Here is a 238031-nt window from a genome sequence, read left to right as displayed (position 1 = left end):
CGCCGAAATCGGTCGGATAGCCGCAGCCGCTCGAAATACCCCGACGCAGTCGAAGGAACTCGAACGATCGAGTTACAACGTTGCTCGATATCGGATCAAACGGGCAACGTGGTGTTCGTGCGGTGAGCCGAAGGCGCGAATAAATCGCTCGCCCACTCCGAGCTCGGAAGGTCCAAGCTCATCTTGTTGGACTCGGAGGTCACCGCATCCCGCGCGAGGAACGCGACGAGCGGTCGTCGGTGAATTCGGGCGAAGAGTTACGAGAAGAAAACCCGCTCGCGATGGTGGAAAAATTGTCCGCTATTATCGTCTGGAGGACCTCGCCGCAACGGGGGGAACGAGCGTGTCCCGGCTGCGGTGCGGAGGCGACGAGATGGAAGAGGGAACGAACGAGTCAGGGAGCATAATGCCAGGACTGGATAACAAATCACATAGGAGTGGCGGCCTAGCGGGCCGAGGAGCCGAGGAGCCGAGTGGAATGGAAGGAAGGGACACTCGCAAATTGATTCCTCTAATCTAATCGGGTCGGGGCGGCAATGTCTTGGACTTGGGAGTCTTCTCTTCCTGGAACCCGGGGCGGAGCGCGCATATGCCGGACTCGCTCCGAGCGAGCGAGCGAGCCAGGGAAAAGCGAAAAACAGAAATCGAAAAGCCCGGCGAAGGCGAAGGCTCGCATCCACGGCTCGGACTCTCGTGAAATATTGCGAAGTTTCGTCCCGACGGTGCCGATTCACCGAGTCTGACCAAACTCTCGATCTTACCCTCCGTCTCGACACACTTCTTCTCGCTACAAATTGAGACTCGATTCAACTACCCAGCCCCTAAATCAGCTCACATCTTTTTTTTTTTACAATCCTTCGTTTCGGAATTACATACTTTTATTTCAAAGTTGGTTTTCAGTATAGTACGAATTTTAACTAAATATCGATGGAGATTAATGATTTTTTTATTCTTTTATTATCTTCTTTCTTACTTACTCTCCTAATGCTCTCTCCGATATGAACAATTTATTTTCTAACGGACAACCTAACGGGTTTTTTTATGAAGCTTATCAGGTGTGGTCTAGTATCGGATGAATCTTGGCGAAAAACAATCAAATTTAAACTCTAATGCTTTTGAATAATTAATTTTCGAATGCGATGCAAACCGATTTCGATAAGGCAAATGGGGTTTTAATTAAAACAACCTGTCTCCTAGAACAGGATTTCAAGTGCACTAAATGACGTAAAATAATGATCCATGTACTCCCACGATTTCTAAAACAGTTAGAAAGAAAAAAACAACTTAAAAAAACATAAATTTTTTCCGATAAAAATGGCAACGGCCTGAAAGCCTTCGATGAGACCAATGACAGTGATATGTGTTCCGAAGATTCATCTATCTTGAAACGATTCCATAGACACTCGTAAAAGTTTTCCAAACTCAGCGCAACTGATCAACCGATGAATTACTTCCAATTCCTAAACTGCGATCTCAAAATTTCACGTTCACATTTCTGTCATCCTCGGCAGACGAAGCCAAGTTCATGTCCAAACGATGGGTCTGGACGTTGATCCCACTCTGTGTAAACACCATTATAATCAGATCCACGGATCCATAATCAGAATTGTTGATCCGTTGTAAGACAAGTTGAATCAACTCGAAGCGGACCGCACGACTTGAGCTTCCAGAGTGGCGGAAGTCGGTTCCCTCGGTATTTAAAAGCGCGGATCTGGATCGTTGTACATCCGTCGGCGTACAGCGAAGCCGCTCGCTTCCGAGAGGAGCGGTTTGTCCTCTATCCTAACACGATCTTAGCAGCCAATTATCAGCGCGATACGATCTCGGCTCCTTCCCGGCTGCTGCAGCTTGACGCCACGCGGCCGGAGAGAAAGGAGAGAGGAGAGAGGAGAGAGGGGCTTACATAAGGGAGGATCCAGCGTAAAACGTAAGTCAGGCTAGTCCGTCGTGTCCAGCCCAATAAATGCACCGGCAGGTATAAACGTGCTCGGAGGGGGGCCAGCCCGCGACTCGCACGCGGGGTTCGCCGGGCCCCCTTCAAGCTCTGTCCATTAGCGTTCTTCCGCTGAGGAATGCGCCGCGGAATACGAGAGGCCCGAGGACTCAAAAACGACCGCGGTCCGCCCGAGGAAAAAATTTAGCGCCTGCGTTTCACCCTACCAACGTTCATATGAACGTACTTTGAACGAAACTGAACTACCCTAATTTGAGCTTTTACGCGGTAAACTGGCAAATTTCGGACATTTTTAGCTTTCAAATAGGGTCTGACATTGCAACCTACCATCTTTCACCCCTGCGTAGGGCTTAAAGTAGACGCTCAATTTCGACCCAGGCGACTCGAGTCCACTTCGTTTAGAACGAATGTGAAAGCTGCGACCCAATGTTGAAGATTTTTTCGCCCTATAAGTGCGTCTTCGCAACTTTTCCATCATCCGATCATCACAGACCGAGTAAAAAGCACGAATCCGAGTCACAAATCCATTTTCCTGCCGTACCGAATGACGCTCAGGCGATTTGAGGGTACTTGTACAACGAGCTCATCCCGCAAATCCACGAACAATTATAATCGAGTTATAATTATAAATATGAACGAGCTTTAATCTCTTTTTCAGTCGATCCCTCCAGTTACAGACCGAGGAAAAGGCACGAATCGGAGTCCCGAGTCCATTTTTCGTAATACCAAATGGTGCTCAAGCTAAAGTTTAAGGTAACCTGTAAAATGAGATCATTTCATAAATCAACGAACAAACATTGGTACTATACGAACAGCGTTCGCCCCCTTTTTCCGTTGATGACTGTAGCTACACACGGAAATACGTCAGTCGCAATGTTCAAGACAATTATTATTGTTTACAAAAATGAAACCGTTGACACCTCGGTGCCATTGCAATTGTTACCAACAGCATTATCCTACAGAAAGACACGTGCTCAGATCAATATGCGTAATTTTTCCAATGAATTTACTTCTGCTTATAAATAATTGCCTCTTAGAATAAGTACATTAAATTTAAGCTTCGTCCTGAACTTAAGGCTCACTCAATTTCTTTAAGCAAATACCGTCAATCATCGATGAACGATGAAGATAAATTTCAAAAGATTGGAATCCCAGCTTGGGATCCTGAATTTTTTTCGTCAAGTCCGTGGAAGGATCAAAGCCTGGCGATATCCGTGAGTTTTTCACTTTGCTGAAAGTAACTGCAACTCCATTCGGTTCCATAAAATGGAACATGGCGAACGAAATGAAATGGCTCGCGTGATTAAATGGGGGATCCATTAATGGGGGTTTGCTGGGGTCAGCCGAGGGAGTGCCGATGCTTCGACCTTTCATCAAGCCGAGTTTTGCGTCGGCGCGGTGCACTTATCGGGGCGAATCATTCGCCATCCACAATTCATCGTCGTCGCAGAATTTACCATAGATTTTTACCGTCTACCGCAGATTCTTCAGCAACGGTGCCTCTCGAACGTGAAGCCGAGATCGGGTTGCGGTTTCTCCGTAATTGCTGATTAGCAGAAATCTCGCGCCCCTAACGAGGTGGGCGTTTTTGTCGGGGTGGAGCTGCCTGAGCTTCCGAAACAGGGTGAAGCTAGCTCACGTTGTTAGCCGAAGAAACGACGCCACGTGAGTTTCGATCGCATTCCCTTAATCATGATCGAATAACTCGGGTTTGATCAACGATCCCGGTTAATCAATGAACGTTTACTAGTCCGGGATCAGGTCGTTAGGAGATAAACACACGGAGTGGAGCTTTTCTCCACTAACGAGCGACTCGGCCTTCGACTGTGTAACTTATGCGGCAAACCATTTGCAAATTCATTTACAATTATAAGCCCCTCGAGGGCTTCAGGTAATTGCCTACAAGAAACTGCGAAGTTTGTTTCTTTTACTTTTGGTTCGTTTAACCACGCACCATTGTTTACATTCTTTGAGAATGATACTACGGAGAGACTTTAAATTCCGTACACTGGTCATTGGTCATGCTGAAAGTCGATAACCGGAAGCTTGTCTCAGTCTTAGATTAAGAAGTGGTGGCGAACTAAATTCAATCACTGCCTGGTCAGAAGCCGTCGAAAGAACTTCAAACTTCAAGTGTAATACTTACACAGGTTTGCAAAAGATTATTGTATATCAACTGCGGGGGATGTTTTTGGTAAATATTATGTTTTTAGTTCGCCGAATCCGAAAATTATTTCCATTTCTCTCCATCGCGTACGGTATTTTTGCAAAATACGAGGTGTGTGCACAAAAAAACGCATAACAGTAATGAAGAAACCAACATTTCATCACAACGAACTAAACAATATTTCTCATAAAATTAAACAAACAATTTCTTTACGAAATTTACACAATATTCAGCGCTTATTCTTTTTGTAAACTACAAACGCAAGTTCAGGAATAAACCTGACGTGGTGGAACTTTTTGAGTATTTTTCCCGTTTTCAATGAGTAAAAATCTATAAGAAACAGTATAGAAAAGCCTGTGCAGTTTTTTGGTTGCAGATCTGTGTTAGTTTAGGCGACTCAAGAAAAAGAATGAATTGCTCATGTACAATCATTTCAGAGACCAGTACACCACTTCATAGTTCAATGCAAGGTTCGAAGATCTGTAATGTTCGATTTTTACTTTTGCGCCATCTGCACGTCCCGTTGAGAGAGGGGAAAGGCAGGCTCATGAGGAAGCATTTTCGGGATAGCTATTTATACTGGGTCATCAAGAGGGCGTCGGCATGGGGTTTTCAGGGTGCGTGGCACGCGCCAGTTTTTCTCTGGGGGTGTGGCAGGGTCGATTTTCGGTTTGGCTAACGAGTAAACAAATAAATAACACCCCAGAGCTTTCCCTCGCTGAGTGATCGGCTCCTGCAGTCCTTCAAGCCGCGTGATGAGTTGGCGGTTTCAAATACGCGCAATCGGGACGTAAATCCTAGTTCCGGAAAAAAAGGAAAAAAACAAGTTACGGAGAAAAGTCATCGCGTCGCGTGTGAGCGAGAATATTTAGAACTGGTAACGCCGAATGATAAACGAAGGAATTATATCCGGATCGCTTAATTTTACTTACAATATACCCAGGAAAACGATTTTCCTGCAGGCGTTTTAGTCCGACTCAGGTACGCGTGAACCTCGAAACCCGGGTTTGCGTTTCCCGTATCAAAGAACTCGCGCGTTTCAATCCAAACTCTTAAAATTCGGAATGTCACTAAGATAAGCCGTTAAATTCTAAAATACGTTTCAACTCTCCGCACCTGACGACTTGGAAAATATTGTTTAATCGATCGCTCTGTATCTTAATAAATATAAACGATTTACACGAAGTTGATCTGTCTGAATTGCTCGTCATTGAAATAAAAAAAAATAAAAATAAACTTGGTGCACGCATATTTCTCAATTTATCAATCGAATTGTTTTGGTTTCTTCTCGGTCTTGGACTAAGGAAAAATGATCGCATCCAATTTTTGCAAACTTTACTTTAATTTGTACCGCAAAGTGATTTCGACAAGTTTTTTCAATTTTTTTTCAATTCCTTTCGAGATCATCGTATTCCGAAATTTCAACGTTGCTGCGTCTAGCGCGTCTGGACTAATAAATGAACGAGGAACGAAACAGCGTCGGAGTCGCGGTGGCAAAATCGCGGTGCAGAGCAAGAGCAATCAGCAGAACGTTGTATGATTACAGGAATAGTCGAGTACGTTGGTGTACGATACGGGTATCGCCGGGTTATAGGAATATGTAAGGTACATACCTGCCCACATCTGCGTGCTTGCCGGGGTGTACATAATATAATCTGAGATACATATTTGCGGCTTATAAAATAAGCGTGTAACCCGTGTTAGATACGAGAAATACGTGTCTATCAGTATAAAGGCGAACACAGCATACCTGCTCGGTGATAATAACATCATCGCTAGTCTCTCTATTTCTCTTCTGATCTCTCTCTCTCTTTCTCTCTTTCTCTTCCTCCTCATGGTTCTTATACGCACGTAACGCACGCGATTCCCAAGTGCGGGCTTACATTGAAATAGATACGAAATCGGGCTGCGGTAATCGAGCCGGTATAGCGTGGCGAACACCGCGGGCATACGAATCGCAAAATAATTATACCGCTGTTCCGCACCGGCACGTGCACAATATCCATCAAACTCTGTGACGAGGTCGCAATTCAAGCGATTAGTCCGCCAATTGAAACGAAATTTATTATAGAAACTTTAATAGATGGATAGATGCATAGAAAAAAAGTTTTAGCTGATCGTAAAGCCATACACTGTCAGAAAATTCACCCTTTCGATAAGCGTGATCGTTCGATTTTTCACACCAAGTGGTCTTAAAATCAACACCAAAATACCGTGGACTTTTATAGAATATTTTCGGTGTTACATTTAACACTGCATTTCTAACAGTGTAGCTCCCTGAAGACCATCAAATACAAAAGTATTAGGCTATACATACATTCTTGATATTACCAACAAGCATTCAATCAGTTTTCGTTATTAAGGAAGTGATTAAAGCAAGCTATACGGAATTCATTCTGACTTTGCAATGGTGCAATTTCACGCTTCGACGCTCAAAATCTTACCCCGCTGATGAAGGTCCATCGAATCTGATTCATGCCGATTGAAATACACAAAATACGATTAAAACGTATGAAATCGAGTTAAAATCCCAATAAATAGGAATTACTTCAGACATGGGTTGAATCGTATTTTCTGTATATTCAATCAGATGAAAGGGTTTTTGTGTTCGTGAGAATGTTGAATAAATACAGTTGAAACGCAATACTTAATTTTCAAACGCTATATATCGAAACTCATCAAAATTATGTAGCACCAGCGCTTGAATTATTCATTGCGAATGTTCGAATGTCGCTGTAATAATATATCCGTAGAGCTGTAGATCGAACAGCGTCAAAATAGGGTTTGGTATTTTGATTTATAGGAATTGAAAACTCAACGTAGGGTTTGTTCTTAAATTATTAGGAGCTAGAGGGTCAATGTAGGATTTCTAAGTTCAGTTTCCTTCGAAGTAGGTTTACACGTACCTTGGTAGGATGAAATGCAGCCGCTGAATTCGACTCGGGTAACCATGAGAAAACGGTCGCACGAGTGATGAAACATGCTTTCAAGCTGAGAGGGATAATTCTGTCGCCAAACCGAAACATCTATCGCAACGTCAAATCTAGAAAGCAATTCCGAGTCTCGCGACGATGCGCAACGAGACAGCAAAAGGACACCCAAAGTGATCCGGGCTAATTTGGTCCGCTTGACCCCCCCGTCAACGTCAGTGCTGTTTTCCACTGGCGCCCTTGGAAATGAGCCAGGACTTCCGGGTTTGCGATCGGTATCTGGAGCGTTCGAGTACCTGGATTGTTTCCGGCGTAAAATGTGCAGAAGCTCTCTCGTCCCGACGCAGTTCAGGTACCCTGCCCTCGTAGCCACCCCTGAGACTACTTACAACTAATGTTTATTGCAGATGACGTCTCGTCGGAAACAACGGGCTGGGAGATGGTCGAATGTTGGGACTGCAGGCCACGCCTGGGGAGAGGAAATAAAAGGAAAGAGACGAGGTGCGCGGGGCCCGAGCCATTAGCCTAAGTGCAGAGGCCCCTAAAACTGTGCTGGTCGCTTTGGTCTCGTACAATTTTCATTCCATTCCATTCCATTCCATTCCATTCCATTCCTTTTCGTTGCCTTTATTCTGTGCGTTTGAGTTTTCAGTTATAGTCGTTCTACGGACCAACCGATCCTTCTGAGCGACGATTTATGCACTGCGCGATCCAGGCTTCGCTAATAGACGCATCGTGTGTCTCTCCTGCAAGCCCCATTAAACAGCCGATCATCCGACCGCCATGCTCTGAGTCCGCTGGCCGTTATTCTCGGTGATTTTTATCGTCGAACGAAATTCAACTCTCCATTTCGGGTACGCGAACACCTCAGATCGCGTGTAATAGTTTTTAGGGCTCCATAATTCTCTTCCAATGCTCCACCATAAACTTATCGAAAAGTGAAGCAAGTCGCCGTGACCCCTCATCGCGTATTCAAAACTACACGCCTATCGTCGTCTCTTTGTTCGCTCAAACTGGTACTTCGGTACCAGCATACTCGTTCCGATTTCAGAGGAGCGACGCCATTTTGTTAGCCCTACCAAGGCCTGCAGGTTTCTCGAAGGCTGACTCTGGCGGGCTCAATGGGTGCCGGGATTTGAACCGCGTTCGAAAAATCGCTGCTACCAGAATTTTGGTGAGATGTAAAAAGGCGAACGTTACTTGTGAAATACTGGCACGCGATAAAGGTTAACCGTGTTTTTTGAAACGAGGATACGCCAAACCAGAGCAAATTTAATTTCATCGCTTTGCCTTACAAGTCCGACGCCAGCTGTGTCAGCAATTTTTTTTTAACCTGTTTCGGGGGGAACTTAAATCGTCCGACAAGGTCTTCAAAGACTCGACTCGCATGCGGCTAATATACAGTTCTCAATATTTTGGAAACGAAATTCTGGAGCCTCTGCCACTCTTCGTAACGAAGTTTGATTTACCCCAAAGAGGATAATGAGCTGGTCCAGATTCTAGAATGATGAAATTCTGATTCACCTAACGATCGACAGGTATACAAAGAAACGAGAAATACACGTGGAGCGATCGCGGCACGTGGATGTCGCTCAGTTACATTTCAAGAGTTCATCGAACAGTTGTGCAAAGTTGGTGCGATAATGTAAGCAAGATTCATGACACCACGACAGCTATGCATCCAGGTGTTCGTTGTGTAATATAACGTTTGATGTAAGAAAAGAAAAAACCCGCGAGATGTTACCGCTGATGATATGCTGACACAAACCACAGAAGCTAGAGCGCGAAACCGCAGTGAATTCACGTCGTGTTGCGAGTAGGTATTGTGCAGTGTGGTGACCGATAAATCACCAAGGTAGGAAAACCTCAACTATGATGCGCATCACCAAGCATCGGAGACTGCGAGGTCGGTAAGGATCCACAAGAAAGTGGCGAATAGTCAAGCTGCCGAATGGCTCGATACTTGAATGGTAAAGCAAACACAGCTTTCCAGTAGAATATCTTGAAGAGCCTGGCTACGAGGTGATAATTAATCGCTGATATACGAAGGGCGGAGGGTCAGTCGAAGGACGCCGACAGTTGGCGGGTTTTGAGCTCTCGAGAAACTCGTCACCGAAGTAGGCGTCACCTCGGTAGGCGTTGAGCTCCACCCATGAGATGGAGAGAGGTACGCCTACGCGGTCGAGAGCTCGCCTGGTGCCCTCTCTTTCCGAGAGGTGATTGTCCAGGGCAGTAACAGACCCGCAGTCAACGGCTGCACCACGTCCTCCGTCCGAAGAGGTTCGCATCCTTTGGCACCTCGTCCTGTGAATTTCGAGGAGTGGGTGAAGGGGTTGATAGGTTCGAGGGACCGAGTGCCGGTTGACAGTGCGCCGTATTGATCGGTTGTTGTGTCAGTTGTCGTGAATCAAGAAGCGGGCGAAAGACGGAATAACGGCTTGTGTTGATCGGTGATGCGGGAATCGAAGTGTGATTGAGAGCATGATCGAGGCGGTGTTTTGATCCAGCTATTGGCCGCATGGTACCACCTACGTCGGCTGATGGCATTCTGATTCGGACCGGCAGTGGTTGTGCTGTTCGTGCATACGGGCACGGTGTGCTTAATGTGGAAGCAGCTAGTTAGCCGGTCTAATTAATCGCCCCGTGAACGACGAGCGCCGCGTACCGTAACGTCAGATAGTAGTGACCAGGTGCGTCTCGCAATTAGTTATTTAAATAAGTGAACCGGAGGCTCGAGCTGGTGCGGAGCAGCAGGAGAGCATCGCGCTGTTACGAACAAGACGTGGTAGATAGGATAATAAGTGAGAAGAGAAGGCCTGATCCAGATTGCGGCAAACTCCAAACCCACTTATCACGGATCTCGATCGCGGAAGCCATGTCAACCCTGACTGATTAGACCATGTAAGTAGACCCTTCGCTTCCAAATTACCTACCACACGTTTTGCCTGACACGTGTTGAACTAAGCGAGATCAAATTGACCATCCGCGGTGAAAACCGACTCGAATGAACCCGTTCGATGCCAGTCGTAAATCACCCGCGGAACGATACGCGCGTAAAAGGTAATGGCTGATTGTGAGTACATTGTTATTGCGGTTGAGAGGCATGAAATGTTTTACCGCATGACATGGCAATATCGCGAGCTTCGGTATATCGAGTTGTTTTCTGGATACATGCGCCTTGTGCGGCTCACTCTTTATCGTTACATTCTTGTTAGCGTCTTTACACTTTTGATCAACCATTGGGAGTGGAACGGTGGACCGGTGATCGTGAACGAGAGTCTTGAAGTTTTCGGTGACTTGTAATCACCGTGATATTGCCTTGTACGTTCCCTGCACCCCCTACATCTCAGACGTCGATGCCAATTCAATTCCATCCCGTCGCGTTAACTCGCCTCTCAAGGACTTTCGCCAAATCGAGGGGTCCTCGAAGTTCGACTTCGCGACGTTGGAACCATGCGGGTTGGAAGCGGTGCGGTGGCTGGTCACAGCATGACTATCAACGTCGACGGGTGCTCGTAAAGAGCCTCGACGACTATCGAGGTGTGCGTGGATGTCGATACCTTGCGCCGGTTTCTCCATCCTTCACGTACCGTGTCGCGAAGGAAGGCACGGTCGAACAATGGACGTGCGGTGGTATCGTGCCCTCGCTTTTCCATATCGCTAAAGAAGCTTATCTCAGTGCCCTGCCATGCCTGCCCGCCACCACCACCGTCCGGCTGCCATCCATTCATCCACTTACTCACCCTCCGGCTTTCCTTTTTTCAACATTTTTCTCTCGAGATACGCGCGTTCGCCGTGTAATTTACGCTCACAGAACATGCGGGCGGAACTGTTTAGTCCTTTTCGATGTTACGCGTTTTTCAACCTCAAGGCAGTCTCGGCATCTGGGCCATTCGAGTGACATTTTCCAGGTGACGAATCGACTTTTCGCTCTTTACGGTCACAAGTCTACGGCTCACTCTTCGTCGTTGCATTGTTGATAGTGTTTTTAAATTTTTGATTAGCCATTGGGAGTGGAACGGTTAACCGTTGATCGTAAGTGAGAATTTTTGAGTGTTTGGTGACTCGTAATCTCGAGATATTGATTACTGACGCTAAGTTGAAAACTCGCTGATTTAACTTCAATATTCTGATGACCGAGGGATTCGCGGTGTAATTGCATCCATTTCGTGGAACCCTCCCGAAGTATTTTTTGTCTACTTGCGATTAAAAATCTACGTTTTATCCTGCTTGTTGATATTTTCGATGGAATCTATAAGTGGTAACGAGTGAATGAGAATGGACGGATTAAGTGGCGAAGCCAATCGAGAATTTTGACGTACTCACAATATCGTTCAAGACATCGGTAATTGAATGGGGAATTCATTACTCGGTCATTTGTAGTCTGAAAAGACGTGCACACTGTCCGATAATGAGAGAATTAGTATATTTTGAAGATCAGAAGCAATTTTGACCCGGTCAACGAAGCAAAAAAATCCTCTTCGCTCTTTGCCTGCAATTGATAGCGCGGCTTAAAATGATAATCGAATATCTATCTCGATCTGTCTGACGAGTGTTAATTCAATCGAACTCACCGGTGCAGGTACCACTTATCGAAACAGGATGAAAGAATAAAAAAAACTTAAAACAGTAGCCGTTGGCATCGAGTAAACGCGGATATCTACAGTTTTCAGAATATTATGATACCACTACAAGTGTCAATCTGACACCGCATTCTTGTTCTCCGACATATATTTTGTTTCCTCATCTCTCTCTCTCTCTCTTTCTCTCTCTTTTTCTTTCTTCGTCGCGCTCTTGATCTGCCTACAAGCTAATTATGTAGCAATCCGTCGTCACCAACGCCTGACTAGAACCGCATATCATAAATACGTGTATCATAATTATATTACAGTGTATCGATCGAACTTCGCCCAAAGTTGTGGCAAAGCTCCTTGACAGTTCAAGCCTGTCTATCACCTCTTTTTTTTTCCATCTCTGATTTTTCTGTGCCACGTCCTAGACGTGGAATGAATTGAAAAACGAAAAGAAAGAAGGAAGGGATAATAATAATAATAATATTAGCAATAATAACGAATTGTCGGTATAACCACGACAGTGACGGAATATTCAAATCGTTGAAACGAAACGCAAGACGAGAAAAACTCTTAGAATTTCGAATTCCGCATTATTTAAACAGCAGCTAATTTTTGAGTTCACCTTGACGCTCGCTCAGCTACCTCCGAATTTTGGTCGTTATATTTTTTCTTTTTTTTTTTTTTTTTTCCACTCTGTTCTTGTTCTTCGCTATTACACATGGCGCTGACTCGCGATTAGATTGTCCAATAGGTATCTACACGTACTTACAACGAATATACCGAGTGTCCGTAAAACGAGCTGTTGAAAAGCCTTGCTTATTATTCGTCCGCGGTTACGTCCACTTTTCTTTGCTTTCAATGCCGGCTTATTGCTTATTTTAAACGCGTATGCACCGACACCTCCAACACCGACTCGTATCGAAAGATTAGCCTGTTCGTGTTGCCAGCGCGGAAGTTCACACGACGGAAACAACCGGTCCTATTCTAATCGGCGGCGAACTCTAGCTGACAACGATAGCGTGTATCGCTTTGGTTGACTCGTTTCTGTTCTACTCCTCCTCGTCTTCCTGTGTAAATGTCGACTGGAAGAAATAAAGGAAAAAAACAAAAAAATAATGGAAACAAATTAACCATGTCGGAAGATTAATTAAAACGAGAAAGAAGAAGTGGCTAAGTTTTCGTTGACTCTATTTAAACTATTCTTGATTATTAATTACGCACAAGACAACCGTTGCCAATTTCTGTTTCGCTCGTTAATTACACAGGTCTGCAATAAAAAAAACTGTACCGATTGTTTATACTGTTTCTTAGAGACGTTTACGCACTGAAACTGGGAAAAATACTCAAATAGTTACATCGCGTCAGGTTTTTTTTTTTGAACTCGTGTTCGCAGTTTCGTTAAGAGTGAAACCCTCGTTTAATTCGAAATCTGGTATTCTCTTCTTGATTATAAGAAAAACCTATGGAAAAGTGATTTCTTACTTTCATTTAATATGTATTAGAGTTAGACTCAAGAATAAATAGAAACAGGGAAATTGAATAGATGTGTAATATTCGTTTTGAAATCAATTTCGAGATGCTTAACAGATTGTTTACGACGGTTTACGACAGCAACGATCTTGAATATTCATCTACCTATATATATATATATATACATACTTAAAACTTCAAATACAGTATAAAATTCAGCGATAATTTTTTTCTTTCCTTTGATATATATTATACTTCTTGTGTGACAACTTCGTATAAGTCGTGTGTCACATACTGTTTTTAAATTTATGTCAAGCCTCCAGGGTGTTTTACCGTACTGCACGTTTGCTCTAAAATCATTCTTTATTATTAATTAGACTTTGCCTCGATGTTCTTTGTGAAAAGAAATTCCTTCTCTGCAATTTTTCGTCAACCGTGTTACGTCGAAATATATTTTCGTTCGAGCATAAAAACCGATCAATTAAGGCTAAAATTATGTTAATTACATGCAACAAGAATGTGATGGATGAATTCACCGTCATCGAATTTATGAAACGTATATTTTCTTCGTATTATACCATGTCCAGGTATAACGGGACACAAGTCGTGCATGACATGTATCTACACAATATACTTTAAACATAATACACTTGGTGAATGATATTGCTTGAAATTTATTGGACAAGTTACTAGCGTTAAAACTGACACATAAATTAGCCGAAGAAATTGTAGAAAAATATTAAAATTACATAGAAACCCACCAACAAACCCAGCTTATACAGCCTGGCTAGGGAAAAGGGGAAAAGGGTTTTAGGGGTAAGAAAAAAACTGGAATAACCGATTGATGAAAGGACCAGAATATCGATCTTAAAATCTTATTCGTAGAATTTGAAAATGTAGAAAGACGAAGCTCAAAAAGTTTCAAACATAGATAGTCGAAGTACGGAAAGGTAAAAGTATGAAACAGCAATTCGAGAATCTGTACACGATTCTGTACTATCGAGAAAAATTCCGTCGGTTTGACTCTCGATTTTTCGATCTTTCAATATTTTTACCCTCACACGGTAAAAAGTCTAATTAGGTAGTTCCGTTGTTTCGAGAGTTTTTTGGTTTTCCTTTCTTTTTTTTTTTTTTTCACGCCATGCATTTAACTCTCATACATCATCTTCGATTGTAAATCGATCGTTTTCCCCCGACTGATCGTGTGTAATCGATCATTTTTTTCGACTCGTTTAATCGGTGCATCGATTGTTTTCAGCTCAATGGGCATCCGCACCTGGCAGCGAAAATTTTGGAAAACGTTGCGGGCGGAAATTCCGCGAGTTCTTTTTCTCTAATTCCGCGGGTTTCGCAGGCGGCGGATGACAGAGAAAATCCGGGTAGGTGTCGGGCGGTTCTGTGTGGGTTTTTAGGCCTAATTAGTTGACGCCCGATGTCGTCCCGACGGTGTCGCAGACTCGGCGACCACTTTATAGACTCTGTTCAGCCCCGAAAGGTGTAGCGGACCCGACGCCGTCGCGTCGCCTTAGAATCATCCCCACACTCCTTACCTTCCCTTCCCTTCCCTTCCATCCCCTTTCCACTCTGCGTCTTCTGACGCACACTCTAAGCCTCAACGCCGCCGCTCCAGCAACAGCAGCAACAGCAGCAGCAGCAGCAGCAGCATCCTCAGAGATTAACGACACTTGAGAAAATACTACTGATATAGGTATATAAGCCTCGTGGTCTGATTCCTCTCCTTATACATACACCACACGACCACTTTATTCTCATCTGCAGCCTCATAGCTTAACATTCGTGCAGCTTCGCGGGCCAGACACGTTCTCTCTCTCTTTCTGTCCGTTCTTATTTTGCATTTTTCGTCCCTCAGTTTTCGCCGTTTTATGGTTTTTTTTTTTTTTTTTTTAATCTTTTTTTATCGATAAGCGAGAAGAAGGAAGGGATAAAAGAAATTAAATTCGTGGATCGCCAATTTATAGATAATAAAATTGATCGACCTAAACTTATTAATTCCGGTATCGAAACGATGTATTCGAACTCTAATCCTCGGAGGATCCCCTGTACTTCTAACAAGTGTGAACACATTCCGCTTGTATACATATACGTATAATATCTAGACAAGTTTGTATTTTGATCACACAAGCAAACGCGTGTGACCGGCTAAAAGCAGCCACATTGTTGTAAACTTTGATACAGATAGAATGATTTTGCTCAAGGGTATCTCGCCTTAATTAAATGAGCTCAAGGTTGTTCACGCCACGGTTGCCTTTATTCTCTTTTTTCAAATTATCGATTCCTGCCCCCTCTTGTAAGTCCAAGTTATAAAAAAAAAAAATAAAAATAAACAAATTCTCCAAAAGTTGCGTATGTAACACGACTGATTCGCATGCTTGGAAGATTTTCAGAATAATAACGCGGTTTTGCTATATTTTGAATTCCTTTCCAAAGTATCCAAATGATTCGAAAAAAGAAAGAGAAAAGGAATCAATTCCTAGAAACATCTCCGATTTCTTAATTATCCGTAACCGATTGCGAGGTTATGAGGAACGAATTATTGGATCGACGAAACGTTACATGTGACACGTTTCGAATGATTGATTTATGACGTTATTAAAGCGTGAAGCGTCGTCGTGCGCGTTGAAAAGCCGGATCACCGATCCATGCCTGTATTATGTGTAGAATGTAGATCGTATCTAGAACAAAATATGTGGGCGCCATGGCACTGCGTCTGTGTCTCCATATCCCTGGCTATGAAGCCTATATCACACACACACACACACACACACACACACGCGCGTGCATTCATACACGCACTCGCCGAGAAACGAAGTCGGAATATAATCCAGCCTCGCCGGGTTACATTATACGGACACGGCGACTCGATCCGAGAGAATCGGGGTGCAAACGCCGCTTATATGCTAGATCAAGAGCTCGGCTAGTCAACCGAGCAGAAAGGCAGATCCCAATACTGGTTATATGCCTCGGCGCTTATTACCGATCCGAAAATCGATTGGTAATCACTGCTGGGTAATAAACAGCTTCCATAGATCCGTTTGAAAATGGGAAATACTTTTGAAAAGACCGTTGAAATGGGTGGATGTGAACGGATACGTTTACGATATTTAAAATTTTAAATGCAAAGTGTCGTTCACATTTTAAATGATTATTTTAAATTAAACCGTTTCAAATATTACCCAGCAGTGTTCGCAATCGATTGAGAGAAGAAACGAGAGACAGAAATCGGTTGCGGATAAGTACGCAGAATTATTCCGTGATCATTGTTTACGATGTGAAGAAAAATTGAAAAATAAAAATAAACAGTCGTGACGAAGGGAATGGAAAAGGAGAGAAAGGGAAACGGGCCACGCGTAGGAGCCTGAAGGACCTGCAGCACGATGTCCTGGACTTATACGTCAGGCTGATGTGATCGGCTCATTAGTCGGGATGTAATTTCTTAGTGGCAACGCGGTCGACTCTCGATCTCGAGGATCGAGGAGAAGAAGGATAAAAGAGGGAGAGAGAGGGAGAGAGAAAGGGCTCCTCTCTTTGATCAGTTCCGTGGACCCTTTCCGAGTGCATGTCGCGCGTCAATATTCCCAGTCAATGTTCTTCTCAGCGTACAAACACCGGCTGTTACTGCCGGCGTGAAACTGGTTTTCTTCCTACTCGAATGGCGGGGCATAAAAATGGGAAAAGCGGAGAAAATAGGGGGGGAGACGGGGAGGGATATCGACGAGTAAATTACCATCCATCGAATTTCGATCCGAGGAGAAAGAGAGGAACCTTTAACAGCTAGTAGAATTTGGTATTTGGCTATTTCTTCTATTGAGCCTAGAACCATATCTTCCGCAGGTTCGCTGATCCCGCAAAATTCAATTCCCGACTCGGCATTCTCGTCGTTGTTCTTTTTCTCTCTCTCTCTCTCTCTCTTTTTTTTTTACCATTAAAAGTCAAATCGAAAATTCAGAAATCTATGAATAATCGTTGAAATTCTTGCTCAGGAATCCACGATTATCAATTTTTTGGTACATCGGTTCTGTCTCGCAGTTTTTATTTCATCGATCGAGGATAAAATATGTTTAATCGCTTCTTACGATAAGTTCAAAGCTTTTTTTCACACACCATTTGCTCAGTTTTAATTGAAAACAGACGTTTTGAAAGAATAAAAAATAATTTCAACTGATTTAAAGCACGAGTATGTATTTTATCTACACGTGACGCGAAGAAGCAGATGTCTTCTTCTCCTATCCATGGACGTTACGATCAATCGAGACCGGTGTAATAATTCATGATCAAAATGTCGCGGCTTTATCCGAGGATCAGGAAATCATCAAACTAAATGTCTATTAAAGAAGACAAATAGAGAAACGGTACCATTTTATCAATTTAGAAACGTACTTTTACCATCGACGAGGTGTCGTTGAATTTTTCAGAGCTGCGGAGTATATTTGTGAATTTGAAACTGTTCGTTTTTAATACGGAAAGATCGTTTTAACATTAATTAATTATTTTGATCCATGTTCTGATCTCTGAGACGTGATATTATCGATAATTGATGCCTGTGATAATTATGATAATTTATTCACAGAGAGGAGGGGTGTACATGAAACTTCGATACAGCGATGATTCAACCTTTAATCAAAATTCATTCAACAAAATCAAGTGAAACTCGTACGATAGGAAAACAAATTGCTGAACAATTCTTCGGGTTTGCATTTTCCTTGTTGTGAAAAAAACGGTTTTCTTTCTGCAAGATGAAAAAAAAAAAAAAAAATTATCTCGCCAATCCGGCATGTGAACGATAATGACAATGATAATGGTGACAACGACTTGCTAGTATACCCTCTTCGATCTCTAGGTCGCGATAATTTAATCGACATATTCGCACTTCGCTCTTTTTTCTGTCAAAAAAAAAAAAAAAATTTTTGCGAAAGAACTGTCGCTTTTCTGGACCTCCGGCATTCCGATCTATCACTCAAGTCAAACCGCACAGGAAAGCGGCGGTCAAGCCTTGAGCCCCGAATATCTCACTCCGGTTGGACAACCTCCGCCTCTAGATTCGAATGTGTTTGAATATGGGGCGTTCCCTGCCAATTACGAATGAAACTGACGAACAAACATTCGCGCATTATTTTCTCTTGCCGCAATTATCTCGCTAATCCCTTTAAAAAAAAAAAAAAAATAACACGTACCTCGCAAAATAAATACACGAGTGTTTTATCATAGGTTATAATTACGATCAAATCAACATTTCCTTTATCAACGATTCAAATGAAAATTCAACATTATGGAAAACGATTTTCTAATAGCATTGATAGTCGAATTTGAGTTCTTTGAAAATCGGTCCAACAATCGTATCGAAGCAATTAAAATCCGGAACAACATTATCAGCGGTTGTTTAATTTGATCCTGATTATTCGTTTAGAATTATTACAATTTTTATGAACGAAGAAAATCGGTATCCCGATTTCGCGGGGAATGGCTTATGCGCAGCTGATTGTGAATGTGAGCTCAGTGTGTGTGTGTGTGTATGTCCGAAGCGCAACTTTGTTTTCCGGGCCATCCTAGCTGGTAGAAAGTGTCTCCAAGACCCGACGGTCAGGTACTGTTCCCTATTTCGTATTATACATATGTGTGTCCGTGTGTGTGTATGTATGTATATCCATGCATTATATGTATACATGTGTACGTGTACGTATGTATAGACATGGAGACTTGTGCATGGCTGGAGAGCCACGTGGCACGTGGGTCGTCGAAACTAACGAAACGGTAAAATTGCCTCTCTTGTATACAGCAGATCTGGTCTATCGATGATCGGAAATGTCGGTGATCTTCGATCGAGGATTTTCTTTTATAAGTGCACCCAACCGTTGTTCCGATTTCTCGATCAATTTTCGCATGACTTTATTAAGCCTTAAACACATTCGATTTGATCAATTATCGATCGATTTCAACCATCTCAATTTTAAATTATCCCGTGACAGGTATTTTGATCGATGGATTAAAATTCCACCAGCAATCGTATAATAATTTCTGATTTTCATACCGTAATACATGTCATATGCGTTAGGGTAATAGAAAAAAAAACAATTTGCCATTTTCCGCCGTGACACCCTCTCAAAAGATTATTCATGTCAAAAGAAAGATTCTGTCAAAAGTTGAGCGTTCTACGTTATGTAGAAGGTCGCGCTCATTTGATTTTTCACTTTTTTTTCACATTCTTTGAATGCAATAAATAATGAAAGATCGTTGGATACACTTCTCAAACATCAACTCGAGACTCAATATTACTAATGTGGGTCTTCTTAGTGATGTAAATTAATATTATGATTGATGCGAGCAATAAAAAAAATTTAATGTATAAAAGTGAAAAATCAGAGAACGCTCATCTTTTCCTAGAACCTTTCTTTCAACTTAAACAAATTTATTTTTACCTTTTTTTCCGACGCACCCTGATATATATAATATATATATATATATTATGTCACAATTAATAGTTCGTCTAAATTCTGTTCCCGATCGGTTGTGCCTCGTTCAATTTATGACGGTCGATTCTTTAAGAATCGATGAATAGATCAATGTTGAAATGAATAACACGAAGTCGGTTTACAGTTAATTGAGAGAGGAATGCGGGCAGCTTGGGTGCACAGAAATGGGTGAAAAATGGGAAGCCTCGATCGGCGACCGAGCCGAGTGCGGTAATTGAAAAAGCAAATCGATCGCGTCGATCGGCTTACAGAATCTGGATCGGCAGGATTAGCCTCCGCCGATCTACAGCAAAGAATTATCGTGTACACGTCGCATCGGTCCGCAGGAATACACGCAATGCCATGCAATGCACAAGATCATGCCAAGCCCAACACCCGGGTTTATAACCTGTTCGCCCGCAGAACGTCATCACGCTCGCAGCGTAGAGGAAATCGCGATACAGCTATTGGAGAACTATTTTTATACAACGCGAGCATGCTTCGCGCGTCTTTTCCGTACACAAAGTACCCGTTTCTATGATGCTAGCGTGAGTCTGCGAATGCGCATGCGGGGAGTACAGAAAACACAACTTTCAACTCCTCTGCGCATGCGCCGTCGCGAACGAATCTGACATTACGCGACCCTAACCTCAATTTCGTACTTTGTAAAAGAAAAGAAAAAAAAACACGCGTAACATACTCTTGTTACGTAAAGAATCGTGTGCAAAAAGAAGGCAAAGAAGTTAGTAACGTTATCGTAACGAAACATTGGAGGAAAAGTCACAATTTTCTTAATTTTGCAATGATTTTGAAGGAACCGAGATTTCGAAATGTGAGTGTGTTTTGTTTTTATTACGGTTTACCGAATTTCAAACCATTTCAAAATCGAGACAAAACGATTCTTCCTAAGCATGAATCGTTACGATAAAGTTACTAACTTCAATATAATCCTAAGGATACGAAGTGACGCGTTTTCCTAAACACGCATGGTTACAGTAACGTTGTTACGTTACTAACATCATCCTGAATCAATATTCGTCTTCGGCTCACCTACGACTCGTATTGCAAACTTTTCCCCCTTGTTACACAATATACCATTTCCCGATTCCCACAAGCTTTCTGATCACATAGAGAAAGACGCCGCGAAGCTCGATAAAAAATAAGGATACTGTATTAATCAAAGATGGTTTGGAGCCGGGAAGAAAAAGTTCAGCTTCTGCAAGAGCTTTTTGATTTTAATCGTATGTACCTAGCATAAATATAGAAATGAAAAAAGAGGCCAACACTAACGATTTGGGTGGCGACCTGATTAATCCCATTTGGAAAAGCATGAACACGTTTCATATTTGCGTTCAAATCGCCAATTAGTCTACAAGGTTATGCACAAAAAGAGAAGGCAGACCGAAGAAAGAAGTATAACGTAACAGCAACCACAACAAGAAAAAGAAAAAACGAAAAGGTAAATCAGAGCGAATAGCTGCGTGGCTGAGAATGATTTATCGTCGATATATGTGTTTGATATAATAAATATGGTAATGTTGGTGCGCAGGGCAGGCACGTAGGAACAAGCTGTGCAGCTTTGTCGTGTGTGTAAGGTCTGACCATACGCAAAGATATTTATTGCAACTCGCTCGTAAATAATATCGAGATAGCTGGACTATTATATCGCAGATAAAACATCCCCCGCACTATGTAGTCATGTACGCGTTACGCGTATTATGCTTATTTGAACCGACTTACGGAACGTGACTTACACACGCAGCGCAAAACGCGTTTCACTCTAGGTACGTATGATCGTCGTAAATTTCCAGAAAAGCATCTGTCGCATTTTCGCAACTCGAAATACGCTATTTTAACTGTCGTTCTTTGATTGAAACAATTTTAAACGGTTCTTTAGGCATGTTAACAATTTGACTAACATTTTTTCACAACGCTCCGGTCGATCAGATAAAATTAACGGTGCGAAAAAAAAAAAGAAATATAAAAAATAGTAATGTTTAGAAAAGAAAATGCAGTGTTTGATAATGAAAAAACTGAAAAAATTCAGAGTACTGTTTTAGACTTGGGAGAGTTGCAGAAAAAGATTTCGAACAAAATCAAAAGCCGTGAGAGTCATGGGTTTGCACGGACTTTCCCAAATTGTAAATAATTGTTCCGATTTATAAATAAATTTGATGTGGTCAGAATCAAGACTCATTTCGCAAATTATTAATTATCAAATATCGACGAATAACTTATCGATATCGATTTTCAACAGATTTTGAGCTCTTTCGTCCTTGATTCTGTATTTTTTCCGAACCGCGTGTGCGTTTCAGAAAATTGAGTCCGTTTCTCATTGTCAGCCACCGTGCCTGTAATCGCCGGTCCGTTTTCACTTAACTCTGACCATTCAACCCTCGCCGGGATACTCCGGGATATATTCATATATTTATGTTGATTACAACGTCTCGTCGTCGTAGCTGCTTGACGTTGATATTGAAACGCGTATAATCCGTGGGCCTTCGAAGCACGAAGCTTCGACGAGCAAACAGCTGTTCTCACGTGCAGGCCTACGTGTATTACGCCAACAAGTTTCCATGGTGCCCATACGAGTGTACGTAAAGGCGGAACGCTCATCCGCGCTGGCGATAAGATTGGAATGCAGGACCGCAGAGTCGGCGGTCTATCGCAATTATTCCTATCGCTGCTGACTCTGCGACAAAAATTTCTCGACAATTCTTTTCATCGACGATTTACCAACGTGTGACGGTCATAATTGCGAAGGGAAGAAAATATGCGCGAGAATATTGCAGAGTCGAAATTTAGCGCCCAGCTTAAGCCCTACGTAGGGTTTACAGTTTTTGTATTCGTAAGAACGTTGAATAAATACAGTCGAAATGCAGTACTCAGTTTTCAAATGTTGTCGAAGCTTATTGAAATTATGTCGGAATAGCCCTTGGATCATTCATTGTAAACACTTGAATGTCGCTGTGATAATATATCTGTAGAGGAGGATTTACAGGTCCAATGGAAAAGCTGTAGATTAAATAGCATCTAAATAAGTTCAATCATCCACCGAGAGCGTCAAAGTATGATTTGATACTATAATTTTTACGAGTGGAGTTCCAAAGTAGGGTTTGTTCATAAATTTTTAGGAGCTAGAGGGTCAACGTAGGATTTCTATCGGTTCAGTTTCCTTCAAAGTAGGCTTACACGAACCTTGTTACAGGATGAAATTCAAGCGCTAAATTTCGACACTAGGTACTATAAGGGACGCCTCGTTTCGCAATAATTTATCAGGACGCGGGAAGAGGGCAGGGAGATGTCAAGATTCGCGACAGGATCCTGCGGCTGCGGTTCGGTTCGGGGTTTCTGCGTTATACATACATACCTGTACAATGCAAAAAGAAGGACGAATGATTATACAGGCATCTGGGCGCCGGGTGCAGCCGAACGAACCTTCGCAAAGTTAAGAGACACCGATGCCGCTAATGCAGTCATAGAATTCCTTTCTGCTTTTTTCTTCTTCTTTCTTTTTCGTTTTACCTCGTTTCTACGTCGCTTTTTCTTCCACCTTTGCAGGTCTAAATTGAATTTCGGCAGATATTATACTCGTTGTATACCAAAAACTGACGCGCAAAATTTGCAATGCAAACCGATTGTAACGGAAGCCAAAAATTAAGAACTTGCGGAAATCGGGAAAGAAAAGTTCGATCAATGTATACTCGTCACTTCCTCAAATAATCCGCGCAAAATATTTTCGGCTGTGTGAAATGGTACAAAATTACAAACGCCCAGAATGTGGACTTTGACCCAAAAGAAACGGGCAGATCAGTTTTGAACGTAACAGTGCAATTCACAAGTTAACAATTTGAAAAAGCTGTAACTTCGATATTCGCTAATTATTCAAAAATTTCCCAACATCGCCAATCGATAACTTTGAGGTAATTTCGAGCCGATCGAATTTCCGGTCGGAAATTGTAATCTTGAATCAAAGGTGGGTGGCTGGAGGCTTCTTCACGACTTCCGGTCTGGACTGGACGTGAAACACGACTTTCCCATATTAGGAAAGTGCAGGCGATAATAGATCCGAGGGCGCGAGTTGATTCACCGTAAAAAATTTTGAAAAAAACAAAACAATGTTTCTCTCGTTTGTTTATTCATTCTACTCGTTTCGTTTTTCCTCGTTGTTTGTCTCTCTTTCCTGTATATTCGTCTCATTTTTCGTCGTCCTATAAAAAGCATTCGCGGGACACCAACTTGCGCCACGATATATATACCCGCGACTTTTATCTCACGCGATATCCGAATATCGTTCACTCTTGCTCGGCAAGCCTCGCCGAAAAGGGTCGATCCTTCAGCTGCCGGGGTGAAAATTATCAAGGTAGGGCCGATCCTGCGACAGCTTTTAAAAGGAAAATAAAAATCAGGAGTAAAGTAGACTCAGATCATTCGGTTGGCATAAAAAAAGGAAAATGATTAAATTGCCTCTGCGAATCTGAGCTAATTTTTCCTCTTTTTGGCCAGAACAATTTTACAGTCTATAAGTTTAAGTGACTGTTGGTAAAAAAAAAACATTGACATTTACACGCATGGCAAATGAACAAATGAATAAATAAAATAAAACTGAACATGTATGTGTATACACGCGGAGAAATAATGAAAAGTAATGAATGAGTGGAAAATTCAAGCACAACTTAAGCCGATTGATCGCGTGAGATTACGACATTATGAAGCGTTGAGTCGAATCGATATTACGCCAAGCTGGTGCGCGTATCACTGCAGAGTGGAGAGAAAAAGAATGGTGGCTGATGAAGAAAAAAAAACATTATTGAACAATTTTTAATCGTTGAACGAATTAGCGCAGTTTGGAAAATATCTAAACATTAATCGAACGGTATTTCGATCCTAATGAAATTGAATTTTGTGCGATTGTAAAGTTGAAGAATAATAAGGGAAACGATGATGGTAAGTATGGAGAATGGAATAAAAAAAAGTGAAAAAAATACCGAAGTCGCATTGACGAATATTTTTATCATTGTTGAACGTAAATTTTGTTCTAAAAAAATAAATAATTCTACGTAATGGGATATCATGTGAGGACGATATTTACGCGTATGACTACAGAAACGGTGAAATTCCGTTATGCCGGCGAGTGCAGATATCGCTGCGGGGTTTACGAAGAGAGAGAGAGAGAGAGAGAGGAATGACTGAGTGTTGGAGTCTGGTTTGTGGTTTTACATTGCTTGTTCAATGTAACCATAGTAATATCTGGTAGGAATTCCCTTTTTATTCGATGCCTTATCATACGGGAGACACCCACATACATATCATATCATTAAGAACGTTTTGTATTAAACGTATGCATAAAAATTTCTGTACGAAGCAACAAACCGAGATGATTCCGTGCGTTGTACAAGATAACGTGAGAGGAAAAAAGCGAATAGATAGATAGATAGAGAAAAGCTGCGCTGACGATACGAACGCGATACCACGGTGACAAAGTGTTGGAAATAAAAGAGAACAAAGAAAATTAGGGAGATATTTTTTTTTTCAATTTTATTTGACAAGAAAGGAAATACCATTATAACAATATCGGGTTATTATTTTATTTTCAAATTTGAACTCGACTTTTTTCTCCCTCGGATTTTGAAATGCTGCGGTTCCTTACAAAATGGCCGCATCGGACACGCTTGGTTGCCAGAATCGAAATCCGCACGTTTACAATCGCGAGGCTAACTCGTTATCGCCATTAGTCAGAAGGCGTGATTAATCGTGACTCTTACTTGACTTCCGGGTAAAAAAAATAGCAGGAAAAAGCTTCTGCAACCGTTTGACGTAAGTTTTAAACGATGGTGAATAATTCGGACGAACTCTCCGCGTGCGATGATGAAATAGAAGAAGAAGAAGACGAAGAAGAAGGAGAAGGAAAAGAAGGAAAAAAAGGTGAAGAAAAATGGGAATAAAAAAGAGGAGGATGCCTCTCGGATAGATGGTTCGTTCCCGCTGACAGCGTAAGTACCTTATACAGTTTGGTTTGGGTTATACGACGGCATGCCGCAGCTCGATGCTAGATCTTGCCAGTCGAGAGATAAGCGCCACAGAAGTCTTGTTTTTTCTAATCTTCTCCCGAAACGGGGTTCCCATGACTTTCCAAACGCGTAAAGGTCCAAGAGTCGAAGAAAAGACTCGAACTTGGATCATACTGCTCGTTGCATTCGTGTATAATAAATAACAGAAAAATGCTTCCTAGCCTTACGCTAGTAAAAACAAGGAAAAGCTCTTTCCGCATTAGCTGGAGAAAAAATCCGGATTCAGGTTGAACCGGAAACTACGGTTTTCGGTCGAAAAGGGTCAGGTTATATCCTGCGGTAATCCCGTCTCGTCAGTCAGGGACGATTTCGAGGCAACGTTAACGGACAAAACAAAGAAACTGAAAAGGACGACGGGCGATACGATCGCGAATATTTTCCTTCCTTTTTTTCATCCTTCGACTGCTCTCCTGCTGTTACAGATACACGGAGAGGACCCCGATCGGGGATGAATGGGCAGAGGGATCCTCAAATTGGGACGCGTGCCCGACCCACCACGCTCTTATCTTATGCTTGCATCACGATTTTTGGTTACTCTCGGGGTCACGCCCAAAAGTCGGGTAGCAGGCTCAAATCATTCAAGAGCTACTTAACGGGGGTGGGGGTACAGCTCGAACGCTCTAAAATCGTACCTATTATTAGGAATTTTTTTTTTGTTAGAAAATCAAAACACCCGGAGCAGTATATGTTTGAGGGCTTTATTATTCATAGTTTTGAGAACGTCGCCGAATTTTTTCATTGAAATTATTAACAAAATGACGGCATGCCGCATATAAGTAGCGAACGAATATGAAATCGAGGGTTTTTGCGGCGGTGCATCTCCTGACGTCACTGTTCAACTTGTTGAAAACTTCATTTTTCGATCGGAAAATTGTAGAAAAAATTCTTATAAAAAAATGCTGGGATTGAAATTCAAAAATCTAGCTAGGAGTTCGAATCGATAAACAAGTTTTAAAGATTGTGTCAAAATTTCAAGTCGCTTGGATAAAAATTGACAGAGGAATCTCCATTTTGTTATTAGTTTCAATGAAAAAATTCCAAAAGGTTCTTAAGACTGTAAATGATAAAGCCCTCAAACTCAAATTCCTCCAAGTGTTTTCATTATCTTTAAAAAAACAAAATAAGCATGATTTTAGACCGTCTAAACTGTTACCACCTGTTAGGTACCAATTTACATGTTGTAAATTTACAAATTAGTCACAGTGCCGTAAAATACCACGTAATTGTGTTAAATTTAGATCAAAACTTTTTTAATTTATAGGAAAAAAACAAGAAACTAATTGGTAAATTTATTGTATTTGTAAATTGAATGAACAGTAAATGTAGGGTGAATTCACTGTTCCGTATCGGAATAAAACTTTCAGTAAGGTGCAGAAAGTTCGATAGAAAAATTTTCAACAATTTATGCAACGATCCTCCAATTATTAACCTCGACAATTGTCAAAGCGTGTCGAATTTTATATTTCAATTATATAATGTATATGTATATATATATATAATTTTTTTTCTCGTTCCGTGAACTTGGAACCTGCTCGTTACGTTCGTTTGAGAAACGATCGGTGAGGCTGCGAAGATGTCTCCGCGTGTATCGATGAGGCAGGGTCAACGAACCCTTGAAAATCCGTTTCGAAGACGGCGGCGGGAATACAGCCTTCCGTGCCGTCCCTCGTGTCCAGCCTCTTTATTATCCCGTGTCGCAAAAATCGAGTCTGTCCGTCGGAGGATTCGGGTCTTGGGTCGGCAAGGATTTCTCTCGTCGGTGGCAGGGGAGGAGGAAGGCTTACAATTAGAGGGGCCGCGGCCTGAGAGTGTGTCAGAGTGACGCACCGGGTCCCCAAAGAGAGATTCCTCCCGAAGGACGACGCCGGCCGAGACTCGTATGTATATCGGCGTATTAACCGATGCTGAACCTCCCGGAGAAACGGACCCCCGACTACCGCCGCCGACGACCAGATACAAGAAAACCCTTCTACGCGATCTCAGCCCCCGGCGTCCTGGCGCCTCGTCTTCTAATCGGCCTCCCTCTCCTCCTCCTTCCCTTCCCCCCTCTATCCTCTTTCCTCATTCCTCGCTCTCCGATTCTCCTACCGACTAACTTTATTACACATTTTCTCATCGCGATCTTCGCTGCCTGGTTCGCAAAATTTTTATTACTCGTACATATATATACGTACTCGTGTTCGTTTTATTATGCTCTTTGCCTTTTTGTACACTCGTCGTTACTTATTTAGACCTGTTGTTTTTTCTTTTTTTTTTTTATTTTCTTAGGGTTCTTTCTCTGCGTCCCAGCTCTGTTCTTCTGCAAAATAATTTTCTTGCAGTGCGTAACAAGGCGTTATACTTGTTACGATTTATCGAACTTTCGTCAATGTTCATCCAATCAAATATACCAGATTCAATGATCGATCAATTTTAATCCGTGTAAATTGTCTGAGACGTCCTACTTTTTTTTCTTTTTTTTTCCAACTGTTTTATTCAAGCTGTAACTAGAAGAGTACAGTGAAATTGAATAGGTATAATTTAAGCATTGTTACAATTGAAATAATGCGTTTGATTGTCTTTTTCTGCTACGCTACATTTTCTACTAACTGAAACGCCAATCGGTTTGTATAGTTTACTACGTTTGTTCAGGCTAATAAGACTCTTACATGTTCACTTTATCTCAGCACGAACATCAAATTATCGCCACTGTCACAAAAAAAAAAAAAAACAAAAGAAAATACGGTACAAGTGACAGCGAAACATATATAGGCTCTAAAACTCATTGATTTCCGCATAGTCAAATTTTTCTTTTCAGTTACGGTAAAAAACGAAAACAGTTCAGGACTGAGTTGTAAAATTGTTTAACATGAAATCACGCAGAAGGGCAACTACAATGTTAAGAAAAATGTAACTAAACATAATGTCCCAACAGATCGACTATATATTTGTGTCATTTGTTATTAAATAAGAGACAAATTTTTGTAACCTTAACATTTCAATTGTTACATTAACATTTAATTTGTGCTTTGTACTTTTTCTTTCGGCGAGTAATGAATTTTAAAAAATGTTTAAGCCGATTCAAAAATATTAGTGGACCTGTGGGAGATTATTTATTTATTTTTTTTTAAATTTTTTGCAACCGTGTACGAAAAAATATATGTTAAATTGAGTAACGTCGTTAATCGAGGATACGGTGAACACTCGATTGATGCAACGTAAAATTGGAGGATGAAATTGAAAATATACCCATAGATGGGGAAAAAAAGCGAGGAAACAAGCGAAAAAAATAAGGACTACATCCAGGTAGGGTGGTGGCTCAGTGAATATTCGAGAGGCCTGAAAACGTCGGCTGCTGTCAGGTACTGACTAAGAAGCGAAAAAGCATACCTACCTGGATAGGCTCTTATTGGCGTTTAATGCGCTTCCACCGCTCCCCGAAGGGCCCGGTGCGACGTAACGCCGGGTGACAGATCCTGCCGATCCCGATGCACTTCGGAACGACGACGCCAGCCGACGGCCCGGCGCCAAAGACGCCACTCTTCTTGGCGCCAACGCCAACCGCCGACCCCCGACGAATTCGCTGCGGAGAAACGTCCGACTTCGACTATTGTCCGATTACTGGACTGCGTTTTACTAACGATTTTTTTTTTTTTTTAATTTTTTTATTTCATCACACAAATTTTCGCACCGCGCTTGCATAATTTTTGGGACGCTATACGTTTTCTTTCTTTTTTTTTTCTGCTTCACGTTTCGAGAAAGAAATAAAGAAAATATTTCGGATGAGTAGATATTTGTTTAATGTACCGTTTCTCTGTTTTCAGAGAAAAAAAGGGGAAGTTATTGAAATCAAACCGAAAGTGAAAGGTTTAATGTGTTGGGGTAGTTTTTATTTTCCTCGTGTCGGAATTTCTTCTCCTTCAACCTCCGGGAGTAATAAACGTGTGTGGAAAAAAATTTGGCTAAATCCTAGAATTTTTCCGATAATTCTAACAGGCCAAGCAGTCGAATTTTTATACGGAAAAATGCACGCGTTTCAACTTTTTTTTTTTTTTACACTGTCGACTACTTTGAAACTAGATATTATTTAAAATATTCCTCTGGCTATTCTGCAGGAAATTTAATGCTCTACAAAAAAGATCTTCTTACCAGATTTTCGTAAATCTGATATTTATCACGTTATTAGTGAAAAAATAAAGACAGTTCTTCGTTGACAAAAAATTAAAAATATTCGGCGATGGGTAGAAATTTTTAGGCGAAGGTTTTTTGTTTGTCACCGATAACGAATCCAAGGTCAGACTTTCAAAATTTGTAATGTCGCATGCATTTAAAAATTCGAATTGGATAATAATGGTTTTTTTTCGAGGAATTTGGAACCTACAGCGTGAAATCGAGATGTTCGGGGACAGGTTTACAGCCGCTTGTTAAATCACATTTCAACGTTGAGTTTTCATGCAGATTTCATTCGTTCTCTAATTTTCACTGAGTTTCAACAGAGCTTCTATTTATATTACCGATTTCTCACCTACGGAGGTATTCTAAATTTTTTTCATAATTCTATCAAACTTCACCATATTTTATGTGCTTTAACGAAATTCGGAATACTCTTTGTATCACGGAATGACACAGAACACAAAAAGTTTCGTGCAAACACGTATTGTAAAATTCACCCCGACTCCATAACTTCTATAACTCTGTACGACTTCGTGTATTTGAACGAAAAAAAAAAAAATGATTATGACTTCAATGACATCGATGTCATCCGACTGTTGAACATTCTAAACTCGAATTCTCAAATTCGAGCGCAAAATTTCCGAGTTCCATCTCGCGGGATGCATAATATACCTAATCAGGATTTCCACGGTAGCTCGAGACGCGGAGGATCGGGTATATTTGTATTCGGAGTATAATTCTAATCGGAAATTCTCGAGGACGTAACGCAGCTGCGGTAGCCCGTTGGACTGGAATTCATACACATATAATACGAACATGCCGTATACGCTTGTCGCTAGCGATATCTAATTTATGGTTTTGATTAAAACGCACGCGTTCTGTCATACGCGTTACAACGCACAGGCCGCGTTACTGTTGCAGTAGATGCGAAGAGTTAACGGATTGATTGCGGCCGCAGCCGCCGCCGGTGTAATAACTCCGCGTTGAAACGATTTTTCGATAATTAACACGTCGCTATTTTTGATCTCCAGCTCCACGTTTATTTTCTCTACTTTTTTTTTATCCTTTCTTCATTCCGCATGCGTTCATTTTAACCGCAACGCATTCCTTTATTCCCCCAGAAATAGAAATAATAAAAACAGAAGCGATTGCTAAACCGCGAGAAAGACAGCAGTCTCCGCGATACGACGGTTGACGAGTCTTCGTGGAACGGAAATTAGTCAATACCACAAAGATAAGCGAGCTTATTAATATAACTCGAACAAATTTCAGCCCCACACTTTTGATTCGCAGAATTATAAACGATAGTTGTAATATTTTTCGCCTGATCGCGGTCCCGCAGCTCCAGAGTCGTCGTCCTCTTATCAGTTTCAAATTCAAATTCGTTCCCGCCCCGCATATTTTCCCGCCTCGTTTAGGCGCGCTCGTCAATTTTTTCACCCGCACCAGTCGCCCGGCACGCTATCGGCTGCCCGTATCGTCGCGCAGATAACCGGCTCATTATCACTGGCATGGCAAGTGTGTGATAATTATGCTCGTACCACGTTCGGCATAACAACAGCTCTGACAAAGTTACACGCTGTGCGTGCACTGTCGATTTCAACGGTCGACGAACAAGTTTTCGATGCGAAATTGTCCAAACCAGTTACATAATTGATGCCCAATGTCTAACTTGAGTACGAAAATCGGCGATTTTCATATACTTAGACGTTCCATATTTCCACGCAAAGCGACGATCGCGATCAAACGTGGAGTTCGGCTATTCCTGGGCCTCGAGCTGCGATTCAAATTGCGAATCGAAGCGCAGTTGCGCATCCGGTCGGATTGAAAATAATGCGAACAGTGCGCAGCTCGCTCGGGTGATCAGCTTCGGTCAGGGTCCCGCCTACACGCGTATAAAGCTGAGCTCGAAGCCGCGATGGCTGCGCTCGTTATCTCTGATCGGCGGAGGAGGAGACACGGCTGCGCTCTCCCGGCCTTCTGGTTCCCTCTCCCTCTCTCTTTCACGATCTCCGTCTTTCTTTTTCCCACAGTGAATCGCGGCAAGCGATACGCGCCTGCGCGTCGAACGTCACGAGCATCGGGCGCTCGATTCGCCGTTGAGATTCAAAGGTGCGTCGATCGCACCCCAAAACCAACCCCGGGGCGGATTCGATCCTCGGATCAATTCCGTCCCCGTAAATCAAGCTCTGCCCCGTTTCCCCCCGCCGGAAGTTCGTCGATTACTTCGGGGTGTAGCGGGGTACCACGAGGGTTGCGATATTTCCATTGTAATTACACCTACCCACTGACCGCCGCTGAATCCAGGGACTAAATTTCTCCTCTTTGTTGTTTCTGTTTCGCTCATACTTACCTCTTCGACGACTCGGACTCGGCTGCAGACGTACCGTCGGTCAACGGCCGCAGGTGTAGATAATGTTTCACGGAAGCAGTAGCTCCGGGTACGGCGCTGGTTCCGACTACCAACAACAATCCCAGCAGCAGCAGCAGCAGCAACAACAGCAACAGCAACAACAGCAACAGCAGCACACCCAGCAACTCCAGGCCCCCGTCTACGTTCCGTCCTCGAGGCCCACCCTTGCCTCTGCGGCGACCGCCGCTCAGTATCACTCGTTTTCCGCCTCCGCGTCCCCGGCTTGGTGAGTGATCGTCATCGTCATCATCATCGTCGGCTTGTTCCTCACCCTTCTCACGGTCATCATCTTCTTATTCATCTTCATCTTTTTAATGCTCATCTCTGTTTCTTCTTCTCCTTCTTCTTCACCTTCTTCGTGATAACCTTTTTCATGGACATCTTTTTCTTCTCCCTATTCATCTTCTTCGTCATCACCCTCCATTACCATTTCCATCAGGGAGAAGACGGCGTCATGGCAGCACGGCGTTGAGTCCTACGCTGCCCATCACGCGTTGACGGGTCACTCGGGTGCCTCGTCCGGGGGTATGGGACCCCACGGACCTCACGGGCCCCATGGACCCCACAGCAGTCACCCCCACTCGGCCCATCCCCATTCCACCCTCGCAGCCGCTGCCGCTGCTCCGTTCTACGCGCAAAACGTCGCCATGATGTCTTCTTGGAGAGCTTACGACGGCAGTGGATTTCAGAGAGCGTCGCCCTACGGTGAGACCTAAATTTTTTTTTCTTATCACGTTTCCACGTTTTGTTCAGTAATTGTTATCACAATAAATAAGGTATCGTTACAATTGAGAGCAGTAACGTTTTTAATGAGGAATTAAAAAAAAAAACAAAAAAAAACTCGTTTCACGCGTGACTAGTTTGTGGATCAGGGCACGAACCTGATCTCTTTGTTTATTCGCTAAAACCAAAGTCTTTGGCGAATGGAAGTTTTGTTACCTTGTATGAGAACAGTTATGCACAGCGGTGAATCGTATTTGGTGAATTCATATCCAGTAACGAGTATCATTCGAAGCATTTTGATAGCAACAACATCAAGTGCTGACAATTTTTTAAGATAATCAGGTCACCAGACAATACTCTGCAGAGTCACCGTACCTACCAGAGTAAAGTCCGAATTCTACGACAACGTCTTTTCAAATTCCTCTTGTTCCCGATTCTTCCAAAAGATCGATGCAACTTGAGAAGAAGGATCCCCGCATGATCGCGACAATGATCTATGCATCCCGTTCTAACGGCGATCTATCAAATTCCAGTACGCTGGGCACGTAACGCCGAGAAGCTTGAGAGTTCGCAGACACGGTGCATCGGCCTTAGTTATAACGGTTAGAGAGCGAGGAGAACCGAGTCTGCCGGGCATAGACAGGGCCATGTGCACCGAGTGGCGTGATAGCGGCGTCTTTGAGGCGGGTTAAATTGAAAGAAGGCGGCCGACGGCGGGGCCCGGTCAAGAGTGCATCCTCGACGTCGGCGTTTTCGGCGTCAGCGCGGCAACCGCGACTAACCGACACTTAAGAAGACGTCTGTCTGTCTTTGAAGCCGAAATCCTCCTCATCCTCGCTTCTACGTGCATACGCCTAATCGCGCCGCGTGGCGGAGACCAGATTGCGCCTCGAATTGTGATAACGAAACTCGGTGCTCCGAAATCGACGAAAGCTCAAGGCTCGTTTCGAAAGGAACCCGCAGAGAAGCCTTACGGAAATTGCCTGGATTTTCAATATGTTATAGTACATATCCGCCGGATCAAATGTTTTCACGGGGTTCCAAAATGTGAACAGGAGGGTGGTGAATGGATTTTTTGATATCTATGGATTACGCGCTTTTTACGAATTACAAAGCTTCGACGGGAACTTGATATCAAATATATCACTCGGGAACTGTAATGACAAGTGGATTGTTGCAAGTATCGGAGGGTCTCGTTCTTCACGCGAAATCTGACGTCGCACCTCCTTCCGGTAAACCAGCGAGTTCGTAGATGGACTCGATGCATCGATGGATTCAATCACAGCTTCCTGCTCATCTTCGAGAAGGATTCGATTCGCTTGATTTCAAGTACCCTTGAAGCTTTATAGTTTATGAAAATCACCAAATCCACGGACGTGAAAAAACCTGGAGACCTTTCTTCCGAAGCCCGTATCTCGGAATCTACTGATTTTAGAGACTTGTGTCTATGAGAACTTTTGATCGGAAGGATATGTACCGTAACAAAAAGATTCTGCGGGATCCTTTGATTGGCAGGCCTGGTTCTGGGACTTGAAGAAATTTTAACCACCAAATCCAAGTCATTTATCAACCATCTCCCTAACGTGTCGTGCGTATACTTCTTACAGACACCGCAATGGACTTTCAATTCGGCGAGGGAAGAGAGTGCGTTAATTGTGGTGCGATATCGACGCCTCTCTGGCGGAGGGACGGAACCGGTCATTACCTCTGCAACGCCTGCGGTTTGTACCATAAAATGAACGGGATGAACCGACCGCTGATCAAGCCCTCGAAACGCCTCGTAAGTCTAAATCTCCCTCGCGAAAATTTACCGCGGTTATATATATATATATATATTTTCTTTTTTGACCGCCGATTCGGTACCGCGGCTAAAGGACTTGTTTCTTTTTCTTTTCGCAACCACCGAATCGGCGATGAAAATTCTCCGCACGGCAGAGTTTCAGGGGGCGTTTGAGCAATGGGGTAGATCTCTGAATTTCAGACCGCTACCCGCCGGCTTGGCCTCTGCTGCACGAACTGTGGCACGAGGACGACGACCCTGTGGAGGCGCAACAACGAGGGCGAACCCGTATGCAACGCCTGCGGACTCTACTTCAAGCTTCACGGAGTCAACCGACCCTTGGCCATGCGGAAGGACGGGATTCAAACCCGCAAACGGAAGCCAAAAAAAACGCCCGAGCCCAACGCGCGACCCTCCAATGAACACGACAACTCCACCTCGACCACCTCATCGCCCTCCGGAGGTTAGTATTCTCACTGTTTTTCAATCGCTTCGTTATATTCGTCGAATCTCTTCTACATACGTACTCAGCGTCTTTCTGCATGTCAGTCCGTATCTTCGCTTATAAATCCATAATCACGGAACCAATTTCGATTGTCTTTCTTTACTGCGGATAGCTTCAACGTCTGGCCAGGTTCTAGGCTTTATTTTGTTACAACTAGATGGATTGGTTTTGGGGATGTAACGATATTTGTAAGCCGAGTTAACACGGAATGATACCCTTGTCCAAACGCTGACCAAGCTCTTACGGATAAAGGAAAGTTATGTTCAAAAGTTTTCAAGGTTTTGATAATAGTTCTACAAAAAAGGCCGCTACCGCATATGGCTATACATATAGAGCATAGGCTACGTCTAAGAGTTTTGCTGCAACGGGCTGCTAGTCTTATGATATAGCGTAACAATCCTTGATAAATGGTCCAGGTAGAGTCTTGCAATACTTTCATCCACCCCGGATTGGGGCAAAAAGCTTTATAAAACAATGAAGAAAATGGAATATGGAATATTTTTACTGTCAGAATGCAGGCCGAACCATAACGAAAAAGTTAAAAATGTGTTGAAAATTAGTTGTATTCATTTTCACTGTACAGAAATGTCCGTGAAGGTATAGACCTGTATTATCACTTCTAGTTTACCTCTGATAAGCTATCACTTCACGGTTGCGTTACGGCTGATAAATATTTGTCGCGCGACATTTTAACTCGCGTTCTGTACTTAAAATTAGCGAAACTTGGAATCAGGTCAGAAATATGTCGAAATAAAAAAAGGTACCCAGAGTACAATTGAACCCGATCAAAGTAATTGTGTTTAAAAACAAAGTCCCAGCGATCAAAAAATTCTCGAAACTGCGAATCAAATTGTTATACCTATCAATCCACGCGAGAGAAGTCCACTTAATTTCACCGTTTCATTACCAAAGAATTATTTCAGTTCGTAGTTTTCAAAATATTTCCCGTACAATTCCTCGAACTTGATCAACCGATGTATGTAACCACAGATCATATCGAATGACACTTTTGTCAAACTATCCGATCACGTTTTCGTTCGCATCCTTTTCTCGTACGATTCCTCCTAACAAAGATTAAAATAAGAAATCTTTCCGTTCCAATCAGCGGAGTTGAAACCGAGCCAACAGCAGCAGAGATCTCAACAGCAACAACAGCAACAGCAACAGCAGCAGCAGCAGCAGCAAATAGACACGTCGAAGGCGTCTCACTCCAGTACGGTAAGCTCTGAGAGGCCTGTTTACCTCGGGCACACCTCTCTGCTCGCAAGCACAGGCACAGCGACGGTGAAAGCTGAGCCCCGAACTTGCGACGGTGGAATCGGGCAGCAGTACGCCTCCTACTATCAGCACCCTCACCAGCTTGGAACACCGGCCAGCGAGCACCAGCAGCAAGGCTACTACGGATCGGGGCAAGAGGCCCCCTATCACCACCAGCACCACGTAACGGCGGCAGCGAAGCTCCTCGCCTCGTCGTAAGCTTTTCTCTATGCCGACGAAAGCTGCCGGTCACAATTCATACCTGCGTTACCCTTCTTCTTGCGAGCTGCACGAATCAACGAGCTCTCGGTAATAGTTTATCGTGCGACAAGGAGGCAAACTCGGTCTCTTCGGGATGCGGACCGTAAGTTTGCAACACGAGTCGCGGGTGAGCCGAAGACGAATATTGACGAGGGTGAAGTTAGTAGCTTTGCTGTATTGATGTGTGCTCAGGGAAAATCGTTACTTCGCACCTTTAGGATCATATTGAAGTTAGTAAAGGAAGAATCGTTGTTTCGCGTTTTTGGAATTGTTTGAAATTCGGTAAACCGTAATAAAACAAAACACACTCATATCTCGAAACCCCGGTTACTTCAAAATCATTGTAGAGCTAAGAAAATTCTACTTTTCACTCCAATGTATCGGTACGATAACGTTACCAACATCAACCTTGTCCTTTAGGAATGTCTGAAATTTAGTAAACCATGATGAATAAAATATACTGGTATTTTGCGAGACCAACTCCCTGCAAGTCTTTCTAAACTTGCGTAATAACGATTTTTTCCCTGATGTTTCGTTACGTTAACGTTACTAACAAATAAGCGCGGCGAAAATACCGTCGCCTCCTCGTTGCACACGATTCTTTACGTAACAGGAGTCTTTTATGTACTCCGCTCATGCGCATTCGCAGATTCACCCCACCGTCACAGAAACGGTTACTTCGTGTACGTAAAAGACGCTTGAAAAAACGCGTAAAAGATGCTCGCGTTGCGTAAAAAGAATTTTTCAAATTTTCAGAGCGCTTTTGTCATTCTACTTGATAGTAAAAATACATACGTTTATATATTGATAGGAAATTGTATAGGTATGCAACACACGTGCAAACATCTTGCGTCACAGATATTATATTTCAAGCTGTTCGACAGCGAGATAAATTCGTCGATTAGGATAAAACGTCTAATGGGAACAACTGATCGGGACTGTTGCCATATTTGCGGATCTAAGTAAGTTATTATATGCAAATAGCTAGCGGAGAGAGCCATTAAGCGATTTAAAAATTTCATATATGAATAAATAAATTATATATGTAACATGTACATGTAATATGTACCGCATTAATTATTGTGAAATAAACTGAGCTACACATAGATGCACACACCTATTTATACATACATACAACATTCATATAAACATAATAATAACGAAACATCGATCAATGTTGACCCTGTGTATTCACACAGGGTTATGCGTTAATCATAGGAAAACGAAAGAAAAGTTTATAAATATAAATAAATATACATACATATACATACATATATTACAACATTGCGTGTAAATACATGATAATTATTATCGGATTCTGATATTTCTGAAAATATCTCAGCAATATATTACATAGACTAAGTATATATATATATATATATATATTGGATAGCAACGTTATAGTATATATAAATTGTTTTCATTATTATTATCATTTGCTCGTCCTCGTTTTTTTTTTTTTTTTTCTCCTGAAACTCCGAAGCGAATAATACACATAATTATTACACCACAATAATGATAATTGTAACGATTGAGAAAAAACATGCTACTACTATTATTATTAATTATTTCTACTATTATTATTATTATTATTAATATTATTATTAAAACTTAACAATGTACTTACAATAAATATTCGTTGAAAATTCTCTCACGGTTAGTTATCCCAAAAACATATATCGTTTTAATATATGTTAGTAATTTACAGATATTTGAAGATTTTATTACTATCACATCAATTTCAAGTCTGTCAAAGGGACTGAGAATTAATTTTATTCATTTTTCTTCTGGTACAAAAATAATGAACGAGCATTTGAATTGAAATTATTGTAGAATTCTATCGACATATGACGAATGAGTTTATCGTCAAATTACGAATTTACATGTATCAGAAAGGATCACGTTAGTTCTAACAGTGCGAAAAAAGAAGAGAGTCTAAAAACATGCGAGAACTTTTATAGAAAGAAAAAAAGAAAAACGTACAAAGACAAACGATCGGTCAGTCAGTTTGTCGTGAATGAGAACGAGGTGTTTCAGAACACGTCGTCAGCGACGACTGTCCAACGCCTCGACAACTTGGCTCCCATAGGTCGGTCGTCACGACGTCGAAGGGCCGGCTACTGCGCACTTACCGAACCGTAAATGCATCACCTTGGATCCCGACACCTCACTCGATCTATGATTGCCGATAAGCTCGCTCATCTACTCGTGGAGCGGTACGGAAGAATCATCGAGGAAGAAACATGGGTGAGTCGAAACGAGCTTAAGCTTTTAAGTTTTTTTTTTTTTTTTTTTCTTACCCCAAACCGTTTCTAGGGAGAACGTTGCCGGCTCCAGTTTCCTGCAAAGTCTGCGGCGATCGTTCCTACGGCAAACATTACGGAGTTTACTGCTGCGACGGATGTTCCTGTTTTTTTAAAAGATCAGTGCGTCGCGGAGTGCTCTACACCTGCATAGGTGAGCGGGTTCTATCGATCGTAGATCAATCATCACCACGTCAATGATCAATGATAATTTCTCTCTTTTTTTTTTCAGCCGGAACCGGAAGCTGTGCGGTGGACAAAGCGAGGCGAAACTGGTGTCCGCATTGCCGTTTGAAGAAGTGCTTCACTGTCCGCATGAACATATCAGGTGAGTGCATTCGGTTACGAATTTTTTTTCTTATCCATTCCTGTTTATTGAAAGAAAATTTTAAACCTTCTCCGGTTATTCGAACTCGAGGTAGAGTATATCAGAATAGTTGAAGCGTGAAATAATTCGACTGCATTTATATCCGTGTACTTTACGTGTATACCGATTATGAGTTTGAGCGAAACGAGATGCAAACAGAGACACGAGCCGCCGCGTGTCGCGACCGAGTGTTGGTCAACTAATTGACAGGCCTTTAACGCGGAGAATCACTGTCACGATGGGTGAACAAAAATACTGTACCAACTGCACGGTTAGCTAGGAAATTCGTGTGACGTTGTAACCGTTCAATTGCTAGCCATGTATAGCGTGTTTTTTTTTTTTTTTATTTCGAGAGGGCGAGATGTGATCGAATTCCGTGAAATTGTTCAATCTCAGGTCAATCTTGACGTATGATGGATGGGATTTTGTCCTTCATTGTTAATTGACTTATTCAGGTTTGAATTGGTCACTATTTGGGATGAAGATTATTATAATACGAAACGCAAAGATCCAATTTTGGTTCAACTTATTTTCACTTGATTGCCATTAGTGTAATGCGACGATAGATTTCAAGACTAGGAGCATACTTATCGAGAGAAGGATTTTTCAAGGATTTTTCACGAACAGACATTTCAATTTATTGACATATAAATTTATATACATATTGGGGAAACATTTCACTTGATTTTCAAAGCTGCTATGGCCGATCTCTCGGAGCACTTCTAAAAAACGCGTGTATCACTGAGCAAGATATTTCTGGACTAGATCACCTGAAATGAAAAATCAAAAAATATTTAGTTGTTATAAAGTATTATCTGGCCTATGATCGAAGGAATAAAAAAATATTAATTTTTAACAAAACGGAGACTTTTCAAAACAAAAAGAAAAAAAAACGATTTTTCCTAAAAATTTTTGCCTCGATGTGTTTATAAAATGGAAAATATTTATCGGCGAGAAAAAATCTTTGATTAAGGAATGAAAGCTTTATTCATAAAGCATGCGTAAATTTTTGAGAACGATCGGTTCAGCACTTTCCGAGAAATCTTGCTCATCGTCTTTGAAATCATAGTTTTGAGAAAAACGCTTTCAAAGTTCAAATGCACTTTCAAACGCTCCTCTGCGTCTTTGCAAATCTGCGCGTAACTTCAAGAATATTTGTCGTATCGACATGAAATTTTTCGCGGATATACTTGATTATATGTACATTACGAAGATGAAATTAAAAAAAAAAAAAATCGATTTTAAGAGTTCGCTTTCACGCACCGAGGCCGTTATTACGAACCTGGCGTGCGGGCAAACATGATCGCAGAAGCGAAACGTCGTCTATGACGTGTAAAATAACAAATTACTCCACACAGACACTTCGATCAGTAAATGCGGAAACGGGTGCTCGATTATAACTAATGCAGAGGGTGGTGGGTGGCTTAATCCTGGGTGTAAGCGTCCCCGTGTGTGAGTTAACCGCTGGCTTATTGTCCTTACCGTCGGACATTCGCCGAAGCCATCGGGGTTCACGACTAGGGGCGCAAAAGTGGAGTATAACAAAGCACTGACAGCTCAGAGCGTAACGCGTTATAACGACAATCAAATCACTCCGTGGACTTGGCTCGCCCTCTTTTCCACGGGTAAGGGTCGCCCACACCGCGTTGAAGGAGGCGTGAATCCGGTGAACTGCAGGATGGAGATCGGCATCGTGAACTGGAAATGTCGATAAATCGAAGAAAGATAAATATTTGTGAACGCCTGCGATTTCGCTGTCGAACGGAAGCGAAAAATGAGCTGCGGACAGTGTCAACCTGGCTTTGAGAATTCGGGTATCGATTCGAAACCCGGTGTGGAAGCCGCTTTATAGAGCTTGCCTCGCGTGTTTAACCCCGGGGATGATATATCACTCGACGAAGTTCGCTGTCGTTAATAATTGAGAGACTGACCATTTGAATGTAAGAAACAGGTGGAGTTTGTGTAACTAGATTCTCGCTTCGAGGCGTCGGCTGTTGTTGTTCTTACCGAATATAGGCTTCGATACGGGGGTGAAGTGGGTAGGTGAGAAATGTCGAGGGTTTAACTACTCGGTAATTACGCTCTTCGTCAGCCAGATTTCCATGGATTTCGGAGTTATTCCACCACTTTTTTGAGCTGCTCCAGTTTGTACTTCACTCCAATCATCGGTCTGATCAGTGATCACTAGCCCAAAATCCAATTCAACGCAATTTCGACTAGGGATAAAAACCATTCAACCGCGATCTAATCGTGGTATTAAAAGAATTTCAACCATTCAGCGGTTCAAGAAGAGCGAGGTCCACGACGTAGATTGAGGATGCCTTCGTCCCGGACTCCGGCATCCGGACCATCCTCTAATTCATCTGGGAGCGCCTTTTCCGAAGTGAGCAGCTTGGAACCATCGGTTTTGATTACCCCTAAACTAGTCTATGAAACGGCAACGAATTCGACGGTGAATCGGTTGCTTCTGCCGCCCATGAACTACCCTGCGCAATTTGGAAGGACGATAATTCCAGGTAGGTAAAAGTCTCTGACGTAGAATTAATAACAACTTGAGACATACTCGTTCTCATGCTGTTGTGAAATTAAAATTTTTCTCCAGGCGAAATGATCCAGTACGAAGTATCGGCACAGATTCTTCTCGCCGCTGTTAGATGCGCCAGGCAGCACCGCGACTTTTCATCCTTAGCAAGGGCCGAGCAAAATTCGGTTCTCCAGAGAGCATGGCCCCTGCTTTTTGCCCTAAGGGCCGCCATTTGGCCCTTGGACATCAGTGCTCTTCAGGGCCACGCTTCGATCCTGGGTCGAACTGCGGTTACGTCTTTGTCGAAGGCCAGAGTTGCAATAATCGAGGCAAGGGTGGACCACGTCGAGCTTTCAGTCTTGGAGACCTTCGCGCTGTGTCGACCTGGTGAGAGCTTGTTTCAAGTTTTTTGCTTGTTTTATTCTCTTCTATTTGTCGGTGGCGATGAAATACCGTCATTTGTTTTCGTTACTCAACCTAATTCGCGTTTTGCAGAACTAACGGAGACCAACGACGGTCGGATGCTCATGACAAAAGCACGAGACGCGGCGGTCGATGGACTTGTGAGACATCTGGGACCGCAGAGTCATTCCGGTACGAGGATTGCTAGGATAATGCTCCTCCTGCCAAGCCTCAGTGCGTGCTGCGCCTGCGATCTTGCGAATAGCCTCTTCGCTCCGATAATCGGCGACGCGGCTCTGAATCAAGTGATTGCTTCTATCCAGTAAGCTACTCGATGGAAAAACTTGGTCCGAGGGGATCGGTGAAGTCGGTGAAATACTGATGTGGGTGAAATTGCAGAATGCTGACAAAGTGCGGTCGTGAGAATAGTGTCATTTTGGTATATCAGTTTTAGATAAAAATGCATCATGTGAATTGATTTTGCTGTGTACGACAGTAATGTCGATGATTGTAAAACACCAATGACAGTGTCATAGCAAAACTCATATTATTAATAAACGTATATCATCGATGACTGTTCTTTTATTCTGTTGTACGATACATTGAATACACTGCAGAAGGTGCTTGTGAACTCGGAACGACGACAAGACGCCGAGGCATGACATTCAATCTCAAAATTAGAGCGCACAAGTGAAGTACGTGAGACTGACCTCGTTCGATTTGTCGTGGGATTTTCGGAAATCGGATGGCATGTTGTAATCTGTTGTATCGACGCCATATTAACGTGATTTCAAGAGATAAATCGATTAGGCGAAGTGCCAATACGCTGCGATCAACGCATCAAAAGTTACAGCCGAAAAACGAGAACCTGTGTTTTCGACATTTTTCAGCAGGTGCTTTTTCCTCGCTATTTCTCTCCTGTTGGTCCTACGCTCTTCTCGCTGCGATTTCTGAGTTCCTGAGGGTCCGATTGGTCAGATAAGGGTCATTTAAATCGAATCTGAGACCAAAAGTTTTTCGCCCAAAAAAAAAGTAAGGCTAACCCCTTTCCATTTTTGGCGAAAATTTTCGCGATTTTGAAAAGTGCTGGAATCAATTCTTCAGCGCCTTATATCGACGTGATTTTGCGAGAGAAATCGATTAGGCGCAGTTCCAATACGCTGCGATCAACGCATCAAAAGTTACAGCCGAAAAACGAGAACCTGTGTTTTCGACATTTTTCAGCAGGTGGTTTTTCTCTCGCCATTCCTCTCCTGTTGGTCCTACGCTCTTTTCGCTGCGATTTCTGAGTTCCTGAGGGTCCGATTGGTCGGATAAGGGTCATTTAAATCGAATCTGAGACCAAAAGTTTTTCGCCCAAAAAAAAAGTAAGGCTAACCCCTTTCCATTTTTGGCAAATATTTTCGCGATTTTGAAAAGTGCTGGGATCAATTCTTTGGCGCACTATTTGGACGTGATTTTGCGAGAGAAATCGATTGGGCGCAGTTCCAATACGCTGCGATCAACGCATCAAAAGTTACAGCCGAAAAACGCGGACCCGTGTTTTCGACATTTTTCAGCAGGTGCTTTTTCCCTCGCCATTTCTCTCCTGTTGGTCCTACGCTCTTTTCGCTGCGATTTCTGAGTTCCTGAGGGTCCGATTGGTCGGATAAGGGTCATTTAAATCGAATCTGAGACCAAAAGTTTTTCGCCCAAAAAAAAAGTAAGGCTAACCCCTTTCCATTTTTGGCGAAAATTTTCGCGATTTTGAAAAGTGCTGGAATCACTTCTCTGCCGCACTATATCGACGTGATTTTGCGAGAGAAATCGATTGAGCGCAGTTCCAATACGCTGCGATCAACGCATCAAAAGTTACAGCCGAAAAACAAGTACCTGTGTTTTCGACATTTTTCAGCAGGTGGTTTTTCTCTCGCCATTTCTCTCCTGTTGGTCCTACGCTCTTTTCGCTGCGATTTCTGAAATCCTGAGGGTCCGATTGGTCAGATAAGGGTCATTTAAATCGAATCTGAGACCAAAAGTTTTTCGCCCAAAAAAAAAGTAAGGCTAACCCCTTTCCATTTTTGGCGAAAATTTTCGCGATTTTGAAAAGTGCTGGAATCAATTCTCTGGCGCACTATATCGACGTGATTTTGCGAGGAAAATCGATTGGGCGCAGTTCCAATACGCTGCGATCAACGCATCAAAAGTTACAGCCGAAAAACGAGAACCTGTGTTTTCGACATTTTTCAGCAGGTGGTTTTTCTCTCGCCATTCCTCTCCTGTTGGTCCTACGCTCTTTTCGCTGCGATTTCTGAGTTCCTGAGGGTCCGATTGGTCGGATAAGGGTCATTTAAATCGAATCTGAGACCAAAAGTTTTTCGCCCAAAAAAAAAGTAAGGCTAACCCCTTTCCATTTTTGGCGAAAATTTTCGCGATTTTAAAAAGTGCTGGAATCACTTCTCTGCCGCACTATATCGACGTGATTTTGCGAGAGAAATCGATTGAGCGCAGTTCCAATACGCTGCGATCAACGCATCAAAAGTTACAGCCGAAAAACGCGGACCCGTGTTTTCGACATTTTTCAGCAGGTGCTTTTTCCCTCGCCATTTCTCTCCTGTTGGTCCTACGCTCTTTTCGCTGCGATTTCTGAGTTCCTGAGGGTCCGATTAGTCGGATAAAGGTCATTTAAATCGAATCTGAGACTAAAAGTTTTTCGCCCAAAAAAAAAGTAAGGCTAACCCCTTTCCATTTTTGGCGAAAATTTTCGCGACTTTGAAAAGTGCTGGGATCAATTCTTTGGCGCACTATTTGGACGTGATTTTGCGAGAGAAATCGATTGGGCGCAGTTCCAATACGCTGCGATCAACGCATCAAAAGTTACAGCCGAAAAACGCGAACCCGTGTTTTCGACATTTTTCAGCAGGTGCTTTTTCCCTCGCCATTTCTCTCCTGTTGGTCCTACGCTCTTTTCGCTGCGATTTCTGAGTTCCTGAGGGTCCAATTGGTCAGATAAGGGTCATTTAAATCGAATCTGAGACCAAAAGTTTTTCGCCTAAAAAAAAGTAAGGCTAACCCCTTCCCATTTTTGGCGAAAATTTTCGCGATTTTGAAAAGTGCTGGAATCAATTCTTCAGCGCCTTATATCGACGTGATTTTGCGAGAGAAATCGATTAGGCGCAGTTCCAATACGCTGCGATCAACGCATCAAAAGTTACAGCCGAAAAACGAGAACCTGTGTTTTCGACATTTTTCAGCAGGTGGTTTTTCTCTCGCCATTCCTCTCCTGTTGGTCCTACGCTCTTTTCGCTGCGATTTCTGAGTTCCTGAGGGTCCGATTGGTCGGATAAGGGTCATTTAAATCGAATCTGAGACCAAAAGTTTTTCGCCCAAAAAAAAAGTAAGGCTAACCCCTTTCCATTTTTGGCGAAAATTTTCGCGATTTTGAAAAGTGCTGGGATCAATTCTTTGGCGCACTATTTGGACGTGATTTTGCGAGAGAAATCGATTGGGCGCAGTTCCAATACGCTGCGATCAACGCATCAAAAGTTACAGCCGAAAAACGCGAACCCGTGTTTTCGACATTTTTCAGCAGGTGCTTTTTCCCTCGCCATTTCTCTCCTGTTGGTCCTACGCTCTTTTCGCTGCGATTTCTGAGTTCCTGAGGGTCCAATTGGTCAGATAAGGGTCATTTAAATCGAATCTGAGACCAAAAGTTTTTCGCCTAAAAAAAAGTAAGGCTAACCCCTTCCCATTTTTGGCGAAAATTTTCGCGATTTTGAAAAGTGCTGGAATCAATTCTTCAGCGCCTTATATCGACGTGATTTTGCGAGAGAAATCGATTAGGCGCAGTTCCAATACGCTGCGATCAACGCATCAAAAGTTACAGCCGAAAAACGAGAACCTGTGTTTTCGACATTTTTCAGCAGGTGGTTTTTCTCTCGCCATTCCTCTCCTGTTGGTCCTACGCTCTTTTCGCTGCGATTTCTGAGTTCCTGAGGGTCCGATTGGTCGGATAAGGGTCATTTAAATCGAATCTGAGACCAAAAGTTTTTCGCCCAAAAAAAAAGTAAGGCTAACCCCTTTCCATTTTTGGCGAAAATTTTCGCGATTTTGAAAAGTGCTGGGATCAATTCTTTGGCGCACTATTTGGACGTGATTTTGCGAGAGAAATCGATTGGGCGCAGTTCCAATACGCTGCGATCAACGCATCAAAAGTTACAGCCGAAAAACGCGGACCCGTGTTTTCGACATTTTTCAGCAGGTGCTTTTTCCCTCGCCATTTCTCTCCTGTTGGTCCTACGCTCTTTTCGCTGCGATTTCTGAGTTCCTGAGGGTCCGATTGGTCGGATAAGGGTCATTTAAATCGAATCTGAGACCAAAAGTTTTTCGCCCAAAAAAAAAGTAAGGCTAACCCCTTTCCATTTTTGGCGAAAATTTTCGCGATTTTGAAAAGTGCTGGAATCACTTCTCTGCCGCACTATATCGACGTGATTTTGCGAGAGAAATCGATTGAGCGCAGTTCCAATACGCTGCGATCAACGCATCAAAAGTTACAGCCGAAAAACAAGTACCTGTGTTTTCGACATTTTTCAGCAGGTGGTTTTTCTCTCGCCATTTCTCTCCTGTTGGTCCTACGCTCTTTTCGCTGCGATTTCTGAAATCCTGAGGGTCCGATTGGTCAGATAAGGGTCATTTAAATCGAATCTGAGACCAAAAGTTTTTCGCCCAAAAAAAAAGTAAGGCTAACCCCTTTCCATTTTTGGCGAAAATTTTCGCGATTTTGAAAAGTGCTGGAATCAATTCTCTGGCACACTATATCGACGTGATTTTGCGAGGAAAATCGATTGGGCGCAGTTCCAATACGCTGCGATCAACGCATCAAAAGTTACAGCCGAAAAACGAGAACCTGTGTTTTCGACATTTTTCAGCAGGTGGTTTTTCTCTCGCCATTCCTCTCCTGTTGGTCCTACGCTCTTTTCGCTGCGATTTCTGAGTTCCTGAGGGTCCGATTGGTCGGATAAGGGTCATTTAAATCGAATCTGAGACCAAAAGTTTTTCGCCCAAAAAAAAAGTAAGGCTAACCCCTTTCCATTTTTGGCGAAAATTTTCGCGATTTTGAAAAGTGCTGGGATCAATTCTTTGGCGCACTATTTGGACGTGATTTTGCGAGAGAAATCGATTGGGCGCAGTTCCAATACGCTGCGATCAACGCATCAAAAGTTACAGCCGAAAAACGCGGACCCGTGTTTTCGACATTTTTCAGCAGGTGCTTTTTCCCTCGCCATTTCTCTCCTGTTGGTCCTACGCTCTTTTCGCTGCGATTTCTGAGTTCCTGAGGGTCCAATTGGTCAGATAAGGGTCATTTAAATCGAATCTGAGACCAAAAGTTTTTCGCCTAAAAAAAAGTAAGGCTAACCCCTTCCCATTTTTGGCGAAAATTTTCGCGATTTTGAAAAGTGCTGGAATCAATTCTTCAGCGCCTTATATCGACGTGATTTTGCGAGAGAAATCGATTAGGCGCAGTTCCAATACGCTGCGATCAACGCATCAAAAGTTACAGCCTAAAAACGAGAACCTGTGTTTTCGACATTTTTCAGCAGGTGGTTTTTCTCTCGCCATTCCTCTCCTGTTGGTCCTACGCTCTTTTCGCTGCGATTTCTGAGTTCCTGAGGGTCCGATTGGTCGGATAAGGGTCATTTAAATCGAATCTGAGACCAAAAGTTTTTCGCCCAAAAAAAAAGTAAGGCTAACCCCTTTCCATTTTTGGCGAAAATTTTCGCGATTTTGAAAAGTGCTGGGATCAATTCTTTGGCGCACTATTTGGACGTGATTTTGCGAGAGAAATCGATTGGGCGCAGTTCCAATACGCTGCGATCAACGCATCAAAAGTTACAGCCGAAAAACGCGGACCCGTGTTTTCGACATTTTTCAGCAGGTGCTTTTTCCCTCGCCATTTCTCTCCTGTTGGTCCTACGCTCTTTTCGCTGCGATTTCTGAGTTCCTGAGGGTCCAATTGGTCAGATAAGGGTCATTTAAATCGAATCTGAGACCAAAAGTTTTTCGCCTAAAAAAAAGTAAGGCTAACCCCTTCCCATTTTTGGCGAAAATTTTCGCGATTTTGAAAAGTGCTGGAATCAATTCTCTGGCACACTATATCGACGTGATTTTGCGAGGAAAATCGATTGGGCGCAGTTCCAATACGCTGCGATCAACGCATCAAAAGTTACAGCCTAAAAACGAGAACCTGTGTTTTCGACATTTTTCAGCAGGTGGTTTTTCTCTCGCCATTCCTCTCCTGTTGGTCCTACGCTCTTTTCGCTGCGATTTCTGAGTTCCTGAGGGTCCGATTGGTCGGATAAGGGTCATTTAAATCGAATCTGAGACCAAAAGTTTTTCGCCCAAAAAAAAAGTAAGGCTAACCCCTTTCCATTTTTGGCGAAAATTTTCGCGATTTTGAAAAGTGCTGGGATCAATTCTTTGGCGCACTATTTGGACGTGATTTTGCGAGAGAAATCGATTGGGCGCAGTTCCAATACGCTGCGATCAACGCATCAAAAGTTACAGCCGAAAAACGCGGACCCGTGTTTTCGACATTTTTCAGCAGGTGCTTTTTCCCTCGCCATTTCTCTCCTGTTGGTCCTACGCTCTTTTCGCTGCGATTTCTGAGTTCCTGAGGGTTCAATTGGTCAGATAAGGGTCATTTAAATCGAATCTGAGACCAAAAGTTTTTCGCCTAAAAAAAAGTAAGGCTAACCCCTTCCCATTTTTGGCGAAAATTTTCGCGATTTTGAAAAGTGCTGGAATCAATTCTTCAGCGCCTTATATCGACGTGATTTTGCGAGAGAAATCGATTAGGCGCAGTTCCAATACGCTGCGATCAACGCATCAAAAGTTACAGCCGAAAAACGAGAACCTGTGTTTTCGACATTTTTCAGCAGGTGGTTTTTCTCTCGCCATTCCTCTCCTGTTGGTCCTACGCTCTTTTCGCTGCGATTTCTGAGTTCCTGAGGGTCCGATTGGTCGGATAAGGGTCATTTAAATCGAATCTGAGACCAAAAGTTTTTCGCCCAAAAAAAAAGTAAGGCTAACCCCTTTCCATTTTTGGCGAAAATTTTCGCGATTTTGAAAAGTGCTGGGATCAATTCTTTGGCGCACTATTTGGACGTGATTTTGCGAGAGAAATCGATTGGGCGCAGTTCCAATACGCTGCGATCAACGCATCAAAAGTTACAGCCGAAAAACGCGGACCCGTGTTTTCGACATTTTTCAGCAGGTGCTTTTTCCCTCGCCATTTCTCTCCTGTTGGTCCTACGCTCTTTTCGCTGCGATTTCTGAGTTCCTGAGGGTCCGATTGGTCGGATAAGGGTCATTTAAATCGAATCTGAGACCAAAAGTTTTTCGCCCAAAAAAAAAGTAAGGCTAACCCCTTTCCATTGTTGGCGAAAATTTTCGCGATTTTGAAAAGTGCTGGAATCACTTCTCTGCCGCACTATATCGACGTGATTTTGCGAGAGAAATCGATTGAGCGCAGTTCCAATACGCTGCGATCAACGCATCAAAAGTTACAGCCGAAAAACAAGTACCTGTGTTTTCGACATTTTTCAGCAGGTGGTTTTTCTCTCGCCATTTCTCTCCTGTTGGTCCTACGCTCTTTTCGCTGCGATTTCTGAAATCCTGAGGGTCCGATTGGTCAGATAAGGGTCATTTAAATCGAATCTGAGACCAAAAGTTTTTCGCCCAAAAAAAAAGTAAGGCTAACCCCTTTCCATTTTTGGCGAAAATTTTCGCGATTTTGAAAAGTGCTGGAATCAATTCTCTGGCGCACTATATCGACGTGATTTTGCGAGGAAAATCGATTGGGCGCAGTTCCAATACGCTGCGATCAACGCATCAAAAGTTACAGCCGAAAAACGAGAACCTGTGTTTTCGACATTTTTCAGCAGGTGGTTTTTCTCTCGCCATTCCTCTCCTGTTGGTCCTACGCTCTTTTCGCTGCGATTTCTGAGTTCCTGAGGGTCCGATTGGTCGGATAAGGGTCATTTAAATCGAATCTGAGACCAAAAGTTTTTCGCCCAAAAAAAAAGTAAGGCTAACCCCTTTCCATTTTTGGCGAAAATTTTCGCGACTTTGAAAAGTGCTGGGATCAATTCTTTGGCGCACTATTTGGACGTGATTTTGCGAGAGAAATCGATTGGGCGAAGTTCCAATACGCTGCGATCAACGCATCAAAAGTTACAGCCGAAAAACGCGGACCCGTGTTTTCGACATTTTTCAGCAGGTGGTTTTTCCCTCGCCATTTCTCTCCTGTTGGTCCTACGCTCTTTTCGCTGCGATTTCTGAGTTCCTGAGGGTCCGATTGGTCGGATAAGGGTCATTTAAATCGAATCTGAGACCAAAAGTTTTTCGCCCAAAAAAAAAGTAAGGCTAACCCCTTTCCATTTTTGGCGAAAATTTTCGCGATTTTGAAAAGTGCTGGGATCAATTCTTTGGCGCACTATTTGGACGTGATTTTGCGAGAGAAATCGATTGGGCGCAGTTCCAATACGGTGCGATCAACGCATCAAAAGTTACAGCCGGAAAACGCGGACCCGTGTTTTCGACATTTTTCAGCAGGTGCTTTTTCCCTCGCCATTTCTCTCCTGTTGGTCCTACGCTCTTTTCGCTGCGATTTCTGAGTTCCTGAGGGTCCGATTGGTCGGATAAGGGTCATTTAAATCGAATCTGAGACCAAAAGTTTTTCGCCCAAAAAAAAAGTAAGGCTAACCCCTTTCCATTTTTGGCGAAAATTTTCGCGATTTTCAAAAGTGCTGGAATCACTTCTCTGCCGCACTATATCGACGTGATTTTGCGAGAGAAATCGATTGAGCGCAGTTCCAATACGCTGCGATCAACGCATCAAAAGTTACAGCCGAAAAACGCGGACCCGTGTTTTCGACATTTTTCAGCAGGTGCTTTTTCCCTCGCCATTTCTCTCCTGTTGGTCCTACGCTCTTTTCGCTGCGATTTCTGAGTTCCTGAGGGTCCGATTAGTCGGATAAAGGTCATTTAAATCGAATCTGAGACTAAAAGTTTTTCGCCCAAAAAAAAAGTAAGGCTAACCCCTTTCCATTTTTGGCGAAAATTTTCGCGACTTTGAAAAGTGCTGGGATCAATTCTTTGGCGCACTATTTGGACGTGATTTTGCGAGAGAAATCGATTGGGCGCAGTTCCAATACGCTGCGATCAACGCATCAAAAGTTACAGCCGAAAAACGAGAACCTGTGTTCTCGACATTTTTCAGCAGGTGCTTTTTCGCTCGCCATTTCTCTCCTGTTGATCCTACGCTCATTTTGTTGCGATTTCTAAGTTCCTGAGAGTCCAATTGGTCGGATGAGGGTTATTTGAATCGAATCTGAGACCAAAAGTTTTTCGCCCAAAAAAAAAGTAAGGCTAACCCCTTTCCATTTTTGGCGAAAATTTTCGCGACTTTGAAAAGTGCTGGGATCAATTCTTTGGCGCACTATATCGACGTGATTTCGCGAGAGAAATCGATTGGGCGCAGTTCCAATACGCTGCGATCAACGCATCAAAAGTTACAGCCGAAAAACGAGAACCTGTGTTTTCGACATTTTTCAGCAGGTGCTTTTTCCTCGCTATTTCTCTCCTGTTGGTCCTACGCTTTTCTCGCTGCGATTTCTGAGTTCCTGAGGGTCCGATTGGTCAGATAAGGGTCATTTAAATCGAATCTGAGACCAAAAGTTTTTCGCTCAAAAAAAAAGTAAGGCTAACCCCTTTCCATTTTTGGCGAAAATTTTCGCGATTTTGAAAAGTGCTGGAATCAATTCTCTGGCGCACTATATCGACGTGATTTTGCGAGGAAAATCGATTGGGCGCAGTTCCAATACGCTGCGATCAACGCATCAAAAGTTACAGCCGAAAAACGCGGACCCGTGTTTTCGACATTTTTCAGCAGGTGCTTTTTCCCTCGCCATTTCTCTCCTGTTGGTCCTACGCTCTTTTCGCTGCGATTTCTGAGTTCCTGAGGGTCCGATTGGTCGGATAAGGGTCATTTAAATCGAATCTGAGACCAAAAGTTTTTCGCCCAAAAAAAAAGTAAGGCTAACCCCTTTCCATTTTTGGCGAAAATTTTCGCGATTTTGAAAAGTGCTGGAATCACTTTTCTGCCGCACCATATCGACGTGATTTTGCGAGAGAAATCGATTGAGCGCAGTTCCAATACGCTGCGATCAACGCATCAAAAGTTACAGCCGAAAAACGAGAACCTGTGTTCTCGACATTTTTCAGCAGGTGCTTTTTCCCTTGCCATTCCTCTCCTGTTGGTCCTACGCTCTTTTTGCTGCGATTTCTGAGTTCCTGAGGGTCCGATTGGTCAGATAAGGGTCATTTAAATCGAATCTGAGAACAAAAGTTTTTCGTTAAAAAAAAAAGTAAGGCTAACCCCTTTCCATTTTTGGCGTAAATTTTCGCGATTTGGAAAAGTGCTGGACTCAATTCTTTGGCGCACTATATCGACGTGATTTCGCGAGAGAAATCGATTGGGCGCAGTTCCAATACGCTGCGATCAACGCATCAAAAGTTACAGCCGAAAAACGAGAACCTGTGTTTTCGACATTTTTCAGCAGGTGCTTTTTCCTCGCTATTTCTCTCCTGTTGGTCCTACGCTCTTCTCGCTGCGATTTTTGAGTTCCTGAGGGTCCGATTGGTCGGATAAGGGTCATTTAAATCGAATCTGAGACCAAAAGTTTTTCGCTCAAAAAAAAAGTAAGGCTAACCCCTTTCCATTTTTGGCGAAAATTTTCGCGATTTGGAAAAGTGCTGGACTCAATTCTTTGGCGCACTATATCGACGTGATTTCGCGAGAGAAATCGATTGGGCGCAGTTCCAATACGCTGCGATCAACGCATCAAAAGTTACAGCCGAAAAACGAGAACCTGTGTTTTCGACATTTTTCAGCAGGTGCTTTTTCCTCGCTATTTCTCTCCTGTTGGTCCTACGCTCTTCTCGCTGCGATTTCTGAGTTCCTGAGGGTCCGATTGGTCAGATAAGGGTCATTTAAATCGAATCTGAGACCAAAAGTTTTTCGCTCATAAAAAAAGTAAGGCTAACCCCTTTTCATTTTTGGCAAAAATTTTCGCGATTTTGAAAAGTGCTGGAATCACTTTTCTGCCGCACTATATCGACGTGATTTTGCGAGAGAAATCGATTGGGCGCAGTTCCAATACGCTGCGATCAACGCATCAAAAGTTACAGCCGAAAAACGAGAACCTGTGTTTTCGACATTTTTCAGCAGGTCCTTTTTCCTCGCTATTTCTCTCCTGTTGGTCCTACGCTGTTTTCGCTGCGATTTCTGAGTTCCTGAGGGTCCGATTGGTCAGATAAGGGTTATTCAAATGAAATCTGAGACCAAAAGTTTTTCGCCCAAAAAAAAAGTAAGGCTTCCATTTTTGGCGAAAATTTTCGCGATTTTGAAAAGTGCTGGAATCAATTCTCTGGCGCACTATATCGACGTGATTTTGCGAGGAAAATCGATTGGGCGCAGTTCCAATACGCTGCGATCAACGCATCAAAAGTTACAGCCGAAAAACGAGAACCTGTGTTTTCGACATTTTTCAGCAGGTGGTTTTTCTCTCGCCATTCCTCTCCTGTTGGTCCTACGCTCTTTTCGCTGCGATTTCTGAGTTCCTGAGGGTCCGATTGGTCGGATAAGGGTCATTTAAATCGAATCTGAGACCAAAAGTTTTTCGCCCAAAAAAAAAGTAAGGCTAACCCCTTTCCATTTTTGGCGAAAATTTTCGCGACTTTGAAAAGTGCTGGGATCAATTCTTTGGCGCACTATTTGGACGTGATTTTGCGAGAGAAATCGATTGGGCGCAGTTCCAATACGCTGCGATCAACGCATCAAAAGTTACAGCCGAAAAACGCGGACCCGTGTTTTCGACATTTTTCAGCAGGTGCTTTTTCCCTCGCCATTTCTCTCCTGTTGGTCCTACGCTCTTTTCGCTGCGATTTCTGAGTTCCTGAGGGTCCGATTGGTCGGATAAGGGTCATTTAAATCGAATCTGAGACCAAAAGTTTTTCGCCCAAAAAAAAAGTAAGGCTAACCCCTTTCCATTTTTGGCGAAAATTTTCGCGATTTTGAAAAGTGCTGGAATCACTTCTCTGCCGCACTATATCGACGTGATTTTGCGAGAGAAATCGATTGAGCGCAGTTCCAATACGCTGCGATCAACGCATCAAAAGTTACAGCCGAAAAACAAGTACCTGTGTTTTCGACATTTTTCAGCAGGTGGTTTTTCTCTCGCCATTTCTCTCCTGTTGGTCCTACGCTCTTTTCGCTGCGATTTCTGAAATCCTGAGGGTCCGATTGGTCAGATAAGGGTCATTTAAATCGAATCTGAGACCAAAAGTTTTTCGCCCAAAAAAAAAGTAAGGCTAACCCCTTTCCATTTTTGGCGAAAATTTTCGCGATTTTGAAAAGTGCTGGAATCAATTCTCTGGCGCACTATATCGACGTGATTTTGCGAGGAAAATCGATTGGGCGCAGTTCCAATACGCTGCGATCAACGCATCAAAAGTTACAGCCGAAAAACGAGAACCTGTGTTTTCGACATTTTTCAGCAGGTGGTTTTTCTCTCGCCATTCCTCTCCTGTTGGTCCTACGCTCTTTTCGCTGCGATTTCTGAGTTCCTGAGGGTCCGATTGGTCGGATAAGGGTCATTTAAATCGAATCTGAGACCAAAAGTTTTTCGCCCAAAAAAAAAGTAAGGCTAACCCCTTTCCATTTTTGGCGAAAATTTTCGCGATTTTGAAAAGTGCTGGGATCAATTCTTTGGCGCACTATTTGGACGTGATTTTGCGAGAGAAATCGATTGGGCGCAGTTCCAATACGCTGCGATCAACGCATCAAAAGTTACAGCCGGAAAACGCGGACCCGTGTTTTCGACATTTTTCAGCAGGTGCTTTTTCCCTCGCCATTTCTCTCCTGTTGGTCCTACGCTCTTTTCGCTGCGATTTCTGAGTTCCTGAGGGTCCGATTGGTCGGATAAGGGTCATTTAAATCGAATCTGAGACCAAAAGTTTTTCGCCCAAAAAAAAAGTAAGGCTAACCCCTTTCCATTTCTGGCGAAAATTTTCGCGATTTTAAAAAGTGCTGGAATCACTTCTCTGCCGCACTATATCGACGTGATTTTGCGAGAGAAATCGATTGAGCGCAGTTCCAATACGCTGCGATCAACGCATCAAAAGTTACAGCCGAAAAACGAGAACCTGTGTTCTCGACATTTTTCAGCAGGTGCTTTTTCGCTCGCCATTTCTCTCCTGTTGATCCTACGCTCATTTTGTTGCGATTTCTAAGTTCCTGAGAGTCCAATTGGTCGGATGAGGGTTATTTGAATCGAATCTGAGACCAAAAGTTTTTCGCCCAAAAAAAAAGTAAGGCTAACCCCTTTCCATTTTTGGCGAAAATTTTCGCGATTTTAAAAAGTGCTGGAATCACTTCTCTGCCGCACTATATCGACGTGATTTTGCGAGAGAAATCGATTGAGCGCAGTTCCAATACGCTGCGATCAACGCATCAAAAGTTACAGCCGAAAAACGAGAACCTGTGTTCTCGACATTTTTCAGCAGGTGCTTTTTCGCTCGCCATTTCTCTCCTGTTGATCCTACGCTCATTTTGTTGCGATTTCTAAGTTCCTGAGAGTCCAATTGGTCGGATGAGGGTTATTTGAATCGAATCTGAGACCAAAAGTTTTTCGCCCAAAAAAAAAGTAAGGCTAACCCCTTTCCATTTTTGGCGAAAATTTTCGCGACTTTGAAAAGTGCTGGGATCAATTCTTTGGCGCACTATATCGACGTGAATTCGCGAGAGAAATCGATTGGGCGCAGTTTCAATACGCTGCGATCAACGCATCAAAAGTTACAGCCGAAAAACGAGAACCTGTGTTTTCGACATTTTTCAGCAGGTGCTTTTTCCTCGCTATTTCTCTCCTGTTGGTCCTACGCTCTTCTCGCTGCGATTTCTGAGTTCCTGAGGGTCCGATTGGTCAGATAAGGGTCATTTAAATCGAATCTGAGACCAAAAGTTTTTCGCTCAAAAAAAAAGTAAGGCTAACCTCTTTCCATTTTTGGCGAAAATTTTCGCGATTTTGAAAAGTGCTGGAATCAATTCTCTGGCGCACTATATCGACGTGATTTTGCGAGGAAAATCGATTGGGCGCAGTTCCAATACGCTGCGATCAACGCATCAAAAGTTACAGCCGAAAAACGCGGACCCGTGTTTTCGACATTTTTCAGCAGGTGCTTTTTCCCTCGCCATTTCTCTCCTGTTGGTCCTACGCTCTTTTCGCTGCGATTTCTGAGTTCCTGAGGGTCCGATTGGTCGGATAAGGGTCATTTAAATCGAATCTGAGACCAAAAGTTTTTCGCCCAAAAAAAAAGTAAGGCTAACCCCTTTCCATTTTTGGCGAAAATTTTCGCGATTTTGAAAAGTGCTGGAATCACTTTTCTGCCGCACCATATCGACGTGATTTTGCGAGAGAAATCGATTGAGCGCAGTTCCAATACGCTGCGATCAACGCATCAAAAGTTACAGCCGAAAAACGAGAACCTGTGTTCTCGACATTTTTCAGCAGGTGCTTTTTCCCTCGCCATTCCTCTCCTGTTGGTCCTACGCTCTTTTTGCTGCGATTTCTGAGTTCCTGAGGGTCCGATTGGTCAGATAAGGGTCATTTAAATCGAATCTGAGAACAAAAGTTTTTCGTTAAAAAAAAAAGTAAGGCTAACCCCTTTCCATTTTTGGCGTAAATTTTCGCGATTTGGAAAAGTGCTGGACTCAATTCTTTGGCGCACTATATCGACGTGATTTCGCGAGAGAAATCGATTGGGCGCAGTTCCAATACGCTGCGATCAACGCATCAAAAGTTACAGCCGAAAAACGAGAACCTGTGTTTTCGACATTTTTCAGCAGGTGCTTTTTCCTCGCTATTTCTCTCCTGTTGGTCCTACGCTCTTCTCGCTGCGATTTCTGAGTTCCTGAGGGTCCGATTGGTCAGATAAGGGTCATTTAAATCGAATCTGAGACCAAAAGTTTTTCGCTCATAAAAAAAGTAAGGCTAACCCCTTTTCATTTTTGGCAAAAATTTTCGCGATTTTGAAAAGTGCTGGAATCACTTTTCTGCCGCACTATATCGACGTGATTTTGCGAGAGAAATCGATTGGGCGCAGTTCCAATACGCTGCGATCAACGCATCAAAAGTTACAGCCGAAAAACGAGAACCTGTGTTTTCGACATTTTTCAGCAGGTCCTTTTTCCTCGCTATTTCTCTCCTGTTGGTCCTACGCTGTTTTCGCTGCGCTTTCTGAGTTCCTGAGGGTCCGATTGGTCAGATAAGGGTTATTCAAATGAAATCTGAGACCAAAAGTTTTTCGCCCAAAAAAAAAGTAAGGCTTCCATTTTTGGCGAAAAGTTTCGCGATTCTGAAAAGTGCTGGGATCAATTCTTTGGCGCACTATTTGGACGTGATTTTGCGAGAGAAATGGATTGGGCGCAGTTCCAATACGCTGCGATCAACGCATCAAAAGTTACAGCCGGAAAACGAGAACCTGTGTTTTCGACACTTTTCAGCAGGTGCTTTTTCCCTCGCCATTTCTCTCCTTTTGGTCCTACGCTTTTTTCGCTGCGATTTCTGAGTTCCTGAGGGTCCGATTGGTCAGATAAGGGTCATTTAAATCGAATCTGAGACCAAAAGTTTTTCGCCCAAAAAAAAAGTAAGGCCCACCCCTTTGCATTATTGGCGAAAATTTTCGCGATTTCGAAAAGTGCCGGAATAAATTCTTTCATGCACTATTTCGACATAATTTTGCGACAGGAATCGATTTGGCGCAGTCCCAATACGCTGCGCCAACGCATCAAAAGTTAGAGCCGAAAAACGAGAACCTGTGTTTCCGACATTCTTCAGCAGGTGCTTTTTCCTTCGTTATTTCTCTCCTGCTGATTCCACGCTATTTTCACTGTGTTTTCTGAGTTTCTGGTGGTCCAAATAGTCAGGAAAGAACCATACTAATCGAATTCGCGACCAAAAATCCCCTGACATCAATATCGTAAGACAGCAAGGGTAACACTTCTAGATTTTCCGAGTTGAAAGTTGAACAGTTTCAAGGAATACTAGGATTTCTTCTCTCTTGCACGGCGAGCACATTGTTATACTCGTCGGACAGAATCGATGCCACAGAATCTCAACTTGATAAAACTCAGGATAGGATGGTTACACGAAGCAAATGCACAAGTATTTTCTTTGGCACTTTATTAGTATAGGGTGTACATATAATATTTAACGAATGCGTGTATTTACAGATCCTTACAATAATATGGCGCATATCAAGTCACAATGAGATAATAATGTGGGGTAAGTACGGAGAGTCCAACAATCATGCCTACTTGAAAACATACTTTCATAAGAAGGTACCTAAAAGGGAAGAAATCAAACATTTTCATTATAGTCATAATGATAAATGTCACCATAACTAATACGAAATTCAAGCAGTCCAACCGGTCAGAAAATGGTTTCCTGTTCGTTGAAACGGTGTAGTACAGTAGTTATTCAGAGCAAGCCTGCTGCAATTGTATGATGGTAAAGCGATTTACGATTTAGACGATACGCCTTCTTTTCGTCTACTCATAAAGTAAACGTATTCATTTTCTTAATCATTCTAGTATCCCTGTCCAACCGGATCGTGTACAATTCTCGTGGAATTTCGATAGTTATATGACTGTACAATTACAATTGTACGAATAAATAAAACTACTCAAATATTATTACGTGACTGTATATAAACCTTATACAACAATTTCGTAGTGTTACTATCTAGTAACATAAACATCGATCTCATTCACGCTCAATTCTTACACGTAGGGGAAAGAAACCGCATGATGGAATAAGGGAAACCAATAATATTGATCGAAAAAATTAATAAAAGTCTGACAGAACCAATTAAAAATAGAAAACCGAAAAAATTAAAAAGATAATAATCTGCCAATATTAATCTGTATTATGAAACTTCTGCGATCGGATTATACAAGAATACGATTGATAACGAAAGAGACTCTAACACATACGGGAGAATATTATTTCGTGCTACGCGAAAAGATGAATTGAGCAATAGCCAGAAACAGTATTTTGTCTTTGTGTATACGTTTATGTAATATACATAATAGTAAAGTGATAAAATAATAAATATTAACAACATAAAATCATAGAAATTTATAGCACGCGTAAATATGTAACTGAGAATAATTAAGTACTAGGTTTTATGATCTACATTAATTGCAAATTATCGAGTATAAATTTTGAAACAAATATCGGTAATTCCCATTAAACGCCAGTTTACAGTTCCAATCAGTCTGTGACAAATACAGGAGAAGCAACAAAATAAATAAATGAGAATAACGAAAACTATTTATCCTCCAACAATTTTCAATATAAATATTTAATGTTATCAAGATCCCGACAAAGAATAAAAACTATAAATAGTATGAAATAATGATAACGATTAATGATCTTACAACTATTCTTCCTTATACAACTCAGCATAAAAGATCTGTAAGTTACTTTTTATTTTCGTTATGATATAATTGTAAATTACGATATTCTACTGGCTGGTCAAAATATACAACATATTGTACATATATCTTTGCGATTTTCGAAAAGTTCCCAAGATTTGATCAGTCAGTTTGCGATTTTAGCATAAACAGTGAAAAACCTCTCTTGAAATTTATTTTGAAGGATAAAACAATATTATCAGGGGTTCTGCAATATCTCTATGCTAACCTCGTTAGTCGTTTTATTGTAGAAAACATACGAAAAACTATGATAAAAATAATGTTAAACAAAGAAAAAAAATTGCATCATTTTTCGCATGAACTGAATGCATCCTTAATGATTTATTTCATCATTGATATAGGTACGTATACGATTACCGGTTACGTGCTACAACGGGATAGGCCGTGAATGCCGTGAAAACACATGGTAACGATTATTCTAATTTTAGGCACCAAAGTGAATAAAACAAAGGAGTAAATAATCAAACAAAAAGTAAAATACTTGAAAAATATTCTACAACCAATCTCCTAGTCTAACGTTTGAAACTCATCATATCGACGACTTGACGGACGCGTACCTGAGATTTAGTAGTACTTCTTTTTATACTTACGGTACCGTTCCTCTTCGGTTTGTCTACGGAGTTGATTAATCAGATCGTTAGGAACGTACCACAGGTTATCAACATTGTTTAGAAGAGCTTCTGTCACTTGACAGCACACAGCGGCCATGTTAACTTGGGCTGTTAGGTCGGACTGATCCCTCGGATATATATAACGAGGCGGGAACAGAGACGGGGCGACAATCATCGCCACGTTGTGAATTGACATTTTGTTTGAGCCTTGATTGTGAATGACCAGCTTAAGGAAATTCAGCAGTGCCTTTAAAGTGCAACGATGCTCGACCGGTAGAAGAAGTACCAAAAGATTCAGCGAATACGACAGTTCGCCAGGAGTTTTCACTCCTAAAACACAAAACGGTAAAAACATGATTAAATAACATTATCGCACCCTAAATCGCACCTATCGTAATTTCAGGTACCAACCGTGACTCTGATAATAAGCATCTATAAGTTCAACAGTGAGAAGAGGCTGCGGTAAATCTCTGAGTAATTTTTTCAGCACCGCCGAAAGATCATGGCACGGTGTGCGCCGCAGTAATTTATCGATCTCCTTAGATTTCGAATAGAAGTCAGTCTCCAACTCCGCGCAAAGCGCTTCAACCTAGAAACAATACACGACATGTTACCAATCGTTACTATTCGATTTCAAACCCCTGAGTACTTCGACATTGTTCGTACTTTTTGCTTGTGTCCCCCGACGCGGAGGATACCCTCTTCCCGAACTCCTCGTTTAGACAGCTCGTGTAAGAGCTTCTGAAAGATCAACGGAACGTTGCTCTCGTCGGCGGTCAATTGGCTGTCTCTGAGCAGGAGAGTGGACAAAGATACTCCGAATAAATTTCCTGCTGAAAGAAATTTGATAAAACCACTCGAACTTGAAGTCAAAACAATTTCTTTCATAATTATCTAAACCACTTACCTTTACTCCTGCGTTTATTGGGCTTTCTCTTGGTTAAGGGAACATTGTACTTATCGAAAACGGCAGTGAGCTCAAGCCACAGAAGCGACCTAAGTCTGGTCAGGTCTCGCTGAGACAGTAACTCCACTCCATACTTCGGATATCCGTCATCAACCGCAAGCACCTCCGAACCCCAGACCTGAAGAGCCAAAAAACGTTTACATTCAAACGATTTTCGGCTCGATTGTTGCTCTGAGATCAGTTTCTCTCACCTGGGACTTTGCTTCGTTGGTTCTGCACATTTCCTCGAAACTCAGGTGCCCGTGGGACGCGGTTCGGTTCAGCGGATGCGTGATCAAATTCTCGTCCCCAGATCTGCTCAACCCATACAAACTACTATGACTCCGCGTCACAGTCGCATGACCTCCGGAGCTTCTCCTGGTTTTGGAAGAAAAAAAAAAAAAATGATTAGTGACTTGTGTAAATTTTCACAAAATTTTTAAGAGTATCGCACATTCTGTGAGTTTCGTTTCAACAAATCATCACATGGCAATACCTCAGAGTAGCGTGTTCCTTAGCTGCTGAAAGCTTCCCTGCAGGCTCTACATCAAGGTGAGCAGTATTTGCGACTTCACTCGGATCGCTACCGCTTCTTCTCTGTATCGTTGGTCTCGAAAGATGAATAGTGCCGAGACGTTGGTAGGCAGTGAGTTCTATTCCCTCTGCATAAAAAAGATTTTCTACTCAAGTGAAATGTTCATCTTGATTTCGAAGTTTATATTACAAACCGCAGTGAAACAGGCAGTCTTTTTTATTAAACGATTCTTGCAAAATATGTGTAACAAATGTAAACCTACCCGAATTTCCGGCAACGTCTCCTTTCTGCGACCAGTTCCCAGCTCTTCTGAATATTTCCTGAATAGGAATAGGAGCCGGAGCTGGATGTGTTGTCTGATTTGAAATGGACGTTGGAGCACTAGGTAATCGGCGCACAGCTTCTTTTTCCTCAGTCAAAGGGCGGTGGAATATTGATACAAAACTCGGCACATTTTCGCTGAAAGTAAAACAAAAATGCAGATGTTTATGCGTATAAATTGTGGCCAGTGAACTTAAAAGACGTCAGATATTTTATTCACTCAGCTTACCTGCTCTGATGAACGTCGACTGTAACTCTAGGCGGTGACGGCGGCAAAGCAGTCTCCAATGTTTCCCCAAGTACTGAATCCAGGGAATCTGGTGTCGCACTGCGAGACCTGGTGCCCGTGCTTGAAACCTGAGGTTAATTGTACGGATCAAAGTAAAAGCTATGAAGGCTGTTCAGTAACTAATTTCTGGATTGATTATTTCAGTATTTTTTGAATTAGGCCTGGAATCACACCTCGACATCTTTGAAAACGTCTCTAATATCCGGTTTCCGAACTCGCTGTTTTTGATTGAATCGTTGCTTGACCGTGTGGTTCAGAGATCTGACACGACGTCGAACCGCTTCAGCCTGAGCCCTGGACAAAGGACGAAGAACTGCGCCGAGTTGTTCAGGTTGAATCTCCCTCCCAGCTTTCCACGGCTCAGTTAATTCCCCAAGTCCAGCGGCTCGCAACCATTCAGCCTCCTCTTCCCCATCTTGAGACAAATTGAAAAATAAATAACGAACAACAGAAGAATATCAAACGGCCGATTATAATTGTATAGAAACAATATTTTTTTTCTTCCTTTTATATCATATCCATTTTTTATCACATTCATTTTTTTTTCTCATCAACATTGCCAAGGTCTCCTCAGCATTTGCTGACTATTCACTTTGCTAAATGGAGCATTGTCGATGAAATACACCTCAACTAGATCAAATAACAAGAGTCAGCACGGTGAAGTTATAATGACTCAGACACGGCCTTGCCTCGGGCTACAAGGTACATGACTAATATTGTCTATAACTATATTATAATTCATATTGATATTCCAAATATGATTCCTACCGTCGTAACTACGAGGTCCGTATTCCTCGTCCAGATAATCATCCAGTACTTTGGTTTCCTCGATCATTTTTTTATACTCGTCCCAGTACTCCTGCAGGTTGGCGGTACCCCCGCCATAGGTCGCTCCGTGTGCTCTATCCATCTCGGTGCAATTGGAGTCTGCAACTGTCTACGAGCATCAATGTTGCATCAATGAATGTCCGCATCCAGGCTTGTTTCCAACTTATATAAAATTCCTGAAAATAGGATTAAAAATGTCAGTACTACAGTGAATTTAGTTTTCCTAGTAGACAATTAGAGACTATCTTTCTATCCGGATTGTAATCATTGTATTATTGCTAGATTAGATAAGTAACTTGGCTGAGGATAAAATTCTGAAAGAGTCATCGGTTCTGTAGTTCCCGTAACAAGATGTCTTAAAAACATTACTGCGAAAGAATCGAAAACAGCATAAGATATGTTATAATAACAATAATATTACGATATTACGGTAACGATAATAGAACGAAACCAACCTAACCTCAGCGTATGACAGATCCCGGAGGGAGTGGAGGAAAATAGCCGATGGTTTAAAGTGAGGTTATCTGATCATCGCGAGGTCTCATCGAGCGGTATAACGAGCCTAATTACGGAACGTCGAGGCCCGTTATTCGCTGCAGGCGCGAACAATAGGGGGAATGACGGCAGAGGTGTTTTATCGGGGTAAATAAGGAAAGCAATGACGACTCGAGGTGTCGATCACAGGAATCCGGGCCCGTGTATGAACGCGAATGCGAATACGTGGGCAGACGGGCGGCAAGGCGAAAGACGAGGGGAGGCAAGCGGCACACCCAGCCTGCGGTGTAAATAATAGAAATTTATTTGACTACTTATCGCGGAGAAATTAATGCCAGGCAGACGACCGAGGCAGTTGGGCTCCGTTTCCTCGGTTTCTCCTCCCACTCGTCACCGCGTCTCTCTGATAGCGTGTCGGAATTTTACGGCAGACTATCCAATCTCTCGGACGAGGTTGAAGGTAGTAACGTTACTTTAACGATCTACATTTAGGAAAAATCATTACTTCGATCCTTAGGTTTGTGCGGAATTCAGCTAGTTAATATTCGTAACAAAGAAAACATGTTTCATATTTCGTTAAGCAAATTCCTTGGAAGACGTTCTAAAATTGTACAGCGACGATTTTTTCCATCGTGTTGCGTTGAGTAAACGTTACTAACTTCAGCCTTGTGCTCTCGGCGAACTGCGACGCGCGTTACGTGCATATACAATTTAATATACATACGTGTATCGTGCATACGTCGTTGTTATTTATTTACTCACGCATAATAATATAATAACCGCGCGCGCGCGCGCATATGCATGATTGTTTTCTCTTTTCCTTAGCTTCGCTGGCTTCGCTCTTTACTCTTCTGTTCACCAGTTAATTTTTATATTTTTCTATTACAGATAGACAAGAAACATCGCGGTATAATTCATTGAGCTCGCATCGCGCGCCCGCCAAATTTACCTGCCATGCGATTTTTAATTAACTTCACTTTGTTGACATCCAGTCACCTGTTGCTCACTCACGTTCCCACACGTATTAACGCAGCCGGATACTTCACTTACCAACTCTTTCAAATGGCACCTGACTCCTCGGGCACCTGCGCCACTCCGATATTCTTTCTCAAATGTGACATTCAGTGCCATCTTGCGATTGTTTTTCAATTCTTCTCCGATCCCTCCGGAAAGACGTTTTCGTATCGCCGATATAGTAGATCTATATCTGACACGAAACACGTTTTTGGAACTAATTTTCAACATAATTCAGAAAGCTTGGATGCTAAAACCTTACCGTAAAACATTATTTGTCATCTGTTGATCCATTTCTATCGCAGGGCAGAATAAGGATTTACTCGATCGGATAGGTTTTAAGCGATACTGTTCATTCGGAAGATCTGTGCTGAAGCATTATATAAAAATCAGTTTGAATTGGGTCAAATTAATGACGAATTTTAATATGCTGTATATGATGCATCGTCTCATCATCAAATGCTTTCCAAAAATCGTTCTCTAAATTTCAAATGAAAATTAAAAATTCTAGCCCGGTATCAACCTGTGTCATGTCGTCGAAATTCAAATCAAGCTTGTGAATGGCGAAAATGGAAACGAATATTCTCAGATACCTAATTTCGAAAACATTGATTGAATGCAAACTCATAGTAGACCATTTGCGCGGCCATTACAGTTCTGAATGGAACAGCTCGTTTAGTTTCTTGTGACGAATTTCTACATTTGTCAAATAAATATATGCTACCTTCACTTTTGTACCTGCTTCAAACTTCAGACCCACAAATATGGCCAAGAATATTGTCACACTATTTCGATTGAAATTTTAAATGCTTTCATTACTCGGAGTGGATACTACGAGTCACAGTTATGTGATAGGTAAAATGATTATCAGAAGCTTTGATTTGTTTGCAGAAATTTGAAAACATTCCAGTGAGTTATCGTAATATTATTATAACGCGCTCAAACCCTATGCTGGACGTGTCATTTTATTTTTTATTCCTTGTACAATATCGTGTTTGTTTTCATAGATGATCTTCAATCACGAGCAGCATGTTTAACGAAAAACAGTCACCAGCTTACATTAAAAAATTGCGGAGACAGAGGTTCTTTTTATTAGGACTGGGCGGTATTATCGGTTGCGGTATAATCGCAGAATATCTGAATTTTCACAACCAAGTACGATGCATAAGAGATAATAATAAAACATCGCCCGTTCACTGACTTATACACGATGCGAAATTGATTGTTTAATACTTCTGAATTACGACTGTCTCTTTTAGGTTGTTAAGTACACGCAGTCAGTTGCATATCGCGAGATCCAAGAAGCCAAAAAAGACTATACCGCCGAACTGATGAAAAGGAATCAACGATTGTTCACAACGGATCATCGTGATCCAACGTCGCAAAAATAAAACGGACAAACAATAGAAGCGAGGCAATTAAAAAAATCATAGAAATTTTGATAAAATGATGAAATGGCTTTTTGTTTATCCACAAAAAAATCTATTCGGAATATATTACAAGAGAACCGGAATACTTTTTGTCGCTATTCGCATCCTTACTTATCAATATGTTGCGCCTTATTGTAGGCAACCTAAAGTACACAGCGATTTTGAATGCGCAATCGTTGACAGATGACTTGAAAGATGATTACCCCTGTGAAAATTTCGTGATTAGGTTAATACGATGAAGTTTATTCTGCGATAAGTTAGCATTGTCTTGTTAATCCTTGTGTTCGCTAAGAAAGGTCCAACTTCCGAAATTACGATGAAATAACTGAATAACTGTTCGTGCCAGGCTTCTGTTTGGCGCCACTTACGTTAAACTTGGGAACCAAAATTGGGTGTTATCACTGATTCATGTGCCGAGAATCGAATGAACGAGCGTGCGTAGTACGTAGCGACAGTAGTACGGTTGTGTTGCGCGTCCTGACACTGCGCGTGTTTGACGTGCAAATTGGGTATTGTTGATAAGAGTAAAGTGCGCAAGAAAAAGTCTCGTAGCGCAATTAGTACTTAAGGATATAGCAAAAAGAGATGGGAAAAACGATAATTGGAAAATGCGCGGTATTGTGTACGGCGATAGGTTTCATTACCCTATTAATCGCGTTTACCACACCCAATTGGATAGAGACAGACGGTACATTGGAGAGGCCAAAATTAGTAAAAATCGGTACGTATGCAAGATACAAAACAGACAAAAACGCGTCGATATATGATGAGTTGAGTATAAAAATGAAACTGAACCCATCGTCGAGGCATGACACATTTTACAGAGGAAAATGGAAATGGCAATTAAATTCGATGCGCACCTTTTGTAGGACTTTGGCAGGTATGCTTCCAAGGTCCCCAGGATATGAAACACTTCTTCGAGTCGACCAGGTCCTACGGTTGTTTCTGGGTCTTTGAGGACCTCTACTATGACATCTTTGAGACTTTCAACATTAAGATGCCGAGCTCCTTCATTGCGGCGCAGTTCTTCTTCACTCTCTCCATGACGCTGCTTTTCATCAGCGGCGGCTTGGCCACTCTGTTCACTTGTTGTTCCCAACACCACAACAAGTACCAGCTACTCCTCCAGGCAACTGGCTCGATCTTGTTGCTTGCCGGAGTCTGCGAGATGATCGCAATTAAGATATTTGTCACCGAAGACAAGGCTTACTACTGGCTGCCGGACTGGGAGCACAACGTTCTAAGCTGGTCTTTCATCCTCGCTGCTATCAGCTGTGTATTTACAACCCTTGCAGGTGTCCTATTTTTTGCTGATGCCAGGAGGCACAGAATTACCTTGATACAAATAATACAGCAACGACATTACACGCCTAGTACTACAATTTAGGTTTTTAAAAATAGTAACAGAGAAGCTAGATAGTAAGAGAGTGATGTGGATATGTGACGCACAAATATTTTTGTACTCATTTTACTTATACTTCAAGATCTGAGACATATCAAGTATTTGCTTTTTATTTCTATCTCATTATTTTTTTTTTTTTTTTTCTTTTTCGGAAGATGAACTTTACAAATGCTCAGAATTTTGAAAAGATACGATAGGCCTTAGCCTGTAATACCTGATCACAGTCCCGACTGGCTTCATGCTGATTGATCTGCACTGAATCTTTATTTACAAGAGGCTTTGACTCGACGGTTACGTGATAATTATAATGTGCCTTGACCTTGGTCTTACATGTGCTCACATATGTAAAAATATTGTATCTATTATTTATTTATTGCATATTTTTTTTCTCAAGAATAAAAAACATTAGAGTCTCATATATTATGTACACAGTTTGTTGTAAATAAGAATGTCAGGAACATTTTCAATTGAAATTTGACACACTCGTGTAACTGTTATTAATTTTTTACTTCTGTCACATATATTATGTGAGAATTATTTCTAAATAATGTTTTCATTTTGTAATCAAGCTACTCACCAGCAATATGTATTTTTGTATTAATACTCATTGTACATTTGTAAGTAGGGTAGCTAAGTTACATCTCAAGTCTGATGACGGAATAGTATTTCCGCATAAAAAATTAATAATCTTGTTTCGAAAATATATTTAACATAATATGTTTGTATACGTATCATACACATGTATATTAGTTTGAAAAATTAATTTAGTTTATTTTTCTATGTATGTATATTTCTTTTTCAACCATAGAAATTCCGCATAAAGGAAATATAATAAAAAGAATGAATAATTTATAAAAATTTTGTCAATATAGTTATTCACTAGTCTACGCTACCAGTGTTTAAAACAGGTATATATTATTTTTCGCTCACTCACCATAGTCTCGACTCTCTAGTGTGTTAATACAAGAGATTCTTGATTCAGAAAAAACACAAAAATTTGTTTACGATTAATACATAATTGTCGGAGAATCAACGTCCGTTGATTATACTGCATCATATGTAAACGTGTATAAAATACTTTAAAATCGTGCGTAAAAATATTACTTAAAAAATAACGCATCATTACTATCGATAAAAAAATTTGTAGTTATATATATGTATATATATTTATAAAGTGTAAAAATGGACGGAGTCAATTTTCCTTGGAAATTATTGGATGATTATATGATCAATTTATATATAACCAGTGCGATGCATGCCGTGATGGCTCTGTGGAGTGGGATGCATTTGCATGACTAAATTGCGTGACTGAACACGCATTTTGTAACCCATGCGAGCATCGAGGTATAGAAAGAAGGCGGCAAAAGCATGGAACATGAAAGATATAACAGCAAAAGCGTAGGACCAGGAGAGATGATTGAAGTTCGGATACATGAGCCAGTCTCTGCGCCAGCACTGTCCCCCAAATACGGAAACGGCCATGAACAACGACACAGCTGTAAAGAAAACAGGAAGTTTGAGAAAATCGACGACGAGATTCAACCGTTTCAATCAATGTTATCGTAGGGAAGATTCTGACCAGTTATTGCGTTGAACACACAGGCGATGGAGCTAAGTATCCATTCGTATCTGAGAACGAACTGCAGCGGCCACCTGATGAGTACTAGAGCGATTATTGCCTGGCTAGAGAAAGAGTAAAGTAACCCAATCGTGACGAATCCCTGAACCGCCATGAGCCACGGGGGCAGAAGCCACTCTCTAATGACGTAGTAGTAATGAGAAAAGACATGGTGACACCCGTTGAACAGTTCAGGAAACTGGTAGGCAGGGTGGCGATAGTCGCTGAAGCAGTAAGTCCAGAGTCCCATATTTTTGAATTCGCTGAAAGTTTCCTCGTACGACTCGAGCCAGTATGGACTAAAAGCAGAGTGAAAATCAGTGCGTGAAGTCAATTAGTAAAATGAGTGACGATCAACCGGTGGTTAATTTACCTGGTAAAAGCCATGAGGAGCATCAGTCCAGCGACGTAAGTAACGAGGCCACCGAACACGAGAGCGTCTGGAAGAGAAAAGAATTTCATAAATAGCTTTTGCATGCTGCAACTAGTCATCAACCATAACCGTTATACATTTGAATTATCTGTCAATAGAAATATCTTCAAATACGCACTCGAGGCTCGATGATAATCTTTCATCTCCATCCTGACGTTGTGCGTCGGGACCCTGGTCGCCTCCACGGGGTACAAACACCTGTTAAAACAGTTCGAAATTCAATTGTTTACTAGAATACTACAAAGTGCGGACCGTGATGCATGTAAAATAGACGACGCTCGTCGACGGTCGCCACGCCTTGTCCACGGATCATGCAGTGTTTAGATTCACCATTCAGTAATGAGCGTGAGCACGGTGAGCGTGAGTGATGACCCTTTCACGCAACTTTGCCAACCTATCAGAAGAATATTTTTTAAATGGCGCCAAAACAATTATGCAGATTTCTTATTTCTATGGAACCACAATGATTCTTCAGATGTTTCAATGGCGCTACAATAATTCTTCATATTTCTCATTTTCAAGAGTGTTGTTTGATGGTATTGAAACTCCATAAATACAGGAATACATAATATACTTCATTTTATCGATTTATAACATGGACAATTTTCTTAGAAATATATAATGATAATTACAGAACGAGGTAAGACAGGCAGATTTATATTCTAAATCTAAACTGTAAGTATAAATATATTAGGAACTTTTACTTATAAAATGTGATTTTATTTTTAATATTTAGGACCACCAGCTGATTAAATAAGTGCGTTTGACAATTGCAGACGCTATCTAATCGGTGCACATTTTCTCAGGAACGTCACAATTGGTTGATTTTTAGTCTATTGTTTCGATTTTACAGACAATATTTAGAGATTTCGCTATTAGTCTTGACATTATGCCAGAGATCTTCAGATTTTTTTCACATTCGTGCCTAAACGATAATATTTCCTAATAAAAATACAACGTTTTGTTTTTCTTTAAACGGACCCTAATCTATTCTTCAGGTTTAAAGAAATTTCTTCCGGGTTGGCAACGCCGGACGACGCTCGAACGACGATTCTCGCGTTTCGAGTTATCGTCGATAGTCGTGGTCGATCCAAGGATCTCTGTCGCTCGATCGGTAACAAAAATTGAGATCGAGATAACCGCCGGTCGGTAACACGGTCATCGATCGAGAAATATCGGACATACCCCACTCGGTTCTGATGCTCGTAAACGATACGTCGATGAACATCGATTAGAAGGGTCCAGGGGAATCTCGTTACTCAGCTGCCTGTGCAGTTTCTGCAAATATGCCGAATACCTGAATGCGAACGTCTGCAGACAGCGTAACGGACGTCAACAATCCACGGAGTGCTGAGTTCTTCTCGTTGTTTTTTCCCGGCTAATTTGAATACCTGTTTTTTTGATAAAACAGTGAAAGGTGAGGAGGCTGGCCTATCCCGATCCGCTGGTAAACTCCTGGCAGATCTTCCGATCGTTGCACGTACCCAATAGTGATTGATAAAAGTGAGTTATTGGCAGTCAGGTGTCGTGCGTACGTACGTGGTACGGTATTCAAATTCCGAGCCGATTAATCCGGTTCTCAGTTATTAAAAAAATCGACAGCGTCAACAGCCCGAGATAAAAATAAGACACGTTGTTATACCTGTTCAGAGAGGGGAGTTGGAACTAGTATTTCTGCATATTCTCGATGCCATTAGTTGAAACTACGTTGAGATAATCGATCGTTTCAAACGGTGGCATGAGGGCATTTTATATCCGCGATAAACAAAATGAGTGAATAATAAAAATTAGTATATAATCGTAAATCCGTGTACTACTATCGCATTTCATTTTCACGCATTTCTACCGCATCCAGAGTCGTTCTCCTTCGATATTCCAAACTGACGTGCGCCGTTTGAATCGGCTGGAAAAATCAGTTGGGCGAACCGTATACAGGTATCGTTGACCAGGCGATGTTTCAAGCCTTTCAATAAACGTATCGGTGTCACATGCAGTTCGAAGAATTCGTAATCCAACAGTGTATTCTCTTGGCTCAGTGTAATTTGCCCGCTATGCGCTCGGTTCAGATAAAAATTGCGTATATATGTGTTGGCGGAGGCGGTGACCATGTGACCTGTAAGGGCTTGATTTCTTTTTTTCCTTTCCGTTAATGCCGTCTCTTGAAAGGGAATCTTAAAAGCCACGTGGTTACCCCCTGCGCCACGCAAGCACAATTTTTATATCAGAGTCGAGCGAAGTGGGCAAATATTACAATCCAAAACTTGTGCATGTTCAGGTGAAAAAATTCAGCTGTCTCTCAACAGACTTGTCAATGATTAATTATTAGACGATAATCTGGTAGGATTTATAACAACAACGATGAGCCGACAGAAATTATGCGCTATGCCAAATAATGAAAGGACCTTGAGATTAACCCGATTCATCATTTTTACTAATATTGTAAGATAGATTATAACATATATCATTCGGTAGATACATTTGCGATACCGCGTGCACTGTCAGAATCGAATTCTCGAGTTTGCAAAGCAAACGACAAATGGACAAGACGCCGTGAGTTTTACCTAGATAAAGAATTATTCGATAGTGTTTTAATACGATTGTTAAAGGGTTAATCCTTTCACGCTTTTATCAATGAGATTATTTAAGAGTTAACCAACAACAATTCATTTCAGGAGAGAAACAACCGCCGATATTTAGTGAAGTGTGCAGAGTTTATAACTGAAAAATAACAGGTGTGTTTCAATTTTGTATAAATTATAAAAATACAGGATTCTTTTACAAAACGGTATCTAAACACATTATTAATATATGACTGCCGCTGACCAATTTAAAATTATATTCGTACAACAGTACGCCAATTTCCATTGCCGACTGTTTACCGATACATATATATATATATATAACTCCGCGACCTCAGCCACTTTTTTTTTATCATCTCGAATCTGTTTCGTAATTAGTTATGTAGTATTACCTACTACTTTAAGGTACTCTCTGTGAATTTTTTTAGTATATAATGAAAGTTTGAAGTAGGACAAAAAAATGTGAGCATAAAAAAGTCATGTTTTTCTATGAACTAGTTAATGCAATTATAACATATATTGCATTAAATAATTTATAGAAAAAAAAACTTCTTATGTCAATATTTTTTTTTGTCCGACTTTAAACTTTGATGATATACAAGCTTAAGAGGGGGAGAAAAAAAAACATTTTCGAAACCAGTAAATTAAAAACTCTGAAAAAATTCACAATGAGTACCTTTAAGTAGTGCTACCGTACAACCAATTATGGAACGGATCCGAGAGAATGAAAAAAAAAGTGGCTGAGCTGGTGGCGAAACACCCATACATGTTTAACGAAAAATAAGACGATGGCAAGAATATTTCAAGTTGTAGAATTTTTCCTTTGCCAAAAGTCTGACATTACAACCGAGACATCCCGGTTTGCGAAATTGGTTTTTACAACCTACTAACGGTTCAGAACTAATTTGAATTTTAACGACGATTTTGGCGATATTGCCGAAAACGGGCGAAGTTCATATAGCCGTTTTGATCTTCATACAGCAAAGGTTCCGGGAACAAACGAGGCGTCACGGGATTAATTAAATCAGCATTCCGTGTACGAAGCAGTCGCGCAATGTTTCAGTCCGGGATAAATGTTTTTCCTTATCCGCGCCGCCGCGCCGGTCCGAAAATGGGGAATCGCAGTTAAAAAGCAGACGAATTAAAGTAAACACGAGATAATACGAGTGTGCCAAATGCATGGATGTAGATGTGTTTATACACCTGTTCGATGGAAGCGAGTTGTTCATCGGCGTGTTGTATACCTATTTAAATTGACGGGAAAGCCGCGTGTGTCTCGGTTGCGTATATAATGACGGTGAATATACCGATTCCGTTCACTTCACGCGGGATTCCGAAGGAGTGGAATGTGTCACAAATGTCAGGGTTCGCAAGTAATCACTGCATCTACATTTCTCCTGCTTTTTCTATATTCCCCGGTATCGGTAACGATCGTCCGAAGGTGGTGGCGCACAAGTGTCATCGTTGAAATATGAACATCAATGGTCAACGATTCGGTGTTTCTGTCGCGCTCGAACGGCTCAGTGACAACCTTGACAGTGACGAAGAATGCGACTGTGAGTATACCCAATATTCTAATAACTGCCATTCCCGTCGGGCTGGTAAGTTACGATGTAGAAAAATTTTACTCGGCACGTTCCCCGTCGCGTTTCGAACCAACGTCAGTGAACGAAGTGAAAGTTTCCATTTTCCTGAACTCTCAACTACCAATATTCAATATACGTACATGCCCTGATTTTTCCATTCGAAAATTGCCCGGTGCGAATTACTTTTTCAGACATTCAAACCAAGCAAACCACAATTCTCGAATGACGAGATTTCGTCCATTCGAAGATGACTAACAAGTTCAACCAACCTCGATCGTACTTTCGATTCCAATAAAAAAGAAAAAAAAAAGAAAAAAGAAACGACATTACAGCAGAGAGTCAGACGCGCCCAGCGGCATTTCGATAATTTATTCCCGTGATATTGCAGGAAGGGCGCCAAACGAACGACCTTGTCTGCAGATCGGTTCGAGACGAAACCTTGCACCTGATCACCGAATTCAATCATCGCCTCAAGATCATAGCTGCAAACGTTTTCTATCAAATTTAAAGACAAATTATACCGAAGTTGCAGGGTAAAAAGTCAGAAAAATAAAAGTAAAAAATCATACATCTGATGAATGTAGTAATTGCGATGTAATTTGTGTTTACACACGACGTAAACGATAGCTGTGTCAGCATTGTCGGACAAGAAGACACGCGTCACGGCTATATCTAATCAACATCAATTACAACTTTCGTAATTGAGGTCACGGGTGGATCAATTGAGTGTATAAGTTACACGGGAGATTATTTTGGCAACTGAATTAAGTAATACGCGTTATACATATTGATGCAAATATTTCAAGGGGCATTTGATTACGCGATATGTTGCGTTGCGAAACGTGCCGAGTCAGACTTTAGCACAGTGATTTTTGATGAGATTTTCTTCAGCTCGGCCTGTAGCTGGATTGAATTTGTAAATAAGCATGGTGCAATTCGCGTATACCTATGAGTTATATTTGCAAATTTCCACCGCTTGAATAACAATTTTTTCCCTATATCCTCGACACCGTGCGCAGTTTGCTGCAATAAACGTTTCTGACTTACAGCGGAATGCGAGGGACTGGAGAGGGCGGATTTTGAAACCGCCATGACCGCGACTGGATATGGAAAGTACAACTACCTGCTCATGCTCGCCATGTTCCTGCCGTCATGGGGGAGCATATTCGACGTTTCCAACATGTCGATGATCTTACCATCGGCCGAGTGCGACCTTGGCTTGGCGCTAATTCACAAAGGCGTTTTAAACGCCATCACGTACGCCGGTGAGTAATTACCGATACGTCCAATCGGTGGAAACGCCTTGATCGTTTTGAAAGGAAAAATTCTAGAAATATGTTTATCCGGATGCGATTGACAGTTACCTGTGTGACAATTAAAGCAAAGTAACTGCCGTTACGATATCTTCTCCGTTCGAAGCATAACCCGCAATTATCTTGAGACAGAGATAACCGTAGAAACGACGATTTTGTCAACAGGCACGATAAGCACGGCGATGGTTTGGGGCTTCGTCTCGGACGTCTACGGTAGAAAAAAGCTGCTGATCTACGGCTACCTGGCTGACTCCCTCTGCAACGTAATGAGTGGAGTATTTTCGCAAAATTTTTGGGTCCTGCTGGTCTTCAAGTTCGCCAGCGGCTGCATGTAGGTTTCGAATTATGAAATGAAATCGGGAATACCGCTATCCGATGAAACGCCATCCAAGATTCATGAACCAACTACAACTACTATCTCCTCTTTTCGCCACAGCATGAACGGCCCGTACGCAATATCGATGTGTTATTGCGCCGAATTTCACGGTGAAAAACATCGCTCGAGAGCTATGCTATTCCTCGGGCTATTCTCCACCGTTGGAAACATCGCCGTTCCACGTATGAATAATCCACACTTACAAGATTAACCGACGATATTATATACATAGATATGTCGCGTTATCTCATCAGGCGCGATTGGCTCGGTAGCGATAAGTCAGGATCGCAATTATCGCAATGCAACTCGTCCGTATGCAATGTTGCAGTTCTCGCATGGAGCGTGATACCGCATACCTGGGAGATAGTCTTGTTAGATGGCCTCTTTGTCTACAACTCCTGGCGCCTATTCCTGACCCTCTGCGGGCTTCCAACGCTGGTCGGCTTCATGGCAATAATATTCTTTCCCGAGTCGCCCAAGTTCCTAATGTCGAGGGGTCAGAACGACGAGGCTCTTCTGGTATTCAGAAAGATGTACACCATGAACACCGGCAAACCCCCGGAAACATACCCAGTTAGTAAACGGTGTCCTTACCGTTAATCGTAATGTAAGGAAATAAAGTGTGTCGGAATTGAACACCGATCTTATCTCAGTCTCCGCACATCCAAAATCACGTAAATAGGTTACTCGATGTTACTTATTTATTGCCGTATATTCTGTTTGCTGAAAATGCCAGTTTCTGGCGTCAAAAAAGTTGCAAAATTAATACCACAAACACTAAAGAATAAAATATCAAGCTTATTGGATATGTTTTCTGACTGGTTCAACTAAAGCGTATGCACATTGTTTCACCTTATTTCCTTATTACGTCGTGCCACTGTCGAAGACAGTCTGTTGACGGATCCTTTGCTCCCTTCGTTAGGTGATCTCGCTTGAAAACGAGAAGAACATTTACGGATCGAGGAAGAGCATGCAGCAATCGATGAGCTCGGATTCACTGGATGGATGGCGAGGTGTTTTGAAGGGATTTAGCGAGGGTCTGAAGCAGATGAAGCCGCTATTCCTGATGCCGCATTTGGTCAAGCTGTTGCTGGTAGTCAGCATTCAATTCGGAGGGATGCTGGCGTGAGTGGAAACAGTTGGATCAATTGTCTGTCACTCGCACGACTGTCTTATCCATTTTCTTCCAGGCTCAACACGATACGCTTATGGTTGCCACAGTTGTTCACGATAATAGAAAATTTCGATGACATCGGTTACGACGACACCAAGGGATCACCGACGTTCTGCGAAATGCTTGACATATCAATGATCGCAGAGGCGAACAAGACCAGCTTGAACTCGACAACCATCGATCCCCGACATTGCGAAAACGTGAGTATAAACGATCGGTGATGATCGTTTTGTTCGGCGGTTAATTTTGGTAAAACTTTCAGATGGTCGTGGACAAGTCGGTTTACATCAACATCGTTGTAATATGCATAGTATCGACAGTGTTTTTCATTTTCATGAGCGCGGTGGTGAACATCCTCGGACAGAAGAACATACTACGTAATTATTACCCTCGCATACAGCTACCCGGTAAAAAATCGATCCAATCATCCGATAATTGTACGGAAAAATTTCAGTTATATGCTACGGAGTATCGATGATCTGCGCAGTGTCTCTTAACTGGTCGGCAAACACCATGCTGACGTTGTTCCTCTCCTGCTTGTTCGTAGCATTGACGAACATCTCTGTGAACGCGCTGATCGCGGTGACGGTCGATCTGTTTCCGACAACGTTGAGGTTGTATCATCGTACGCTGGTCGTATTACAATTCACACCCTGATTTACCTTACCCTTGTAACGTGTTTTAGAACAATGTCCGTGAGCTTGATCATGATGATCGGTCGATCCGGTTCCCTGATAGGAAATCTCTTATTCTCAGTACTGCTACTGCACGGTTGCGTCGCCCCTTTAATGTCGATCGCCGGATTACTGCTGAGTAATTAATCACCGCTCGTACATTGATCGTTAATCGTCGAATCAATTCGTCAATTAATTTAATTAACGTCTCCTTCATTGCAGTGTGCGTCCTGCTGACCCTCTTCATACCGAAACCGGCCGGAGGACTGAAATAACGACTGATAAAACATTGTATGAACCGTTGATGATGTTTCTCGAAGAAAGTGGCGCGGTGCTGTAGACACGGTCACGGATCGCGAGATGCCATTTATAATCATAAAACCATAATAATAAACGAGCATGCGCCAAACGAATACCTCGATTCTTGTCACTTTTTTCATTCCTTCCCTGACTCGTTTTTGTCCCCTTGCGTCGAGGCTGTCTCCTCTCTTCAAGGCGATCTTCAAGACGCCATCGTCTGCCCACCGTACACCACGATATGACAATACGACGGTCTGCAGCAAGGCGGACGTCTCGTACATAGGTGTGTGTTCGATATCAGGTGGTGGATGGGTAGCTGCGGAGGCATAAGGGCCTTGAAGTTTCACTTTCGACACATCCTGGAGAGCCTTCCATTCCAGCCTTCACCCACATGCTCGACTTCCCGGCTCAGCGTGCGTCGAACGCAAACGGTCACTGCGTTATCTGTTCCTCTGATCTCCTCGAGCCCACCGATTAGCCACCAGGTACTTCGAGTCCCTGTTCGCGATTCCGCGGCCACAACGGAAGGATTCAATTGTCCGGCCTAAGAGTCCGAAGACAATTTGTCACCGTCAAAGGACTCGAGTCTGACAATGAAGTATGATCGTCGGAGTCGACTCGTGAAAGGTGCGCGAATTCGAGTAGCCTGGAAACTTGTATCTCTCTCTCTCTTTTTTTATCCAGTCCAAATCATTTAACGGTCCTAAAATGCGGAAAATCGTAATTAAACACCATATATTTACATGCCTACCGTTCGAAGGACGCGCGAGAAGCGTTATACGAGACGCTCGATATCGCTACATAGTGTTGTTAAAAGCAGCCGAATTGCTTGACGGTCGAATTAATGATAAATCGTTTATTCAGTGACACGGATATCATCGTGTTGTATATAGGTGCAACGGGAGGATTGATTGCCAATGCCGAGCATCGCTATAGAGAGAAAAATCATCCCACTGTGATGATCATTACCGTTAATTTCAATCTCTTCTCTTTCTTCTTTATTTCTCTCTTTTTCCTCTCGCTCTCTCTCTCTCTATTTCTTTCTGTATAACAATAAAGCTTCTTCCTATCGCGTTAATCAACCACCGGAGTGACGAGCAAACCTCGGGTCTGCGGCTAAGACGGTTTAAACTTGATTGAAAAGTAGCGGAGAAACCTTTGTGAAAGACTTCCTGTCCAGGATTTGGAGGATTCCTTCGTGTTATGCCTGCTACGTATTTTGTACGTCGGATCACCTCGAACGGCTAAGTCACTTTGTACTGGTTCAACGATCGTTTCGGCTCTTGAATATTCCATTAACAGATCGACGAACAGTTGCGACCGTGAAACCGCTCACTCAAATAAATTACTTTTAGACACTTCCCCATTTCGCGCGGGTTCGCGAAGGGTGTTCGAGGCTACGAAATACGCAGCTCTGCATTGTCATCGACGATTACGAAGCTCAATTTTCATTAAAAGATCAGTAATTTATCCCACTTTGTCAACCCCCAAAGTGTCCAATTATTATTTCGAGACAAAGACGCGATGGTTCGGGTTCGTAGATTTAAACGAGAGGATTGACCGCTGTCATAGCCCCGAAAACAACGCCGAAATTAGGAGCTACTGAAGAGAAGAATCAACCAAATGTCGTACCGGTCATTGAACGCTTCTTTACGGAATAATAATGGGATTCAAATTCATACCTGAATTTTCCACCGTCAAATGCGCCTCAGAATTTTACCTTCCATATGCCAATGAGTATGGTATTAGGATTTGAGGTATCGCTGAGTGATTTCGTTGAAAAAGTTTGGGGTGAAAATCCCCCCCCCAAAAAAAACCGTACAAATAGAGGAAAAAATAGAACCGATAGTTGGTGAAGTAAATCCATTAAACTGACATTAAGTTGGCACTTCAATCAGACCGAATGTACGTAGAGCTAACTATGTAGATTTTATAGTCGGCCCGAGTTATAATCCCTGCAGAGAGCGACGAAGTCGCGCACCGTGACGCCAATCATTTACATTGGGTCTTGGCTGCCACAACTGCTCCTTCTCTACCTTCCTCATGCATCCGTCTCTCTCTGGGTACTGCTGCACAGACCCAGCTGCTTCTCGCGATGAGTGCTTCTCCTCTCTTTTCGTCTTTCTTGTGATTTTCTTCCTTTTCTTTTTTTTATCATGTTCCCAACATTCTCTCTTCCTTGTTCCTTACTTTATCACAGCGAATCCCACGCCCATTTAAACGCGCTCATCTCAGGATTCGAGATTTCAATTATTCATGCGTATGTATGCGCATAGTTGGGTTTCTTGTCAACGTTTCATAATCAACAAAGTCGAAAAAAAAAACCAGTTAATGAACAGGATCAACCAGCGTTGCTTCGCCTTTTTGCCCTATTTTCTTTTCTTTTTTTTTGAAAATTCCGACAATCGAAAAAATAAATTTTTTTTTTTAAATATTGAGATGATCTACCGAGGTTACGTCGATTGTTTCAATGTCATTTTGTGACCCCTTTAAAACTGCGTCAACCGCAAGGTTGCTGCGCATGAAAGAAACTCCCAGAGAATTTTACCTCAGGGCATTTCTCACAATGTATATTACATACATAAAGAAAAAGAACAATCAAAAGGATCATAAAACCTGCAGCTACAAGAGAATCTGAACGCGTTATACAGAGCCAGGGAATGTTGCTGCATTACAGACGTGCGCGGTGGTGGTAGCAGCACGTTACGGGTGGAGATTTAAAAACCGTTTCATCTCTGCACGCATAGTTACTTCCTGAAATTGATACAATGAATCAAACCTGCGGAATATCGTCCTTGTTTACCCGTTATAATAATCCACGGAGCGTGGTGACTCCGGAAAGCGTCGAGAATTTTGTCGATTCAAAGGATAAGGAGCACCAACTCAAACGGGAGAATTGACAAAATCTGCCCCCTAAAATAGTACACATTAGGTTTCTTTTTTTTTTCTAACTCTACCGTCGCGAGTCTTCACTTTGTACCGAAGTGATATTGGTTGCTGGGATGCCCAAGATCGATTAATCGTTGATCTTGCAATGTGATTGACAGAATCGCCCAATACTCCCTCCACTGTATTCGGTGCATACGGAACACCAGTGCCATCTTATTACAGGCAGCTATTTATTTACATGAAGTTAGTGCTCCTTATCTGTTTTTGGTTCCACCCTCCGCAGGGCTTCGTTATTACAAGGAAAAGTGAGCGAATGGCGGAACCGACAGCGAGTCTAGCCAGCGAATTCGTGCCGATCTCGGACCGCTAGATTGCCGATGGCGCGTAGCGTGTGAACCACTGCACCTAGGTTCTCACTGTTCTTATACCGATTTTCTTCCGCTATCTCGCGTCTTCCTCACGTCGGCGATCTGCGTAGACAGCGACATCGCGTGATTGCGTGAACGGCATTTCTCCGCGGACTTGGCTAGTTTCGACCGTGCTGTTGGACAATGGATTCGTCCCGTCCGGGTCCCCGGGCTTCTGTAAGTATACATAGGTATAATCACGCGATTGCACCCAGACCTCGAGTCGGTCATGAAAAAGGGTACTTTTTCATCAACCGAATCATTCTCTGTTCCAACGATCCAGCAGCGGGTGAGAAAAAATTTCGCCTACGACGTCTTTTTGGCTCCGAGTTGGTAGAGGAGAAGAAGAAAGGATCATTCGTCTCAACGACCGGCTAAACTCTAATCGATTCGTAACACTCTGTTTGCCGATCAGAATTATACTCCTAAGTAAATATACCCACTACTGCTTTGACCTCGCAATGGACCAGACGATCTAGGTGTCGACACGTGCAGGAACGGGAATGGTCGAAAGACGATTCGCCGGATTCACGATAATGGAAGAGTAATTCACTTGGCGATATGAAGGGTTTGGAACGACCTTGAAATATTTGTTTTTCCACCGACGTGGCCGCAGTCAGTCATACTTTTCTTCCTTGCGCGAGTCGATGATCATCGCGGTTGGCACCTGGTTGCCTAACCGCGATGAGGTCGGTCATCCGTTACATCAGTTAAAAAGTTTTTGACAATCGGAGGAAACGAGCACCGAAGTGTCTCCGTGGTAGCCTGCATCCTTGTACAGATAATCGCAACCTTCGCGTTAACGACGGAACAATATCGGACGTCCAGACGGTGAGCACTCGGTACACGGTTGAAAAATTGCAGCTGAAATCGGATAAGGAGAACGGTCTCATTGCCGCTTCTCGTAGAATCCGCAAGGAAGAAGAACAGCAAGAGAAAAAAAAAAAACGCCCCGTGATCGATGACCCCTTTCCATCAGATCCGGCGACTGGCTCGCAATCGGTTTGTATTGACACTGGCGAGCTAAAAGGTAAGCCTGATCCAAGTTCACGCTCTCATTGCCTGGGATGATGATGAACAATTTGCGGAATCGGTACGGCTCGGCGGGTATAATGACGGTAATGGGAAGTGCAGAATCACCCTGGGCTTGGCTTATTCTTCTCATTCTTATTATCTATCCCTCGGTACTATTACAGCCACCGTGGAGCTGTGCACAACTAGCCGCAGCCTTCGCATCGAGTGCCCGCGGGCCGGCAGAGGGATGGACGTCCGACCGCGGACGGATCACACCTTAATAAAGCGACGACTACGGTATATTCAGCGGGCTCTCGGTAGTCCGTCGCTTACTTTGAGGCCTCTGAAAGGCAGGCGTGTCCGAGCGGATGATGATTCGTGGGAAGCGCGTTTCAGCCGCGGAAAATCCTTCGGCAGGGTTCAACGTTACGGCCTTAGAGCTGTGGCATGGTGAAGATAGTTGTAAATCGGAAACCGCGCATATCCTCGAGAGGGCGATATGTCTTTTTTTTCGTCGGCTCGTCATTTGCAGCAAAATAAGTTCCTCGTCTCGCCTTCCCAGAAGCCCTTCAAACGACACCGTTCATTACAAACTACCCGGTGGTCCGGCTTGCATTTCTCAACCTTGAGGGGTTGTCGGGGATTGTAATTGCCTTGAAGACAGCAATTACCAGGGGAGAGTTTACCCGACCTTTGCTTTTTACCCACCCGGTCCCACAGCACAATGGAACCTCGACGTCAATCAGAGGCCTGCAGGATACCAGAGACTTCAAACTCCTCTCGTGATTCTCCTTTTTTTTCATACTCAACGTCTTAGCACTATAATGGTTACTTATGCCAGTACGGAGGCGCTCGGAGTAAAACGTCAACACGCATTCACACCGATAAATTTTCAGCGGGACGATGGCACGTGAAATCAATCTGCCATGGAAGCTATACCATGACATTTAATTCCTGATGTTGTCTCGTCGACATGCGGGGCATAGGGTGACCCGCGATCACGACATTTGACGGTAAACCAGTTAATCGATCACGGCCCAGTTTTATTTCTGGGACAAACGTTCTGGCGCGTGATGGGACCAATTTTTCTGCCACATCACTATTCGGTACCGGAAGATGCGTGTAATTTGGATGCGACGCGGATAGCGGTTCCCGCTATTGCTCTGCATTTCTTTAAAAAAAAAAAACTGTTCATAGGTATAACATGACTCGACGTCTAAGAGACATAGATAAACGCGCGAATTTTCATTTTGAACATCGCCGTCGGAGTATCACCAGGCAGATCACGATCCGATGGTGCAGACTTCGGGAGATGAAGGAGGAGCGCCGATCAAGTAGAGGACGAATATGATCACCACGACCGCCGCGACGCCTGTCAGCATTTCGGTGTTGCTGAAACAAGAGTTGACCATAATCGTCGTCGCTTCGGGGGTGAATCACAAATCATTGCCAACCTCTTCGGCTTCAGGACGAGGGTGCAGAGGCCGTCGAAGAGTTGCCGGTCGACCCAGAACGCGGTTTCCGCGAGGTAGATGCCGAGGAGGATCAGGTAGAAGCACATCATGCGATTGACCACCTGAGCTTTCTCCGAGTAGCTTCCATCTGCGGATATCGAAAGGGAATTAAAAGTGAGCCAAGGCCTGTACGTCAGGCATTTCTTGGAATGCGTCACCTGTCGTCATCCACAGGTGCTTGAGGTACTTTATCGCAGCTCCAACTTCGGCGCATCCAACCTCGTACTGCCTCTTTATCATTCCTATTCCGGTCTGAGCTATTTCACCGACTGAACCGAACTCCGAAGTCATGTCTAGAAATTTATAAACCTGTCAACCGTTCCTCAGACCTTTATTCGCCCCCCGTAACGCACTCACCCTCCTTCTCTGCGCTTCCAGGACCTTCGTACCAGCCGAGTCCCCGAGGCTCTTTCCTGAAAATTCTTCGCAATCAGTTGCCGCGTCGGTCAAACATGACGTGGACCACTCACCAGGTTGGATTCGGGTTTAAGTTACCCCCCGGGATCTGAAATCCCTGGATTCTGTCCCTCCAGTCTCTCCCGCTGAACCTGCGAGGTCCCTGATTCGTTGATCTAGCCGCGGGTTTGTTCCTCGTCAAATTTATCGGCACCTGGAGCTGACCGTTGGCAAACTGCGTCGGATCGACGGAGCTGCACTTCTGCGGACAGCACCTGGGCAACGGGGTTCTTAACGCTGTGATTTTGTGGGGAGGTACAACTCCATAGAAAGGGATAACGCACGAGGGACAGTTCCGGCTAGGAGTCTTGTAGTACGATGTCATTGCACGATATCATAACTGGACAGACATTTATCATCAATTCCACTTCAGTGGCGTACATGATGCGCATCGGTGTGAGAGACAATGGGAATAAAAAATCGTATCTTAATTTTTGTAAATCTTTTTCCGCACACACTTTTTCTTCCTATTATGCACTCATAAACATTGTAACCGCACAGCTGCTGTCAGCAGCGGGCATTAACCGAAGCGAAGTGAAGTAAGGCGAATTTGAAAATTAAAATTCAACAGAGCTGATCGGGTATCGAACGACAAAACTATTATGAAATCCTCCTCTTCATCTTTTTCTACGATGATGAATTCCCCCTTGTCTTTTTTCCTCTCCTCCTTCTTTTTTGCCATTCGAGTTCACGGTAGCACGCCAACCACAAAGTGCTGGAGCGTGAGACGACCGCTGACAAAAGCGAAGTGCGAACAGTGAACAGACTCTTGTCCATCGGTTCTGCGACCTGAGCCATCGTCCGTCAAATAGCCAGCCTAGGTAAAACGACTGTGTGACCCTGGCCATCCCCGGCGTTCGATCAGATCAATGAACAATCCCTCGTAAGATGACCTCGCCGCCTCGGTGGCATCGCCGCTGTTTGTTTCCTTCGTGTAAAACGAACCACGACACTCGAAAACTACTCATATCCGGTTCATCCGCCCTGCCACGCACCGTTTTTATGGGAAGAAAATTACCCTCGAGAATTTTTATTACGTGGTCTGAGTAAGGCTTTTTGTTTCCGATCGTTTTGTCATTGATCGAATTCTGATATTTGGAATCCCGACAGACCTGTTGGAGGTAGAAAATTGGTGTAATATTGAGGAATGAACGCCGGGAAGAATCATCGATTATACTGCCTTTCAACTTTACGGGATAAGAAGTGTGATCTCAAAGCCTATTCACGGTGGTTTTTGCTATTTCCTCGGAAACGGATGTGGCGAGGGTTCACCCGGGATCAAGACCGACCGCAAATGGCACCTGCACCACCTTCCGTTCATTTTCATCGGTGAAGAGTCAACAGCCCGAGGCTTGAAGCCTGCGCGATCCATGATCTGAGAATGTTTGCGAGGTATCTTAGCCTTGAGCGTAAAGCGGCGAAAACAATGTAAAAGAAATATTGGAAAAGGTGTAGCAACGAGAGGATAGCGTACCGTCATCTTCCTCGTTCGTCTGATTTATAATTGTTACCTTTTGTTTTTACCAAGATCCCGAAGGGCTCACAGACGCAGATATCGCATTTTGTTGAACAAAGAATGGTCTTGAGACTGTAGGCCGACGACCAGATCCGTAGGTATATACTTTACATTTTATTGCTGGGTACGATTTACACGAATCGCGGGAATGAGCCAGGTTACGTCCTTTGGATGGGCCATTTCCCGAGGAAATTGATAATTTATTCGAGTTTCGCAATACGACCTTAAACCGAGCAATTTCCAAAGCTGACAATCGACCTTCACCGTTCTCTGAATATTCATCAATTGCACGCAAGCATCGTTCGCACGTTCAAGAGTCTCGAGGCTATGGTTTCCTCACTGCGGTCAGTCCGAGAGGGTAAGTAAAGTGTTGAAAATTTAAGGGTGAATTATTTTTAAAAATTGGCAAGTTAATTAGGGGCCATTCAAGTATTAAGTAATGCAACAACAGGGATATGCCGTTCAGAGAAATGTTATCAAATGTTACCCTGTAGTATTAGACATTCCAGGCAAGCGTTAGCTAACACAGGAAATTCAAAGTGCGTGATCAAGGCCAATATGCGCCGCCTGCTTGGGAATAATAACAAATCTTCTTTAAAAGGATGTGTTAATAATGCATGACTTGCTCAATAACAGTGTGTTAGCAAATATAATGTTCATTGCATGCATTTAAGAAGAAAGACCATATTTAATGTATTTAATACCGAATCAACATTGAATTCGCGTTTTACTGAACATTTCAATGTGTATCAATGATTAATAATAATTAATATTCAGTAAAGTAGGAACAAATTGATCAGGATGTGATTATAAATGGCATTTCTGCCATTCCCAGGTAATGAATCGATTCTCCAATAAACTATTGATAAACCGCTAGCTAACGTTAAAAAATAATAGTGGGCAAAACAAGCAAACGTGAGCAATCGTTGACACTAGGGGTGGGATGCAAAAATTTTGAAAAAAATGCGTTAGTCAATACTGAAATGGCCCCTTAGTGTCGAGAGAAAAGAAGAAAACAAATTCCAATTCCTGAAAAGTACACCGAAGGCTAATTAATTGAAATGTCCATATAACGAGGCACTCGAGGTTGGCAATAATTGTCGGATTGAGATTAAGAGACGTGGATTATAACGACGGTGAGCAAATAGACTCCAGAGTAGGTATACGTACGCATAAGCGGTTGTGAACCAGGAAGCACGGGAACTGGGTCAGTCGTAAGAAAGGTAAATTGGTAACTCATTACGCATTACTTGGAGAGGTAAGGAACAACACAGAGCAGTTAACAATACCCAGGCAAAATACGAGTCAAAGTTAAGGTAACGCCGCAGCAGCGGTGTAACGATATACATATGTATAAGGTACGTGTTAAAAAGGCGTCCGTGGGTCTCCTCGAATAGCGCAAAGCGTCGGCCTAGCGGAGCAGCCACTTCGTTTGTTTTTCTACGACAATTAGAATCATAGAAGTAAGTCTGTCACCGCCGAGCGAGAATACTCGCGTTTTGCAACTGCATACACACAACCGACGGTCCTATGTATGCGGCAATTTAACATAACTGTAGACCACGTGTTTACAACTGCCTGGCGAACCGACCGGAGATAACGCTACATCCCAACGCGTGTTACGCGTTTTACAATAGTCATACTAAAACTTTGATATGTCGGCATTCTTTCGTTATCTTCTCGTTTCCATCGCACGTTTTTTTTTTCTTTCATTACAAAAAATCCTGATATGTCCCCCGTTTTTCTTACACTTTTCAGCAAAATCTGCTCTTTTTTTTCTCTCCGTGCGTTTGCGCTTTCTTCTTCTTCTTCGTTCCGTATTCTTTCCGCAGCTCAGATTCGGAATTTAATAAGTTTTTGGAGTTTTTTTCAAGACATTTTACTCGCCCGATTACTACCCGGTATCAGTGCACAGTGGTGAAAATTTCTAAACAGTTTTCTGCGTATCACACCGTGAAAAGCGTTCGGTAAATGTCGCATTAACGGTATCAAGTGGGCATAATCGAGTGTCTCGATTATAATCCTGGGTCCGAATGATGGGGGGTCGTTAATTCTCCCCTGAGTAACTGCGGATACGAATATTACCGAGACAGATGTATCATATCGGTCGTTAACTAGCGATCCCCGTTTTTTTCTTCATCTATTATCGGTGTGTTACATTACCTAACCTAACGTACTTTGGTCAAAGAGCCGTCCCGTTTCATTTACACAGAAATAAATCCGCGAAGCGTCAGTTATTATTATAGTTACGAGATTATGATCGCGCGGCTCGATCATGCCGAAAGGGTAGAAAGGAGGAAAAATGCGACAAGTAATTAAACGAATATCATTAATACCAAGAGAAGCGAAGATCCGCCGCTTAGCTCGATTTTATACCGTATCAACGCTTCGCGGTCAGCCTTGTGTGCATTTATTGAATGAGAGCACTTGTGGCCAGTTTAACGTGTAACGGAATTACAGCAAATTACAATTTGAACAGTTTTACAGGAGAATTGACACCCAGACGCGGAATTGGCGAATCGAAGAAGCTGCTGCAGTTCCGGGTTCGCGATTCCCAGGGAACAAAGAACCGATCGCGTTACTCAGGCTGCCGTGGATGTAACGCTACGTTTATATGTGTTATAACAGGGAAGGAACGGCACGATGATGATGATCAAGATGAACCGGAGGAAGAGAGCCGGGTACGGAGGTGCAAAATCGTCTCACAAGAACGCGATTAACCTCGGTGTAATAAATTGCACCTGATATTATTTCCGATCGTTTAACCCACGATTCACGAGCCTCGTAATCATCAACCTCTGTCTCACTCTTGGCACTTCGTTAATGATCGCCAAGTTGATGCGTAGGCTGGAATCGAGGCCGAAACACTGACAGCAGAGAAGGACGGTATTAACCCTAATTCGGCGCGGGGTTAGAGTTCCGAATTTGAAACGTTCCGCAAGCGTCTAATTCCGAATTATTTGGTGGCGAAACTTGGAGTGAAGAAATCAAAATTTTACGAAACAACAAAGTTTCGGTTGATCCGAAAGCCAACGGCTGAAAGTTTCGAAAGGCAAAATGTTGAAAATTCAAGTTACGATAAGTAAAGTTCCGATGGAGCAGAATTCTGAAAAATAAAGTTTCGATAGAGTGGCTATTCAAGTTGGGTGAATTTCACCCCAAGCATTCTTTAAACTCCTCGTAGAGTCCCTTACTGTTAATCGTGGAAATGGGCTTCGCGTCGCCATTCTCCATGCGAAATACAGGCCTTCGTTCGACATTATTGGCACCTTTTTTTTAACTTTGCCGACGTTTCATAACACTTAAACAATCAATTTTGGTTAAGAAAACTGAGAGAACTTTTTCTGCGATCCTAAAACAATACTTGGATATTTTTTTAAATAATTTTACAACTCACTTTTTAAGCAAAATATCACTTTTGAGGTAAATTTCACCCAGTGGTGACCGTTACGCGATTCTACTGAGGTGAGACTGATCACGGTTAAGTCGATGAAAACGAAGCGACGAATTAATGAATGAATGAATGTATGCAATGATAATGCTTACTACGCAGTTACGCTTCTTTCCTCTTCACTCGACTCTAACAGGGTTCAGCAATTCTCACATACGTGCCTAGTATTACCTAATCCCGCGGTATTACCTAGACCCGTTGAATTGAATAGCGAGAAAAAGTACGACACAACGTATTTTAACTGTTTGAAAATCTCACACCGGCTGGTTATTTATTCCGGTTGAAATTTCTCGCGCTGATTCCTCGCCGAGGCTGCTCAGATCCTCCTGGCTACTGTTGGTGGTGGTGCTAGTGGTAGTGGTAGTGGTAGTGCTGGTGCTGCTGCTGCAAGTGCTTCAACTCGTAACTCGAGATTATGACGTACGATACAGGCGTACAACAGTTTGTTCTCAAATGGCTTGTTACACAAGTAAAATTCACTTGTCCGTGTAACAATTGTATCTCTCTTAACGCGCTGAGGCAGTTTCTTTGTTCTATTTCCCCGCATAGGAGGAAAAATTTCATATCGATAAGCCGAGGACCTTTTTAGATTTTGAGTAACGGTGGGGCATAAAAATCACGGTAGTGCGAATAACAGAACCGTGGAAAGAAAACAGGAGAGGGGGGAAAAAAACAACAAACGCAATATGAGAAATGCCCCGTTAATTTGAGAATCGCAAACACGAGTGGCTTAATTGGAGTCGTAGGAGTCTTTGCGAGGGTTTATTGACGCGTGGAACCGGGATGCGGTTACTGGAGTAAACATGGGTCACGCAGTCCTGGCCCTGCTGGTTGTCAATGCTGGTCTAACGACCCGAGGAAAGGTGTGCGATGTATGTCCAAAATGTAATTGCGACGCGGACCGTTGTCCCGCGGCTCATTAGCCACGAGAATGAAGGAAGGCATCAGAGGGAGACAGACGGAAAGGAAGAAAATAGGTCTCTCGGTTTGTCGGCTACAAGACTTCGCCTATTCCCGAGTCGAAATTCAGTGCCTAATTTAAATCGTACGCAGGAACTCCAATGTAGGGTTTAAAGACAGTAAATAGGTTCTATTTCAATGCAATATCAGACCCTACGTTGAGGCTAAAAATGTCAGAAATTTTCCGATTTACCGTGGTTAGGCTCAAAGTAGAGTCCGTTTGGAACCTACTTTAACCCTCCAGAGGTTGGGTTAAGCCCGCTTGCTTGAAACTCTCCTTCAACGCTAAAAATCCTACGCCGCTGATAAAGGTCAGGTGATTCATTTCGCTAGAGGGTGACAAGACCAAGGAATCCAAGAGGTAATCGACAGAAGAGAAGAGGGGATGGAGACGATGCAAAACGGGTATTTGCGGAGACGAACTGCTGACGTCGACAATGCCTGCAACGTCTAATCGTAGGAAGATGCAGAGCCTGCTCCAGAATGTTGCCGTTGGATTGGTCGGCCCTGGGAAGGGGGGCGTAGGGACAGGCTTAGAGCGGCGGTTCCCCACCTTGGTAAATTCACTTTTTACCCGTGATATTACAAAAGTGAGGGAATCTCGTAGACCGTGTCACTACACCGTTGTGCCTCTCCCAGCAAGCATCCTTCGCCGAGGTCTGATGATCGCCCCTCGAGCTCGCCGGGTTGAACCAGTAATAGTCGACGATCATCTGCGACGAATCGTCCAGGCAGTTTCGCCATCCGCGAACCGAAATTTGTTCGACTGACTTGTCGTCGACTTTGGCCAGAATTTCCACCCTGGCTTATCCCGATCCTCGGATAGATCAAAGTTAGACCCTGGGAGATAAACAAGTGCGTGAGGAGAAGAAAAGAACAACCCCGCATCGCGGCGAACAGTGCTTTTCAAAAAGTGATCAAAAGCTTCTGGACTTTTTGTGATCCGAAGATACTGTCGAAGAGAAAAGCTGCGCGGCAGGATCACCGTCATTTTGTACAAACAGAAGATCCTGGGACGAAGATGACTAGACGCGTGAAGATCTGCCTATTTGAACCGTAAGTGCATTGACCCAAATGAATGATAACGATTATCGGCATTTCTTTGTCCTTGATAAACTCCCGTTCTCTCCTCTATTGGCGACTCAGCACGTCGAGAAAAGCTCATCTTCCCGGGGCTGATTTTTCCCTGGCCATATAATCACGGGTCTGTCGATCATGCGGACTCCACTCCATGCGCGTGATCGAGATACGTATCTGACTGGTGTAAAACGGGATACCGACCACAACGCGTAGCTCATACTTTAGGTCCAGTGCGGCGTGCAGAGCCGGTCGACTGTAAGATTGACGACATAACCGCCCACGGTGTGCGACATTAGCGCTTCGTAAATAGTTCCTCGTACGTTCAGGTGTGGTCATGAACGGTTTACAGCTAGACCACAGGATCGCGGAAACGAGGTCCTGCGATTTCCACGATTTGTAGAGCCCTCGATTGATCCTGCGTGATAGATCAAGTTCCGAAAGCGATCGAGACGTGCGGGGAAATAGGGTAGCTTGTCGCAATAAAAGGTTCCAATGATCGTCAGCGAGCATGCAAGAAGTGCAATTTAACCACCGCGCTACAAAACACTGGCAATAATCGCAAAGTACAGCCTGACAATCCTAAAAACGTTTCAATCGGAGCCTCCGGCGCTCGGGGGATGCAAGAAGCTCACCGCAGGGCTTTCCCTCCATGTCCTCGAGAGAGCGATTTGCGTCAAATTAGCGGACGGTTAGCGTCATTCGACGCGGGTACCGGATCCGATGTGCGAATAGGCATTGCTTGCGCGAAAAATCACGTTTTTCCTTCGATCGTGATGATCCTTGGCTACTTTTTTTTCTCCACGCATATTTGCGGCGATTTACCTCGACTTATAGAGCGGATCGAGCGGTCGCTGTTACCCTGGAATTTGGACGATTGTGTAATCGGAATAGCATCATCCAACTTGGATTCGCGGAGTAAGGCAACCATACTTCTGTGGTCGGTCGTAAATCGTCACCATTGAAGCTTTAAATGCGAAAAGATTTTCAAGACGATTTCTCGACTCCAGTACGATTTTGTTCGCGTGACTGCCGTAACGGTGTGAGGGAATAATTATAGCCATACATTAGGAGAGCGAAGAGGAAAAACAACCCGTGTGCTAGCTGTTCGCGAACCTGTCCAACTCCGGTGTTAACTTGCCGGTCAGCAATGAGGAGCAAGAAATGAAATTAGCTGGATAACCGGTCGGTCACCGGCATATGGATGCCAAAGGACAAAAATTGCGAGCCAGTTGTCCGACAATTCACACTCGCACTTTTCCCGCAGGGCAAAAGTGTAATACCCATTTAATGTCCTCGTAAACTCTATTCCTATTTCATGGATAAAATCGGAAGGAATGCGAACGGGGGTTAAAACGAAGATCGACGAACAGCTGGAAATTTGGTCCCGCTGGAGGAGAGCGAGAGAAGGGAATTCGTTCGAACGAGTAAGATGAGGGAGCAGGCAAAGGATGGGCTGCGCCGATCACTATATAAAACCGGCAATCCCTCGGCAAAACTTCCGCTTCCAGGTTACCCCTGCAGTTCGCGGAGGTGGGCGATGATTGCGGGATCGTAGGTGCTGGGATGCCCGTCTATAAACCGAACGAACCGATCGTCAAGTACCGGCATTACGCGCCCCGACATGCCGACCCTTTTCAGAGCCAATTGCGGCACAGTGCCCCGTGGAGATGATCCTCTTCCTCTTCCTCATCCTGATCTTCATCCTTTTCCCAGAACTGTTCGACACTTGGTCCTGGGACCGAACTTTGTCCGTTGACCTTAACGGTGCGCGTTCCTTGGTTCCGGTCCAAGTAGAGCCTCTCACTTTCAGCATTAGCCAAAGCTCGGCGCTCCGTGTTTGTTTCCATAATCGCCGTTGCGTGTCTCCTTCTGCACCTTTGCCGAATCGTTTGTATGGTATAGCAGAAAAATCGCAGACCTTGATAAGAAAATCCAGGTTCTCGGTGGCTCCCAAGGACTCCGAGGTTCTGATTGCGATCGAGCATCGCTGCCGCGCAAAGAGCCAGCAGATGCTTCTTGGGTAACTGTACAAAACGCAGCTGATGACTCGGGGCAACTCTTGAGTGTGGAAAAAATGTCTCTCTTTGCATCATTTTAGCGTTTTTACCATTTTTTTACTGTTGTTCTTTGGCACCCCCATTTACCCTTTTATGTCCGTTGTTTTTACCATCGTCGAGCGCTGCGGCACTGTTCGATCTTCCCAGAACCGCTTGTTCCTCCTGGGGCGTGAAACTTTATGGCAGAAGGGTGAAGAAACTCTGGGAAAAACGCCATTTCGCATACAGTTATGTGCGTCCGGCTGACGAGCCGCGGAGTATCGTTAATTGAAATGGGTAAATGCGATTGAACGGTTCGTTCGTCCTCGTCTTGGGTTCCTTAATTGAATCGCTTTGACAAAGCAGGAAAACACGGGCGTCAAGTCACGTTGCAATCATTCCGTGAATGAAGAATGCAGCTTCACGATGTCCGACGTTTCACAAAGGAAAAAGAAAAACGAATAAGCGACACTGACGAAAATCATTCCGGCCAAAGGATACCTACGGAAAAATATATGGTGGTAGCTTCGATATTCAGGTACGAATGTGTCTGTCATGCGGCAAGCTGCAAAACTCGGTGTTATATAGACCATGCAAATTGAGTAGTTGATGCCGATTCCTACGGTTTGACGACGGTTACGACGTTGTTAGATAGGGCAGACGGTTAACTTTTAAAGCCGTGTGATCGCTTTGTTCTGGATTTTCGTCCCCCGCGTACAACCGCCAGATGCTGCGTCACTCCTCGACTTTGAAGCGAATCTTTTTACGAGATCGGTATCTGGGTACCTATGTGCTTATTCCGTATCGGCGGAACCGTTACACTATTACGGTGTGAAAAATTACGGGACAGAATAATCACCGTATCCTATTTCATCCCGGCAGTTGGATCTCCTCTTTGCAAATTATCGGAGATATGCGAGCCATCCTATCGACGCGTTTTGTATATTACACGAACACGGAGAAACTCTCGGCAGTAGCGCTTCTAACCCTTTAGCCCTTGTTTCAAACGGAACATCACCGCGAGACTCGATTTCTACATCCGTTCGCACTATAACAATCCAAGTCGCGAAAGGATTTCCGTGTCCGGTTTTGCATTCCGAAAAATCGACGCGGCGAACGGATTCAACCGACACGGAGCGACGCGCTTGGAATCTTTCGATGCTGATCCTGACTCGTGGAAACGGGATGTAAGGTTTTGCGAAGCCCGTGGCGATAGAAGAACAAAGAAGGAGGAGAGCAAGTCAGGATGCGTAATCCAGAAGCGGCAAAAAAATTAGACCCTGTTCTCCATTGACTAAGAGTAATTGTTTCTTCTTTGGGTTTCGAAATCTCTTCAGCAGGCAGCTGCGAATAAATTGAACTCGAAGAAAAAACGCGCGTTAATAACAGTATGGGAAAGTAAATGAGACAGCGATTAGAGCGAGTGTTGATAATTATACCCACCTTGACTGAATTCTGAGAGTCATTACAGGATACAAAGCCTAGTGCAGTGACCCTTCGAGCCGACTCTTAGGTACCTTAGATCTCTGGGTCGACGGAACAGTCCAGGTTCAACCAACTTCTGACCATCCCTACTTCGCTAGCCTCCTGCGTAACGTTCTTAAAACATGGTTGAACCGTGCCCACCGTGAAAGAATGAATGTGAAGAAGAAGAAGGAGCAGAAACGGGAAACTACATAAAAAAGACTCGCATCGTCTATTGTCATAAAGGCAAATTACCTCTGCCTGCAAAGGCTACGCATATTGTTGATGAAAAACACGGCAAGGGAGTAAAAAATAGGACGCAAGAACGACTTCCTCATCCAGGAAGGACGGAACACCCATCGTAAAGTTGTCATCCGAGTAAATGTAGTCTCGTTGAAGAAGCGTAATACCAGAGAGATGTCCATGCGCATGGTGAGAAGTTCGGAGTAGGTACCTCAAAAAGTCCGATGGCACAGGGATAAATACATGAAAAAAGAGCTAGACCGACACTACTGTAAAGGAAGTAAAAAAAAATTAGAAGCCATTAGAAGATGGTGTGCACAAGTAATACAACTTGTGCCCACCACGGCGGAAAGACTTGTCCAAAAGTAGCAAACGCGTCTGGCCTTTTGGTTTTTGCACACTTATGATCGTTTAGAGCATTGTGTGTAAAAAACTCAAGGTGAAATATAACAGGGAATACGGCTTATGCGGACCGTAAAGTTGCGTCGGATTTTGAAAAAGCGGAGGGAGAGGAAATATGGAAATAAAAATATGGAACCGGCTTCGCAAAGCTCGATACCATCGGATCGATCGATAGACGAAAGTGGGGAAAACCTTGTGGGAAATGTTTTTAGGCCAATTGTGATGCATGTTATGGTTTGAAAGGGGGATCTTTTTCACGACGACATTAGTTCGATGTCGAAACGACACGTCGATCACTCTGCAATCATCGACGTTCGCCTTCACCAGGGATCGTCTTCCTGAATTGTTCACAATGAGCTGGGAAAGCCGCGAGTCAAGAAGAAGTGCGACATGGAGCCGGAGGTTCATGGGCGAGCCCCAAGAATAGCGGACCGTTCCACGAGACGGTTCTGGTAATCGTCAACTTTACAGTCTCGTTAAATTAATTACAGCGTGTATACGTTATACTGGAAGCATGGACGCCAAGAAATCTGCCCAGGAATATTTATCATAGGTCCTGATTTACAATGCACCATTTCTTTCTCTACAATTTCTATCGATTTTGCTCGATAAACGAGAAGAAATGAACTGAGAAGTGTGTAAAAAAATATGTAATAATTTATACAGAAGCTTCGCGATGCGTCTGTTGAATTTTCAGCTTCCGGTTTAACGGCAAAATGTGTTTACCGCAATTGGCAGAACTCACTCAAGTTTATCACGATCGGTTGATTTGAATGATAAATTATTCAGATGCAATGTCTTCGCGGTCAAAGAATTCCCTGAACGTCCTCCGTGTTTTCCTCAGTGTTCGCAGTTCGCGAACGAATGACGATATCGAAAAATGGACGGAAAAGATATTAGGAAACAAAGGATTACCAGGATGGTAGAAAAAAGTTTTAAATAAAATCAACCGTTGATTAGTTTCCCATATTAAATCGAGGAAATTATCGGGGATGACGTCACGGTTGATAAAACCTCGAGAAGAAATAATTGGCCTAAGGTGAAGTGAATCCGACAAACCAGGTATACTATGTAATCAGCGTTAGTGGTCGGACTATCGAGTTCTCATAGAAAAGAATATCGATCAGGCTTGAGAATATCGCGGTTTCAGACTCGCCGATTGCGTTTCGGGTGGTTAAACTGTGGGAAATCGATTCGCGTCGATCCCGCAATGTAACGGATGTGTATTCCGAAACAACGAGATAATCAGAAGACTCATCCTCCTTTTTCTGCTACCCAACTCTCCACCCTGAATAATCCCGGTTCCATAGCCTCGGAGTTTTTCCCGATTTTCGCAATTGCTTTTGAAAATTTCAAGTCCACGACAAGGCAGTTTTATGATCTTCGTAAGTGTGCAGATATCAGCAGCCAAGTTGGAATCATTGTTAACGGGTTAATTCGGGAAAAATATTCTTCTGCATCGCAGCTGCGGCGTCAGCAGCTTAACGCTGAATCCGCGTAATTGCGCCTATTCTTATAGATATATATAATGCTATTCCTAGAGAAGCTTGATCGTCACGCTTATAAGGTGAAGGGTAATGGGATGGGATGGAATGGGACGGGAAACCTAGCCGTAGGGAATAGCCGTAGTCTTCGATAATTGCGAACAATTGTACCACCGGTAATACTGTAAAAATGTTCAACCTCAAACTCGAAATTCTCTCTAACGAGCCCCCCCCCCCCAAGAAACGGAATATCTGTTCTAACGTTTCGGATTTGCAGTTACGACCGAGAGATAGGCGAGAAGAATAAGCCAAGATAGAACAGCAGGTATGCAGCCGAGTAGTTCTTAAGTGGCAGAAAGACCCGAGATTAGCATGCAATTATAATTAGGATCCGCGTTAACTCGTCTACTTAGATAAGATTCAACGTTTCATGCATTCTCAAGTACAGCGCAGCAGCAGCAGCAAAATCAGAGCCAGCAAACGGGTAACTAGAAATTCCCGTTCTAAAAAGCATCGCGCGCTTCGATGCAAATATTAATAAACGGTAATTGGCTATATTCCTGTTGTACGAAGAAAGCCATTTTTTTTCCCGACTACGGATAAGGGGAGGCAAAAAAATAAATATCAATAATAACAATAATGATGTAAGAAAACAAAAATTAACAAGTGACGGAGGGTGTACGACAAAAAAAAAAAAAAATAATAAACAAATGAATGAATAAATAACGAAACGTCTTATTAACGGGTAATTGTTTTCGCGTATCATGTACAATACGTAAAACCAAGGCACAAATTTGTCCAGCAACAAGGTGAGGTGTAATTTTATCTCGATGACGAGATCGGGCATGCCTGTATGTATACGTATGTACCTCTGTAACATTACAGGCTACTTTCCGTCTCAAATTTTAAACAGAGAGAATAAGAAGCTGGTTGAATTAACGAAATTATGTAACGGGAATTCTCTCGCTGAAATGATTCACATGCCCCTTTTTACACACGAATTTATATAATACCGTTGTCTCCGCGCGACGAGACACGTCAAAGGTTGAGACAGTGTTATTTCAGAATTGTTATTCGTCGCACGTTGAGTCTGGAAAAGTTTCCCACCGAATAGACGTAAATTCTTATATACATATATACATATTAATTGATCAATAAATTTTCACGTTTCATTGAATAACGAAGAGTTTAAAAAGAAAAAAAAAACAAAAACAAAGAGGATGCAAAACTTTTTCTCAATCTAATTGAACGGTATCGGGAGTTGTGAATCAAGAGAGACTGGCCAGCACCGGTGAAAAGAATAATGGCGAAGAAAGAAAAAAAAACACGGCCGACACACATGATAAAAAACAAAGTGGTTCAACCGTTAACCGGAAATATTCAAGCTGGACAGGGAAATCTTTCCAGGCAATGATTTCCATCTCCTGTCTTTGGTCGCATCCGCGTCGGTACAGGCACAAAGTGTACTGTACCTAGATATCTGTGTACGCATAGAAGTAGAATCGTAAATATAGACGCGTTCACGCTACTCGCCAATCATTCCTTCTCCACGCTACCACCCATAAAATATTACGTTCAAGAAATCGAGGAGGGAAGAATTCAACCAATCAAACAACACTGTGAGAAAACATAGGAAAATTATAACAACTCAGAATTTTCTAACCGAGGTAATAAGACACGGAAAAAAATCATTATGTAACCACAGAGTGACTGAAACAGTGTTCAACGTTCACCAATTCTCGATAATTTCCTACTTTTCAACCACTGTATGCCAATCCTTCTGCCTTCCGCCGCTACCGATGCGCCGGAGGCGGATCGGGAAACCCGTTTGTTCCTCTATATTCCAGTGCCCGGAACTCGGGAGCGATATTAATTAGATTAGTGCAGCTTGTGTGCAGACTTGAATCGCACAGTTTTGTCGTTCGCTGCAGCTGGCCTCCGTAACAGCGCCATTATTGCGCCATTCCTTTTGCCTACGGGATTTCCATATTCACGACGAACTTGCGGTTCTCAAACTCCAACATCTTCGGGAATCTGCGCAGAAACGAATCCAGGAATCGAGGATTATGCAAAAATTGTATTCCATTGCGTTTGATTGAAAAAAAAAAGAAAGGAAAATGACGCACAACGTCCGAGGTCGAAAATTTTTGCCAACTCGATCCCACCTCTGGCACAAATTTTTTTCACCTGCATAGGTGCGCTTGTAACGGTGCAGGCGAGCCAGACGGAACCGCAAGGACGACCGAGGTCGGTTGGCAGTGAGGAATGGGTAGAATAATCGATGACGAGCCGTTCTTTTCCGTTCCCAACCTCTCCGCTTTTCATCCTTGCATGGATACGCGGCGAGGATGGTAATTGCCGCCTAATTATAGATCTCGAATCCTCCCAATCGCTGTACCGCGATCTGCGGCTATAAGGCTAGAGGAAGAACTACCGGCGATTATCAGTAACGACCGTCTCGAGCAGTGACCGATACTCGAGAGCAAACAAGGTGCAAATAACCAACCCATCCGACAACTTGCCGCTGGTACATGGACCGGCATCATCGCTAACTCGGATCGACGACACGCACGATCCGTCTTCGAGAACGGCTCGTTTCAGATTGACATACCGATTTCCGATAAGCCCCGTGAAATCGCGTTCATTTAACCCTTTGAGGGGAACATTTTTCTACGATCTAATTTACAAAATCATAGGTGATCCATAGATTTCAGATTTGCCGATTACGACACTGAAGTCGGAATTAAGAAATTCAAAATGGCCGATCCAATACTGCCACTGTGTTGGGTTTAAGTTTGCAGTTATTCAAAATTCATCTTCCTAAATTTCGAAAAAATTTTGTCGGCTGTTTTCGACGGTTCGAAAATCAACATCGAATCACGTATTATTCACGAGACTCATCATTTTTTCAATTTTTCTGTTACAGACTCGGCGTCATTTGCTTGCTAGCGACACTGTCATCGCTTCAAGTACAGGTGAACGATAAACCCAAGCTTTTTCTCTGTCAGATCAGTAGCGACTGAAGCCTATATCGATGATAAAAATGAAATGAAAAATTTCTCACTTACGAAACACCGGGAAAATTTCACCTTGCAAATTTTTTCCCAGGCAACAAATGCGATACAGGATAACCCCGAGGTGGACGCGAGACTCGAAGAACCCGTCGCGGAAGACGTGACTGAAGATTACTGGGCAGGAAGTGGTTCGGGTCCTGAACTCGACGATGATGACTCCAACTTTAACGAGACGCGAGAAGCTCTGGTACATGATGCGAGCGATCACGACGCGGTGAGTGTTAAGATAAAATGGAAGAGCAGGAGACACGTGGAAATGTAGAAACTTGACCAACAATAAATGACCCGACTGCTCGTCGTGACCCCGGGGATCTCAAAGGAAGCCGGAAAAAGCGATTTTTCAAGGATTTTTCACGAAGAAACGTTTCAATTTGTTGATATAAAAATTCATGTACATATTGGGGTAGCATTGAACTTCGGTCTCATATTTTTTATTTGTAAAAATAATCATTTTTAAAGCTGCCGATCTCCGGGAGCACCTCTAACAAGATATTTCTGGACTGAATTGGGTGAAGTGAGAAAACAAAATGATTTAGTTAATACACGGTATTATCTGATATTTAATCGAAGGAATAAGCAAAATATTAATTTCGAACAAAACGGCGGCTTATCGAAAAGAAATTTCGATTTCCCAAAAAAATTTTTAATAATTTGCCGTAATTTGTTTATAAAATGGAAAATATTTACCGGCGAGACAAAACCGTCGATCAAGGACTGAAAGATATATTCATAAAGCTGGTGTAAAAATTTGTACACCGATCGGTTCAGCCGTTTCCGAAAAATCTTGCCAACTGACTTTACAAAAATAGTTTTGAGAAAAACGCGTTCAAAGTTTTAAAATCAAATTTCAAACGCTTCGGAGTGTTCTTGCAAATGTGCGCGTCACTGGGAGAATATTTGTCGGATCGTCTTAAAATTTTCCGTGTACATGCTTGAATATATGTACATTACAAAAATGAAATAAAAAAAAATCAATTTTTGAAAAATCCTGACTAGGATCAACCCCTTAAAGAAATGAAAACAAAATTTCAATCAATTCGTACGATAATTGCGAGTGCCGAGAAGCATGACGTAATCGGAGCAAGGGGATTTTTATACTCGGTCTCGTTATTTCCGGAAGGCTGCTGCAGTATATTGTCGACAAAATATGCAGTCTAAGGTACTTGCGTAGCGAACGAACGATCGAAGTGATCAAACGGTGAAGTTGCCCAGGAGCTGATATTATGTAGGCTATGTACAGATTGTACAGTGTAAATGTGTGCGCGCGTACCGATCCATGCATGTGCATAATTGTGGAAGTGTAACTACTTTCGACAGCTGACCGCACGACCGTTATTATATCGGCAAGCGACGAGCGGCGTCGCGACGCGTCTCGTCATTTGTGCGGTTGCACGACTTCATAGGATGCAATTCCCCAGCTCTACAATATTATATGCAACTATCGATCATAATGGAAAGGGACGCGATCTATACGGTTATAATTTATCCCACGCGGAAATCGATCGCCTGCGTCTAATTCGATCTAACGTCGCGTCTCTTCCCGTATGAAATTTTATCATGCACAGGCGATCATCGCCGCGTGATTGCGATCACGTGCAGAGTATGATCGTTTTTGTTACGGAGGTTGAAAAAATTATAACAACAAATAGCAACAATATCCAATTCTCATACATGCGAACATTCTAATTCGGTATACAATTGCAAAGTATTAACCCGTTAATTCACGCTTTGACGCTTACCGATCCGTGTTTTTTTTAAATTTATTTAGTTATTTTTATGGTAACAACTGCCGAGTTTTTTGCTTCTACATGGTCCCTAAAATATTTATGAGTCTAAAAAAAAATCAAATTTATTTATATATTAATTGGAAGAATAGCACATGTAAAGAAATGATCGATATTCGTACTTTTCCACGAAAAAAAGCATTTTCTGCTAATCTACCGTGAAAATCCGCATGCCAATTATTACACAAACCTAATTACACGTCAAACGATTTTACACAATATTTTTCAAAACCTCTCTTTTTGTTGTTTTTGTTTATCCGCCATATTGGATCCGCCATTTTGAATTTTTGAATTTCGAGTTCAGATTCGTAATCAGTGAAACCAAAAGCCGATGTGTTCAAAATTCAAGGTGATTCGCATGTGAGGAAAAATTTGCGCATGAAAGGATCAAACCGAAGTTTCCGAATCGTCGGAAATCCTGTCCGGTATACCTAAATTACCGTTTACTATTTATATTTTGAAATAGCACGAACCAGATTCGCGACCTTTGCTATGCAGCTATTTAAATTTTTGACCCCACGATTATCCGAATTATAATTGCAAAAAGAGACAGGACTCCTGATGTTCGTTCGACGTTTCAACGCTTTCGCAAATACATTAAACAATGCGTGCGAATGAATCTGCCGTTTTTCCTCTCCCGTGCAATTTCTCTTTCTCATCTGGTAACGAAACTGTTCGATCCCCCGCAGGTGGTCTACGTGGGAGAGAACGGCGGCTACGTCCCGCTACCGTCGGTGAGGTCGAGGCCAACCGCTCCGACCCTTCAGGCGCTCCAAACCCTCCAAGGTCTCCAGGGTCTGGCGGGCGGTGGGGGAGGCGGAGGAACGGGACTCCTGGGGGACGAGGACTGGAAGCGTCACCCGGAGACCTGGGACCGCGAGCACCGTCGCTACCGTCCGAACACGACACGCGTTCAGCGTAAGTTTTTCCATTCTTTCCAATAATTAACGCTTCCCGAAGCTTTCAGCCGAAAAGTGAGTTGTATTAGGATGGTTCATCTTTTGACTTGTTTGTTTTTTTTTTTTTTTTTTTTTCCAATCGCCGCTCGAAAAATTTGTGACAAGTACTGAAAAAAAATTTTTCCTGAGACCTGGAGAAGGTAGGAAAATATTTAGAGCTCGCTGCCAATTACTGTAATATTTTTTACATATTTTTATGTGTGTGTACAGCTTACGGACCTATACATATATAACTTAGTTTGTTTTTATTTTTTTGCATCCTGGTCCAATTAATCGTATACCAATCAACAGCAAACTGCGCCTAACAATTTCGCAGTTGACTGTTGTCGTCTTTTATGCGACAGATTAATCGCCTCGGAAAAATTTGGGTAACAGTCTTTTCTACCGAAAGAGGATTATCGCATCACCAAGAATGTCCCTGTTTCGTTTTCAGCACTGATACTTATAAACATTGATTAATTGGACCACGATACGAAAAAAATAAACTAATATATATGTATTGTATATAGTATATACGTCCGTAAGGTGTAGACATAGAAATAAATAAAAAATATTATAATAATCGGTAGCGACCTCTGAATATTTTCCCATTTCCTCCAGGTTTTAGGGCAGTTTTTTTTTTCAGGAATTGTCTCGAATTTTTCTAGTGGCACCTTGAAGTAAAAGAAAAAAACTTGAAAAAATGAACAAGCCTAGCGAGTACATCGCATGCGGTGACGTTCTCCTCCGGTGAAATACGTCGAGAGTAGGTACATAAGAGACGGCGTGCAATAATTCAACTTTTTGCCACCGTTTAATTTCCATCCGTTTCGCCTTTCCCGTATAAATTGACGAAGACGTCTCTGTAAGTCTGTACTCGGCCTGATGTTCGTTCGACGGGATGAGTCGTCGGTCTTTCCACGTTTGCACTTTGCCTCCGCATGAGTCGCAAGCCAATTTTCTACAACACAGCGGGAGAATATCACGAGAATATCACGCATACCACGCGACGCGTGAAGATTGAAGGTATATAGAAGTTAGATGTTGCGAAACCCTTCTACAAACCGCTCGGCCCCCCTTCGAGTAAAAAGGTCTTACACTCCGTAGGTATACTCGGATAGATGGATTCAACCCGGCGGGTTTACAACAAAGCCTATTAAAAGGCCTCGAACAATCGTTTTAATTGCAACATTTAATTGTTACTACTCGTATCCACGTGTTTCCAGATACACGTATACCTACACTGTAGACTGCGGGTGAATACGCGTCTGTTGGACTCGCCCCGGTAAATCTTGACACAGGATATTGCGCAAAGTATTATACACGTCCGGAGCAATAATGTCGCTCGTTCTTTTTAATCTTCCTTCCTTTCACGGCGATACTTCAATATTTCAATACACACACAATGAATGATATCAATTAAACGGGCTGAATTGACAGTTAGGAAAACGTACTTTCCACTTACACGTATTTTCTCTAAATGGTTCGAAAAATTTGAAATATTTTCGATAAAACGATAATTCATCGTAAGACTAAAACCATCGACTCTCTGGATTTTTATGAAAATTTTTAATCAAAGATTTGTTGAATCGCCGATAAGGAATCTGAGGTCAGAGTTGCAAAATTTGTAATGGTGGATCTATTATAGTGGTTGAAAATTTTTTTAAATCGTAATATTTTCACCTAATATGGTATCCAAGGGCTTTTGAATCGTTAATCACGAATCTGAATTTCTAGTTCGAAATTCGAACTGGATATTATATTACAATATTTTTTTTTCTGTGAACTTTGAACCTGTAGTGTGAAAACAGGATTCTAAACCGCTTTTTTTGCATGCCTGTATGTCCAGCATCGCTACAAAATGTCGTCGCAGATCCGCAGACTTCTGGTTTTTCCTTGTTCCTTGAATAGTGAAATTATGCATGCAGTGAGCGAATAATAGCATAATATGTTCACTCGTCGTTCACCTGCTCTTTTCACCTTCTTTCTCGTTCCCGTTCTATGCTCATTTTCATCTACACGCTCATTGACTTGTCCTGTATCTTTAATTAATTAACTTTTGTTTTATTCATATGTGTACAAGTGTTAACGTCATTATATAATATGAATAATTCATCATTTATTCTTGTATTATTAAGCAGTTTACATTCAAGTGTCTTCATTTCTGTGCTTATTTATTAGCCAACCAACTTGGCAATGTAGAACAATTATGTATCAACTTACCCCAGGGAAATACTCTCATGAGATAATAAACATCTATTCTATTCCGTTCTGTTCTCTCTCTCTCTCTCTTTCTCTCTCTCTCTTTGGTTTTGCTGCTTTCTTTCTCTGGTAAGCGCCCACAGGAGTAACGGAACAGGTTTTAAAAGCCGATGTGTATCACTTACCGAACGGTAGGCAAGCGAAGAAGCTAACTGTATCCGTCATCGATGTACTAAATCTGCATAATATCCAAACGCCCACACGAACGTCATCCAGGAAAGGCGTATCGCGTCTAACGACCGTAAACTAAATTCCATCGAAGGTCGCGAGAAGCTCGTTTGAAGGTATGCGTGTGGTAATTCGCTTCCCCAAAAAGCCCGAGGCTAGGACTCGGCTTGTCATCAGTCTGCTGGAAGATAATTCGAGCTCTAAGTAACTCTAAGGCCGAAGCCATGAAGTAAGAAACCGTCAACGTCCCAAGGAGACCAGGGCTACCGTTAGACGTGCGAACGCGCAATTAAAACGGTCCCCGGATGACGCCCGGCGCCCAGACGCGACAGTAAAATTGCGAGTATCGCATGACGGCAGAAGTTGCTCAAGATCAGCCACACGGCACAGACTTCGAGATCGAAATTTGTTCGAGCATCGAATGTTTTCTTCAAATTTTAACTAGAAATTGACGCGTTAAGGTACCGCTCGAAATGACGTTGGAAACAATGGCCGCAAACTTTTCCAATCAACCTCCATACGACTTTCACAGCGCTGCAGCGTATAGATAAATGCTTGAAACAATTGTGCAAACTCGTCGATAATAACATCTTACGATAATAAAAATGGTTTTAACCGTATAGCCAGTGCTCAACGTCGAGTCAAGTTCACGTGCATATAATTGGGTCAATAAATTTACTCCCAGTGGATAAATGAACAGCGGAAGATGGGTTGAGTACCAGCCTGCACTTGCATGGCGAATACGTACTTTTTTAAAAATAGGTGGGGCTATTAGATGGGCGTATATACCTCGGCATGTATAAGCGCGCATCAAATCCCGGTGAATGCTCTCATCTTCTTACATAAGCGTATTATGGCTATTCATATCTGGGCACTTGTAACGTTTTACCCATCAGCGTAATTATCGCGTGTACGTTGGACTTTCCTCGTAATCTACACTCGGTACTAATCATTAACTGTCCGCCCATCGCTTGCTAACTCCATTTTTCACGATTTCTCATCACTCGATAGCCAGGATCGGCTTTTTCTCTAATAAGGAAGGTATCCCAGGTCGAGATCTCCGATTTGGTTTCTATTGTAACATTTTATGATAGACTGAAAAATAACAAGCACGTATTTTTTCTTATCTGCCATTAAACACTTTAAGGGGGGTGAAACCACCCTCCAAAGTAAGGCATGTCAAGGAGCGATTTGCCAATTTTTTGTTTCTTCAATTGAGAAAATTACACTTCACATTTCTCGTTATGAGAAAACTTTTCCAGTTGGTTTGGTTAGAGGATCGTTATACCCCCTTAAAGTCTTCAATGGCAGATAAAAAAAGATACGCATCGCTTAGTTTTTAGTCTACTATAGCACATTACAAAAGAACTCAAATCGGAGAGATCGACTTGGGATACCTTCCTTGTAAGTACAATTCATCGAAAACACGATGCAACCTTTTGGAAGAGGCGCTTGAGCAAAAGGCTTGCAGACCATTCCGCAAAAATCGTCCTACCTATCACGGATATGGCAGAAACGATGATCGTAATGAAGAATAGCTAGACTGAAGTTATGATATCGGATTTCGCATGGTTGGGCAACGTGTTCCACAGCCGGTATTCTAGCCCCGTTTTCATTGTCTTTAAACGAATATATTATACAAGTGGTACGAGTCTCTCTCTCTCTCTCTCTCTCTCACTTTCTGTGTGTGTGTGCGTGCGTGTGTGTGTCTCTGTGCACGGCATATCGGCCGTTTTAACGGAGGATGAACACGCCTTGGGTATCGGTCGAACCGACGGCACTACTGCCTTACACCGTGCCTCAACCTCGGAGCTCTTCTCCTATCTCCTGCACCGTACCCGAGAGGATCCTTTCCTTTCCCCTCGCCCCGGCTTTTAATTGCTTCACTTATCGCGCTACTCACTTTTACGTCACGCACAAGTCCTAAGCCCGCGAGCTGTTCGCTACAGGCTAGGTCGCGTTACGCCACCGTGAACACCTCCCAGTTCATCGCCGTAATCGGGCTCCCTCATCGCTGATGAGGTTCGTCATCATCCTCCACGGAACTATCGCTTTCATCTACGATGTAGGAATGCAGCGCGTGACTGTAAGATCGAAGGAGAAAAAGACGATGCAGACCGTTCTAGCGACGCGTATTACGTTGACCCTGAAAAACTCGCGCAAGGTCTTCCAACGAACGTCTTCTCCTCCTCGGGAATACGGGCGAGTCGATAAATGTACCTTTTCCAGTGCATCCCATGTTAAAAATGGCAAAATCGTTATAACAGAATGTTCTTCGTGTGTTGCAGACATCGAGGCGGAGTGCCAGGACGACTACATGAAGATCCGGATAGGTTTCAACGGTTCTTTCGCCGGTCTGCTCTACTCGGCAGGTGAGAGATAACGACATGGAAAATTGATATTCAAGCCGCTCGCGCGTCAGGTTGCGATGAGACAATGTAATAAAGGTATAAGAAACGAAATTAGGCAACGGAGGATTGCCCCCTGCCATTCGTTGGGTATCATCATCCTGTTCCGCAAAGAGTTCACGGTGCATGAATTACCCGGCATGGCGCACACGCTCCAAGCCAGAGGCGTTACAACCGGCGTGTGACCTTGCCACTCGCTGGGGTCTTACACCTACCTACATTTTAATTGGACTGCGGAATAACGAGATTTATACGTTCGCGGTTTATTAACTGCTCGGTATACGCGAGTTGAACAATGAACGTCGTTGGATGCCTAACTCGTACCAGATGTACAACGTGTAACTGCATGCACCGCCGTAAATTCGCCATGCTCATGCTCGAGGAATAATTTATACAGGCCTTATGCTCTGGTCTCGTCTTCTAACGGGTCGACCGGGTAAACGGAACATATTCATGCCAGTCCGCGAGATCGGCAACCTCCTTATCGTGACTAGAGATTGCAAATTAAATTCATATACATACAACTGTGGAAGAGTCCGCGGCGCAGGTTACAGGGAGTGGCTTCCCGGAGAGGAATTCCGAACGATCCTGACTAGAGGTAGATGAAATTTTACGATCAACGAAAATTCGCTTCTAGCTCTAGCTGTCGTGCGGATTCGACAGTTCCATGCATCATCGTGCCGTCACACTTAGTTCCTGTGGTCCGACTTATTGTTAGTTACGCTGCAAAATTCCCACGCATCATTTGTCGAAATGAACTGCTCAAAGATCGTAACAGAAGCAGGTAATTATCGGTGGGAAGATTTAGGACCGATTCTATTTAGTCTTGATATAGAAATCTCAATGCAGGGCCGAGAGATCTTCTCACAATTATCGCACTGCACAAGCTAACCGATGCAATAACTGGGCTAGATTCAGACAAGGTACTTACACACCGGTGAGTATACGTGTACAGTCGTGATCAAGAGCTGGTGTGGTAGTGAGCAGCTGAGTGCAAAGTGTGATAACGGTAACGAGAAGAGTGGAGGAATATTCAAAGAAGCGTGGAGCCCGTGAAGCAGGCGATGAATCACTCTCCTGCGCAGTTGCCATTACGGTAATAAATATGGGGAGAGAGAGAGAGAGAGAGAGAAGGGGAATGGAACTAGAAGAGATGAAGAAGAAGAAAAAAAGAAAGGAAATATCGACGATGAATAAAGATGCGTGATGTGAAAAAGAAAGAACGATATTGCGGTATAATATCGTAAGACGTCTATAAACGGCGAGATCGGGTTCCGCTGCAGAGCGTGTTACGGGAAAAACGAGAGTGTATATGTAAGGCAATCAATTTATAGCCAAGGTGCATGAAGAAGTACATTCATGCTGGATCCACACACTACGTTCGATATATCGAGTCTAATCGGCGGGTACAGAGCTGAGTTAATTATCGATCTTCATGCTTAATCGAACGCTGTAATCTTCCTAGATTTGATCAGCCTCATCATCGCGATACGACGCAGCACTTCTGGGGCCTGGAATTTCTCGATTTTGAAAATGAGCTTGCAAAATGAGAAGCGATTTTCCGCCTCACCCTCCCTCCTCTGAAATAACAATCCATAAATATTATCCAACGAAGCGTAGGATGCGCCTTGGCCTCGTTTCGCGTCCGCGTGTAATATCGACGATCCATAAACTGGCGATGGTGGAAAATCCTATACGGCTGTATTTTAATGGGGACCGCCTTTGGTGTCTCGCACTTATTGCGGATTGCAGCCGATGCAGCTTTAACTCAACTCTTTGCTCATTAATCTTCCTCCGTTATGCGCAACGCGCATCTGACTCAAGATCCTGCTGAGCCTACTCATCTTTCAAATTTACAAAAAAATTGCTTAAAGATGGAGAGAATTAAAAAATGGAGTTGCAGCCTCCGTAAAGAATTATTTAAAAAAAAAGCACGTTCCATTTTAGAGGTCTCAGGCATGCAATTCTTACATGTTTTAGAGGAAATTTAGGATCCTCGTTTAAATGTACAAGAGTGACACAGAGTGGTGTTTTAATAGAGTGTAAATAGGTAAAAATTCATTGAGCGCGAGGCTTCTCAACATAAAATTTAGGGTATCTCACTCCCAGGCGGGAAATTGGGCAAAATCCTGTGACAATGTGCGAAAAATACTTGAAAAAAAAATGCATTTCAAATTTAAACTGTTTAGAGAAATCTTATAACACTTTGTAAAAGAGCTCCGAGGAAACGGATGTGAGGCTTGCAGCCAAGTCTCTCGACAGCTCGCAGTTATTAATTTTAATTCGCGGCGGCTAATTAGCGTTTCCGCAGGTGAATGTGTATACAAGTGTTTGTGAAATACTTGAGAGGCTGGTACGAGCGCGCGTGTTCAGTCTGTAAAACAATCAATTTTTCTCCGCTTCCATGATATCCATGATATCTTATTACCGTAGAGTTGTACACCTTTCAGCGTTCGCACAAATAACTGGATATTATTGAATTTTTTGCCGTCAGTTTCCCGTTTTTTCACCTTCCTCCTCTTCTTCTTATTTTTCTTTTACCGCATACCTCTACCCCGCACACAGTTATGATATTACGCTATTTACTAGCGATAATTTGCTTCCATTCCTTCAGGCTACTCCTACGACCCAGATTGCATGTACGTAAACGGGACCGGCAGAGATTACTACGAATTTTTCATTCAGCTAAACCGATGTGGCACTCTTGGCGAAAACACTCATCATCAAGACAGCCGCAAGAATCCTACGGTGAGCAATTGATTAAACGCGTTACTTACGCGTGATATAATCAAATTTTGAAAAATTCGTCAAAAAAGACCGTGATACTACGTCGGTAAAACTTAGCACTGAAACGACAAAAAAAAAAAAAGATTCTTGAATTTCCAATTTCGAAACGCTTTTCCTAAACAATATATTAATTAATCACAGCATGCGACTCGTCCGACTTTCGCAAGAGTTAACAAAATTTCGTAAAAATTTCACCCAACCGTGAACATCATGAAATTTTAGAAAGCTATAAAATACAACAGGTCAAATCACCAATATTGTGGTCATTTTATAGTTTCCAAATGCCCCTTTCGTTATTATTTATTGTTTTTTTTTTCTTCTTCTGAATAAAAAATTGTTAAAAATTCTAGAAAAACTTGATGTGGAACACTGTGACGGTCCAGTACAATCCTCTGATCGAAGAAGAGTTCGACGAGCATTTCAAAGTGACCTGCGAGTACGGTTACGACTTTTGGAAAACGGTGACGTTCCCGTTCCTCGACGTCGAGTGAGTTGTCGATTTTTCTAATCACTAAAATAGAATTGCTATTAAATGGGGGAAAAAATTGGCACAAATATCGGTCATTTCTTTCAAGGGTGGCGACCGGGAATCCCGTAGTCTTCACGTTGCAGCCGCCCGAGTGTTACATGGAGATCAGATACGGTTACGGAACGACAGGAACCCGAGTAGCTGGGCCGGTTCGAGTGGGGGATCCACTGACGCTGATAATCTACATGAGGAGTAAATACGGTAGGTCAAGTCAATCCGGAGATAATCCCGGAGCAGAGAATCGGAGGTGATTGTAGCCCGCCTCTTGGCGTTGCAGACGGCTTCGACATCGTCGTGAACGACTGCTACGCCCACAACGGAGGTAACAAAAGGATCCAGCTGATCGACCAGTACGGATGTCCTGTGGACGACAAGCTGATCAGCAGATTCCGAGGCTCGTGGTCGGAGAGTGCTCTCTTCGAGACGCAGGTCTTCGCCTACATGAAGACCTTCAGGTTCACCGGATCTCCGGCGCTCTACATAGAGTGCGACGTCAGGATGTGCCACGGGAGATGTCCGGTGGGTATTTTCGCTGCCAGAACCGACGGAGATGGTTACCGGTTCCGGAGCTAATGCCAGATTTTTTTTAATCTCCAGAGCCAGCCGTGCCACTGGCGGAACTCGAAGACCGTCTCTAAGCGTTCCGCGGACGCGATAGAGGGCCCATCGACCCCGGCAACGAGTCTTTCGGAGAACGTGAACCTCTTCCAGTCCCTCAGAGTCCTCCAGGAAGGAGAGCCGGACGCGGATACAGCCGCCTTCAAGAACTCCACGGTTGACATAAGTGAGTATCGACGACGAGGCGCTGGGTTTCGATGGCGGAAAATGTACACCTGCAATAAAATCTTACTTTTCCTTCTCCTCAGGCGCCTCGGAGGCGACACCCGGTGATCGAGTCTGTCTGAGATCGACGATGGTCAGCACGGTTGTGGGACTGGTCTGCGGCCTGTTGTGCATGATGGCAGGTACCCTGCTGGCCATGTGCTCCAGGATGAGACGAGCTGCCCGCGAAAAGCTGTTGTCCGACAGTATAAGCTACATGACGCACAAGGGCCGGATCAACTGAAGGGTCAAGGGTCGTTAATCGCCGATCTTTATACAGCGTGAACAGATTATACATGAATGTGTGTGAGTTTGAGTGCGAGGATCTCGGGAATCTGATTACAGTAAATATCTGGTCGTTTTACGACGGACGTGGCGGTTTATAAGTGTCAGTATTGTATAAAAGCGCGCAGGATTCGGTTTCGAGGCCCGGATAAGGGAGACGAATTTACCGACTGGAGGTAACAAACGATCGTGAGACTGCGATGCGATCGAGATTTGTTCGTTTCAACGCGGCTATTTTCGAACTTCCAATTGGTCAAATCCAGTTTCAATTACAAGAAACTGAAACCGTCGTAGCTGCTTCAGTAAACGTACGATTCGCCGAATGCGATTCATCCGAGCGGATGATCAACGTCATATTGTCGACTTGTTCGTTTCTCCCCCATGTCATTCATCTTTTCTTGATTCTGCTTATTATTCGACATATTCAGAAACGTGATTTTTTTCTGAAGCTACTCCCTGCGTGAGCTGCAATTACGCGTGTTTCTGAATGTCTCGCAACAATGATTACTATACAATAAATATATATATATATATATATATATATATATATATATATATACATCAAGCAATACTTGTTCATGCAATAGATGATATCATTTATAATATATTATATATTTTATATGAAAAATACGATCAGTGTTGCTTTTTAAGCACGATTATAGAGTTTCTTGCATTATTAATAACGATGAGTTTAGCTTTATGTAAAAAATGCTCGAGTACGGCTAGCGAGGATTGAGTAATATTTCAGCCATTCTTAACCCAGCACTTGAGCATCGATGATTGATTTAATTAGATAATTGCTGCAGTTTTATAAACGTTTCGTCCTAAGTTATCTTCACTCGAATACATACAGATATACCATATAGGTACGTATATTAATATTTATACACGATGTAGTGGTGTAGTCTTTAGTAGACGCAACTATTTATTTTTTGCCTTGCCTCTCTTCCGCCAACGCATACAAGGCGCACGATCATTATTGAATATTAGTTTCCCCTCCTAGTCGTGCCGGCTAAATAAAAACATAAAATATACTATATATTGATATTACATAAGTACCGTTAAGTACTATATCCGCTAATTAATTCATATGATATTTGTGCAATAAGAATATATAACGATGATGCATTGATATTATTGACTCCCCATGTAAATATAGTAATATACACAACCATAAACAAATAAATAATTCTAACGCTAGCCTTGTAAGATTTATGTAACACGCATGTCCGACATTTCTAAATGTTTTTAGATTTTTAATAAACTTGTAATACTCGTTTACACCGTTATTCAGTAAGAAATTCTTACCTGCAAGTGGTACGAGTTGCGTATCCGTCTGCTGGATCGCTGGATCGTCAGCGCGGCCGGTAAGCTTATCGACAGGCAGTTAGGCGATTTCTACCGAATGCTGGCAAGTTGCCAAGGCCTGTCTGCACTTTTCACTGTAAGTAGAAGCAAAAACATCATTTACAAACATGCAAACTAATTTTTCAGTTAGGCTGCAATACTGACTGAGCTAGGAAAATTTTTCAACAAATACACTTATTCAGCATCGGTAAATGTTCCAGCAATTGGAAAACCCCTCCGCGATATGGTGTTCGCAAAGGTAGAACTGCAAAAATTCAAGGATTCGAGAAAAACTTCCCGGTTACCGTATCGCAGGAAAAAAAATCAAAGTGCAAGAATTTTCTTCATGTGCGATCTAAATTTCAGAATAGTCACAGAAAACGGAGAATTTTAAGAAATTGGAATTGATTAAAAATAGAGATGACAATTGGCAAAATTTGCGTTCTGTTATCTCAGGTTTAACCGAACTTACGTTTATTATTTGACTTTCCAACAATGCATATAAATTATTTCTGCATCTAGCAAGAGAAGTCGTACTAGTTTTCACCGGCCTTCGATAATTTTTAAGGCTTCCCGGCTAGTAAGTATAGAATAGGCCTTTACATTAACGATTTCCAGGTATAAGTGTAAACCATCCGAGACACGAGGCACCGACACATTCATTACACCATGTACGAGGGACCAAAATTTAGCGTGGATAATATTCTGTTTGGAAAACACGATTCGTTCCATTTGAATTCTCTCGAAACACCTGCACTATGTGGTTTCTCAAATATTTTCGGGACAGAGGTGAAAATTTTCAGTCTATAGGCATGAAAACGTACCCCGATTTCGTCACGCCGCCCCTTGTACCGACTAAAAGTGAAAATTCAGTCCATCACAAAGACGCTGGGGACAGGTGAGCGAGGCGAATACTTGTCTTCGGTAAAAGGATAAAGAGAATGAAAACGAAAAAGAGGTAGAGAGTGAAGAGCAGACAATTTCCAGGTCAATGATACGGACGGTCCGACGTAGTTAGTTCAACGAGGTAAAATTGGGTTTCACCACGATTCCAACCGAACGCGTAATCCAATCCAGAGTATCTACGTCTGAATGTCTTTGTTGAACCCCTCTCGATAGATCCCCCCTGAAATGTAATTCCTAGAAAATGTTGTCACGATTTTATGAAATGAAATGTTCCAATTTCTTTCAATCTTTGCGTTTTTTGGCCACCATTTTCGCAATTTTCATCTGATTTTTAATTTTTTTAGGAAGTATCGATAGATAGAGGTCCAATAAAGAGATTCAGACAAAGAGACTCCGGATTGGATTACTCGTTCGGTTGGAATCGTGGTAAAACCCAATTTTACCCCGTTGGATTAATTGCGTTGGACCATCCATATTATTGACTTGACAATCATGCCATACAGCATAATTATTCATAAATACGTCAATAAACACCCCTGAAAGTATGAGTCGGTCATGTTCATTCGTACGATTTTTATAAACAATCAAAGTCACGCAAAGTTTCAAAATCTCGAACCTCTACACTCCCCTTAACTAAGAGTCGGTATTTTCTCGGGACTCGTCGAACAGTGGATTAAAATATACGTCGATGACACGATCGATCGTTGGTCAAAAAAACGCGTGCAGCGTATATACTGCAAGCACTGCGAAGCAGGGATACGAGGCGTAATTAGCGGCTGCCCGGAGGACGGGAGGATGGCCTATGAACCATGGTTGACGTCCAGCCCGCGGTTTTGCTCGAAGGAACGAGTTCTTTGTGTCGGAGACGAGATCCCCTCCCCGTCCTCCGTAAATCATGATTGGAATTCGCGTAATTTGGTGCCCGAGATATAATATAAGTCGCGATGCTCTCGAAAATGACTCGGGGCCCGGAGCCGAAGGTTAATTACGTCTCCGGTAATTAACTAAGACGTGTGCGAGGCACCGAGTCTTGTCCCTTAATTTCCGGCCTGCCCCGAGATGCCTGATTTACAACAGACATTATACACGCTGGAATACACGCGCAATTAAACCGTAGCTGTACGTCCCTTTTATCCGCGTCCTCGAGTACGTTCAAGATGGTCGCCGGACTGCCGGGATTCTTTCGTCTGGTATCAAGGTGCCATTCAAGTATTAGCTAACGCTAAAACAGGGGCAGGCCATTCGGAGAAACGTTATCAAGCGCCACCCTATAATATTAGGCATTCCAGGCAAGCGTTAGCTGACATAGAAAATTCAAAGTGCGTGCTCGAAGTCAACGCGCCACCTGCTTGAGAATAATAAAAAATTTCTTTTAAAAAGATGTGTTAATAATGCATGAATTACGCGGTAATAATATCTCGGCAAATATAATGTTTATTGCATGCCTTTAAGAAGAAAAACCACGTATAATGTATTTAATACTCAATGAACATTGAATTCACGTTTGTAATGTGTATTAATAATTAATAATAATTAATATTCAATAAAGTATGAATAAATTGATCAGGATCTGACTATAAATGGCGTTTCTGCTATTCCCAAGTAATAAATTTATCTTCCAATAGACTTTAGAAAAATCCTCAGCTAACGTTAAAGAATGGTAGTGGGCAAAACAAGTAAACGTGAATACTAAATCGTCGGTACTAGGGGCAGGATGCAAAGATTAGGAAAAATGCGTTAGCTGATACTCGAACGGCCCTCAAGTAACCCACGGTTGCTCTCAACCATTCGTTGATCAATCCCGCGTCGTGTCAGCTCCCAATTCAACACGATCGTGACGTGACGGGTGTTACTTCGACTTCCGTTTCCTGCCTGAGGAAAGCAACCATTCGGTACCCGGACCATGAACTGTACTGGATAATTCTGGCTCCGAGACACGCGGAGCACCTGTATTATATCCGAATGAAATCTTTGGGCTAATAAATATCGCCAGTTATCGTAAGTAATCGGGGTTTATCGCGGGAGATAGCGGTGGGCGGTACCGCGCCGCATAAGTAGCACTCGCGTCTACACAACACCACACCTACAGCTATCCAACCGCATAAAGTACACGTTGGTACCTACACTTACACCATCGATATGCCCAAGTAAGCCGAACCACCTTACAGACGTGAGGAGTCGAGAGATTCTCGCATTTCTGGCCCTCCGACGCATTAGGCGGCGGTTAGAACCCGTCCACCGTAACGCTCTTGGATTTGTGGTTGAAAATAGCACCAATACCTCGTTCGGTATCAAGTCTGCGTACTTTGACTCATGTAGGATGAGACGGAATCGAAAAACTCGTAACGACCTTGTGCGCCGATTTTCAAGTCGGACAAGTGGCCAGAAGACAAAGAGGAGAGGGTACGAACCGCGGTTTCAGCGTCGGAACGAAGTGCTCCGAGTTTTCTGCGACGCCCGCAGACCTCAGGCTCTCCTCGTCAGGAGGATCGATACTCTCTCAATTGAACCGCAGCGACGGTTCGGGGCAGCGGATAGGTGTGTCTGGCACTTTCGAACACCCTCGGTAAGAGGGTGGAAACTCGGTGTCCTCGCAATTCCTTTGCGCAATCTGTTATACAAGAGACGAGACGAGACCTCATTTCAGATGGTTTTTCGCACTGTTCAGCAACTGATTTTGTAACGAATATCCGATGTTAAGGACGAAGAGTTACCACAGTACTTTTTCTCAAAATCATTTCCGCATTATCGTCCATCAGCCGAGACCGATCAATGCCAAGCCGAGCGTCTGGACCGCAGAGCTATTTTCAACAGAGTACGTAAAGCATGAAGCACGTCGAATTCGATGTACCGTGGAAGTGCGAGACGAGCAATAAACGCCGTAGTCTGCCTCTCTTCGTTTTGCGGTGAGTTATTGTATCCACTCGCATTAGCATGGCAAAGAAGGGGTCAATTTGGTAACAGCAGGGGTGCGAGAGTTCCTTGATGGCGGTTGGCTAGCGGCGGCAACTCGACTAGCGATCCAAACTCCTTGCGGCTCGGGGCGTGAAGCACATATTTCCAGATAAGCCTCATTTAATGACTCGCAATTTTCTCTATCGCCGTTATGCGGCGTCGGTGATACTCTGCGCTGCACCTCCTAAGGGCAGCCATACCCTCGCACACCGTCCCGAGATATGCAATTCCCACTTGTCAGTCCTCGGCCTCGACCAGGTTAACGGGTCCATCGGTGGGCACACAAGCGCATCTCGAATCGGTGCGTTATGCGATAATTGTATAATTATACAGAGATTCGTAACCTCGTTAATAAATAACTGCGGATGTTGAATATGCCTCCATCTACGATTTCTTGCATGCATAACCTCTCATCTCCCATCCTACACTATTTCGATCTCGAAACCATCAATCTGTTCCATCACATGATAAGCTTCCGCTGCACTCGTCAGGCTCCGATATTCCACGTTCTTATGTTCAAGACCAAACACTTATCGGCTTCAATTCCGTCCCGCGTTACCGTCGGATCAGCATCGTCAAGATACTAATGAGAGGAGCATTGATTTCTCATCAGGGGCTTCTGCAGACTCGGAGACGTGAATTGATTCCACACTTTAGCAACGACCTCTGATCTCATCGAGAAAGTAACTGATAAGCTAATTAACTGACAATGAGACTAGAAAAGTTAACAAACGATGAGTTTCTAAAAGTGTACGTGACTCGGTGGTCACGTATGGTTTCAAGCGGACTTTGAGTGATCTGGTTTCAAAAAATTTCTTTGATCCAGATGTTCTCCAATCGAATCACGACGGCACAATTTCTGAAGAATAATGTACTATTCCGAACTTCACAGAAATTGTTAGACCATCTTCTCAACATTGAAACCACACGACAGCTACTTAATTCTGTTGAGTGACGGCTGTTGTGGTCCGTCCATAAGACCACATTATCATCTGCGATTGATCAATCGCCAGTGGCCAAAAGACCAATAATGATTAACACATGGGATAAGTAATTCTGCAGCATTGGTACCACCAAAATTCACGGATTTCTGCTCTGAAAAATGACGTATTTTTATAATGTAACCGCATAGCGACCCTGTGACTGAATTTTGTCCGTAATCCAAACGCACCCTGAGAAACGCATCCTTAAGAAAAAGAAAACTTGGAGCCAAAATTGAATGGTCCAAGCTCAAATCTCATTCCACCTAGGTTTTCGGATCTCGGTAGAGTCGCGCACTCCGTATAGAAGCCTGCCGTTGATTCGAACGAGGACGTGGATGTGGATTTGGATGTGTGGAACCGTCGAGCAGCCAATAAGTGGGAGAGTTGAGGTGGCGTAGAGATGGAAATTTGAGTAGCGGAGGGAGCGAAAGAGGCGGTCCTTGGTGGCTGTTTCGACGTCTGACACGGGCTCTCGGTTAACTCGGCAGATGGCGAGGCGTGGCAAGGTGACGGTGGGTGTCGACGGTGTTGAAGCCGCCCTGAAACGCCCCCCGACGGCCCTCGTCAACCGTCCGGCAGCAGACGCGCCTCGGCAACCAAGAGATCAACTAGGTACCCTCCGGTTCGGCACGACACCGATGCTGTGCTGAAAACGACGTTGACCGACGTTCCGTAGAATATCGCGCGTGCTCCCCGTCAGTGATCCTGAAGACCCTATCCGCCGTTCAGTGAGACATCCTAATAAACCATGAAAAAGAGACTCTCGACCGCACCGCGAGGTCTTTGACTAATTGAATCGCGGCACCGAGTGCGGTGTGTAATATACCTAAATCATATTCGAAACAATGTTCCTCAAGTGTTAAGTGAAGTGTCGGTTCATGAACTTGCGACGATTATACCAAGACTTGATGAAACGGGGTTCCGCGATGGAACCGGTGAAGCGGTCCCACCTCGAGGACTGAGGGTGTCGCCGTGCGACAACGGGTGAAAAAATAAGGCCTGCTCGGGAAAAGGGGCCTCATAATGTAACCGATGGTCAGGTCGACCAAATTCGATTCAGAGTACAAGTGCTGCGCTGCGACTGCACGTCCAAGAGAAGTCGAACGGTCTTCGCGAGGATGAAAACACGGTTGTCGACGGTCTGACCTCACCCCTGAGGTGGTAAGCAACGAGTTTCCGACCCCGAAGACGATGTCCGGCGTGGCCGATTCAGGGTCGCCGGACCGGCGGCTTCGCCATCTGCGGGACGGAGACGTTGTCAGCGACTGCGAGAGTGACACGAGCGAGGTGCTGAGCGTCGGCAGCGAGTCGACGCCGGCGACGGCGGCAGCGGTGTCGTCCAGTCTGCAGGGAGCGGACGACGAGCTTCGCGAGGACACGAGCAACACGAGGACCTCGATGACGTCCTCGCCCCCGGGTTCGCCAGCCTCCTCAACGAGTCTCTACTACAACGTGCACCCGCAGCTTCGCTGCAGCCGGGCCCCGAGTCCCGGCTATGGCCAGGGTCCACCATCCCCGGGGGCGTCAGCGCGGTCTCCGGCGTCTTCGAGCGTAGCGGCATCGTCGCCGGGTCGTGGAGAGGCCCAGGATCCGTCGACGCAGCACCCGCGGTTCGGTCCGTCGCTCTCGGCGCTGACGCAGACGGGCCACCAAATCGGCATCCAGGATTACGCGGGCTCGAGGATGCCGGGGTGCCACGAGCACGTCGTCGGTTACCACCGGGCCCCGATCACCATGCCCCTCGTAACCCGGCTCTCCCTCTCGCCGCCGACGGTTGGCCGGCCGCTTTCTGTCGGCGGGTTGCAGTCCCCGGTCCCCGCGCTTCACGGGCCCCCCGGTATCCTCCAGCCTCCTCACCCCCAGGGCCTCCAGCACGTCGGCGTTGCCGCGGCCCACCACCACCTCGGTCCCCATCGGCTCCCGGTCAGCAAGCTTCTTCAGGCCTCGCCACCCCCCAGAGAAGTCAGCCCCCTTTCGCCCCGAGAGGAAATGGCGCGGACCGCGCCTTCGGGGAACAACAACAACAATAACAACAACAATAACAACAACAACAACAATAACCTGCAGCATCAGGGCAGCCTAAAGTTCAGCATAGACAATATCCTCAAGGCCGATTTTGGCCGCAGGATCACCGACCCCATTTCCCTGAAGAAGTCCAGGCCCAAGAAAACCCTCCAACGACCCATCGACCTCACCAAAGACTTCCTCGAGTCCTCGTCCGAGTCATCGGAGAGGAGCGAGCCCTCGACCACCGGCGCTTCTCCCGGCGCTACCACCAAGTCATCCGGAGTGCCTCCCAGCCCCGGCGCCACCACGGGGAGCAACGATCCCGGAAAGCAGATTCTCTGGCCGGCCTGGGTCTACTGCACGAGATACTCGGACAGGCCTTCTTCCGGTGAGTTGATACACGCGGTTCAAAAGTTGTTTGAGTGTCGTTATTGGGCATGGATGTCGGATCGGACAGGCCTTTCGATTCTCAAACCTAACGTCCGCCCTGCAGCCCGCCGGGGTCCATTACTCGGAGTCCCGCGTCCCTCGGGCGCCATAAATCTTATTATAGGTACATAATATGCCGAAGTCACGAATGTAGAGCCAGAGGCATTAGACACGTCCACGTTTATTCATTACGATGCGATGACAAAGTCCCTACTGACGTATAGGTACGAGTATTATACATGAGACGTATAAAGTCACGTTTTAATTGAACAGTATCATCATCCGTTATTTATTCACGCCCACATTCTTCGCCGTGGCTTCTTATTATTTTTGTTATTCACAAAATATTTATCGGTTCTAAGTATATATATGTATATGCGATTTGGGTTATCACGTCGTTCGATGATCATTATTGTCTGTTGCCGATTGAAATGCAGCCCGGCTGCACGAGACAACGATGGAATTCGAACGACGTCAGACAGGCGCATAATATTCTAAACACCTGTGATGTGCACGGGATGTCAAAATTCTTGTGACTTCTTCACGGAGGGATGCAGCCGCCGCCGGCTCGTAGAGTAAACACTCATTATTTCGAGATCACGTACAACATGAGAGAAATAGTTTTTCACAAGCGAGTCGAAATTGCACAGACGACGGTCAATGTTATTCTGCACTCCTCGAACAAACACGCGTGGCTGTGTGTATATGTATACATACCCGAAAAATGTTCAGTCCGCGCTTATAGTTAGTAAGTAGGCGCACACGCGTTTAATTACCCTGAATGCCAGGAGTCGGGTGACGATGGTGGCGGGTCATTAACGTGAAATTAGTTGTAATTACAAACGGGCTGCCATGTCGAGAGGAGATGTAATCGCGCCTGTTGGCATATACCGCGTATTACGCACATACACAAGCCGCAGCCATGCAGGTCCGGCTTACAAATTACACAAACTATGTGCCAACGTCGAGTTGTGCGTGCGGCGTGTCGACTCGAACCTGGACGACATGTACCTATATAACCCACCTAAGTCGGCTCGTAATGTCTCGATTTCCTATTTTTCTTATTCTCCTCATCAAAATTGAATACATAATGTGCATTGTATACGATGAAAATTAATCAAACTACCGTACGACCAAAATGAAACCACTTTTTCTCCCGCTACATCAATTCCCGTTGTAGTAAACGACCACGATGACACACGAGTTATACCGAGCTTTCGAATAAAGCATCAGTCGTTGTGTTGTAGGTACGGTAGTCCTTTCGAAGCTGAATATAACTCCTTGATTTCGACATTTGATCACGGGATGGAGTACGCCTGGTGGAGCGAGGCAAATACTATAGTACCAAAAGATCCGGGATGGGAAAAAAAGAATTCGCAGATATTAGTAATAACAATAATGGCGTGATTCCGTTATCCGACGCTTACGTAGTATCACGCGATTTCACGCTATTTCTGCATTCGGTGTTACGGAGTATGCCGTATACATGCATAAATACGCGCGCGCGCACACACGCACACACACACACACACACTCGGAATTGAATAGAGGAAATATAACGCGTAAGTAATCGCGTGTCGTCGGCGCAACGTCAGACCGAGAGCAGGCAGGATCACGCGTGTAAATTGGATCGTACGTGTTTCCGGAACGTGACGAATTTATCCCGAAGACAGAACTGGGCCCCGTTCCTTAAGGTTAGGCTGCAGCCGAGACTGAAATCGGGGAGAATAAATCACTCTCGGGAGTCTGTCAAGTATAATAATGCCACGTACCAGAATTTTCGCCTACACTGACTGTGCAGTGATTTGAAGGGGGGAACCGAGATAAAGAATAAGGAGGAAAAAAACCCACAGAAATCCGAAGCATTGATCACCGTGTACACCTGGTATGTGAGGTGTCTATTCTAATTCGGCCATATCGCATAAAACCCCGGTCTCAAATTCTGACAGGTTGATTTTCTCATTAACACTTTTGAGGCCTCGAAATATCCTCGGGAACGGGAACGTACGTCAGGTGCGAGAATTCTGCGCCTTCCTTGTACCTACCCAGGTGCCTGATTCATGTCACGCGATAATAACGTGAATATGATAGACGACGGATGGTTGTAGTAGGTGCGAAAACTCGACCCGCGTGAGTTTCACCGCGCGACGATTTAATCAGGCTTCCCGTTTCGAAAGAATCATCCACGAGTCCCAGGGTCTCTAATAATTACGGAAAATTATTTAGGGTGCAAGATAATATTTCGAAGAAAGCTACGTTCTCTTAGCCAAGATGAGCGATTTCGATATCATATAATACGGTCTTGATGTGTGGTCAGAAAGGTTATCCTGTAAAAAATTAACGGTGATAAAACTGACCAAAAGTGACCGGTTTGAACTACTGCGGAAAAATTTTCCTCGTTAGCTCAGAACCTGAACGACAAATAGTGTTGGATTGAAATCAAATTGTATTGGATCGACGCCGGAAAGTATTGTATAGAAGTCCACGCCGCACTTTTTTTTTACAGTGTACAGAATGATGATTCCAGGATGAGTGAAATGAGATAAAATATTACGAAGCTTCGATTCACGCTCTTCTTCTTCCAAAAGCCTGTGAAGATATCTGTGCATTACCTAATGAAGTCGATTGTAAAAGTTGTTAAGCAAGCGTAGGCACGAATTGAACCGGTCGTACCAAAGTTGGACTGTGTAGATGTGTAGATGTGGAAGTGAAACGAGAGAGAGAGAGGGAGAGAAAGATGCGGGCCGAGTGGAGGAGGAGGAAGTTGAGCTCGCGGTCGATTGTCGGTTGTCAACAGTGATAACGTACTACGATACGACGTCCGGAGTGGAGTGTAATTACGTGTATGCATCTTACGGTGCGTACGCACCGAGCACACGTTGATGGCAATGCCACGAAGCGATGATCAGCAGCCGAGGACGTGGATGAGAATGAGGAGGAGGAGGTGGAAGAAGAGGAGGGCAAAAAGGAAAGCAGACGGAGGAGAGAGTCGCCCACGAGTCGAGGGAACGAGCACCCGAAATATAATAATTAATTAATCTCCCTTAACGCGGACTCCTCTTCCGCTGGCTGCGGTGCTTAAACACTTTTCTCTCTCCTCCCGATTATCTTCCAACAGTTCCCTTCGCGCCCCTAATTCCACCGCCTCCACAAATTGATTCCGGCTTTAGGTGTTGGCCCCGGGAATTAGATAAGCCCCGCAGCACTCCCCGAGGGAAGGGATGATTTATGCCCCGAACTCCGTCGTTAACATCGACGGTTGCTGCAGCAGCCGGAATTCACTCTTCCAGCGGGTTTTATAATCGGGCGAACCGATCACCCACATCCTTATGGATGAGGTCGGATTTTTCAGAGTTCCGAATCGATTCCGACATACACGAGACCGTTATGAGAACCTCGTGCTTGTGAAATTACCCCGTACCGATGAATATTCATCGCTATCGCGTCGGCAGAAATCGCCGATGGCGGCTCTGCACGGCTTATGGTGCTGGAAAATGTCAAAGTAATCAGTAATCGCCCTGCCACCGGTCTCGAGGTTGTGGTTACCTGCTCTGCGGACGCTGCATGCACGTACGTACTTAGGGGTGTGCATACCAGTTTTATTCAAAGTGTCAATAAATCGAGCAGCGGACAGGCAACTAGATTGCCTCGGCTGATATTTATATATTTGTAAATTCACCACCCGCGGTCACCGGCTTCCAGTCAGCTACTCAACTACCGCCGTAGGTATGTGAAAAAAATGGTAAAAAGGAGGAAAAAGAGAACAACACAAGCACTTTACTCCACCCCCATGTGTCTGCATACGTGCGAGTCGACCCACTGCATAAGCCGTGCGGATGAATCCCTTTTGATGGCCACCATAGGCATCCGCGCGCCGGCGCTTCTCTCCCCCTTCTTTCATAATAAAATCACGACGGTAGACGAGCTTGTCAAAATAGACAAACTTAGGGATGTTTTAGGGGCGTGTCTTCCTTCATGCCGCGTATCGCTCTCGTCTCACCAGTCGACATAAACCACTCAGCTCGTTTTAACGAGATATACTGGTTTCGGTTTAACATACATCAGGGTTTGGGAACAGGACCACTATTTCCAAATTCAAAGTAATTATGAGCTTTCAGAACAACTTTATCTGTGATAAATTACTCGTCTTCAAACATTGGTTAGTATGTGAATTTTGTGTCGATTATAGGCAATTGAATTCCATCAAAAATGTACCCGAACAAAAATCGTGTCATATCTTGATAAGTCGGGATTAAAAAATCGCCAATCGTAGAAAGATTCCAAAGAACTAATTGAACCGGTTAATTTAATGTCCGCGACCAAGTCTACGAATTCATAGTATATAAACTGCAACACATGATTACCGACGACTTGGAATAAACACGCGGATTATCCCGTATAATTCTGACGGTGCAGAAGAAGTCCGCGTTTATCACGCCTCTATTAGAGACTTGTGATGAAGATTCGAGATAAGTACAGGGGATCGTTCGAGAAGTTGTAAAACCGATCATTAAGTGTTACTGAGTCCCGAGATCCTCTCCTCATCTCGAGCCTGATTCCCGACATGTGACTACAGAAGAGGATGTCTGTTACAGAAATGAACTAATGGAGATATTTGACGTCTGTGTCGCGTTTCGAATAATCGCGAAAAGATCGGAATGCGTATCGTCGTCGGTGCGTGCACCCTGACGCACCCTCGCCTTTTCGTTCCGTCGGGTCTGTCACATCCCCTGTCGGCGTCGGCTTCGACTATGCCAGGAATTCAATTCCCGGGTGTGCATTTTCCGCAGGGATCAACCGGGCGAGTCACGTTGCCGCTTGTTCTTCCCTCCCGATTTTCCTATCGCGTCACGAATGGCGAACGAATCGAGGGGTGAATCTGGTTTCACGAATGAATATCCAAAACTCCGAATCAGCTTTTTCTTCTAACTCTCCATTAATTGTCCCGCCCTCGATGCACATGCTCGGAATTGTCTCGAATGGGGTCCTCCCGTCTTGAGCAGCCGCATCTCGGTGGTCTCCGCACCGCCACGAGCCACTCAAACAACTCGAGAATCCTCATTGTCGTTCATCCTTTCATTCGACACTCATCGGACTCTCCTGACAATGCCTTTAAACACGTTTGAAATTCAACGTGAAAAGTGTTCAAAGAAGACCTGCCAACAGCTGGCCACAAGGGGAATTCGTACTCAACCATACGAGCGATCGCTAAGGTAAGTATATCAGTTATTGACACGCTCAGACCCAATTATTGACCCTTTCATTTTCCAAAATTATAAATTGACGGGACAAATCAGGAATTTTTTGATGACTAAAACGAATTACTAGAGGGTTAAACACTACAAATGTATTTTTCGGTAAACTTTGAACCATGAATCAAACGGATACAACCGAAGAAGGTCAATAATTGGGACAGGGTGAATAACTGGTACGCTTACCTTACAACCGACCCAAGATTAAGCCCGAAAAATGTCAAACCGATCTCTCCGAAAGCTTGGAAATCGACTCATAAGGTAAAAACCGTCATCCCAGGCTGCTTTTCACGGGACTGAGTAACACCTGAGACACATCGAAGCACGGTGACGATCGAGTGTCGCCTTGCAGGAGCCCAAGAGTCATTCGGGGGGCTTGGCGACAACTGGAGACAGGTCGCGTGAGTCGGGCCATAAAACGGTTCGGACATAGGAGTGGTGCAGAGTGGTGACCCGGGCAAAGGCGAGGACGGATATTATGACAGAAGCCCTGGCGTCGAGGATCGGAGACTCCAGGTGTGGGGAGAGAATTTAGGACCTAGAGTATCTGGAATTCTTTTTCCCGTCTCTTTTCCCCTTCGGGTTTGTTGACCCGGGCTCGTCGGCTGTGCCTGTGAATCAAATCCACAGAGAACGGACAGAGTGGTGGTGGGTATTATGGTTTAAACGGAGAGACAATTCGAGCGTAGCTGGTTGTTGATATTGCGCAATTGACGAATTTATGTTCGGACTCTTGTTTTCAGCAATCAAAACCCAGCCGGACCTCTGAACTATCCTAATTCGCCCTTTGGCCATGGCTCGTTAATTTATTACAGACGAAAGTAATGGAAGGCGATCGCGCAACGAACTAACGATGAAAACTTGGGTACCTAGAACGAGTTTCGAGTTGGGATGCGGCGCGTTATTAGGCCGGGAGGAGATGTTTAATTATTGAAAACGTTTATTATCCGGCCTTTATGAACGGTAATAACTATCAGAACAATCGTAGTCACAGACTGGCCCCGGAGACCCGCATGCGCCATAGTCGAACCGTGCATGCGTGCAACGCCATACGCGTATTACAACAATACAATGTGAACGGTGTCCACTTCATACGTGAAATTAGCTAGTAAATCTACATTATTAACCTTAATAAGCCGAGACCGCCGACTGGCTCGGATAGAGGGGAAGACTCGCCTCGGGCTGATCGCCGCGTCAAGGTGTGTGGCAAAACCTTTCCTTCCTTTCCTCGTATTATACAAGACCCCGCGTGCTGCAGGCCGGCAGGTATAAGTAGACGGACGCGAACGTTACACGGTCGCTAGTCAACGTTTCATATTGTCAGCAGCTGACTTTGTTGCCGAGTAAATTGTCGTTCAAAACTCTTCGCCAAGATGCACTTGGATGGTGAAAAAGGAGCATAAGGCAAGGCAACGCGAAGAGGAGGTACAAGCTGCCCGTGCATCCTGAATGACTCGAAGAGAAGGCCGGAATGGAAGGGAGAGATAAAGAGCGCGGCTTCCAGCCTCGGTGATCCAGTCCAGGTAGCCTGTGATTAAGCTCTTGACTTTCGCGGTCAAACACCCATCTTCAACCGGCGTGTATAGACCGTCAGGCACAAACTGGATTACCGAGCTTTGTTCGGTACGGCTATTACGCCCACTTCCTTCCTTCCTTCTCTTCTTTCGATATTGTATTTCATAAACCGCGACTCAAACATGCGTAAGGAATAAGATCGAGGAGCTGGTGTCCAGTCTCGGAGTGAAATTTGCCAAAGTGTTCTTCGGGTGATTGAGAAATTGCCACCTGCCAGATAACCTGCAGGTACAAGACGTAATCAGGAGACGAACTAGTTTGGGATTGAATCATGCAGATCCGGGTCTTGACCGAGTGCTTTTTTTCCAGCGCATCTCGCGCAAGGTTATACTCTTGAAGAGCAGGTGAACCGACGTGCATCGAATCACGCCCTTTCCTTGTACCGGCATAGAAACAACAAGAGCTGAGCGTTTTCTAATTTCGGTTATCTCAACACGCTTCGGTTGCACGACGTGTCTTCGGGTCCCAGTCGGCTCGTGCAGGAGTGAAGTACCTGAAGGACGAGCGTAGATCGAGAGAAGTCGGATAGTGAGTGGCCGCTAGAGTAATAACCAGGATATGAACACTCGCTACTCCCCTCCACGCGCTGTTCAAAAGGTTCGGACCAAAGCGATACCACACCAATTGGACAAAAGTATACAGAAAATTCTCCTTCTGGTGCCTTCTTTCAAGATAAGGGGGGCTTTGGTAAAACTGTTATTAATCGGCAGAGGTCGCCACAAATAATGGATTACCAACTATTTTAGTGATAGTATGAAATATTCTACAATATCGTTGGTAGAAACCGTTATTATGCTGGCTACAGTTTGGGCCAAGCCCGACGAATAATTCGTCCGTGAAATGGTAGAGTGTCCATACCCTGGTAATAACTAAAACTGGTCCCCCGCCTCTGGATACCAATTGCCGGTTGTTGGTCCACGAGGTCGTAGGACAGGAGAGAACAAGTGCTGTTTCAGCTTCAGGGCGGTAACGTACGTCGTTCATGAAACAACGAGGCGTTTTTCAGATGCATCCGATACGACTTCGTCAATCCTGTCACAAGTCCCCCCTGTCTTCGAAGCAGCAGTCCCATTAAAGATCGTCAGTTTTATAGTTTTATAACCCGTGTCGCTGCGCACGGACATAGGCAAAGAGACCCGTCCCTGCTTCTTCTCCACGTGCGTTGTGCGAGGACGTTATTAAACCGAAGGAAACTTTTCAATCAACCAATCCTTTGATCAGGCCATCAATCGAATCGATTTCTCCCTCAATTTCGCAATCGGGGGTCGCGTAGGGACCGTTAGTTCGGTGAATGGGTCCTGCCGTGTCATCCGGACCCAGCTCCGAGTTTTCAGAGTTCTTATTAGGCCGAGTGAAGCCCTGAGCGGTTCCTCCGCGTCGATGAAACCGGCCTCCTCCGACACCACGAAGCCGCAAGTATACCCTGTCCATCTTGAGCCGGACCGAATGGAACCGATCCGGGACTGACAGTTGAATGAAACCGGCAATTTTCGCGATCCCCACCAAGCTGAACGAACCAACTCCGAGGCTAATTTCACTCTGATTCACATGCACTGTCTTTGTGGCCTTCCGTTTATGTCCAAGGACCACCCGATAATTCCCGCCCTCCTAGCTGGCTGGTGGAACGCGTACAAAAGGCTCCATTCAAAGGACGCGGAACAACGTCTCTTAACCCCTTCTTCCTCCCTCGTTACGCCATTCGAACGAGGCCCGAGTTGCGGCTGCACGGAACACGTACCCGCTAATGGGATAATAATACCGATCACGTTATGATATCCCTAATGGCGGTATTATCGATTAATCGATTAGCCGAGCCGCGGTTAGGGCTAATTCCCGTTTGCCAAACTCTTTCGAGATCGTTAGCCACCGCCCACGCGTTACGGAGCGAGTAGCAAGAAGAATAACAGGAATAAGAAGAAGAAGGAGAAGAAAAAAAAAGTGGAGAAGAAGAAGAAGAGGAAAGTTCGAAGAACGGCTGGCTGTAGGAGCAATATTAAAATGAATAAAAAAAAAAAAAAACTTCGTTGTTCCCGTTGGCATTGTCGTTCGGAAGAAGGTAAGGTACTTAAACGTGCATGCAACGCTAGGTTCGCGCATACACACATTTGCCGAATGAATGAGCGGGGTATTTAGCTGATGGCTCGTCTGGAGGAGTCTGACTGAGGAATAACCCGCTGAGGATTATTAACTGCTCAATAATTCACTCGCGCGAATGAGCGTTGCAACTCTTGCTGCCCGGGGTTCGTACTCTGCACAATGCATATACGTATACTATCTTTGGAAAACTAGCGATAGGGATTTATGACACGGCCGTTTCACCGCGAACGCGTTCGCTGCACTTTTGCCCCCCTCGCTCTTCTTCTCTGGAACTGCACACTACACGCCGTGTATGTAATTTCCCACCCATCTTTCACTCTCATACGTTTACGCAGTCACCTGTGTGATTCCCTTTCGAATCACTTTGAGGCAACTGCGATCATGCAATGTTGAAAAAAGTAGCAAAGTCTAGGCGAAGTTAAGTAACTCGAGGTCATTCGAGATCGACGAGACTGAAACTAGCAGCCTAACGTTCTTACGTTCGTTCTCATAAGGTAGCGAAGTCCGAAAATCAGAATATTGTGAAATACTTTGAAGTCCCAATACTTGTATAAAATTACGAGGATGAAACTGAATTGTATTTTTTTCATTCCAAAAAGTTTAAAAGGTTCTGCTACCAACTTTGGCTGCTAGCCTCGACTTCGTCCGATATCATCGTGCAAAGTTGCAGAGTCGTAACGACCTCGGGTCACTCGAGGTCGTCAAGTCGTGTCGGAATTGCTCAATCTGTCAAAGACTCTTTTGAATTTGTCAGCAGTCCAAGCGCGTCACGTTTTTCCACCAGTGATGGACCACCACGTTGGCTACTCTTTTCCGGGTTCGGCTACTTGGAATGAATAAAAATTGATAAGCCTGTCGCCCGGCGTACGTGGAAACCGAGCTGTAAAAATACCACCTCAAATAAAGGAAGAAGAAGTAGAACAAGTAGAAGGGAAGGAGGCAAGAAGGTCGTTCGCTGAGGTCGGGATATTGGGGTGGATCTGTCATTCGGTAATTCGGTAATTCGGTAATTCGGTAATTCGGTAATTCGGTAATTCCGTCGGTCGGACGGTGTCCATTCATGAGAGTGTCTGTCGGTGGATCGCCGGGCATCAGCCGCATCACCGACAACGGCAGCATGAGGATCGTTCGGTGATATACAGAGAAGCGAGTATAACAGCTATAAGTATAAGCCGGGTCTTCTTGGGTGGTCCATCCGCCGGAGGACCGCACGCAGTGGGCTGCCCTCTGTACAAAAACTCGAACTCCCCCACCCCGCGCCTTTCTCATCCCAACACATGAGGAGGCCCCGTCTGTACGAAGACACCAACACCGTCGAGACGTCGGAATATCTCTCAATCTAGCCGACGAATTCCGCCCGGTGCCTAACCAACGCTAGCGACTCGATGTTTAATGTGCCCTTTAGTGTGACTCATGTGATCCGCTCGAGGGGACCCCCCGGCTGCCCCCCCAACTCTTTTACCCGGGATCTATACCTTCGCTCACAGGCTGAAATTACCATTTTTTTCATCTCTCTCTCTCTCTCTCTCTCTCTCGCTCTTTGGCCCGTCAGGTTTTTTTCAAATCCTCGTTACTTTGTCAAAAATCATCGTGGGGCTATTTTTCAAACGGTTAGTCGAACCACCAAGCGCCTGCTTCGAAACCCTCGCTGCGGAATATATCCCACTGTTTCTTTTCTGTTTTTTTTCGATCGAGTAGTACGATTTTTCACAGATCACTGATCATGTGAGGGGTGAAATTAACATTTTTACAAATGCTTGTTGATTGTCCTCAGCGACTGTCGAAGGCCGGTTTAACCGAGATGTACACAAAGTTTGTTGGGCTTCTGCTTCAAGACAGTTTTTCGACACTTACAAGGAAAGTATCCCAGGTCGATACCTCCGATTTGATATCTTTCGTAATATGTTAAAGTAGATTAAAAACTAAGCGTGACATATTTTTTTTCTTTCTTCTTATCTACCATTGAACACTCTGCCGGAGTGAAAGCAACCTCCAAAGTAAGGCACGTCAAGGGACGATTTGGCAGTTTCACCCACAAGAACATAACATTTTTTTTAACCAATCCAACTGGAAAATTTTTCTCATGACGAGAAATGGAAAATGTAATTTTCTCAATAAAAAAAAAATAAATAAACAAGAAAAACTGCGTAATCACCTCTTAACGTGCCTTACTTACATACTTTTGAACAAAACCACTTGCAAGGATTTGTTCTCGAAAAAAGTGTAATTTTTTTGAATACTCGTTATTTTGTCGAAAATTATCGTAACTTAACTTTTCACACTACTACTCAAAACTCAAAGCTTTTACTGCGAGACGGTTTCACAAGATGTTGGCAAAAAAAAATTTTCCCCAATTTACTCAGCGTTCAATCAGCTACTGCAAAATCTAGCATCGAGATATTCAGTGTTTTTATCAAACCTCATCCACGACGAAGATAAAAAAATCGTATAACGATTTGAAATTCCTATATCTTTGTTTCAAAATCCACTTCGAAAATAAACGTATAAAGTTCAGATTCGATCAGGTGTATTTCCAAATCGGACGAACCGATTCAGACGGTATTCGCCATCCGACAAGTGCAAACCTGTTCGCCGCAATTTTTCGCGAACGCCAAACTCCATTCAGGAATTGATCGACATAATGAATTGACAAACATAAATATCCCTGAAGCGCGAGGAAGACTTCGTCGCCTTGTTATCTGCCCGATGCAGCCGGCGCAGGGAGTGCCGCGAGTTTCATTCAATTACAGATAGATAACGTATACGTACGTACGTATGTACATATTTACGGTTATATGCACGATGCATGCGGCCGCAGACGTACGCGTATAATGCAGTACGACTTCATGAATGCATGAATGGAGCCGAGCAGAGAGAATATAGAGACTCCTCTACGAGCCTCGGCTACGTTCGTTTCATTAGACGGTATTCAACCGTCAGAATTATACATTCGCTCAAAGGAGAAGGAATTTTCGATTAAATTTTTTCTCAACCACGCAACGGTCGTTGCAAAATTATTGTCATTATTATTATTACTGTGATTGTTTTTTTTTTTTTTTTTTTTTTTAATTTCTTTTCTAGTCAGGATTATTTTTGCTCACATCCTAGACTTTAAACCCTGGCGGATTTCGTCCCACTAAAATTGAACTAAGGTTACACTTGCGATTAGATTTCACGTGTGTAGTTCAAAATTTTGAACACCTGTATTTTCACTGTAATTGCATACTTATAAATGAAATCTACTGAAATTAAAGAATGCGGAAATCATTGATTACGAAAAAAAAAAAAAAAACAACACTTATTAGTGATATTTCAGTGATACCAGAGTGGATTTTACGAATGTAATTTTGGTAAAACCGGTGTGGAGAAATTTCACAACTTCACCGAAGAATTGAGCGTGATTGCCTTGGAATATCACTTCAATATCGCTGTTTTTAGGATCCACTGAAAAAATACGCTAATGATACGATCGTTCTATTTCTTGCTCTTAGAGAATCGCGGTAAGAGGATAGATTAAAAGCGTCTTTATTTGCGATTAGAACGAGCGATAATTGGCAAAACTCGGGGCTCGTTTTTGTACGTGGATTCGTAGCGAAAGAGCCGATATATAATATATAAAATTGATTGAGAGCGTTGCTCGAATATCGCGATACTAGGATCGTTTATTAATTTGATCCGTAGGATGATGAGCCATAATTGTTATACCTTGTAAAACCGTATTGTAAATTTTTGTGGGCCACTGGTCGTCGTCGTTGGCCACCTGCCGTAACTCAAAATTTTTACAACCCGACGAATTAATTAAAGTACAGTCAACAGCTACGGTTTTATTACTTTATTGCCGGCGATATGATAATGATCGTTACTATGTCGTAACAAATTATTACTGACGACGATGTCGATGCCGACTTTGGATCCGTAATAACAACGCAGGACTCGAGAGGGCCGACTTTAAGTGCTCGAGACGCATGATCCTAGCCGTAGGACCCATCCGAGCTAACGAACCCAACGACTTTCGTCGTCTTCCCTCGATCATCGGTCTCTCCGGCACGACCTCAGGATCGCGGCCGAATATTTTTTCCTCCTTCTTCGTGTTCCTGCTTTCTTATACCTCGGGTTTTTCCCTGTTTCTTTTTTTTCTTCTTATTTCTCTCTCTCTCTCTCTCTCTATTTTACCGGGTATACGGAACACGCGACGACCTCGATCATTAGATCTGGGCAAGATACCGGATACAAATACTCGCGGGCTCCTGTTCCCGGATCAACTAGCTCGATCGCAGAGCTCGTTTATTCAAATAACCCAAAGACGACGAAGATGCGGATAGCTTATAGGTGCAGGCCTGTTTCTTCACAGATTGTAGATCAAGTAGAAGAACCAATTTTTCTTGGTACCTACCAGAATCAGTCCGCATGTTTTATTAGATCAAGGAGGTTGTACAGTCGAGAATCAGGACTTGTTTTTGATAATTTCATTACAAGATGCTCATCACGTCAAATTTTTATCAAAGTAGGTATTAAATTCGAAAGCTGCGATCTTTGCTTTAGTAATGCGAAAAAAAAAAAATAAATAAATATTTCACCATTTTCAAACAGTGATAAATGAAAAATCGATCATACTTTATAGCTAAGAAGTAATAAGTCCTTAATTCTTCAGGATGTATAATGGATAGTTAGACACTTAATACACATCCAGTTATAGTTGGAGCAAAAAACGTACTGATTTTCGTCAACTGTGCAACATCGTCAAGCCTTACAGCTGAGAAGTAACAATTCCCTACAACTTTTCAGGACGTTTTTTATATTTACACATAGTTAGACACATTTGTCAAACAGCAGTCGCAAGCCAGTCTATCCCATAGTTAATAATTCAATTCCGCATCCGCTTGATCGTCCATAGCTGAACACCGAGTCCCTAATTTGGAAAGAAGGCGGGCAAACAGAATAGAAGAGAACAGGTGAGCCGAGCTCCTGTTCGACATAAATTTAAATCCCAACGTCCCGAATGTCAACGTGGCTAATTCCGCGTTGCGCGGGTGGCGCCTGGAGTCCTTCCTCCACCTGTTCGCCCTCCCGTAGGAACCCCGACTAGGAGGAAGAGAGCCAGAGAGCAGCTGACCCGGAAGACCGGGAAGCGGTCAACGGGGCTGTCATCATCCTGCTTGGAAAACCGCACCGCCTAGCCTTCCGGGCGTCCCGGCGTCAGGATCGAGCGTCTTTGGTAGCGTCTGTGCGTCGTCTGGGCATGAAACGAGCAATTCAATGGAGTTGGACATCTGGTTTCCACGTTATTCACTCCGTAACCGCCGACGCCTCTCCGTAACTTATCCGCCGGCGCAGTCCGCAGTGGCGTTTGTTTGTTTGCATGCACCAAGAGCTGCGGGTAAGGGTACTACGGAGTCGGTTAAATGATTTCCAAACTCACTCGAACCAACCGCAGCAGTCCCAGTCGCAGTAACGACCGGCGTTGCACGCTAGACAACCAGGACGACGAGTGATACGCGTGTATTTCAATCGTCGACGAACACATACAAGCCTGCACACGTCCCACGTATAAACGAGGAGGACAATTTTTTTTTATATACCCATAAAAACTAATACCCCAAGACGTTTTTCACCATTCTCGGTGACACATATTTTTCTTCATCTCCTTTCGTTACGGGTGAAAATTTGTCGATGGATATTTTTCGTCGAAAAAAAGAAAATGAATTTATTATACAACTGAGGGAATTATTGTCATACTCGTCGTACAATCTCGCATGTTTTTGATAAGAAATAACAGTTTGAGGGGGGGGGGGGGGGAGGAGTAAAGATTGAAGTAAGAAAAAAAAAAAAGAAAAAATAAAATTGCAAGCGGAAACCGAGGGCCTCACCGCAATGTCCCAACAAGACGACGCATGGTGATAAATAATAATTATATTACGGTGAGACGCGGTCTGGCGATCGGTTTGTTGTCGTATACAGAGGTTGGTCCATAGAGCGAGACAAGAGACCGGATCGTAACTCACGTCTCGTTGGGAAGGGGCGATAACTCAGAAGGTGCCTATAGTAGGCTGGATGGTAGCTGCGTGACATGATAGTCGGCGTTTACCAGAAACTAGACATAAATTATGGGGTTTTAATCTAGCGTTATTAGCGCACCGCTCAAGCGATCCGCGCTCTGCGCTCTTCGCTATGAGCCATGCGCGTATAGCCCGTATTATAGTCTTCTCTAATATAAAAATAATAAGATAGCTAGGCCATTCTTCTTCTTACGCGACCATTAATTTATTTTGCAGTCGCGCGCGTCCCGCTGAGTTCCACCTTTATGGGCCATTCCCTCCCTTTCAAACCCCCCTCCCTCCTCTCTCTTTCTCTATCTCTCTCTCTCTCTCCAGTGAATGGCATACGACTGGCTGAGCTGTACGACCTTCTCCGGATACACGGGTTGGTATATGACGAGCGGTTTTTGCGCCCGATCCTCCGACCCTTTCTTTCCTACTCGCGACCATCGGTGACCCGGCCGCTTTTGACGAGCCAAAAATACTCGCGTCAACTTACTTTTTCACTTATTCATTGCCGCTGCATGCACTTATCGTTGACGCTTATGCGCGCAAACTAAGGATAATTGCAAACGGTTGGCACAGGTGAACATTCTTCTTATACTTCTTCTTTTTCTTCTTCTTTAAGAGAAATCAATTTTCCAACGATTTTTCTCAGAGAACAATATATGTCTTACGAAAAACAACTGCAAGATGAATCGAATGTAATTACTCGATGATTGCAAAACTATTTAATTGAATGCAATATACTCATATACATGCATAGATCATTTGAGAAAAGGACTAGAATACTTTTGAATAATGCGTAAAATGTAATTTATTGGAATAATTTGTTTGAGTCCGGTTGACGCAACGTTCGGTTGTTGAAATTTATTCATGGTTCCGATGGCCGCTAACGACAAGCTAAAAATAATCGACGCGTTGATTAATCGAATCCAAACAAATAATCTAACACGACTCGATTGAATCGGTAAAAATTAATCAATTAATCGATTATGTCGTATTTTTTTGAAACGGTGCATTTGAAACAAAAATTAATAGCGGAAAAGTTTTTTGTTCCTTCAAAATATTCTTTAATTTCACAACAGGTTTCGTTCAATAAGATTAAATTCAATAAATTTTCACCAGAACGAAGAACAGCCGAATGGAATGAGATTGAATTTAGCAAGGCTAGCGTAAGAATGGATGTTTAGGAAAAGTTGTTTTTTTTTTCGCAACTTTAGGATTGTCTGAAATTGAGTACCGAAACCAAGCAGTAACGAAACAGCAACGTTCTCATATTTTTAGAACTCAGCTTTTTCAAAATCATTCTAAAATTACAAAGTGACGATTTATTCCCTAACGTCTCGTCACGTTAACGTTACTAATTGTAAGACTTGAGACTCGTCAAACGGATGAAGCGCCACGTCAGAAGCTCGATATTTCAGGATAATGAAGAGAAAATGAAAGAAAGAAAAATAAATAGATAGAATCCTAGAAGTTTCAGCAGGATCCGTGATCCAGAGGTCTGAAACCTAACTCTCCTTGTAAGTGGAATGAATCTCCCGGCGCGAATTGTTGGAATTGTATACCGTAAGACTGCTGTCATACATTACGGTTAATTAAGTGTATTTAATTAAACTTGTTGCTCGATTCTCGAGCGCAGAAACTCCTACCAACAAGTCCTATTCTCTATTATCCTTCGGTTGCGAGAGAGTTGTGCCGTACCGCCTTGATGGCTAATGACTTCGGCTTCGATTCCAACTACGGCTGGCATTTCTATCGCATATACCACGATTAACAATGCCCGCTGGCAAAAGAATCTCGACTCTCGACGCTTGAGCGATCAAAATTGCCCGGAATGCAACATCGAATTCACTGCATGCGAAAAAAAAAGAAGCTACGACTATCAATTTCCACCATGGCATGAAAAGATTGTTCAGACCGAAGGAAAGGTCTTGGAAAAAGATGAGCCTTATACGTTACGCGGAAGATCGCGATCAGTTGATTTTTCACTGTTACACGGTTTTTATAATTTATGGAGAATCGTGAATAAAACTTTTTTTCTTATTGCTTACATCAATCATAATATCAATTTACGTCACTAAGAAGACCCACGCTTGTAATGTCAAGTCGATGTTTGAGAAGTCTATCTGACGATCTTTTCATTATTTATTGAATCTCATAAAACAGTTGTAGTTTAATATGAACTTTTAATTCAGGGTAATAAGATTCCCGGATTATACATTGTTCGGTTACGGATCGTGATCTTTGAGTTGAATATAAATGTCAGGAAAGAAATAATAATTCAAGTGCTACGACGTTTTTTTTTCACAAATTCAAAAAAACGCTCATATTTTTACATAATCTTTCTTTTGGCCTGAGCAAACTTTTTAGATGCTGCCACGGTGAAAAATCCCAAATTATTATTTACCGAAACACCCTAGTAGGTACAGATATTCGAATAATTTTTACAATCGAATCGAGCAATTTCCTAGGATTTCTATGAAATCGTAGCCGACCGGAGAACCTGCGTGACATTGGACAATTGTTGGGGACCCTTGTATAGCTGCTCTACAGGGTTTTAGGATTTAACGGAGCTGCTTTCGAGGTTTCGGCTACGGTCGTAAAACTTTTCGGCTAATTGGCAAACAAATAACAATATCGTTCATCCGATGCGGGGGTCATAATAATTATCATAATAATATAAACAACAACAAGGCTAATTTGTTTCCAGTGCAACACGATATTAAATAACGAGCTGGCGTATAATATAATAATAATAATAATAATAATAATAATAATAATAACAACAACAACAGATATAATACCGAAATCGAAAACCGTCGCTTCGATCTACGACTTCGCGGGATGATTGAAAGCCGGACTTGAAGGAGATCTCGATAGGAATAAAAATGCCGCCAAGCACCGTCGCCGCTTAGGTTTATTAGACGAACCTGCGAGTCGTCGGATTTTTTTCGCGGTCTAGTCGACCTGCGGAGCAGCGTCGCGATTAATAGGTACGAGCCTGGCCAGGTTTGGATCGGTAATTACCCGGCAACTCGATCTAGGACAATGACATTGATCGATCGTCAGACTCGATCGCTGTACCAAGACTGCAAATGTCTTTCTCCATTGTCCTTTGTCCGGCACGCGAGAAGTACGAGTCTAATCTCCGATTACGACTGATCGTCTAAGCCGCCGCTGCAGCTGCTCGAGAGAGAGACAGAGAGAGAGAGAGAGAGAGAGAGAGAGAAATAAATATTAACAAACCTCCGCACTGTTCGAAAAATTCAATAATTGACTGTCCCGTTCGTTTGGACGATTTTCATTCCGACAGGGTGAAGCGATGTTATTTTGTCAGTCTGTTTGCCTCGAGTCGGGAAACGCCTAATCAGAGTACCGGAAGTAAAAATCAAAGGAGAAAAACTGAGAAACTTTCAAAGAAGATTCCTGCGGCATTCTGTGTCAACTCAAGTTCGTCGAGCTCTCGAATTCCTTTCTGCAATAATCGATTCTCGAAATTGCGTGCGATAAATTCTTTCAAACGTATCTTGATACTGAAAGACTCAACGAAACTTTAACAGTCTTTGCTTATAAATTTGATCGAGCATCATCACCGTTCGTTCGTGTAATATATCGTTGGCATTTTACCTTCTGCCTTCTTCCCTTTCACTCATTCTCTCTTTCTTTCGCTCTTTATTTCACAAAAACGAAAACCCCCGTAGTAACAAAAAGTCTCGGGTACCTGCGCCGTGCACCTGAGAGCAGCTATAAACCTAAGCGAATTAAGAATACAAACGCTACCTCTTTCCGAGAGGTTGACAGGCTCGAGCGCTGCTTACCCGAGTGTCCAAGCACCAAAAAAGCAATCCGAAATTAGGGAGGGAGGGACTTCCGTTCCTCGGGGTCTCGCGCTCGTCGCTTATGACTCGCATCTGTCTCTTCTTTGCCTCAGTTTTCTATTATAACCACTACACCGCCAAGAAAACCCGCGGAAGTGCCCAGCATTCTAATATACATATTATTTTATTGGAAACGAATACATGTTTCAGAAATGGCGCTAAATTTTCCTCTAATAGGTTGTGAAACGCGAGATATAAAAAAACAAGAAGAATAAAAAAGAAAATACGGTCAACTTGACAATCTGTATAAATGATACGCGAGGTATAACTACCGTAAGATTACACGCATGGGATACAAGAGAATTGAATTAATAAACGTGCCGCGAACAATAAATGAAACGATCGTAAACATTTCAATTATACCCATACCTGCCTGGGTGTATACAGCAGACTGTTATAATTACCAACTCGCCTCGGGGAACCCGTCGAGCGAAAGACGGATCCCCCGCATCAGACGCGCTTCAGCGACAGCAGCAACACCGAAGCTCAAACATTGGTGAAAGGATCAATTGGTCGGTTATTCGAGTCTTTTGCCTCATTTTCTTATTTCTTTATTTTTCTAGTATTCGTTAAAAAAAAAAAAAAAAAAAAAAAAACGATACGAGTAAACCAGCGGAGGAATTTTTGCACTTTGAATCGCGAAGCTGAATGAATTTCGAGAGGTATTTCGAAGCTGGCGAATTCCTTATCTCGTTCCGCGCGGAAAAAGGTATATCATTTGGTCGAGGGGAAGAACGAGGAGGAGGGAATCCCATCGGGCTTCAACTCCGGATGAATATGGTCCACGAACTAAACGGACGGACGGACGGACGGACGGACGGACGGACGGACGGACGGATGGACGGACGGACGGATGAACGAACGAACGGACGGACGGGAGAACGGACGTCGGACCACCCACGCCGATGCATGGACCACCGCCGTCGCCTACTGGCATACATTAGAGAACCACGGAGTATAGAGAGTCTGCGGCCGTATTATAGACTGCAGCGTGGCACCGCGCGTTAGGTGCAGCAACGCGGGACGACGGGAGCGCAGCGCACTTACGACGGGCACCGAGCGCCTGCTCCTCGGCGGAGCTCTGATACAGTCGACACCCGTTTAATTAGCATTTGATACGCCCGCGCCCGAGTTGGAGCGAGCTTGGCAGCTGCGAGCCGCGAAATCGGCGAGTTGCGCTAACTGCGCTAACTGCGCTCGACCCACCCGCCTCACCACCCTAGCTGCGCTATCCGCGCTATCCGCGCTCCGGGCTTCCCCGCGCGATTAAACACACCGGGATTACTCTCGAACGGTTGAAAAGGGTGTCGCCGAGGCTCTCGGCACTGCGGATTGAATAATCGATTCAAGAAAGGTAAGGAGAAAGAGGGGAGGGGGGAGAGTAGCGATTGTTTTTTTAAACGGAACGAATCTTTCGGATTATTCGTTCGACACTCGGAACCGCAGCGTGCGAGTTTCAAGGCTGACGACCTTGAGGATGATGACTCGTTTTTGACCTCTTGATGGGCGAGGAGGTCAGCCAGTCGCTTTCAACGTAAATATGTGAAAAACGGTTGCCAGTTTCCAGTTCCCGGTCCCGGGGTACCGATCGACAAGTAGACACTCTCACGCGCAAACATGTAACATACATACGTATACATGTGTGTATGCACGAATACTCGCAGTGAGGAGCGTCGAGTTTAGTTGCTTGCGCAATCAGCTCTGCTCCTCATGCACGCATGCATGCACGCATGCACGCACGTCTGACTTAATAATAGACAGGGTACCTGCCTACGCCTCCAGGTCCCCCGAGCACGCACACGTCTCTTATCGCCTTTACTCAAAACTCCGGAAAGCATCCGGTTAGGGTTATCCAGAGGCTGCACTACGGGACCTACAGCATACGATCACCAGACCCTGCGCCTAAATTCGAAATACCGAGAGAAAGAGTGTCAAAGTGCCCTGATTGCCCGAATTTGCGGTAAATTCTCCGCTGGGCCGGAAAAAAAATAAATAAAAATAAAAATGGAACCTGTGTCGAAGTCCCTGACTGGTTCTTTCATTCAGAGAATGAGATTGCGGTACCATCCTTGAGAAAAGAATTATTATTCTAATTCCGTTCCATTCGTCAACGATGTAACCCAAACTAATTGTCCCCTTAATTTCCCGAGACGCAAAGGAGCGTGTGGCTCGTTAAGAATCTCAACAAACACCGTGTTTGTTTATTTTTCTTATTTGTATTTACTTTTTTCCTTCCCCGATCTTCTTTCCAAGGGTGAAGAGATTCTTGAACTTGTTACGCGACTCGAGTGCAGCACGCGGATACGTTACACCCGGGATTACTTCCGGTCTCTTCCTTCCTCTGACTCCTTTTTCTTTCCCTGGCGGTATATCCCTATTTATCTACGTGTATATAACACTTCGCTTCCGGCTAAGCAATAGCCAAAAGACTATGTACTACCTACTACGTTATGGCTCTCGTTGCAAATTACCTACAAACAGTACGGGGTTGAAGTTAGTAACGTGGTACGTTTACTCTTCGCAGCTTCAGGATTGTCTGATTTTTGGTAAACCATAATAAACAAAACATACTGAATATTTTGAAAAGTCAGCATGTTGAAACTCGTTCGAAAATTGAACAATAATAATTTTTTTCTAATATATTTCGTTACGATAAAGTTACGTGACCTCATTTATCACCGAAATAACGAAATGTACATGTAATATAGACTTGATGAAACTGAGACATGGAATAAAATATGGAAAAAAGAAACTGCATTTTCTAATTCCAAAAATTATACTCTGTGTAGAAAATCAAATCAAAGAATGAATATGATTTAAATAACAAATATGTATTTACATATTAATCCGGGCCCTATTTATCACGTACGCGTCTCCGATTAATTACGATTTTTAGAAATTCCGATCCGTCACATAGAAAACTGACTAAAGTTACAAAGAAATAATCGTGTAAAAAGAAGTTGAAAATACGTCTTTCCCCAAAAGCTCACATGTGAACGCAGTAGCAGCGTTCGACTCGGAATCGAGTCGGGAAAAAAATTAAGTACAGCAGGTCGAGTAATGGGCGAAAGAGTGCAGGGGAGGGAGAGAGAGAGAGAGAGAAAGAGAGAGAGAGAGAGAGAAATACGGACACATACAGAGCTAAGAAAATACCGGTAAGTCGAAGAGAGAGCCAAGGAGGAACGAGATCCGCGATCGTTGGTGCAGTGCGGCGGGGAAACTCCTCGAAGTTGTCGTTAAATCGTGTAATTGACTAACTAATTTGTCCGCGAGATCATTAATAAAACATTTACCTACCTACCTGCACTCCGGCGTTTCAATTAGGCAGCAGGCAAGCTGCGGGTATAAGTGAGTCTTTGGATGCGTGCGTGCAATTCGAGAAGTGATACCCGGAGCTACTTGTACGGCGTTTCTTCGCGTTTCTCTCGACTTCTGCTAACCGTTGGAAGGCAGACTTTTGCGGCAGGTGCCTACGTTTCAATCCACGATCGGAGAGGACGCGACACGCCTCTTAAATAAATCATCCAGCCACTGACGCTCCGTTGCAACTCCTTAAAAAGTGTCAACTTATCTCGGCGCAACTTGGTTCTTTTCTTTTATTTTATTCCCGGGTTTTTGGAGTTTACTCCTTAAGAAACGATTTGAGTTGTAGGGCCCGGTACGGAAATTATATGAGGAGTAAAATCAAGTGTAACACGAAAACTTGAGGCGTTATAGAAAAGACAAACATATATATTGAACGTGCAAAAGAATGAGATGGAATACATTACACAGCGTATCCTATACTCGCGGTCTGCTCTTCGTGCGGTGCTTCGTAGTCTCACTGTGTAGTTCACTACCTCTGGTCTGAGAGTTGAATGTATGCGTATGTTTGTACGTGTGTGTTGTGTGCCTGCGTATGAATTTATAAAACGTGACGTTATCACGTCAAAATATTTGAAAATATGGAAGAAATTGATTTAGATGATAATGAAGAAAAATTCGAAAAACACATGCATGCGGTTAGTTGGTAAGCTTGTCGTTTACATTTACGAATAATATACATTTCACCGAAAATGTAAAAAGTCGTTTGCCGGGAACGAAAGTTGGTACTCAGAGGTTTTTGCGGTCATTTATTACGAATATGCACTCAAAATTTGGAAATTTTTGATGTAATATAAATAATCCGAATAATTACAGATATATGTTTGTTTCTCTTATCATTTTGGAAGATGCGTTTATTTAGCCTCTTTTTCTATTCGATATGTATCCTAATCATCGTTCGTAAGGAGTAAACTCCAGTCGTGCGTCGGAGCTGACACACACACGTTTTTTTTTCTATTTTCTTGCCAGTAGATTTTTCCTGTGAATTACTTCTGGTTTCTTTTTTATCCTTCTATTTCAAACAAGCATTACAAACAGAGTTCGATTTAAAAATACAAAAAACGAACATAATATCAAATTTTCATAGACGCGAAAATCTAGAATTCGTAGAATTTAAAATTTGGAAAGTTGAGGTACAGTATATTGAAAATACAGAACTTCGAAATGCAGAAGGGCAAAACAAGTTCTCCGAAATGTTAGGGAGCAAAAAAAAAAATTAGATTCTTTTCCAAAATTAAGACAGCCGTGATGGATCAATAATTGCGAAATTTCTTTATCGACGGGATCGGAGAAGGGAAAAGAGTAACGAGAATTGATCGACGCGACTGCAATATGCGGAGAGTTTAGAAGCGATTCTTGAGCGCGCTCGTTCCGTTCGTTATGAAGTATAACGGTATACCGCTTTTGAAGAATTGCTCAATATAATCCAACGCGGCGTTTGCGGTTGACGAGTTCATAAATACACGTCTTAAACGGTAGGAAAACACGGTTGTCAACCAGAAAAGGTCTCAATAAGCTCTCGCGGGGCATCGCCGATGGAAAAATCCTGCCCTCGTGGGAATTGCGAGTCGAGTGGGGGTGAAAAATTACAACGGCTAAAATGGATAAAAGCGACGAAATATCCAATTTTCAAAAACGTGGAAATCTAATTTCAAGCACAATAATAAAAATTTGGAAAACCCGAGTAAAGAAGATTGAAAGTATAAAAGATCCATTCTTACCCCCACTCAGCTAGTCGATTTCCAAACTCAAATTTGGCGATAAATCGGCCGCGCAAATACCGTGCGAAAATACCACAGCATCATCGATCTCTCGATTTGTCAGCGCTTATCTAAGCATTTTTATCTCCGAACTCGCGGTTTTGACGGACGTACGGTTACTTCTATTTCTTTGTTCAATCTTCTTTCTTCGTCTCCTTTGCCTTTTTTTATTCGCGCAAATTTTTTTCGTCTCTCTTTTTTCATCAATTTTATTTTTCACGCTGCAACGTCGAGACTCGGAACGAAACGAAACTCACACACTGTGTGTGTATATATAATATAAAGGTATAACAGTGAGACATAATGCATACGCTCGGCATTCGGAGGTATCAAGTTACCGTTTCGTAAGGACACCCATCAGTCGGGCTGTAAATTTCACAATTCTCAAGTGTCAGCTCTTGTGCGTGTCTAAGTCACGCATACACGGCTCGTGCATAATCCCGTAGACTTTGCTCGACACGGCGAGCATGCGTTGAAGTAGAATTATAGTCGTGAATTGAAATTAGCCGTCTACTTATTTATTCATACATCGCAACAACGTCGATTGCGAATCGTGACCGCAATTTTTAGAATTTTTTAATCGAGGGGGTAACCCGTAAGACTCGCTAAAACTTGAACTGATATTTACGAATTAATTTCTGAAAAAACCGTTTTTTGTCGTAAGTTTAAACGAATAAAATCAAATTTTTCTTCTTTTTTTTTTGTAACAACAAAAAGTTATCACAGTAATTATAAAAATTGCTAATCTCATTGACCTTTCCTTTGGCATGCATCTGCATTAATACTTTCCTCACGATTTGAACTAACATTTCTACCGATATTGTCCGGTTGCATTGCAAAAAAAATTTGATTTTTTTCACTTAAACGTGGGATAAAATACCCTAAAAATTTTTGAAGGATAAATTGTACGGTTTCTTCGGAAGAGATTCTTAAAAATTAACAACCTTGCAGAAAATTACAGAAACGGTAACGGCGAATTAATTAATCTATACATAATAATCTGGATGCAGATTTTTGTTAATTTATATCCATGTATTCTTGTGATACGATTATTCGTAAAATGTGCGATAAATTTTTCTACAAAGAGAGAGGAGGAAGAAGAAGGAGACGGGAGTAGGAGAGGCGTGTGCCTGAGTTGTAATAATATTGTCTTATTAGACGGGAAAGGCGAGTTTCGCCGTTGACACGGCTGGTTGGCTGTTTATTGGCACGTACAGTCGTCGCATCTTGAAAGAACCGTGTAATTCCGGACGTCCGATAAACCGAGACCGGTTGAAATATATTCAAGGTATCCACCCCCGTCGCATAAAGGCGAAGAGCGAAAGAGGGAGAGAGAGAGAGAGAGAGAGAGAGATAGAGAGAGGCGAAAAAGCAGTTATCGTAAAGATGACTTTGCACGATTCCGCGACACTCAACGATCCGTAACTCAAATCTCCTCCCGTATCCTCAACGGCAATATTGTTCGGTGCGTAAAACATTTTTACGGAGATTGCATTCCAAAGCAATGAAGATTATTAAGCGGTCTCCGGGCTCTGCAAACATGCGCGCATACTTGGACGTTGAATAAAAAAAAAGAAAATAACAAAAATAAAAATAAAAATACCAAGAGAAAAAGAGAGGAGTCTGAAGGATATTGCGGAGTAACCGTGAGAGATGATAATAAAGAAGACTAGCAAAAAGAGAAGCGGGAAGCCGCAAGCCTCTCTGCGAAACCGATATGTTTATTAGGCACCACCTGAAACCGGGCTCAAAGGTCCACCAAATTCACCAGATTTATCCGCTCGTCCCGCGACCCGCCTCGCCAAATGAAATCCCTTCAGCTGGTCCCTGACACTTGTTCGTTAAATCGCTCCCTCCTCGTATTCGCGTTTTTTATCCCTCGTCTCGTGTCCCTTTATTCGCGTCTATTTCAGTCATTTTTTCTTTTCTTTTTCTCGTCACCAATTTCTCGAGATTTTTGAAATCGAAACTCGGCTGGACGATTTATGGAGAACGTTGTACGGGTTCTCGTTCCTTCTTTTCGCAACGAATTTTCTTTCGAGTTTCGAGGAATGAAATATTAACGCTCGACACTGTGCTATAAATAAATATACCAATATATAATATAAATAATCGAACGTGATTCGATTCAATCGGAATAAATTGAGCGATTAATCGATTGCTGATGGGGGAAAAGTTTTTTTGATAATTTACAGTTTCATTGAAAATATTTGTCAATTTCAGGTGAATATATTCATTTACCTTTCGCATATTAAATCAAACAGGTACTTGATAAGTAAAACGATGATGATAATTAAGAATTGACACACATGAATTGATTATTATATTGCGTATTTCAATTGGAGTAAAAAACAAAAACCGATCGCGCGGAAGAGTAATCGATTATACTCGATTAATCGGGAAAAAATGATCGATTTGATCATTCATAAAAAATACATACTATGTAGGTGTATGTTTGGTGAGAAATGGTTAACTTTTTCCTTGGATTTATTTTCCAATCGCCGTAGTTTGAAAAATCCCTCAACTTCGTTACGTTGACGTGTAAACACTGCCTCAAAAAACTTTCCTGGTACCTTTACGATGTCGGAAACCGGCGATGGCGAGACGGCCTGGAGAAAACCGAAGAGGCCAAATTCCAGGCATACCGTCGGAGTTAATCCGAGAACGTCGATTTTAGATAAAGAGAGAAATGAGCTCGCCGACGCGACGATGCGATATGTCATTTGTTTCCCCTTTCCCAACAGCCGTTTCCCCTCTCGATAATCAATATTCGTTTACTAATAATGTGAATTCAGAATAAATCCAAATGACAAAAATTTCGTGCTTCCGGAGCGAAAGTTTCGCACAATTTTGACGATTTTTTTTCATCGAAAATCATCATTTTAAAAATTCGTAATACGTAAATAAATTAAAATTTGAGCCTGAATCGTTCCTCTGCAACATTCGCGACGAGGATAAATTTCATTTTCAAAATTTCAGAGAACGAATAAAAGGAGTGATAAAAAAAATCAGCATCGATTCGAATATAATTCAGTATATCTCCCCATGTAAATAAAATATCTCGACGTCGGGAATATTCTATATGTATAGAAAGGCAGGCGTTATGCACCGCATAAGTGCATTCAGTTGCAACGATCTTTTTCATTCCACCGCCATAGGTTTCTATGGGTGGCCTTCGCCTTATTTATTCCCTTCTTACGAACCGACGAAGAGAGGCAGATGGTATAAATACCATGGTAAATACATACATGCGTATATATATATATATATATATATATATATATATATATATATATATATATATACACATGTATTATAGAGACGGGCAGAGCGCGGCTGACAAAACTGAGTGGGCGTCACGGGACATGCAAATTACCCGTACCAGATTTGGCGATACATCTTAATTTTGCGCCGACTGAACGTGTGGCATTCATCCATGTGTATGCACACATATTCAGCAAAATATATACGCGTACCTACATATAAATATATCTGAAACCGCCTCCTACCGCACGAGACGAGGGTTAACGTTCTCGCGTTTGCTAATCCGCCCATTTATACACTACACGTATTATATACATAATATCCTAATATCGGTAGAGTATATTTATATGTAAGAGCAGAATTCCTTGATTTATAATACAATCGTTCTAATTATGATCGATTACGTTGTATTACCATAAATTTTCGCTATTTTTTTTTTTATTGCTATCGCGTTGATTGAAAAATGTCTTCCTTTCGCGAATCGTTGTTATTTTTTTATTTGTTTGTTTGTTTTTTTTTTGTTTGTAGTTTTTGAAAAATTTTAACGTCGAATAGCGGAAAAATAAATGTTCTATAATCTTATGCAACTGTGTTTATACACGTATGATGCGGTTATGTACAGGTACAACATAGACTTACATCTAGGCGACGCGACGAGACCGCTGAGGACTGAAGACTGCATGCTCAACAAGAAGATAAACAGTCGGATATGAATAATAAAGTATGCATAAATTAATAGCGAATACTTGACTGAGGTGTGAAAAGATAACGGTACGTGATGCCTGAGATGATCCCGGGGATTTTTCAACGTGTCGCATGTCGTTACCTACGTGCAGTCGACGACGTGCTGCAATCGTCGCTTTTCCTATTTTATTCTTCTATTTAAAGGAATCGCGATATCTCTGGAAAAATTTGTATAACAGGCCGACGTATGGAAAATTATTGAGCATTTTTTCTTTCTTTTTTTTTTTAAATTCTGACCGCTGTTATTCTTTATTTCACGTGTTTTCACGTACAAAAGGTTGTGTAGGTACGTAATGAAATCACAAAATGTAAGGAATGAAAAAGTCACGTCTGTATACGTGAAACACGCGACGCGTCGTCTTGTGATTCAATATTGTGGGTCTGGAAATTTGTCGCGTGGTGGTCCTGAGGGAATTATATGTATATTAAGGGTTTAATCGCGTAGGTCGAGCTGAATTAAGATTTATGGAGTAAATCATTTCATTGGACTTGGACACTTCATGATCCGACAACTTCCCCGTTCGTGTGGACCACCCTGACTCTGGTTACATCTGTATATTCTCTACGCGTTAGACGTTACGCGTAGGTATACAATACATACATGTATGATAGAGGAACGAGGAACTTCGAAGGCTTCGGATACGTTTAAGAAGAAGCTAGAAACTGTCGGATAATCTTCCGAGCGTTACACTTGAGAGAATGAAGGATCGGGTTCTACGGAAATTAAACTGCAGGAAAAGAGAGATGCGTCAGTTTTTTCGGTGAAATATATACTTCGTGAAATGCAGAATTTACTCTAAAAACGGTAAAAATCACGGCGGCGTGCGGACTGTAGAAAAAAAAAAAAAAAACAATGAACGGATAAACATTTCGATGCAATTTATCGCCAAATTTTGATGTCTCGATTCGTTTCTTTCGCTACGTAAAATTTTGTAATTTAGACTTATCAAAATCTAGTTAAAAATTTTTGGTACAAAATTTACTAAACCACCCAGCATCGACATATTATTCTCAATTATAACGGTCAACATGAATTTTGAGTCTCAGTTCCGGATGCTAAATTTTGATGGAAGAAAAAATCATTTTATCAGATAAAATTTACTTTTGTAGAAACAAAAACGATATTTCGTATCTTAAGAATAATTACACAAACGATTAAACAAACTTCGGTTTCGCATTTAGATCACTTTTATTAATGTATAATATGGTTTCAGTTTTTTATTAACGGAATAATTGGAATCAAAGTTTTTTTTTTCAATTTTCAAACAGCACTCTCCTAGCTGCAAAATCAAACTTATTCGAAAAATAGTAATTTTCAGCAAATTCAATATCACTCAACATATAATAATAATAATAATCAATTACACAAATTCCAGGTACGAAATACAAAAGCAAACTTTAAGGGGCGGCGTGAGGGGGGGGTGGGGGTCGAATATTTTTCCACTATTTTGACGCATGGAAAATAAAAAAAAAAGATCAATTCAACCCGGGCACAAAAATGATTTTTTTTAACGTGTTATATTCGGATTATCGTATAAATTACCACGCATCGATGCGACAAACAAAAGCAAAGAATGAAAGTTACAAGAAAAAAAAAAAAAAGAAATATTGCGTCAATCGCGTTTCGTTGGTAAAATAATTGATTCGGGGTCGCGTGTCTGGCGCCCCTCCAGTAGCGGCAATACGGGGGTCATGGCGTGCCCTCGATCCTCCCCAAAGACGAGGGCGCATGGGTGACACGAGCCGAATTTATAGTGCGTTCAGATTAGAGTCGCTCTCCACATACGGCGGCAAGCAGACGACGAAATCATGTCGGCGACACCGTGATGTGCGACCTCGGGGGATGATCGTCGTCGTCGTTTCATTTACAGCACGCGAGTTTATGCCGTTTTACAACCAGCGTTTACCGTGCGCGATTTCTAGGGTGAGGGGAGCGAATACTCCGTGTGCGTTTCATCAGCTGACTTTGACGATAACCGAGGTGGAATTATTACGTCGACGTCGTTCGGTCGGGTATTAGGTGTGCGTAATTAATTAATTATCATTGTATAACAATTCATCATGAAAATGGAAATGACGTTGTATGAAAAGTATGACGTGCCCTTTTTTTTCTTTTTCTTTTTTTTGAGGCAAACGCGCCGACCATTCCGGTTTTTGAACTCTACAAATTGTTATTTTACTCTATAAAACATTCTAATAATAATAATTCACTGACAAATCTAAAAACTTTGAAACGACGAGATAATTTTATCGAAAAGAAAGCGATACTTTCTCAAAATTTTTCGATGAAATTTTAGTTGCGTAACAACGGTTTTCAAACATTAGTCAAATCGGTTGTGACGATCGACGATTTCTCGTCTGTTTCTTCGACGACTGTCGTGCGACGAATTTTTGAACAATATTAAAATACGGTTCACAGTTGGAAAACACAACAAAGTTCCTCATTTTTCGCGCGTATATATTTATGCACGTAGGCTTGCAGAGGCTAATAACTGACGCGCAGCCGTCAGCCGGTTCGGTCAGCAGAAAGCTGTGATTAAGTCGTCATAATGTTGGGGCCATCGGCGAGGTAAATATTCGGTATAAATTATATACCCCGCGAAACGCGTCTATGTATGCTAAGATATACCTATACGATATTACATTTCTCGTGAAATAAATTTTCAGAATTCGCCAAGAGCGGATGATGGGGAGAAAAGGAAAAGAAAAAGACGTATAGAAAGAACGATAAAAACATGCAAAACTATTGAAAAACTTACATTTTGTTTATAACCGCTTATTTTCGCTGATCTTTCGATTCTAACGTGGCGAAAAAAATGTATGTTACTCTATTGTTTGAGATTGAAAATTAGATGGTTGCTAAATTTTTGCTTTTTCAATAACGTTTGTGTTTCACATTTACATCACAGGCTCAGAGGAGGCTGTGACTCCGAAGAGAAAAGGAGAACGAGAGAGAGAAAGAGAGAAAGTAAAAGGGCGGAAGAGAGGGGAGAGAGACAGCTGCATGAGCGTCGAGTCGGCTGGGTGGCTGAAATTAATGTTAGCCGCTTAATTGGAGCCACTGAGAAAATCGTGCGTGCGTGCGAGCTTTGGGTGTTCATGTATAAGGATATGTAAATGTGTGCAATACTTGCCGCAGTCGTGTGTCACGCCGAGGGTGCTCAACGTTTTTTCCTGCGCCTTCCTTATTCGGGTCCTGCGATTTTGACGTCGGAGTGCGGAATGAGTGAGAAGACAGCGTCGTCGAACAAGAATCGATGTATTTTCACTTCACCCGACGAACACCGCGGGTACGATACGCGAACTCACTGTGCGAGGATTAAGATTCACGTCCGGAATCGGTCCGAAAAAGGAGGGTCGGCGAATTCCCGAATGTCAATTCCTCAAATGCATGCCCGTTGGGCTTTTTTTGCGCCTTTGTAATTATCACCGAGAGATGGACCGAGCTGGACGGGATCCTCGCATAATACGGATTTAATCGGGGTTGTTTGTACAAGGAAGCAAATACGCGGATAAAAAATTGTCCCATCGAAATAGGGCCCCTTATCTGTAGCACTCGGTCCGTAATGAAGAGGTTAAGCCACGTACGGCAGGCGTTGCTCACCTGCGCGGCAGAAGCTTTTCGGAAATACGTATAATCGTGACGCGCGAGGACTCTTAATCGAGCCGCCGGAATACCGAATTCACTTTTTGCCAACCCGGTTTGCAAATGCGAAAACGCGTCTCGCCTTGCAAGCTTTCTTCGCGGAAACGGTCGTGTGCGGAATTTATTTTTCGCTGCTACAAAGCAGGGATTCCTCGAACCGCACGAATTGTGAAAATTTTGCAAACACCGCCCGGCGTTGTACCGACACTGATCGATACTGACCGACTTTCGTCACCGTTACCGTCCTCGTCGTTCCGACGACTCGACTCGCACCTTGCGACGAAAACAAAAACAAACTCGGTTCCGTCGCCAATCTCCGTCGTCCGACTCTAAGTCGGATTGCGTGCTGAAACAGACACAATCGCAATTACCAAAATTAGCGATATTCGGCGGAATTAACTATCTGCATGAGAATGAAATTGTGTGAAGAAAAAGATTGGATTGAAATTTTGTGCTTTGTATACACGTATAATGTGATTGTTTTAACCGGTGTGTGTTTTCTTTTTGTTCTCAGGACGAAGTAAGTAGCTCACACGTACACTGCGAGAGCAGATGATCATACCTCTATCAGACACGTCCTACCGAGTACTGCTAGATGAGACTTAAAGGTGAAATGGAATCGAGAAAACGTGAGCTTTTTTGAATCTAAATTACAGCATTCGTTATTACGCACACGGCTACATGATGTAACTTATACCCGATGCATAAGAGAAAAATTTCAAAAGAAAAATAAAAAAAAACTCAATGTAATACAGACCGTACATGTTGCCGTCCTTTTACTACGTATCACATTCTGTTATGTACACGTATGTGAAAGCACGTGTACCTTCATTGGCACGCATTCATCCGTCTCTTTGCAAGTTTTTCTACCAAATGTAATAACCATGTATAATATTACGTTTTCACTTTTCATTTCGATTATACGTTCAATGCATATGCGTACGTGTACGGACCTTGGAGAGCTCGAAAACCGTTTCATCGGTCCACCCAAAATTCACAAAAATGATTCGAATGAATTGCGACCGTTCGTCTCAACTTCAGAATCCAAAATACAATCACTGAGAATGAAACACCGTTTTACAGTTGTACTGAAGGATAATTACACTGTTTAAAAGTCAAGTTTTCGAAGGTCGACGAACTAAACGGTTTTTGAGTCCAACCAACCGTGACTCCGAGGAACTGAACAAATTTCATAAAACGGTGCAGGGTTGTGCCGTGGAGGAAAAAAGTAGAAAACCGAGCCGGGTGGTTTTGCTGCAGGATGATTCTGTATCGCAAGAGGGTCACCGAAGTCAGTCGGTTAGTTTCTCGTCATCGCGGACGGCGACCGCTGCTACCATGTGATAAAAAGAGGATTGAATGGTTTCTCGCGATTCTGTTATGACTCCAAAGTGGCCGTACGCACACGTGCACTGCGCCGATGATCGCGTCCCCAATCGAGCCCGTTCTCCAGGAAACTTTCAATCACCATCATCGTCGCTGAAGCGATTGCCGGTAGGGCTACTCGTTGCGCCGTTTCCTCGTCATACGGTGCACATTGCCGGTACCTCGAACCCATAGTCAGCGGTCGGACATTTGTAATTCCTCGACGCGAGGCGATCCGTTGAATGGGAATTGCCGACCGCCTGTGATCCTCGTAACTTTTCCACTTCTTATGTGGGGCACCTCGAGACCACCATTACTCGCTCCTCTTTGACGGTTCGAAGTCCCAGCTGAGCTGCCCCTTCGAACTGAGAATTTTTACGACTCTCACTGCGGCGCAATTTGCCACGGACAGTTGCCGAGCATCGTCGTTACACATGGGAGTCGCTCGCTTTAACAGGCGCTGCGCGATTCTCGAACTTCCTTTTGATAGAGAGAACTCGAAGTACGAGTAGGAAGGAGCTTTTTGACGCAGCCAGCCAATCGTCGCACCGAGTACCAAGCCGCAAAAACCGGCATCGATCTCGGCTAAACTCAGTGCATCCGGACCTGTTTTATGAATTCATCTCGACCGAAGGTGAAACGATCGCTCGATACGACCGGCAGAGAAAGTGAACGTTCACCGAGCGATCGCGCCTGGCGGATACCCTTCGAGGAAATCCTACGTCTCTGTCCTTTCGATTGTAAAATCAATTACTCGGAGTTCGATTATGCGTACATTCGGGAACCTTGTTCCGTTTGTTAAACTCTTCATCTCGTGGTCAGCTCGCGAATCGGTTTGTTCGAGTAGGCGTCCGATCGCATTGATTACGAGCTAATTGAACGTGTCGCGAGCACATTGAAGCGACGCGGAGGGAAGAGAGAGAGAGAGAGAGAGAGTTAGAGTTGGTACCAATATCAATAAGTAGTTGGATGGAGTCAATTACGTGTGAATAACGTCGGGTGGATTGACGTTTCACTTCATAGACTCGGGCATAGAATATTCAGAGATAATCGACGTGTCATAATCGTTGACTACCTTGTACTCGGTATTTATCACCGCCAACCGAATACCGATCACGTTGCAATAAGCACGGAGAAATTCTTTACCGGTAAATCAAAACTCGACCACATCATCATACTTGGAACCCGTTCTCATTGTCTCGTTCTTTTTTCAACCTGACCTCGACATTTCGATGCAGGAAAGTGGATTGGATCCCGGCATTTGTTGACGTATCGACGAGACGGCTGTGCGAAGAATGCCCGGTAGCCGACTCCGTTAGCCATGCGTAACTCGCGTCTCTCGTGTTCGGCTCGCAATTCCACCAGTCGATCCTGGAAGCCATCCTCCATCCGTCCGGATATCTTCGGAGCACGGCATGAAAGGCAAAGCGGCATGACTGTTGATGCCGCGAGGAAGTAACGAGCAGCGGTCTAATTACTTAGGCACCCCTTGGCACCCGTCGCCGGGGAGAAACCAATAACGTTAAAACGTCTTTCCTCGAACCTCCGCGTTCAACCCTCGCGTCGCATTCCTGCAGCTCCTTCGAAGGAACGGACAACGAACCACTAATTTCAACGCCGTCTCTGAGTTAGACGTTAGTGCTTCACCGCGATGACGAGAAACAGCCCGCCGCCACCGCCACCATCGCCACCCCTTCGAAATTCAACCCCCTCTCAAACTTGACATCCAGAAAATTGACTTCGCCCCCAGCTCCGCTCAATGACTGCGAATTATTTACTGCGCGAGTTGAAGAGGCCACCACGATTACTGGAAAACCGCGTTCGATCTCTCAAGTTTCCTCGGATCTAAATTCACGTGATTTCCGATCCGCGGTTAGATGCTTCATAAAAATCGGATCCCTGTCCGTACAGTGGTTTGATGCGACTGTTTTTATTTATTTTTTTTTTTTTTTACATAGAGATTCGAAAGCCGGACAATCCTCACGCAGAATCTGCAATTTCTAAGCTTGTTTCAGAAAATGATCGACCATCGATAGAATCACCTCAACAATTGTCGTCCTCGATAAAATTTCAACATGCACTCGTAACTCCGACCCAGATGCCGATAAGTTTGGTCTTCTGAAAATAGACAAACAACCTCCTGACTCTTCCCTGACAGAAAATGCGAACCAATAGTGCAAATATCGGAATGAATCGGTATTAAAAAACACGTGTTCACGATCTACTTAACGGTCGTGAAAGATTGTTCTCGGATAGAAGCTTGGTCCTTTCTCGATCGCGTTGCAGCGTAAAAAAATTCCCCGACGTTACCGTTTGTCCCTGACGAGTGTCCGCGATTGTCCGCGGATCGTTTTCGGAGTAACGGTGGTGCCCTCGGGGGGTTCGAATCCCGGCAGCTGAATCCTGACGAGGGTGTCTGGGTTTGTTTTCCAGGTCCGCGAACGAGGCGAGTGAAACGATCGAGCGGCGACACCCGGGCGTCGGGAGGCACTCCGGAGGAGAAGAGGCCTCGGACGGCGTTCAGTGGCGAACAGTTGGCGCGGCTGAAGCGGGAATTCGCGGAGAACAGGTACCTGACCGAGAGGCGGAGGCAGCAGCTATCCAGGGACCTGGGGCTGAACGAGGCCCAGATCAAGATCTGGTTCCAGAACAAACGAGCGAAGATCAAGAAGGCCAGCGGCCAGAAGAATCCCCTCGCCCTCCAGCTGATGGCCCAGGGACTCTACAACCACTCGACGGTCCCTCTGACGAGGGAGGAAGAGGAACAGGCCGCGGAGCTCCAGGCGAAATGACAAATGTAGACGCCCGCGTAGTTTCGTTTTAAATCGTACGCGTTCCTTCGAGATATACGTACGAATACACACATACATGTATGTATATATTTACCGCGTTGTTTCAACTACGCATCGCCAGTCGCAGAAGTGCACGGAGTTTCGGTATCGATCCAGCTTCCGCGTTCTGTATAACAGACACACACACTATCCCGGAACAAAAAATTATTTATGCATGTATGTATACATACGTATAAGTATACAATGTAGATACGTTTTGCCGAAAAACTTCTTTTCGCGATAATTTATTATACTCGAATTAAGAATAATCCCTGAAACGTGCTGATTTTACTTGAACCTAATTTTCAATTTCCATTTCAGCGTCACGTATGATTGTATGTATTTGAAAGTCTCGTACTCGGTGAAAAAAAACTATTAAACTTGAATCTGAACGTCGAAAGAAATTTTTTTTTTTTTTTATGCTCTGGTGAAAAAAAAAAAGGAAAAATCTACCAATCTTTGAGATTTGGAAGTCGACGAAAAACCGTCACGCGCATCCACTGAGTTACTTTCCTGTAGGATATTCGTGAAAGTGTATTTATTTATTTTTTTTCCTACTTTCTCGTTTTTTGTCATTTAATTGAATTTCTTTGTAATATCTCATTAAGAAACGTCTAGTGCCATCCATGTATCATATACATAAATATGCAATATTGTGTACATCCGCACACTTGCAGTAATCCTTATAACCGTATATATATATATATATATATACGCATAGTATATTATACTTCTCGTTGTTCCTCGTTGCACGGAAGTATAAATATTGATGAAAAATATTCTGCGGAATGCTTAAGGCTAGGGCGTGATTACAATAATCACGTCGTGTGTAAAGATACCTAATAAATAAAAAAGAAAAGAATAAACAAATTTCGATTATTAAACGGCATTTCATCTCTCACAAATACCAACATGAACAGATGAAGAAGTTGCACCGATCAAGTCCTACTCGAATGAACCTAAACGCTACCGTTCCTGAAATTTAATACCAATAAATCTCTCTGTACCGAATATATATATGTGTGTGTGTGTATAAACATACATATAGTATGTACGCCGTATATTATATTATGTAATAATTCACGAAATAACGAAACGAAAATGAAGATTAATTTATTGTATGATAATAATGATAGAAAAAAAAAATAATAATAATAATAATAATGATAATAATAATAATGATGATGATGATAAAAATAAAAATAATAATAATAAGAATAATAATGACGATAATAGTTACAGAAATAACGATGATAAAATGTAAATTAATTTATATCACAACAGAATAATAATAGTAATAGTAATAACAATATACCTTCGATCATGACAGGCGTGATTGCAACGTGCAATAAAATTAGTTAGACCTAACATTGAATGAATAAAAGAAAAAAAAGAACGATGACGACTTAACTAATAATGATGATAATAATAATAATGATTATAATATAAACCGATGAAAAATGACACGGAAGCGAGAAGGAAAAACGAAAAACCCATGAATAAATATAGTGAAATTATCTTAGTTATAATAATATCAATAATGATAATAGTAATGATAATAATAATAACAATAATGATATATTAATAATAATAATACCCGTACCATGTACATACTATACCTATATATACCCATAATATCCCTATATACCCACGCATTATACATACGTAGCTGGTATATAGGTATGGTACATACGATACAATATACTGATCGAGATATATTATTATCGCGCCTATAGACTGTGTAAAATTAAACTTAGTTATTTATTTACATGTTATAAATATATATATATATATAAATATATATATATATATACATGTATATTATATATATTAATAATAATAGAAGTATACTTAAACGGCCACCGCAAAGAAACACAAAAACACATACACGCACACACACAAAACGCCGTACGGAACACACTGTATACATAAAATAATGTAAGATTATTTAAAAAAAAAAAACGATAAAGAAAGAAAAACAGAAAAAAACACATACAGCTAATTGAATATTCCCAGTATCAAGTTATTATTTATACAAATGATAAGGCAAAGCGAGAAGAAGAAGAAGAAGAAGAAGAGAACGAGAGCGAGAGATAAGGGAAGAAAATAACAAGAAAGAAAACGTTGAAAATCACTCGTTCATCCCAGGAATCCATCATCATCATCATCCTCCTCGACAAATTAACGGTAATTATATATCGCAGAGCATTAACTGCAGTCTTTCAGCGTAGTTATCGCGCATGATATCCTGGAAACGATGGTCGAGGAATCGACGATTGCGAGACGCGAATTACATATCTCCTCGTTAGTTTAAGCGTAGGCGATCGAAAATTCGATTCAATCCGCTCGAGTTGATCGAACCTCGAGTGAGTTGTATTTCGAAAAATTATTTGCGCACAACCTGAGATGAGGCTTCAAAAATTCGACATCGACGCAGGACTGTAATTCTGATAAAGCAAGAAAGAAAAATCATCCTTTCCGCACCCTGCAGGTTAAAAATCGCAGCAAGTGTGGGACGAGGGCGAGGTCGAGGGCGGGTCGATCGTATTTCTTGGGGGATGAAACCGCGGCGCATGCTCGGCTTCCGGGGTGGGATTTCGGAAGTGGAACGCGGCGGTTTGCCCCCGGTGTCAATTGATTTAAAGTCGAAGGGTGGCCATGCCTGATAACGCGGATCGAGCCACGCCTCCGCGGTTTTTTCTAGCGTCCCGCATGTCGTTACGTAGTGAAAAATCGGGGCTGATTCGGTCGGTCCGAAAATCTACCGGCGATGGAAGAAATCGAGGAGACCCATTACTCACCTGGCTATCTTCAGGCCCCTGAATACCGCCGAGGAAAATATTACGGCTATGCGTACGGACGAGGAGCGAAGCGATCTCCTGCCCTGCAGGGCTCGTCCTGTCAGCGCGCAAACATCCTAAGTAATAGCGGGCATTAAAATACAGGGACCGTGACCGACCCTTCCGATCGATCACGCGTCGATAACCCGCCGATAACCCGCCTCCGGATTCTCTCGGTCAGACAGGCGACACTCGCTTCCGTTTTACGTCGCCTCCCGGTATCCAGAAGAAAAGAGTTTCCTCTTTATTTCCAACACACTTTTTCGCACAAATATTCACGGAAGAAGAATTCCCGAGTGAACGAAGATCGATATGATGCAAACGTGTCGTTGATTCGAGTATACAGATATCGGTCATATTATCCCGCAGTTTCACGGCTTCTCCGTCTCTCGAGTTCGGTTTATATATACGTGAGTGGTTTTTTTTTTTTTTTTATCTTTGCGGTTTCTCGATGCGCAGCCAGTGTCGGAGTGTCCTCTATGATCTTTCGTAGGGTATCAGTGTCAGGTGAGTGGTTACACCTCGTACCTCGAATCGGAGCATCGTTTCGTGGCTATGATCACGCAGCAGTCGGCGTCAGAGGAGAACGGAAAAGTATAAGACGACGCCGGGCGTCTTTCGTCGAGTGGATAATAGACGTCGAAGAGCTACTCCGTCCTCGAGGATCGTTTCGTCGAGCCCTAACGCGCGTCACTTGCACCTCCTCCTCCTTCTCCTCCTCCTCCTTCTTGTTCTCGTCGTCGTCGTCCAGGGTAAGCGAGAGGCGATACGTCATCCGCGAGAATACGATCGGCGACACAGTTACGCACGCCTGCAGGAACTCGGAGGGAATTCTAGCCCGAGATTTCACGTACACGTCGAACCGACCGAGGGTACGACGGCTAATTTTAATCCTCGTCGCGTCGTCGGACCGTTAAGTCGTCGTCGCTCGTTTCCTCGGTGTCGGGGTTCGGCGAAAATCGGCGGGTTCCAATTGGCCGATCGAGCGTCCGAAGAATATGACGGTGAAACGGCCGCTGCAGCCGGGGGACTCTGTTTTATTCAAATCCACGTGCGACCGATGGTATTCCGGTACGGCACGAATGCCTAATACTTTATTGTCCCTAAGTGCGGGTCGATATACGTCGACGTTAGATATTATCACTCTTGACAGCCTCGCGCTTCTGTCTGTCAGTGAAATATCAACGGGTCAACCGGCGAGATATACCTCGGCGATTATTTTCCCTCGCAACCGGGAGAAGAGCCGTCTTTTTTTGGGGCACCGATTGTCAGCCTGACTAATACCCCTCGCGGCAGCCGCTGTACCCGTTTCGCATTCCTGACTAGCCCCCCCCCCCCCCCCCCCCTCCCCCAACGACCAAAAACTGACCTGTCCCTTCGTTTTACTGTCATTTTTTTCACGTCTCGAAACTAAATTCGGCGAGTGAGTTGAGAGCATTACTTAAACGGGGTGAAATTTTACGAAAAACGGTGAAAGCAAAACCTGTGTAACGAATAGACCGAAACTCTACGCGGGGGGTCGAAATTGTATCGATTCTTTCACAGTTCGGTGCAATATTGAGGCAGAAAGTTTCTAACGATAAGACATTCGTAGATTTATCGTCACTCACCTGTTGCCTCTCGTCGAGTCGGTTGAAAACGATCCCAGTTGTTAGAAGACGAAGAAAGACGGTTCTGATGTCGCAAGGAACTCTTCTCAACGGGTTAAACACAAAAACCGTTACGAAAGATTAGCCACTTGAACACATCGCAAAGCCCCGAAACGACGAAGAAAAAACTTTGTAAAAGTGCCAACTTCACGGCGTAATTCGCGACTGGCCGTAGCAGCGCTGGGGTCGAGAGTCAAAGATGGCCGCCGATCAACAATTCCCCGTGTCAACTGTTATTCGGGCGATTTGCTTTTGGTGGAGATTATCGAATTTAACTCGCGATGAACGATCGTCGAGTACCGAGTAACAGCGTCGCGTATTCGCCTGCAATATTATTCGTTTCGCCTCGTGATTCGGGGAAAGGCGTCGTCCGCGTATCGCGTTCGAACTTCTACTCGTCCTGTTTACTCGAGTAAAGTTGTCGTCGCGCCTGTTGACAAATTCGGGGCTTAATGCCGGCCGACGGTTATTCGCTGCGTGTGCGTGCCGGTGTGAAAAGAAACGGTTTTGGCCGAGGCGTGCAAATAATCGCAATAACGCGGGCCGATTAGGTAGTTGATAAATCGCGAAATGGTGTGGTTATTGTCACGACGCTGATACGATGCGACATCACGAAAAACAAAACACAGCCGCCTCCCTCCCCTCGACTTGTCGACTACGTTCACACCCTGCGATCCTGGGAGCTCGAAATCGGTGAGTTTACATTTGTTTTGATTGTTAGTGAATATGTTGCGGCGACTCAAACTTGGACAACGACATCGTGTCGACACTTATCACCGCTGATCGTAACCTCTCGCATTTATAACACTGGTAAGAAAAATTTTGTAACAAGAAACGTGCTTGCTAGTTTTTACTGACAATGAATTCAAGGTGGAACATTGCGAAGGCAAGGTTACACTCGTCAACAAAAATTCACTTTTATTATAATAGAATTGATATTCAAATATTTTAGATATCACCAATTATATTGTAATACGATTTTTAAAATTTTTCCAAAATTGCGGTTTTTATCAACAAAAATGATTTTATGTACAGTGTTACAGTACTCTGGTCAAGAAAATTTTGTAACAAGAAAGGTGCTTGCTAATTTTGAAATACCTATAAACTACACTCATTATAAAACCATATTTATTTTTATTCGATTAGGTCTAGTTTTTATGTTACGGCTACTCGCAGTAAAAGTGAATGTTTGTCGTTTTGACTTAACCTTCATTGATTCGGGGTGTTTTGTTATTTACATTAAATACCAGTTAGTTAGCTACAATAAATAACAAAACACCCTGAATCAACAATCCTGACTTGTTGAGTCTCAAACTCCGTTATTTTGATTACCGGCTGTACGGCATTTCGCTTGGCGCATTTTTTTTACCCTTGCTTGGAGCATCGGCGTATTAAACTTTAGTTCGCCCTCCTCCCCAGCCGTGTAGACGAACCGTGCTTTTAGCGATTCAATCCGAGCTGTTTACCTACTTTTACTTATCAAGCAATTTATTTCGACGAAATGACGTGCGACTGAAAGATCGTTAAAATGTTTATCCACGCGTCATTGAGAAATATATTTTTCCTCTTGTCCGTGTACGTAGTTTCCGTAAATTTATTTACACCTCGAGGATCGTTTGATTCTTAATATTTTTACCAAAATAAGGAGAATACTTGAGAATAAAAAATTTATCGTTTAAGCTTCCGTAAAGAGCTATAAGCGCTTTGGTCTTTTTTTCATAAAACTTAACAAATAACTTCGGCTTCCGTATGACAGGAGCATAACCGAAACCACAACACATCACCCAGTACAAAAAACGCGGACGGTGACTTTTGCAGCCGAAAGGTTAGCATAATAGTTCGACCTGCGTATGAGTTGCCTTACGAATCTGTAGATTTTCATTATCGATGATTTTCGATATCTCATAAAATAATCGAAATATCATCTTTTGCCACTCTTTAACTTTTTTTTATTTCGACTAATTGAAACCCAAAATTCACCACCATCAAATTTTTGCGCCACGGAAATCGTACTGTTGCCAAAAAATCGGACAGTAACTTGCAAATATTCGGGTGCTTGTGACGATACAGAAATTTCCGGTGACGTATAGATGAGCCGTATTTTCAATCGGGATAAAGGGTATCGCCGTGTAAGTCATTAGAAGATCCCGATTTCCAAGGTGAAGCCGACGGCGTCTTAAGTTTGAGGTCCGGTCATCCGAGATGGTGGTCGCCGATTGTGAGTAGGAGGAGGGGGAGGAGGTAGTTTTACGGTAGCTGGTGCAGTTGTTGATGGACGGGGGCGAGACTCACTCGCTCGACGGCGATCGAGAGACGGGCCCCGATCGGTATTAGTTGCCGAGGATTAATGATAAGGCCGGTCGGACGACGTTGACGGGCCCCGTCCGTCTCACACGAGCCGCATGAGGCGCCTCCGACACCCTAATAACTCTCCCACTTCTTTCGGGACGACTTAGTGACGAAGACTGGGAAGATGCGACACGGAATTCCTTTCGGGCTGATAAACATCCGCCAAAACCGTGAAGCGCCGGATGACGTATGTCGGGTCGGATCGACGCTCTCCGTCCGATTATACCCTCTTTCTTGTGTATTAGTCGAATCAGCAGAAGCTATATTTACATTCCATTTCATGAAAAGCACCACCAATTTCCATTTTGCTTACTTTCCTGGTGATTAAATACACCCCGACACGCACCGTGCCAGGCCCACCATTCTCTCTCTCTCTCTTTCTCTCTCTCTCTTACTCTTGTTTCCCGTTATTACAAAGCTGGATGAAAAAGTCATTCCGATGTATCACGACGAGCACCGCTCGCTGATCCTTATCCATATTTCAAATACATTTTTAACGACGCATGAGCCGAGTGGTAGGTGTGTACATATATCCGAAAGCCTTTGCTCCCGTATTGAAAAGAAACGAGAGTAGAGAAAAAATATTAAGGAGTCGGACACGGATCGCGAACAATGGATTGGGATGTACAAGGTTTATTTCTCACAATGTGAAAGTAAAGTAGATCGTAGGTACTCATGAGTGGATAACACTATAATCAACCGTGAAAACACTAATTTGGGGTTGAAAATGTCAGGGTGAAATGTAAATATGATTTAACAGATTACGGGATGGTTCAACGAGTTCGCAAGAATTATAAACTCACTCCACGCCGTTCCAATTTTTGGTCAAGATAAGTCTACCGCTTATTGACCCTGTCCCAACTATTGACATTTTTTGGTTATATCTGTTTGATCCTTGGTTCTAAAATGCCCAAAAAATAAGGTTCTAGTGTCTAACCCTTTAGTAATTGGTTTTAGTCATTGAGAAATTCATGCCGTAAATTTATAACTTTGGAAAATAAAATGATAAATAACTGGCTCTAAACGTGTCAATAAATGGTAAACTAACCTTACCTAAATAAGAGTACCTAAAATCTCTCCGCGTGTTAACCTCGTGGACAAATGATGCGAAGGGAATAGAGTTGCGAGGAGATTAAAATTAACCACGATAACCTCAGGCTCTTTCGCTCGACTCGACCCGCCCGATGGGGCAGAGTGGACTTGTCGGGAGGTGAGGATGCGTTAAGAGCGACATGACACTAAGAAACTAAATATCACCCGGACGGATTTAAGGACTGGCTAAGTCTCTCTCTCTCTTTCTCTCTCTCTATCTCCCCCTCTCCCCCTCACCCTATCTCTTCCAGCCTGTCGCTTCGGCAACGAAGGAGAACTTGATCCGTCTCACTTATAGGTATATGTATATATTACAAGGAGGTATACCTTATTACAACAGCATGCTCCCTGGTTTCCCTACAGCTGATTCCGAGTCCTGTGTGGAAAAGGTTTTCTTATCGCGCGAGATACCCTCACGGGTGACGATAAAGGGCAAACTCCTCGGGATGAGTCACCCACTTCTGCTTCGCGATCCGCGATTAGGTATTCGATACTCTCTCCTTCTTCGTTCCCCTACCTAGCTCCTCTCTCGCCGGAGGGTATAGTGGGAGTCGTTCGAGTCAGGGGCCGAGGAACGCCGTGAAGAGGGAGAGGCAGCGAGGGGTGGAGAGGAGAGCGGGAGAGAGACAGAAGGCGAAATGCTGGGAGGGAGAATCGAACCCGAGACCACACACGGTGCTCCACGCGTCTGCGACTCGCTTACATTGCTTAATTGTAAACGACTCAGCGGCTCTCAGCTCGCGGCTATTCGATTTAAATCGATCCCCCTTCGCGTTCGTGCTTCGCTCGATCGCTCACTCACCCTGATCGCACACGACATCGGTACCGATTACCGATTCGCCACAATCGATCACCCTCTCAAAGACATTCTGCAATAATAATATTATCAAACCATCGAGATTTCTCTCGCAAAGTCGTAGATGCAAATTTTCAAGCTTTTCAGACAAGATGTCACCTTAATTATTTCCCTGTCGCTTTGACAAGATCACATCGTCCCATCCCTCTCTCTTTTCCTCCGCACCCGTTGAAAGTCGTTTAATAGATTCGTCCAATTTATGGTCGGACTCGAGGCATCGGGATGATGAAAAAAAGAAAACAACAACAACAACAAGACGGAGAAGAAAATAAAACGATAACTAAAAATAGAAAATAGATGATGGATGAAGAAAAGGAGGAATAAAAAAAAAAAAGAAAAAAGAAGAAGAAGAGGAAAGAAATGCTCTCAGAGAAAAATATATCCCCGAGTAGCTGTCAGCATCGGACCGTGACACTTTATGCGGTGTTACCCGATGGTATCGGCTTTACTGCTCTCGGTCCTCGTCCTCTTCGTCGCCTGTTGCCTCATATCCACGAGGCTCCTACGTCTATGTCTTCTATAATCGTTTACGTTACCTCCACGTTCCGCACCGTTTCGCCGGGATGCTTGACGCTGCTCGGCTGATTTAGTCCGCGGTCAGACGAAGCCAACTTCTCAAATTTTTCTCTCTGGTTTTTCATAATTTTTCACATCTCGTCTCTAGTTTCGCGTATAGATTGAATGAAATAGGTACTATATACATGTACGAAAAATTTATGGAGCACGTGAAATAAAAAAAAATAAAAACTGACAATGAATAAAACTTGTCAACTGCGGGTAGGTAGGTATAAGTCTTTCGTGACTGCAGTTCGTCTTTCTAATTATAACAAAGAGTACAAGTATCTTATTGTGTATAGGTATATAAAGATAAGTTACAAATGTACGTATAACATACCGACATCGTTTCGAACCGTCGAGTTAAACCGATCGTGCAATAAAATAATCCCCCCACCTCCCGTCTCCCGTCTCTGCTGGAACAGCAGGTCGATCAAGCGATCGAATTAAATTGAGGACTGTGTAAGCCGGCGTAATAAAAAAGCTCGGGAACGACTCGACATCGTCGTATAATTAGGGTGTAATATCGATACTGCTCGCTGAAGGGATTTAATTGTGCGTGTGTGTAATAGCCATGCGATAGCATCACCGATGATAAAACAAGAAAAAACAAAAAAGAAAGAGAGAGAAAAAAAAACTCGACATCTTTTCAGCGTGCCGCAAAAATCACGAATTTGCGAAAAATTCAGACCTGCTGCTGCATTCGTGCAGCGAATGGCAGGTTCGAGTTTGTATTCACTCGCGAATGTTAAAAGAGCCGGCGAACGAACCGCTTCGCATCGCTTCGTTGGGGGAGAGGAGAGTTGAGTTTCCTTATCGGTTGACATAATTAATTCCATCGATCGGTGACTCATGTGTGTGTGCGCGTGTGTCCGTGTACGTACGTCGAACGCTGTACCACCGATGTGGCGGTTCCGACTAATTAAAGCAAGAGCCTTGGACCGATCTCCTGTTCTACATTCCTTAAATTTTATTCACTCTCGTCGTCCAAACCCTGCACTCTGTGCTGGACCCCAATTTCGATCCTGTATCAACCGTTGGAGACGTTTCGGAGAAGGTTTAGGACCCTGCCGAACACGTGATACTCTGATAACAGCTCCTGGATAGGGATTGTTACACTTTGTGCGAATCGAGGTAGTATTCAGGAAAAAACTTTCCTTCGTACAATTAGAATTGTCTTGAATTTAGCAAATTATACTCAACCAAATATACCTAACCATATTTTCCAATATGCAAATACTCGAAAGTCATTCGAAAATTGCAAAATAATGATTTTCTTTCTCATGTTTAGCGACGTTAACATTCAACAACAATTCAATCTCGTGTGTATTTCGAAACCGATTGAGGCAGTGGTTTTTTCCGAACAACTTTTCTCATTTCAAGTATGTATTTATTTTTCTTTTTTCTCGCCTTTTCGTAGAGTTTTTGCAATTTTTCAAACCGCCTCGCTTCGTCGCTGCAGCCCGAACAACGGCAACTCGACCTCGAGACTCTAGACCGGTTAAAAATCGGCACGCAAACCTCCGAATTCTAATATCGCTAAAGAAGTCAGCTCACATAATATCGGCGCTTAATTTGTATACGCTATAGATGCTTATAATTGTTTCCTGCGAAGCTGAGAAAAAAATGTTTTATCTTTATATTTACATTTGTGCTTCGGTTTTTTGTTTATTCGTTATTTGTTTCTTCTTTGAAAGGCAAAGTGTATAAGGTATAGAATAGAGTGAGACCAGAATATAATATAGCACACAACAGATACAGAGAAAAGAAAAAAAAAGGAAAGACAGGCAAGAGATACCTTGTTTGTAGATTCTTATACATAATGCAGTTAATTTACTAAACATGCAAGATTTTTCTCCCACTTCGCAAAAATAACCTACATATTTCCATACACCGATTTCTTGGAACTAGTGAAAAGTGCTTTGTGAAAAGAAGATATAAAAGTTACTTCGTAGCAATTTATTTATATAGAAAAATAGAACCATAAAGTAACTTCTTTCGAGTATAAAAAGTCCTGCGGGTTTGCCACTCATACTCGTCTGATGCGTCAACTGATAAATCAGAGACTGTTTAGCAGTCTGTATAATTTAGTATTTCTGTTGCGTAGACGTCCGGTTGTTGTGGGTGGGGCCGAAGCGCGAGTATTTAATTTAGGGCGAGATCTCTCCTCTCCACCCTCGAAAGTTGACCCTCGGCGACAGGAACGCGGGTCTGGGCCTCGGATGCGCGGTGCAACGCCTTCGTCTTCGTCGCATCATTATCGTAACGCATTGTCGGAGCGCGACTCACGATTGTCAGTATCCGCCGAATGACGTCCCCGACCCCCGACCATCCTAATGATCTCCAAGTGACTCGCCTCCGTCCGATATCCCCGAAACCCTGTCCAATCGCCCGCCTCCGCGATACCATCGAAATCCCACATGAGACCAGACAGCGGATGATCGCTTCATAGCCATGCGGCTAGTGCCCCAGACGCCATCTATCCGGGGCCAAGATAATCACCGAAATCGGCGTTGAACCTTACCTGAGATCAGACGCGTGGAAGAAAACAAAGGCCAATATTTACGACCGCATAACCCCGGAGCTACTTTGCCAGGGTTCACACGGTCAGAGTTTGTCGACTGACTCCTAACGCCGGATCGGATTCCACGAACCCGGACTGCCAGGGCAGACGACCCGGCGCCGGGGTGAATCCCCAACAGGATCGTCGACCTCACTTCGTCGCCCTCGCGAGGACCAGACTGCGAATTTGATGTTTGAATGGCGAACGTCGTCGTCGTTGGAGTTGATAACGGCGCGTTGAATTGGGAACGTGATTCCATTTCAGGGACCATGAATACCGAGGAACGACCAGCACCACCTGCCTCCGTGATTTCCCGGGACGCCGATTACCGCTGCCGCTGCTGCTGTCCTCCGGAAGATCATAATTGAGAAAAACAAGACAAGGGGTTTATTAACGCAACGAGACGTTGGCGGAAAGTGATCCTCATTCTTAACGGATTATTAGCCACGCTGCGTGACAATATTTACACTGGTGGTAAATTTGTTACGGGAACAGTGATGCTCCGGTAATTTCATCGAACAACGAATATCCTGCTTCAGTCGAGTCAAAAAGCAAGGATAATTTGACAATCTCAGGTTGACGATTACTGGGGAAGCATCGTGACTAAACGCCGCCGCTTGCCTGCCAGCGAAGAGGTTCGAAACGACGAAACGACCGGTAATCCTTATTCCTGGGCACGGCCCTGGCTAGTAGCATGACACAGCGGGCCACCCATGACGGCGTCTTGCGCCCGCATCTATCACTGTACCACCTTCTCGTCCTTCTCGTCCTTCCCCATCGTCGGTCGGACCGGCGAGGCGCAGGCTCGCTCTCTCCCAGCCCGAACGAAGGTTAGTTATCCTTTGCGGTCCCCCAATCGGCCAATTACGATCAGACCCGTTGACTAGAGGAGGCGACGGTGTCCAGGGACATTTCAACTACGCGTCACCCGGAGAGGAACAAGAAGATCAGAACGAATTCCGACCCAACCTCGGGGTTCGAGTATAACGGAGCGATTAACGCTGTACAAGTTCGATCGTAATCGCTGCTGGACTCACCGTGAAATGTTCGCGGGTGCGACATTCTTCCAAAATATGCATTCCGACCGACGAAACAATGAGACTCGGGGATGGTTCGACCCTCTATATCTCCGTCCGTTGCTCCTTCTTCTTCTTTGGCGAGTGACTGATCGGTGGACATCCTGCGCCAGGATGCAGAGCCTGTTAATCGAGAGACGAGGATCTGGCTGATATTCACTCGTATTTTCGTACTCGTTGGGCCACGTCACGTACCCGATTCCATTCGTAGCACTCTTCGACCTCTCGTTGTAACGAAAATCAGGCATTTGCCTCGAGAAAGCCGCGTGCTGCAGGCACCGGGATTAAAATAGCCTTATCCATAGCGTAATCTCGCCGGTCGGTTGACCGTTGACCACGCTCTTGGACGCGGGCCCGAGTCCTTCTTTCATGTCACCGCATTATCACGTCGAAATGGCTTTATGGTGAGCATTACACCGCAGGCAATAAAACCGCACCGTGCCATCAAACGGAACTCTTCACCGCGCTCATTTCCCTCTTCGAGACAGTCGAGAAATCTTCGAAAATTTTTCTCGAGAAGTATTACGGATAGTGGGAAGAGAGACCGTCCTCCGCACCTCGATCATATTTTTAGCCCCTGAACTCTGAGAGCGAAGGATGATGGAAGCTTTCGCCATCGTTACTCAGGACGATTTCCGAACAGCTTCTCTCTTCAGGGGTTGAAGAAGCTCGATGTCATTCGACGGGTTCGGGAGATCCGTCGTTTCCCGTTGTCTCGAGCGAAAGAAGCACGCTTTAACAACTTCTCTTCGATCCGGAGGAACCGCTTCGCCGCAAATAACCGCGTTCCGGGCTGCAGCCGTCGGTGCAGGGCACATAAACTTTGTGCAGTGCCTACGTAGATATAACGCAAGCGTTATGGTAGTTGGTACTGGAGGGGATCGGCGAACCGTAAGTTATGGTTTACGAGCTCGAGTCGGGAACCACCACCACCACCACCACCACCACCGCCGCCGGATGATCTATCGCCGCGGTTGCAAGCCCGCGATAATCCGGCCACGAGCATGGCTTACCCCCATTATAAACTCCACTATGCCAAGACACGATCTCAAATACTAACCGCCCCCCGCAACCCCGTCCATCCCGGTCCGCCCGGCTCCCGGCGTGTTCTGCCTTATGACCCTGATAGCGTAACCTGACTTATCTTTCACTCGACAGTCGTACCCACGAGGCGAGGCAAACGTCGTTAATCAAGGTCTAAATTGGAATCAGATTTTCGGTGGGTGCTTTTACCTCGTTCACCTTTCGACGGATGATTTCCTATCGATGATGTGGAAACCATGTCACTGCACTTCGTCGTCCGTGACACAGGTCTGCTGAAAAATGTTTTATTCCCCTCCGTCATATACAGTATTCTTGCAAAATACAAGCTGTTTGCATAAGGAAAGCATAAGAATAACGAAATAACCACCATTTCATTGCAATAAACTAAAGAATTTTTTTTATTGAATTAAACAAACAATTTCTTCGTGAAATTTATTCAACGTTTCGCGTTCATTCTTTTTCCCTGTGAAACCTTTTCTTCTTTTCTTCGATACACCTCCGAACTCGCTTCCACTTTCTATTTTCTCTTTCCCTGTTTGCAATTATTCTCGAGTCCCACTCTAATACATATTAAATGAAAGTAGGAAATAACATTTGCACAGGGTTTTCAGAATCAAAAATAAAGATGTCAGGTTTCGAGTTGAACGCGAGTTTCACCCGAAATGAAACTACGAACACGGGTTCAAGAAAAAACCAGACGTGATGGAACTTTTTGAGTATTTATACCTTTTTCAGCGAGTAAAAATCTACAACAATCAGCATAAAAAATGCTGTGCAGTTTTTTGGTTATGCAGAGCTGCGCGATCAGAGACAAAATACACCTACAACTGACAAACTGCAGATAGAGGGTGAAAAGTAATATACCTACCGACCGACAAACCCGTGAACGGAATCATTTGTCTCCGACGCGTATCGGTGACTTCGTTGCAGCGCCCGACTCGCAGGGGTCGGTTCGGTCTGTAAGCCCTGCAAGCGTTTACTTAACCTAATAGAATACCAGTCACGACGTTTATCGTCTGATTCAATGCGCGTTGATGCGGTGGTTATTTAATCAAACATCTCCGCCGGCAGTTTTCCTCTGCTTACACTGCAGGGGTGGTTCCCTGATGCTGCTCGTGCAGCACGCGCGCCCCGAAAAGAGGGTCGCGAACGTTTCGAGGAATATATAACGCAGCGCTTCGTTCACCCCCCTCACCCCCCGAAGCCTCTACGCTCCATCTCCGTGCATATAATACTCCGGGATAACGACCCACCACTTACTTTTCTCCCCATTATTTTGGTCAGATACACCGTAGTAGCTGAAGCAGCGGTACAAATAGACGTTTGTCGGATTGGGGGAAACCGCCTTGATAAATATTTAGCACCCTCCGGTTACGTGACGGCATATGCCAGACTCATCCGCGTAAAGCTCTTTCGAGATTTTCATCTCTCGCCGCGAGAAGGAGGAGGATAAACATAAGTGACGCCAAAGCTAAGCTGTTGTCTCATTCCATTTATTCCATGGGGAAAGAGAGAGGTCAGCTTCTCTTCTGAATTTAATCTCTTTATACGCAGGGGTATATTTTTAATCAACTGTATCTTGTACCGTGATTTTTACTCTAATTATGAGAAAGACCGCGGGACCTACGTTGCATGGAACTTCAGGTCAGGAAAAAAAACATGCCTCCGTGATACTGAAACTGAGAGGTGATTCTTTTTCCAGTGCGCGCAGTCGTTCTGGTTAAATGTACCGCGTAGCTACGGCTGCAGGGTGGATCGTTCTTATTTTTCTGAGAGTGATCGAAGAAAGAGAGAGAGAGAGAGAGAGAGAGAGAGAGGAAAGTGGATCGTAAATTCGCAGGATATGACTCGGCTTTTCGCCATCAGCTTCTGCAGGCTCGGTTTCCTCGTGTCTTGTACCGCTAAATAAAAAAAAAAGTCGATGGGTGAATTGAAAAACGGTTTTATCCAGCATCTCGAACGTTACAAGGCTGAAGATGATAACGTTAGCATAACGAAATAAAATGGAAAAAATCGTTGTTGTACAATTTTAAAACTACTTTCAAGGAGTTGCCTTTTCGTAATACGAACATGTTTTCTTTGTTACGATTCATCAGATAAATCTTGGACTATCCTAAGAATCGAGGTAACAATTTTTCCTAGACGTGCATCGTTAAAGTCACGCTACTAAATTTTCACGTCGTTCATTTTGTAAGTTCATATTTGTCAAAGTGTTAATCTGTTGATCGATTTTTCCTACCGCTCCCTCTGACGACGTTTTATTTGTGTTTTTTTTTTCTCAAAATTTCTCGTGTCTTCTTCCGCTTCCTCGGCATGAAAAAAAAACCCTTATAAAAGTAGCGGAAGGAGGTTTAAATCGCGTGAAGTCAACGTCTGGAACGCCGCGCCGAGGTGAAGTTAGAGGGGCTGCAGGTCGGTTGCTCTAAACTTTGGAAACTTACGGGGCTGCTTTTTACGATCGGTACGTGTCTATTAGTCTCATTACATCCCGAGGCCGAGGTTGGTTAAGGACGGGTAGGTATAATATTGCTGCAGCTGGGGGGTTAAAACTCGTTTCCGCGTTGCGCGAGATGAGAAAATTCACCACCGTTCTGTAAAAACATCCGGGAGGATCTTCTTGGGGGTCGATTTCTGCGCGCGCTCGACGCCGGCGTTCGCTCCTGCAGGACTTTATTCTCTTCTTCTTCTTCTTCCTCCTCTTCCCTGCCGGCCTGCCGACCGGAGGCCGTTTAATTCTATCCGTGGATTAATTAGAGGATTTCGAGAGGATTAATTACAACCCCGGTCAGACCTAGCGCGTAAACTTCAGCGACTGATAATTACTTTCGCTCAGGCACTGCAGTCTTTGACAAGTAGTAGAGATAAAAACGATAAATATTTTACACGTTTTTGAGATACGCATTTCAAATTTTAACAATCTGGAAAACTGTTTTCCTCAATACATTTTGTATAATTTTTTTTTCTCCCCTTGTCGCCACCTTTTTGGTTATGGAGAGTGTGAAAAAATTAAGGAGATGGTTCTTTGAACCTTGAGATTTTATTGTACCGACCGACGAAGGCTGGCGAATTGAAATAGTTGCAGAAACAATTGTCATTCGTTGAGTTTTGCGGGACACAGGATCTAGGGTGTACGAAAGGGGGAATGAACGAAGCGTGTCAGCAACGTCTGAATCGACCCCTCCACCCCTCAGTCAGTCGTTGCATTGCGGGCCACCCTTATCAAGTCCCGACACCTTGCGCCCCTTCGGTCGTCGACTCTTCTGCCAAATGGGCTGAATGGAATTTGAAAAAAAAAAAATAAGAAAACACTGCGGGGTCGGCAAATTATCTTTTGAGAAAAAAATCCCTCACCCTCTTGTTTTCAGCGTGATAAAAAAAAAAACAGAACAAAACAAACTCCCTACGTTTTTCAATGAAAGCTGAACGTTGTCGCGAATGTTAATCGATCGATTGATTATCGAGGATATCGCGATTCTTTAGATTAAAAGAATTTTAATGTACGCGAGAAAGGATATCGAATTTTCAAATTATAAACATTTAAGCTACGACGATAATGGAAACAATTAATGTTCTTGGCATTAAAATTTGGTGAATCTGAATTTTTGAATCGTTTTTAAAAAAGTGTTCACACGAAACTTTGTCTCTTTCTTTTCCTCTTTCGTACTTTTTTTTAAATTCTTTCCTTCTATCCCTGCGGGACAGCTACTTGAGAAAGCAATTAAGAATTTGGTTCTCGAGAGAGAGTGAAAAATGAGCGTTAATTAAAAACAGTGTTCAGTGAGTATAACACAGTACACAGAGCCAAGGAAATAATTATAATCGTAAAAACGTAAACGACAATTTGAGACAGAAAAAGAGCTTCGGAATGGAGGGTGAGTTTTGGGATGATCCTATTGTAACAGGTCGAAAAATAGCTGATTTTTGCGATTTTTTTTCTCACAGGTTACAATACGCTAATCAATCTGATTTTTATTTTTTTTTGTCCAAATTTGAGAAATGTAGCTTGGAAACTCTTCCTTTGAGAGTGTCCACATTTTTGAAAAACGACGCTTCGAGAAAACCGTTGATAAAAATGTAAAAATTAAAAATACACGTTTAAAAATTTATTATCTGTTCTTCGTTAGTGCTTCGATTTGATACAAAAAAATTCAGACTGATTAGCGTATTTTAACCAAGGAAAAATAAAAAATTGCGAAAATCAGTTACTTCTCGACCCGTTAAACTAGGATGATCGCTTAAAGCCAGGCCGCACACGAGGGAGTCGCGATATTGACTTGCAGTGAAAAGTAAAGAAAAAAAAAAACGGAGAGCCGAAGCTGCATGTGAAAAATTTTCGTCCTCCTTCTTCTCCTTCTTCTTCCCTCTCCGTATCGTCCTTGTCGGGGGATCACCGAGGGATGCTTATTTAAGTAGAAGTAATTTGATCAAAAATTTAATCAACTTGGGATTTTTCAACTGCGCTCGGCCTCCGCACCAAGGAACGCGAACCAAGCGACCGACCGACCGACCCATCGCCCGAATTATACAACCTCTCACGAGTCAGAAGCGCGTGTACAAAAGCGCGTGGCGAATCGGCTATGCGGAGCAATAAAACTCGGAAGAATTTTCCTTCTGTCATCCGACACCCCAATCCACCGAACGTTCCGAACCCCTCAAACCCAGCGCCGCATCGCATCGCATCGCGTCGTCTCATCGTCGACGAATGTTTAGCACCTACATCTATATGTGCGCAACGGGTCAAACGATGGATATGCGAGAAGTGCACGGACAACTAGGATCATTAAACCGAACGAAATTAGATCAGATATTCGACTTTGAAACTATAGATCCAGTTCCATTCGGTTGGTAGGTGATGTTGAAATTTGAGGAAAACTTGAAGCTGCACTTGACGGAATCCGTCAGCCGATACGAGTATCACGAACAGATTTTTTAGTGAAATAACTATAAGGTGTAAGTATTTTACGATTACAGTTCGGAAACTTTATTACGGGTTGGATCGTTGGAACCTACTCCACGCTCAGACGAGGTCTTATTTGGATATTTTATGGTTCGTACACGTCGATTGTGCACTTACGCACCACTACTTCCAACGCAGGAAAGGGATCGGTTTTAAGGGGTTACAGCTACAGCATCCAAGCTGTACCCCCCCTTAACTGGTTTATTATTAATCATCAAGTAATTGGATTACAACAGTGGTCAGTGTAAAGGAGTCAATTATAAGTGACTCGTGTGAAAGCTAGAATGGAAGTGACGAGTTTAGAGAATGTAGGAGACTCGCTAGTTGCAGTTCAGAGATGCGCCTGCTGACTCGATGAAGATAAGGAGAGGATGCAGGGTGTAAAGTGACCGTAAAAGACTCTGGGAAAGAAGTATGATGTCTTTGTGAAAAATGGCTTGTTTTTTGTTGTCCATGTCTTTTTCGTATCTCGTATAATTCAACAATTACTTCAAGTCGGCCGATTCACTTGTCGGACTTCAATGATCGACCGGTGGCTCTTACGCTTTCCCGTTGCCGTATAGGTGGTCGTCCAAGGTGGAAGGTGTGGAGTGGCCATAACCCCTCGACATGTATAGATATCTCGGAACGAGCGTCGATCGGCGATCGGTCATTCGTTCTTGGCGCGTGCATACCGCGAGGGCATTAATGAGCCGACAGGCATTCCTCTTGCGCTTTGCTCCCCGAGCCGCACTCTCTCTTTTTCTCTCCCTCCTCCCTCTCTGGTTCTCGTTCTTTTTCCCATCTCCTCCTCCTCCTCCTCCTCCTCCTCCTCCTCCTCCTCCTCCTCCTCCTCCTCCTCCTCCTCCTCCTCATCCTCCTCCTCCTCATCCTCATCCTCATCCTCAAAGCCTCGCGCGATCGCGTTGGGTGGTCCGCGACGTAACCGCGCGCATCCTACGCGGAGGTACCCTATAGATACCTCAAACCGTACCTACTATACACACGATACCGAGGTACGTACGTAACCAGAAATTCAACTCGCATGTCGGTGTACCCTCCACCTTAAGTGCATCCGCCAAGGATTTGACGATTTAGGGCGCCAACGAGACTCACAAAGAAGGTATCCCACCTTCCTTGTCACATTCAAGAGAACCATTACGGAGTCGTCGTCATATCTCTGAAAAAGTCCTACAATTTTGAGATCAAAAATCCTCCGCTTTGTCCGAAATCCATAGTCAAATAAATCCGTCGATCTAGACGTATGTTCGGGATGATTCGTAAATTTTTGGTACTTGTTCGAGAACGATCATTGAATTCAGCCGTGACCACGCCTAAATCTTCTCGACAAAATTGAACGTTGGCAAGAGATGCGAGAGACGTGGAATGAATTCGGAGAGATGAAACTGCAGCCGAGTGAATCGACCGCGAGATGCTCGTTTGTGCTTTTGACGAATTCCGCTTGGTTTCAGTCAAATTAACAGAGTCGGTTATACATACTGCAGGAGGTGGAAGAGGAGGACGGGACGCGATGCGAGCGTAACAAACGTCGCAGAAACGATGGAGTTGCAGATTTATCGCTTTGAGTTTTAGGAATCGCAGAGAGAGAAAGAGAGAGAAAAGTGAAATGAAGTGGAGAGAGTCGGGAAGAGGAGGCGGCAAAAGACCGGGACCACTTAGCTCCCTGTAAATACGTCGCGAGAGCGCCAAACGGCACATATGTCACTCCATAGATCACCGCACGGATCCAAGGGATAGCTGCTTCCTTCCTTCGTTCCCCGGTCAAAAGCTCCGTGTAATTGCCTCGTGCGCCTTTGCCCTCGACCATCGCTTCCTCGGAACTCGTTACCCTAATTATTTGCCAAGAAAAGGGGAAAAGACGACACGGTAAAATAAACCATTCTCCAAACTTTTTTTTTAACGATATTTCATTTACCATTCATTTGATCCGCGTTCGCGAATTTTTCAAGTTTGGCAAGCAATCGTTTTTTTTTTTTTTCCTCCCTGTTCAAAAATATTTTCGTAATTATTTTCTCTTTCATTGGAATTTATTTACCTCTTACCAGATCAACGTTTCACAAACGGATTTCAAACCATACACAGCATCGAGTCTTCTTTACAATTTCTGGTAGCGTGCAGCACATGCAGCGAATGGCGTTTTAAGCGATTTCTCATGTTCGTTTATCGCCGTAGGATTGGTACAGTATAATGTTCGATTCATTAGAGTTGCTCCAAGTAGTTTTAATCCGTATTATAATGAATAGTATTTCTGCAAAATTTATTCTCATTATCAACTTTTCAACGTTATTTTTTACTCCGTTTATTTATCTACACCTTTCGACAAATTGGCAACGCGACGACGACGCTCTGCCGCGATACATACGCACACACACATTTATTTCCGTATGCAGTCAGCGAGCGTGGAGGAGAACCACTAATCTTTCACTATTAGCGTTTTACCCGCAGCTGCCAATTACTAGGAAAAACTCGTACGCGGCGACGATTACGCTCGTGGTAAACAAACGGCTTAAACCCGCCCTCTTCGAGAGCCTCCTAAACACTCGTTTCCTCAAACGACAAAGCATCCTCCTTGTGGGAGTGGCTCGAAAGCTCAGTTTTACCCTCAGCGCCGCGAAGACGCGATGCTAATTGCCGTGAGCACGCGTTTAACGAATTGACGTCCGCAGGCTCCTCGTAGCCGTGCTATTTTCGGCTGAAAAATTCTGGTAAACTGGTTGGAAAAAAATTTTTTTTTTTTTTCAAAAGCTTAAACGTAATATAAAATGTCCCAGCTGGTGCACTAAAATTTTTGGATCGATTAAACCATTTTTTTCATTTATTATTAACTAATAAAAACAAATAAAAGAAAATCGAAACTACAAAGTATATGTTGATATGACAAATTAATTGTGAAAAAGTGAAAAAATTTCTGACATATTCACTGTAACAGAAATGTAAAAAATAAGACAAGTGTCAAATAGACCTGCCGGGACGTTGCGTTTAGTCAAAAATAATTTCTAACGGTGCACCTGTGATAAAGTAATGAAAATAAGATGAGGAAAAAAAAATCGATACGTATCATTTTCACCGAGGTATAATAAATAAGCTTACTAAACGACGTGGAAACTGGCGCATGCACGACGCCGAAAGGAAGTCAACGCGGAGAACGAGCAGCTGGAAGTAAAGCGTAATTTTGGGGTTGATAACGAGTTGAAAACCCGGGACGGGGGCCGGAATTACGGCCGCCTCTGCGGTTTGGGTCAGCGGTATGCCTATTTTGCGTAACCATTAGGGGTTTTGTCCCTGGATGAGCAGTAGTGGCTCAGTGAATAATTCCCTCGGGAGATACCAGAGCTACTGCAGTGATGTCTCCTCGCCGTTAGCCAAACCGGCCTCAAATTAATGTATTGTATACGCTTGTGTGCCTACCCAACTTGTTTATGACTCTGTCAAGAGCGGGGAGCTTTGCTATTCGGGTTATGTGTGTATAAGTTGGATTCAAATCCCGTGCTCACTGTCAGCCGAAAACGCGGAAATATTAACCCTAGAATGATGGTACACGCATTTTTTTTTTTACCATTTAACTATACGTGTACTGGATTGGTCCAAAAAAACGGAATATTTTTTTTTTCTAAATCACACGTTCGATATTTGTTGGAAGAGGAAATAAGACGCTCGCTTCAATTCGAACCTGTAATATTAGTATTTAGTGGTTCCTGAACCTAATTTTACATTTTCCATTCAATTAACATTGGAAAATAATTTTAGTTATTTCGAAATATTGTAGCTCACAATCAGTAACGAGGAAACGTTCATACATAAATGTCCGATAAATCTTTTCGTAGGGAATTTAATGCTCTACGAAAAAGGTCTCCTATAATTTTTTGATAACTAAATTCTTTCAAAAGTTATTCAAGGTTACAGTTGAAATCGTGTAAAAATTTGATTTTATCGTAATCAACAGTGAAAGTACTGGACTTGTTACAAAATATAGTAGATTCTTTATTTATTTATTTTTTTTCAAAAGATTAAGATTTAAAATCACCGCGGGGTACGAACGTACCCCAGTGTACCATTCTGGGATCTAACTTTCACAGATTCGTGAGAAAAAAAAGATGTTCTTATCTAGGTATTTTCTCTTAATGGTAAATTCGTTGTTACAGCCGCATACGATAATCAACTTGTGCATATTTTAAGAGCGTTGAACGTTTGTGATCTTCGTTATTCCCTAATATCGCGGAATGGGCATTCGGTTCTGATAACGGTAATGGTGATGATGATTACACGATAATGATGATGATGATGGTGATGGTGATGACGGAGGTGATTAGGGCGGCGGTGAATAGAGAAATTTTTCAAATTAATGTAACAGTATGCAGTATATCGTTTAATGATCGTTATTCATCACGTATCCTATACAGGTACATCTATATATATATATATATATACACGTATGCTAAAAGTTTCACGATGTAATTACAACTCGACGAAATAACAAAACGGTGGTGATATACGTACTACATGTATGTAGTATGTAATACCTAAACGAGTATATATACGAAGTACAAACGACGTTGCGTACGATATAATGTCTGTATTTACAATTGAGATCGTTTCAAATATTAAATATAAATATATATACGTATATATATATATATATATGTATATATAAACTAATATTATTGTAACAATATGCAACGTACACATGCACAAATAGAGGGCTTACGTTGACCGTGTGGATATAATTTCCTTGCGTTCGTTTCGCGCGACGAGTGCTATAAACTTTCGACATTAGACCCAAGTGTGTATAAAACGCATGCACGCGTGTAGACGCGAGTGGTATACCTATACCTATTCCCGTACACACATGTAACGTATAATCGCGAATTGAACGTTGGCATAATATAATACGTCTCGTGACATACGTAATATGTAATTACTTAATCCTCTTATAAGTACACAAACCACACTCGTATAACTTGTCATTTATCGGTACACGAGTGGACATGTATACCTTTAAATATACGGCATATTTACAAAGTTATTTTTTCCCCCCCTCCCTCAAACTTTTCGGCTAAATTTATTTTTCCTTAATCTTTTTGCTTTTTTTTCACTTCCTCCTTTCTTTATACAGGGCAAATAAATACGCCTTATCAGTATATATGTACATTGTACATTACGCATGTAATATAATAATAATAATAATAATAATAATAATAATAGCAATAATAATAGTGATAATAATATAATATTTTTATCAATTTAAATTATCAAGTCTGTCGAACGGTGCTCAAATCCCTCTCTCTCTCTCTCTCTCTCGTTTTTTTATCCATCATACGTTCGTTCCTTCTGCACCTCAAAATTATCACCCTATACACGTTAAATAGGTATTCTATTATAGATAACAAAACAAAATTCGATTTACAGTTTTTCAGTCTATCAAATATACGCAATTCGTATCGTATATATACAATATGTTATATCTACACGTTAATCTCCGGTATTTCTCTTTTTTTCCTAATCAAAACAGTAATGTGGGATAAAATTTTTAATATAAAGAAAATTAATATCGTATTTTTTTTCTTCTATTCTTCTTCTTTAAGAAACTTTAGGATTTGTATAAAAAAAAAAAATATTGCTATTTATATACATTCCAATATATATTGCAAAATGTTTTTTTAATCCTTATCTCGCCGATTCATCTATATACGTATATTAAATTATCTTTCCCTATTCTTCTTTGTATCGTAAGTTGAAAAAAAATCATTCTTTCAAAACTGATATCCGACCTCCAAGGGCAAACCTAAGTGCCGCTTGCTCAAATTCTAGTTCATCTGCATCGAAAATATCTTCGTGCAAAGAATTTAGCGACGGCTTTCAATCGGCAGAGTCTTTTGAACGGCAAATCGATCATCCTTAGGTAGCGAAAAGACCGAATCACAGAGGGTCGCTTCGTATCTCGTCCAAAGATCGCGATTATTCTTATCATCATCGTGATTTCCCGAAATGGAAATTAACGCTGCTCTCCACATTCGATCGTGGTTGTAAGGTCTTCATGACTTTTTTTCATCCGGGATCAATTCTTCGCCGTCCTCGTCAACCGGGACCGTCGAATGGTTGTAGAGACCCTGAGCCATCAGCTGAAGAGCCAAGGGGTTCTTTTGCCCCGTCGACTTCTTGATCTTGGCCCGTTTGTTCTGGAACCAAATTTTTATCTGCGCCTCGTTGAGTCCAAGGTCTCTCGACAACTGCTGCCTCCGTCTTTCGGTCAGGTATCGATTCTCGCTGAACTCCTGCTTCAGCCTCGCCAACTGCTCGGCGCTGAACGCCGTCCTCGGCCTCTTTTCTTCCGGAGACGCGTTCTTGTCTCCGGTACTCGATCGCTTAACTCGCCTCGTTCGCGGACCTGGAAACAAAAAGCGAAGCGTCTCGATGGTTTTGCGCCCTTCCACGAAGAAGAGGAATAAGAAGAAGAGGAATAAGAAGAAGAAGAAGAAGAAGAAGAAGAAGAAGAAGAAGAAGAAGCAGCTAGGCTTACAGTTGGCCACCGGTAAGCTTTATGCCTTAGCGGTACAAAAGTACAAGAATTGCCTTGTGACACGCGAGAGATTCCTTCCTTCGGCATTCCTCGGGGGCAGTTATATCACAGTATTTCTGTTATTATTCCAATGGAATGGTATGGTGTGGTATGGCACGGATGCAGTCTACGTGCATATAATAGCCGTTGGATTTTAATGAGAGTTAATTAAACCGACCGATACGAGTTTATTCTCCTTTTTTCGTCTCTGATCCTATTGCAGTTGTACAGTGGTTGTTAATTTTCACAAATATCCGGACGTGTGTATCTGCGTTTTACAAGCCACCGCGCGACACGAGGAGGAGGTGAAATATTAAACGACCGCATCGTTGGATTGTAGTCTTTATCCAGTTTCCTGTTAACCGCTGGCTGGCTGTGTACGTGTTAGTACCGTGTAGGTATATACGTAGGTAGGCACTTACGAGGAGGCAAAGCGGGGCCGCCCCTCGAGTTGCAGGGGTGATTTTTAAATCGCTATAAATTATTCACAACCCCCTTGAACGAGCTGACGCGAATTCCCAACAGTCGGCAATATCATTCATGTGTATACAACAATAAGTGATAATCCTCCCCCAACGGTAGAGTCTGATCCACATTTCCGTATTTTTATATGGATACTACCAGAGTGTCTGTAACGACTTAAAAAAAAATCCTTAAAATTTTTAAATGTCATGAAATTTGACCGATGAACGTGAAAATTTTATTTTTGGGTTAATTAGTAACTCGGATTTCAGCATTATACGGAATGTTGATGCCCGTTTACACTTTTTTTTCAACTTTCAATCCCTTGTACAGATAGATCGATGTAAAGGAACGGATTGTTACGTATCTCTAAATATTTGGAAAGTGACATTTAAAAATTTTGTAACGTGGTTGCGTATCGTTGAAGAGTTAACGAAAAAATTCTCAAATGTCGTGATTCCTTGGCCGCCGAAAAAATTAGACACCCCGGCTATCAGACTCGACAACGACGACGGTGCATGGTAAACGTATACAATGGATGTGTACATCCGGTCGCGGAAACGGATGATTAGTCGTTGTAGGTAGGTAGATGTAAACTTTCGAATCAAAAACGGGGATTAAACGCGAGTGTTTTTAGAGGAAAAAACGCGCCGCCGTCCGTGGTTTCGTGTATACATATATCCAGACATAGGTATCTAAAAATAAGAAATGAAGAATCTCCCCTTTAATCACACGCGTATGTAGGTATAATAATACTAACCGGAAGAAGGCCGGTCGGAGTATCTCGTGCAGTAAACCCAGGCAGGCCAGAGACTCTGAGAGGCCCCCGAATTCTGGGAGGCGGCTGTGGTTCCACCGGAAGTTCCGCTCTCACCGTTCACAGATTCCGCACCAACCGAAGACAAAGACGGCGTTCCGGTCGCCGATGATCCGGTCATCGAGCTGCGGCTGCTCGCGAGGCTTTCGAGGCTTCCGCTCCTGCTGAGACCACCCGAAGAAACGCCGTCCCGGTCCCGGTCCCGGTCCCGGTCCCTGGAGACGTGGATGCCGGCGTAACTCGGCGATGTCGGAGAGTGCGAAGACAGCCGCGTCACCGACGAGGTCAGGCTGAGGTCCCTTGGTACCGGAAGTGGCCGCGTAGTGCTGAGGATCGCCTGTCTTCCAAAGTCGGGCTGAAGAATGTTGAGGACGCTGAACCTGAGCGGAGGTTGATCGGTCATCTGCTGGCGACGCTGATCCCGGTTTTCACCCTGAAGCTGCCGGTGTCCATCCTGACCCCGGTTCTCCGGCACCCCGTAAAGCCGCATTCCGTATCCGGAGTCCATCGATATTGCCATTGCGACGCTCATGGTTCTTGTTGTTGTTGTTGTTGTTACGGTACAGTGAGTACCTTACCCTACTATGGTGGGGCGCTGGTGGGTTAACGATGATCGAAAATTTGACACGGTACCCGGCACTTTCACTCCATTTCCTTTATATTTCGTTACGCAATATTCACCGATAATCGGATCTCCTCAGTGTTACAACTCAGTTGGAATAGCAGCAGTACCAGCGGCAGCGCCGCCGTTCGTTTAACTGTTAAGCGTTTTCTGGGTACTTGACCGAGTGCCGTGACGGGTCTGACTGCCTGTCTATCCTTCCGTCGGTGATGTCTAAACTACGCGCCGCGATCCCCGCCCCCCACCCCCTCCCACCCCTCCTCCTCTACCCCCCACCCCCATCCCCCTTCGCCATCCTCCTCCGCATCGTCCGACCGAGTCGGTGCACCGAGCTAGACACCCTCGATTGTATCTCTATTAACGTTCCTGCGCTAGTCCCGCCCCCTTGGACCTAAGTTTCATATCGGGGGCAGCGAGCCCTCCAATCCCCATCAATGTTTGCGCAGTGGCGTAGCTTCTTCCCCCTCCAGAAATGCCGGCAACGCGTCGTATCGTACGAGAAACGTTGCGAGCGGCACGAATTTCTGAGATTATTGCGAGCTTTTATTTTTAGACAGTGTGGGGTTGAAGATTTTTCTATATAAAACAAAAAAAAATTAAAAAAAAAAAAAATAATCCACAACCGTCCACCTTTCGAGATTCGCGACTACACCTTTCTCGATTTTCATACACCTTCGGGAAATGTTGAACCCACGCCGTTGTTTGAAGCTTCTTGCCAGCTGCAGCTGGTCGATAGTTCCTCCTCGACGTTTTACACTTGACTCGATTCGTCGAGGCTAGTCGAGTCCTGCCCCTCCCCTAACAATCCACGCCCCTTTTTTACCCCCACCATCTACGCATGGTGGATACTTTTTACTCCATTCTTTGTCGCCGGTTGATCCCACTCGCCATCCACTCCCCTCGCCGCCTCGCGGCAAACAAATAAATTTTATCCAGTCGACACGTTACCCCTCTACCCCCCCCCCCCTCCCCACCTTCTCTTATATCGTGTATACCTACCTGAACGCGGATCCCCTCCACCACCATCGCCCAGTCTGGCACGATGCTAGAAACCCTGGTGCAACAAAGCTCAGCGTGTACGGAATTATATCATATACTGCAGGTTATCTGTCTGTGTGTGTGTATTTGTCTGTATATTACAGGTACTATTATAGGTGTGTAAAAATTTAGACATGAGGAAACGAAGAGAGACCAGCCATACACTCCTTCCTCGGATCGTTTTTTCTCCGCTTGTCCGTAAGAGGAACAAATATATTAGAGGTATAGGTATATATATATATATATATATATATATATATATATATATAAATATATATACGCTGTGTTGTCCCTGCACGCGGCAGTCAGCAGATGTGTCTATATGCCTTTATTGCATCACGAGGCATAACGCTCCGTTCGATTAGCTGTCATAGTCACCATCGCTGCTCGTTTTACATTCCTTACAGTCCCTCTGGTTTGACTTTTGGTCTGGTCTCCTTGTCTCCAGTTATCCGTGGCTAACCATTTAAGGGCGGTAGAAGGGCTGGAGGGGGGGGGGGGGCATAGCTTGGACGGTCTAAAATCAATCTTATCTGTTCTTAAGAGTTTAAGAAAAAAAAAAGATAATGAAATGAAAACACTTGGCGCAATAATGCCCTCAAACTCAAATTGCGCCAAGTGATTTCATTTTCTTTTAAAACAAAAACTCCTAAAAACAGTGGTGATTTTAGACCGTCCAAAGTGTACCCCCGCCCCGACCCTTAACCCTAAATTCACTGTGACCGTCTTTGCACGGAGATGTTCTTTTCTTGTGACAAAGAAACGGGGGTGAAAGAAGAATTTTTCAATTACTAAGGAGAGGAGAAGGGGAGTGAAATAATTACACAGGCCACGTCGGAAGAAAAAGCTTTCCTGAAACAGCAATGCTGTGTGCACGCAATTAAATCCGCATCACGTTTCACGCGACAAAACCCAAGGAGAGACCACGGCCTCGGGTTCTCTTTCCTTTGATTCGTTTTGAATAATCGGCCGGGACAGTTCGCGGCACGTACCTCGCAACTCCTTTCATCTCTCTATAGCCCTCTTTCAATTAACATGCTAATTATTTTATCTGATTATCCGTTCCCCTTCTCCCCGTCCCCGTCACTCTCGAATCGTGAAGTAGTTATCGCCAGGTTCATGCTGCTCCCCACTTCATCGCCGAGACTACCAGAGGGTGTGGCCTTATCGGATTATGGATACTCAGGAATAAAATTCATACGCGCCGGTGTTACTCGTGAACCGGTGATCAGAATTTTTCCACAAGATTTATTAAAGGGGTAAGAGAAAGAAAAACGAATCGGGGAAGATAATGTGGGAGAATAACCGAAGCGAACTGAACTGAATTGATCGAGAGTAAAACTGTGATATTAACAAACCGAAAGTAACTTTTCTAAAGTCGATTCGATCGGAAAGAATGTTAACTGCCCCAAAAACCGTGACAGAAAAATTCAAGTCTTCGGCGAACGGAACTGATTTCTTGGCTAATTACGGCCCTGAGAAGAACAGGACCAACTGCCTCTAGAACGGCTTACTCAAAAAAACTTGATGCGAGCCGATCCCTCCTCCGATGTTGAGGGGCCCGCTGACCAATTACAGTCTCACGTTCCCCACGCCGATAGTCTCGAGAGGAATGGGCGTTCCGGGAGGAGGTTCGTCTACCTCGATCAGCAGAGGCCCGATCCTCGCGTGTTTGGAAGGCAACGTGCACCCCGAACGTCGGCTTGGAACGTCAAGCTACTCGGCTGCATCGCGGTGCAATCATCGTCATCAACTATCTCAAATAGATTTCAAATACAGAGGTGAAAGTCAGGCAGGTATAACACCGACTGCAACCTTCCCTCCTGAATCGAATCATTTGTAACAAGGCGCTGCAGGTACTGCGGTGAAGACGATATCGTTCAACCACTCAATCACGAACTGCAGAGAGTTCGATCTTCATTCTCAAAGCATGCTCCTTGGAGGAATTTTCTTGCACGGTGTTCAGTGGTCCTGGATATGCCCTTAAATTTTTCTTGTCCTTTAAAAGTCCTGGAAACTATCGTGGAATTTTTCTTGTGTCCTGAAAGTATTCCATCTTTAATGGCCTTGAGTTTGGACACCGTGTCTTGGAAAAGATGAAGCGCGTGGTAATTTCATTTTGGGATTCAACCATATTCGGAAATGAGCTTCACAGTGCAGGGTTCTTCTCCATCATTCCCAGGATGGTGTCGCGCGACTCGTTTTGTCGCTTCTTTGTTTCCCCGGTTGAAAGCGGGATGAAAAATAGTCTTAGCGTGCGACGTTTCGTTGAGAATAGAATTACCTGTCACGTCCGCGAATCTCGTGTTGGAGACAAAAGGCGAAGACGCGATACGCGACGGGATAAAGAAAATAATAAAGAGGCTGGAGTAACAATTCCATTCTTTTTCACTCACGTCCCCCTAATAAATTCTTGCTGTCATGTCGCAGGGTGACAATTCCCGTCATAAACCGGGGGCTGTGTGAATACATTCGAGAGCGCGTAATTAACGGGATGAATATAAATCCCTCTGCGGTGTAAACAGACTCACGCTAGAACACCGCTGGGAGAGTACCCTAAACGCGGTTTATGAATAAGCCCTGGTCCGTTGACGCCCACATCGACGTAACCAGCCAACCAACCCTTGTTACAGGGGTTGACGGAGGGTCGGGTTCCGCAGCTCATGTATGGGTTCGGCACCCAGCCCTTCGCTGGGATCGTAACAGCAGCACTGTGAACATGAACGCGGCACAATCATGTTCCCAAAACTTACGCCGTGCAGGATCCATGATCGTAATGTCGTCTGTACACGCTGATAAAACCACACCCAGTCGATTCTACCGCGCTCTGGATTATTCGGAAGCAATTTAGAGCTTCCAGCACTGCCCGGACTTGATTGAAAGAAGACCGTTTCTTCTCCCTGGATAATTTACAGGCTTAACCTGAGTTCTCGATTCATATTTTTGATCTTCTCACCTGCGTTACGGTAGGCTTATTACGTCGATGAATCAACGTCAAGTTTAATTTCTACAAATTTTTCTCACCGGTGTACGTACAACACTTGCCCAAGGAATGTTTCAACCTCGGATTCAATCATCCGAAGTGACGTCTGAGTGGGAAACGATGCCGATAGAATATTTCCTCCGGTTGTTTGACCCCTGTGAGGCGGGATAACAGACATTTGCCCACTGTAACAGGGCCGAAGCGTGCAGCTTATGTAAAATACCATATCTGTACACCTTATACTTTCGCACTTGGCATAAATCCGTCGGTGTGATGCTGCAGCTGGCAGAATCAGACCTTGTTCAGCGTGTTCAGGGCACGGTTCTTGATATGGAGTTACACGTTAACTGGACATCGTCCCTCCTATATTCTAATGGTGGCGGAAGTCATATTTTCTTTCTAACAAGCGTCGGGTGTACGCACAAAGCCGATAATAATTTCCATTCTCATTCTTGGCTCGGTGTGCCGCCCCTAGTCACGGGATGCAGGAATTGAAAGCAAAAAGGGAGTAAAAAACGACCGGTCGGTTGGTTTTCTTTAAAACGATAGGTATTCATTGAACATGCCGTGCAGCGCCGGATAATCGTGACAGTATATTCTTTGGTGTTTTGACTGTCACTCTGACGGCGTAAAACCGCGTTAAGCCATTTGGAAAAAGCGTTAAAAATCGACGTTCCGTTTACTCCGCGCATATACAGTTCTACCAGCCAATTTTGTCCGCTCGCAGACGGACGAACTGATGGACAGACGTGAAGAGGTAGGTATATTATATACCTACGATGGGTGGGGCAGACCCGGGCCAACGTTAGAATGGTGAAAAATATCTTGTTTTGAAAGCACGATTCGTTCCGACGGAATTGTTGTGCTCGGTCCAGCACTGCGCCTTTCGTCACAGACCATTCCACGCTCCGCACGCTGTTAGAAATTCTCCAAACAACTCACAACAACGAAGGAAGTAGGAACCCTTCGGGTCACATTCGCGAGGCTTTCGAACGCACGCGTTCGTCACCTTGGGATGCCCGCGGCTATCGCGCAACACTACGTGTCACCTCCAATCGTTCCGTCGTTACTTTTCGTGTCTTGATTCTCGGACAATGGACACCGAGCTTGGTCATTATCGAGTGTGGCGAGTCGATTCGTCGAATGTTGTTTCGCCTCTTCCCTCCACGATCCGGGGACGGGCTCGATTCGACCCCGTGACCAATTGCTCGCTCGGGGTCCTGGGCAAGGCAAATTCATTGTGACGTTTGGCTCTTCCAAGGTCAGGTAGATGCATCCGGACGCCAAACGGGAGAAGAATTCTACGGCGGGTGGTAAACTCCCTTGGGAGTTGAAACTGGGATAATCCTATGCTCCGTGACTGAGTTGTCACTTTCGACAGACTTGCCGGTAGGTCAGATTAAACGCAGGTGGAAAGACGAATGGAAGAAGAGCGCACGTCTCATCTTCCGGATGATAATCAGTCAGCGTCTCCCGACGGATGCAGATTTTCTCTGCAAAATGTGGACCGAAGAACGGTTGCCGAGATGAGAAGGTCGAAAGGCTTGCGAGCTCGGAGTTGGCGGGACGTATTTTTGTTCCCGGTCCAGGTATACAGGGATCCGAACAGGTATAGGAATCGGCGCACTAAATCCCGAAACGTCCAAATATTTCCGCGGTTCTGTTTCGCCACGGCGAATTATTCCGACTTTGCTCCGCAGTCCGCCGCCGCTGTCCTCCACCAAGTTGTCCATAAAAATTGACTCCTGTCCAAATTCCCAGCGGGGTTCCTGCCAAGTCCCTTAGGTCGGCTTCCTGGCTTCCTTGTCTCCCGCGGCGGCTCTCCGTCGCGATTTCGCCGTCGCATGACCGGACAAAGAAAGGGCCCAGGTGAAACGGTGGAATCCAAACTCGAGTGCGGCGCAGACTCGAGGATCGGGAGTTTAACGTGGAGAGAAAACTCATCGGCGTCTCGGTATCGAGACTGTTTCGAAGGGCGTGTTTTTCACCCAGAACGGGGCCAAAGTGCCGGCCGTTTCTGCTCGGTCTAATCGGTAAATCCTGTTGGCCGGTCCTCGACACGAGGAGATCTTGACTCTGACCACCGATCCCAAAGATCCCGGCCCGGGTCTGTTTGCCTTCGGCGTAAGCCGCCCCGCCTCGTTGCCCCGGTGACACCTCGCGTCAAAACATCGAGGGCACCACGCCGAGAGTTCGGTATATGCGCGTGTCGACCCTGCACCACCGCATCGGCAACTCAAGAACGATCAGCGTTTTTCATTTCACGCCTCGTATAAGCCGCATACTCGCGTTTCACCAGCTCTCCGGACGAGAAGCACCTAATCTCCATCTCTGCGTGTAACACTTATTTATTTATTTACTCCTCAATTATTTTTTCACTTTCATTCCTTCCTCCATCGCTTTTGCCACGACTTTCAATCGCGTTCCGTATAGCGTCGAAGAGACAGCCGGCGGTTCGAAAATCACTTTAAGTGCGGGATCAACGCGTGTTGCAGGCAGTAGTAGCTGTATTCTCAAATGCAGATTACTAATTCGGTCTCCATTCCGGTTCCCGATCCCATGCGACGTGGTCCGAGGTGTCTACAGGGGGGATTCCAAGTGGCAGCCGCTGTTCTTTGATGCGGTCGGATCCGGATGATCGGGGGCGGGGGGCGGAGGAGGGTGTCGGCGAATAGGCGACGCGACAAACAACAACGCGTCGGTGGCGGTGTACGCCGAGGAGGACTAGGTGGTATAAATATAAGAGGAAACCCTTGAGCGGAGATCGAAGGAAGGAGATAACCCGGGCGACTCGTTCATTCCGAGCGCCCCCGGGACGAAAGGAGCGCCTTCTCGAAGGATCCTCGCGGGGATCCACCACCAGGCACATGGAATCGGAGCAAGGTGTACGAGGGGAATAAAGGCCGGGAACGAACGACTCGCGAACGGGGCTGCAGGGCCGGCTAATAAGCCCGAGGAACGCTCCCGAGGGAGAGGAAGGATCCGGACGAGGGTGAGGGCGACGAGGACGAGGCGAGACGGGCTCTCTTAAAGTAGATTCGTGCCGAGCGAGCGCCGGACGGGCGGCGTAATGACGTGCTAGAAAAAGAGAGACGAGACGCGGCGGCGATTCGCTGGCGCGAGCGGGAGGGAGATATCTGAAAGCCTAGTGGAAACAAGAAGAAGAAGATGGTGAAGAGAAGTAGGGGGAATTTGAGTGTCGGCACCTCGCCGCCGCGACGGACCACACACGTTGAGCAGTGGATCTCAGTCGACGGATACCCGGGGAAACTGATCGGGATACTACGGTCTCGGTGAAAATCTCCCCTGCGGTCTATTTCAGGGATCAGGGATTTTTTTCAACCGTCGCGAACCACAAGACGCCGATGAATAACCCATGAATCCGCGATTCTAGCCGTTAGACGTACCTACAAGATACGTCGAGACACGACGGGACCTCCTCTTCGCCTCGGTCATCTCATTATCAAGTGAAAAATCACCTCCCCGCGTCTCGCGTTTCGTCTCTTCGGAGTCTGCGAAAAATGAACGTTTACCAAAATCTTCGACGCGGTCGGAGCTTACGTGCAATTTAAGGGCACGGCACCGGCAGCGGATCCTTTGTCCTTGTGGTTGAGCCGCGTAATCGTGTCACGCGCCGTCACTAACGAGCCGGAATTCAAACCGAGTTCGCCAAATAATTGGGGAGGGATATAAATTAGCATAGATCCAAGGAGTCCAAGGATCGCTTCGGAGGCTTCGGTCTCTCCTGATATAAATCATTCCACCTTGTGCTTACATACTTGGCGCGATATCTTTCAATGGTTTATGAACGGTTATTTACGATCAATGCACAGCGTTGTGCATGCCGGGCGATATTTCATACGGTGCAACACCGATCGCCGTTCCAACCTTGCTAAGTTTCAATACCAACGAATGTAGGATTAACAATACAGCGAGGAATGTGGAAATTTACTCGACGAAAAGCTCGCGTTTTCCTTGGGATGATCCTGTAGCGACCCTCCCCAGCTTCGCTCTCTCACTCTCGAAAACAAATCACTACGCGTGTCTGGAATACCTCAGCATACGCTCCCTCGACATCCTCGAACATCACCCTTAACGCGCTCTCTGAGTCGAGGATCAAGTGGGGCGCAGTCGTATGTAAAAGAGTCGGCTTATATCTATTGCTGCTCTGCTCTTCTCTCCGGGTAAATAAGGATCACGGTGGTGTGTAAATTGGCAGAGCATACCAGACTTCTAAACCTCGGAAGATAAAGAACCGAGACTTTCTCTGCCAACAATACCTAAGTGCAAAAGTATCGAGTGCAGGACTTTGGTCTCGCCAAGCGTATTTCGAGCGCGATATTGCACGAAGTCTGTGCCGTGCATGTTTGCTTTTAAATGCCTGCTCCTCTCTTCGCTAACTGAAAGACCAAGAAGAGGGACGCTCGAGCTTTTTGCTAAACGCATATTCTTCCAGACTTAATTGTTTCGTGTATGGAAAGAAACGTGGCATTGGTCAGGGTGTAATTAGCGTTGCAGATGGTGCCGGAGTCCGTTGCTGCGGTAAGAAGAAGCAGAAGATGATGATGATGATGATGATGAATCCACGTGGGTATTCACTCTGTGGATGCAGGAGATACTAGCTAGTGCAGCAAAAGCAGCAGTCTCCTAAGTATAATAAATTGACTTCTGTTGAGGATTCGGTATTCGTGTGGGTATAATACGGTTCGAAACGCGGACTGCGCCGTCAGCAATTACGTCGATTGCACCAGTTGATGCCGGTGATTATAGAACCGGGGCTAATGAGCAGCGATCATAACGCGGTACGGTATATTTATTAAAACAATACCCGGTCCCGGGCTCTGCAATTCTCACACGCGTTTATCAATCGATTGCCAACCCCCCCCCCCCCCAACAGAAACGTGGCTTAACACTCAGCTCAACACCGCGGTGTGCATCCGCCGAGCCTGATCTCAAGCAGAGATTGCGAAAACGGTCCCTTTGTGCACACATTCCCGTTTCAAACCCCCGTGTAATCTTGAGCTAATACGGATCGCTGGACCCGGCTGTTCTTCTTCTTCTTCTTCTTCTTCTCGTGTTCTTTTTTTCTTTCTCCTCGGGATTTTGGCGGCCGATGATCTCGCGTCTAGAGAGCGAGTCTGGGACGCGTGAAAATCAATTCGAATCAACAATGCGAAAATCACTACCTCCAATTAGGACGTAACCAACCGATGGCGGCCCTCGGCTTCGCTTTTGCGCCTCCGCATCCTCTTCAACTCACGTGGCGCTCGACAGATCTTGACAGTTGGCGAGGCAGGTAACAGGCAAGGGGTCGTAATCCGAAGGTGAATCTGCCTCGTACCTTCCATGCATTTGTACTCGCTTTGACGCGTCTATCCGGAGGCGGTGAAGCCTGCGGTAGAATCTCGCCATCTGCATTGGTTACTGAGTCCTGAAAATAAACTCGGTGCTTTTTCCTAGGTATCGTCGGTTCTGACGAATCCCTGATTTCGACCCCATAAATCAAGACGAAAATGAAATGCTTCCCCCCACGTTTAACCTCCGCCCCTTATTCGCCTCGGCCAGGATCGACGCCATGCTAGTTTCCACTCTCACGCCCTGATCCATTTTCTCCGTCGATCATGCCTCTTTCTTTATTATCACTCGACACTTGGTCTCATCTTGTTCCAACTTCGGTGCAAAACGGTGGAAATTTTTTATTTTTATTTTTTTGTCCAGTTCGAAGCATGTTTTGCGTACCGCTCGAGTATTTACCGCAAGCTTGAATCGGACGAGCCGATCCGAATGAAAAACCAAAATGGATATTATCTTGATAATTTATCCGACGAACGTATTCTCGAGATTTTTATCATACTTTTACGGGAATTCGAAAGAAAATATACAACCTGCGACGGAGCTCAACTTTTAACTTTCTGACAAATACCTGCGGTGTTGGTTGCAGTGGAGATCAAAGATGGCGCCACGTCTCGAGGATGAAAATAATGTCAATCCACCGATCGGAGAGGCATCGTCGTGTTAACACCGAATACGATATTTACAACGCGTGAAAGCCGATAATTGTGCTGGAGTCATTTGCCCAGGAGTTCAGGACCGGCTCTATAAGAGGTCTAACATAAAGGTGTGATTTAGGACCGAGTCGATCTCGCGCCTATATACACATATTACAGGTATATAGCGTAAACAACGACCGCACGACTCTTTATCGCGTATAAATTAACCCGCTAACTGCAACACCATACCAGATGCTGATCTGCCTCCGACTGTGTATAACATACAACCACGCAACACATACCACAGGTATAATATGAATAAATTTCCTCGCCTCTGTTACGGACTTCCTTACGCGTGCGTAAGCCACTCGTGAGAATTTTATCGTATACCTGTGTAACAATAACAGCCGAACAGATATTACTCGGAGCGCAGCATCCATCGACAGCTTCACGGCATGCTGTTTAAGGATTTCTCGTCTAGGAGCACGTCTTAATTATTTTCTAAACTCGTTGTTTTAAACTGAATTATCAGGGTGGTTTCTTTTTCAAAGTAGTCTCGATACTTTTTTACAGAAAATTTGATTATCTGCAGAATGAAACGAAAAACAGCTTCCCAACTTTTATAATTTTCGAGATATGTCGGTTAGAGTGTTTGAGAAAAATTCAAACCGGATGAGTGACCTTTTAGAATTTTGCTACCGAGTTCCGGTTTCACGAGGCTTCGTTTCGGGCTAAAAGCTAACTTTTCGAAGGGTAGGTAAGAAAAAAACAAGTTGAAAAAAAACCGTACCACTGGATTATACATCTGCAGGTATAACGGACACTTTCGTACACGTGTCTGTAGGTGGGCGAAATTTAAATCGCAAAACGATTTTGCGTATACACAATACCGTTATACATATACATGCATATACTCACCGTCAAAGCAAGCCCAAGGCTGTTCGTAATCGATATCGGTTACCATGGTGATATCCTTCTCGGTAGAAAGTAGCTTCCTTAAATATTCCACGTGCCTCTCCAAGACATTGAATTCTTCATTATCAGCTCGGTAAAATAATCACCCCAATTATCCTCATAGTATCATTCAATTTTTCTACTATGCAATTCGTTTGTGTATACTGTGACGAAAATTGAGATAATTCGATAAAACAATCGAATCTTCGCTTATAACCGTATTAATCGTGGAACGAAACACGGAGCGAGAACAACAAAGTCGAGAATAGAAATGAAAAAAGAAAGGAAAACACGGCCAGCATAAACGCAACTGAAACATCCACCAGGACTGGTTCAGGGCTAATATTGATTCCTGTTCCGTGGCTCCGGGAGGTGAGGCTTGTGCGTGGGTGAAGGTGGGGACCATCGGTCGTTCTGTCAGTGAGCCAGTGAGTGCGTGTCAGGGGTTACGCAAACAGAATGATTGATACATTAGCCGAGCACGGGGCCTCCGACCCCCCCTCTCGCCTTATCTTTTATTCCGTAAGTGCGTCCGTCGACTGCACCCCGCGTGAATCTGATCCTCCTCCTGGCTTCACTGCAGGGATTTTTTAAAACCGCAAATCTGCGTGGTAAAACCCAATTTCACCTCATCGTTGTACTAGCTACGTTGGACCGTCCATATTATTGACCCGAGAACCACGCCATGCGGTATGATTATTCACAAATACGCCAAGAAACACCCGTGAAAGTACGATCCGGTTGTATTCATTCGTGCCATTGTTATAAATGATAAAAGTCAAGTAAAGTTTCAAAATCTCGAACCTTCACAGTCCCCTTAAACGGTGAAGCGTTTCTATCGATTCGTTCTAAATCGAGTGTGACGACTCGGAGCAGAGCTGTCTGATCGATATGAAAACGAGGCAATTACCATGTCGGAAAGGCGCAGGGTGCAGGTGCATACAGTGTTGCAGGTACCCACGGCTCAAGGTGACAACGAGCCGTGGAAAGCGTCTCCATCTCTCTACCATCATCGAGCTTTACTCGTCCATCACCTTTTTCCCCTCTCTCTCTCTCTCTTTCTCTCTCTCTCTTTCTCACTCTCGCTCTCGTCCGCTTTGCTTTATTTTCGCAAAGGTGCAACTAAGAGGGAGGTCACAGACGTCCGAGATCCGTTAAGGTTGATAGGGCCAGTCACGCTGGCTCACGATAGGTGCCCGGACACGTGACGGGGTCCAGCAGCGCGTTTCTCACGCATGTAACACATGCACGCATGATATGCGAGTGCTATATATACGTATTTGAATAACAAAACGTCTCTCATCCGTCGACCTGTCACGTCAAGGAAGTCGGCTCTGATCGTTTGCTGGCCCCCCGAAGGCAGAGGCGGCTAGCTAGCCGGGCATCGGGCCGCAGAGAGAAGGCGAACTATCTCTTCTCTCATTGTTTTCTTATTCTCGTTCTGCCTCCTCATCTTATTATACTTATTCTTACTCCTCGTAGTCTTCTCGAACCACTCGAACCCGTTTATGCATACCCGCCACAAACATTCAATTTTTCCTCCCCGCATCCTCTGGAAGCTGCTACACGCGTTTCATCGCTACGATCGTCGTCATTTCTAAAACAAACACGAGGCCGCAGGAATGCCGAACGGAAACTGGAACAGATGAGAAAATGAGAAAGAGAGAGAGAGAGAGAGAGAGATTGTAATTACATGGACTGTTAAACTTGCGAACAGTCCGGGGAATCAACGTTGAGAGAAATATTGAAACGGGATCTTTTTATGGGTCTCGATTTTACGGAGAATTTTATTTTTATTTATTTTTTTTCTAACTCGTGTTTTCATTTCGTGATCAATTTGATTTGATTTTCGATGGTTTTGTTTTCGTCTAAGAAGTACTGGGCCAGATTTGTCGAGGCGCCATTATAACCACATCGCGTACGGAATAATAGCCATAAATCTGGACGATTTAATAGGGAGGTCATTTTGACCGGTGATGTTTTTACTGCAAGCTAATGGCGTTCCGAAAATATATGTGTCTGGCTTTTCAAGCTTTCGAGGGTCCGTCTCTCCGCAGCTTCGGAACCTCCAACGAGGTCCGCGCCGAGCCTGAACCCACCTGTATTATCAATTCAAAAAGACATTTATTTGTTAATCGTGAACAGATTCGGCGCATTAAGTAAATATATTAATGTTGCTCGATCGCTACCCTCGTAGGCATGACAATCCGTTCGTCTCTCCTCCAAACGATTTCAATCAAGACACGGTGTCCAGTAAAAATTCCGTAACAAATTCAAGGAAATTTCTAAAACCTTTTCAGGTTGTTCAAAAACATTGAAAATAGAATATTTCCAGGACATTTATAGGACCATTGAACGTCATGCGACGAGCGAAAAAAAAATAATTAATAAAATCCAGAAAAAAATGTAGCCAAATATTTCCTACTCGAGGAATTTCGAAGACGACGTCGGTGATAAACATCTTTAGACGGTTTAAATAAAACATCAAACGCGGCGTATCGCTGACCGGCATCATCCGGAGAGTAGTGCAGTAGTTAGTACACCTGACAACCGGATTACGCGTTCGCGGCCAACTTCGTGGCGATCCGAAGCTCCGCGAGTTAGCCGCCGCCGTCGTTGCCGCTGCATCGGGAAACTTATCCTTTTGTCTCTGACTCGGTTAGCGACGAATCGCGAACACGCGAGATAGAGAAGCCAACCACCGTCCGTCAATGTCAACCGCTACTGAAGCCAATTCGCCCGACTCTCTGCCTCAACGCTGATCCCTGCGGACCGAAACGAGGGAAGGATTCCAGCATTCTCCGGTCTTGTTTCTCGGCCCTCGTTACAAGCCCTCTTCGTGCTCACCCGCGCCAGTTCCTAACGCCTGGAAAAAAATCTTCCTTACATACCGCCAACCAGGAACGTGGAACGGAACTTTGCGCCCGCAGGACACCTTCTTCCGTCTGACATCGTCTTTCGAACTCCAATGGACTTTTGCAGAATATTTTTTCCCGTCGATCCAACACTATTTCGTGTTCAAGTTCTCAATACATACATGTACGTAAACAGCGTCCCGCACAGTCGGACGGCAACGCACTGGCTTTAATCAAATCCATCCGAATCGTTGTTAATTAACAATCCACCCCATACGATACAAGATGTGGTAGTCCACATCGGGCACGTCTGGTCAATTTTTGAAGGCTTTCGAAGATGGTCCAAAAGGTACTTGGTCCGAATTCAGCCTTCGCCTTCGCAAGTTTCGTGCAGCAGCGGAGTCGGAACGGCCAGCCGTTGAATCGATCGAGCCTCGAGTGGGATGAGAGGCGTTGACTGGATGAGGTAACGAAGAGGGCTGACCTCCGGGGTTAGGCCGCGGGTCGCGTGACTCGGGGAATAAACTTTGGTTGACTCGTCAAAGGTGCCAGAAGGTGTGTGCAGTCCGCACCACCGGCGGCTTTACACTTCGGTGTCTATCGATTCCAGCCTCCACCTGCCCCGCTTCTCCGACAAGGGATGCAAAGCGGTTAACGGCCTCCCTGGCCAATGGGAAGATTCCTCGCGATTCGGGGGTGGCGAGCCGACGCTGGAGTCGAACTCCTTGCAACAACAGCCATCGGGATATTATGCAGATTAGACAGCCTCTCCTTCTCTCTCGCTCCCGGCTCGGTGTCCGTGTGTTGTTGGTTCGTGTGTACCCAAGGCGAACCAACCGGTGTTGGGTCACGTACTCCACTCGTAATCCCTGAGTTATGGCGTGCGCCCCGAGCACCACCATCGCGAAGATGTTCCAGCTCTGCCTGAGAGATAATACCTTGCCTGCCGTACTACTGCGGGGGGGACGAGGAGACGGTTTAAGGGTTTTTACCAAGTCAGAAGGCCGAAAAAGGGGATTTTTCATGAAGAGACAATTCAATTTTTTGATATAAAAATTTACATACATATTGGGGTAGCGTTGAACTTAGTTCTGATATTTTTTATTTGTAAAAATAATTGTTTTCAAAGCTCATCTCTGGGAGCACCTCTAAATAAAAGGCGTCTTGCGGTGAGCAAGATATTTCTGGGCCGGATCAACTGAAATGATAAAACAAAGAAGATTTGGTTAATATAAGGTAGTATATGGTCTTTAAACGAAGAAATATGAAAAACGTTAATATTTAACAAAACGGCGGCTTGTCAAAATAAATTTTGATTTTCCATAAAAATTTTCGCCTCAATTTGTTTATCGATGAAAAATATATTCATCAGGCTTGTGTAAAAATTTGATACTGATCGGTTCAGCCGTTTCCGAGAAATCTTGCTCACCGACTTTGCGAACATAGTTTTGAGAAAAACGCATTCAAAGTTTTAAAAGCATTTTCAAACGCTCCGAGGCGCCTTTGCAAACGTGCGCGTAACTTCGAGAATATTTGTCGGATCGACCTGAAATTTTTTTTGCATATACTTGAGTATATGTACATTGCGAAAATGAAATGAAAAAAAAAATCGATCCTTGAAAAATCCTGACCAGGTGTAACCCTTCGACCGTTCCCGATAAGACCGAGAACCGTGGACCGAATCACGGTCTCGAAAAGATCTAGGACGCAATAACGAATACTTGGAACTCGAATCTTCGAATTCGTCACGATAAAATTGATGGATGAATCGCTCGATATTATACCGTTGCAGACGACTCATCGACGATGCATTCGTATCCGATTCCCATTCCCAACGGAAGTGAGTCGGATCACTAACATTAATCAAGTAACTTCCAGGAGGATCAGACGTGGAAGGTGATAATATTGAATTTAATTCTCGCGGGTTAACGACACGCGGATTGATTGTGATAGGTGGACGTGCAGTTGGTTGTACCTGGAAATCTGATTGTGAGGTGCGGTTTGTGAGGACCGCTTATTGTACCCTCCATCCATGCACCGATCCAGGCTCCCGCTGCGAGGGAATTTAAAGGCTAAACAATAGTCTTCTGTATAGTGGTTACAACGAGCGCCTTGCGCGTCGTCGTCTCGACCCAGATAATATAAATTTCATTCGGAATTGGCGGGAGAGGCAACATGGCGGCGGTGAGGTTTCTTTTCCTCCCCGTTTGGTTTTGCGCCTCTCGTCGTTTTAAATTCGCGCCGAGCGTGGACGAGTCGAGGATGGAAAATGAACCGGTGTGAATAAGCAAATACACCGGATTTCTTTCGACGGTGAGTAGGCAGCCCGTTCACAATAACCACGATGAAATTACACCCGTCGTCAAGTCCTGCTGCGGCTGCCGTTCGTTCCGCGCCGTCTCGGTATGGTTCGAAAGTATCCGCTCGATGCCTTTAGAGGTGAAAGAATCGTCATTCTCGGAACAGAATCTATCCACAAAAAGTATACATCTATACCTATCGACTTTGTAATTATCTTTGAACGGCTTATCGAGAGAGTGAAAGAGAGAGAGAGAGAGAGAGAGAGGGAGGGAGGGAGAGGGACGACTGTCTCGCTCTACGCTTGCTTACACGTAACGTACCTTACACTAATTCTTCTCACGCTTTGATAGCTATAATATAACTGGATTATTATTAGACGGGTACCTACGGCTAGGAGTTTATATTATTCGCACGCTCCGCGGTGCTTTTATGTGTTATCATTACGATTGCACATGTTCAAACGTTGCTTGTACAAGTACAAGCCTCTTATTTTATAATTTAACGCTTTTTCATCGCTGTCCGGGTAACCGTATCGCGTCCTGAATTTCGAAACCACGATGAGGATAAACCGAAGTTGTTTCGATGAGAAACTTACGTTGATAGAGAATTTTCTTTTCAACACTTGTACGAAATATCCGCATGCTGGAAAACGTGAGAAACCATGCGGATGAAGAAGAGGAAAAAGAACGGGTTGAAAGGGATGCTCGTAACGATCGTACATGGTGAAAGAGGCAAGAGTCAGAACTTGTCGGCGGGATATGGAAGACAGGGATAGGGAGAGGAGGAGTTAGGTATAATCGGTGTTCTACACGACTGGTCGTTGTAGGCGGCTAATAGAGAGGAGCTGAACAAATACACCGGAGAAGATAACGAAGAGGGAACCCTTCCTTCCTTCCTTCCTTCCTTCCTTACTTACTTCGCGCGGGATTTCGTGCAACCGTACTTCCATCCTAAATTAACCCGACGCGTTGTTAATCCTCTAATCTCCGGCTCGAGAGTGCGGCGAGAGCTAAGAGAGAACGGGAGAGAGAAAGAGAGAGAGAGGGGCAAGTGAAGGAGCGGAAGGGATCGCGTTAATTCTTATCGCGCCTACCTCTATACACGTGCTGTGTGTATAACCGAAATAAAGTATATGACGCGATGTGGTTTCGTGATTTTTTGTTTCTTCCCCCCTCTTCTATATACTTTAAATTATTATTCAGTAAGGTATAATTACTACCGTCGTTTATTGCTTATCATCGTCGGGATACGTCTAGTAATTCTTTTATGTAGAATCCAGGCTGCGTGCAGTGAACCCCCTCGTGTTTCGAGATCGGCTAACTTTATTATATTTCGTGTGAAATATTGTATTTTATCGATATGGTTGCGTTAAAGCAAAAGGAAACAAGGAACACGAGGAGGAAATTCCTTATCGCAGTGCAACCGCCGGCGTTAAACACGCGCTAACGATCCTATAGCCATTCCAGCTCGTGCAGAGTTCTGCTAACGAAGTCCGTGGTTCTCAAGAAAGTCTATGGTTCGAAAAATCGAAAGTTTTGCTTCTATCAAAAAATGTATGTGTAGATATTTTATTATTTTATATTATTTTATTTTTTTTTTTTTTCGATGAAAAGAAGAAGAGTGGTACATTATGTAACAAGGGAATAAAGTCGAAGATTATGTCCGCGAGTAGTTTTACTCCCCGCGCGAAGCGAGGCCAATATAAGCGAACATGTCCTCACATCTCCCATTTCACACCTCGCTTCTGAGGTAAAAAAAAAAAAACAGTTAGCATTACGGTCGAGTCGGGAGTAAAAACGATATCGTCAATTTCGTTTTTCAGTTTTCCAAACCGATTACGCGCTGTCAAGTCGCTTAGAGTCCGAACTTTTTGCCGCAAGCTCGGAGGATCGATCGTAATATGAATCGCTGAATCACGGATGATGTAAAGAGCTGCTTCCCGGGGTTTCGCGACGGTGTATGTATAGAATAAGATGCCGCAGCTGGTGCAGCGACGCTGTACGTTACAGGCATACACACGTGAGTATAATGATACGTGGAAATCGGTCGTTTCATGTAATTATATAGCGCCAATTGAAATATCCCTGCCACTGCTACCGCCGTTGCTTTTGCTGCTTCTGCTGCTTCTGCTTTGCTACCGTGTCTCACGATTAGGCGTGCAGCGCATGTACCTTATATTACGTATACCTGTAGCATTCACGCCGCGTGCCTTCGCTTAACGTTCTGCTTCTCTAGCAATCCGTTGCGGAGAGAGGTCGAGATGTACGATCCTCGCGGGTTCGGGTAATTTCATTACCAGCCCATTTGCCGACGGTATTATTATATACCTACCTCTCGCAGTGTCACTCTTGAGGAATGAGAAGATTTTTTTCCGGGAGACAAAGAGAAGTCACCCGCAGGTGAGGGAGATCAGAGAGGGATATGTTATAGAAGTGAATTTGAAAAAAATTTTTCTCGAAACGAACATTTTTCTTGCATCGCTGTTCTATTTTGTATATCATCTCTGACAAAATGTAACCAGATACAAATCACTTGAATCGATTCGTTTGTAGAGTTGTGTTGCAAGTCGATTTGAAATATATTGCGTTGTACGAAGATCGTGATAAAAATGAAAAGTCGTCGATAAGGGGTGTTGACTGATTGAAAACCGGAAATATTTCACAGCAAAATGAAAACAGCAAATCTGCGAAACGGAGCGTTGGACTATTTTCTCGTCGTACGATTCTTCATCGAGTGAGAATCAGTTCAGTCAAATTCTTCGGATCCCTTTTCTAGGCTCCACTGACATTCCTTAGGTATTGGCTAAAAAATTTGAAATAACTCGAATCCTGCATATCGGTTTTTCAACTCTTGCCCGCACTGAGACGGGCGTCGCGACGCCGACGCGGCGCGCACACACGTCGGACGGACAGAGGTAAATGAGAGGCGGGCGCACGTATGCACGACGCGACTCGGGGAATAAGTATACTCAATTTCAACTTGGGTGGTCCATCGCCGCGCCGGCTGTCGTGGAAGCCAGCGATCCCCGCGCCGCTCTCGCCACCTCTTCGCCCCTTCTTGCTGCCCCGTATAATGCAGGTAACTCGCGGCGCACCGCGATGCGCATCAATCCCTTAAGCCGCGGTTCTTGCGCCGATGGGGCCCAAAATCCAGGAGAATTTCATTCGAGAACAAGTTTGTTTTGGTTTTTTTTATCAGTGACGGGAGTTTTCCCTGTTCCATTGACGATTAAGCGTGTCGGCGAACCGCGCGATTCTTCTTCTCGAAAGCAAAAATCGAAATCACAGAAGCAGAGAAGGTGAGACTGAATATGAGGTGGGGTTGGAATATCGAATTTGAAATATTCCAAGAGCGCTTAAATCCGAATTTTTGTGATGGCGTAACTCGAAGCGGAGAAATCAAACTTTGACGAAACGTCAAAGTTTCGAATGGTCCGAGAACCGAGGCGAAAAGTATCGAAAGGAGAAAATTCTGAAAAGACGAAATTCCGAAAGGGTATAACTCCGCGACGAGTCAAAGTTCCGAAAGTGCGAAAATGAGGAAATTTGAAAATTTGAAGTATCGAAATTCCGAATGATCCAACATTTTCAATTCCGTGGATTTCTGGCACGGTGAAATTTTACCGCTTTGATCTTTCTTTGCTTTGGATTTTCGATATTTTTACCTTTCGAATCCCGGTCATTATGATTTACGGATTTTCTCATTTTTTACACCCACTCGTCGAGTAAACTACGCTGTGCGAGTGTATGTTGATTTTCAGAATTTTACTCTATCGGATCTATACTTTTAGGAACTTTTTTCTATCGTAACTTGAGTTTTCGGAATCTTGCATTTCGGAACTTTGAGCCGTCGGGTTTCCAACCGTTCGAAGCTTAGTTGCTTGGTGAAATTTTGATTTATTTACTTCATGTTTTTCCGCCAGGTAATTCGGAATTACTCGCTTCGGGAACTTTTCAAATTCGGAACTTGAACCCCGCTCCCTGAGCATACCGTGTTTTTTTATCGCTGTCCACTGACGGCCGTCTCATTAACCATGGCACTCGAAGGATCTGACAGCGCCTTAAATCGCGCCTGTATACGTGCGGACGTGCATGACGCACAGTCGGACCAAGTACCATTATCATTATTATTACCACTATATACATAGATGCAGAGCGGTGCCCCTTTTATACCATTCGAATTCGTGAATATCGCGTTCAAAGGGCCCCCGAGGGCCGGATTCGAGCCGGACGAGGTTCTCGGCGGCTCATTTATATGGATGTAATTAGATAGCCGGTGGAACCGAGGACCCTAATCTCACCGGCGGCGGCGTATACACGATCAGGATTCTATGTTTTTCATTTTTCAAGCTCTCACCCTCTCTCCCTGGAACGCTGCGGTAGCCGTAAGGATAATTGGCACGTGTAACTCGATTTTTCAGGCCTCATCTACAACGTTGGAAGTCCATGATCTCAATCCGAAGCTTATTGCGCCGAATTCCCTATTTTGTGTAAACAGCAATCTCGTTGCAGAATAGAATTTCACAAGAGAGCACGGAGTGTCTCTCGACTCTCGGTAATTCAGAGCTGTGTCGCATATTCGGTACCACGACGAAACAGCTATTTTTAAAAATATCTTCTTCAATTTCAACTTAAAAATCATAAAATAATGTGAAAATTAGTAACGCCGTGTAAGAAAGTTTTCACTGAATAATTTCGTTTAAAAAACTTTTCACTAGGGTATGAAAATTGATAAACACTATTTTTAAAAAGCGTAATTTTTCAAACATTTTTATTGAGAAAAATAATTTTTCGACAACTCAGGTGTAAAAATGCTGAAAATCAACGAAACACGCTATTTCTCAACGAATTACACGCGCGATGGGAATTTACGAACCGTTTTTCCACTAGAGAACAAAAACTGTTTTTGTCCACTCACAACATGTTTGAACATTCAATTTTTAGAAGATTCTTTTTTTTTTTCTATTTGTTTCGACATTTTTGTCTCTTGTGTATCTCGTAATTTTTTACCACAACCGTCAATTAATTGAGAAATCACGTCGCTTGCTCATTTTCAGCATGCGATCAGCTGCCTAATTTCACATATATTCATTGGTAAAAATATTACCAGTTTGATATGCTAACTTCGCACTCGCTCAGAATTGTGCCTTTTTCGCACTAGTCGCACAACGTGAACAATTTTTCAACGTGACAGAGGCCTGGCGGTCAAAGGATTAGACAGAAAAAAAACTTCACCAATTTTCTCCCTCGTCGCCTTCCCGCACTCCATTCTTCAAATCGAGACGAAAAACCCCTTTGAAGTCTGAAGCCTTCATCCCGGCGCTCCGTCTCTGTTACGCGCATACCTTCAGCAAGCCGCAGGCCGCGTCTTCCTCGATCGCGGTTAGGCAATCCGGAGGTTATACTCTGCAGAAACCACGCATGCCGCCCACATCCCACTCCCCCGGTCCGGAGCAGCTATACTTTTAGAGGAGAGGAGGAACGGATGCGGGGGAGGCGGCGGCGAGGAGGGCGGGGGGGGAGAGGCAGCGATGGACCAGCTCCTCGTCCTCCCCAATCCTCGGATGAAGGCTCTCCGCGTTGCGGCCGCACCGCGGAGACGAGAAAGGGACCGCCCATTTCTTTATCCCTTGTCGGACCTTCGCTCTTCTCTCCGCTTCTTCCTACCTACCGGGATAACCGATCCGACGTATCCGATGGGCTTGGACCGACTTCTCGCAGATTGTTTTCAAATTAAACCAACACCCTCGGTTGCCGAATTGTTTTATTTGCGCTACGCGTGTAAACGTCGTCAATTCAATGTTGTCTGTATCGGGAATTATTGGCGGAACCAGTCGCGGTTGGTTGGTTGGTTGGTTGGTTGGTTGGTTGGAGCGAAGTGTGAAGCAGCCTGTAACAATTTTGTCGGAATATGTTGGTCGAATGATTTTCCTCTCGCGGTTGTTCAATAGAATGCGTCGAGGAGATCCGAGTCGAAATCTAACGCCTGCATTTCACCCTAACAAGGTTCATGTAAATCTACTTTGAAGGAAACTGAACCTGGAAATTATACATTTACCCTCTAACTTCTGAAAATTTAAGAACAAACCCTAGATTGCACCTTCAATTCATAAAAATTCAAGCACCTACCAAACCCTACTTTGACGCTCTCGGTAGACGATTCAACCTATTTTGACGCTATAGATATATTATTACAGCGACGTTTAAAAAGGATGTTCCAAACAGACCCTACTTTGAGCATAAACTTGTTAAATCGGGAAATTTCAAAAGTTTCAGCCTTCAAGTAGGGTTTGATATCGCATTGAAATAGAACCTATTTTACTATCTTTAACTTTGACGTAAGGTTTGAAGTAGGCGCTAAATTTCGCACCCGGATCGGTGCTCCGGTACATTACAAGACGTGTCGCAACAGGCACACTGTCATTCTGAGCACAGCGTGGCGTATTTGTTGGCGCGCGATGCAACCTGAAAAGGAGCTCTCCACGAACCGAACATTACGAGTATAATATGTACAGCACCTGACGTTATACTTGTGTAACGTGTACCAAATGTGGCCGAGTAATATGGCGCCGAAAAGCCACTCGATCATTCTGGGCTTGGATAAATTATACTCGAATATTGATCGGACGGACAAAGATGGTGAAAAATGGCTCGATGATCGAAGAGTCGACTTTCTTCGAAGAGAACAACTCGCTGTCGCCAGATGTCGTATTACTGATACGATGAATCTTGATAGCGACAAGATACGTTAATTCTTTGTCGAAATGACGCCGCCATTTTAAAGTCAGGTATGCGCAGGTGCAGGGAAAGGAACAGGAAGAGACTCGCGTGCATCGAGGGGTATAATATCTAACCTTTGATTACTTTTTTCGTTTTAGGATTGTGAAAGAGGATGGCTAAACTTGTCGTCCTCTTTCAATTTCTTACTTATTTATGTATGATTTTTTAAATCGATCGAGCGCAGCGCAGCGCCGCGTCCTGGCAAAAATCGCAATAGCCGAAACGAGCGAACGCGTTTCTCTTTGGCGGTTTTTCTCTCGTAGTCGGAGACGTTGCGGCACTGAAACGAGTCTTCGCTGCAGGATATAGAGACGCGGGATGGGCGCAGGGCGGCATTAAATACCAACATCTCATCCATCACGGCTATCGGGCCTTTGGGAGATAATTATTTCCCTTTGTGAGTCCTGCAGCAGCAGGGGAGCCATGGGGCGCCATGTGGAGAGGAAGGGAAGAAGGTAGAAAGGGAGGGTTGTTCATCGTGTGGTCGATTCCTGCATCCTGTATGCGGTTCAAAATTGGATAAAACAAAATGGTTGTCCGTACGAACTATCGTACAGCCACACGCCCCTCCCCTTGCCCGTTACGCGGCACATGCTCATCTCACGCGCTATTTTAGCGCTAGGGCAAATCGGGTAATAAACTATTTTTGTCTCCGGAGCTGGTTTGTTTCAAAGAAATCGCAAGTCCGCAAGCAAAGTTGGCCCAAGTTGTGAGAAAAGTGACTTACAACGAAGAGACTGAATCAATATGGCCGCCGTTTACCCGCTTGCGATTCGATTTCATCGATTGTACCATTTTTATAAATTACCTATTATCAAGAACTGCGTCAATCCAAACAAGACGACGGCAAAAATCTTTCACGTACAATTTCACCCTCGAGAAAGTTTTAAGAAACGAAATATCGTCGTCTCGAAAATGCTCCCAATACTTGAAAAGCGCGGGAAACCCGTAAAGACGACTTTTGTTTTAAATCAGAATTTGTCAGTACCACCGATTTTTGACACGATTCGATATCCTGTGCCTCGTAGAAAGGATTTTTGAATCAGCTACACATCTCATTCGAACAGCTGCTTCGATCAGACGGACCAGCCAATCGGGCGTCTCTGTTCTCGTTGATGAGCCCATTTTGGCCCCTTCCCCGTATTATCTAGGGTTACCCATACATTTTTGGGCCGGGCATCGGGGGAGCGAGAGAGAACGATCAGACCTAGCTAGAGATAATCGCTTTTGTGGCCATTCCCAGCCGCCGCCGCAGCCACAGCCCGTCGACGACTAGGTCCATCCTTCCTCCGCTCGTCCCGCCTCGCAGCTGTTCCCAAACCTTCCTTTTGAACCAAAAATTTCGCCGACAGAATTATAAGTGCGCGAAAAGAATGTTGCTTGTCTATTTCGATTTGAAAATCGTTTGCCTTTGTTAGTTTTTGCGCAGTTTAACTGCAAATTCAAGGACGATTGGTCCGAAATTGATCCGCGATTTTGTTCCAGAACTTGTTTCCTTTCTCTAGCCCTTGAATTTTTTACACCTTTCCCTTTCGTTTAATTCTGCGTTTCGCGAGGTGTGCGCGAGAGCGACGGATTTATCAGTTTTATTATGCCGCGACGAGCCTTTGGTGCAAAAAAAAATAAAAAAAAAAAAAAATGAATATAAGAAAAATAATACAATAATTAACAAATTAACATAACGGCGCTATAAAGCAGAGAATTATACAGCTATAATTGACAGAATGAGAATCGCATGAATCATAAACCAATTAGAACCTAAAACATGCTATCGTGGCAAACTTAATTAACATTGTGTAATTATAACCATTAATTCATAGGAAATAGAGTGATCCAAAAATAAGGCAAGAAACTGTGGGCGATCGACGCAGACTACGCCGGGTCATCTTTGAATACGGTGTAAAAAGGGACTCGCGTTGGCGGTTGAAGAGAGGTGGATGGGCCACGTGCGCGAAATTGGCCTCAAATGGCAAATTATCCGGATTACATGGCGTTGTTGGCGGTGCTCGAGATGCTCGACGCAAGGGAAGAGAATCGGGGCGGGCGAATCGTTTAACGCGATCTCGAGTCCCGGTGTTTATTAATATTGGCACGCAGATACGAGGAGGGTTGCGATCGTCTCGCGTAGTACTGATAAAACTTGGCCCACTGTGTACGTGTGTACTCTGTATTAGATCCATTATCAACCCTCGCCCTCGTGTCTGGAATCGAAAAGGATAGGGAGGGATGATTCGGGCGACGTTCACCCCTGAAATTATTACATTATCTCCTCGTTTGTCACCCCTTCTGTTGTAGTAACGCGCTATTCGGTTTCAACCTCTCGTTTTACAAACCTGAAAAATATTGTCGAAAACACGGAATGCCGAAAGTAACACAGATCGACAGCAATCAAATTTATTTAATTTTTATACCAATAAACTTTTAACCTTGCAAGATAACAGCGTCGATTTTTCAAATCTCGAAAATCGAACCCTGCGATTTCGCTCACTCTCGTTTTGAAAATTTTTTTTAAATTCGCGTGCAATATCAAAAACAAACTGCAATTCTTTCTCTACGTCGAGGAACGTCTTCAACAAAGCTGTTGCGACAAATTATCACGCACACAAGTAATAAAGAAGGAAAAATTATAAACTATACAAAGAGGGGAGCGAACGAATAAGCGTACAAGTAACCGACCGCTTTTCACTCGCGCTATTTGCCTGGATTATTATAACAACATATTCGAGGATATACGCGCGGTGCATGCGGCTTGCCGTGCGTGGGCTGGAATTATAGGCGTGGGTGCAAGGAGGGCCTTGTGTGTTCCATGGGCCGACCCGCGGGACAGGTGGCGATATGCCCGGCTTCTGATCACGAGGATGATGGCGGCGCGGCGGCGTTCCTTCGTTTAGCTCCAACGTCGAGGATTAATTCGCCCTTTTGTATCGATGTGCAGCAGCAGTAATAAAAATTAAACAATTAAATTTAAATTTAATACCAAGTCGTATCAATTCTTTTTTTAAATCTAAACGATACTTGCTTAAGAAATTATTATTATCCGTAAATTGACGGATAATTTAGACGCGATCAATCGGTTCGAATCAAATTTGTGCTGAACCGTATACGACACTTTCAAATCTGAAGCAAAAACATTCTTTCACGTCCGAGCAATTTTCCATGAGCAATTTTAGAAACCCTCGAGGCACGAGTTTTTCGGCTATATTTACTAACACTAAGAGGCGTCTTGTATCTTACTTCGGTATTGTCGATACCCAACTTTCACGCTTTCACTGCCCAGCGAGTTTTCTCAATCCAGACACCCTTGAGTACGACCCTGACTTCGCTCGAAGAAACCGTAAAGTGGCTAGGTAGAAATCGAAATTCGTACGGAAAAATTTGGCAAAGAATGAAAAATTTCTCGGTTCGAGTCTAGATATTCTTAGCCTTATAATTTCGTTTTGGCGAATATTTCAGTGCTCAAATTATGTATCGTACACATTTAATCGTGTGGGGGTAAAAAAACTAGAATGGCGGATTGATAGAAGGATCAAAATATCGAATTGTCAAAGATGTAAAAATTTGATTAGTAGAATTGTTAAAATTTAGAAAGTCCAAGGGAAGAAAATTGAAAATATATGAAGACGAAACGCAGAAGAGTCGAAACATGGAACGGCAATGTCTAGAATCTATAAACGATTTTCTATCGGCGAGACGAATCCCAATGATTCAATATCTTGGCATTCTATATTCTGACCTTTTAATTTTTTTACACCTCCATACTTCGGTTTATCACAATTTTAAATTCTATAAATTAAGTTTTCGCTTCTTAAAAAATTCAATATAGTGGTCCTTCCATTTTTTGACCATTCTATATTTTTACCGCCACCCATTTAATGCTGAACGCAAAATCGCTCCGCATTTTTATTTTTTATTTTTTTTGTTTGTAATCGTAATTTCTACACAGTATTACTCGGCTGCAGGATAACAAGGATCGCTCAAAGGCGAGTGAGAGATTTCACGGACTGATTGCTTTCCATTCCCCTCTTATCCTCGACAACTATCGGACTGCAGTGTCCCCCTAATCTTGTTGCGGAATTTAAGTACCCACTACACCGTACCGTTTTATAACGAGGGGATAATTATTTATTAATCGCGTATGCGGTAGCTGATGAATACGCGCGCCCGAGGGTCATATTTTTTATTTCAATTTGCGCTGTTTGTCCCATAGCTTTCTTTACCTGCACGAATTTTCACTTCAAACTCGTTCCCAGTTTCTGCGCGCCACTCACGATATTGCGATTAAAAATTCACCGGGCACTCACTGATAATGACGATGACGATGATCACGGCGATCGTCATCAGGCTTGCAAATGCGAAATAAAACTCTCGTTACGCACGCTGACAGCAGGTGTCTGAGTCGAAATTTGGCGCCTGCATTTCACTCCGCCAAGGTCCTTACGACCCTACTTTGAAGGAAGGTTAACCTACAGATCCCACCTTGACACTCTCTAACTCCTAAAAATTTATGAACAAAAAGCTTGTTAAATCAGGAAACTTGGAACATTTTTACCGTCACGGTAGGGTCTGATATTGCATTGAAATAGAACCTGTTTTACTATCTTTGACTTTGACGTAGGGTTTAAAGTAGGCGCTAAATTTCGACTCTGGTGCTCATAAGTTCCATGCGTTTGATCAAATTGCACAGAACTGGATATGAACTAATATGCGGTTCTGTGAGCAGATGGCTGATGCGGAAAAAGATTTTTTAAAATTGCTCGTTTCAGAGTGGAAGAAAAGAATTGACCGAACATAAAATTAATTACCGAGAACTTATTTCCTTAGCTGATTACTTTTTTTCCCCCACTTCTTCACTCATTGTTACTTTCTCTATAATTGCAGGTTGTTCCGGAAAATTCAACGGCACTTACAATTAGTATTGAACCAACCTCATCGAATCACCGTAAAGTATGTATGTTTTGTTTTTTTCTCTCTTTTTTTTATGACTAACATTATATTCTCTTCACGTACCGTGAATTAATCAAATAATAGACCGAATTTCGGGCCTCTGGTTCCTCTTCGCTACTCCGTCTGACGCAACGGAACGACGATTACGATCGCGAGAGTGAGAAAAAACAATTAGCCTGATTAAATGCTGACTGCGGAATGTTTATCGCGTTGACAATTATTATCATTATTATCGTTACGCGGCATTATCAACGGGGGGGATCGTCACCGTATCAGATACAGGCGTGTAAACTTGTCAGTCAAAACGTCGCCCGTCGGACGATACGAATTTTCGATCTATCAGCGTAGCCGTGAATTTTGCATCGCATCGAATCGTTGGATGAAAGAAATTTTCCCTTCATTTTTCGCCAATTGTAAGTGAATGTTTTTTTCTTTCTTTCTTTCTTTCTTTCTTTCTCTTCTTTGATTTTTCGACGTTTATTTGACACGGGTTTTATTTACACAACAAATCGCATACCATTCATTTTATAGTACCAGAAATTATATCGAACGAATAAATTTTCGCCTCATCGACGCTTGGCAGCTCGTCTGAATTTATTCGCCTTTCGATTGCCGTCGGGAACGCAACAGATTTTTTCGGGGTAAACGGAAACCGGCTCGAGAATTCGGAAGCTGCACCTCGTCACGGGATTTTCAGAAACTTGACGCGGTTTTGCCTGTGAATTTGATTTTTGTTCAGTGTAACAGCATTTTTCTCTATTAGCGATATTTTTTTACATTATTTAATTTTTTTCTTTTTTTTCAATTTTTTTCGCATCGGATAGAAATTCACCTCCGGAAGTTCCGTTGGTTCTTCCCTCTCCTCCGGCGCCCCCGACTTCGTCTTTTTCGACTTCGTCTGTGGGGGGGAAGACGCCGGTTTCACGCAACAGGGTAAAACGCAACCTGGAATCGTATGAAACACTCAAAACCGGTTGAAAATCGGCAGCCACTTCGCCCGCGAATAATTCTTCGTACACTTCCGGTTCCCGGTCCCGTCGCAAACTCCCTCGCCGCATCGGCAGACCGTCGATAAATCGGCCGATTTACCAGGATTTCTTCGACACTCGCACGGCTGATCGTAATAGCGCGCTTTGCATTCTTTTTGCGACGATTTTTTCTTCCTGTGCGCCGATTTGCAGCAACCGCGGTTCGGCTTCTCGCCCTTTTCCCCATTTTCGCCATCCTTCGTCACCTCGTTTTCCAATTTCACCTCTTCCGGTTTTTCTTCACCGTTTTCAACCACGTCCAAAGTCGTTCCGGAAGTCAACCTGCTGACCTCCACCGTCTGACACTCGGCTTCCATCGTTGAATATCCGCATCGTTTCGACGAACTCCGTCCTTTTTCTCGTCGAAACGCCCGCTTGACCCTCCGAAACTGGTTCTGAAAGTTTTCAAAAATCGGTACAAAAGATTCTCGATATTTCACGTCTCAATTTTCATTATACCTTGCACGAGTTTTTCACGGACTCGAAAAAACCGACCGAACCCTTCTGCTCCGAGCAGCAAGCCTTTGAAGACCGTTTTCCTCCCGAGCGCCGGTTTCGATCGGCGCGATTTTCTTTCCCCTTACGATCTTTCTTATCCGTCCTCCGATTCTTGCGATTCTTGCTGCAGCTGCCTGCGGAACAAACGTCGACCTGCAAGACTTCGGCCGGGCTCGAAACCGGCCGAGTCTCTTCGGAAATCGGTTGAGGCTCTTCGGAAATCGGTTGGGGCTCAGGATCGGACGGCTGCGAATCGCTTGGACCCGGTTCTCTCGATCGGGTGCAGCGTGTCTGCTTGCAATCTCGGGATTTGCTCTTCGACGCCTTGCCGATCCTCCAGGACGATTTCTTTGAGGCCTTCCTGGCGCGATCGGCTCGATCGCAAACCGCGAAGGAAGTCACCGGCGAAGTTCCGGCCTCCCTGCATCGCGTCGGAAGAATAATATGCACGGGTTTCGCGACTTTCTCATCCTCCGAGTTCAGACCGTAAGTCACGTTCCTGACGCACGATTTATCCTCGCCTTGTGCCGCCACTGCGACGAATTCTATACGCGAATTGGGAAAACGGACCTTCTTCGATTCTGATTTCAAACAGCGATGTACTTCTGAACCTGATGAGCTCGTTCCGATTTCCGCATTTTCGGCCCTTCCTCCACCGATTTTAACCCTAAAGTGCCTCCAGTCCCACTCTCGTCATTTCAAAATCACCGACAGAGTCTCGAGTTCCGTTCGCGAATTGGCGGCTAAGCGTAGACACGGTGAACGGAATCATCTAATTTGAAACCGACAAACTGAACCCCGGAATTTTCTATACTTCACTGAAAATTTGACAAGTTTTCAAACCCCGCATATCGGCGTGTGAAATACGCCACGGTTATTATTCTGCCGCTGTTTTCACACTGTAAAAGAAAATAAAACGTACCTACTCACAATTCAGCGAAAAAAATCTCGCCGAGCAGCTCGAGTCGCGCAGTAAAACGAGATTATCTCCCATCCTGATTGCGACTTATACTGCAATTCCTGACTTCGCGTTGATGGAGAGCCGCGGATTTCTCGGAGCTGATTCGTTTATTGCTATTCTTCTTATTCTTCTCCGAGAAAGTGAGATGAAACATTCTCAGCTTACCGGACGTTTTTTCAACTGAAGTTTTTCTGAGGAATAACGAGTCAAATTTGCGTTCATCCGAGCGCCATCAGCGCGATTTTTTTTTCAAAATTTATTCACCTTCGAACCTCCGCGAATGATCCTCCGTGTCATCTTCGGCCCCGCAAGTTTCCGAGTAAAGACGGATCGTCGAATTCTCGCGAACCGTGATTACGGTCTTTGCGCCCATCATCAAACTGCCGATCACATTCGGTTGCGGTGTTCGGGCTATCAGAAGCGTTCGAGACTCGTTTTGCGCCTCCTGCGGCTGTCGACTAATCGGGATCGTCTGAATGGAAATCGAATTAAACAAGTCCAAGAGTCATGAAGGCCCTCGATTATCCCCTCATAAATATGTACGGACAAAAATAACAAGAAGGTGTTTAAAGTGCTGGAAAAAATCACTCCATCACGGGCCGATGTCGGAGTGATCGGGATGAAAATGAAGATTCTTGAGCATTTTTTCAGATTTAAAAAAAATGGCAATTTTTAGATAGATTTGAATAATCGCAAAATATCAACGGTTGCAAAAGCGATTTTTTAAAAGTTAAGGTGTGTTTTTTTGCAATCGGTGAACCGTACGAAAAATCCCGAAGCAAATCAAAATTGGCGAGGGACATGGAATGTGTATACATTTGGAAGCCCGCTTAGTTATGCTTGCAAAAGCGTTGTTATTTTTTTCATCATGCATAAATACAACTTGCCGTAGTTTCCGACGTTCTACAGATCCGCGAACTTTTCCGCCTACTGCTTAGGTTTTTGTAAAATTTCGATACCCAGGCGGGCGCGATGCAAAAATCCTGCCGAGGAAAGTCGGTACGTGAATCGAGAAGCGATCTCCTCGATTCGTCTTCGGAAAATTTTCTCCCCAACGAAAGAACGGCTCGCTGATCGTCGGCCGAATATTTTTCACAGAGAAACGCGTACTTCGATCCCAAGTCGTTGGTACAAATTTCGTAAAACGAAACCGAAAACTCTGAAACGGTTTTGCGATTCTTTTCATCCGGCAAAACCGAATAGTTTGTATACTCCGGACAAGTTCCGGAATTCAATCCTCTTGAGACGCTGGAAATTTTTCAAGACTTTTGAATCGTCGTTCCTTACTTTCCTCCTAATCATTCAGCGAGATTATTATGCGAAATAAAAAACTCAAAGCAGCTACCCAGCCTCGTTTAAAACTACTTCTCGATCCTCTGACGAATTATTCGCAAGCTCGATTTCCGTTCCGATATCAGTGGTCGGAATTCCCGCCGATTTGAATGGCGAGTTTTGAATATTTTTCGCAATATTCGCAGTTTTAGTCTCCGTTGTTTGTTTACCTTCCTGTTGTACCTGTAAAAAATTGAAAAAACCGTGCGGAATGATGCCAATTTAATGTCAAAAATACGTCTCAGACCCCTTTTTCAGAGGTAAAAAAAACCTCACCCTTATTCTTCGTATTCTAAAATGAGAACCCACCGTTTTTTGCACATCCCGCGCGTTCTTTTTACGAGCAGTATTCTCGCTGTTGAAGGTATTCTTTGGTTTTGGCTCCTCGTCGACGAATGGATAGGCTTTATCCCCGTACCAAATGTGAGCAGGAGCGTCGGCAAGATCGGTAACTGGAGAATCAGGGGGTGGTGATGAAAACTTGGAAGGATCGATGTTTCGAATTGCCGATGTATCGAAATTTCCAAATATTGATTCTTCCAAGCTTTCACCCCCCACCCATATCGGGGCAAAAGAAAAATCAGGAATTCGAATGTCTCTCAAAACTGCGTAGCATTAGAAAAAAATCAACGAACGAGGTTGAGCCTTGAGTGCCGGAATCGGAGGTTTGATCCATGGCTTTCCTTGGCTCTTCGACTTAACGTGAACTTCCTTCTTCTTCGATTCCTCGCCGGACGGACCGGAAGTCTCGCCCTTGATCGCAGCACTCGCGCATTTCTCAACGCACTCTTTCCCCTCCTCGCATTTTGGTCTGATAAAAAAAACAAGAAAATTAATCGACCCGTAAACCCAGCTTGAAAATCCGGCGTCCGACTAACCCGTGAAATGAATATTCGGTGCTTAAGCACTCCCTCGAAAATGAACAGGGTGAGTTCTTTCCGGATTCGATTCCCGACTCGCTTTTCTCCGCGACTTCCGGTCCGCTCCCAGAATGTTTCACCCCCCCGTCGCAGGCCCTTTTCTTTCCTCGTTCAGGCTCCGTTTTCGGTACCAAAATGTCGGGCTGAGATTGCGTCGATTCCTCTTTCGTCTGTGAGACCGATCGATCGGTTGCCGATCCCGTGTGATCGATTTTCTCCGCGTTCCTTGAGACTTTTGAATCATCCTCCGATGGTCTCAGGAGCTTCAGGACTATCGGCACCCCATTTAAAAATCCGTGGACATGAGCTTCCCTCTCCGCGCATCGACCGTCTTTTTCACCCCCGAGGTGACACGAGTGCCGCTTAAAAAATGCTTCAACATCGTCGACATCTTCGCCGATACATTTCATTTTCAGCTTCGATCGGCCGCCGCGGAGATCCTCGCTGAGGATGATCGAAGTTTGGCAGGATATGGCGTCGTCCTTGATCGGGGAACGGACGTAATATGAGAAATTATATGCGATCGATCATCGATGATGACACAGGTCTGCAAACTAAAAAACTGCACCGGTTTTTTATGCTGTTTACTATAGATTTTCACTCAGTGAAAGTGGAAAAAATACTCAAAGTTCCATCACGCCAGGTTTTTTCTTTAACTCGTGTTCGTAGTTTCGTTTAGAGCGAAACTCCCGTTTGATTCGAAATCCGGTGTCCTATTCTTGATTATAAAAATATGTATATAAAAATATATACAAATGTGATTTCTTACTTTCATTTAATATGTATTAGAGTGAGACTCGAGAATAAATAAAAACAAGGAAGCAGATGATGGAAAGCGGAAGCGTGTTCGGAGGTGTATCAAAGAGAAGAAGAAAAGGTTTCACAGGCGAAAAGAATGAACGTGGAATGTTGAATGCATTTCATAACGAAATCGTTTGTTTAATTTTATAAGAAATATTGTTTAGCACATTTTAATGAAATGGTGATTTTTTCATTATTTTTATGCTTTTTTTTTATGCAACCGCCTTGTAATTTGCAAGAATATACTGTACGTGATGTTGAGAAATTTGAGTAATTTTTCGACTCAGCAAACTCGAAAACATAATATTTGCCATGCAGGTAAAAGAAAAAAAATTTTTATCGCAGACCCGTTCGCTCGACAATCGAACCTTGACCGACTTCTTGACCTTCTTTTCCTTCCCCTCGCACTTCACGTCTTGCAGTCGGCTTGCGAGAGGCTTGCGGCTGCCGCAGGGCGTCGAATGCTCCTCGTATTTGAACTCTTTCGTCCCGCAGACGTCTCTGCAACAGCGTCCAGCAACCGGCCGACGATCAAAAGCCCGCGATCGTGGCGGAAGGATTTGCTTCACGATTTTCCGCGTCTTGCTGTGATGCCCCCCCATTTTAAAATCAATTTTTCTTATTTATAATTTTCCCGGTTATCTTCGAGGTCGAATAATTCCCACAGCCTTGTGCTCGAGGTTTTTTTTTTTTTTTTATTTTTTTTAATGCTATTATCAGTCGGTGGAGATTTTTCGTCGCGTTTCTCCATTGCTGCGAAAAGTAATCGAGTTACACGATTTGATTTTCAGTGATAATTTCGCCGAAAATTGTGCTGTCGACCGAATGAAAACATTTTTTTTGAATTTGGTTAATGCGGAGCCTGTCAATTGCTGTGATTTCGAATTTTTACTATTCTCCAATCGGTCAATATCATCGCGAAGTTGGCAGAGTATTTGAGAGACAAGCAAATTATTGCAAACTTCACAGATGGAAGATGTCGACTGTGAGCCGATATCGAAACTCGTTGATCGGTGACTCGTAAATTTTTCCAAAATCGATATCGAAAAATCACGGCGTCTTTTTCAGTTTTTTACCTTTTCCTTCGACGCAGGACGAGAATGCGGTCAATAAATCATCCTGAATATGGGATCGGGGATTCTTTGGATAAAAGTTGAAGAAGAAGAAGAAGAAGAATAAGAAGCACCATAAGAGGAAGGAGAAAAAGCCACGAATGTGGTTGACGCACATGTTTCAAATTATCATTTTCCATTCGTGTGCTAAGAGCTGCGAGATTCCGTAGATATGTAGCTATATTGTGTAAAAAGGCGCACACATATCCGGCATACAATGTAAAACTGTTTCACCCCTACGAATGTATTCACGCATTATCGCGTCGACTTACGTGTCTTGTGATTTGTAAAACTCGGCGGTGATGTTAATGGAAAATCAGAGACGCGTGAAATTCGAGGACCCGGCGACTACTTCTTCGGCCTGACGGAGTCTCGAGAGGACGACTCTGGATTATAAAGAAACGGGGAATAATGGAGGAGAGAAATGTATGTACGTACATTATACATATTCTCCTCTATGCGGGAAATCAGGCCGAAGTAGACTAGGTCATTCAGGTGCAAAACAGGATCACCCTTCGCCCCTGCGGCGGCACACGGCCGTTTTCAATACCGGCACGATTGTTTACCCTGTGTTATACACGATTTACACACGACTGACAAAGGGCGCAACACACCCGGAATATCCAGGCATCGCTTCTCGGGCAAAGCGATTTTTCGAATTTCGGCTCATTCATGTGCAAACTAAGTCGTGGCTGATTTTTCTCCAGCATCATTGTAACACCGTTTTTCCTATTGTATCAGTGATCTGGTCTCTTCCTTAGAATTTAGATCCTCGTTTCGAGGTTTGAATTTAAGATCGTTGAATCGCTGCGCACCACGACGGTCAAAAGTGAAACGATAACATCCTCATTTTCACAACAGTGTGAGGAAAATGACTTTGACGAGAGGACAAATCGAATCCGTACATTCGGGTGGTTAATTTTCTATCTCTTTTTTTTTATTGTAAGAGTCCACTCGAAAGATTGGCAACAATCACTGGAAAAAGAAAAATTGTTGTGTAAAATCTGGAGGAAGTAGGAAAATATTTAGAGATCGCTACCTAATTATTGTAATATTTTTGATTTATTTTTTTCACCTTGAAAAAAAAGGGGTTAAAAAATGAACCATCCCGCCTTACGTAGGTTAACATTAACGACGGAGCGGAAGAGCGAGGAAGTAATCGAAGTCGGAAAGCACGAGGCCGGGCGTTGACAACGAAGCGGAGATCGTAAATTCCCACCCCTGATTGTTGCGCCCACTGCCGAGCAATACGAAGGCGCAAAGAACTCGGTGGTAAGGAGAGCTAGTCGACTCGGCGAATGGGAGAACGGTCTGTGTGCGGCGGCGAGCGACGGTGTGACAATAAACCCATAGAATTCGGCGTGTGACAAAGTTGAAGAATTCCCCCGTTTGTTCCCTCGTTCGTCGATGTGTGCGACAGCTACGCGCGGTGCACGATTGCGCCAAGACAGGTACGCCCCAGGTAGCCGGGCAGAAGGACCTTCGCCGTCGCCCTTTATCTCCGTTACCCCTCGACATTGTACTTCGGGCAAAGCCGAGTCAAAATAAAGTAATTGTTGCCCCATTGTCGGACCCGACCATCCCCAAAGACCATCCTCCACGATTTAGCCACGGGAGTCAAGAAGCCAGAAGGTGCTGAAGATTCTCAAACGTCTTTTATTCTTTTTTATTTTTTTTTTTTTTTTTGTGGTAACGGTACCAACTTGCAGTCAAGACCTCGAAAATGGTGTTGGAGTAGGAAACTGTATTGAATAGATCTACGCAATCGTGGAAATCAAGAAGCACCGCTGTAGGGTAAATCTGAATCAATTTCAGGGAAGGGGGGGGGGGGGGGGGGGGTACAACTTGGACGGCCTGAAATCATACCTATTTTTTGGATTTTTGTTTTAAGAAAATGAAAACACTTGAAGCAATTCGAGTTTCAGGGCTTTATCATTTATTGTTACTAGAACATTTTAGAATTTTTACATGGGAATTAATAACTAAATGGCGGTACGGCGCATATAATTAGTAGCTAACGACTCCAACTCGAGGGCTTTTACTGCGGCGCATCTCCTGGCATCACTGTTCAACTTGTAACAGATGGAAAAAAAAAATTTGTATTTACGATAATGAAATAGAAATTTCATTTTTCCACGGAAAACTTTTTATAAAAAAATGTAGCCACGAGCTCGAATCGATCAACAAGTTTTACGGATCGTGTAAAAATTTCAAGTTCACCGGATGAATATTGACCAAGGAAGCAGCTTTGTCACGGATTGAAAACGTGGTCGTTCGCTACTTATATTCGCGATGCCGCCATTATGTTATTAATTTCAATGAAAAAAATTCTAAAATGTTCCCGAAACTATGATAAATAAAACCCTCAAACTCAAATTGCTCGAGGTGTTTTAATTTTCTTTTAAAAAAAAAACTCTTCCTTCATTTCGAACCTTCTTCGAAGCAATTCAGCTCGGCTCTGGGTAAGACGGTTAATCGAAGAGAATTGGGTAATCGCATTGAGCGTGTGAAACGCGTGCGGCATAAGATAACGAGGCCCATACATCGCGGGTTGGGTTCGAGTCGAGTGCGGGTGGCCGATTTGACGTTTCGAGAGTTTGAGGATATACGGAGTGCAGCGGGTACAGAAGCCTGCTTAGCATCTGAATGCGATATCGATAGTCGGTCGGCCGATGCGTGGAAGTTGGTCCCAGTGTTTCGTCACGGAGCGACCATTCACCGAGCCATCGAGCCGACGGCGCTCTTTCAATTTGGCCGGAAGTGCACGAAATGTTAATTCCATTGACACCGATGACTGGCTGATGCGGCGACCCGCATACCGAAGATCGCCGAGCTTGCCAAGGGGTTGGGAATCGCTCGCTCGGAGATTATCAGGGACGATCGGAAAAGTTTCGCGACGACGCCGAAAAAGGGACGGAAGGACCCCCGCCCGATCGTAAAGGAGCCTCAGGAGCGGCCCACCCTCGGCGGCTCGAGAGAACGCGGCGCGTTTCATCCCCGTGTACGATCTACGGGACATAGATCACCCTCTGTCGCAACGTTTACCGCAAGCGTCGAGCGTCCCGGTTAAGTACCTGCCCACCCTTCGTCCTCTCCTCTTCCTCTCCTCGTCTTGTCCTCGTCTTCTCTCCTACGGCTGCACCCTCGGGCCCTTGTAAAGAGATAGGCACCGTCTACCTGCGGCTAATCTGGTCACCAGGGGTGTTATTGATGTCACCGCTCCCTCAACCAGTCCGCCGCCACGAATTTCACTTACATGCGAGAAAGCTCGGGACTCTCTTCTGCTTCCTCTTCTGACCCCGCCTTCGTTTCTGGCTCGCATCGACCTTGAACACCCGGCATCCATTAATTGGCCCCGGTAATGGAGACGGATCCTGGTTGGCGCGCTCTTTACTCTCTGATTTTTTAAAACTTTTTCGAGTGAAATTTCAATTCATTTCAGGCACGGGCACTGTAGATGCATCCTTTGCGCACCTGGAGGAAATTCGTAATTGTTCCATGGCAAGTCTGAATAGAGTTTTTCGAATTTTCGAAACAAGTTGTGCAGTGCGACAACTTACGAAAGCGGGTAAAAAATGAAGGGTAATTTTTTTTTTTTTTTTCACGCACCTTTGTTTTCTTGTTTTTGTTTCGATGTAAAAAAAAAAAAAACTCCGGTTTTCAATGTTACTATTCTTCGTTGTATTTATTCCTGGAAACCACGAGGCAGTCAACCTGGACTTTAAAAACCCTGGAATCCATGAAAAATTCGCTTCGGACTCCGAAAACTAGAAAAAAGTCGAAAAGAGACATGTTGGCGGGAAATTATTGTCACATGTGACAACTTGACCCAACCCGCGATTTTGTTTAAAAATGGGCATATCTCGCTGACCCACTATTCAAATAACAAAGTATATCAAATAAAAGCGACCATAATCACTTTTGCGATTATAATTTTGCGAAATATCTCAACGCAGCCGAGAAAATGAGAAACACATGTTTAGAAGATGAAAAAAATAATTTCTTGTCAGGTCCAATTTCGGTGTTTCAATCACTGCGAGGCCGCGCATGATGCGATATTCCAGCTAGTTAGTTCGTCTTCTATTTAACAACACATCGAACTACAACTTCAATCTATAACACCGCTCATTCCGATATCTAGCGACCGGCGTACGGATCTTGTGACAACAATCAGGACCCCTGGTCTCCCCTACGTTTGCGGTTGTTATCACATCTGCACGAGAGTTGTAGAAAGAAGATAGTCGTGAATTACGTAAAAACTAAATGGTTTGGGAACGAAATAAAACATTTTGGAAGCTGCTTCGTGAAATCTGTGGATGTGGTTCTCCACGTGCACGTTCGAGGAGCAAAGGAGCGGATGTTTACCTCGTCAACAAACAATTAGCGGAAACTGAACTCCGACCGACCAGTACGAGATGGGAGGACGAAGAGCAGTCAGTCACACGTGCGTGCGTGTCTGTATAATCAAAAGACTTGAAGGATATTCAATTATCGCGGAGGCGTTATGTCGGTCAGTGTTTCGTGTATTTGTTTACAAGAGAGATCATCCGACCAGAGAGGGGTCGAGCCTGCAAGGCGCCTCGAGGCGATCAATCACTCCCGTTGTGTAAATCTGAGGGCCGCGGGTTCGCTTCTGCGTCCAACGCGCAGCGGGACCAGCTGACCAAACAGGCCATGGATTCTGGTAATTAGGAACCTGATCCCGCCGTGCCCACCGCACGCATCCTCCCATGGTTACTCGCTTTTTCCACTTCTCTTGGGGTGGAACTGGTGCGGGGCGTTTTCTTCCTCGATTAGCCGCGTGTGGTTAACGCCTCGCTGATATGGCGGATATACGGTGCACCTGCCGACGTGTCGCTTATTCGTCTCGTTACGAGCATACCTGCTTGCAGATATCGCAAACCATTGTCATTCATCGGCACTGCTCTCGCTCCTTGTTCGCAGGCTCTGATCGCGTCCCTCTTTTCGCTTATTTATTTATTTTTTTTTTTTTTTTTCTTTTTCGACGTCAGGACGGGGAGGAGGAGGATCGCGAGAGTCGGAGGAACGGCCACGAGACAGCAGCGCGGACTGGCCCCGCTGCTTTGGCTTCGGGACGAGCAGCAAAGTGATGGGAAACGGCCAGCTGCCCGAGTACACCGGGATCCCTCCAGTCCTGCCCCTCGAGACCATAGATCACTTGCTCTCCCGGACTCGCGTACCCTCGAGCATAATAACCTCTACGCCCTACGTCTGACGCCTGACGACTGACGTCGCCTTTGCGAAAAAAGATTACAGGGAAAAAGAAGTAATGAGAGAATGAAATAAAACACGAAGCATCGTGTGGTAAAAACAACCGAACGCATAAGTAGATTTCACTTTCCTGAGTAAACGATCCGTCGACGTAATTGATTTCTTATAGAAATTATTCATCGTCCCTTGCTCGGCAGCCTTGTTCGAAGATTCGGAACGTAAAGATGAGTCCGCATCGAGAAAGAAGAAACGAAAGTAAAACGGAACGTTGACTGTTTTAGAGAAAATTATTTACCCGGCCACCTAGGCGGGTGAGGAGATGGCGATTTCGATGTGTAAGGCAGCAGGTATACACAGGTACACGGGCGGGATACAGACAAAGGCTCAGTCGGCTCCTTGGTATAATGGCGCCCGTTTGTCAAAACACGTCAAAACACAATCGGGACTCTCTCAAAATCCTCTCGCCTCGTCACGCCCCGCGATGCATCACTGCAATCCCGTGCAGGTATAATACAGAGGGAAACTTATACCCTCGCATCGTCATCCCGATGGTGAACCGTTTTCACCAGTCATTCTCTATCCTGTTTACGTACATCATGCAATATCCATTGCCCCGGAAGAAACAAAGAGCTGCAAATCTAACGCTCGATTTTTCAACTTTCACGAACGAACTATAAAACAGAGAGCGATGAGAAGGTGTATATTGTCGTTTTTTTTTTTTCTTTGTTTTAAACCCCGTACGGGATAATTGGTACTTCGGTGCAAAATCAAAATGGCCGACCTTGGCCCACTTGTAATTATATTTTGACCGGACCGTTGTTTCCAGGACTCGCTATTCGACGAGCAAAGATTTATCCCAAACTAAACGATGGCAAGGACAGTTTGGACATGATTTCAGTTTCGATGAATATCGCCAACTGAGAATTCAGGCCGCAAAGTTAACGCCTATAGGTGTGCATGCGGATCGGTTGTAAAAATTTGCCCAGACGATTCGAGAGGGAGAAAATTACTCGGTGCAGCCGGATCGTAACTTTTGATTTACGCAAGGTGAAAAGGGTACCAGAAGAGGAAACTGATTCTTTGTTATTTTTTTTTTTTTTTTTTTCCACCTCCCGTTGTATAATTTTTACTTTCAAGGCATGGCGGACGCGGTAATCAATGCGCTAACGAGCCACTCGCAATAACCCGGCGTTGAGTCCTCGTGTACAAAGAGATAAGTGGTCGGTTAAAGCTGGACCCTCTTCCTCGAAGCCTGATGAGTTTCCTGTGCACACAGGCGTCCGCTGGGATCGACAAAAGTTCATTTTATTAATCCCGAAGCAGAAGAAGAAGAAGAAGAAGAAGGGCGGTTCTTCCGCCATCTTGCATCAGTGAGACGTTAACTCGTTTGACGAGGGTGCCGGCCAACTATTTATTAAAACGCGTTACAGTGTAGCTATAATACCTAGTTGCCCTTGGTTCCGACGATGAGCGAACATCAAGACTCCATCAAGCTCGGTGAACAATCCCCTTGAGAAACTCGACTCTCGAGAGTCTCGTGATCGCGCATACGTTTGGCGACTTGACAAGCCGGTTGATACAATCGCCCGCTCCTGAGAAAATTCGCCGTTTGTACCTGTGTATGTATAATTCCCTGCCGGTGTTGGCGCGGCGAGTCCCGTAATAAACTCCGTCGCGTCGATGGGATATGAAAGGTTTCGTGGTGCCCGACTATTTCCGTTATAATTTCGCTCTACGGCACGAGGAAAATCCTAATGACACAATAACTACCGCGGAGCTCCGGTTGGGAAAAAAAATTCATGCCTATGTACATGTATAACTACAGGCCAATCTGCGGGACAATCTACAAAGCCCATTCGATTCTCTCCTCGATTATACGACAGCCCGGCGGACTTATAACCGCAACTCCACACAACGCAGCTGAATTTTCTACCTGGCACACACAGTGGGTAATGGCGGGTCCGTCGGTGCACAAGGCGAGAAAATGGTCCAGATATAAAAATTACAACCCCCCGTCCATCGGCTAGGGGTGGTTTCGTGAGACTATGATCATCGGCAGATGCAACGTGGGTAATTGAGTATTGTATGCCGACAACAAAATCAAATTTAGCGAGGTTCGACTAGATGGGATGCAGGGATGTCGCCATGTTTGTTATTGCGACGACCCACCCCGGGCTCGTTATCTGTCACGCCGTTTCTCGGCTCGCAGCCTCTGTATACACCGTGCGCAATTTGCTCACGGCGGGGTTGGACCGCCGGCCGTTCATCATCTTATTGTGCTCTGCAACAGCAATCGCTGATGCGGTTCAACCGAGGGAAGAGCGGACGCCATTTACGCCGTTTAAGGCCACGCCGGCGACAGATGCCCCGGAAAATTGGAGAGGAGCGGAGGGAAGAGGAGAGGAGAGGAGATGAGATGAGATGAGATGAAACGGGGCTGGTTCCCCCGAGTCAGAAACGATCCAGAGGTGAAAAGAGGAAAAAAGAGGCCCAAGTGTGGTCGATTAGTTCCGCGATCACCGAGCCCTAGGTAGAAGGAGAAGAATACGAAGAAGTTAGAGACAGGATGAACACTGACAAAATGGAGTCCTCGGCTTTTTTCTTTTCGATTGGATAGTACGCGCATAGTACGGTGTACGTTTACCCCGTCTCGACAATGTTTACGATAATTGAAGCGTTCGAATTTTTCCGCCGATCGATCGCGACCGTGATCACGATTTCGCGGTGAGCTCGGCGATCCTCGCGTACACCGTTTCGCACCGGGGGCAAAAACTTGAACGAAGTTTCGAGTAGGTATCCGAAGGTAGAAAAAAGCCGAACGGTTTGTACCTCGTACGTTCTCAGGGAGATGTTGACCGCATCGCGGAAATCCCCCCCCCCCCCCCCCCCCCCCCCCGTCTTCCCTCCCCTGAGTTGCCCTTAGAGTTGGGCTGGGTAAAAGCTTCATTTGCACGACGTCGACGGAACGGCGCTGGTATAACTGCAGAGGTGCAGCAGCCGCACTCCGCTCCGCCGGAGAGAACCGGGCCATCAATTTTGATAGACCGATCGTTACAGCTTATAATTAGCCCTGGTCAAACCAGTTTGTAATGCCTGGACGTGTATATCTGTATGAGGAGGGGCCGACGAGAGGTGTGCGTCGTACGTGCGTGACCGCGTCTAGCCCCCCTTCGCACCAACACGCACGCGGAGAGCGGAGCCATGCCGGCCGTTCCGAGGGCCCAACGGTCCAACGGCCCAACGGCCCTCGATCTTCTCCCCTTGGCAGTGCCTCTTCTTTTTACCTCAAGAGAGAACGCCGCGCTGCTGCTGCCCCGTCGTATCTAACATGGCCGCAAGCCTCACACGCGGCCAAACAATGGCCGATATACCACAACTCGAGGCGAACCGCGTGGTCCTTTGGTCCCCGGTCTGTAGAGCGAGTCGGTATCAACGGCTCGGGCACTCGGAAGGGCGTTGAATGGGCTTCGCGCAGTGGAAATCCGACCATGGGAACAGCTTCGCCGGAGGTTCGAGGTGGGTAGGTACGAATACTTATCCGACACCCAGAATTACCGATGTCTCAGTCCGTTCGCACGCCGCCTCCTCATCCTCGATGGATCAGCCTCTCTCGCCTTTCACTAACTCTGCGTACAACGCGGCGTAATTACCTGGAGGGATTAGGAAGAGCAACATCGTCTCGGGTCATTCGACACCCGTCATTATACTCGTATACCGGGGAGCTCTCGATGATCATCCGGGGTAATTATAAACCCAAATAATACCGCCTATCGATCATCCTCTCCTCGTATTATGGAACTCCGGCGAACCACTGAAAATCAATTATTGTTCCGAAACGAATTCGCAGACTCCTCATCCCGTGGGACTAAACCCGCCTACACCTAGCTGGCTCCGAGTGCAGGCCGCAGCCGTCGTAACAACGTTTCCGTGATCATCGTCCGAGGTGCCGCGCACCCAGGGGTGCAACCAGTCCGTGGTTACCCTGCGGTTTGATTCACGTCCTTGCAACGGTGAAGATCACGGGGAACCGGAGCCTGCACGGTGAATGATTCATAACGGGCGACCTCCCCGCGTAAGCATCTACCGGCGAGGAGAGCTGATCCCCGGAGATGATGTGCCGCGCATCAGCGATCGGGGAAGTAAGATGGCGCGTGTGGGGACCGGCGTATCAGAATCCCACGATTCCCGCGATCATCCCCGTGGGACAACGCCAGGTGGTGCATATTGGAACGAGCGGAACCACCTAAATCACGTCCCCCTTCCGCGCGACCTCCGCCCGTCGAGGACGAGGACTACCCTCGTCGCAGAATCCACCGGAACCACACCCCAGCCGCAAGCTCCACCCCCGATCGGGTCCTCGGATCGCGAACATCTCCGCACGCCGAGTCGAGATTGCCATTGCGCACCGTCTCAATCACGACACCGTCGCGGGGTCATTAAGGAGGATCCATCGACCCGTTAAGAGGACTGGAAGTAGGTGAGCCGATACCCGCTGCAGTGAATTAAACAAATGCTTCGCCGAGTGATGTCCGTCCGAGGGGTTATTGATTGATCGTCGGTGCTATCATAATCAATAATCTCCATTAGCCGCTCGGACGGTTCCCCGCTATCTATCTCGCGCCTCTTTTCTCCCATGATCCTTCGCACCCGCATCCCATGCGATACCCATTTCTCAGCTCCTATACGTGCGATTCTCGCGTCGTCATCCCACCGTCATTTGCCAGTTCTCACACATATTTATCAAATCCTCTACTCTCGGCCCACTCCTCCTCCTCCTCCTCCTCCTCCTCCTCCTCCTCCTCCTCCTCCTCCTCCTCTTCTTCCTCTTCAGCCATTCGCTTGATCATCTTCCTCCTCCGCCGTCGGTCAGCTGCAGAACCGAAACTCGGATCTCCGCTTGAGCAACGGAACCCTTACATAACGAAAGTGGCCTGCATCGCGGATCGTCCGTATCTCGTTAGCTCCTAATGAACCCTACAAAAAACAGTACCGTGAACCGGATCAATTGAGACTGTGAAATTATTCCGGCTCCTCAGGACTCTAGCCTCGTTAACGTTAACGGCACTCCGTTTCGCAGCACGGCGAATACCGGAGTAATAATCGAGTCCTCCGGGTTGTAATCGTCGGTCAGAAAGTCAGGGCGCACCTTGCCTCTTCGCATGGTGGAACCATTTCTGGTTCTCGGATCCGGGGCGAGCGCAGCGAGGACTACAAGGATCAAAGCGGCGACCGTTGAAGAGAAACACGACTTCTGCCGTTGTCAGGGGCGATGTTATCCGTGTATACCGGGGCGGACAATACCGCCTCCCGTAGCCGGGGACAAAGGGGAGCGAAGATTTGTTGAAACGGCGTTAAGCCACAATATCGGTAAAAATTTACAATGAGAAGAAGAGACTCCGGGTTGCCCGCGCCGCAGGGCACACGTGTCACAATATTTACGCGCAAACATTCGCGCGTTCACTTCCATTTACACCCCCCTCATCTTCTTCTCGACCCGTGTGCGGGGTACACACCTGGCGTCGCGCGGGGCCCAGAAAAACGCCTCTGCGTCTTACACGCCGGTGAAACAAATTATTGACCCAACTGCCGCGCCGGTCGAGCGGGGCCATTATTGCGGTCCCTGGGGACTCTGAACTGCAAAAAGGACCAGCCTGCGGTCCACGGAAACGTTTCGACAAACCGCAAATACAACGCTTTTTCTCATCCAGCTATACACACCACACGCTTATACACCGAGAATCAACCGTTTACGAATAAGACTCGCAAATTGAATGCCTCTACAGGCGGACGGAGCCGACGGAGCCGACGGAACCCGCAAACCGCACTAAAATTCGTTAGATATAGGTATATGCTTGGGTGGTTCAATTATTAGCTTATTTATTTATTTATTTATTTATTTTTTCTTTTCAAGGTGTCACTCAAAGAATTTGCGACAAATATTGAAAAAACAATTATCGCAAGACCTGGAGCAAGTAAGAAAATATTTAGAGGTCGCTATCGATTATTATAATATTTTTTATTTGTTCTTGCGTATACACCTTGCGGACTTACATATATATCATCATCCTCTTTGAGTGAACGTGAACCTCGTTTCCTGGCCCGATGCAAGTCGGTTGCGCAACGAGTTCGGTGTCCAATCTTGAAATCGCGATAATTGAATCGCTTATTTTGTCGACTAGATTGCCCAAGTCGGTACAGAGTTGAACGTGTCGGTATTTTTGTCCTTCTTTTTTCATACGGACACCTCAATCGCGTCGGCACGCCAGTGGGAAAAGAAGTTATTATGGTTTTTTGCATATCGCTAATTTCTGTTACACACGAATTACATTATACCGAAGGCTGCTGACGAGGAACGTATAATAATAATTAGTTTCGTGGCACGGCGTGTGGATGAAATAAAAATTGCAAGACAGGACACATCGTGGTGTAACAAGACAATCACTTGGACGGGAATTTTTAACGGTTCAGCTATCCCGTGACAGGTATAACGAGTATACCTCTGAGTGTATAATAATAGCCGAGGTTTGATTTGAAACAGGTAGACGTGAGTACGGTTATCGTTCCTCGTAATCTCCCGGATCCGTTCGACCACTCGGCAAATAAACTTTCGCCACCAGGCACTGTGCGTCAGCCTTTGCCAAGCTAATTACACCGCCACGTTTGTAACGCAAGTACACCCGAGCCGAAATTTAGCGCCCACTCTAAACCCTGCGTTAAAATTAAATAAAAATCAAAGATAGTGAAATAGGTTCTGTTTCAATGCAATATCAGACTTCAAAGCAGGTTCGTACGAACGTTGGTAGGGTGAAACGCGGGCGCTAAATTTAATCTACTCGGGTAGTCGACGTTGAACGATTCATTTACCATACGAGAAAAGAACCTTAAACCCCGTTTCGCTATCCAGCCTCGGGGGCAATCTTCGTCGCATCGTTACCTCGGTGTAAACAGGAGTAAACGAGATGCTGATGATCGGGATGTGATCGCCGGGCTTGAGCGTAAATCCTCTTCTCCTGTGTTCGCGGCACAGCTTGATAGCAATATCTGTTACGGGGTGGATCGAGGCAGTCCGCGATCGAGCCGAGCACCGAGCGCGCTTATGCTTTGGTAACAGATCGTTATCTCCCGAGTCTCGGTTCCAACTTCCAACTTCCAACTTCCAACTTCCAGCTCCGAAGTTCTCGGCGTTGTTCCTGCGCCGGACGGCGACCGCTATAAGCGATGAGTATCGCCGGTTCGGTGCGACGCAGCCCAAGTACCAACACAGAGATATATATTATCTCGCGTCGCCCGCACCTAACGTAGGGCCCACTTATCCACTAATGCTGTCGCTACCCGCCCCCCCGGTTCCCGTCTTCCCCCGGGATAAATTATGTCCTCCGCCCTTCCAGAGAGCGTCTCCTCGAATCCTGGATCCATCCGGACGCCGTGGCTTTCGTGCCCCGAGCCTAGTATTTCTACGGAATGCTCGCCTCCGGCTCCTTTAATTGTCCGTTTATGTTAATAAGATATCTAGCCTCTTATGTCTCTAGCCGCTATATCACTCGGCGCGATTCGTGGCCCTCGGCTTCAGCTTCGTAAATTAAACGCTACCTAGCTTACCTGACTCTTTTTTTCGACTCGGAGATTAGAAATTAAGACGGAAAATTATCGCGCCGAGAATGCAATCGGTCCGGCTCCGCGGCTCTGGTTTACGCTGTAAAATAAAACTTTACCAATCTTATCGTTTTGTCGGTTTTACGAGACCGGCAGCTGCTGTTCCGGAACCTGGAGTAGGTGGCGACTTATCAGCTTTTATACGAGGAACCGTCTTTGGACCAACCGCCACCCCGGAATTCGAGGTAAAATGGAGGGCCCTTGTACCCCGCACGCCATCTTGGATTCGATCAATTAAGAGAACGGAGACGCGAGGTGGAGCCCGTTTTTCCCGTTTCATCCCACCGCCCCCTTATCCCTGATCCTCGTTCCCTCCGCTTCTCTGCCTCTTTTCCGGCTCGGCTGTTAGAGAATTGTTTAATTATGTTTATGTAAGCCGGTCGAACGTCGCGGCGAACGGTTGCCACGACCGTACGTTTATCCCTTTCGGTTTTAGAGATCGCGTAGGAGAGGAAGACCGAAAGATCAAAAGGGAAAAAAGCAACAAAGAGGTGAAATTATGACTCAATAAAATATCTTGATATTCTAAGCCCCGGGTACGGGATCGGATTAACAGCGTTTAAGGCGGTAAACGTTTTCTCCCGAGTATACATTACCTTTTAAATGAGGGGCAAAGATACCCGTGTACCCCCCTCTAATCGTTAAGATCTCGATTGAGCCGAGACGTAACTTTCAACAAGTGGTAGGCTTCAAACTCGAAATACACTCACCGTTTTTCGGTGGATCCCGCGACTGGCCACCACAAATTCCGTGGCTAATAATAATTCTCAATCGAATGAATAACGGCGCGTTAGCAGACGACAAGTTTCATTACATCACATATATGAGTGAAAGGATGTTCATGTACTAAAAATGGGATTAATAAACAAGGATGATCCCGATTCACGAGCGGTTAACGATGCGCTTATTAATTCTCCAGGAGCGTATTTTTCAAACGTTCAATCGCACGGTTGGTTAAAGATGCGCCAGCAATGTTTACGAAATATTTGACGAGCTGATTTAATCATCCGTACAAATTTGACATGTCCGCCGCTGAGTCACTTCGAATTCTATTTCGGCTGTATCATTATTTCCAGATTTAGACATTTATCAAGCGCTGTTTCATGCGAAACGAGGTGACGGCAAGAATGATTTCACTGTAAATTCACCGTCGATTAAAGCCGACGAAGCGGGAAATCTAACCTCAGGTTCTGAACCTGCACCGATGCCTGGTAATAATTAAGATCCGTCGATGCTTGCTGAGCTGAAGACATTTGCTCGTGTAATGGTTAACCAATGTTTGCGGATAATGCTCATCAGGTAGCTGCAGATACAAGGAGTGTTGTTGCAATCCGCTACCGTGTGCCGTGGCGCTCGAAGAAGAGGGGGAAAAAAATTGTCCAAAGCTAACAATGCGCTTATACATACACGTATATGTATGTACATATATATATACACATATACTCCAACCTACGAAGAAACGTAACAACGCGATAACAATGCCCCGGTATCAACGACATCGCGATTATATGCCCTACGGGTGATCGTTATAACGCGGCATATAAATTGCTCATGGAAGGTAGGTACGGCTGTACACGCTTGCAGAAGAGATTTGCGCGGAACGAGCCTCGCGATCAAAGGATCGTCTTCTGGAGGCGCACCTCGAACGAACCGGTGAATGTGCCTGCATCCCTGCCGGATCGCTGAGGATGTGAAGCGAATCGAGAATAAGGAAGGAAGGAAGGAAGGTAGAGAAAGAAGGACGATGAAAAAAACAAAATGAAATGAAAAAAGAGTAACGTGGGCGCGCACCACTCAATCCACGTAATGGAATGACTTGATCACCGGACTGCACCTCCGGACCGCGTCTTCTCTTCGTGATCAGCGGCCCGCCAGCCCCTCGAACCGCCATTGTTCGACGCTTAGCGCTTAATCATTTTGCGATTATGCCGCGCGGTCGATGACGGAGGCGCAATTGATCTTCGGCGATTTAGAACCAACCTTCAATTGACTCCCGACACTCTGCGGCGGAACGAAGAAGCCCTGCATGACTGAAAACGACGATCGGTGATGTACCCAAGAGTGCTGTATCGCGATATCATGGTGACAAGTATAGACGGTGCGCAAGATCGAACTCGAAGAAGGATTTCCGAACTGGCGAGGGCTGCTGCACGATCCTTGTGAATCAGGATTCGGAGTAAAAAAACCGGGCTAGGTGATGGCGGCCGAGAAGAACTAACTCGACTTAACTACACAACTACATCTTTCTTTTATACCTTCCTTCCTTCCTTCGTTCTCTCCTCCTCCTCCTCCTCCTCCTCCTCCTCCATCTCCTTGGTCTTCTCCTGCAGGTCCTCCTTGCTGCACAGCCTGTAACACGGTACACCTTCGGGTCCCACTCTCCTCTCTCTCTCTCTCTCTCTCTCTCTCTGTTTCTCTCTATTCTCTATACAGTCAAACAGCGGCCGCCGGTGCCGCCGCATCGAAAAAAGGCGGCCCAAAAAGAAATTCATATATTTTTTATGCCCTGACAGGGAGCGCAGCTTGGGTGGTCCAAAATGGCCGACCAATGATATAATAGAGTGCTTCTTCGGTGATTCGACCGCGTCTACATTTCCCTTCCCCTTCTTGGGCTCCCCACCCTTAGCGCAGCTGTATTGGCGAACATTAAGCCGAGCGGTGATGCCTGGGATTGAGACGAGCCGGCCAAAAAATGAAGAATGAAAGTGATTCGCGGTGTGCAACGGGGCCCCGATGCATCCTCAAATTAGAAACCACTTCATCGGCCCGCCGCGTTCTCATGGTCGAAACCGAGCGTTCATCTCTTGTTATACGATCGTCGCCATGCAGGTCTTTTGTCCGATCGGGAACCGGGAGAAAGAGACCTGTGCTCCTTCGGCTCTGGCATAGTGTGATCTCCTCGACTGTCCGACCGACGTTTTTATCACGTCCGAGACGCCGGAGTCCTGCTACACCTGGCTATCATCGCGCCGTCTCAGAACGGCAATTTGTCCTTATACGTGGTGCTACTTTATCCCGATGCATGTTCATCGCTGGTCTGCTGGATAGACGGCCGGTTTTCGAATAGCCAGAACGGAAGTGCGCCGGATCGGTCGACGGTGAATGATCGTCGGTAAGAAATGATGGATAAGAGAGAAATGAATTAACACACCTTGGTTGTGTGCGCGCGCGTGTGCGTGTGTGTGTGCGCGCAGTCGGTTCCTTTTTTCCCTTTCTCCTTGTTCTTTGTGTTTTTTTATTTATTTATTTTATTTTATTTATTTATTTTTTTTTTTTTGCCTCTTTCTGTATACTCAAACGCGTCAATCACCGACGTCCCCTGGAGCAGGCATTTCAGAACTCATTATCGTTGGCTAATCACTTTCGGCGATGAGCTAATTACCCGACTTGTAATACTTAATTGCGTCGAGGACATGCACTGCGGATGAACGTTAATAGATACGAACGTGGTAATCTCGGATCTGTGGAGCCTCTCGTTAATGAGATAAACCAAAGCGCCTCTATGAGCGCTCGCTCTCGCGCATCGTGCCTGTACAACTTCATCATCGACATTAGACGCGAACCCTACCATCATCGAGGCACGCACACACATACGGCAATCCATGGCAATGCCATCCGTCGGCCAAAGATGGTGAAAATATCGAATTCAGTTTGAGAGGGAGAGAGCCGACGGAAACTTGATGATAAACCATCAACCGCGTCCCGGCTCCTTTTAAGGTGAATCGTGGGTGGAACCGCGTCGTCACACGAATGTCGTCGTTACGGCGCAGCGCGAATAGCATAAGCTCCGCGATTAATAGCTCACTAGACCGTTGAATGCAGAGAGGAGTAACGACGCCGGTAACTTCTCGATGTGTTTTATCTTCTGGTGCTATTTCACTCGTGGAAATACGAGTATACTATTATTTTACGCGTTTTCCATGCAGAGCGGATTCTCCTTGCAAGCATTACACCGAGCAACACGAATTTTGAGTGCGGGGTTTTCAAATTATTTTTAGAGTCAGGAACTAATGTACGAAAAAACAATTTTATTAGATATAGTTTGTTTTTGTAGAAACCAGAACGATATTTCGGATTTTAAGAAAAATTACCTATTTTCTCAAACACTTATTGCAAATTTTTCCATTGTTTTCTGAACAAGCACCCCTAATAGCTATCAAACAAAAACTTGAACAACATAGACGAAAACAACACTTTATAAGAAATAAATGAAGGTTTTGGTTATCACTCGATCCATAGAATCGAAATTTATTTATCTCCGTGGGAACTTTGAAAAAAAAAGTGTTTTTGTTGACCTGTGTTATCATTGACGGACCATTTAATTTATAATTGCACATTCAGCTTTATATGTATACGCTCTTCTCTACGGTTAATTAGCTTCTTCTCGACGAACCTGCACCCCGTAGCGAGGATGAAGGTACCTCAAAATCCATCAAGCCGTGTTACACAGCGTTTAATGCTTCCTCGCGTTCTCTTTGTCTTTTGTCATAAATATAACGTATATAACAGAATATTCGTGGAGTTTCGAACATGTTTCCGAGTCCTTGAAAACAAACCACGCACAGGCCTGTGGGAGTGACTTTTCAGTCCATAGCTGAAATCTCCGCGTCCAATTTTCCACACCGAGAGTATTATCAAACCGTGGCTGCCTTCGATCGGGGACAAAAAGTTGGAGCCGGGGCGGATAGTTATTATAATCCCTGGTATAGAAAATCAGGCATGGCGGTAACCGCAAAACCTCCTTCGTTGGAAAACGATCTAAACCTTATACAGGTACCTGTGGGCTTGGAAGCAGATGTAAAAATACACGACGAGGTATACGTAGCGTGAAAACCACCGTCGTGTTGCACTGGAGCAGCGGCGTATGGAGAACACGCGAAGAAATCGCAATGCATCACCAGCAGCTCAGACGTGTAATAATAACACCAGTAAATTATCGTCTTTGGTATGATTATCATCGCTGGTCCCGATACTTGGCCCTCTGCGCCGTAGGTAAGGATAATGACGTAATTATACCGGGCATAACTTAATGCGTAAAGATATAATGGAGGCTGGAGCGTGTCTGCAGTCGAAAACACTGTCCTGCACCTCTCGATCTTCACACGTGCTTCAGCGTCACACCGGATATATGATGATGATGATGATGATGATGATGACGATGAAGAGATGAAGAGACGAGGAGATGATCAGCCCGGGGAACCTTGAACGGAGATTAAACCGTGAGGAGCGGATGTAATTCCTATAAATATTCGACTCGGATCCACAAGTCACGATACGTGCACGCTGAACTTCGCATGCTGGAGTCTCGGAAAAGTCTTTCCCAGTAGCACACTCATCCAGAGGCTGACTATCATTCGACTACAAAAAGTCGATGCTTTATCCCATTTAAAAAATGTCGACCCATTGTTGGCAAAAAATAGACGAAAGGGTGGCTATTTTTGAACTGCTATAGATGGTCAAAAAAGTGGACTTGAAGTTGGCATGCCGAATAAACATCAATGTCTGGTGGCAGTTGGACTGACTAATCGCTCTCTCATACTCGACGCCAGCTGACTATCAGTCCGCGTAATTAGCTTACTTGCAAATTAATGCCTTTTTGTCTTGACTGCTCAGAGTCAACTGAAAACCTAATAATAGTTGACGCCGTCGGGCTTTGCCTTTATCATGACATTTCAGAGGACATTCCCGCACTCTTAGCCAGTGTGGAGTCAGCGATAGGCTTATAATATGCTTATTCCCAATTCACTTGAAATAGTTGGCTGAGGATTTCTGTCGACAATAAGTCAACTAACAGCCAACATTGTGCTACCTGGGTTTACGATCGGCCTGCGGAACGTGGCGCTGAACCGAACTCGGGCATTAAGTCATCTTCGTTGCCTCGGCGTGCAGTGACAATGGAGAACTCGCAGAGGTGAGATGAAGCGGATGCAGTACAGTGAGATTAAATTAACCGACGGACCCACCTGGCCCTAGTGATTGTAATTCTCACGTCATGCGGTGAAAAGAGGATAGGACATAAGGCGGACCGTCGGGATACAGGCGGTGAACGTAGGCCGCGTACCACCTTCGTGCTGACGATGACTTATCTGGTTTGACAAGACTCAGCGCTCGGGCCTTCTGCGGTTATTACACGGCATGGGTACGTGGATATATTGCGGAAAATCTCCGTAAAAATTGTGGGACACCGTATACATACCAGAGGAGGAGTGTGGCACGTGATATCTGAAGATAAGTATCGCTGCGTAGCATCCGAGTTTCAGGATCCGCTCACTGCTGCCAGTTTCACAAGTCGTTCGACGCACGTGACGCTCTTGCGGAAAAACTGCGATATTGCACCTTGGCCCCACCGCTCTTATTCTGCTCTACCGCTAATATTTGAGATTTCGGTCTCATATAACGCCGGGCCCTGCGACACATGGCAAAGTTCTCAACTTGCCCTATTGCCTCCTCGGAGATAGTGGGATTCCCACCGCGGTCGTTGCGGTAACGGAACATAAAAAGAACGCCAACGGCATAACCCTGGGAAGAATTTTGGAAGTGGGCGAAAAATAACAGATGAACACTAATATTTGCCAATAAAACTCTGTAGAAGTTACCAAGCGAGAAGGAATCAATCATACGTCTGGCTCCGGTGTATAATTCGCGGAATCAAGATCACGATCGATATTCTCCAAACTTCTATTTTCAAAAAATTAACAGCAACGCTCATCTCTTTTAATTTTTACTTGTAATAACATAATCACTAGTGTAATAAGAAACCTGTGATATAAACAGCTCCCTGATATTACACTAAAATTTTCAACCAAGGGGTTACTTTTTTGCTTCTATGAAATCATTACAAAAAATATGCAATAAATGAGCCAAATGCTGTGATAAACGAAATTCAATTACGGATTTTCTGTAATCCAACACCGCTTCAGAGATCGAATAATTATTCTGAATCATTCGTGAGAGAA

The 238031-nt window shown here is 44.1% G+C and overlaps 10 protein-coding genes and 1 long non-coding RNA gene across 26 annotated transcripts; 6 read left to right on the top strand and 5 right to left on the bottom strand.

Moving 5' to 3' along the window:
• The first annotated feature begins 9305 nt into the window (after positions 1-9305).
• LOC124214650 (GATA-binding factor A) lies at positions 9306-38334 on the top strand. Of its 3 annotated transcripts, none has more exons than XM_046617149.2 (6): positions 9306-9952; positions 32167-32424; positions 32638-32903; positions 34529-34701; positions 34903-35164; positions 36312-38334. In XM_046617149.2, exons 2-6 carry the CDS (start codon positions 32201-32203, stop codon positions 36680-36682), a joined length of 1296 nt encoding a protein of 431 aa, XP_046473105.1. In that variant the 5' UTR covers positions 9306-9952; positions 32167-32200; the 3' UTR covers positions 36683-38334. The 3 variants fall into 3 exon arrangements, with proteins under 3 accessions (XP_046473105.1, XP_046473103.1, XP_046473104.1); XM_046617147.2 differs by having other exon boundaries at positions 34888-35164; XM_046617148.2 differs by lacking the exon at positions 9306-9952 and adding an exon at positions 24428-24509 and having other exon boundaries at positions 34888-35164.
• Positions 38335-38845: 511 nt separating this feature from the next.
• On the top strand, positions 38846-42844 carry Hr83 (Hormone receptor 83). The gene is made up of 6 exons (XM_046616409.2): positions 38846-38971; positions 39041-39181; positions 39260-39355; positions 41674-41910; positions 41997-42305; positions 42414-42844. Exons 1-6 carry the CDS (start codon positions 38968-38970, stop codon positions 42644-42646), a joined length of 1020 nt encoding a protein of 339 aa, XP_046472365.1. The 5' UTR covers positions 38846-38967; the 3' UTR covers positions 42647-42844.
• conu (Rho GTPase-activating protein conundrum) lies at positions 40032-65010 on the bottom strand. 9 transcript variants are annotated; one of them, XM_046616407.2, is made up of 12 exons: positions 64992-65010; positions 63387-63622; positions 62792-63033; positions 62559-62686; positions 62271-62467; positions 61970-62135; positions 61686-61851; positions 61435-61612; positions 61194-61360; positions 60939-61116; positions 60507-60857; positions 40032-40164 (listed from the first exon to the last, which is right to left on the bottom strand). In XM_046616407.2, exons 2-12 carry the CDS (start codon positions 63526-63528, stop codon positions 40133-40135), a joined length of 1947 nt encoding a protein of 648 aa, XP_046472363.1. In that variant the 5' UTR covers positions 63529-63622; positions 64992-65010; the 3' UTR covers positions 40032-40132. The 9 variants fall into 9 exon arrangements, with proteins under 9 accessions (XP_046472363.1, XP_046472360.1, XP_068990524.1 ...); XM_046616404.2 differs by having other exon boundaries at positions 64891-65005; XM_069134423.1 differs by having other exon boundaries at positions 61194-61357; positions 64891-65005.
• Positions 65011-66817: 1807 nt separating this feature from the next.
• On the top strand, positions 66818-68910 carry LOC124214293 (voltage-dependent calcium channel gamma-1 subunit-like). The gene is made up of 2 exons (XM_046616536.2): positions 66818-67106; positions 67255-68910. The coding sequence occupies exons 1-2, from the start codon at positions 66971-66973 to the stop codon at positions 67770-67772; spliced, it is 654 nt and encodes a 217-aa protein (XP_046472492.1). The 5' UTR covers positions 66818-66970; the 3' UTR covers positions 67773-68910.
• pck (Claudin superfamily protein pickel) lies at positions 67704-70161 on the bottom strand. Its single transcript, XM_046616535.2, has 4 exons — positions 69957-70161; positions 69779-69845; positions 69367-69704; positions 67704-69283 (listed from the first exon to the last, which is right to left on the bottom strand). Exons 1-4 carry the CDS (start codon positions 69985-69987, stop codon positions 69021-69023), a joined length of 699 nt encoding a protein of 232 aa, XP_046472491.1. The 5' UTR covers positions 69988-70161; the 3' UTR covers positions 67704-69020.
• Positions 70162-71167: 1006 nt separating this feature from the next.
• LOC124214278 (synaptic vesicle glycoprotein 2B) lies at positions 71168-77953 on the top strand. Of its 6 annotated transcripts, XM_046616515.2 has the most exons (14): positions 71429-71773; positions 72311-72388; positions 72511-72570; positions 73859-73973; positions 75053-75268; positions 75482-75647; positions 75753-75874; positions 76021-76265; positions 76615-76817; positions 76883-77066; positions 77129-77243; positions 77321-77480; positions 77552-77679; positions 77763-77953. In XM_046616515.2, the coding sequence occupies exons 4-14, from the start codon at positions 73889-73891 to the stop codon at positions 77813-77815; spliced, it is 1677 nt and encodes a 558-aa protein (XP_046472471.1). In that variant the 5' UTR covers positions 71429-71773; positions 72311-72388; positions 72511-72570; positions 73859-73888; the 3' UTR covers positions 77816-77953. The 6 variants fall into 6 exon arrangements, with proteins under 6 accessions (XP_046472473.1, XP_046472471.1, XP_046472470.1 ...); XM_046616517.2 differs by lacking the exons at positions 71429-71773; positions 72311-72388 and adding an exon at positions 71168-71341; XM_046616514.2 differs by lacking the exon at positions 72311-72388.
• Positions 77950-161005, bottom strand: LOC138190641 (uncharacterized). Its single transcript, XR_011176640.1, has 4 exons — positions 160707-161005; positions 151549-152406; positions 113122-113255; positions 77950-78543 (listed from the first exon to the last, which is right to left on the bottom strand). It is a non-coding gene; the product is annotated as an uncharacterized lncRNA (long non-coding RNA).
• LOC124214281 (uncharacterized) lies at positions 83290-89396 on the bottom strand. The gene is made up of 6 exons (XM_046616521.1): positions 89348-89396; positions 84135-85232; positions 84022-84077; positions 83823-83957; positions 83605-83752; positions 83290-83542 (listed from the first exon to the last, which is right to left on the bottom strand). Exons 2-6 carry the CDS (start codon positions 84443-84445, stop codon positions 83434-83436), a joined length of 759 nt encoding a protein of 252 aa, XP_046472477.1. The 5' UTR covers positions 84446-85232; positions 89348-89396; the 3' UTR covers positions 83290-83433.
• Positions 90684-113028, top strand: LOC124214279 (uncharacterized). Its single transcript, XM_046616519.1, has 11 exons — positions 90684-91103; positions 99683-99731; positions 99865-100044; positions 102304-102532; positions 107271-107354; positions 110005-110138; positions 110528-110664; positions 110753-110907; positions 110984-111225; positions 111304-111490; positions 111573-113028. The coding sequence occupies exons 1-11, from the start codon at positions 91069-91071 to the stop codon at positions 111770-111772; spliced, it is 1632 nt and encodes a 543-aa protein (XP_046472475.1). The 5' UTR covers positions 90684-91068; the 3' UTR covers positions 111773-113028.
• On the top strand, positions 118602-158253 carry LOC124214559 (segmentation polarity homeobox protein engrailed). The gene is made up of 2 exons (XM_046616951.2): positions 118602-120399; positions 155859-158253. Exons 1-2 carry the CDS (start codon positions 119196-119198, stop codon positions 156215-156217), a joined length of 1563 nt encoding a protein of 520 aa, XP_046472907.1. The 5' UTR covers positions 118602-119195; the 3' UTR covers positions 156218-158253.
• Positions 161006-179558: 18553 nt separating the features above from the next.
• On the bottom strand, positions 179559-183860 carry LOC124214560 (homeobox protein engrailed-1a). The gene is made up of 2 exons (XM_046616952.2): positions 183016-183860; positions 179559-181622 (listed from the first exon to the last, which is right to left on the bottom strand). Exons 1-2 carry the CDS (start codon positions 183602-183604, stop codon positions 181270-181272), a joined length of 942 nt encoding a protein of 313 aa, XP_046472908.1. The 5' UTR covers positions 183605-183860; the 3' UTR covers positions 179559-181269.
• Between the last annotated feature and the right edge of the window lie 54171 nt (positions 183861-238031).

The sequence above is a fragment of the Neodiprion pinetum genome, chromosome 3 (assembly GCF_021155775.2).
Source record: "Neodiprion pinetum isolate iyNeoPine1 chromosome 3, iyNeoPine1.2, whole genome shotgun sequence".
Classification (NCBI taxonomy): Eukaryota; Metazoa; Arthropoda; class Insecta; order Hymenoptera; family Diprionidae; genus Neodiprion; species Neodiprion pinetum.
The sequence above is the reverse complement of the archived record's forward strand: the minus strand, read 5'-3'. Positions and strand labels throughout refer to the sequence as shown.

Bases quoted from the DNA above. Each gene is read 5' to 3' on its own strand.
- LOC124214293 (XM_046616536.2), top strand. From the start codon at position 66,971: ATGGGAAAAACGATAATTGGAAAATGCGCGGTATTGTGTACGGCGATA. The intron at 67,107-67,254 runs GTACGTATGCAA...CACCTTTTGTAG, and splicing joins GCCAAAATTAGTAAAAATCG to GACTTTGGCAGGTATGCTTC.
- LOC124214279 (XM_046616519.1), top strand. From the start codon at position 91,069: ATGACTAGACGCGTGAAGATCTGCCTATTTGAACC. The intron at 100,045-102,303 runs GTGAGTGTTAAG...GATCCCCCGCAG, and splicing joins ATGCGAGCGATCACGACGCG to GTGGTCTACGTGGGAGAGAA. The intron at 110,139-110,527 runs GTGAGCAATTGA...TAAAAATTCTAG, and splicing joins ACAGCCGCAAGAATCCTACG to AAAAACTTGATGTGGAACAC.
- LOC124214650 (XM_046617147.2), top strand. From the start codon at position 32,201: ATGTTTCACGGAAGCAGTAGCTCCGGGTACGGCGCTGGTTCCGACTAC. The intron at 32,904-34,528 runs GTGAGACCTAAA...TACTTCTTACAG, and splicing joins TCAGAGAGCGTCGCCCTACG to ACACCGCAATGGACTTTCAA. The intron at 35,165-36,311 runs GTTAGTATTCTC...CGTTCCAATCAG, and splicing joins CACCTCATCGCCCTCCGGAG to CGGAGTTGAAACCGAGCCAA.
- conu (XM_046616407.2), bottom strand. From the start codon at position 63,528: ATGGATAGAGCACACGGAGCGACCTATGGCGGGGGTACCGCCAACCTG. The intron at 62,687-62,791 runs GTGTGATTCCAG...AATTAACCTCAG, and splicing joins ACGTTTTCAAAGATGTCGAG to GTTTCAAGCACGGGCACCAG. The intron at 40,165-60,506 runs GTAAGTATAAAA...TTTTCATTTCAG, and splicing joins AACCGAAGAGGAACGGTACC to GTGATCTAGTCCAGAAATAT.
- LOC124214559 (XM_046616951.2), top strand. From the start codon at position 119,196: ATGTCCGGCGTGGCCGATTCAGGGTCGCCGGACCGGCGGCTTCGCCAT. The intron at 120,400-155,858 runs GTGAGTTGATAC...TTTGTTTTCCAG, and splicing joins CTCGGACAGGCCTTCTTCCG to GTCCGCGAACGAGGCGAGTG.
- LOC124214560 (XM_046616952.2), bottom strand. From the start codon at position 183,604: ATGAGCGTCGCAATGGCAATATCGATGGACTCCGGATACGGAATGCGG. The intron at 181,623-183,015 runs GTTAGTATTATT...TTTTGTTTCCAG, and splicing joins CTCCGACCGGCCTTCTTCCG to GTCCGCGAACGAGGCGAGTT.
- Hr83 (XM_046616409.2), top strand. The intron at 39,182-39,259 runs GTGAGCGGGTTC...TTTTTTTTTCAG, and splicing joins AGTGCTCTACACCTGCATAG to CCGGAACCGGAAGCTGTGCG. The intron at 41,911-41,996 runs GTAGGTAAAAGT...ATTTTTCTCCAG, and splicing joins TGGAAGGACGATAATTCCAG to GCGAAATGATCCAGTACGAA.
- pck (XM_046616535.2), bottom strand. From the start codon at position 69,987: ATGGAGATGAAAGATTATCATCGAGCCTCGA. The intron at 69,846-69,956 runs GTGCGTATTTGA...TTTCTCTTCCAG, and splicing joins AGATTATCATCGAGCCTCGA to ACGCTCTCGTGTTCGGTGGC. The intron at 69,284-69,366 runs GTCAGAATCTTC...TTTTCTTTACAG, and splicing joins TGTGTTCAACGCAATAACTG to CTGTGTCGTTGTTCATGGCC.
- LOC124214281 (XM_046616521.1), bottom strand. From the start codon at position 84,445: ATGACATCGTACTACAAGACTCCTAGCCGGAACTGTCCCTCGTGCGTT. The intron at 84,078-84,134 runs GTGAGTGGTCCA...AAGAATTTTCAG, and splicing joins TTAAACCCGAATCCAACCTG to GAAAGAGCCTCGGGGACTCG. The intron at 83,958-84,021 runs GTGAGTGCGTTA...ATAAATTTCTAG, and splicing joins TGGAAGCGCAGAGAAGGAGG to ACATGACTTCGGAGTTCGGT.
- LOC124214278 (XM_046616517.2), top strand. From the start codon at position 73,889: ATGAACATCAATGGTCAACGATTCGGTGTTTCTGTCGCGCTCGAACGG. The intron at 76,818-76,882 runs GTGAGTGGAAAC...ATTTTCTTCCAG, and splicing joins CAATTCGGAGGGATGCTGGC to GCTCAACACGATACGCTTAT. The intron at 77,067-77,128 runs GTGAGTATAAAC...TAAAACTTTCAG, and splicing joins ATCCCCGACATTGCGAAAAC to ATGGTCGTGGACAAGTCGGT.